This window comes from Tachypleus tridentatus, chromosome 1 (assembly GCF_004210375.1).
Source record: "Tachypleus tridentatus isolate NWPU-2018 chromosome 1, ASM421037v1, whole genome shotgun sequence".
Lineage (NCBI taxonomy): Eukaryota > Metazoa > Arthropoda > Merostomata > Xiphosura > Limulidae > Tachypleus > Tachypleus tridentatus.
This window is the reverse complement of record NC_134825.1, coordinates 153,676,575-153,922,723: the sequence shown is the minus strand read 5'-3', so window position 1 is coordinate 153,922,723 and position 246,149 is coordinate 153,676,575. Positions and strand designations below refer to the sequence as shown.

The following is a 246,149-nucleotide window of genomic DNA, read 5'->3' as shown; positions in this document are numbered from 1 at the left end:
ACTTCGACCAAGGTTCAGTACTAAATGTTTTAAAACTTCAGTTACGTTTAAGAATCGCTTTTATTACTACAACTAAAATCTTTGAAGATCTAGAGATCAATGATTAGTTTAAAATATAGACTACTTTAAAACAATAAATAATCAGAATTTATTAAAATTATGTGAAACGACATTATTAAATAAATGAAAAACATGAGCAGCCTTAAACATTATTTAGAAATCGAGTATTGTTTTGTTTGTTTGTTTTTGAATTTCGCGCAAAGCTACTCCAGGGCTATCTGCGCTAGCCGTCCATAATTTAGCAGTGTAAGACTAGAGGGAAGGCAGTTAGTTATCACCAGCCATCGCCAACTCTTGGGCTACTATTTTACCAACGAATAGTGGGATTGACCATAACATTATAACGCCCTTACGGTTGAAAGGGCGAGCATGTTTGGTGCGACGAGGATTCGAACCCGCGACCATCAGATTACGAGTCGAACGCCTAAACACGCTTGGTCATGCTGGGCCAGAAATCGAGTATCATCACAAATGTGGAAATAAAAATAGCGATTTTACTATAAAATATATATTATATGCAAAAGGTGAGAAGAGATAAAATTAAACAGTTTCTATGAGTAAGGAAGCTCTGAAGACATTATGCAGCATTTTAAACAAAGAACGGAGGGTGTTTTTCAAGCCACGAGACGTAAAACTTAGATCTTCGTGTTTACGGTCTGGTATGTTAACAAGTAAGCCACACCCAGTTTGCTTAAATTAACTTTATTTGTTTTCAAAGAACTACGTCACTGCATATGTTTAGTATAAGTAAAACAATATCCTTAATGTTGACAAAATAGTTCTTAAAGCATGGAAAACAACATTGTTTAAGGACATGTTACACAGATATTGTTTAACCTTTTGATAGTTAACTTTGCAACATGATGTATATCATGGGAATTTGTGATTAGTTCCACGCTGGTACAGCGGTAAGTCTACGGATTTATAAGTCGTAAAGAAGGGGGTTCGATTCTTCGCCATGCATTCAGCAGATAACCCGAAGTGACTTTGCTATAAAAAAAACACGCGCGTGAATGCTTGCGGTTGATGAATAATTTGAACTAGGATTAAAATTTAATGAAGTCATCTACTTTCACACAGGTTAACAAAATACCCACGAAAATGACGTTAATTACAATTTAACATAAATACCCGAGTATTCCTTAACTTCTCTCAGATAACTGAAAAGAGAGTGTGTTTTTCTTATAGCAAAGCCACATCAAGCAATCTGCTGAGTCTGCCGAGGGGAATTTTGTTTTTGGTTTTGAATTTCGCGCAAAGCTACTCGAGGGCTATCTGCGCTAGCCGTCCCTAATTTAGCAGTGTAAGACAAAAGGGAAGACAGCTAGTCATCACCATCCACCGCCAACTCTTGGGCTACTCTTTTACCAACGAATAGTGGGATTGACCGTCACATTATAACGCCCACACGGCTGGGAGGGCGAGCATGTTTGGCGCGACAGGAATACAAACCCGCGACCCTCAGATTACGAGTCGCACGCCTTAACACGCTTGGCCATGCCGGGCCCACTGCCGAGGATAATCGAACCCCTGATTTTATCGTTGTAAATCCGTAGACACACCGCTGTACTAGCGGTGGAATAACTGAAGAGAAACGTCAGAGTCTTAAAATTCTTTTCCAGTTTCTCGAGAAAATCTGAAACTGTTAAGGCTTAGATCTAAATGAATACTTTTTATTTATACAAATCTAAGAATGTGAGTTGAGTGAAATGAAACTGATTGCTTTATTATTACACCAAGACTGTTTAAACATTTATAGTGGTTGTTCACACTTTACCCAGCTTGAGGTATTTTACGTTAAAATACTGATTATTTTTATTTAAATCCGTTGTTTCAAAGTGGCGCTGAGATACTGCAAAACAGTGGTCCTTATACAATCCTAGCTCAGATATGGATTTCACAAAATTTTACTTGTATTTCTTTGATAAAACATCTCTTCATTATATGTTATCAGAATATCTTATCAAATATAAAAAATATATATAAAAACAATTAAGATCAATAGATTATACGAAAATTGTTTGCCCAGCTCTGATTTTGAATTCTGTATTTCACGAGTTATTTCAACATAGCGTTTTCGCAACAACAAACCATTATCTCATGCCTGCAGTATTTGCATAGGTACTACTGTTGTGGTCTTTAATACTGTGATAGACATTTTCTGAGGTGCAGCCCTTAAGAACATTTAATACGAAATACTAGTGAGCATAGAACAAGAACAACAGTAATTAACATTTAATGTACCATTATGACTGAAAACCAACGAAGAGTGTAAAAGCCATGTCCAGTTTAACCCTCAAATTACACACTTTACTTTTACGCTTTTCAACAGCAAGTTAAGATTTACGCTCTATTTATGGTTCATTTTGGCGTAAAAGTACATAATGAGATATATGCGCCCTGTTCATCGCGTAGAATAGAAGTCCGGATTTTAATGTTATAAGTCCTTAAAATACCCGGGTTTACTTATTGCATAATATTGATGAATTTTATGCTTTTGCTTGTTGACAAAATCACATGGAAAAGCTGGCTATGTAAACAGCTGAAATCATTCAGTTTTTTATATGTAAAATAAAGTAGGGAGCTTCAAAAGTAAAATAAGGATTAATTACAATATTAACGATACTCTTGTTTACGTATTTGTTTTGTATCTCCTATGTCATAAGACATCGTGTAATAACAAAGCCATGAACACACAACAAGGTGCATAATACGTTTTAAAAATCAGGAAAAAATATAGGGTAGCTAAATTTTCATTCTACGGTAAGTTTTTAGCATCTTCAACCTAGCGATTTATGAGCTAAACGGACAGGCCAGAGACCCCAAGGCTCGGGCGTAGCTGTCCCTAATTTAAAACTTCTGACTAGAAGGTGACCGACCATTCAACCAACAAAAATGGCGTCTACGCGGATACACTTAACGACATATTGTAACACATCTACAGTTGAACGTGTGGAGTACATCCAGTGGCATATCGTGTGATCAAACATTGGACCCTTTGTTTTTTCAGACAAGCGTGAAATTCACTTGGTTATCCTACCTCATAAACAACAGTATGTAAATATTCTAAAAAAAATACTTTATGAGTTGTAGACTATCGATTAAAGCTAATATTTTAAATAAAGCACCCTCAAAACATCTTTTATGAATTTCGAAGTAAAAATTGATAGCTGTGTTTGTGGATGTACTAATTTCCAGAGTGAAAAACTGCCATCTTTTTATTTTTCCACATACAATGATACTGTAACAGCCTTGGCACAGTTTAAATTACAGTAGCAATTTACACTTGCTAAATAGTCTGATCTTTATTTCAAGGCATTTTGAAACCATTGACAGAAACAAAATGTTTAAACTTATGAACTAAGATAGTAATTAATAAACGGCCCAGCATGGCCAAGCGTGTCAAGGCGTTCGAATCCTGGTCGCGCCAAACATGCTCGCCCTTTAAGCGTGGGGGTTATAATGTAGCGGTTAATCCCACTATTCGTTGGGTGGTGATGACTAGCTGCCTTACCCCTAGTCTTACACTGCTAAATTGGGGACGGGATAGCATTCGAGTAGCTATGCGCGAAATTCAAAAACAAACAAAAACCAAAAGTAATTAATAAAAGAGAGAGCGCTCACAAGTTGTTTGGAGCTAAATATGAGAAGAAGAAAACAAATGTGTCTTCTTTTTCACTACTAGCTAGGTCTTCAAATCAGTTGTTTCGAGTACGCATTGATAGGTTATGTAAATAAATAAATGTAGCAGAGAGAGAAAAATAATGTACCATGTGGTTGGTCTTTGTCAGTTGATCCTCCAAGTTATATTTTAGCATAGCTTTGAATAATGACAGACCGTATATATCAAATTAATGGAAAGAACTTAATACTTCTATTAATTGTAATAGGAACACGCAACAGAGAAAGCCTAGAAGTTGGTTGATCACTCTTTTACTGGGTTGTGTAATGACCCTATTTTTTGTGTTTGTTTGTTTTTGAATTTCGCGCAAAACTACACGAGAGCTATCTGCGCTAACCATCCCTAATTTAGCAGTGTAAGACTAGGGTGAAGGCAGCTAGTCATCATCACCCATCGCCAACTCTTGGGTTACTCTTTTTTACCAACAAATAATGGGATTGATCGTACATTATGATGCTCCCACGGCTGGAAAGACGGGCATGTTTGGTGTGACGGGCATTCAAACCTGCAACCCTCATATTACGAGTCGGGCGCCATAAGCCTGCCCATGCCGAGCCTTGGCACAGTTTAAATTACAGTAGCAATTTACACTTGCTAAATAGTTTGATCTTTATTTCAAGGCATTTTGTGTACTTACAACAACGAATGGAACAGAGTTTCATAATAAATGTTTTTATAAAGGTTATCCTTTGAAATAAAAATCCTAAGTAAATTCATATTTCTATATCAAAACTATATACACACTTTTAAATTACTGGTCAAAAGACAACTTTTCCACGAGCCACCTGCAAAAGAAACTCAGAGTAACAAGTTTCTTGGGCACTGTGCAGAGCGTTGCCCAGTGGTTAACATACTGGATTGTGGAGCTTAGGTTTCCCGATTCGTGTCGCATCACCATAGTTGATGCGTTATATTAGTGACTGTCAAATTCCTGTATGGTGTATGAAAAAAGCAGCTTCAGAGTTGGCGGTAGATGCTATTGACTACTTCATTACCATGTAGTTCATCACTTATAAATTAAGGGCGGCTAACACAGATATGCCATGTGTGGCTTTACGCGACATACAACAAATCAAACAAACAATTCTCGGATTTTATCCTGAAAAATTTATACCCGGTTTTCTATAATGTGCAACTTATTGTAAACTATAACCTAAGTCTTAAAATAAAACTGTTTTTGAGCAGTAAGTAAGTGAAATCTAATCTCTAAAAGCTATTATATATTAAATATCACCGATATATATTATAGTCAGCAATGAATTTAGTAAACAGAAACAAGATTAATTTCGTTGCTGAATGTTAACATCCACATCAAAATATTTTACATACAATAGATAATTTTACAGTACTGATCAAACCAACATTCGCTTGTATATGAAAGCCAGTTTTCGCACTACACATTAAAACCAACTTTAACATTGCATATGAAACCAATTCTTACACTAGGAATTGAAACCATCATCAGCACTGTATGTTCGAGTTAACTTTAGGAATATATATCAGCTTTAAAAATATATATGTAAAAACGGCTCGTTTGGGTTGAGAAAATTTTTTTACGAAGAGGAGGAAACCGCTTTTAACATTATATAATGAAAAGAGATTAAATATACCACATATTAAAATAAAACTTAGCATTATATATATATATATATATATTAACCAGTTTTTACACTAAAGAACGAAAACATCCTTACCATTATACGTATATTACCAATATTTACACCATAGATTGAAAAACTAACTTTATCAGTGTAAATAATTACTTTTCACAACACAGTTTTGACATCTTACATCGAAATCATGCTATAAATTAATACCCATGATGTAAAAGTATGTCCTTAACCCTAAAGATCGAAACTAACATTAACATAATTCCATTATTAAACCGATTCAAATACCACAGATCCTAGAAGTTTAAATATTGCATTAGCTTAGAGACTACAAAAGGTTAAAAGAAGTACATTTTCACTTGTATTCAGTCACAAACTTTAATAAATCCTAAAATATGTAGTTTAGTAAATAATTTACACCAACGTTCGTTAGAACAAATTACCAGATTTGTTAACACCATGTTCTCAAAATTAAAACACGATTTTCAATAATTTAATGATGCGTATTAACTAACCAGCTTCACCAACAGACGAGATTAGGCCTCCATCTTATCGCTGTGACAACTTAACAAACAGGCATGTTTTCCAATACATTTAATAACATAAGAAAGCAATTAAGATATCTCACAGGTTGATTGACAGTAGACATGCTTTTAGTGACTTATCATAATTCCAAGGTGTGTTATTGCTCCTGTATAATGAAAAAAACATGTTACGAACATATGGGAGTGTCAGCCTACCTTGCTAAGCCAAGTAGTTTAATTTCCAGTAGCTTTAGATAAACTTACACAGATACTAGTTTGTAAGTGCTAAAGATATTGATAAATTATTCATACATCTTTCCAGATCGATTAAAAGATAAATATTGTTTGTCTGATATATGTCCATTTTTTTAGTAATTTTACAAAAATGTATATGGCTGGAAAATATACAACAAATGTGAATTACAATGCAAACAAAAAACAGCAAAGCAACCGTGGAAACATGCTGCTAGAATTGACTATGTAAGAAGCCCTATTCATATTAATAAAGCGCCCTCTATTACAACCGCCTATGAAACAATACCAATAACAACAGTATTCATAATGGTTTTAGTATTGGTTTGGTTTGTTTTGAATTTCGCGCAAAGCTAATCGACAGCTATCTGCACTAGATGTCCCTAATTTAGTAGTGTAAGACTAGAGGAAAGGCAACTAGTCATCACCACCCACCGCCAACTCTTGGGCTACTCTTTTACCAACGAATAGTGAGAATGACCGTAACATTATAACGCCCCCACGGATGAAAGGGCGAGCATGTTTGGTGTGACGGGGATTTGAACCCCCGACCCTCGGATTACTAGTCGAGCGCCCTAACCACCTGGCCATGCCGGGCCACTTTTTTGGGTGAGAGGAATACAAAATATGGCACAATTGTACTTTATTGAAAAGAAGAAAACAGGGATACGTTTTAATTTTGTTCAAAAAAACGACGAAAAACTACTAATATGATAATAAAAATTAGAAAATACGAAAACTATTTATATTTATTTTAGTCCATCAACCATGGCACTTGATGTCTTCATTCTGGACCCCACCTTATGCGCTACATAAACTAAACGTTCAAACCATCGACACGAAACTTTTGACATAACCATTTGAAATACGGACTAGAAAGAGGGCCAGTATTCAATAATACTCGCCGCCTACAAGACTATGCGTAACGAAATAGCGAAATTAACTATCTCTTTTATAGTGCGCCCACAGAAGAAAATAGTGTTCATATTTAGTGACTTTTGTTTCGTTTTCAAATTTCCGCAAAGTTACGCGAGGGCTATCTGTGCAAGCCGTCCATAACTTAACAGTGTAAGACTAGTGGGGAAGGCAGCTAGTCATCACCACAATTCAGTACTCTAACCACCAGGCCAAGTAAGCAAAAGGGACCATTGGTCGAAAATACAGAAAATGCCTTCTTTATTAATATTATAATAAAATCAATTGTTTGATGGCTATTATCACTACTTCTGAACTTTAACATAATTCACTCAACAAATAAGACCATAAGGTTTGTTTGGTTGTTTTTTTAAACACAAAGCTACACAATGGCAAATCTGCGCTTTGCTGACTATGTGTATCGAAACCCGGTTTCTCGCGGTGCAAGTCCGCAGATATATATCACTGTGCTACTGGAAGGTACAAATAAGGCTAAAATACATAAAATTCAAGAGTAAAAACAGTTAAATTTCACATGTTGCATTAACCGGATATGCACTATAATGACTCTTTAGGACTGAACATTATTACACCACACGTCTGTTTGTTTGTTTGTTTTTAATTTTCGCACAAGGTTACTCGAGGGCTATCTGTGCTAGCCGTCCCTAATTTAGCAGTGTGAGACTAGAGGGAAGGCAGCTAGTCATCACCACCCACCGCCAACTCTTGGGCTACTCTTTTACCAACGAATAGTGGGATTGACCGTCACATTATAACGCCCCCACGGCTGAAAGGGCGAGCATGTTTGGCGCGACGGGGATGCGAACCCGCGACCCTCAGATTACGAGTCGCACGCCTCAACACGCTTGGCCATGCCGGGCCACATTACACGTCATAACACTGGATGTTTCTCGTATCAGACTCCAACCCATAATGTACACTTTTAAACAGTGATTGATCGAACTCATACGACAACATCAGTTACTTTGCTATGGAACGAGTTCTGTTTAATACTTTATTATAATAATTAAATAGGAAAAATTACCCTAATATATAAATATACACACACACACACAATAATTAAAACAAAAAATATAAACACAATAACTTGTTTTAGTCCTTACTTTGTGAGAATGAGCAGTCTTTAAAGTACATTGTCTTTCAACGCTAACTTCGTGCATAAATATCCTAACATCAATATTAAATTTGGAATTTACTAACAGATATCACCATGGAAATTGTGTTGAGTACTAGAATCAGTATTGTTTGACCACGAATAAAAATGTTATTTTTGTTTACTTTGTCTCTTGACAAGTTCTTTTCAAAAACTGATGAGAAACATCTCTCCACAACGTAATTTCTGGCTACATGAATATGTCAAGTATATAACACCATCCTGTGTTCATATGTACTTGAATTAGCTGTGAATCTTAGAATGAGATTTAAAACTCCTTACAAAATAGAAGCACGGTGCTATTTTACATTCAGTGATAAACACTAAGGAAAAATAATTCAAAAGTACGTTGGAGATGAAAACTAACCAATGAGAAACATTTTACAAGCATATTTACAACGTTAAATGTTCAAGAATGGTATTAGATGTTACCTTAAACTAACTGCTATGTAACATAAAAACTGTGCATTACCATTTAACTGTAATGTTAACAGACATTACGTTTCAAGTTCTCGACGTTTTCGCAACAGCCAAACAAATTAGTACAACGATGTGGTGGAGGAAATGTTATTACAACAATATACTTTTGTTTTGTATTATAAACATAAGTGCTCTTCTTTCCTTAAGCCAGACTATATTTTGCCTGCTTATATAACATATAATTAGGATAAACTATGTAGTAAGATAAAATACTATCTGTGTTTTAGCTGTTTCATAAATACTGGCCATTTAACTGTCCATTTGTTGAATATGAAATACTTGGTCTCTGTAATTACTAATAATGATTGTGAGAATCAACCGACTGTTTTGAAGAAGAATTATTAATGATTACTAACATTACTTTTATTGTACACCACATCATTCTTAGAACAGATTGGTTTGTTTTGAATTTCGCGCAAAGCTACACAAGGACTATCTGTGCTAGCCGTTCCTAATTTTGCAGTGTAAGGCTAGAGGGAAGGCAGCTAGTCATCACCACCCACCGCCAACTCTTAGGCTACTCTTTTACCAACGAATAGTTGGATTGACCGTCACATTATAATGCCTCTACGGCTGAAAGGGCGAACATGTTTGGTGTGACAAGGATTCGAATCCGCGACTCTCAAATTAAAAGTCGAGCGCCTTAACCACCTGGCCATGCCGGGTCTCTTAGAGAAGAAAGCGTTTATTTTCTTCCTATTTGATAATCTATAGTGTATGTTCACCATTCTCTTGATAAGAAGACTGTGATGAGTCAGTTCCTGATTAATGTTTTTTTATTTCTGTGGAATTTTGCAGACTAGAAGTAAAATATTATTAATGCAAATTACTAGAACAACTTTGAAACATTTTCTTAAATTAAAACTCTTCCACATTAGTGAAGAAACTATAATTGTGTTATGAAGTTTATGTATTTTCACATTTAGGACACTGAAGAGATCAGGCTTTCCCTAATCTGTAATTGTGTTATGAAGTTTATATATTTTCACATTTAGGACACTGAAGAGATCAGGCTTTCCCTAATCTGTAATTGTGTTATGAAGTTTATATATTTTCACATTTAGGACACTGAAGAGATCAGGGTTTCCCTAATCTGTAATTGTGTTATGAAGTTTATATATTTTCACATTTAGAACGATGAAGGGATCAGGCTTTCCCTAATCTGTAATTGTGTTATGAAGTTTATATATTTTCACATTTAGGACACTGAAGAGATCAGGCTTTCCCTAATCTGTAATTGTGTTATGAAGTTTATATATTTTCACATTTAGAACGATGAAGGGATCAGGCTTTCCCTAATTAATTTCCTCAGCAACTGGCCAAATCTTGTTATTTATTTTCTGCTGATCAGTAAAGACATTTATATTTTTGTATCCTAAGTCATTTAGACCCAGCATCTACCTCACGTTAATAGTGCCAAGTTTCGCAAGTCCTTTAGACGTGTAAATATTGAACTTTATAAGGTAATGTAGGTTTATAGAGAAGAAACTAAAATAAAATAAAAACAAATCAATGAAACTAGAGATAAGAATCATGTAAGTGCTGTTAAAACAACTACTGTTTCGCAAGGATTTTATACACTGTAAGCAGTATATAAAAATTAATAAGCCACGATTAAAATAAAGATTTTAGAATGTTTCTAATTTGTGTGACAATGAAAAAAGCCAAGATAAAACAACGAAACGAAAAATCCTTCTTACCATTTTTTGCTGGGTATGATGGATATTTCTGAATAATGTTTACGTCATTGGTCAAAATCAAGCATTTATCCCGTAAAACAGGGTGTTATTCTAGAAAGTTATTTTCCATAGAATGCAGAGTTTTTAGTCTTTCAGGAGTAGGATTAAAAAGCCCATCCTTCGACAACGTAGCTTATACTGACCAGAAGAATGTGCATCAGTCGTCTGCTTTAAATTCCAGCATATCCTGCTATGCTTGTAAATTCTTCAGTTCATCTCCTGCTACTATTTGTAAACGCTCATCTTCAAGTTCAATCTCCGTATTGACCTATTGTTCAATATCTCCATATTGTCTTCAAGTTCAATCTCTGTATTGACCTATTGTCCGATATCTCCATAAACACCTGGATATCATATTCTTCATTAATATCACATCAGCACTACACTGAACAAGTACTTATTTCATTCAAACTTATTCATGAATTTCTGTTGACGTGAAATATCTTTCGACTCAATTTTAAAAATGCTCCTGGATACTTTAGTATAAGAAAAAGTTTTAGACGGTTTTAACGTCTGTAAGAGGAAATTTATTATGATATTGACCAAATCCATGAATTTCCAAAATTGTACTTTTGAGACAATCTTGGTTAACTCTAGATGTTATCACATAATGAATTTCTCTTTTCTTTCCCAGTTAGTATGAAAATTCACTTAAGACACTTTCTATCTATTCTACTCACTTTGTTAATACTCTTTTATTTAGCTGCTGGTTCTCTTTTATCAAGGCACCAAGTTTTGTTTGGAGACGAAGTTTTCCTTTCAGAAACCTAAGAACAATTTTATTATTGTTTTAACCTAACCCGTAATCTCAAAATACCAGAGCAATTTGTACGTTTGCAAAGGTTCTATATAATAGTTATGGTTTCATTTTTATCAGTTTTGCTACAGTAAAACATAGATTCGTTAAACTGTTCTGACATTGTCTTATTTGTAATTCTCCTTCTATATCCGCACCTACGATATACTCTTGTTAATTTAACCGAATAAGTTTGTAGAAATATCACAGCCTTCATAATATTTTCAACATATTCTGATATCATGTATCTGATACAACAATTTTTAACCACCCTATGTATCAATTTACTTCCCCATTTATTTCTCCTGCAGACAATTCCCCAAGGTCCTGAACAAAGAAAATCATTATTTCACATGCATTGCATTGTATAAAAAGTATTCTAATTACTAAACACCATCGTCAAGTACTTCAACAAATGAAGCCCATATACAAAAAACCTCATTACATTAACAATACAAAAATTAGTGAAAAATTCTACACACACACACACATTACATACGGTTGCTACAGTTTACAACATTTTATTTGAATATTATACACACACCACTGCAGTGCATTACAACATTTGGTGCGAATATCCTACAAATACCGCTGCAAAGCATTACAATGCGCCCCTAGTGGCACAGTGGTATTTCTGCGGACTTACACTCTAAAAACCGGGTTTCGATACCCGTGGTGGGCAGAGCACAGATAGCCCATTGTGTAGCTTTGTCCTTAATTCTAAACAAACAAACAAAAGCATTACAATGCATGGCGTGATTACTATAAAATATTTTTATTGTCCAATATTACCGCTAACTATAACACACGAATAACTATGTTATAAAACATTTTCATTTCCGCACAAGTTCTCTGCAGATTATAACAAATGAGTGTACATTATTTTAAAACAGTAATCTTTTATAAAACGCCATTGCTGTCCACAGACTACCTGCTACGAAATATTAATAACCATTGCGAGTTTAATACGTTCGAAGGTAGAAGAAATGTTCTAATGACCACGCATTAATATATCATGGGGTGTGAATATATTAAAAAACAATCTGTTGATTGTCGAACTCCATTACAGCGTAACTCAACAAGAGGTGTGAACACACTAAAAATAGTTTAGTGTGTTCTAATCATAAAACACACATCAACATTTATATTTATAAATACCTAACGAAAACTGGCATCTGTTATTACTGTATTTTGTTATTGATTAAAGATGTGACACATAACTTTGGTGAATCAAAAGTGTTGATTTTATGTCTAGAAATTTGGTGCTCAACATGGAGAAACAAATAAACTGCAGATGTATCTTGATTATTGAACTCTTGACGTCATGCTACTGCTCTTGTATCTAATCGTTTCATTAGACACAGCAGAAGACTGAAACAGTTGCCCAAACATTATCTAATCACCTAATCAAATTATATTCTGACTACTGTTTGAGAAACTAACAGTAGATATACTAGACAAAGAGAGACAGAGATAAGACTCGTAGATAACTTGGTTCACTCAGACTTCTTCAGGTGTTTCTTCGGTGTTATACATAACTTCAGTTTGGGGTGAATTCATCAGTTGTGATATACTAAACTAGTAGAGCTAAGATTGAATGCAAGCATACACGCGCGCGCGCGCGTGCACACAGAGACAGAGTTGAGACTCGGAATAATATACTGTAAACGCAGACACAAACTTGTTGAAGCTTAAAATAGTGTTTATTCCGTAAAAATACCCATCAGTAGGTTTAATTTTATTGTAAAAAGGTTTTACTTGGGTCATACACAAAGGGTCGGACTCTGTTTAGAAGAGTTTTGAAGAGAGAGATCTGGAGTCAACTATTTTGAGATAATTTAGAGACTATTAGGAGGCATTCAGTAAAAAAAAAAACAAAATCAAACAGATCAAACCTAGAGCCAACTACTACAGTTTGGAGTTTATTAGGAGGTATCCCATAAATAAAAGCAAAGATCTAGAAACTAGAAGGATATGGTTAAGGGTTAAGAATTTGGATAGATAGAAGCGTACTTTGACATGGTAGTTTTCAGCAGATAATCCATCTTTTTGTTTGAAGGTAATATCTAGATAAGACTAAAATTATTTTAAAAATATACAGGCCCTAAGATATTCTAAAATCAATATACTTTTCAATGATGTATGGATATCCTTCTTGAAAATTAATGTCAACTGAATGAAATGTAAACGTATCACTAGGCTGAAACGGTCGCCAAAGTCATTGAAACGTTAAACTTTATTACACACTGTTTTCTGTTCAAAACAAGTAATTTATAACAGTGGAATACGTTTCCTAATTTAAAAAATAGTAATAATACTAGCAATATCAGGTAATATAATTACATATTTCATCATTTCTTTATAGTACTACAAACATAACTCTAATGTGAAGTGTATACATATAGACACATATATTGGTATTACTTCTCAGCATCCTTTCATCCATCGTATCAAGTTTCTACAAAAAAGGGAAAGTTTGTTTATTTACTGTTCTTAAGCACAAAATGGGCTACCTGTGTCTACCCAGTGTATCGACCCCTAGTTTTTAGCATTACAAGTCTTCAGATTTACTCATGAGCCACTGGTGGGTAGAAAAGAAAAATAAACGCCCCCACGGCTGAAAGGGCGAGCATGTTTGGTGTGGCGGGGAAAAACGAGGATTTTTGGCTACTGGAACTATTAAACTAAATAGGGTTTCATATTTCGAACTAATGACAGGAAAATATTTAAAGAAATAAAATGGGTTATTTGATTTCCAGATAGAAGAAAAATCAAATACAACTTTTTGACAGGATATGACAGCAAATCAGTGCATCTGTGATAATACGAACCTGAAAAATAAAGTATAACAATGGTGATAACAGAAATATGTATCAGCATCCAATATACAGCTCTAGTTCAGATTTATAATAATTAATGTTTGTGTGTGGATTGTACAAATTTCCATGGTATGCGTGTGTGTGTTTTCTTGTAGCAAAGTCACATCGAGCTATCAGCTGAGTCCACCGAGGAGAATCGAGCCCCTGATTTTATCGTTGTCCCATGGTATGCTGCTCGAACTTTATCCTGTGCATTTCAAATCTAGGCCTATTACGTGAGAATACTTTCCTTCTCAAAGACTTGTGCTCTTTCAATACATGACTGTTTCAAAAATTAAATAAGAAATACCGTAGTCACTTACGGATTTTTGATGTGAAATCGCCAACAGTCCTTTGGTGAGATCAAATTGGGATGCAATGGAGTGAAAAGAGGAAGACTGTTATCATTTGATATTATGATGCATCGCTGTAGAAAAATTATGCTAAACTTATTTGCTGCCATTAAATATAACATGGACATTGACCACAGTGTGCAGTAGGCAAAATTCAATGATGCAAAGATAAATGATAAATGTAAAAGCATTCAATACTTTCATTCAGAACATATTTCAATAAATACATATTTTTGACTCGTTGGTCTGCAAGTTTTTGTTTTGAATTTCGCGCAAAGCTACACGAGGACTATCTGTGCTAGCCGTCCCTAATTTAGCAGTGTAAGACTAGAGGAAAGGTAGCTAGTTATCATTGCCCACAGCCAACTCTTGGGCTACTCTTTCACCAACGAACAGTGGGATTTACCGTCACATGATAACGCTCCCACAGCTGAAATGGTGAGCATGTTTGGTATGAAGGAGATTCAAACCCACGACCCTCCGATTATGAGTCTAGTGTCTTAACCACTTCGCTATGCTGGACCTGGTCTGCAAGGACCACACAATGGGTATTTAACCCTTGGAGACTAATAAACTAAAAATAATAATTTTGTAAAAAAAATGTTCAGATGAGATTTACAATAAATTTGATTGTAATTTATTTTTAATTTTAAGACTCTTACATAACTCAAAAGATTCACTATACCGATGCTACTATTATCAAAAAAACAAAAAAAATATAAACAAACCTTTCTAACAAATCAACGTAAATATCGAGCATTCAATATAAACAGTATAGCTGGCCTAAAAATATCAGGTTATAATTTGGTTGCTGCCCGGCTTTTGTACGTTATTAAATATAACCAAAAAAATAATCGTTGAACCGTTCTCGACAGAACGACAAAGGTGAATAAGCCTTTTGTAGTTAGTGGCTATAGAGGTTTTAAACTGTGAACTTGTAAACATGAGTTCGTTCTTTCTTATTATTTTACGTTTTCATACTTTTGGACGCACGTTATTATTACTATTATTCTCCATTTGAACTTTCGCTATAATATTGATAACTAAAAAATAAATGAAATAATTAAACAGTAAATCCTCGACTATATAAATATAACAGTGTGTACATATACGTATATTTGACGGTAAAAACAAGATTCGTCACATTTTGGACTTTTTTTTTGTCGCTGCATTTACACACAGGCTTTTACTGTTTTATTAGACTTTCCCTCTTCCGAAATATTCTACTGTATCTTCGATGCAAGAGTATGTGCGTTTCTTATGGAAAAGCAACATCGGGCTATCTGCTGTATCCACAGAGGAGAATTGAACCCCTGATTTTAGCGTCGTAAATACGAAGCCTTTTTTTTTTACCGCTGTTCCAGTTAGGAACTGATGCAATAAAAAACATAGATAAAAAATCAATCAGTAAAAGAAAGAATAGTAACAGCTTCCAGAACCAAGACTTACAAGTGAATAATAAACCATTAGATATATTTGTAGTTGAACACTGGACCTCTTAACTGATACCACAGTTTAAAAAAAAAATCGAAGACATAGACGAATAGAAACGAACATAATTAACGCTGCTGTTTATACTCGTAATACATATGCCCACCTCTGCAATAAGTTTGTTAAACTGGAAGTTTTGGCATTCTTTATCACTTCAGTTTTGGTACGATAACACTATGTAATAGGTGACCCGCTGAGATCAAAATAGAAATTAATATTTGAGTGCTGTCGGAAGAAAGAACTAAATTTATTTGTTTACAAGCTGAACTTGTGAAACACTAAAATAGAAATCTAATATCTGAAAATTTTCAACAGAATAAATAAATTCTTGAATTAATAAATAGCGATGTCGAGAAAACCCACTTGTAGAGAAAATATATATGTAAAAACGGCTCGTTTGGGTTGAGAAAATATTTCACGTAGAGGAGGGAACAACGTTTCGACCTGACGATGACTGAAGAAGGTCGAAACGTTGTTCGCTCCTCTACGTGAAATATTTTCTCAACCCAAACGAGCCGTTTTTAAAATTATTGAATTGTTTACGAGCTCAGCTTAGCAGAGAAGAAAAGAGAAATATACCAACCGAGTATTTTCAGAAAGAACTAATTCTTTAATTGCTTCCCACAAATGTTGACTTCAAACAATAAAACCGAAAGAGGATAGACACTATTTTAAAATATCGCAAAAAAGGATACGATAAACGAATATTTCAAAGAATAGCTAACGTATTTTTCTTATTTCCTTCACGGCATATTGATGAATAAGTTTTTATGGAAATTTCACGAGATTAATAAGACAATTTATTAGATAATAAATAATACATGGAAATTGTTGTTGTGTTGTACACATTTCGCTCTGAAACGAAAATAAAAGAGCAAATGTTAGGTCTGTGGTTCAATTTACATATGAAATAATCTTAAAAAACAAAATTGAAATTCCACAAGATGTAGTAATATTTTACATCTTATCATAGACGGTAGGTTTTAGGCCTAATTTTGAATTTGTTGTACGTAAAATAAGTAATATATATTAGAAATTTGTACGAGGTGTTTTTTGTTTGTTTTTTTAAATGCCAAACCTGATTTCACTTTCACACGACTGGTTGAGTATGATGTCTCCTTTCTATCAAGTAACAACAGTAAAATATCTCACTTCTGCTTTGTACCGAGGCTTAAAATATTTGACTAAGATCTAAAATTATATTTAATGTAATTATTGGATAGGTTTTGCTAGAATTGTATATTAGATAATATGATAAATTCATAGGAAAAACAAAACTATAATACAGTGTACAATGCAAAAATACGAGTGTTTAATTATTATTACTTTTATTTACAAGTGCACATACACACTGTGTTTACATCGAAAAATAAATCTCGTGCATCAATTACAATACATTCGAATAAATATACCTACAATATGAATAGTTACCGATGAATCTCACACACACGAATATATACAAAGGACACTCAAAGCAAATATGGCAAAGAAAACATTACACTAGTAATACTTGCATAATGTCTTGGTACACAAGTATCTTTGTACGCGAGTTACTACATATACACACGTATATAACCGATTTAAAATAACTTTTATTCTAACACATTAGAACCAGCTAGTTTAGTCTAATTTTGTTCACAATGACAATCTCACTTCAATTCTGTTACCCGCAATGTTCAAGAGTAACTGGTAATGGTATTATGCTACAGGTTATCTAGTTGAAAATTTCCTAGAGCTAACGTAAATAACATAGTAGAACTCCCTTAACAATCTAAGACTCATCCTAAATACTAGAGGAGGGAAAAACCGAGTTAACTATGTACTAAAAGGCACACATTTGAAGTGTTGTCGTAAAATAAAACACGGAACATTTACAGATTTCAGTACCTTGCCTTTACCTTGTATTAATTTTACAAGTCATTATATCCAGAAAATCACAATAAATTAGATGTTTTCCATAATGTTTACAAATTTATTTCAAGCTTTGTACTTCTGCTTTATTTTAAAATGTCTCATTTCTTTATCAACACACTGTTTGCTGCCAAAATACGTTTATAATAGATTTTTCTTGCAACTTTATTTTTATGGTTACATATCACAAATATCTTTCTGTATACGTTTATGATACTAATACTAAAATGAATTTGATTTTTATTCTTGACAAATTATGTTAATACCATGTAACAATTTTTAGCTTCAACTTTAAACAAATGAAAGCAATATTTACCTCACCCCACCCCCAGCAATAGTTAAAATATTTTTCCTTTATACCTTAATAATCTATAAAATATCTTAAAATATTTCTGTTTGACTTCAGTTGTGCTACAGTGCAACTTTGAGCAAACGTTTTCCCTTGGAATACCCGAAATGTTAAAGTTCTTAAAATAGAAAGTGCTTGTATCGACTGTTCCCACAAAGCTATAGTTTAGATAACTGTATATCTATATTTATATTTGCAGTTGTTTCCAATACTCCTGTTATCCTTTGTAACAAAAAATGTTAAATATTTTCTTCTCCACAACTGGAACGTAGGAGATTACTGAACCATGCCTCTATCACATAGAGCTACAATATTTATTTACACCTTTGTTATCAATGCTGAACATTTTTCATTATATTTAATGTCTCATTGTACCCTCAGGAGGTAGAGAAATATAAAAGTAATTAATATCTTCACTAAAAATGAATAAAATACATTAAGAATTAAATAGTTTAATTATAGAACCCAGTATACTAAATACATAAAACAGTTGGAATATCAAAACATTTATTTCACAACATCTTACATACTACTAGTATATATTACTATAACTTCTAGAAGAACTAACACTATATTAAACTACTAAACTACAATAATAACTGACTGTTTCCAATTCATGCTGAATGGACTGGTATTCAACAAAATCCTTTTCTTTTTTTCTTTTTTTTATACTAGCCAACAAATATTAATATCCCAATTATGAAAATGTATTGTTCCACAGTATACATAAAACAAAGCTTTCAGAATACGTTATTAAAAACAGTTAAGTTTAACTATTTCAAAGAAGCCATATTTTTTACTACATTTACAAAGAGAAAGTCCAACATAGCTCTTCTGAAGAGTTATTTATAAAAGTGTAAAAACAAATGCAGATCTACATTACAAAAACAACTTCAACTTGTAGATCAGGTATGTCACAGTTTCTACAAGCAGTAACATTATAAGGTAGTGTGGTTTTTGACAATGTGGTCAATAAAATGTAAACACATGGTTGTGTATAAAATGAGTTTGAACACGATAAAGTATCAAATTTAAACACTCAACAATTAGATACTTTGGTTCATACAATTTTGTAACATTTCGGTAGATAATAAAATTCAAAGCAATTTTCTTATCACTGTGACCCAAAACTGATTCAAATGTACAAGAGCCAATATAAATCAAGAATAAGGTTACACTTCATCAGCTCAGATGACTACTAACTAATAAATATGCATTTTAACTACATTGAAAAGAATCAAGAACATAACATTCCTGCCAAGAAGAAAATTTATAAGTCATCGGAGCACGGGTTAGTCCAGAATCAACTCTGTATGCCTGTGTACATATTTCACAATTCCCAAAATATTAACAGATACATTAAGGTAGTAAAATAATTTTCTCCCTAATGATGTTACCAACTGTCAGAAATATTTATAACAAATTTACAGCTTTCAATAATGTATTGTCAGCATTTTCACAGTTGTCTATGTTTTCAAGAATAAATTAATAGGTTTTGCACTTTAAAAAAAAAAATTACACCAGTTACCTATCACTCATATTCAAGTATTAGCATCCTATCAATTTGTATTATCTATTTTATTAAAGTTACTGAATAATAATAATAATAGATAGGGTGTTCTATAGAACTATATTCTAAAGTTAAAGACGACAACATATACAATATAATTGCTGATAGGGAAACATGTGAATACCATATCAAATGGTTTTTTTTCTGAAAATAACTGGAGTAACCTAGACTTGTTACACCCTTCTAAATACTCAATTTATATTGCACCTCAGAATAATTTCAACTTGGTTTAATTTAGCAGGAACTACTCTTAAACGGGAGTTCTACATTATCTATTAGTGTCATTTTTAATGGAGACTTAGGAATTCCATTTTGTATATCATGCTTATATCGATCTTTCAGCTGACTCAAGTTAGTCATCAGTCGGATGTTGGCTGTATCAAGGGAATGAATCTTTCTTTCTTGTTCTTCAATCACTTTCTCCTTAACAACAATTATTCCCTGCATCTCTTGTTGTTCTCGTCTTAATTCTTCTTCAACTGTAATCAACCTAATATATTCACAGAAACTAATCTATTAAGAAATTTGTAAAAGAAAAAAAGTTTGAATATCTTGTTATCTTTTAAAACATTGACAAGTATTCTAAATAAAAAAAAGCAAAGACTTTAAATTAATGTACTGAGACTAAACGTGAATTTTTTCTAGTTATATAAATCAGACAGAATATCTTGAAATTTCAACAAACAGCAAAGGATATATCTTAAAACAGAAAAACTTACATTATTTATTAAACTTTCAGTATTTGAAACTTATTAATAATCTTTTACTGTTTTTTAACGTTTTAAAACTTACAACATTAAATAGATAATGATTACATTATGTCTTTAAACAAGAAAAACGGGATTAAAGCTAATAAAATTCAAGTAATGAAATAGCTACCCATTTCACAAGCAGTTTTTTTTTTATTGAAATCACTGGAGATTTTTTTCCAAGCTAAGATTCTTTAGAAATATAAAGCGTAAAACAGTCAAGATTCATGCACTGTAGTTGTCTACAAAAAGGTTTAGCATATGAAAAGAGTAAATTAATAGAACTTAAACACTTATATAGAACATACTAAGATTTTACTTATTTGAATAATTTTATATTATTATACTTAAAATATTTTCTTTATAAACAAGTTGAATAATCTTCACATTTACACCAGTGTCATAATTCTTCAAAATATTCATATAGTGTGCAAAAATTATAATTCATGATTTCCCACATACCAACACAACCAACTCTAGAAAGTTCCTCTTTGCTGTGATAATATAACAGTGGATGATACTTCTGAAGTACATAGTACTTCAAGAAATCTCATGCCAACTCCACAATATATGTGTAAAGTGTCCAAAGTCTACCTGTTAAGTTCATTTTGTAAAGAAAATTGTATGTTACATAAAATTGAATGTAAAGAAAACAGATTATTAGCTAAGATGCTTTGTGAATATGGCAGATATAACTGATGATTCCTCATTTAAGCTCTCCAGACAATGCTTTTGAACACTTTAAAATCTTCACATCCATCAATTCAAACAAATAAAAATAACAGCTTCACCAGAATAAAATAATTTGCTTTAGAATTTTTTGTCTAAAAGATACACATAAAGCTATGTATAAAGCCATCCCAAATTTTGAACTGATAGACTATAGAGAGAAGGCAGATAGCCAATAACACCCACTATCTACTCTTGAAGTATTTTTGTCTGAGCAAACAGTAAAAATTTACTACCATTCTCATAGTGCACCCAAGCCCTTAAAGGATGGAACCTCGAACCTTTGGATTTAGTCTGGACATAATAACCATTAGAACAAGCCTACTCAAATAAACATCTGACCTTTGCGACACCAGCCTCAGTAACATTACTGAACAATTTTGTTTTTCATTCATTCATCCTTCTTTTTATCTCTTTGCTTTCTTACTCAGTTTACCATTGCTCAATTACGTTTTCCATTCTCCAGCCATGAAAAGGAAAATTTGCTATTTTAAATTTCTTTCACAATGTTGAAAACTACATTTTATTTCAATATTCTTTATTTTGTACATCTACTTATACGCATTATATTTATACTGAGTAATTTTTATGTACGTTATAATTGTTTACATTTTATTTTACCAGTTTTCAGAGCCTGTAATACACAAGTTATACTTGTCTTCCTATTGTATAGTATTGCTGAGAAACAAGAATGATATTGCTTGATGTAACTTTTGTATTTAGTTGTATCTTGTCAAAACATAGCTACAATTCATTCATTTTAGGATATATTTTTTTGTAATTGAGCAAAAACAACATTCAACATGCCAAGAATCATGTACATAATGCAGTATAATAAACTTGTTCATATTACTCTGGCTTTCAAAATGAAACACGTTAATTCACAAATTACTGTTCAGCACCCAGAGTGAAAAGTCATTTTACTGTTGGGATTGTTTTCCTTGTTATTTTGATTCAATGTATACTTCAGTTTAATTTTAAAATATAAATTAAAAACTATTTATATCCAGGTCTTTCAAGTTCTTTAATGTGTATGAAAAACATTTCAGGATTTCTGTGGGTTTCAAAACCCTTCATGAATTCCATGAATTTAATTAAGGATGAGACAAACTTACAGCAAGCAAGTAAAACTCTGTTTCTCAAAATATTTTACTTCTTATGTTCAACTTTAAATAAAGGCTTTTATCAACAAAAGAAGTTAAATGGATTTATGGTTCACATTTTTCTTTTCCTGCCATGACCCTACAAGTAGGTAATGAAATGCACATAATGATAGAGGTAATAGAAGTGAGATAATTAGAATTTATTTTATCTAATGTATGCTATTTAGAAATACCATCATAATTCAAAAGGAGTTTGTTAAGTTTAACGTTGTTGTTTTGTATCTAAGTATCACACAGTTACACAAGAACACTCTACCTAGTAATAATACTTTTCATTTGTTGATCTTTTTCTTCTTGTTGTTTCTTCAGACGTACCTCACCAGCTTCTAGTTTTGCTTGACATTCAGCCATGAACTGTTCAGCATTGTTCTCCTGCTGCGACAGTTTCTTTTCTGTTTGGTTTAATTTGCTATGTAGTTCTGTCATTAGTCCTTTTAACGTTTCTATCTCCTGCTCATACTGGGAGTTCAAAACATAATATAATTAAAAGATAAAACTTAATATGTAATAATAATATGAAAATAAACACTTGACATGAATGTTTAGTACCCTGAGGTGAAACATAGTTTAACCAGTTGATGCTTTTTTTCTCTCTAAAAAACATACATCTGTTATAGTAAAACTGTGTAATGCACATTTGTGGTTGATAGGTATACCACATTATCACAAGAACTACTGAAATTCAAAGATTTGATACAGTTAAAGTTAATTTAAAAACAATGGACATAAATTAAAAAATAAACTTTGAAGCAAATAATTTAATGCTTGCTACGCCCTTCACATAAAATTAGAAACTGTATCCTATGAACATCCAAATGTTTTCAGATTCAAAAAGTCTTACAAAAATGATAAACGTCTAAACACATGTAATCTGAATAATGCAAATAAATGATAAGGTATATTTACATATCTCTTATCATACATATTTTCTGACATGCACAGGGTGAAAGCTGGTATTTCTTCATTATTTGTTGACTTATTCTATTCATATTTGACATACCTTTATTTTTAAGAAAACTGCTTTTACAGTTTCAAGTATTCTTAATGAAGAATAAAAGGATTATTTTACCATTCACAGACTTATTCTGAATCAAAGACTTAATTTCTCACAGTAAAACTTTCCTGCAGTCATATTTCTATAAATATTCTGGTTAGTTAATTCCACTCATTATAACAATTTAATTTGACCAGGGGTTGGGCACTCTACAGCCCGCCAGGCAAATCACCTGGCCCTCAGTCCCAAAATGAAATGCCACATCCACCCAGCCCACAGTGGTCCTAAACAAGAATTCAAGTTTGTAACTATCTCAGGCCTGATTTGAAGCAACAAACAATATCGAGTCTCACACTAATCACTGTGTCTTTTACAACATGAATGTTACTTAAATTTAAATAAACATTATTCATAGTTCATTGCATTTTATTATTATCCTCATTTATTAGCTATAGAGATGAATGTGGCCATCCATCCACTCACAGACATGTTCTCTGGCCCATGTGCAGGAATTGGATGCCAACCTTTGCACAAGAGACTCAATGATGCTACATTTTGTATCAGGGCTTTCTTTAGTTCCAAAATTATTTTCATGTTTCTTCTTTACCATTTTGTTACCCACTACCTTCCAGCAGGTTTTGACAGGTTTGAGATCTGAGCTGTTGCCTGATCAGCATAATGTTTCAGTCCTCTACCTCTGAAGGTAATCCTTCAACTGAAGCAATGAAATAAAACCTAAACATCTTTTCAACATGCCAAGAGTGAAAGTTTCCTCTTTATTTTATGTCTAATGCATAAAGTACAAGAACATCACCAACTTTCTTAGCCTTGTGGCACAGACAAGGGTCATCCTGGAATATGCACTAGTTTGCTTCACCTAAGTGAGTCCATACTGCTGACTTTAATCAGGACTTGATATCAATGTCAATATCAACAGTGGTTTTCATAAAATGCAGAAATCCCATACCATCTCCATATCATTACTTCACAGTTACATTCAAATGCACCAGATGAAACTCTTCCCCACATCAAGTTTGTACAAATGGCTTCCTGTCAAACATGTATAGGTCAAACTTTGATTCCTCTAAGAAGATTACTTTATTCCACATTGTTTTAGTCCAGTCAACATGCTTTTTGGCCTAGCTGAACCTCATATTTTTCATTTTGTTTGTAAGGATGAGTTTTCTTCCTTCACCTTTTTGTTGGGAGACTTCCTGAAAAAAAGTGAAACTAAATGTTTTTCACAGGCTCATTAGTTTCATAACATTATTGCCAGCCACTGTGGAAGCTTTCTTCTTACCCCTTTCTTTCCACCATTTCACATAACCAGTCTCTCTCTCTCTCTCTCTCTCTCTGAGTTTCTTCACCCAGAGGCTCACAGTAGACTGGTTAAATTTAATTCTTATAGCAATATGCCATGTTGAAAACCCCTCTTTGCTTAACCTTTTCAGTGCTGAATAACGACTTTTAATGTTTGGCATGGTGCTGAATATATATGTTTGATACTTCAACTAATTATGGTATCAGTACTAAAAGCATGATATCTTGGCAATAACTCAACAAAAAGTCCCTGAAATATTCAGTGATTGTACCCAATACTATATATGTTAAATTCAATACATAAAAATAACAGGAATAAAGGAAAGTCACCTGCCGCACTAAGCCTACAAGCCTACCCTATTTTTTGGGTTTCTTTCTCTCATGAAGCTAACTTGCAACCCATTGTCTTGGTAGCATCAGATGCAAATTGTAACAGGTAGGCTTCAAAATTGACTCTCACAGTTAGAGCCTCAATTTATAGCCAAAAAACAGATGACAACCTATAAAGTTGCTGATGGAAAAATTACAGTATTGTATCATCCATAAAACACATCTGCAATCACATGCATTAGGGCCTAAAACAAATGATGATTTCAAAAAAAAAAAAAAAAAAAAAAAAAAAAAGGAAAATTTGGGTATGCAATAAATGTTTCCATTACTGCATATAACTATATCAAACACATTATTTTTAGGTACCATTCATGTGATTGCAACATCAACAGTTGTTCCAAGTATTAAAACAATAAACATTTGAGTACCTCAAAGATGCAATTTCACCAAGTTTAATACCTATAATGAGATACCACATACCTCTTCAACTGTTTTCTTAATTTTACTGTTTCTTCTATGAGGTTGCTTTTCTCCAGAATGCAACTGTTTAATAGACAACACTTGTTGAGGCTCAGAGGGTGGTTCTTGTGAATTCCTCTTGTACAAATTTTTTCTGAACAAAAAACAAATTAATTATTATGTTGTAAATGTACTTAATTAATCTTATATGACTTAACTGGTATAACAACTTAAGACAGAATAAACAAATTAATTATAACAAATAAAAACAAATTTTTTATTGTGTGTGTGTGTGTGTGTGTGTGTGTGTGTGTGTGTGTGTAAAGCTTCATTTATTTGCATATAAAAAATAAATTGATCATGTCATATGCAATACAAGTGGTTGAACTCTATAAAAGCACAGAGGCACTCACATCTGGCTAGAGTGTTGTTAATAAAATCAGCTGATATGCTATTCAAAATTTTCCATTTTTATAGTCTATCAATGGTGACAAATAAAAAGAAATATTATATTTCACTTGGAAAAGGATGACACTGTCAAAAACTGGAGATCAACTGGAAGAATACACAGTTTCACAGGCTTGTAAAGTGGAACAGATGTCATATCACACCCCAAATGACATATCATTCAATACAGGAAGGATACTATTAAATGCATTATATAGTACCCAACAACCAGTAAAAAATCTGCTCATATTAGATTGAAACAGGAAAGCATAGCTATAGTGCAAACTGAATGACTAGAAACGTACAGTTTGATTTGAATAATTGTGTTCCATTCTTTTCAGTACTGGTAATTCAGTAAAAATATGGAGAAAACCATACAGATCACTTTGTCAGCTTGTGTTGTTTTGAGCACTAAACTGCTGGAGAAAGGATAATGGTGTGAACTTTCTGAAGCAGATGTTGAATCAACTGATTACTTAAGACCAACAAAACCCAGACTATACCTGAATTTGTTTGTAAGTATGCAATTCAAATACTGCATCTCACCCTAAGAGACAATACAGGCTCTGCCATGGCAACAATACTACAATCCACCACACTTGTTTTGATTTAATTTGTTTCAGAGTTCATGAAAGTGGATTCAGTCATCTTCCTTTGTCACCATTATCACAAAAACAACTTAATTAAGAATCATTAGAAGATACTCAACCTCCATATTGTATTCACCTCCATAATCCCATCCTAACATCCTTGTATCAATTACAGACAATACTCTGAAGAAGAGACCACTGTTACACAGACAAAATTTTCCAGCATCTTATCTTGTATTTGGCATACCAAGCCAAGGAGATAATTATGAGAAAAGACGATACAACCTGTACAAGATAGGGGTCCTAATAAAACAACCAATCAAAGCAGAATGGACTATATGTATTTACAGAAATAAACTCTGCAAACTTTCAATTAAAAATATAAAATTGTAATTCTAAATGTTTTTATCTTCAACACTATGGGTGAACCAGTGAATGAATCATTCCAATACCTCAAGTATCAATGTACAGGTACAATATTTACTGCTTAATCTACTTGATTCACTGACAAGCAGAAATATGTAACAAGTCTGTAACACATTATACACATTTACTTTAATATATGACATGTGAATAATTAACTGACAGCTAAAAATATCCCTCTAGTGGTTTTTTCAGCCATTTCTAATCTATGAAAGGGCTACCACTTTTTCAAACCAAGATTTCAAGAAGATAGGTTGTGTCTTTAGTCTGCTTTTAAAATCTAAATAAATCTTAGTCACTACGCTTAATAAATTACAGTAGAATTCTACAGTAAAATTACTTATGATTTTTTTTTGGTTATGCAACTGTATATATAAAACCTAAAAAAAAAAATTGTTTGATATCCTCCACATGCAAAAATGTAAAAGGCTTAGCAACCTATGTCCAAAAGCAACTGAATTTAAAGGTCATACCTAGACAAGATAATTGTTTGCTTTACTTTTTTATTTATTGTTCTATATTTTACAAAAAGCAAGTTTCAAAACTTATTTCTAAATAATAAGAATCCATATGCATATATAATTACAATAATTTAAATGTTACTGTATATCACAAAATACTAGTCTACTAAAATACAAGCCAGACTAGATCACTTTGTAAAAACTAAAGGTCAGTTTTATATTATTAAATACTGTAACAGGATTGCACATGCTCCATGTCAAAATAAGTTATGTAGTGTTAGCTTGGCACAACTATAAAGTGAATATAATAAAAACAAATAAATATGTAGCATTACAAGATTTAAGCCACTTAGACTAAACCTTTGTATTTTCCTGTTATAATATACAGTCATTCTAGCATGAAAAAAACCCAACAATTTACGTTTATTTACTATTTATTTTATGATGATTACAAGGTCTGTCAAATTTACAAACTTCACATAATTAGGATAGAGAAAATATAAAGTCTTACTGAAAACAAACGTTTGAAATGTATTTAAGAGGTTACAGAAATTACATAAACAATATTTGAGACTTTTAGGATGAAGAATAGTTTTTTAATAATAACATGAAATCACTGCACACAGACTAGTAACCAAACAGACTTGATATTTTCACAAACAAATCTTTTGTAAAAATATTTAATTAAAAATCTCTGATTTTTTGGTACAATAAACATGTAATCTTTGCATATTATGTCAAAAGTTATGGTATAAATACCTAACATGTGCAATGTGTTTATGAACTTGTGTATATTATACAGAACCAATTGCAAAAGGGTTAACATAAATAAGTTATTTGTTGATAGTATCTATATGACTAAAATACTGTAAACAATAACTAAAACAAAAAGTCTTTACTAAAATGTTTGATATCTCATTAGTTGAGACATAAAACCAACATCCCAGGTAAAATAAATTTTCATTGCATCCTAAATATATAAGTGGAGAGGGAAACTCTGTTGAATTTTGCAGCTCTTTTATACACATCTTGGAACTTATGATACAAAACCACTTGTCATTTTTCCTTCCCTCATCTTTCTACATTAGGAATGGCTAGTGAAGATAGCCTTTGTGCAGTTTTGTGTGAGCTTCAAAACATACCAAAGCCAAACCTGTCTTAAAAATTATTATTCTTTAAATATATTAGTCATAACTCTGTACTTACACATTTCCTTCACTTGTACTGGTGATGTCCACAGAGACCCCATGGGTTAACTTTGCTCTGCGAGATTTAGCCTCTCTTGGACATGTATGACAATGACGTAAAGCTGACCTAGAAAAGTCCACTTGCTGTGAATCAAGGTACTGAGGAATAGTTCTTGGTGAAGTTGATAAAGGGATACTGCAATCTCTTAGAGAACTTGAACCTGGTCAAAAAACAGAAAAAATAAGGTGCAATGGAAGAAAGAGTTCCTACAAACTTTACATCATCACACACACAAAAGAGAGCAGGATATACTTTAAAAAACTGTTTTATTACAAAGTGGAAAAACAACATACATTATTTTCCATTTATTCCAGCTAAATGGTAGTTCATACAATAATGTTACTAAATCTGTTTTGGTTACAACATTTTTGTTTCATTTTCTACAACCACTTTGAAGTTAATAGTACCATTTCATTTCAACATGAAACAGCATCAATATCAAGACAAAATATTATACTGAAACTAGCTTTGTTTTTCACCTTACAATTAGAAACCACAACATAAATTCAATGTAAAAATTAATAGCAAATATTTCTATAGACCACTTTATTAAGTCAATAAAGGTGTTTTATATTACTTCAGACCTTCAGTATCATTGTAGTGAATACAAAGTTTAAATGAATGAGTAAAAAAAATAAGTATATTTATAAATACGTTTGTTATGCTATTACAGTAATAAAACAACCTTACATATCTCTAGTTATGCTTAAAATATTACAAATAAAAGGCAACTTATTATTTCAATATAAAATGACAGTATTATATACATGCACTTGACGGACAAAAATATATCTAAAATAAGAATATGTATTGTATAGTAACAAAGAAACAATAGTTTATTTGAAAATGAATGAACCACAAAATTCTTGACTTATTACAGAGCCACAAAATGCTAAATGTTAAATTAAATAATCAAATTTATTATATCATTATACTCATAATTCTATTTCTACATCACTTAATGTAGAAATAAATGGTTACTGTATCATTATAAACCCATTTTTGTATAAACAATACAAAATTCAATGAGTAGTTAATTCTAATATATGATTATATAAGCCCAACACATATCTAGCAAGACTTTACAATACATCATTACAAACTATATTAGAAACTTGCATACCTGCACAGGGAGAGCCAACAATAAACAGATCTTCATCACTCTGGCTATTACTTAACCGATTACTCACAGAATCCAAAATTTTGATTGGTTGGTTATGCCTAGTAGTCTTATGTGGCAAACCGTCACTTTCTGAGAAGTGATACATGGGATTTTTGAAGGCTAAAGGCAGTGCTACATGTTGGCGGGTAAGATTATCTTGGTGAATTGGATCATTAGATGAACTAGAATGGCTATATGTGATGGACTGGTAACCAGATGAAGTCACTGTAGAAAACTAACAGAAAATTTTATCTAATGACTTCAAGGACAAAGCATATAATTATTAAAATGTAAATGATAAAAGAACAGATACAAGTCAGAGATAACATTATTTTAAAAATTATTTTGATGTATGTACAGTTTTGGTAATGTTGTACAAGTTTCATGAAATCATGGGACAAAACAGATGCCAAAATGCAAGTCCTATCAAATTATGATACATAAACAGCAATGAAATTACACATTCACATTAGTGAAATTAAATGTAAAAAGCAGGCCTAAAGATCAATAAAACACAGAGCAGGCATTACAGTTGTTTTCAGTAGCTATATTCATGTGGTATTCTGTGACTGGTTGTCATACGGCCAATAAGAGCATCATACCAGGTTAGCAAATTAAAGCATTGCCATACACATCACTTCCTTACTTATGTATTTCTTAAAAAAAGGTCTGGTCTCCATGAAAAGAATACTGATGCATACTTAACTTAAACTTCTTTGCTCAAGTTGAACAATAATGTTACCTATGGCACAGTACTTTTTCACTTCCACTGCTGCACATGAGTACGTGTGTTATGATAAAATCATCCTGATTCAAATATTAATACCAAGTTGAATTTTTAGTCTATTTTTGAAGAAATCTTCAGGTTAGCACATAACTTTAAAATACACGTGTGTGTGTGTGTATATATAAACACACACACATTGTGTTTTAATTTTGTTTTGTATGAGTACTGCTGATTAATTTTAAAGATAGTACATACACTTACAATGTGCATAAGGACAGGAAAATAGGTTCTAGTTAATTATGTACTAAAATACAGACAGATGAAATTAAGAACTCTATGTCTACTTAGATAATTCATTTCAAAATCTGCATTAATATCATCATCTTTGCAGGTGATTTTATCTGCTTTCTCTCTCTCTTTCAATAAACAACACTGATGTGTATAATGTATCCCAAGGAATAAATAGTAAATAGCAAATATGTGAAAATTAAAGTTAACAATTTTTAACACTGTGAATGTTTTTCCAATAGGAACTTCCCTCCTCTCATCCATTGCTATCTCAACCTTCATTTGCTCTCTAAGCATTGGTAAACTTTTTAAAAGTGTAACAATCTTTTACCCACTAAAGAAGATAAAACACAGATCAGAAACAAATGGAATACATGGTTAGGGCTAAAGGACTGTATAAGAATAGGTCAAGTGCAAACCTCCAGACAGAAAACATTCATGGGAAGTGTCTTGGGATATGATGTATGATGCCAATTGGAGTCGAAGAACAAAAACAACAGGAAAGCACTTGCATAAGTTTGTAAAATGAACAAGTACAGTCTGCCTTGTAAAAACACCCATGAGAAGTGTCTTGGACTGATATCAAGATAGCCCAGTGAGGTCCATTCAAGCAAAAACGTCTGAGAAAAGTTCCTTAATAGAGTTTCAAAACTTTAGGGAGTTGTCCATATACCAGCTTGAACAATTCCCTCTAAATGACAGTGGAGTCAAGCAGCTAAAGACAAGAGTTAGATGATGAATTAGATGTCAAGAAACAGTATTACAGATGGTGACTGGCAAGACACATTTAACTACTTCAGGTGTAGGAGTTGATTAACCCATACTGTGAGCATAATAGAAGAAGGAAAAAAGAGGAATGAGAACAATGAAAGAAGACAGAGCCAAACATCAGAGCAGGGAATGAATCAGACAAAAGAAATAATCTGGAAATGAATGGGAACACAGGTGGGAAAACAGGCAAAACAAGCTACCTGGGTAACTGAAGTCCAGGAAAAGAATGCCAAATATGGACAACAAAAATCATACAATAAATGGTAAATAATGACATAAAACAACTCAGAATAACAACGACCACATGCCAGAGGAGGGAGGATTGGGATTATGTGAGAAATATCCTACAAGGAACACACTGCAATTGGTTCAAAAGGAGAACAAGATATGATAGGAAGAGCAATATGGAGATCCAAATGCAGCAAAACAAAGGAAACATATCAGACTGACTAGATGAAAGAAAAGGATCAACTTTCTTGAAATGGGAGAAAAGAGAATTAAATAGGGCAGCCCTATAAAGAGCAATAGTTGAAACAGACAAACCATAGATGAACAGGATGGAACACATGAGGAACAGAAGTACAGGTATGGCAGAAGCCCTGAGGAAAAGATCAAAGACTGAAGCAAGACTTATGCCTCTGATACACAGCCAAAAAGGAAGGGAGAAAGATGGAGGCAATGAAAGATATGGAACAAGTCCCCGAGTTGAGAAACAGGACCAAATAAAAGACACACAAAAAAGATACAGTATGGTGACATTGGGATGAAATGTGGTTGATTTTGGTGGACAGAGGAGCAAACAGGATAGCTAAAGAGGCAGAGTCTGTTTCTTCTTAAAGAGGCCAGAGCATAGGGAACTATGTTGGAGCCAGGAAATTTGAAAAACCAATGAAACACAAGAAGTAGAGGTCTAGATAAAGGAAAAGATTCAAAGGAAGATTCTGAATAGAAAGTAGGCATATAATTGCATGCCCCTGAATCAAGGCATGTGACTGGACAAAGGTCACTCTGAAAGGAGGAATGTGGAAACATATGGGTGAAGAAAACATCAGATTTGTGAAAGCAGACAGGACAAAGAAAAATGTGTTTCAAAACAGCTGGTATGGTTATTAATATTTTATTAATAAGGAGAGAACAATGTTTTGACCTTCTTAAGTCATCTTCAGGTTGAGAGAGAGAGAGAGAGAGTTTGAAAGTGACCATGTCTTAGGGACAAGAGTATAAAGGGGTACTGGACTGTAGGAAGTGCTGCAGGTGGATGTTAGGTTATTAATTAATATAGGTATAAAAGTGTTCCTTTATATTGATTTAATTTTGGTTTTAGTTGCTGTATAAGTAGGGCTTCTTTGATTTTTCATTTGTTTATATTTGTTTTTCTGCTTAATATATGGGTGTTTTCTATGGTAATGTTGTGTTTACTTGATTTGAGGTGTTCAAAAATGAGAAGGTGCTTTTTTGTGTTCTTTGAACCTAGTTTCCATTTTTCTGCTTGTTTCTTCAATACAGAAGTTGTGGCAGATGTTGCATTGTATTTTATAAAATATGTTGGTGTTGTGTTTGTCAGTATAGTTTTTACATAGTATGGACTTTAGTTTTGAACCTGGTTTTTGAATAAACTTGGTGTTTACTAGAATGTTGTGTTTTGTTAAGTTTTTTCCAAATGTTGGCTATTTTTTCGTTGATGTCAAGAACATATTGTATGCAGCAGTGTAAGGTTTTGTAGTTTGTTGTATCTAGGGATTTTTGTTGGTTTAGGTGTGTGCATATAATTTTTTTCAGCAATTTTTGAGAAAACTTGTTGATGAAGTGTTGTTTAAATTTATTGATTTTATTGTTAATTTTATCAGGTGAGTACACTGCTGCATACCATATGTTCCTTACATCGGCAAAAATAACCAACATTTGGAAAAAATACTTAACAGAACACAACATTCCATTAAACATCAAATTCATTCAAAAACCAGATACAAAACTAAAGTCCACATTATGTAAAAACAACACTGATAAACACAACACCAACATAATTTATATAATACAATGCAACAACTGCCACGTCTTCTATATTGGAAAAATAAGCAGAAAAATGGAAACCAGATTTAAAGAACATAAAAAAATACCTTCACACATTTTTGAACTCTGCAAATTAAATAAACACAACATAACCATAGAAAACAAATATAAACAAATGACAAATCAAAGAAGCCCTACTTATACAGCAACTAAAACCAAAATTAAACCATTATAAAGGAGCACCTTTATACCTATACTAATTAATAACCTAACATCCACCTACAACACTTCCTACAGTCCAGTACCCATTTATACTCTCCTCCCTAAGAGGTCACTTAGCAATGGTCACTTTCAAACTCTCTCTCTCTTAGCCTGAAGATGACCTAAGAAGGTCAAAACATTGTTCTACCCTTATAAGTAAATACCAATACCAATACTGTTAATACCAATACCAGTTGCTCTGAGGTACATTTTTATTTCAAGTGGGTTTCTCAATATTAGGGAGGGCAAAGAAATGATGTTTTGCTCCATTAAGGGTCAGAGCAGAAGGAACCACATCTAAGTGGCCAATATAATAGAACCAGCAGAGTACAACAAGGTTTGAACTGTATAATGGAAAAAACCCAGAAGATGAGCCAAATTGGAGGGATAGGCAAATAGGTGAAAACCCTTACAATTTTAAATGAAAACGTCCCTCTCCACAGCCGAAAGGTGGGCAACTGAAGAATAAAAGGGCAAATGTGTAGTACACCAGTTAATGAGAAACACATACAAACATGTAGTGTTCCCTGTTGAGAACACACTCACAGAAAAATGTGTGGATAAAGAGACTACTCTATGGAGAATCTGGTGTTGATGCAATGAGATCAGTTCCAAGAATCAGAACTTGAGGAACGTGACCCCTCAGAATAGTCACATTAAAGGTCATTGGCCCAATATGCACTTCCAAGGTACCAGGATGTGGATATGAAGAGCGACCTCCTCAACTGACCACAGATCTGAAAACTCAAGGAAATCAAGGAAAATGGAATGGTCCAAGGGATCATGAAGGAAGTTCCACTGGCCATAAAATATCCAACAAAGGGAATGCATGTATCAATCCAAAGGAATGAGCATTTCCAAGAAAGACCACATTCTAAAAAAAGAGAGCCTCATGAACATAGAGAGAAGAAGAATGGATGTAAACATGATTGTCCTCACAGTATCTTGGAGCCAAAGTGGTGAAGGTTGGGCTCAACCAAAAAAGGGTTGAAGAGAACCCCCAAGTAAATAAGATACTGTAACATACTTTTCCAATCACAAAAGAAACCCAGCTGAGCAACTTCTCAAAGAAGGAAGCCAGTCTAGTGACCAAGTTGCACAAGAACAGGTGAGCAGAAACCACTCATCCATGAATGTAACTCTGAAGACCCAATGAGTGAAAACGACATGAAAAAGCATACTACCCCACAAAATACATGCAGAGCTGAAGAAAAACAGTCACTCTACATCCAGAACAAGAACCAAAGAAACATTAAACTAGTGTATAAAACCTACTAAAGTAAGGGGTTGGGCTCCATAGGGAAGAGACAACTGCAGATAAGTATACAGCCAGAGCAGATTCCCATGTATAGGGAGTAAACTCCTTGTTAGATAGTTCCATTGTGTAGTAGGACACAAACAGACTGAACAAAATGACTGGACAAAGAACAATCCCAAGGAGGAGATCTGGGAAGTGAACAGAGGAGGAGTAAAGTGAATTCAGAAACCCTCACAAACAACCTACAAAAAGGACAGAACTACTGTGAAGTGTGATGTAAAAAAGATACACAAACTAAAGAAATCAAAGAAAGTACACAGTACTAAAGAACTAACAAAACTTTCAGATGTGTAGTTTACAAAACACTCAAAACACACCTGCAAAACTAAGAAAACTGGCCTAAAACATAAAACAATAAGTAATGTCTAGAGTATAGAAAAGTGAAAAAAGGAATGACAAAATAAATGACCCTTAAACATACAACATAACTCATTTTAAGAAACTATAATACAAAATACATGAAAAGAAAACTTACCCAAAAGAACACAAGAATAAAAAGGTACCTAGTTAACAGAAACAAAGGTGGATTCAAAACTTATCCTCAATTAAATGTGGTTAATAGTAGAGACACAAAATGAAAGAACTTAACTAAATAGCATGGAGAGTGAGAAAAACACACTAAGAAACTCACCACAGGTCTTCTGGGAAAAAAATAATAATACCTATTTTGAGAGAAAAATAACCACTAGCCAAATACAAGATGCAAACTCCCTGTGAACAAAAGTCTGCACTTCCATAGCAGACATCATGAAATCTCAGACTGAAGCCTAGCATTATAACTGCTGTTTATTTATGACAGGAAAATAATTAATTACCATGAAAGAACCCAAATTCATGTGAACAAAGCATAATTCAAGTAACAGAAATATCTCAAAAACAAACGAGTAGAAACTGGTACTTGAAACCGATATCCATTGGTGGTAAAGCACAATAAAAAATTGTCCAATCATGTGAAGGACATAAAACACATCTATACATGAGAATGTCAATTGATAAAGTGAAGGAAGCTACCTGCACTAGTATAAAGGGCACAGTGGAATTTGTAGAAGGTGGTCACATGATCAGCACATTACTGCAATGATGCAAGAAAATATATGAATATAAAAGACCAGTGCACTTTTTAACAAGTTTACCAATTCCTAGAGGGCCAATAAAGGTCTATATAGCAATGAGGGAGAGGATGTAATACTGTTTCAGAATACAATGAATATGTATTAGCTAAGCTTAGCCTCTACTCAGAACATATTAAACAATACCTGTAATAAATGATGCATACCAGTTGCTGTAAAGATGCTAATTTTGAAGAGTTTGTGCACACTTCTGAACCTCTTCTATTAGTTGACAAGAATAATTTTAAAACATTTTGAGCTAATCAAACTACAACATTGCTACAAAGTTAATGTTTGCTTAAATAACCACTAATCTGTAACTGTTACACATTTTAGTATTTGAACAATTCTTCAAATGTAATAGCAAAAGTAAAAAACAATTAATATTGAAGAAATTTTGTGTTTAGTAAAGTTCAGTACAAAATACACACACACACACACATTTTTATTAAAAAAACATGACTTAGAGCTAACGCTTATAATACTAGTCTTAAACAACATAAACGACTGATTTGAGCCTCACACTAATGAGTCAAAAATAACACTTCAAACAGAAATATATTCATTACTCTTATCTCTCATACAAAATTAATGTTTAATCCCTTCAAATAACAGATAAGCACTTAACATGAGCTTTAAATAAAAAAAACTTACTGGTGAGGACAGTTTCCTCTAAATGTCCCAACAGTATGCAACCAAATAGTTGTGTGACTACTGTTTTCTTAATTTTGAGCTTGTTAATTTTGTCAAAGCAAGACTAAAATTATTCATCTGAATATTTTTCAGACTTAAAATGTGTCACTTGGTAATCAGATTCTCTAATTTTAGGAGAAGCAAAAATAATATATTTTACCTGGCTTCCTTGAATGTTTTGATTATCCAATTCACTTGAAGCATTAGAAGGGTCATCATCTGGATGCAGCAGTATCATATTATCATGCCTCTTTTCTTTGGCTACTTTTGATCTACCAGTGTCCTTTCTTACATCAAGCATCCATGTAGGATCCTGTTTAATACTAGTACTTTTAACAGACTGAACACCAATAGAGCTCACTTGCATCATTTCAGTTTCTGGTGATTCATTATATACAGACTGTGTGATCATACAAGGAAGAACACTGTTTAATCTGTTGGAATGTATTCCAATATTTCTTGATGCAGTTTTCTCCAACATTGAAGATAACTGGATCTGGCCAGCACTTACTAAATTATGACCATCAGCTGTAAGAATATCCTTTGCTGACTTTGTAATAGTTCCAGTGAGAATGGTATTCCTGAGAACAGTAAAATATAGCAATTAGTAATTATCATTAAGACCTAATTAATTTGTGAACTGAATGTACTAAGCCAAGATGTATATTATTTATATTTTCAACTGTGTAAATCATAAATATATCACAAACTAAATATTTGGAGACATGTTAAAGCAGAAAATACACTGTGGACTGCCAAGCACGCACGCACACACAGTCTTATGCTTAAACAAAAACCTTCAATACAAACAAGGGCTTTGTTATTTATTAATTAAGATAGTTATAAAATAGTAACTATCAGCTTCAGATAAGACATATCTATCTAAATACAATTTCTTTTTGCATAAAACATGCATGAGAAAAAATTTGATTACCAAGCATACATAGTATTCATATAGCATGTACATCATTCACAATCATGTACATCTGCTAATTTGAAAAAATTCAAAAGAATTATTAGTAATACAACAAACAAAACGTGCAAAGTAGTTCTCACTCAAAACTGACTTATGAACAGTAATTAACAAATGGCAGTTACCTGTAGTTAATAGGTCCTGTTAATTGAAAATTATACTAATTTAATCAAACAACATTAACCAAGTTCTTAATGTATTAAACTTGCACTATAGTTGCTTCAGATGATCTTTAATAGAGCATTCATACAGAAATAAACAGAGAAAGAGTTTAGTACACATAGCACAATGTAAGGTATTAAGTAAAACCCAAAAATATACAAGTTCCCAACATGTAGTTTTCATTTTAAGCATTGCAGTTAACTATGTAATATACTCACTGTGTCAAAAATGTATCTGGAGTACTGTAAACTTATGTGGTTGCAATGAGAATATTGAATAATTTGGTTGAGTACATTTTGGTAGGAAAATACAGATTTGTGTGTGTATTCTTTTACCAACAAGCAGTCAGACTGACTGTCACATTATAACACCCCATGGCTGAACGAGCAAGCATGTTTGGTGTGATGGGAATCTGAACCTGCAACCCTCAGATTAAAAAACAAGCACCCTAATCACCTGACCAAGCCAGGTGAATTTGATGAGTAGTAAAACAAGCTAGTGGGAACATTGTAGTAAAGTTTACTTAATTGAGGTTCAGATCTGTTAGAATTACTGGACATAAAAGTCAACAAAACACAGTTTATATCCTGCCAAGTTAGTGCATTCGAAAGGTGACAAAAAACAATCATTGAGGACTCATTATGCATTAGAATACTTCCTACTGAACATTTTGTCAAAATTGTGATGTAAAAACTATAGTTAATCACATGACATATTTCCCACCACAACACTAACGTCTTCACTAAATACTTAATGTACAAGTATCATTGGGTCCATTATACACACAATATGCAGACCACTTAATACCAAACAAACAAGGTCATTCTCATTTTTGACTGACCCTTGATTTTCAGGAATAAAATCATATCTAAACAGTACTATTAAAACAACAAGCTATCCTTACTTCTCTTTAGTTTTTCAAAGTATGTGGTGCATCATTCTAATGTTGTCCTTGTTTTACACTTTACACAAGCATACACAAACACGTATATATAATACCTTACATAATTACAGGAGGCTAAACAAAAATAAACTGTCACACCGAGAAAGTAATTTTTCACCTTGGTAAAGTGGAAGATCTACAAAGAGAATCTGGTGAAGAGGTTTCTCTCTTGCCCAACTGCTGTGATGTTGTTAATACAGTGCCATTTATGTGCCTAGAGAGATCTTCACCATTCTTACTGTTAATTCTGGTGAAGTGTAGGGTTTGGTTGTTGGATTTCTCACCTTCCTGTGAAATGATGTGCACCTGATTTTGGGTGGCATAATTTAATGGTGGAGCACTCATCTGTCGAAAGTAGGATGGCTGGCTAGCAGCAGCAGATATCCCATTCAAAACTTGCTCTAGGGTTTCTACTTGCTCATAGTATAGCTACAGGAAAGATAATTTAAAAACATACAAAAACAAGAGAAAGCAAACGTTCAAAATAAAAGTATCTGCACTTACTAATCAAACATAGATTGGTATGTTTAAGTGGTACAATACATCTTATAACTTGAATAGTATTAAACTCATGAAGTAAATTAGGTGTTAGGTTTTCTTCATCTGAAGCTTTATGTGGTACATCTTCTGTAATGTTGAAACAGCAATACACAGGATTTAATAAGTTTGTGTTTTATTTCATGCAAAGCTAAACAAGGGATATCTGCACTAGTCATCCCTAATTTAACAGTGTAAGACTAGAAGGAAAGCAGCTAGTCAGGACCACCCACTTCCAACTCTTGGGCTACTCTTTTACCAACAAATAGTCAGATTGATTAACACATGACTGAAAAGGCAAGCATGTTTGGTGTGATGGGAATCTGAACCTGCAACCCTCAGATTAAGAATCAGGCACCCTAATTACCTGACCATGCCAGGCCAATTTGATAAGTAGTAAACCAAGCTAGTGGAAACTTTGTAGTAAAGTTTACTTAAGTGAGGTTGAGACCTGTTAGAACTACTGGATACAAAAATTAACAACACAAATGGCTTTCTGCATCACAACAATGATAAAAAACAGTTGCAAGCTTTCTTCAAAGATAAAGCTCTCCCATAATGGTTCTGCATTTTTATTTTGTTAACATTTGTAATTATTTTTTTAAAATTCCATTCCAAATGTGTTGTAACATTAGAATCAGAATGTGGAAAACAATTTATATTTGATTGATAGAAGTAATGGTGAAATCTAGCTGAAAAATGTGATATATCTTAACATAAAAGTATCTAGTAGAATTAATACAGTTCTTCAGCATAAAGGTAAACACATGTTTTTTTCCATTAATACATGAAATCTAAGACTACAGCATCTAAAACAAAACAAAACTGAAAAGCCATGACCTGAACATAATAACTCTCGATACAGATATATTTTTAAATCTAATGACAAAGTTTGTTAATGTAAATGATAGACAGTACATATTTGTACATAGAGAAATACATATTCTTCTGAAAAGCGTGAGCTACGTGACAACTAAAATTATATTACACTGTTTGACACATCTTGTAGCATCCAAACTTTTCTTTTAAAAAACTATTAAGAAATGGGGTAGACCATTTATAGTGTGAGCTCTAGTTTCCTGTAGCATAAGCAATGAGAATGTTTTTAAGTTTCCCTTAGATACTAGTCCATCACAGGTATATACAGAAACCAACTCTGAGAGAAATAGCACTTTAGCAAAGCTAATTCTTTTATTATCTTTTTTTTATCCTTTTACTCACAAATCTATTTTTAGAAAAGTAAAGAAGTATAATTACTGACCTTTCTGTTGATTTTAGAAATACTGTCTTTAAGCAGGGAATGAAGAATAGACAACTCTCTTCCTAAACAAATGTAGCCATCAAACTCTACTGAAGGCTGGCAGTCCTTAGTCAAAGGACTCTAATAATAATAATAAGAAGAAATAAAGAATCACATACTGGACAAAATGTATGCTCACACTAAGATTTTCCTATGTGTATATGATTACATAATCCTCACCTGAGAAATGTTCTTTTTAAATAAAATGAAACGTATACTTTTAAAACAACTCATACAGAATGCCTTTTGAATCATATACCAACACAACTAGCAAACACAATCCAAATAATAAGACTGGTCTCAAAGTTCAGGATACTTAGTGTCACATTTATTACTTAATATTAATATTTGGTAAGTAAATGAATAAGTTTTATGCTGGCCTGTGAAAAGTTACTCTTATGAAAATGTTTAATGGATAAAACAACTGCTCAATTAATTATCTCCAGTTCAGATGGTAATCTATTCTACACTTTGCATTACATCTGAAAATTTGACATTTTGTCACTGATCACCAACAAACATGTCAGTTTATATATAATGAAATTAGAAGAAAATCAATTCAACAGTTTACAGCAAAGCTTGTTATTGACTTATTATAACCAGAAAATAGAACCTAATTCTAACAATTGGATATTTTAATCAAGGAATTTTCCTGTAAAGATATTCATGTTTTAACGAGAGATCATATGACAAATAATTAAACATTAACATAGGGTAAGATGAGATAAGTAATTTGAAATTAAAACTTTTGAAGTAGTAATTAAAGAGTATATAAGCATTCCTAGCTTAACTGTTGAAGATATAGACACATTTGAATAATATACTTATGATAGTGGGGAATAACAGAATACAAAGACGTGTAAAGAGAGATGTATAGTAAAAGGTTTCTTTACAATTTAATTTACAACAGTCACAGATATACATATACATTAAAGATGCTTAATTTTGGAAAAGTAAAAGTGTGGAGTCCTTTGTACAATTAATACAAAGTAAAGTAGTAACTGTAGTTTAATTTTTTCAGGCTATTAATTTGCAATTCTTCTTTATAATCTGTATGCATTTATCTGTGTAAATATACTTACTTACAGCATATATAAATTGAATAGCTTTATTTTATTCAAACTAAAATCACCAAAATTTCATGTCCTACACTGTTTACATCCTAGAACATGCCTTAACAGCTAAAGGCTTAATTAACAAATGTAGATTTAATTGTACATTTTTGTGTGAATTATTAAAACGACAAGTCTGTATTTGGATAACTGTGATATTTTATTAAAGTTTCCTTTATTTAAAATATTAATATGCCTTTTTAAAAACAAAATAAAAATGAGAACAATGTTTAAAATGGTTAATAAAATTTTATTTGGCCAACAGCCACAATTAAAAAGATTACACATTTCAGTAACTTCACTCTATGATCATCATAGGATTTTATTGTGAAGCTTAAATGCTTATCACATTTTTATGTTTAAAATCTATTGCACAAGTTGCCATCATTATATATTTTTTACAACATTTAACATGCTGTGTTTTGATATCATAGAAATGAATGTCAGGATATAAATAAACAGTTTTCTCTAAATATCACAAGTCACAATTATAATGGTAAATTAAGAGGCACAGCCATATCAAATCAAAATACACAAACACCTTTTATTAGTAATAATTAAAAGATAGTCGAGCTTACTGAAATTTGCCAGAGAAAATGTTTCATGGTGCTCCATTCCTTTTCAACAAACTCATTCATAAATTCCATAAAGCTTTCCTTACCACCAAATCTAGAATTAAAAAACAAAATTATTACAAAACACTTGGTAGGCATTTGGTACTTTTCATCTGAATGAAACCTTATACATCACATGGAATAAATATCTATGTCAGAGACATCAAGGTTGAGGTATAAAACTGATGAACAAGGAGAAGGACAACAAGTTTATAGCACCTGTAACATATATGGTTTCTCTTAACCAAACAGTAGGACAGACTATTATAATAATAATAATGATAGTCCCATAGCCAAAAGTTGATAGCATGTTCAGTAAAAAAAGCAGCTTAAACCTCAGACCCTTCAATATTAAGTTTGATAAACCAACCATGTCAAAACCATATTTTAATGAAATAAAAAATAGTAAAAAACACTGGTTTTTCTAAATCAGTCATTATAATTTTAAATCTAGAGTGAAATATATCATTCTTGTCAATGTTCTAGAGGTGAATGTTTATAATTAAAATTATAATTTTGATGTATATATCATACTTATTTAAAATTTTCATTTTAACAACCTTAAACATCTATTTGATGTAAAATACAGGTTCTTTTTTTAAATGTGATATAATTCACACCAGCTGAACTGAATTTTATTTTATTACATCATCATCTTCAACTGCTGTAATTATTTAATTTAGGTCTCAAATAACTTTGATTTTTTATGATTTAATAAATTAGAAAATAACAATTTCATTTTTTTTCACAGTTTCACAGAACAATACACAGCATTTCTTTTAATTGGAGTTCTAATTCCAATATTTACAGTTATCAGTTTCAAAAATAAATTTAACTTACTTAGTAAAGTTTGCTAGTGTTTGAATGGTTTTGGTGATGAGGGTTAAATTTCGGGCTGCCTTGTCCTGTGGGTATTCTGAAAGCCAAAGTCCCATATGGATGATAAGTCATGACTGAGTAAGTAATCACAGAGGGAATTATAATTTTACAAAAAAATGCAGCTATATTTCTGCAATGTTTTTGAGAATATTTTAAAATATATTTACATCAAAAATTCCCTACAAGAAATTTAATCAAGATTATTTAAGAAAATTGAAAAATATCACTTCTCTAAGATTCTTCAGAGATAAATAATTTCCTGTTAGAACTCCAATTCAAGTTTATATTTCTACTTATCCATATGTCTATCAAACAGTCATGCTTTTGACATATTCAACAACTGAGGTTTCTGTTCAAATTTATAAGACCAGAGAGTGCTTTGGATAGTGAAGCCAAAATAACTATATTACTTACTGTTACTGTTTCAAATGTTGCAGCATGTTATACAAAGTATTATTAGCTCCTAAAGCTACTGCAAAATGTTTTATAAAGTAGTTGTTTTTTAACTCCAGTTGTCCTAACAAAAAAAACAAACAACAACATTCTGGAGAAACTTAAAAAAGGTTACACATCTTCATACATGCCATACATTTTAATACAGATATTTTTTTATTTAAAAAGTAATTCATATCCTTATTAACCTTGAGTCAGGCTGAAGAGACTTGGTGAAAGTATTGCTGGACATAGGAACCTCAGGAAGACTGAAGCACTGATCAAATTATCACTGACGTCTTCTTTTCCCACAGCTGCAAGCCTCTCTCGATACACAGAAAAGACCTCTCTGAGATGGCTGTCAAGAACAGGGACCCATGTTGTTGTTTTTTTAACCACATTATGTTAAATCATATAATTAACAATATACAACATAATCATAGATAAACAAGTTTAATCAACATAGAGATGTGAAAATTCATAAATTGTTATACTGGACCCATTATAAACATTACACCTTTCAGTCATGGTTAATCACCAATAACAAACATAATTGGTTTACAAATCTAGGTTTAAAGTTCCAAAGCCATCAACAAAAAAATACAAAAATGCAAGCATAAGCATAGACCTTTTGCAAAATATACTAAGTCAAATTTACTCATCACAAAGACAATCTTAAAATTTTGTTGAATATTAAACAAGAAAAAAAAAATTTTAATTTTAATTCCCTACAATAAAAACATGGTTATAAATTCATACTAACAGAAGCACATTCATTTAACCCATTCTAAATACATTTGAAATGTTTTAAATATGACTATATTTTATTATTTTTCTATACTTTAACAATGTGGGGTCTGTCGTGTGACCAATCTTATAACTATCATATAAAAGTTAGGAAATAAATATAAGTTATGCTTTTTGTCATATTATAATGACTACATGTAACACATAAATACAAATGTTTAGTCTAAGTAGATTAAGTCTCATAATGTTATATATAAACATATATATATTAATTATATTGACCCTCCAGTCATGCTTAACTAACATTACATAGCTTGCATTGATATGGTGCATGTGCACTCAGGTCACATATCCAGTAATATAAAACTGATCTTTATGTCTTCCCTGTCTTGGTTGTGTTTTAGTGGCTAGTATTTTGTAATATACAGTCACATTTTTATTATTATTATTCTTATACATTAAATACCTATATGTATAGATAATTACTATTTAGAAAAAATTACTAAACTTATTTTTCTTAAAATATAGAACAATAAATCAAGACGTAAAGCAAACAATTACCTCTTCTAACTATGACCTTTGTACTCAGTTGTTCCTAGACACAAGTTGCTAAGCCTTTTAAAATTTTGCACGTGGAGGGTATGGAACAAACTTTTTTAAGTTTTATATATATACAGTTCAATAACCAAAAACATCATAAATAACTACACTGCTAACATAGTTACTAAGCTTAATAAATTACAGTGGAATTCTAAGATTTATTTAGATTTTAAAAAATATAAAACTTCGAGCAGTCTAAAGACACAACCAGACTCCTTGAAATCTTGGATCAAAAATATGCAGTAGCTTTTTCAAAGATTAAAATGGCTCAGAAAACAACTCTGCAGACATTACATTCTAAGGTGTTTCTCAGTTATTCACATGTCGTATACTGTAGTGAGAGTATAAAGGACCATTTCAAACAATGGAAAGAGTTGAACTGGGTCACTGTGTTTGATTCAGTACATAAGCCATATCTCAAAAAAAAAAAAGAAGATATGAGGTTCTTATTTTATATTATGTATAGCTTGTCAATATTAGTAATTTGAGTTCCTAAATTGTACGAAATTATAAACTTAGTATTTTGACATCACAAATACCTAATTTTAAACAGCACTGTATTCAACATAACACAACTCACTAAAATCTATATTTAAATGTGTTCTTTTAAAATTAAGAAATTAACTTACATATAATATTGAAGTTTGAATTATAATCTACAATTTGATCACAAACTTTTGGATATAAATTCATAAAATAGTAGTTCACTGAAATTTTGAATGCAAGTCAACACAAAGGCATGGCCTTTGAAGCCATGATCTGTTGTGAAATAGTTAATAAAAATATTCAGGTAAACTAATGGGAAAGAAAGTTTAACATAATGCCATAATACCAAACAATTTAACTCAATCAATGAAAAACTCTTAACAACTGAAAATTTAGAAAATCACAGTTAAGAAAAGCTATGTAATCACATTAAGCTTAGTTGTTATACATAATTACATACAATATACTAAAGACAGAATTTAACCACAACTAGAATTGTTAAATATTACATCAATATCTTTAAGGGCAAGATGCTTATTGCACAAACTAGATGGAATCAAGGTTGGTAACGTATTTTATGAACAGAAGATTGGAAATCCTGGCACAACCTACTATGGCATGTATTGAACAGAGGTAACAATCTTAATCCACACCATTTCCACATATGTTAGGAGATTGGACTGATGTTGCTGGAGAACTGCATTGTTTGAGACTTTACTTGGATCCACCTAGAGTGATAAACAGTTTCATATTTTAGTACAAGCAGGAACTGCACTTACATAAGTATAATTAAACATCCAATTTGGAAGAAGTGAAGACCTAAAAAGGATTAATAAAACTCAATTAATTATAAAGAAATTACAAAAAAAATAGAAGGTAATTAATTAAAAACCAAATATTAAATGCAAAAATCATACAAAAGATGAAGTCATTATTGCACAGTGTGGGAAAAATGCAAGACCCTAAAACAGAAGACAATTCTAAAACAAATTGAATAAGTGAATGGCATATCAAGAAACAGTCAGTTATTTATATGTGATTAAAAAAATTACAAAAATGGGAAACTAATGAGAGCTCTGATGGAGATAAAACTGTAGTCCCCAACAAGAGAAGAAACAATGAAAAAAGAAATATACAAAAAGTTAATCAGAACATCAAAACTAGAAAAAAAGTAAGACATACAAAAGAACAAAAATAAAAGGAAATTTAGGAGAGCATTTACAAAAGTCACTTCAAGTGAAAAATGATTCTAATATTAAATACATAATAAAGGAAAAGATCCATACAGAAGAAATGTGTGTATGTCCAGGATAAATACCAAAAAATTTAAATAATAAAAAACGACAAGTAGCCAGACTATAAAATATCTAAGAATAAATATCTGCATTACCTCACAGTCATCTGAACTTTCTAAAACTATGTGAACAAACTCTTGCAGTGTGTCTTGGAGGTACTGGAATATGAACAGGTAGTTGTTTTTAGGGTAACATCTTTTAATATATCCATCATCTTCACATAATTATTCATTACTCTGGTTTTTGCTTAAAGTTCTTCAAAAGCTTTCAAGACCAGCAAAATTTAATTGATAAAATATTACTTTAATGATAGAGTGAATTCAGTAATGATTTATTAGAAACACAAAACATGAAAAAGTACTGTGGTAAAATTTATAAAATACATGGAATAATATTGCTTCTACTTTAAAACAATATTTATTAGCATGATATTTTGGCTAGGTTGCCTTTATGCAGCTACATAACAGTTATGTTATTGAAGAATAGTAACCTACCCTAAACACATTGCTAATATATCTTGTTTTTATGATTTAATTTGCTTTATTTCAATGTAAGTTTGAAAAAAATAAAGATTCTAATTTGAACAATCATAATATAAAAAAGTAAAGCATTATAATATGCCATTTATTCTCCAATATAAAATAAATTCCCTATTTAATCAATATTCATTCATTTACTTTACTTGATGTTCAGAAGACACTACATTATTATCAGTTGTTATATTATCAACAATTACATTACCAACATTTCATCTGCATTTATATCTTATCTGCTCTTACAAGAATCTTGTTGGGCTTTTATCAGTACAAAATAGTTATGCTGTTTACCTTGTTAACTGTAACAGTTGTACTATGCATGTTACCAGGTGTAACAATTAAATACAGTTTACCCAAATAGTATATAAGAGAATTAATATCCCCACGATGTTTTTCTAAAACATCTGAATCTTACCTTTTCCCCCAAGAGTTTCATGTAGGCTTCTGTAGCCTTTGTAGCAAGAGAATTACCCCGGAAAGTCAAATGCTGGTCATCTAATTAAGTTAAAATAATTTTAGTTTTGTTATATACATTTTTGATAACACATTAAGTTTTTTTTTTAATTCAAAATTATAGAATAAAATTTTAATTTACACCTTTCATATTACATAAAATAATTCACTACAAAACCATATAAATCAAATATTTTTACTATATACCTTTGATAATACATAGAAAATTCTTTACCAAAAACTCTAAATAAAATAAATGTTTACTACTGGAACACAAGTGTTGTATAAATGAACATACAATGTTCATACAACTTATTGTATGCTCAAGTACAATATACACTTATTACAATTAAGTCTAGAAAAAAAATCTAGAAAAAATAAAATTATCATTCGGAAATACGACCATCAACATGAGCAAAAACATCACATTCCTTGGCATCACTTTTGACACAAAACTAACATGAAAAAAACATGTTAACAATATACACTCATCAATTAGAAAACGGATTTCACACCTAATGACTCTAACCAGTAGACAATCGAAATGTTCACCAAACACCATTATTCAAATATACAAGGCTTACATCCATCCACTAATAGAGTATGGATGTCAAGTAGCATACAATATGTCAAATAACACACTCCAGAAAATCCAAGTTCAACAGAACAGAATACTAAGATCTGCATTCAGTCTACCGTCATTCACGCCGGTAAATTATATACATCAAATCAGCAACTTACCAACACTAAGAAATAGACTAACGGAAATATCACACAAATATTATCTAAAAGCAGAAAACAGAAACAAACTAACGGCATCACTATACAAATTAACTAGTGCACCAACAAAATACATTTCACCTTATAACATATTTCAAGAATCACAAATTACACAACAAAGTATCTAAAGAACTAAACTCATGTTAATAATATGTATTCTCTTTTTCAGGTATCGGGCACAGGACAGGCAAAACTTTTGGCGCCTGTCCTGTGAAAGTGGGTTTTCTCGGGGCACTCCCGTTTCCCCCCACAGCAAAAACTCAGGCATTGGATTTTTAGATCCCAGCCCAGGCAACTTTATTGCCAGACCCTGATTTGGGTCGTTTCAGTTCATGTTCATGTTTACTTTGACTTCTGCCTTTCGGGACGGGACCTGGCTATTCTCTCCGGTGCTGAATTTGCCTCGGTCTAGGATAACATTAAGAGTAACCTCCTTCACCCCAAAAAAAAAAAAAAAAAAAAAAAGAGTAAAAAATTATTTAATAAATAAATAAATAAAAAACACAAAAAAAACTAAACCTAATAACCTTTCACAAAAGGGGACGAAGAGGAACCACAACGTTCCTGAACAAATTTCTCTCTCTCTAAACTAAACCCCTGCCACGTTAGTTTGTGTTTGTGTCTTTCGACAAAATTTAAAACATTTAATACAAACTGTAATACACAAATATATTAATGACCAGACATAAACCTGTTAAAAAAAAAGAAATCTAATCTTTTTACATTAATTCAGCCAAAGCACGAGTGAATGAAGAGTTAATGTTATATTGGTCATTACATCACATTATTCCTATCTTACCAAAACAACACATGCATTACTTAAATCACCTATATTAGAACTAATTTTACTTATTTTTATTTAAATATTTCTGCTCGAGACAAATAACATGGTGCATTAACATTTAGGATACTTAACTGATGGAGTAGCACATTCTAAATATACTATATGTAGCTATATATAATGCTGAAACTATATTAAATATGCTCATTACTAGACATATATTTGTAGTTCTTATTTAAGTATGTAGACTATTTTGATTAGAAGCTAATATTAGTATGCAACATACATAAAAATTTATATTAGAAGTATAAATGTAAACTCAGTAAAGGTTTAAATGCTTGAGTGCTAATAAGCAAATAAAAAAAATGAAAACAAAAATTAACAGTGAAACTAGATAATGCATATAAAGACTACTAGTAGCAAAGGTTAAAGCATCTAAGAATTACTAAGTCAGCTTTACTAAATTGTGAACTAAATATTTATTCATAACTTTTGTATTTGTGTGTGATAACATTTATTGTCAGAGATAAACCAAAAACAAGCTATCAGATCTTAAATATACAAATTGTAAATCATGAAAAATTATAAACATTTCTTAATGTTTCCCATGCACCTCGATTATATTTGAAGACTGAGAACTAAATGCTAGTCAAACACAAAAATTATGTATGTTGCATAGGTTGACATTAAGAGCAAGTCAAACATAATATACAGTTGAACAGTGATATGTTGAGTTTGGATATCTCAAATACATAGCTAATATAGAAGCAGAAATACATGTTGTCCCATCTACTTCACTTACCATTTATCTAATACTCTAGTTGTATTATTTATCAAAATTAAAGTGACAATCCCACATCAACTATCTGAAATCTATAATGCCTCAAACATGTTTTCAAACTCTGAAATAATGATATTTAATTTTGTTTGTTAGACTTAAAAAATATTCTTCTAGACTGGTGCAGTATTATAACTTAAGCTAGGTACAATTTAGTTGCACATAATATTATCCCAGTAGACCAATGCTAATTATCTAGCAATATAACTCAGTAGGTTTTTGATACCTAAAATTTTCAATAAAGCAAACTATTCACATAATTCAAACAAAAATGATGTATCTTACAAACAAAATATGACTTGTATCATGCATAAAACATTATAGAATATATTTTTTAACACACACTTTTGAAAACAAAATATTTTTCCTACTCTAACAATCACTGACAGTTAATACAAGTTAACTCAGCAACTAATTCCTATAACAAATCATATTATAATAATCATAAAAATTATAGTTATCATTTGCAAAAACTAATTCCAAAAATACACCAAAGATCTTAGAAATATATAAAAATAATCAGTAATGGTTAATACATTATTCAAAATAATCAGTAATGGTTAATACATTATTCAAAATAATCAGTAATGGTTAATACATTATTCAAAACAATTTTCAATTTAATTAATACCAATTTTTCCAATATCATCCATCACGACATCTGCGAGGAAATTTTTGGCCATATTTTCCTTCTGCATAATATGGACCAGTGTTGTAGCTATCTCTTCCTACAGCAGAAAGACACCAAATTTGTAATGTTCTTATGGTGAATAAAATATTACAAGTGAAAATATTCTATACATTTCACTGTGGTATTTTAATTATGAAAAGAGATAAGTGATATATTTATATTTATTTTTGAAATTTTATTTGTTTAAGCTATAACTATATTTTAATTTAAGAAACTTATTTCTGGCATCCATAATCACACCCACAATGGTCACCTAAATGAGTAACAATTACTTCATGTTTCCCAAAGACTAAAAATTTTTATTTAAAGACACAGATTATAATACTAACAGATACAAAACATATATCCCAGTAAGGGCAACACACTATATTTTGCAAGCCAGATTATGATACAATTAAACATAAAACAACATCCCTGTAAATAAAACACACAGCAGACCAAAAAAAACACATTATACTATACCTACCTTTACACGGACACTAATAGCAGGTTCTAACATTTCACAAATACTCCTGTACTCCTGTTTCAGGTACTAAAAGAAAACAAGACAGTGTTAAACTATTGAAAACACAAAAGGTTTGATGAAAGAAAGAAAGCAACATATGACTACATTGATAATCCTTTATTTATCAAACATGGAATGCATCTTAATATCTGCAAAATGGCTTTGTGTTAATTAATAAAATTTTTATTCATTTATTACCTTTTTAGAAAGATACAGTAGCTCAAAAACCTCTGGTTGAAAATTATGTGATACAAGTACTAAAAATCATTAAATACAATTTTTCATTTTATGACCTCATCTCAAAAAAATAAAAAAGTGAAATATATACCCCTTTTAAGAAGTAGCTTTGCAGATTTGAATGGTATAATACAAATTTAACAAGTAAAACATAAAATACTGCTATCTAAATATATTTAAAATTAACTTGTCTATGTTACATTATCTATACCTTTTTAATTAATTTAAATCAGTTATTGTAAATTATTTTCAATGAAAATATCATTCAAAATACATTGAGTTTTATTTACTGTTCTAATTTACTCATTATAAAATAATAACATAAACAGACTCAAAAGTCTAAACCTTTCTTGATTTAAAAAAAATAAAAGAAGTATCATTGGCTTAGGTGGCATAGGTAACCAATAAGTGTCATATCAATAGCAAATTCTATTTATTTCACAAATCATCATTTACTTAGAGCTTCATGACTGCTGGAGGACCGAATTTTGGAAGATTTTCCAAATAAATTATCTCTGAAATGAATTTAAATGTTTGTTGTCAAAACTTTATTGAACTATTATCATGGGTCAATAATATGGGAGCATAAAACAGATCCTAACTTAATTAATACAAATAACACACACACACCTATATATATTACTGCATATGACAAGATATTTTTCTAATCATGCATTACTAACAAAAGTAATTATTTAATCGAAATTTGGGTGACTTTTGTCAAGGTTGTTTTTATGACACTTGAATTAAAAAGCAATACTTCCAGTGGCTTTTAAAAATATACAAACAATTGCCTTACTTTTAGCAAGCTTTCATAACTCATTTTTATTTAATTATCAATGCTGCCCATTGCAAGGAACATAATATATTTATAACTTATCAAACACTACATTTCTTAAACTGAGACACTTCTGAAGTTTATAAGAACATTAATTGTGATTACTGAGGTTAACAAATTTAACATATTCTAGAAGAGCAGCTCTCAAACTTTAGTATCTCTAAAACCCTCTTAATTTAAAATTCTTTGTGCACCCCCAAACCTATCAATAATTTTTTATTTTGAAAATAAAAGTGTATAAGAAAAAATAGTATTCCAAAATTAAATGTTTTAACTTGTAAAAATTTAATTTTATGAAAAACAAACATTTTATTATACAAATTATATTTTTTTAAATTCTTTTGTGAAATTTTGGAAATGATACATGGGCTCGCTGGAATACCTTCACATATCAAGTTTGAGCTACACTGTTCAAAAGTTCCAAAATGGTTAAAAAAAAAAAAAAAGAGTGGACATTTATCTTCCTACCTGTAAAAACTCTTTATACGCTGATAGTGGTAAAATGTCTATTGTTTGAAATCGAGCCTTAACTCTCACTGAAGGGACATCCTTGTTACCTACATTCTTTTCTGCAATAACATGATACCTAACACAAAAATAAAAACAAGTATTGAAAATTTACTTTCCTAAGCTAATATTTTTAAAATTATTATAATACTGTAATTTCAAAATTAAAAGAACAAATACTTTAAATTACTAAAAAAAAATTATAATATTGACTTGAAATTAACTTCTGATCCACAGAATAAAAGATAAGTGCAAATGTAGAATTAATGGTGTATCTGTAGAAATAGTAATATAGAATTTAAGAGTAACTCAACAGAATATTTATTTATAAAGCACTAATCCAAAACCTGTGTGACCAACACTTTTAAAAATATTAACCAAAGTAATCTGATTGGAACAAAATAAAGATCCTGAATACTTAGAAAGATAAGAAAAATATTCTACACTAATCAGCACTTCCCTACTATTCTAATTTAACTAGTTCTGTAGTTTTCCCTTGCCAACTACTTATTATTATTATTATTATTATTATTATGACTTTTTGTTTTAACCGAGACAAATGTTTCATATTCTTTCAAACAACTCAGGTATAAGAGAAGAAAGGAAATATCACAAAGCTAGTATCATATGATGGCTAGAAGTTTGACAAATCTCATGTTGAGCAGCATGTCAAAATTATTCAGCATTTTATAAGAAAAGGTAGCATGCATTTTTTCATCCAAAATAATAATTGATTCACAATAAACTAAGTACATAAATACCCACCTTGTTCAATTTACCTGTCTAATCTTTCATTCAGATATCTTAGAATTATTTTCCAAATACACACATAGCTTGATATGCATAAATATCAAGGTTGAATTCAAATGGTATAAAACAAACATTTCCTTTGTTTTCTTTCCTCACTATAATGTGTAGGATTATATATTTGTTAACTTTACTCTTAGAAGTTCAAGACAGCTTTGAGATTTTATAGAGTAAATCCAGAAATACTTATCCCATCAATTAATAATCTCACAAGATGTAATAACTATGAATTGTATCAACTTCTACATCTAACACTAATGTGAACTAACATATGCAATAAATATATGTATTGGAAATAGATGACAAAAGTTATTCTAACTTTTCTCTAAACTTCACATTCTGACATTTTAAAAACAATTAAAAATCCAAACAAAAACATTTACTGTGAATATTTATCACCTAGTCTGAATAAACTTTTAGATGTTTTTATTCCAGTTTATGAGCATAAATAAATAAAAGGATTTGCATTTCTAATTGAATACCACTTCATCATTGTGGCCAAATAACCAATACACTTCTGAGAAATAATCTTACCCAGTACAACTAACCAAGGTCTGCAGCTTGGTAACCATTATAAGTTACCATTCCTCACAAAGTTGTTGTTTACTTTATAAGATTTAAACTTACTTATTTGCTTTCAAAGATTTAGTCTGAGCACTTAGTATTAAAACTATAGCAAGGCCAACTGATCAAAATTGAAAGAAATTTTATTTTTGGGGTACAGCTGAAGAAATACATATTAGTTGGTACACATTGCATTTTCTAACACACTATAGTCAAAAGATAAAATTTACTGATGTTACTCAAAACCCATATTTAGCTAATAAAAACAAATATACTTAGAATTAGTATCACTCTTAATAGTAAATTAATATTTATTGATTTTGACTTACCATTTTTCTACCATGTGCTTGCTATTTACACTACTTACAGGAATTTGAATTGTACCTGCCAACAAAACAAAAATACATGAGAAGATTAAATCACATCAAGTCTAGTACTTACATTCCTTAGTTTTTTATATAATCTATAAGATACACATTAATATCTTTATCACACTAAATATAGATTACAACTGCAAAAGAAATCCAATATTTTTAGCTTAGCCTACTCAACTTAGAAACTGTATCTCAAGAACAAATCTGTGAAAAGTAGCATCGTAGATAGTGTTTAAGTACTTCCTAATTTGCTTATTACTGCTGTTCAAAATCTATGTTAATTTTGTTTACTTTGATAAATAAGTAATTTTTCTTTAAATTTCTCTTACAAATTACCAATAGATAATTTTAAAACCAAATTTCAATTATATTTTAAAAGTTTACTCACAATATTAGTGAGTATTAAATAGTTAAATTGAAAATTTAACTCCATTAATGGTTTCATCTAGAGAATATTTTTGACAAAATTAAACTGTATGAATGCTAAAAAATTCCATAAATTACTTTTCATTCAAGAGTATGATATAAATGCAAAAACAAAAGCTACGTGGAATTTAAAACTTACACAAAAGCATAATAAAATGTCAGTTTACAGGAATCAGCTTAAATCTTTTCATAAATTATCTTCCACTGAATCAAGGCACTTTAAAAATAACATAGAAAATAAAACACAGAACTAATCTCAAACTTACATACCAAACAATTACAATAATATAAAATTTTACAACATAGCTTATGCTTGTTGGACTAATTTAATAAAATAATTCCTAATTTTTCAAACTGTAATTTATTATTATACATTTGTATTCAATATTCATGACAAAGCTTCTAAGGATATCTGGTAGTATCTTTAATTTTAAATCACTAAGCATCAAGATGACACCCAGAGTCATCAACACTCTAACACTCAGTACCCATGTTATGGAATTGACTGTCACTCTTATAGCACAACCACAGCTTAAAATGTAAGGAATTATTTTGTGGTATCATACAAATTCCAATGTGGTTTTTGAGCTCCAAGATTCAGAGCTCTCTCACAGGGCTAACCCACACAGCCTTATAATGCAAAAAAATTTATAATTGTGAGGAAAGACTAACCTTAGAAATGAGTGATTATTTTGTTATTTTTTTCAATCTTTGTTTCATTTGCCATACAAACTAGTTCCACCTCAAACTAAACAGCTTGTTTCAACCAAAATTAATTCATTTCATGATAACTAAACATCTCAGTCTTAAAAATATATAAAACTACAGAAAATATACAACAGTAATGAGTATATTACAAGAACAAACTTTGTACAAATGCACATAGTTTCTTGAAATTGTAGACTGACATTTTGTTCCTTCTGAAACTTGTAATATTTACATCATTTCAAATAGACTTACTACTACTACTAACATTACATTAAATATCATTTTCAGAAAAGATAAATATTGGAAAATCTATTTAAGATACATTAAATAATGTTTTTTTTGTTTTGTTTTGGGGGTGACCAACACACAAAGATAATTGTTGTGTAGATCTAAAACTGTATAAAAATGGAATAAAAACATATGCATTAGTTGGAATGCTGATAAAATTATTTTTATAAAATTTACAGGTGAAAAGATATTAAAGATAGGCATAAACTTTTAAAAAGTCTTAAAATTCAAATTTAATTGTTCAAAAGACCATAGTTACATAGCAACATTTCATAAAAGAAAACCACTACCAATGTTTTAATTTGTTACGCTAGTTCACACGTAATTAATCATACCAGAAATGATCCACATAAATTATTAACTGCTAAATGTATTATTAAATTGTGTAACTTTATGATCAACCTGAAATTGTAATGCAGGATCTAATTGTTTTATTACCAAAATGTTATTTTAATTGTTTTGCAATAATCTTCAAATGTTGAAATATTTTACTTTTCAATAAACGTAGAATTGCTAGGTGAACACAAATTACTTTTATTTTATTAAGCACAGTAGCAATTCTTAAATAATCACAATTCAATGTGGATATATATTTATAAATAGGTCCATATTCTATTTCCAGCAACTGATTCAAATTTATTTATTTCTTTAAATCAAAGCTGATAATTGCTATCTGCCACTTCTATAAAATTTAAACTTCTGATCATGGGGAACATAACTACTCTGCAGTATCCACAACTAAATCTTTGCTAACAAACAGTGGGCTTGATTGATCATCAGATTATAATACTCCCAAAGATGAAAGAACGAACATACTCAACACTGAGTTTTGAACCAATGACCCACATGTTGCAAGTTGAGCACCCTAACCACAGGGCCATGCTACATCTCAATTAATCTTATCCAGAAAATATACCAATAGTTAAATCAACAGCAATTTCAAAGGAAAAATGTAATTTCACTAATTAAAACTGAAGTCATAAACTTAATAGATATTGTATAAGTGGAGTAAGAAAACATAATTTGTTCCTATACTATGACCTCTTCTCAAGAAAAGTCATACATTTAAATTTAGAAACAGCCTAGAAAATTATTATACAAATCAAATCAACAGATATTAAATAAAATTCAATTTTGAGACAATATCACAATAATTTTGTTTTTGTAATTGAAAACTTGATTATTCTAAACTTTTAAACATGAGATAGTTTGAACTCCCCAGAAATACACTGTATCAAGAAACAAGAGCTTACAGATTAAAAGTTCTAAACAAAAGGTGTTTCAAATCACATCCATTAACCAGGATCAGTTAGAGTCCTATCAAACAGTCATCAATCTAGAATACGACAAACAGCTCCTATTGTTAAATACATCAATAACCAGTGAAAAACCCACTCCCACCAAACCAGTGAAAAAACATTTTAGATATCATAATTAACAAGCTGTTAAAACCAAATAATTCTGTTACACAGAGCTATACGCTATCCATAAATCATTCAGTTTAATTTTAATTCATAAAATGCTGAAATACACGAGATAAAAATATCTTCACTGGAATCATGAAACAATAATATTGGAATAAAAGATATAAAGTTCTACACTTAATACCAGAATCTATCACCTTACCTAATAACACATTTTTATCTCGTCTTTTCTTCTTGTCAGCCTCCCTGTACAGGTTGACTGTGATGCTGCCTATTTGAGGCAAATTGCTGAAATAAACACACACAAAAAAACTCCAACATAAAAAAGTATTTAAACACTAAACAACATTAAATTAACTCTTCTGATAACACAATACAAGTTCACTTTATATGAAAAAAGAACCACATATTTTTGTTATATGTTATATTGTTATATGAGCTTTTAAAAATGTCCATAATAACAATTTTCATAAAATCATACTCTTATAACATCAAAACAAATAATTTTGATTGAGACGTTATTAAACTAATAGAGAAGAAAATATACAATTAAAATTTTAAGGATAGGTTTTAACAAACTCTAATGGCATACTGTCTACCTTACTTGAATTCAAAATGTTCTCCCCAGAAGCAGATGTCAGCCTTGTGCCTGGAGGTTGTCCTTGCATACAAAGTTTTGTCTAAACATAACTCACAGAAATATCTGTTTGGTAGAAATTTAGAAAAAAAACTACATGTTTATAAAATAAGCATATTAAGTTCATAAACTTTGAACTTTGTTCAATGCCACTATTTATTTCACAGTAGCATTGTTAGACAGCCTAATTGTATTGAATATATATTACACATTAGGCAGTTAGAGTAACAGTGACATACAAAATCAAAGATAGCCTGTAACATTAGTATTCACAAATTATTAATTTCCACAATTGTAAGAAGTCAAAATTATTTTTCTGCTCCAGTAATTCTTTATTGACAAATCTTCAAATAACATTAATATACTGAAATATATAGTATAAATAATGTTACAGATTTATATATGTTAGTTTAAAACCAACAGTTAAATACAAACATATAAACCTTAATGAAGTCTAAGGTACAAAGAGTGGATAATTTTTGTGTTAAAAACATTAAACGTCATTTTTTTCATGAAGGTTAAATAATCTATAACCTGCACTAAATATTATTTTCAGTAGTTTACATATTAAGATACACATATTGTTTGTTGTATGCACTTAGGAATAAATAAAACCCCAATAAAATTAGATTTCCTGAGATAAGTTTTTACTATGAATTTTCCAGGTTAACCCTTCCCCCGCCCATTTTTCAAAATACTTGTTTGAAACAAAGACAGTGAAATAATTACTTCATTTATTATTTTCTTCTCCTAAAAGTTTATTAATTACTCTACCTTTTCTTTGATACCATTCCTTTGGCTTCAAGAATCCAAATCTTTAGAGAGTTTTCTTTTCGCTTAACTGTATCTTGTTGAGGGTGAATAGAATGCCGTAAGCTAATAAAAACAAAATCACAAATAACAGCAGAGTCACTTAAAAAACAACACAATTTTATAAATTTATAAACTACATCAATAGGAATTCTTGTACCCATTTAGGCAGTGTGATCAAAATGTCTCAAAATTTAAATTTATTATCAACTATTATAATACCATTTCCTGATAACTAACATTTTCATAAAACATTGATGTTCATTAGTAGCATTATTATCAGTTCAAAAATATAGTTATAGTATGAGCATGATTACAATATTAAGACTTATATTTTTTAGCACTGCATTTTTGATAATCTCCAAGAGATTAGATACAAAAGTGAAATGTTAAAAATATAAAGAAGCTTAAAACTACGTATCTCAAGACAGCTGGTATGGCTATTAAAACTTTTATTAAAATAAAGAGAACAACGATTCGACCTAAAGATGACCTAAGAAGGTCGAAACATTGTTCTCTACTTTATTTTAATCAGTTTTAATACCCAAACCAGCCGTCTTGAGATACATTTTTACTTCAAGTGGTTTCTCGTCATCACGAAGCTGTAAGTAGATTCATTATAATCGTCTCAGATTGAAAAAGATGTTTAACTGTTGTTGTATCAGATGGCTTTTATTAATAGTATGCCGGCCACTACTGTGTTTGTTTCATTCCAGCAAGGCTGATGATCTCTGGATCGGGCAAAATGCGTCGTCCGCAATACGTATGGCGAGCACAATATGGTTGGAATACTTTTGTCATACGCTCTTCTAATTTTCATAGATCTCTACGGGACCAAATGCTGAATGCAATGGTAAAAACGAGTAGGTTTAATATTAATGTCTAATGGAAAGTAAATCTGAAAATATATTGTTTTAAGTGTTGAAACAGAAAGTTTGTTTAAAAAACAACAACAGATTCACAACCTCTATTTTAAACTACACATTTAATTCAAGAATGCTTTCAGTACGGTCTTTATCACTTACGTATGTCTCATTACCTGTTTACCCACTTATTTCTTTCTTCCGAGGTGCGACATGAGTAATATCTGGCTCGTCCGCTAGAGATCAGTTGAAAACAGTGGTCGTGACCTAAAATACTACCATGTAATGGCATTACCTGAACATCACCACGAGAGAGATTTAATGTTGCCAACACATTTGGACTAGATTGCAACAAAGACTCGTGGGAACGGGACGTTCGAAGCCGTGAAGGGGGTATACTGAAATTATAACAAAATATATGATGTTGTTTGGTTATTATTTTTTCTCTATCTCAAACTTTAAAACGTTTTTCACACAAATATCAACATTTTAATCTGAGAAAAGAGGTACAACTTCCTGTATGACATACCCAGTATGTGGTCCAGAAAGATGTTGACCTGGAAATACCTTTAAAAAACATAATCCCTACATACTCGTCTACTCTCAATACTGAACCAAAATGTAAGACTTTGACGTATGTTAATATGACTTTTGATAAAAATGACATTCAACACATTAATAAATAATTTTTAAAAAATCAGACTGATCAGATTATTTTTGAGATACAGTAGTTTCAGTGACAAAAGAGTTTACAACTTTCTTTTCCTCTGGGATTCTAGAACGTCAAGTTCGAGTTGTAGGAAACATAATAAACACATGTACAAGTCTAGGTTTTTAGTAACGTATCACTAATAGATGCGGCTTTATTTAAAGAATAGCTCATTCCACATAATTTAGATCTACTAGTTTTAATATACATATAAGCAAGAGGCACATAAAGTGCCTCCCATAAAGAATTTAGAAATTAACAGAAGCTTAAAACCAGCGATAAACTAAAAGGTTTCTCATCAGAATATTCCCTAACAAACTATAAAACAGAATTTGTAAAAAAACGACTAAACATTTCAGTTACAGAACTATCTTTCCTCACTATAAACGAATCTTTTCCTTGTGGGCATCAACTGAAAATTAAATGTGAAAACAAAGTTTGTAATAATGTATTCGTGAGCGTTTAGTAAGTTGGAAAAATATTGGCTCATGTTTTAGTATTGGAGACTTCTCTTACGTAATAGCCAACAAACACACATTTTCATACATAATATTAATGACTGTTAAAAGTTAAAAATACAACAACGTTACAACATGGCTAAATTTCAGTTGAAATTGTAAAACCTTAAAATGCAAAAACGTACCTGTCGCCATATATGGTGCACCGCTTTCTTTCCAACTTTGTAACACTTTTAGTTCTTTTCAAAGGGTTGTGTTTGAACGGTTTCTTGGAGAAGAAATTCTGTCAATGATAAATTATACAAAAGGAACTGAACACTTCAGACAAAAGTACTTGCTGGCCAACAAGCTATTAAACGTTGGATTATTTTTCCTTATTTTACACGTAAAGTTAAGCACCTATACAAAGGCCATCTCTGTTATGCCCACCACGGGTATTGAAAGCCTGTTTCTAAAGGTACAAGTCCGTAGACACACCACTGTGCCACTGGGTTGCACATATAAGAAATTACAAATCACATTAAATTGAAGTACCCGTGAATTTATTATTGATATAACACATAGCTACACATTGGGCTATCTGTGTTCCGTTAAGCTCGTGTATCGAAACCCAATGTTTAGTACTGTAAGTATGCAGACATACCGCTGTCCCACAGGGGGACAGCTGACGAGATGAATCACCTGTAATAGAAGCTTTAGAAAGACTATGTATATCCTGTATATCATAGGATGGATAATAATGTTTGTGATGGAAGTAAGCAACATTATCTTTTAATATCTGTTTGTACTGTTTTCTTACTGGGGATTACATCTGGTATAAAATTTTCTATCAGATTGCAAGTTCAAGGTAACATCTAATTTTAGTTACTAAACGTGATAATGAAAATAGAGATTAATTTACAATTATCTGTTTGTTTATATATTCATAGCAATATTATGTTTGTATCTTACGTTTCAATGTAAGTTATATGAACACATTAAATTTCACAAAAGGGAAAACATTTCTAAGCTTTTATGGCTTTTAACGCTGAAAATTACTACATTTAAAATAAAAACAAAATACTGAAAGCATACGGTGTGATAACAAGAACAGGCGCCGTTGTCACTGAAGTAACAAACATGATGAATAAGATCAAATTATTTACTTAAGACGCTGACGTTTGTACTAATGCGTGTTTCTCAGATGAATGGAATATACAAGTTTGTATAAAAGAAGCAAGATCTTAAAAGACTAGAAATTAAACAAAACAGGATATTAAAATGGCTTTGAGGCTGTTCTACTTTTACGTATCCGAAGAAAAAAAAAGTGAAGCTAATAAACCATAAATAATAATTATACGTGTCGAGCTTGATCCTTGGACTTCCTCATTCGACGTAGAGAAGTTACATGTTGTTAAATTCGTTATCGCGCCAACTTTCATTATATTGTCCCAAAATATTATGCGTTCATAGATAAGCATATATGCAAACATACGATAACGTATGCGAATAAACTACGGCTATATCTGTAAAGATGTTTCATACAAAGTTACATATTCCAGTATAGTGAGCTCGAATATTTTCGATTTAATAATGGCCAGTTTACTCATAAGGAACTACGTACATTATAAAAGATTCCCTGATTGTTCTCACATTTCTGTCGCAATGTTCCAAACTTTAATTAATACCCTTATTCCATCCTGATTAATTGATTTAATTTATTGGTTAGAAAGACAAGTTACGTGGTCACAATAACTTGCTCAATATTCACTACTTGGTAGCATTTTTATTAACAACATATTAAATAGCAGCCAAAGAGTGCAAAGAGCATAACTTAGTTCAACAAGAGCAGCAGTTACCCTAAACAAAATTGTGCTTTGCTGAATTAAGTGCTTGTGGAAAATGATAATTACATAATGAAGTATCTGTGCTCTGCCATCATAGCGGGTAACGAAACCCGATTTTTAGTGTTATAGCACTCAGAATTAATACTAAGCCACTGGAGAGGGGGGAAGACACTGAAACTAAGAGGTTCGCTGGGGTGAAAAGTCTCGGAATAGCCCAAACATATCTATCATTTTTAAATTGTAAGGATGAACTTATCTCCTTGGTTTATGGCAGTTTCCAAAAGATAATTTTGTACTTACGTTACATCATGACACCAACGTATTATCAAGAGAAAGAAACAGTGTTCAAGTATGGCTAAGAAGTAAACCACAAAGATGATAAAAATAAATAAAATTACATGTTCTTTTAGGAGACTACATGCAAATACGTTGACTACAATAGTTCAATGAGACTACATGTAAATACGTTGGCTACAATAGTTCAATGTGTTCTACACAAAGAAGTAATATTTTACCTTCATCAATCCCTCACAGGTTTTATCCTATCTGCCTGGAACTAATCTCGTAGCGTTGACAGAAAAATGTCATTACCTAGTCCTTATGATATTTTGATTGTTATAAAATATTTCCTATAAATGGGGAAGGGGGAATAATTACAATGTTTTAGATTTTAGAAACGCAAGATACATTTTCGTCAAGCAAAAATTATCGAACACTAAACAAGCCCAACCCGTCTTAAAATGTCTGTCGTATTTTCACTTACTGACAACACTTTTTACTAAACTGCTGAATTTTCTGTTTGAATCAAGCTGACTAAACACTTAGTGATGATAAAGTCAATGTAATATAAATATAAGCATGAAATTTTTAAGACGAATCAAAACTTTGAAGTTACATACAACAACGGTGCGCAGTGAGGCATAGGAACAAGTTCCTAATCAGGACGGAGGGGAGGCAAAATTGAAGACCTGGTAAGAGTTTTTACAAGTTCTTCACGATACGATTCAAAGGTGGGGTTGCATTTGTGGTGGTAGAATAGGGAGAACTTAACATATCGGAAAGGAGCTTGAGGTTTTATCTACTGAGACGCCAGGAGTCAACGTTCCTAGTGGGAGACAATCCTTCCTTTGGTATATGGTTAGAGTATCATATGGATAAATAAATAAAATTTGACATCCAAATCTTTTTTGTTTTAAATATGTACAAAATATTCCAACAAAACATATTCACAGGCTCTATGATAATAAACAGCGCCCTCAATTATCACTGATTTATATATCCTTTGAGTACACGGGTTATACTAAGCCTTGTACACTTTTCACCAATTAGTTTAGACAAAAATGCAAGATCTGTACATGACTGAAAAAAAATAAATAAATAAAAAGTTGTATGTAAATTGGTCGATGCTCCGTCTTTAACATATCAATTCTCTCACTCTTTCATAAACTGTTATGGGCAAACACATTAATATTCTTGCAACGCCTTATTTAATGTCTTTGAAGAGAGAGGCAATGTTTCACAAGGTTTTAAGTCTGTAAATAATGGTAAAGCTTCTGTTATTATATACAATGTTTCTATATGTTTTTCTTCCAATCATACATTCACGACTACCCTTATTTAGATATTAAGCTGTGAAAAAAATTCACGGCTACCCTTATTTAGATATTAAGCTGTGAAAATGATTCACGGCTACCCTTATTTAGATATTACGCTGTGAAAAAGATTCACGGCTACCCTTATTTAGATATTACGCTGTGAAAAAGATTCACGGCTACCCTTATTTAGATATTACGCTGTGAAAAAGACATACGCTATCAAACTTTAAAACGTTACGCATTTGTCCAGTAAGATAGGTCACATGCAAGTTCTATGGCTATAGTATACTTAAACGTGCTAACTAAATTATAGATTGATCTAACTCGCTGGGGTACCCGTACTCTAAACGGAAGTTATATAAGTTCGTGATTAATTAAAGGTTATCTTAGCACATGAAAAGTCGTTTCCTTTATATATAATTTACAAAAACAAAACAAAATGTCCATAAAAATAAAAACAGTAAAACACAAAATGTGAAACTAAATTTTCATGTATCTCCTCATGGACCCAGCAAATATTCATGCCAGATATGGTGAAGATCCATCAACAGGGGGCGAAGTAGTGGTAAAACAAACCCGCTAAAACACTTATAAAATGCAAAATTGAAAATGTGTGTGTATTTTCCCATGGATCTAATGATCCTCCATACCAATGTTTCCCTTAGAAGTTCTTACTATGTATATATTTTGTAGTTTATCACTCCTTCCTCCTGCTTTAAATAACTATTTTTTTAATCTATCGTGTTCTAAAGATTTTATCAAACAAGGTGAATGAGGCAAACATATGCACTTGATTATGAATGTTGGTTTTCTAGTAATTATTATATTTGGCCGAGTGACACTAACTCGAGGCATGTTACAATCACTTCACAAATTCAAAATAAATAATGCAGTTTTTCTAAGGGTAAGCTTAAAACAACATTTGTTCGAGGTTTCTTTTCCTACAATAGACCCAAACAATAAAAGTTTTCCGTGTATTTTAAGCATTTGCGGAAATATAAAACATTTTCAAAAGATTCTCACACTTTCCGATTTTTAAAGAAAGAATTTGTAAGCAAATGTTTTTAAAGCTTTATTCAACTGACAGGGCCGTGTTTTAACATAATGTTTTCATTTGTGTTACAGCAGTTCCTCATCTAATCCTGATGAAAACAGATTGAAATGTTGTCCCCAAATGACAGAACTAAAACATTTTAAATGATTTTCAATCTTCCACTAAACACTTTATTTAAGTAATACCTAAAGCAGTATTGTAGATTTCATATTATAACAGATCAATCCATTATTTCAGAATCAGCTACAAGCCAACTTACTGAAGTGAAAAATATTGCAAAAGCACATCAACGAAGAGTTACACAGTAGAGTTACAGCACTTCTCCGCAAAAGTTACACTCCAAGATATTTCTATGAAGGTTTACCAAATGCATCCACTACAAATGTCTCGCAGGCAAGCATCGAAGGTTTTATCCATTACGACGATTTTGAGTACAACTAACCCAAACCATTCATCGAACGGAAGTAACCCAATCACTAATCATTTTCTTATACACGTGTAACATAAGTTAATTTTGGAGACTGCCTTGGACAGAAGTAGCTGAGGTAATAAACAACGATTATCATGTATACAATAGTAACCTAAGGTAACTAACTATCAAGTTTATATTGTAGAATAGTTACCTAAATTCTACAACAACCAAAGGTCTATATGGATTTTGTCTTTTATAACAGCAGCCTAAATCATTTGTCAAGAAGTAAAAGTGATTTCTTTAGAATTCTTTTAACGCAGAAGTAACTTGTATACCAATATTCTCTTTAAAAATAATCATCTGATTTTCAGTTTTCCTAATATATGTATCTATATTTTGGGCCGTCCCTAATCTTAAATTATTGATCAGCAAGATGGCAGCAGTAAACAGAATACTAATATCCACCATTCACACGAAAAAATTGACTGCCACTCTTATAACGACCCACAGCTTAAAAGCATACTCCCCTCCGCGAAAAACTACAACCCTTTTGTTTTATGACGCAGTAAACTGAATGATCCTTCGATTTTCAATCACGATATATTAACGCATGGATATAATAATATTCGTCAATTCATATATTCTTTTTTTTTAGCAGGGATACAATTAACCATGGATGACAAGAAAATGACAAAACATAATCTCAGAACACCAGAGATCAATGCAATGGTAAAACCAGTACACGAAACTGACAAATTTTTATTTTCTAAATAGCCGTATCTCTAACGTATATTATGTCACGAGTACTTTTGTTGTTTTACATTTTTGTTACATAGTAGAAAGTTGTATGACTGTAGTTTTAAGAATGAATCTAGTAAACACGTGATATGAGAGCAGTAAAAAACAACCGTCTCTTAAATTTCAGTTCTTCTCAACATACATGAAAGATACGAGTGCACGGTTTTTATTAGATGTTACATTCAGTATGCAATGGTATGATTCAGTTTCAATGACGTCATCCCGTGTAATTCGTATACACCATAATTTTTTTTGTTGTTTTTTTTGTATCTGGTATCTTATTAGACGTGCGTTCTTCTTAATAAATATTTCCAAGATGCTTTACTTACAGTTCTTACTAAAGTAGTCTTGATGTTTGTATTAATGCAATGCCTTCATTGTTAAATTACTTTCCAATTAAAGCCAAGACAAGCTGTAAGTAGACATATGTCTGTACAATAAGTCACAGCTGCAATGCGTTTAATGGACCGCATTTCGGCACTTTAAAAACCATCTATGATACTAAAGATAATATTAAAGACGCCTGTTGACTTGTAATGATCTCGTAAAAGATACTGTACAGATGAATTTTAGTTAATCACTTCGTATAGCATGATAGTAATGTTAAACAAATAGAAAACTGGTTTGCATTTCGCGCAAAGCTACACTAGGGCAATCTGCGTTAGCCGTCCCTAATTTAGCAGAGGAAAGGCAAAAAGTCATCACCATCCGCTGCCAACTGTTGGGCTACTCTTTTAATAAAGAATAGCGGGACTGACCGTCACTTTATAACGGCACCACGCCCTAACCACCTGGCCATGGCAGCCTAATACGAGACTGAAATATTATTGAATATGTCACAAATCTTTTTTTCTTCATTTTTTAAATTTTGATCGATTTTTGCAAGGAACATTTTTTGGTAAAGTAGTGTACCATCTTTTTCACCTTAATTCTTTACCGTACCTTATTTAAAAAGAAAAAATTCTAAATATGCACAGCGCCATACTAATTAATATATTTTAATTGGTGATGTCAGTAATCATAACAATATCGTAATTATCAGAGTCACTAGATGTGACAAAACACTTCCTTAATTAAGTGACGTACATCATTTTCTTTAACTCAATGATCAGAACAACTACGTGACGTAAGTTACCGAATGTACGTCTCTCCCTTCAGTCAGCTTAACGGTAAATTTAAAGAATTAAGACGCTAAAAAACACAGGGTTTGACTCTCTACAATAAACTGAGCGCAGATAGTCCATTGTGTAGCTTTGCGCTGAAACCAATACTGTATCCTAATAATTAGAACAAGTAAGTACGGTAAAATGTTCACTGTTCCTTACTGAACATAAGTAACACAAATGTTCCCTTGTGCCTTATTGTTTATAATAGTTGAATAATATTGATTCATCACTACATCGGACTGCAAATAAAAACTAAGTAGAACAGATATTTCAATGTACGTTATAGCTGAATGACCAGTATAAGAAAATAACCAAATTCTCGTTTTTACCGAGAACCTGGCAAACTTTAAATTGTTCTATAAAATAAAACATGTTTGTTCAGAGCTGCATCGTTCCAAACTTTGCTAGGCCTAATTATTTAAAATAATTATGTAACCATCAAGCCTCCGATGTCTTATATTGTGTGAAACAATTATGAAATCAGTTTCCGATATATTTTATTATACAAAATAATTATGTAATTGTAGTCTCCGCTGTATTATGTTGTACGAAGTACTTACGTAATCATTAAATCTCCCATGTACTTCACTGTTCGAAATAATTATATATTCACCAACCGTCCACCGTATTCTGTCGTATGAAATGCAAGTCTTCGTTGTACTTAACTGTCAGCGTGAATATGTTTCTTTGACCCTATACTGAAACTGAAAACACGTGCAACAAAAACGTGCAATGTAGCCTATTAGTAATGTTATTAAAGAGTTAAGACAAGTATAGGTAGCAGCATACCTTCCAAATGTTTTCCGAATTTTTCAAAAAAAACACACGAATGTATAAAATACATTCATATTTCAACTTGTCCTCATAATCCTGCCAAATTAATGACATTTTTTGTTTGTAAGCTAAATAATGAAAGCTTCAGAACACATTTACTTTAGAGTACATTACTGAAGAAAAAAAAGACGTTTTGGCTTCACGCAGACAATGAAACGTGACAGTTCTATTCATAAAAACAACATACGATATAATAGTCACATAACAGAATGAATTAATAAAAAAATTATCACGAGATAAATCACATGCTGTCAGTGACCGAGATTATATTTAAAGTATACTAACAATTAATTACGCTTGTCATAACGCATTGATATTAAGCTCATTATATTTTTAAATGCTATCATAAATTATTTATCTTGTCCACTAGGAGTTTTCAAGAGTTAGAAGACAGAATAATAATAATAGGCCTAATATTAATTAATGTCTTGTGGCAAATGTAATCAATTATAATCATGCTTCGTCAACTTGTGAAAGGAGTTCCTACCGTAACAAATGGCCTATACAAATAGTCTGCCGAATACTATGTTTATTGTATCCTAGCTAGCCTGAAGTGCTTGGATTGAACGAAACGCATCGTTGGTAATGGATACGGTGAATATAATCTGATTCGAATACTATCATTACACTCTCTTTAATTGTTGAAAACCCCAAAAGGACTATATAAAGAATATAGTGTTAGCAAATATAACAGACCTAATACTAACATTGTATGACAAGTGTAATTCGTTATAACCATGCTTTATCATATTGTAAAAGGCATTCACACCACAACAGTTGTTATACTAACAATAGACAGGGCTAAGAAACATGCTTTGCATGCACAAAAGGGCTTCAAAAAAAAAAAAGACCTACTTACTACTAGTTGATTTATTTTCTTAGGAATGCATACATTTACTAAATCCGAAGACTAAATCCCATTTCTTGAGAACATCGTTTTCTCAAACTTCGATATAACAGGCCTTAAAGAGCGAAAATATACGTTTTAACTAAACATTCATTAGTTAATTTCCTGTGGAACATTAAAAGATTTTGGTGTTTTTTTTTTAGTTGTCACATAACGATGAATGTAGTTTTACGTGAAAGCAGAAACAATTTCCACACAATATTTAATACATCTTACAAAAGTATATATTTATCTGACTGACCCCTGAAGGTTCGAAGTCAGCACATGGGATAACGTTCACTAACAGAAAACGGACCAAGGAGCTACAAACTGTATGTACTGATCTGCTTTTCACACACTAAGAATTACAGGACTTTGCATTCAATTCCAGTCCTTTAAAAATAATACATTACGATAAGCATTTAGTTCCGTTTGCATTCGTGATGGCAAGTTTCATTAAAAAGTAAAAGCAATGTGAACGATAAAAAAAATACTGTACCAAGTTAGTTACACCTTTTGGAATGAAACGTGGAAAGTGGTGGAAATCAATAGTGTCCTACAACTGCATTAAAATTTCTATTCAAACATGCATAAAAAAAACATGTAAACATGCACCCACTGGTCGTATACACATTGATCAATGATACTGAGGGATAATTAGTGTTTTCTGTGTACTAACTATGATAAGGCGAAAATTACTGTTGTTTTATAATGTCAATGGCACTCCTGAATTTATTTTGATGCAAAACTTGTATCACGTGACTGGTCATGTAAGATTAAAGGAAAGGATGGGTGTTCTCCATTAGCAATTTTAACAACAGTAATCTATTTAAATGCATCCCTGCTAATAGTGAAACACCCTAAGATCCCAATTAAAAATATTTGGGCAATTCCACGATGTCAAGAGCATTAATTCGACTCAGACAAGTTAAGCACAACAAGTCATGGAAGGAGGGATACAAGTATCACAAAATTTAGCTAATAGGATGTGAAGTCACATTTAAACCATCAGAGACTTGATAAAGGTTGACCAATTTCAACTGCTCCGTAAGGCGACCTTGGCTCGATGCAATAGGAAGGCCGCAGCTTTTCAACTGATTCAACAACTCAGAAGAGCAACTAGACCATAAGATCAGTATGCTAACAATTTTAAACTGACTTCTTAAGTTTGATCATCACAACATAGATCAATGGTGGGTGATCCTCTAACACAATGACTCTCTACCGGTGGGCCAGGAGACACGCAATTATGGGATATTTGTGGGCCGGGATTGCCTTAAACTACACTGTCATCTACTGCTTTTACTATTCTCCCAAATATCCATGCTTTGATGTGCGAAACGTTACTAAACTTCACTCTAACGCAAAAAAAGAAATCAACGTTCAAAACATATTCTAATCTCTCACCGATCTTCTCAGGGAAATTTAGAAATACTTAAGTCTCTTGTGCAGCCATCCAGTTTAAAATGACAGATACTGGTGACCATATACTTTTCGTGGTGAGAGTGTAAATACCTCAGAGCGTTGGCTATGAATTAAACCGAGAGTGAAACATAATTAACAATTTTAAAGTTCATGAAATGATTTAAATTGATATATTAATTTAAACGTTTCCTGTTACTGAGGAAGGGTACTTATGTTCTTTCTGCTATTTTTACAGTTTGGCGTAATCTTTGCAGAACAAAGTTCACGGGTTATAAATGAAGCTGAGTCGATGGATAACCTTTCACCAAAAATAACTGACGGATAAGAAAGAGGTTAAGGGGTTTAATATAATATAATAAGGATCGATTTACTAGGTTATTATTTGTCAACAAAGGTTATTGATCTTTGTTATAATGGCTTTGGATGTGTGTGTGTGTGTGTGTGTGTGTGTGTTAATATGATCGTATTAATATATCACGTTCATAGTAACTAAACATGTTACAAGCAATTGTAATAGTTTCCGAGAAACCAATAACCTAAAATATTTACGCAAATCTGTTTCATTTAGTGTTGTTTTTTTTAAAGATACATAATGGGCTATCTGTGTTCTGTCCACCATGGGTATCAAGATCCGGTTTTTCACGTTATAAACCATCATATTTACCACTAAGACTCCAGGGGCATTACACAGTAACTGATTTTTTGATTGAAGTATATATTTTTTTTCGCTCATTCTGTGGATGGACAGTAGAAAAGTAATATAACAACACAGGCTTCGGAGCACTCAATGTTGGTGCTAAAGCTGCTAGGCAACATTACTGGGATTTCGATAGGCGGGAGGTGGGACATTTATTAATACTCCCCTACAGTATTAACTAAAACATTATTTTATTAATTGTACTTTATACTCGTTTATCTGTTGAATTAAGCACTTACAAAACAATTTCATTATAACTATTACTGAGACGTAGCCATTACACACTCAAAGTAAAATACACTGTTTCATTATTCTGAGCAACAACAACAACAATTTATATACATATAACGAACAATAACAAGAAGTAAACATGAAAGTGTATGGATTTACTTTTGTTTTCAATCGCAATGTTACACAAAGGGTTATCTGCGCTGTGCCCATCGCGAATATTGGGCTCCGAATTTTAACATTATAAACCCTTAAACTCACTGTTGAGCCACCAGGAGACACGAGTTTGCATAAGATAAGGAAAATGTGATTGGATAACATCGATAGTTTCGTGAAGATCATTTATCATCAAACCAGTTTAAGCTGGTGATAGATAATGTTACTGGCATGGAAACTGCTTTATGCATTTTGTTTTTTTGCATATAGATCGTTATATTATTTAATTTCAAGTGTGTACACTAATAAACAGACAATTGTAGGCAGTAACCTCTGTTTTTGAATTTCGCGCAAAGCTACACGAGGGCTATCTGCGCTAACTGTCCCTAATTTAGCAGTGCAAGACTAGAGAGAAAGCAGCTAGTCACCATCACCCACCGCCAACTCTTGGGCTATTCTTTTACCAACAAATGGTGGAATTGGCCGTAACATTATAGCACCCTATCCACTTGGCCATGCCAGACCCAGTAGCTTCTGTCCCGACCAAGCAGAAATAAATCTATTTACGCGTTTTATCACAATACGATAAATATTCGTTATCAAACTATACATAAGCAATTTACAATTTCATTAATTGTTCACGAAAGTTTCCTTTATTTCTATAAACATCATAAAATAAGAGAACACACACATACATATTATATATATTAAAAAATATATATCATACTTAATGTCTTTTCAATATTAATCTGTTGTTATTTTCACAGGGATGCCAAAATGAAAATACCTGGTATTGTTTTCCCCCCCTTTTAAAGTATGATATTTTACCCATTATACACTTATTAATGTGTTTAAGTAATGGGTTATTATTTGCATTTTTAATAGGAAATTTATGTAAATGTATTTTTAAACGTAATTTTTATGTTCTTCCAACACTTCTTTGCTTGGAATAAATACAAGATAACACACAAATAACATTACGTGAATTAAAATTAAACCTAGAATTGATAAGAATGTATTTTCTCCGCAGTAAAGCCTGCATAGAAATTAGCAGGATATGTTACAGTAAAATAAAAAAAATATATCAAATCTATAACGCACGATTGATAATTCAAGGGAGATAAGACGCCCATGAGAGTCTGTAATCATACAACAATGACTCTTGCTTATATGTATGTTACTGGGAAAAAAGAATTATTACGTGATGTGCAACTTCGCGAAATATTTATCCTGTGTGCATGTAAGTCTGCAATAGGAGGTCATGATTTTTCCCGTTTCGCCTCCATCTTTCATCACGGAAAACTTTATTTTTCTTCATTCGAAAAAATACAGAAAAAATGGACAGTTGAATTTACTGAGCGTATAGTAGATCAAAAATAAAGTGAAGGGATCACACGCAGGTTAGACGTTTACGGAGTTATAAAGCGATGAATAGCGTCAGAAAGAGTTCTGTATTTCAGTTGTTCAAATATCAACTCGTTTTGCGACAGAAAAACTGCCTTTTGCCACATTCCTCACTTTATTTCTTGAGTTTATATTGTATTCATACATTGTCATCCCTACCAACTGTTGGCACCCCAAGTGAGCACTGGCGCCTCGGGTAATCGGCAAGTATATTTAGTGAAAGTAATACAACTTTTCGTACAAACATGATTTGATTTACTCGAAGAAAAAAAAAATAACTTCCTCAAATTTGTTTTCGTTTTATGCATTAAATATATTACAGTGAAACTACAGTAATGAGAACATTAATGTGTCTCTATGACCGAAAATATCATTATAAGCGAGGCTACTCAACTGATGATTCAGGGTATTGCAATCATTGTTTTAGTTCCACTACCATTTCAATATCGGTTTTTGGTTTTGAATTTTGCGCAAAGCTATACGAGAAGTATCTGCGCCAGCCTGTCCCTAATTTAGCAGTGTAAGACTAGAGCAAAGGCAACTAGTCATCAGCCCCCACCTCCAACTCTTGGGCTACTCTTTTATCAACGAATATTGGAATTGACCGTAACATTATAACGCTCCCACGACTGAAAGAGCGAGTATGTTGCTGTGACGGGGATTCGATTCCACGACCCTCAGATTATGAATGGATTTCCTTAACCACCTTCGATATTAAAAACATTTTGTATCACGAAGTTAATGTTCATATTATTTTAGTTGTTCCCCACTTAGTTAGCTTATTTTTTATCAGAAGATCTGAGTAGTGTTTATGATCACATACTTATTTCAGGCCTAATTCACTGAGTTGCAAGTCCTCTTCTAACAGGTCTAAGTGCATGAGGGCGTGAACTGAATCAGGGAGAAGTTCCAAAACACTTATATGTAACTGCAGGTGTTTTGTGATAATTAAGAGAGAAATGTTGTTGTCAAAGAAAAAATATTAACAAGAAAACTGCGAATTATGAAAGTCCATTTGTTACTTGCAAGTGACGTATTAGCGTTGTATATAAATTACACTGTCGTTTTCTATTGAGATAATCTGTCAGTCTCTGGATAGAGCCAAGACTCCCTCGTGTGGAGGTCATTGTTCTTATTGATTGATAGTTTTAACACTATTCCTCTAACTACAGACACTGTGAGAGGTAATGCTCATCCCAAGACTTTTGTCTACGCGAGTTTCTCTTGACTTCTGAAATAGTGTAACATTTCCTTTCTGGCATCTCCCCCTAAAGCAGAACCAAACACGAGCGCCCTACCAATTAAGCTACAAGTTTAAAACATCATTTAGTGAATCATGCTTTCTCTGCGTAACTGTGTGGTACAAGTTTATGTACTGCCTCGGGAGTTTTCATTTCTTTCTTCTATACCAAATAAACAAAGACCCAAGAAGCGATGAGGTGTAACAAAAATACTTACTGACTTCTGTATGTGAGCTGGCATTGAAATATGAAGTAGAACATTATATATATACATAGCCACACTGAATAAACTTGATAGAAAATCAAGTTGAAATGAAAAAGAACCACTTAAAACAATCCTAACAGCAGAGAGTGGGAAACTATCACCCAGTAATACGTTTTTGAGAAGCTTTAAACAATGTATAGATGTCGATATAAACCCACATACCAGAGATTACGCTAATTTAGCAGTAATAAAAATGACTATTAGTACACTGCATGCCGGAAATAGGTTATAAGAGTAATTGAAACTGCTGTGACGTCACACTGTACCTCTTAATTTGCTTGTAAAAAATACAATGATAGAATTACTAGGGAAAATACTGAATTGACGTGCAAAGTGGTCAGTGTAACATTTAAGACGTTCAATTTCAGATTTATGAATGTGTTATTTAATAGTGTATATAAAAAAACAATGTGATATTAACCCGAAGTATGGTATAATAGATATATCAATAACAGCACTGTTGGGGCGTATAGCCAGCGAGTTTTGGAGGCGAGCCAACTTTGAAAACCAATTTTTTGTTTCTACGAACCATTACTGCTCTGAAAATTCGTTATATTTCATTCTTTACAATGACGCAAATACCACACTCATAGCAAGTGATGTTCTAATAACTTTCACTGAGATGGTGCGAGCTATTAATTTCCTGTTGTTTTTTTTTGGGGGGGGCGTACAGTTTAGCTTATTTGATACAACAAAGTAAAATAAAGTAGATTACAATGTTTTTTTGTTCTCACAGTTTTCTGTGCTAAATCCCTCATTTTACTAAGCACCTTTCCCCCATAATGAGACATAGTTAAGACACACTATAACAACAGATCTCTCTTACCGAGTTAAGTCTATTAGGGCAACATAAATGTTTCGAATGGGTGGCTTAACTGATGTACTTCTATACAGTGTAACACACATGAATGGCTAAGTTATTGGGATCCCACAGAACCAAGTCTGTATACTCCATGTAATTTATATAAGGCTCATTGTGTCAAATTATGGTTTAAGCCCTATACATGTGGAGATGTAGCCACATCCCTGATGATTTACAATACATTATAACACATAAGATATTTTCGATTTTCATTAGGACTATCAAAGCGGTCGTTTTAAAAAAAAAAAAATTATTTTACCGGCTGTTAAAATTGGAGCTAGCAATTGAAAGAAACTTACCAGAAATCTGTGGAAACCAAGACAAAACGATTGAATAAACTATAAAAGTAATGCTAACACACCCTCAACACACCATGTGTAGAACTTTACACAAACTTTTATGTGAAAAAAGTACATTGTCTAAAATACACCCAATATCTTGAAGAATAAAACAATGCGATCAAAACTGTTTGTTTTGAATTTCGCGCAAAACTTGCCTACATAATTTAACAGTGTAAGACCAGACAGAAGGTGGCTGGTTATCACCACCCACCGCCTGCTCTTATACTAACGAACAGTGGGATTGACTATCGTTTACTAAGGTCCCCAAAGGTGAAAGGACGAATATGTTTGGTACGACGAGGATTCGAGCCCGCAACCCTCAGATTAAGAGTCAATTGTTCTAGAACCCTGGTCATGCTGGGCCTAATCAAAATTGAAAAGAAATCTAAGTACGCTGCACAGGAGTAAAACGTGCACATAGTAAGAGTGTTGTTAGGAAGAAATACCACCCCATCGATAAAAATTGCATCTGTACATGCATAATAGATGTATACAGTAAAGTACTTCTGAGGTTTCTAAAATAAATGAGACGTAGAGTTAGCACACAGGATCACCTACAAAAGTTGTAATGTTTTACAAATGAGGCTCAAAACTCGAACACTTTCGAATAATTGACTAATGATCTTCTTTATTATCCTGAAGAATAGTAAGCTATTCGAAAGCGCTCGAGTTTTGGGTCTCGTTTGGAAAACATTACAAAATAATTCAAATATATTCTTTTAATATTCATATTAAGTAAGACAAAATAAATTAGATCACTCTACACGTAACCCAGTTTTAATTTTAAGTAAAGCATCTAATCAGATGTTTCTTAATTAATTTTACCTTTTCAGTAATCTTAACAGTAACATGCAAAATCATTTTAAATGTGAATTGCAAACACGGGCTAAGAGACCAGATCAGAGACCGTCAGGGTTCAGGTACAGTTGCCCCCTAACTCTGAACTGACATAACAATAGGTTGCGATTCAAAAGTTCAGCAGAACCTGCCACAACAATAGGCTATGAATCAAAAGCTATTGTTTGTTGCAAGTATACAGCTACAGAATTGGTTAACGTGGATACAGAAACTAGTTTTCAGCGTTACAGGTCTTTGGGCTCACGAGTGAAATTATACCTTCCACTCTGTGTGCGTTTTGATTTGTGTTTGTTTTGGAATTTCGCACAAAGCTACTCGAGGGCTATCTGTGCTATCCGTCCCTAATTTAGCAGTGTAAGACTAGAGGGAGGGCAGCTAGTCATCACCACCCACCGCCAACTCTTGGGCTACTCTTACCAACGAATAGTGGGATTGACCGTCACATTATAACGCCCTCACGGCTGAAAGGGCGAGCATGCTTGGCGCGACCGGGATGCGAACCCGCGACCCTCAGATTACGAGTCGCACGCCTTAACACGCTTGGCCATGCCGGGCCGATGCGTTTTGAATAAATACACATTCTTTATTTAAAATGTTCTTACTTTTACGTATATATTCGTTTAATTCACACAGAAAAATTAAAACTATTAGAAATATTTCAGGTGGCTTTTGTTTTTTTTGTTTGTTTGGGAATTTCGCACAAAGCTACTCGAGGGCTATCTGTGCTAGCCGTCCCTAATTTAGCAGTGTAAGACTAGAGGGAAGGCAGCTAGTCATCACCACCCACCGCCAATTCTTGGGCTACTCTTTTACCAACGAATAGTGGGATTGACCGTAACATTATACACCCCCACGGCTGGGAGGGCGAGCATGTTTAGCACGACGCGGGCGCGAACCCGCGACCCTCGGATTACGAGTCGCACGCCTTACGCGCTAGGCCATGCCGGGCCTTTCAGGTGGCACACTGGCTGTTTTCAAAATGAAAACAGGACCAGTGTTTATTTGTTATAGAATTTCGGGAAATAAAGGAATATCTACATATAGCTGTCCATAATTTTGAACTGATATACTAGAGAAAGACGACTACTTAGCCCTTGGACTATTAATTTATGATCGAATAGCAGGATTTAACCTTAATTACTACAGCTCACCAAAGGACACAAAATACGGAGAGCGTTTTTGCAGAAATGTGCCACGAACCCTTAGCCTTTGGATTCACAATCTGAGATCGCAGACAATTAGGTCATCACAGACAGTCGGAAACCAACTTTTTTTTGTTTGTGTAATTGTGTTAAATTCTGCACAAAGCTACTCGATAAATCATCTTTTTATAATCCGTTCCTTAATTATAAATGACGGACTAGACGCAATCAAAGAGTGGCCCAAGGTCACTGAAAGGGTGAACAAGTTCAAAGATGAGAGTTAAACCCTCAACTCGCATGTCACGAGTATGGTGCTCTAATCGCCAGACCACGCCTGGCCAGTAACAAAACGAGATAAGCTTACAATATCTGCCTCAATTAGTATGGTCATGAGCTCGAATCCGCTGACTCTCAGTTTAAAAACGATTGAGAAATACATATTGTATATTTGATAAGGTAGATAGGTTTCCTGTTAGTATGGATAGGGGTCAAACCCCCTGACTCTAACCTCAACGAAAGAATTAACAAATATTTATAATTTACTTCAGTAAATCATTTATAGAAAGGTGTATGGTTTAAGTTGTATAAACAGATAAAGTCTGAAATCCTAAATATAATTAATCAAAGTATCCACAATAAAAACTTTGAAGGTTATAAATAAACCACGAAAGAAAGAGACCACTTATATGTACGAACGAAACAAGAGATATTTTATGAGAAAATGTAATAATGTTACAAACGGTTTATAAAGACGCACCAGAAAAACAAAACAATTTAATGCGCCATACAACACATTTTAACATTCCGCTACAAGATTAATTATTGAAATATATTTGTCTTACCGCAAAACGGGACTGAGTTGGTGTATCCATGTTACGCGACCCAAGAACAGGAGTAGAGGGGGCGCTGCCTCTACGGTCTGAACAGGCTTTTTCATACGACGATTCTGTAAAGAACAAATGTGATTGGTCAAAAAAAAAAGTTAAATTTTCTTCGACATGACGTAACGATATATCTTCAATCAACTATTAACACAAACTAATAAACTAAACAAGCTACAAAGTCAGATGGAACTTCTTGTCCCTTTTTGCAGTTTCTAGGGGTTCAACAACACAGATTTCAGATCGTTCACAAAACTCTTTACTGTTAATTAATTAGTTTTAAACTCAAAAAGTGGTGCGTCTCATTCTGGTCGATGTTTTATTACACATAATGACTGTACCTTCGTTTTAAATCCACATCGCAATCATCGTAGGTTAACCGTCAGACTTCTCAGTTAAGGTTATTTATATAGGGTAAATATAAAGAAAACTCAACGTCTAAAATTATTATATCTTAAAAAGTAATTGTCCTAAGAATGGTTAATTTTTCTTCCAATGATACACACGCACAAACATAAGTTGAATTCAAGAAAGTTTTAACAAATTTTCAATATACTTTCCGATAATAATTTCCTAACCCTAAATTAACCAACTGAAAGCATCGTCTGTTCATTCACCCTCGTAAATCCTGCACAGTTACACGTGTTTTATTCAAATCACTAGAATCGTGTTACTGGAAAAAAAGAAAAAAAACAGTTTGCGAGAACAACGATATTCAGTATAATATGGTTTTCATACGCCGTGTACAACGTCTAAAATGTTCCGAGTAAAAAAAACCTATTACGATTCTCAACAGAAATTAGTGAAATTTTGTTCATAACCATTTTAAATATGAGCTTCTTCTTTAAAATCACACGGAATATGAACAGATTATTTAAAGAGGTTTGAAATCATTTTGCTAACTATTGTTTGTTTGTTTGTTTTGAATTTTGCTCAAAGCTACACGAGGGCTATCTGCGCTAGCTGTCCCTAATTTAGCAGTGTAAGATTAGTGGGAAGGCACCTAGTCATCACCACCCACCGCAAACTCTTGGGCTACACTTTTACCAACGAATAGTGGGATTGACCGTCACATTATAACGCCCCCACCGCTGAAAGGACGAGCATGTTTGGTGCGACCGGGATTCGAACCTTCGAGTGTGCTAACTAACAAAAATGAACGAAACACAACTATCTAATAAAGCTCCGTTGGAAACTTAAGAGACAAACACGTAAACCTTCTTTACAATGTTTACATCCAGACAAGTCTTACAAACTGTGATAAAAATATCGTTATTTATGCACATTACAGTTTTACCGTGGTGGCAGTGTTTGAAACCGAATCATTCTCGTACTTTGATGCCTTTCATTACACGTTTTCTTGTTTACGACAAGCCTACCTTTTTTTATGTAGTAAAAACAAAAACTACAGGAATCAACCTTATGCCATGTATCATTAAACTGCGTATATGAAAAAGTGCGTTTCTCTGTGGACGAAGCAACGAATGCTCAAACAACGCTGACGTTACAAGCATACCAGGAACACTTCGGTTATAAATAAATACTAAGAAAAAGAAACCATGACGTTACCATGATTCAATTTAAACTGAAAAATCCTTACTTACTAAAAACACTCATCGGAGTCGATTCTTTTTCTTCTAATTCGAACTAAACATTCTGCAGCTTGGGCAAGAATAGATGCAATTAGTGAAGAACTGAGAGTTTTTTTTATTATTATTATTGTCCAGAACTATTTCTTTCGCAAAATCTCGTGTAAACATGTTAAGGTCAAATGGTATGTGTGACAAGTTACAAATACGAAGTAGAACGTATCTATTTACAGAGTGCACAATAAAAAATTAAAAAACCTTCTTAGAAAACAAATATTTACAGGACACATTGTATTCTCAGTGTTTTGTTGTTGTTTTCTTCTTCGGTAATTATTTTTCACTGGCTTGGTAGAATTTGTGACGACCTGATACGTCAATAAACGAATTTTAAAGGCAATTGGAGACACTTGTGAAATTTCTAGCAACATAAAAAGACAAAATATCAACTTAATCGTGACTTCATCACGGATATATTTTATACGAGATAAAAAATTAAGATAAAAAAACATCACTAATACAACAAAACCGTTTTCTATCTACGGGTACTGAAGTCTAAAAACCATTAAAGAAATACTATATTTTCACTGGTACGTATCAAGCCAATCAGTATAAAAGTGTTCAGAAAAAAATGGTGTTGATTTGTTGTTGTTTGTAAGCAAGCACAAAGCTACGCAATGGGCTACCTCTGCTCTGCCCACCACGGGTATCGAAACCCGGTTTCTAGCGTTGTAAGTCTGTAAAGAAACCACAAAGCCACTAGGGGACATTCAGAAAATGAATACTCTGATATATTTCTCTTGAAAGGTGCATTAGCCTTATCAAGAATATAACAAAAATAAACAGAAATATATAAACAGATTTAAGGGTAAAAAAAAAAGACTGACTTCTTTATGTTAGACAATCAGAATATGCAGTATCGACATCAAATATATAATTGTATACTTAATTGTATCCGTGAAAAATGTGGACTTTCTGCTGGTCCTCAGAAAATATAACCTAAAAGGAGAGCGTATAACACAGATTGCTAGTTCATAGTATTAAAGTTGTTTTGTTTTTTTTCACCACCGGGAAGCATCCAGTATTTTCTGTGAATCCACTAAATAACCAATCTCTTATTACTTTACAATATATCTTTTTAAGCATGTACACATAATTCATAAATTAAGATTACCAAGATATAAAAGTCCAAAATGCTGGATTTTAAAATAAAGTACAGACATCTTATATTTGGCAAAACGTGTACATTTTTATGGATTAAATGTGGCTTACAACAATTATTGATTTAAAATAACATTTATTGATTTTTAAGGCGTAAAACGGTTGTCTCATGGGAATTATTTTCGAATCATTTAGCATTAGGCTTGGTGGCATGACGTATTCAGACCGCTAAAACCATAACATTAAAAACAGAGGAGTCTCAAAACAGATGTAGGCATGATACATCATCATACTTAACATCTGTGTTCCATGTGTCTTTACTCAGTACTAACTACATGATGAGCGGAAACTTACAGACATGAAGAGGGTATGAGTTCATATTCAAACAATGTGCAATTACGTTACAATAAGTTAGTTCACTCTCTTTTATGAAATACAGGTTTTATGGCATGTTCACTTTGTTAAACTGCATTCACCAGTGACCAAAATTCAAAGAATAATTACAACACACCCTTAAAAAAAATTGCAACTACCCGGCTTCCAAAGAGAGTTTTTGATGTTATATCAAAATTTATAAACATAAATCAATTTTATGTTGTACAAGAGTGTAAAAATGGAGATAGTGAAACAGACAACCAACTTTGTAATGTACAGTTTGAAAAAAATAAGTACAATTAACAAAACAATAAAAATACAATGACTGATCCAAACTACACAAGTCACCTCAAAATGCACAACAAGTCACCATTTCATGTTCTCCTTCTATCAAACCAAACTGTCACTATAGCTGCAAGGGGTGGTCGTGGCCAACAGGTTATTGCGCCCAAAGTTTGAAACCATCAGCGTGATTTAAAAGTGACTGCAAAATTCTAATATTTGACTACAGAAGAGTAACCCACGAGTTGGCGAGGGGTATGGTTGACTAATGCCTTTCATCTCGTTTATCAATTCAAAATTAGGAACAGTTATGTGCAGACATCCCTCGGGTAAACTTCATACGAGATTCGTAAACAAATATACGACTGAGAGTAATTATATTGCTTGGCCTCATCATTGCTATTTAACCCCCACCTATAACAAAGTCTGTATAGTATTCCTAAACTGCTAGCTGTGAAAGAAACAAGACAGAAATTCTGTTGAAGGCATGGAAATCATGAAATGTGGCTACACGTGTTCTATCGCCACACTAAAGCGATAAGTAAAGTAAAACTTAATGAAAGAGCGTCAGGAAGTTCCACGAAATAAAAGACCAGTCTGAACGGTACTGAAAGTCGATTCCTTACCATGCAATTAATCTTCATTGATGGATCTCCTATATACAAAACTATCATGTGTTAATATCATAGAAGTTTTGGTTCACAGAACCCTGTAAAGCTAGCGGTTGCTTTGACTTGGTTGTTGTCAAGCGCAAAGCTACACAATGGGCTATTTGTGCTATACCCGCTACGTGTATCGTTGAAACCTGTAACTCTAATAATTCCTAAGTCGTACTGGTAAAAAGAGCAAACCCCGAATTCTGCATAATATGATTTACTATGTTGATATACTTAAGTAACAGCCGACATATAGATGAAATTACCGTTAACCAGAGGAAAGTAAATCAGTTTACAATATCCATCATTAACCCTCCTCTGATGAATAGGGTAGGAACTGACTATCATTTCTATACAGCACCCACGGCCTCAAAGTGCGGAGCAAGTTTATTTTTACTTATTTTTGCATTAACTGAATGCGAAACATGAACTCTTAAATTCGCAGACTGGACACATTAACCACTAGTTAGATCCCGGCCCAACAAAATTAATAACGGTTAAAAAACTGAACCATATTACAAAACTACATAGTTCAATATATACAGCTACACTTTCTTTACGTAAAATATTATATGTCTTCTCATCTTCTGTTTCAAATAAGCAAAAGAAAATTTTATCGAAATTCGTATTGAAATAGCTAACGGTCTTTAAATCTGTGAGGTCGGAATTATAAGTACTGTATCTCTAAATACAAAGAAACAAGAAAGATTGGCGAATGGTGTGAACCACACATAATCACGATTATTTTTACGTAATCTAGCTAAGGCTGCTTTAATTTAATAGAAAATAAATGACATTATGAAAGCACGTGACTGCTCTCAAATCCAATGTTTTATTCCTTTGCGGGAGAATTTATAAAAACTCTATAAAGACGTATATAAGGGCCAGAACCAAGACAATATACTAATTAAGCGACGATGTCGATTTCATGCAGTTTCTAGTTCTACATTACTGGCAAAGAAAAGTTAATTATAATACGTAAATAAATTCATACACCGGAACAGAACAAGTAATTATGAAACTGGAGAAAAGTAACCATTACTAACGAAGTAATTCTTTCCTTTTACTTCATGCTCTAATAGCAAACCTTAATTGGCGTTTTATCACCAAAATCTATGTTGGTGAAATCTCAGCGTATACATCCTTCACTAATGTAGCATGAAAGACGGGAAGACTGATTCGGTCTTCAATTCATTATGTAACTTTCTTTTCTTTCACTAATCTAACATTTCGTGTTTCCTTCGTCTCTACAACACTTAATTTGTTGTTTTTACATCAGGTACCCACCAGTGTTCTTTTCTTTCCAGTTTTAGTTACCATTTCATGTCTACTTCCCTTTAACTTCAACCTTGGTTAAAATCCACCGTTTCCATCGTTTCGTGAACCAACTAACAACGTGTTTTGCATTTTTTCTTCTTACTTACACTAACATTTAATACAATTCCATTAAGTCCCTTCCCTCTCAACAAACATTCGTAGTTTTCCACTTTTCTTACTTCCCTCACTTAAGAATAGTTGTATAGAGGCCAGGTGCTGCTGACTAGTTGCTCTCCCTCTGGTCAGCAGTTTTGAATTATGTATGGCTGTGCTTGACCCTCTGAGGTCTTTGGCCTGACGATTTAACCCATGTATCATTTAAAGTATCATTCAATTTCAAAATACGAAATGACAAACCCATGTATCATTTAAAGTATCATTCAATTTCAAAATACGAAATGACAAACCCTTTGTATTCATTTAAAGTATCATTCAATTTCAAAATACGAAATGACAAACCCTTTGTATTCATTTAAAGTATCATTCAATTTCAAAATACGAAATGACAAACCCTTTGTATTCATTTAAAGTATCATTCAATTTCAAAATACGAAATGACAAACCCTTTGTATTCATTTAAAGTATCATTCAATTTCAAAATACGAAATGACAAACCCTTTGTATTCATTTAAAGTATCATTCAATTTCAAAATACGAAATGACAAACCCTTTGTATTCATTTAAAGTATCATTCAATTTCAAAATACGAAATGACAAACCCATGTATCATTTAAAGTATCATTCAATTTCAAAATACGAAATGACAAACCCTTTGTATTCATTTAAAGTATCATTCAATTTCAAAATACAAAATGACAAACCCTTTGTCACAAACATCAATCTTTCTCCTTCTTCCACCTAGTACCAACTTAATATCCAGTATCAAGCGTTCTCGCCCTTTCACACCACATCTAACGTAATTTGTTTTCTTTAACTGTTTACCAAATCTAACACGTTTTAATTTCTTTTATTTCTTCTATTGTTGTTGTTTGGTATTAAGCACAAGGATACACAAAGGGCTATCTGTGCTCTTCTTATCACGGGTATCGAAATCCGGTTTCAAGCTGTACAAGTCCGCAGACATACCGCTGTTCCAATTGCGAGGACATATTTCCTTCCTTTTTAAATAACTACTTACTATCCCACTTACTTTCTTACTTCAGCTAACATTAAACGTTTATTTTTCTTATCTCAACTTAAATCTAACGTTTCCTTCCTTTCTCTATCAACTTAAGTTCAGCACTTCTTTCCTTTTTAACTTTAATAACATACATCGTTTCCAACTTTCCAATTCTCAGTTAAAATAACGGTCTCTTCTTTTCCTACCTGATCATCAGATCCAGGAATCCTTTCATTCACTACCATAGTCAACATGCAGTGTGTCCACTCTCAGCCATCCCTCGTTGTATTACCATGCCAACACTCCTTTTCATGTTTATTTCAGTTAACAATTCTTAACTTTCTTATTCATTCATCTACCATCCTAAATCCTTTTTCATTGCTGCTAATATAGATACATTACTTCCGTTTCTTGCCTCAAATAACATTTTACGTTCCCTAATTTCTTACATGAGTAAACACACCTTTCAGTTTTTTTTTTCAAATAATATTCATGTTTTTTAACCCAAGCTAACGTTCTACTTTAACTACCTTTCTTACCTTACTAAATAGTCCACTGCTCCATTACTTTCGTTCTACCATTATTAAACCTTACTTACTTACCCAAGACTCACTCACTCTCACTTTAAAATCCTTTATCAGCAATGCCTCCTTTTAGAATAAACCCAGCCTTAACATCACCCTGTTTTTTTATTATTATTGTTACAGAAGACACCTATTTTAAGACGACTTTGCGCTACCGGTATATTTCAGAACATAAATGTGCAATTAATGTGAATTATGTGTATTCATTATGAGAAGTTCGCTTACAAGTAAAAATGTGTCATTTGGTATTCATGCGTGAAAGCATTAAACCCAATATTATCTGATATATTACTTAGGCAAAGAATTCATGAGAAATTTAAGTGAATGAACGGACACTGCCTGCTATAGAAACACAAGTGTAGAAGACTATGTTAGGAAAGGCGGAAGAAATTCGAAACGTCGTCCTCTACACTTGTTTCTACAAACAGACAGTTGCCGTCCATTCAGTTAAGTCTCTACAAAACTAAAACCTTTCTAAATACAAGCAAGAAATTATAAAGCTATGGGAGGGGTTGTTGATGATTGTATTCCATATTTTGGGAAAAGTTTTAGATCATTTTGTTATTAGCGGGCTTTATACGAAACTACTTACAATAGAATTGTGTAACATCGCTAAGTTAATATCTCTTAAAACTGTGCAATTTCACATCTTACCGTTTATATACGTATGTATATATGTAATTCAGTTTCTAGATGATAGATTGATGCGAGTAAACAAAAAGTCTGTTATAACATGGAAAACTGTGTGTTTAAGACACGCACTACTTGCAGATTGTTTATAAAAACAAGGAAATAATTACCATTAGTCATGCTAGTATGTGCATGACACACGAAGACTTCGATTGATGCGCATGCGCATCTGCTACAAGAAAAAAAAAAGCATTTTTTAAATCTTTAAATTCAAGGAACAGCTGTAATACGGTGACAACTTATGGTGAATAGAGCATTTATAGGGTCACGCACATTTCTATTTATCTATTCGTATCTCATGTATACAGTACCCCGCTGGTACAACGGTAATGCTCCGAATTTACAACACTAAAATTAGAGGTTCGATTTCCCCATGGAAGATATAGCAGAGAGCCCGATATGGCTTTGCTGTAAGTAAAACACGCAAACCAACTTACGCATAAAAATAGCGGAACTTGAGCAGTTAGGAACGTACTACAAACAAATCGATGAAATACGAGCATAAATAATTCTGTCAGTTGGCCTGGTTTGTGCTACTCTACATTAATTCTCGACCCTATATCATGACCGTTTCGTCATCAATATTTAATTAGGTATTTTAACGTAAACATCACGTCATAATGAATGTTTTTGTACGCAAACAGTTTTACATGGTGCTAGAAATATCTAAAATTACATTAAAATTTTATATCCTTTCTTGCCAAACATGGAGTCAAGAAATTCAACTAATTTACAAGAGACTTAAATGGCTCCATGAACCCAAATCTTTTCTTCTTTGGTATATGAATATTTGTTTTTACATTGACACAATAAACATAAACTGCTTTGTCGTAAGCAGCTGATCATTTTCGTTTCTTTTGGCACAACTATTTAATGTTAACAAAGAACTAACATTTTTTTTAATCTACAGTTTGAATCTTTCTGGTAATTCATCAAATTTCTTGACGTTTCACATAAAATTGTATTACGAAATCGCCTCGTCAGAATATTTTAAAAGGTTCGAAAACATCAGTGAATAACACTAGGAAGTCCCCAGTGGCACAGCGGTATGTCTGTGGACTCACAACGCTAGAAACCGGGTTTCGATACCAATGGTGAGCAGAGCACAGATAACCCATTGTGTAGATTTGTGCTCAACTACAAACAATCAACACTAGGAAACATTTTTTAAAAGTTACAGAATTCGTTGATGGAACAAAATACGGAAACAAATACGTCATTTTCAATGGAGAGAAAGTAGTTCAATGATGGATTGTGAAATCGCATATGATAAACGCAAATGTACAGCCAGAGTGTCTCACGTCTTCGTATTATGTATAATGTACTTTTATTTGTGAATAAACAGCTTGATTTAAGAGACTACCGCGTTACACGCTGTTCTTCCAGCCCCTGAAGTTTTGGCCAGCCTTTTCACTGAACAGCATATCGTTCCGGGAATTTTAGATCATAACAATGCCAAGCGCGCAGAGACGTCTTGGGTTCGGATACAGCCGTCACTAATTTTGAACTACTAACCAGAGAAAAAGAAGGCAGTCAGTCAATAGCACCTTCTGCTGCGAGAATTTTGATGGGATCTTTAAACCGGAAAATGGAATGAACTGTTATTTTAAAAAGTCGTCTACAGTTGAATGTGAGTAGCGTCTTCAGTTTCGTCTCGAATCTTGGACTCTTCGATTAGAATTAATTGATAATATTTAGTGGTGGAAAACATAATTCTCACATAAAAAAAAAAAAAATCTCTCAGTAATAAGAGAAGGTCAAAACGTAAACGAATACAAATCTCTTAGAGATATTGTATGACAGATCATGTTACATTGAGGGGATGTGGGAGGAACAGTAAACCTCAAGACCTGAAGTGACCTAGTTTCATGCTAATAAAACAACTACAAAAATTACCGAATTATAATTTTACTTTACATCAAGTTGAATTACCATTAATGTTTTGTCTCCCCCCTCCCACCCAGTAATCAACTGTCAAAAATCAAAACCCTATTTTAAGTTGTTTGAATTAATACCATTTGCTTAGAAACTGGACATCAAGTTCACACTAGTTTGAAAGTATATAAAACTTTTATGGTTTGTTTGTTGAACTTCACACAAAACTACTCGAGTGTTATCTGTCCTGGCCGTCCCTAATTTAGCAGTTACAGAGTAAACGGAAAGCAATTAATCAACATTACCCATCGCCACCTATTGGATTATTCTTTATCAACGAAAAGTAGCACTAAACGTTATATTATGACGTCCTCACGGCTAGAAATGCGAACACATCCGGTGACGAGATTCAATCCCATAGTTTGTGAGTCGATGGCCCTAACAACTAGGCTCAACTTTTATGGAGAGTAAACCTCAGCTGGCGTATACATTACAGTATACATGTGGACTGTCCTAATATTAGGTTACGCCTTGTCACACTGTCAATGTTTCACATGGTCGCATTACCTCTACGATATGATTTTATAATGGTAAATGACTTGTTTAACGAGTATAAGCTATCAATACAACACTAAACATAACAAAAGAAAGGTAACTATGCTTTATGGTATTTTAACTATAACAAAGTACGACAACCATGTTATAAAAATCCGTCAATCCACTCCTCGGGTTAGTTTAAATCAAATGAGGTATCTTATTATCCGACGGGCCTGACATGGCCTAGCGCGTTAAGGCGTGCGCTTCGTAATCTGAGGGTCGCGGGTGCGCGCCCGAGTCGCGCCAAACATGCTCGCCCTCCCAGCCGTGGGGACGTTATGTGACGGTCAATCCCACTATTCGTTGGTAAAAGAGTAGCCCAAGAGTTGGCGGTGGGTGGTGATGACTAGCTGCCTTCCCTCTAGTCTTACACTGCTAAATTAGGGACGGCTAGCACAGATAGCCCTCGAGTAGCTTTGTGCGAAATTTCAAAACAAACAAACAATTATTATCCGACACGTTATCTGAACTGCAAATGTTTGCTCAGTCAGCCCACACTCGTTTATTAACGATACAGTTGGCTTTACTTGTTCGCTGTTCATGACTTTTTACCTCAATAAGCAGCAGCAAAGTCACTGCGAAGAGTAATAGAAGCCAAGCAGCAATGCTTAGAATCGGACTGTTGATAAAGGTCTAATGTAATCTAAACCATTTCCCTGAAAGAAACATCCCCAGAAAATCTTTAATGTGTAGATTTACTTGACGAGATGCAACGCATTCCACTCATACGAGATATGACTGAAGCCCAGTGAATATAAAAACCAGTTTTAGGTCAGTCTCATTTTCTTTAGTGGATGTGCACCATTTTACAACGGTGCAAACTACAGTTTATTTGTAATAGCATATATCACTACAAAGAATTGTATAATGATGTCCGTGTAATGCGTGACATCATCAGTGACACTGGTAGAATGTATGTCTATACGTTCATAACTATTAATTCCTGCACACATTATATTTTCAGCATGGGTTGATGCACATGCATCTATGAGGATGCGTAACAAGTTTGGTTCCAGATTCTGTCGAAATGAATATAAAATTATGTGGTTGCAAAGTGAGGTGCAACTCATTTGAAAAAAAAAAATCGCATCACATGTCGTAGTGAGTATGTTCTTGGCAACATTGCAGATAAGATTTTTTGTGTCTTACTGCGAGATAAATACACCTTATTGTAGATCTTGCAATAAAAATCGACCTTATGAAAAAAAAACAAAAAAGTGGATAGATCCATTTGAAAACGAAAATCTGAAAACAACGCACAACTTTATTGTCACAAAAAAGTATTATGTCGCCGAACTTATCATAAAAATTAAATGCTAGGTTAATTGCAATTTTTTTTATGTAAATCGTAAACAATTTGAATAAATGTGAAAAGCTAAAAATATAATTTCATCTGGAATCAAAAATAGCACTAGTATGCAGTGTTTCCATTAGCAATTCTAAAATAAAAATCGTGACAGGAATTTAGTTTTTAAAGGAAAAAAAGGTTCCTAAACTGGGTTTGGTTTGTTTTGAATTTCGCACAAAGCTGCTCGAGGGCTATCTGCGCTAGCTATTCCTAATTTAGCACTGCGAGACTAGAGGGTTGGAAGCTAGTCATCACCACTCACCGCCATCTTGGGCTACTCTTTTACCAACGAATTGATTGTCACATTATAACGCCTCCACGGCTGAAAGGGCGACATGTTTGGTGTGACGGGGATTGGAACCCGCGACTCTCGGATTACGAGTCGAGTGCCTTAACTACCTGGCCGTGTCGGGCTCTAAAACTGGGGTGTTCAGGAATATTAGTATCCTCCTTCGCCCGCCCTGTTTCCGATAATTTGTTTGTAACACTCGTGAATTATTTAATTCTGGTGAAAAAAGGTTGATCAATTGTTGTCTTCTGACGAATTTAAAGTCTCGAGATTGCAAAACGGGGAAATCAGCAGAAGAGAAGAACCAAAGCGACAAACATTCAACAAAGCGTATTATAACAAACTTCCCGTGATTTGGTCACTCGGTGGCTGGGATCTAAAGATGCAATGCCATGGCTGGGAGTATTCCGAGAAAACACTAATAATTCTTGTCACGGCGTTGATTCACACTCACTCAACAGTTGGGAAAATCGGAAGTTCTTATGTAGATTAACAAGAGTCAAGAAGCCGATATGTGGGAACTTGTCAACATCTCCCAACCCACCTTCATGAAAAGGGCATCCGAGCTATTATTTGTCAACAGTCTTGAAATTGTTGCTTTATCACCAGCATTTTAGTAACGAGCCAAACGAGTCCAGAAAGAGTTAATGGAGAGCCATATTAGTGCCTCGTGTTTGAAAGTAAACTCTACTGCAGTTATTCATTTCATATGTAAACCAAATTGCTTATAATTGCGTTATAACTACAACTTTCTTCAGCTGAATTCATAGATTTTATCACATTTTCTGCCAAGATAAACACGGAATAGGGGCCCGGCATGGCCAGGTGGGTTAAGGCTTTCGACTCGTAATCTGAGGGTCGCGGATTTGAATCCTGGTCGCACCAAACATGCTCGCCCTTTCAGCCGTGGGGGGCGTTATAATGTGACGGTCAATCCCATCATTCGTTGGTAGCCCAAGAGTTGGCGGCGGATGGTTATCACTAGCTGCCTTCCCTCTAGTCTTACACTGCTAAATTAGGGACGGCCAGCGCAGATAGCTCTCATGTAGCTTTGCGCGAAATTCAAAAACAAAAAACAAATATGGAATATACACTACGAAAGTGGGAAATAATTATTTCATTCTGGATTTTGTATTATTTCTAATTGAAATATATCGTTCTTATCATCAACTATGTTTGAATGAAATAAATACATTACAAATGTAATTTACTCTCATGACTAACAATTATGAGCTCGACAAACCGATGTCCTTCTATTTACAAACTTTTATCTTCTGTGAATCAAACAAATTTCAACAATAAACTGGTAACTTACTGTTGTGGTAAAACTGATTCCCATTTAATAACAAAGCAAAGTATGAATCAATCTTTATTAAATTCTGAAAAACAATCAAAATAATTTGTGTACAGGCAGAAGTACAGCGACTTTAAAATAAAGTTCTCTCTACACTTTCTCATACTCTTATAACAGCTAGTTAACGTTACAGGTCAAACGTCAAAATAATATTACTATTCATTAACATACACACAGAGAGAAGGCATTTAATTACCAAACTGAGAACTTGAGAGGAAGAACTAAATAAGAGACCACTTTTGTCAGTGTTGGTCAATTCTATAAAAACATAAGAGATGCTATATTTTCAAGATATCACCTGATCTACCATTGGAGGGCACTGCTATCGAAAGTTTTACATAGTGCGTAGCATTAAAGCCGAACATTCCAGGAACATTAGTTGTTGTTTTTTTTAATTTCGCGCAAAGCTACTCGAGGGCTATCTGCGCTAGCCGTCCCTAATTTAGCAGTGTAAGACTACAGGGAAGGCAGCTAGTCATCACCACCCACCGTCAACTCTTGGGCTACTCTTTTACCAACGAATAGTGGGATTGACCGTCACATTGTAACGCCCCACGGCTGAAAGGGCGAGCATGTTTGGTGCGACCGGGATTCGAACCGGCAACCCTCATATTACGAGTCGAACGCCTTAACACGCTTGGCCATGTCGGGCCCTTCCAGGAGTGAAACAAATGTTATCTACAGAGTATAACAAAGGAAATAACAGGCAGCTATATGCAAAATCTGAATACAGATAGAATAAATATTATTATATTACCTGAAGGTGCCACAATTATGTGGCACGTTTATGCACTACATTGTTAATAAACTCTTCAACTTCCGTTAACATACAAACTGATGGCCTAATGTAAACAAATATGAACTCCTGCAAGTCATTCAAACGGGTTCGGGTTAACTCTTGACTTGCAGTTTACAAACTAAAATATTACAACCAGTTGGTGAACTGTTACTAAACATTAGCTTTTCGTATCTGTAGCATACTTTTAGCATACTGATGTTAACCATCAACTTATCAAAGTTGTCACAGTCAACTTATATATTAGTAAATTGAGAAACTAATCCGAACATTTGTACGAACATTATAACACTGAAACAAATTTTTACTTCCGTGAACAATGCAAATTGCTATTTTAGCGAAATAAACTCTAATTTCACGACTATAACCTTATTGTCTCATCTTCAGTAATACCATCTAACATCACAATCTTTCAACTTTATAAAGTATTAAAGTACAGTCTGTTGTTAACTTTTATCTACACCCATGAACATGACGCGTAAAATAATATTCACCCAATAAACCGGAGGAGATTTTTATCTGTTATTTATTCGTTACGTTCCATGGTTTCAACCTCGAATACATAAAAAAAAGGGGGGACGAAACAGAAGTTGCCTGAAATCCATACCTACTTCCAAAAACTCCCGTATATCATAATATAAACAGTAAAGAATAAACAACCGTTACAGCTTACCTCTTGACGTAATCAGCACCGGATGCAAGACTTGTTATTCACTGGTAACAAATTTAACTGTAAGAAAGAACCACGACTCTTAAATATTCTACGCCACCCCTAACACCCCAGCTCGTCCCTCACTATTCATCACTGGCATCTGCTGCCTGCGTAGTTTCTTACCTCACCATCTCTTGTTAAGTCGACCAAATGCATGAGAAGTTAACAAGACGAAAAGAAGCACCATCTATCGGACCTTTAAATAAAACAGTGTAACAAATGTACGACTCGCGCGTTTAACGCCATTGTATAATTCATAGCATAAGGAGCTGTTTTTCTTTATTTTTTCTATATAATATGTTTTTATTGACCTTTCATGAGACACACATATACAATTCTGTACGTCTCCATGTCCTGCATACTGGCTATGGACTGAAGAATTCGTCTATTTCATTACTATATAATATTTTTTATTTAAAAAGAGGAATAGGGATATTTAAAAAATACATAAACAATATAAGTACCAAAAAGAGAAAATATTATCGTAGGCCTTATGCTAGTACTAACATTATAAAAATGCGTGTTTGTGAATATTTACCGCTTCCTCCGTCCACTCGATCTCATACAAATACAGGATTTCGTGTAAACACACCACTTATTGACTCGTATTTTATTTTTATACGAATCCAACAAAACTTCAAGCTCCTATGAATGACATTTCCGTTTTACCGCTGGATGATTTATTTCAGACATAAACTTTCTTATCTATCGTGTCATGTTTTAATCGAAACACTTGCGTAACCACACCTGTTCACACTATATAAAACCTGTCCGATTTTTTGCAAGACAACTTTTTAATTTCATTGAGGTGTTAAATAATCAACCAATGGCGTAGTTTCCATATAAAACGCGTTCACAAATGCCCCACCCACATAGCGATTATCATTAAAACATAATACGGAATCACCTTGAAAAGGCATATCTGGCATCAGAGAGAAACACAGGAAGTTTTGTTGGCAATACGCCATATACCTTCCTCATAAAACAACCTAACGTTTTCTACCGTTGTAAACTGACAACATTTTCACGAGTAAACTAAAACAACTGTAGATTACGCAGAAAGATAACAAATGTTGAAACGCAACGATTGTTTTACAAAATGCACCATCAAATTAAATATTTTTAGAATGGTTTGTTTTTGTTTTAGCATAAAGCCACATAGCAGCCTATCTGCGCTCTGTCAACGCGAGGAATTGAACCCCGAACTTGAGTGTCGTTAATGCATAAACTTACCGTTAAGCCACAGGGATAACTTGGAATGAGATAAATGAGAGACCTATCTCAAACACACTCAACTTCATACGGTGGTGTTTTGTTTGTTTGTTTGTTTAGAATTAAGCACAAAGCTACACAATGGGCTGTCTGTGCTCTGCCCACCACAGATATTGAAATCCGGTATTTAGCGATGTGAATCCGCAGACATTCCGTTGTACCACCGGCGGACCTGTGGTGCTTAAAACAGATTAGAACACTTTTCAAGTGGGAATTTAAAATCTAAAAAAAGACAGTTTTGGAATTTTTCATATAAACGGCACCATGTGAGAGGATGCAATATCTGTGGCAATCAATCCCACTGTTTGGTAGCAAATATGGCTAAATGTTTGTCCTTCCTCTCTGAGAATTCTAAATTAGAAATGACTTTTAGGATTTCCAATTTGTGCAATTAGTCCATGTGTTTCATTACGTACTGTTCAGGTTAATATCAAATAAACATAGAATCCAGTGATATGCTCAAGAGGTATAGTCACTAACAGATGTGTCTAATGGGGTCGTAATGGTCTACGTGGAAAGCTTCAATCAAAGAACGTCCTGTATATCACGTGCGAGCGTGGTAAGGCATCTAAACTTCGCAAATTATCACAAAAATTGGGCAAACAAGTACATAAATATGCACTAAGCTTTTTAAGAATTAGGAAAGTTTTTGTGCGAAGACGTAGCCAAGAGTAATTTAATCAAAAGTGTGTAAACAAAACAATGGAACATGGTGGTAGGAGTGCAGTTGTGTTGATGTGTTTTGATTCTTGTTTAAGGAAGGTTGTTTTCTCAAATTGGGCGATATACTGAAACCTCCTGGTTCGTCATGCTATGTTCAATAAAGGCCTCTTAACTCGCCATGACTTTGAAGTTTTAGTTGAATAGTAATGACTCAAAACTTAATGATCTGCTAAATAACGTGTTTGGAGAATTAAAAACAAAAAAACGGGAAGAGCTCGTGAACATATCTGGCACCACCGCAAAAGCACATGTTGCCAATGAAAAGTGAACTAATAACCAACATCTCTGGAACATTGCACAGTGAAAAATGGGACGAAATACCTGTTCGTAATTTCAAAAACCTCATAACATCCGTACCTAGTCGATATAAATATATAGTTTAGACTTAAAACAGGGCCTATTAATTGATAATTTAATTAAACTGTAAACGTCTTTACAGTGGATTCAGTCGAGTTACCAAAAGTTGTAAATTTCTTAAACAGTGTAACATTCGCATGCATGTAGCTACTTTATTCCCCATCGTATGTTTTCCTTATATGTCCTTGTCATATAAATAGTATAAAACACAGTTAACACTTGACTCACTCGCATTCATAAGGAATCTTTGTTGACCTACACTCTCGTTTTTCTCTATATCGTAACCTACGGCCAACTTGTTAGTGACATAAGGTGTAACAGATCCGATGGTTTGGATGCAAGCTATAATTCAACTCACCTCTACAGCTGTGTCTTGACCCGTATCGTCTTCTGTATACCACTCTTCGGTGAGCACGTGCCGATGGTATGTAACGATAATAAAGAGTATGTTCTATAAAAACTGAGCTTTCCATATTAAAAACAAGTGCTATAAACTAGGTCTTAAACTTACAAACCTTCTGCGATGACTGTCGGCAAGACCTTCAAAGTTAGTGTGTTGAAAACTTGTCCCTCAACCCACGATGTAATGTTTTACTTCCCACGCCCAATACGTTAGAACCACACAACACACTATAGACGAAGGATATAAATGATGATTCTGGTGGACGATATAAATGTTTCGTGCCAATCAGTCTTACCTAGTTTACACTAATGGACTTTCTCGTCATGTTAATTAAATATGAAAATATTAATTAAGAGCTGCAAGTTTGTTTTAAAACAAAGTTCGAGAAACAAGTGCTAAACTACAGTGGTTCAAACTATGTTGTTACTTGATTACGACCTTCAAGTGACTTGTTAAAAAGAACATATATTACTGGAAGCTATAATAGCTGTTCCTGTGAAGGAAGCCATGTTCCACATATATGGAATTATATTAAAATATGCTTTTAGATTCGCCAGTCAAAGTTAATGATCATGTAACTCCACCCTTTTCCTAGTTTCAACCTCTAATAGCGCTTTGGAATTAAACTCATTGTAATGAAAAAAAAAACATGAATTAGACGAGACTTTTATCGCAAAAGTCTTGAAACCATATAAACATCTACAGATGATCTGGATGAAACTCAACAAAGCAAGCAGTGAAAATTTATTTTGCCAAACGGTACGTCAGTTACTTTAGTTTTACTTGCATTTTTATTTAAAATACATCCTCATACAAGAATAAATAATATGTACGTTCTATGAACCTTCATCAAAATTTCATAAAAATATTAATATTAAGGGACGAATATGTGAATAGTAAGAACCTCTGAGCAAATCGAATCCTCTTTTGTCACCAGACAAATTCACTGAGTTATGCGTATTATTCTTATATTTTAGTACTGGCGGAGTTGTTCGTTTGTGTAGCGCAACGTAAAGTGTTTTTATTCCGTACACACCTCACTCCCACACAGATAGAAATACGTGAGAACAAACCCTCGAAACTCCCAATTTGGGGAGTAAAAAGTGGGAAGATCAGGAAAAAAAGAGTTTCTACTCAAAAGAAAAGAAAACCAAATGGTAAAAGCTTTCATTCAAAACCAGTATGTGATTTTTATATTAACTTTCCTTCTGTTGCAAATGAGCTATGTCCAACAAAGGACATCAACACGTATTCAGCCCTGAGGTACACATACACATATATACAAAAATTATCTTCAGTGCGGTACGTGGTTTTCCTATTCCCAACAACAGCTGAAGACATCAATAATTACGAAATTATAAACGGTTTTTTAAGGGTTTTTGAGGAAAATTTGTTTTTTAACAATATTTGATCAACTTCAACAAATTCCCTTCAAACATCGTCGAAAAAATTAAACACACACACCTAGACCAACGACATAGTCAACAACAAACAAACAACAATTCAAAAAAATAAACTATAAAACTTTATGCTGTTACATACCATATATTCCCAATATTAGAGACAAAATAACCAACATGTGGGAAAAACTTACAACAAAAATAACATTCCAGTAAACACTAAATCTATTCAAAAAATACGTACAAAACTAAAATTTATACCAAGTAAAAACTACGCCGACAAACATAACACCAACATTATTTATAAAATAGAATGCAATAGCTGTTACGACTTCTATACTGGAGAAACAAGCAGAAAAATAGAAACTAGATTTAAAGAACACAAGAAAACACCTTCACACGTTTTTGAAACTATAAATCAAATAAGCATAACATGACCATAGAAAACACCAAGATACTAAGTAAGGGAACAAATACAAGTAAACGTAAAACCAAAGAAGCCCTACTTATTTCACAACTCAAACCAAAATGTAAACAATATAAAGAATCACCTTTATACCTATATTAAATAATAACCTTATATCTAACAGCCGCACTCCTGCAGCCTGGTACCCGTTAAGCTCTCGTCCCTAAGACGTCCAGCAACGGTCAGTTGCAAAACATCTTTGTTAACCTGAAGATACCTTAAGAAGGTCGAAACGTTGTTCTGTATTTCATTTTAATTAAAGTTTTAATACCCATAACACGTCTTATAAATACATTGTTATTTCAAGTGGTTTTCTTGTCATCACGGACAATAACTTAGTGTTGGTTTAACGTAATGAACACTATGGAAAACAAGGTATTCCACTGACAATCACAGTGTTGTACTGGAAGAGGGACGCCCTGTTTGGTTTAGTATTAAATTACATTTTTTCTTGAAAAACTAATGTGAAAACTTATCTAAACATTTTATTTTACTTATTTCTAGGAAAGCTAAACTGAAGAATAAGATATTTCAGTGTATTTACTTCCAGAAAAGTCAAAATAAAGACTCGAGCATAGATTCCGGTGTATTAAAAGTAAAACGAAACAAAAACTTTATTTTTGGTGCAATGAAAAATAAGGCCTCTATTACTTGCTTCATTCGACTAGTTTTGATAACACAGTTATCATTATAACTTCAAAATCAGCTAGCTGAAAGAATAGAGTATATGTTCTAACAGAACACACCACAAGTTACTTCCAATCTTAAACCTCAACTAAACACTTTCTTATATTTACTGATAAGGAAAGTTAACTTATGGATTTCCCTACAAACATAAATGTTACTGTATTTACTTCATAAGTTAATTTAACCTCAAGATACAACGAAATATACTGTGATACTTACTACACTCATACCCGGTAAAATCTGTAAATGAATATATTTTTCGTTTTAAAACTTCGCACCCAAACCAGAAAGTATACTGGCGTTTTTTTCTTTTATTTCATTTGTTTTTGTTTTACTCCAACTGTTTATTTGTTATTAATGCTTGAATACGTCACTTTGGGTGTGTAACTAAAGCCATCAAAATATTTATTATAAACACATTACTCAAACCAATGATTATATTAATAGCATTAATTTTACTTATAGACAACTTAATTCTTTAAATTCCTCACCAAATCCTCATGCACCAACATTTCACCGTTAAAACAGCTACATTAGCCAGTGAGTGAAGTTACTTTGTTAACTTGTGCCCCAGTAAAAATCATTAATTAATTAACTAGTTCCTGTTTTGTGTTCAACTTAAGGCATGATGACTGTTAAAACAAAACAGAAGGCCTAGCTAAGTAATGAATAAATATTTGATGTAAAATCCGTTTATGAATGCTACAAGTGTTGCTACAAGCTTGGTAACAAATTTTAATTCTTTTAAGTCACATACTGAATCCTTTTTGGCCGCCCCTTTTTTCATACCTAAAGCATTTTTTATTAAATATATATGATTTTGGTCAATACACACTTACAAACCACAGCACGCAAGCAAGAAACACTGGACAATGACTAACGGTATACGGCCAATGTCTAACTGGGCAAAATTCACCCAAATATTTTTCCCATAGTATACGCTACCTTTTTTTTTTTTTTATTTTTACTTGAAAACATCTTAAAAGTTTGTTTATTTGCAATTTTAGGTTGGATTGTTTCAAAGTGAGAATCTAATCAGTTAGGTAGGTAATGTGGTAACTAGAGTTTGTATTTTTCAAGATGCACTTTGTTGTATAAAATTATTGACTCATTACAAAAAAATGGTTCTACTTCAATGAAAAAAGTCGTCAAACATATTTTTCAGTCGAATACGAGAGACTAAAATTTTCAAAAATTATTAGATAATACAAAAGACATACGAAAAAAAAAATTTGTCTGAACATAAAACAAAAAATATGACGATTCAATTCATGTAAACAGAAACTTAAAGCAACTGCCTACAACCGAAACATCATTAAAAAAAACTTCTTGAATATTAATAAATATTAAAGAAATTTTGGTGGTCGACTTTATATGATTACCACAATCAAGTCTTATGGTTCTAACTGTTCACAAATTATGTATCTTATGCTTTACTGAAGTAATGCCAATTTTTTGCAAATCTCTCTATTTATGAAATGGAATGTAACATCAAAAGTTAGTTTGTTTTAAAGCGAGAGTCAGTAATCATGGAGGTGAGACGTTGTCCTGGATCCATGATCAACATTAGCTTTAGGATCAGAACCCTACTTACTAGCCGAAACAGATCTATACTTTGCAGAACCGAATAAACTGTTTACAAAATATGGCAGTATTTTTCTTTTTATTGGCTAAATTTTTGTGCCCTAGTAATAATAAGCGTGGGGCGCCTGTATACATATCCGATTCAATTTTATTACTCATCAGTCTACCCTCATATTGAAATTCATTTGAGTAGGACTAGAGTATTAATCTACGAGACCTTGAGCGTGATCAAATAATCAATCGAAAGGGTCTGACCTTCTAAGTCCAAAACCGTAATTATATCTCAAATCAGTCAAGAGAAGATGGAGTTATGAGCTAAATCCTTGTACTTGAAAGAAAAACAACAAAATTCAGAGCAGTTAGTTCTATGAGCCCCTTGCCGCTCATATCACATACGTTTGTTTGTTTGTTTTGAATTTCGCGCAAAGCTACTCGAGAGCTATCTGTGCTAGCCGTCCCTAATTTGGCAGTGTAAGACTAGAGGGAAGGCAGCTCGTCATCACCACCCACCGCCAACTCTTGAGCTACTCTTTTACCAACGAATAGTGGGATTGACAGTCACATTATAACGCCCCCACGGCTGAAAGGGCATGTTTGTTGCGACCGGGATTCGAACCCGTAACCCTCGGATTACGAGTCGAACGCCTTAACACACTTGTCCATGCCGGGCTAAATCACGTAAAAGTCCAGTAGAGCACATCAATTGAAAATATGTGATGATTTGGATGACAACAGTCCGATATAAATAAGGTGAAAATCGCTAAGCTATCTATCACTCCTGTTAGTAAAACACAATGAGTACTGTACGTTGTTTAAGCAGCAGGACAGACTATCGTACGTCTTGATCAGACATTAACTTTTTATTAAACATCGCGTCAGAAACTTTTTATATATTTAAGTAACACAAGAAAACTTGTTTTTCTTCTTTAAAGTTGAAAACACAAACGCGTTTGAGTAACAGCAGATAAAAACAAACAGTGAATCACACAGTGCAAGTTATTCTTTGCTGAATGTTGCGCAAAGATGCTCGAAAACTGCATGTACTACTGGTGCCTAATTTAGAAGTGACGGCCAAGAGGTAGGTGGTGTTGATTAGGCTCCTTCCTTCTTGGCTGTCGGGATTGATCGTGACATTATAACGTTCCAAGGCTGAAAAGATCATAGTGTTCTATGACAGGATCCGGACCTGCAGTTTGCGAGTCAAGAAACCTTTATCCACCACTCTATGCCAGATCTCAATAAGTTAGATTTCGTGAAATACATTTGTCGAAGTTTCATTAAACAAAGTTACAACATGCGCGTAGTTGTAACACAGTTCAGAAGTTAACTGGGTCGTAAATAATTTCATTTGCTATAGACGTAACGACGCTCAGCTAGATTTATCGGATAGGGGTGGTAGGTAATAATAACCTAGGGCAAGAAAAACCAATGAAAAGTTTATATTAATTTTATTTTCAATAGAATCAACTCTCTCGAGTTCGGTTTACATCTTTTGCCAACACTTACACCGATTCAGACACAGTAAAATAAACAATTTGAACTATGATATAAAACAAGCTTCTACTAAAATCAATAAACTAGACCTCAGAGAAGTATTACATAAAAAAACAGGAAAATTAAGTTTTTTTTAATCCAAATGAAATATTGCGAGAAATTCAACAAAAATATACAAACAGTTTTTGTTAATGTTATGATTCACGAAAATTTACATTTACTCAAATAATAAGTGCAATCCATATATATTATTTATGTTTTCCAAGAAAGAGTTTGTGGTTCTAAACGTTTAATAAGTCGAAACTATAGCTAAAGACTGATGTAAGCAGGACATATAGAAACTTTTAAATACTTTCTACTACCCTCTTCAATTGGCACAGCTTAATGTCTGTGGACGACTTGCAACACTAAAATCCGGGTTTCGATACCCGTGGTGGGTGGGTAATTGTGCAATGTTTAGCACCTTCTTACTAAAATAATGAAGTTTCTTTCTTGATTTACAGATTCTAATCGAAGTGTCTAGTTGTTAGTGGTTGGAGTTTGAATGAAGATGGCGACTATACAGGAGACAACTCAACATGTGCCCTTTACACGCCTAATGATCTAATATCTTGTGTGTAGAACTTTATGTACCGTTGGTCATAGTAGCTGTAGTTCACTTGAAGCACGACAAATTGACTTTTTAAGGCTACGTTTCAAATTTTCCTATTAGCAACGGTTTCTTCAGAAATATATGGACATCCACTTCGAAGCAGGTCAACCACACTTCCTGTGTCCCGTAACTTGTAAAACCACCTCCTAATGCTGGGTTTTCAGAAAGGATCCTTCTCACATTAAGGACAGTAATTCCGCTGAACACTGCCACTCATCTCGACTTTGCAAATCAGATGACACATTGAGCTTTCTCCTATGCAGTAGCCATCTATGCTCAAACTTCAATCATTGGCAACTGGACACTCCGATTACAATCTGTTAATCAAAAAAGAAACTTCATTATTTTAGTAGCAAGGCTTTAAGAACTGCATAATTCTAGCTATTTTAGTTTTGGTGTAATAAACTTTTAAAACCAGAATAAGACTTTGTGGACACCCTGTATATTTGAATCAAACATTAAGAAAATTTACCCAATCACTGAAAAGAAACAATCAGATTTTAAATAATATAATACATAACGCATACAACAAATTTATTTCATTTGTACAATGAATAGAAAAGTTTCCAATCTCCTAGGTCTTCAAAGAATATATTCACAACACACGCGTGGCACATGTTGAAGGAAACATGGAAAAGCAACTGATACCATTATACCTATTTTACAGTTAACGCCTTCATTTTATATACACAAGGCTTAAAGTGAAACAACAGTCAATCACAATAAAACAGTGATCACAGTGCTGATATGAATAATAAAATGATGCTTCAATTACAAAATTAACTCAATCAAGGCTTTGTTAAACTCTGTTATTTATATTTGGATAAAGTTTCATCAGATGAATTTTCAAATTAATTAGGGTCTTGCCCACAAGTCCTTTCATACAAATTACATTATTGTCGAAGTTTTGTATTCAATATCTTCATAAATATCAGCACTGTTTTCTAGCCTTGTAGTTTCACTACCAGTTTTCCGTTTCGCTAGCATTTGCGGTATTTCAACTATACCTGCCCTTCTGTTTCAAATAAGGTTATATTTGAAATATTCCTAGATTACACTTTCTCTGCCTTCCCGTTTCCTTCTTAGTGCTCATTGCATGTAAAGCACCGTAAAGTTAAGCAAAATAACAAACAGTTTCATACCGTAAGTGTCCGTATGAGTGAGCTAAAAGCCGATTAATTATCCATCTCTTTTCAGCAACGCGAAATTCAATACAACTCCCCCCTCTACTTATATATTTAGGATGTAATGAACATTTATTTTAAATGGAATGTCAGTTTTATGCCCCGACAAATGAAATGACAAACACATTTCCATACACGCCTTTTCGTTTTAGTTATTTTACAATATTTTAGCCACGTAGCTACTATTAACGAATATAATTTATTTCAGCTATAGTTACAGCTAACTTAAAAAAAAAAACATTGTTCGAAATACTTAGATTTTCATTGTAACCATTTAACAATTTATCAAAAGTTACAGAACGACTCCTTATTTACGTTGTTAACTTTCACAAATTGCACAAAAAAAGCTAAGCAAATTTTTCGTCAAGACGCACGCAGATAAAAGGGTTAGTACTTCTAACCAGAACTTGACATGATTAAAAATTGTGTATAAATTAGATGGATACGTTTAACACTTGATAAAAGTTAAGAAAAAATTATCTTTACATTTCAGATAAATACAAAACAATATTTTTTATTGGAACTAACATTTAGCCTATAAATGTATAAATTCTTCCATTATGCTCAACATTTACTTTTACTTTATCACTCAACTTTAAACAATAGTTTCACTTAATTGTTTAAACCGAATGTGCCTCTTATTTGAAAGAAAACAGCCAATACTATGCGAATTATACATAGTAAAAAACAAAAACCACATAATTACATTTAAAATTATTTTAGAATTACTGAATTTTAAACAATATTTCAAGTTGGAAATGAGTACAAACTGAATGTAAATTATAGTCGTTTCTGAATAAAGAAATAAAAATGTTAAATAATAGGTTGTTTATTAAACAGGGTAAATTATAAAATAAAAGAAAATAAGAAAACTACAAAGTAGTATAAATACATGTAATAAATCAAAAACCTTTTAAGATCATAATGATAAATTGGCTCGGATTTGAACTTGATGTGAAGTAAAATATAGTAACACACTGGTGTCACGAGTGTCGTGCACCATAGTTCCTTCCGACAGATAATAAAGTCTTAAGAGTAATGTTATCAGATTTTCAAGTGTAAAAGAAAGTGACTATCAATCATTCTGTAGTCAAGCCACTAAAAATCATGTTAACAAAAATCTAGGTTCATAAAGTCAAGTCGTTTGATTGAATGCTTTCGACACTCGACCAGAGCTTGCTTGTTTGTTTTTGGAATTTCAAGAAAAAATACACCACACCTATCTGCGCTATCCATCTCTAATTTACCAGAATAAGACTAGAGGGAAGACACTCGTCACCACCCACCGCCAACTCTTGGGCTACTCTTTACCAACGAATAGTGGGATTGATCGTGACATTATAACGCCCCCACGGCTGAAAGGGTAAGCATGTTTGGTGCGACGGGGATTCGGACCCACAACCCTCGGATTATGAGTCGAGTGCCACCTGGTCATGGCGGGCCTACTCTTCATCATTTCTACAGCCTTTAGAGAGAGTTTATTTCAGCTTGTTAAAATCTTTTTATAAAGTTGTAATTCATAAAAGTTACAATAAAAGCGTATAATAAAAATCTATACAGAAAAAGAACATGAGTGTCAGGCATATCCATATTAAACGTGGGTAGTGTGAGGGAACACAGGCCTGAAATAATGTCTTATTACTGACTTATACGTGTGAAGCAAGTACACAAACATGCCAAGGTCACAATACAAATGTGTAGGATATAAAATTCTGAGCTTTTATATTTAATAAATACTATCCAACCAATCGAGACCAAACATCTTCCCCATAACACATCATGGTTGGTTCCCTTAGAAACTCGAATCTATAATGGTAAATAAAATACATCGCACTGAGGTCCATAAGGGCTAATCTGATTCGACACATCATGGTTGGTTCCCTTAGAAACTCGAATCTATAATGGTAAATAAAATACATCGCACTGAGGTCCATAAGGGCTAATCTGATTCGACACATCATGGTTGGTTCCCTTAGAAACTCGAATCTATAATGGTAAATAAAATACATCGCACTGAGGTCCATAAGGGCTAATCTGATTCGACACATCATGGTTGGTTCCCTTAGAAACTCGAATCTATAATGGTAAATAAAATACATCGCACTGAGGTCCATAAGGTCTAATCTGATTCGACACATCATGGTTGGTTCCCTTAGAAACTCGAATCTATAATGGTAAATAAAATACATCGCACTGAGGTCCATAAGGGCTAATCTGATTCGACACATCATGGTTGGTTCCCTTAGAAACTCGAATCTATAATGGTAAATAAAATACATCGCACTGAGGTCCATAAGGGCTAATCTGATTCGACACATCATGGTTGGTTCCCTTAGAAACTCGAATCTATAATGGTAAATAAAATACATCGCACTGAGGTCCATAAGGTCTAATCTGATTCGACACATCATGGTTGGTACCCTTAGAAACTCGAATCTATAATGGTAAATAAAATACATCGCACTGAGGTCCATAAGGTCTAATCTGATTCGACACATCATGGTTGGTTCCCTTAGAAACTCGAATCTATAATGGTAAATAAAATACATCGCACTGAGGTCCATAAGGGCTAATCTGATTCGACACATCATGGTTGGTTCCCTTAGAAACTCGAATCTATAATGGTAAATAAAATACATCGCACTGAGGTCCATAAGGTCTAATCTGATTCAACCAGCTTAGTCTATGTCTAGGGCTATCCGCCAGAAAGTAATAATTTAAAAATAGTTAACTCAACCTATTTTAACATTTTAAATATAGTTTATTTTCGGACCGGTATTGCAATTAACCTAAAATTCCACCATATTTTCGCATCTCGCAGAGCCTAGTTACGTACAGAGTTTATGAAATGGTTGTATTTCAACTCCAAACTGATGTTAGTGACCCAAAGCAAGGGAGCTGCAGCAGTCACCGACTTTAAATTAAACAAGAAGGCGAAAGTAAAATATTGTAAGGTTATCCCAATGTTATGTTGGTTTGTTTATTTGTATTTTGAATTTCGCGCTACACGTCCCTAATTTAGCAATGTAAGTCTAGAGGGAAAGCAGCTACTCATCACAACCCACCGCGAACTCTTTGGGCTACACCTTTACCAACAAAAACTGAGGTTGACCGTCACCTTATAATGCCCCCACGGTTGAAAGAGCAAGTATATTTGGTGTGACGAAGATTCGAACCCGTGATCCTCAGATTACGAGTCAAGCATTCTAGCCACCTGGCCATGCTAAGCCTTTTCTATCAAAATACAACTAGAGACACAATCATATTTATGGGTCATTAAATCGTAAAATATAACACATTCATGTTTTTACACACACACAAAACATAAATAACAGTACAAATCTTAACTGCAATAAAAAATAACCCTTTTTCACTTGATCTGTCTAGAACTCAAACTTGCACTGACCAATGATTTGCTCAATCAAAAAAATATTACTTGTTAATTCAATATTATATTATTTTTTAAGTAACTATGTTTAATATATCATAATAACAGCATTTCAATTCCCACAGAGAAAACAAGAACGAGAAGCACTGATTTAATCACTGCCTTTTGATAAACAATAGGGCCTCCACATGAGACGAACACTGTTGAAAGTAAACGTTTGACTATACTACAGCCATATAGGAGCCTTCCGTATTTTTTGTAGATTCTTTATACGTTAGTCACTCAAAAGAACCAACACTGAGCATTAAAGAAGTCATTTCAGTGTCTCTATGTGATACAAGTTTTTGAATCGGTTCTTTCGGTACGGAAAAACATGTTTTTTTCATACAATCGATCAAATCCGTCTCAAGTATATCAGATTACAGTCGCAAAGAATCGTAAAAGAAAATAAATGATAATGATCACCACCATTATGTTAAATCATGAAACTCGCCAACTGACAACTGTAACATGTATATTTTGCACTTCTTGGCATTTACCATTAATAATGATAAAAGCTGGAGTATATCGCTGACTACTTTAAACACGTTACAACTTAGTAAAAGAAAGCAATAATACAGCTTATTGCTACAAACATATGACATATGTTAATATGCTAATTTTGAACATTGTTAAAAAAATATACAATACCGTTGAATAAACTCTTATATGACTTCAAGTTAGATTGGTTTTTATATAAGGGAGAAAATTAATTTTCCTGTCTGGATAGGATAGTAAGGGAAATACCGACAATTTAGAAACGGATAGATATTTAGATCTGTGAAAATCAACTAATGTACAATAACCTAGTAGCGTGAAATCCAGGAATAATAGTACTCTAAATGTAGCAAAAAATTAACTGAATAACACAGGCTGAAGAAAATAACAAGTCTTACAAAATAATGTTTAACATAAATCTTTACGTCAGACAAAAGGGGCCTAATGTGATATATCATAATTTATAAATTACCTCCGTCACCAACCATCCAAATAACATAATCAAGGATTAAAAGCCTTAATTCATACCAATTTGTACAAGAACGTACGTCACCTATTTAATGGGCAGACACAGGATCGTACTGGTACAGGCTTCGATGGAATAGCTGTTGTTGTATTAACGTTTATGTAAACAAAAATACTATTAGTGTATGTAAACGACCTTACGGCATCCATTAACATACAGAACATCCATATGAAAAGTCAATAAATTTATTCAAATATGCCTCAAAAAAGATATATACTAGGCCAGCTGTAGAAGGGTAACAGTAACAATTATTTCAACTATGGCAGTAGCTTTACGTGCGAGTTGGTCTAAGCATGAAAAACTAGTCGACAAAATATTTACACCTATTATTTCACATATTTTTTAATATACAGAATGTTATAGATACTTTTAAATGAGCTATCAGATTTAATCAACTCTATAAAAGGACGCTGAATTATTAAATATTGTATACTGAAATTTTTATTTTTGATCAAAATTCATATTATTTTGTGTTTTGTGTGTGTTTTTCTTATAGCAAAGCCACAAAGGGCTATCTGCTCAGCCCACCTAGGGGAATCGAACCCCTGATTTTAGCGTTGTAAATCCGGAGACAAAATTCATATTTACAAACAAATATTTATTAAATAGATAAAGAAAACCATAACGATAAAGTACAAATAAAAGTTCAGCAACGAAAAAGTTGAGATTCTAAGTCCGAATGGATTACACATTAATAACACTTACTCGAACGTATGATTTGGATTTCAGATGAATGTAAAGAGGTGACTGTCCAACTAAAGAAAAAAAATTTTCAAGTCAAGATAAAGATATAAAAGTAATTATAATATCATTTTATACGGAATTCACGTTATTTAGGAAAATAGAAATGCTATATTAAAAATATGGTTTTGTAGAGTCGGACAATATAGGTACAGAACCACCTCTAACTACTTATGTCACAAGAATAGTTTATTCAGTCTACTGCTTGGTAGACTGAACACAGCCACGTCGTTTAGCTATTCGTTATATCAAACTTAAGACTAGAAGGAAGCCGGCAATAACAGTAGCTACTGCCAACTCTTGAGCATACCTAAACAGTGGGCTCTTACCACAATTCGTATACTACATTTACAGCCTCATGGTCCATAGTAAGTTCTTACACAAAGGGAACAAGAACCATAAACCCCCGGATTCATAATATGAACATGTTCATCGTAAAGCAGCAAATGGGTCCATTCTACACAAAAATCTAAGAATGTTCATTCTCTTATGACAGAGTATTAGTAAAACAACAATGAGAAAAGAGGGGCCTTATTTTAGAAATTATATGAAATGTAAAACTTGAAAACACAGGATTATTTAGACCAAAATTCAGATTCTGGATTTGCTTTCATAAAAAGTTTTCTTTTTACCTAATCCAGGTATTTTATGTAACATTCAATGAACCAAAAATAAGTATACAACATTATATATAAATGTAAGTCTATTTGTAAAATTAGAAAAACTATATATATTTACATTAGTTTTAAACATGTTAATTTGCTAAGTGACAGCATAAAAACTGTATTCTCAAAATTAGGAAGCACAAAGGTACTTTGCGTTTCTTACTTCTATATTAGCCGCGACCTGCAAAACATTTGCAGTGGTTTTCATGCAACTCGCTTGAATTTTCCTTATTCTATCATTTTCAAGCACGCCATTTAAGTAACACTTTTTTGTAGACATTACGTATTAAATCGATAAATCTTGGTCCATTTCACAAAATATTTATGTAGTCAGGCAAACAAACTCGCGTAAATGTAATTGTATTTAATAAAATTACATGTATGTAACTTTATTTAATTAAATTTGTATTTAAAGTAAACAATAATGTAATAGTATTCATAACAATGTGCGGGGTATTAAACAATTATCAGTGTTCAGTGTATGACAGTCCTGTGATTTAAAAAAGAAACTCACAAAAACAAAAAACAACGATATCAATGAAAAAATTAGCTGAAAAGGGTTTATAACAGTCTACTAATCAAACCGAAGATCAATTATTGCAAAGAAAAATAACGTTATAATAAAAGTAAATGTAGCTGAATATCCAGTAACGTCCGAATCTGTGTTCACAAACTGATAAGCATATGGTTTAAGACTAATTGCACACGCATATTTTAGACATAAATAGGACAAGAAATTGTAATTAGTGTACTTTTTATTTGATGTTCGGAAATTACACTCGGGTAAGTGTTGTTTATGTGAAATACATACTTTGTAAATTGAAAAAAAAAGTTGAAATCGAAGATAGTCTTCACGTGAAGACAAGGACATTGTGCTATCATGTACTATACTTGTTTAGTTGAAAGGTCTGAGTAAACAAAAACACAGACAAGGTAATTCTGAATTGAAAGTCATTGCGCAATCCGATCTCGTTGGACAAAGGTCTTGGTAATGATATGAGATAAGTAGCGTTTTACAGACAAATTTGCGAGAAAAGTTCCAGACAAACAAATGCAGCCGTACTATTTATACAGACAATAAACACAATTATGTTTTCTGGATGAAAAACATACAGACGATATGTGATTACAAACACTCAAATTATGACAGTTTTAGATTCTAGCTCTGGACCTGGTAAATGAAGATGCATATATATACATATACACACATATATATCCTTCAGCCAAGATTGGGGCGATCCTTGCCAAACAAGTGATGTTAAAGTGTATCAAAATACCAAGTGCTTTATACTCCATTATGCTTATATAGAATTTTGTTTTAATTTGTTTTCTGTGGAGGTATGTACGGTTTCTACACAACACATTATTAAAGAAGGTGATTAATTTCCTTTTGCTCTAACTACCTACTATTCTATGTCGTTTACAGAGAGTAGCACCTTTTGCTTCCTCGTGTTAAAGTCACATGCAGTATGTGAAGTTAAACAGTTATCACTTCCACTGGCAACCATTTTTTTAAAGATATGACCCCCTTACGTTTCATTTCAAATAACCAGTCACAAAAGGGTGAGTTGTCAGTTGTTCTGGGAAAGTCTGACATAAATGAATTAAGTACGTTACAGGTCTGGAATATGATCTCAAATAGTCTAGTACAATCTCATCTGAGTTATTTGTTCTATAACATCATAAACGATCCCAAACCTAACTGATGATGACAGAAAACAAATACTGTCCATTGTGACAAGTAAAATACAACATCACTGTGGTTGCAAATTTGTGTTCAATTCCTCTAAAACGTATTAGATAATATATACTTATTTCAAAGTAAATATCTTGAAAAATCTCCAGTTATTCTTCAGACCCACCTTGTGAATGTCAGTCGAAATCAAAGCTATCTGAAAATATCACAATTGCATCCAACATGTACGAGTTTCAACAAGTCCAAAAATTCAGCGAAAATGCCATTTACCTATATAAAGTTCATGGTACAATTCAACTATTTTGCATTCACTTTCCAATGTGGATGAACTTATAAAAATAGCAAGAGAATGACAAATTCCGTTTTCATTTTGTGTCCATGACAACACTTTTAGGATGCGATACACGTTTTACTGTCTAGCCTGCTGTTGGTTTAAGAACAGCCTCAGAATTTGTGTAAATATTTATGAACATCATAAATGACGTTGCTTTTACTGGCGAAACTATCCGAGTAATAAATAAGTTATTTATTGTACAATTGTCTTTGTTTACCTCAATTCTAACACACAGTGTATTATATGTTTATAACATAGCTGCTTATGTAGACAAACAAACACTGAAAGAACTGCACCAACTGATTGGTAAACAACACAGAAATAACGTAACTGTTAGGCCCGGAAAATATATATTTAGATGGTCAGGTCTATGGTTTACAACAGGAAATGAAAACATAAATACGAAGGATATAATACAACTTTCCATCTCCCTTCTCACTTGTTCAGGCACAAGTACGTCTTTCCTTCGATTGGATGGATGCTGGCCTAGTCACATTAACAGTCGTAATATATGAAATTCTCGTAAGTAGTGAAGCAGAAAACGAGTACAAATAGTTTGATAACATATAAACGTACACTGAGCAGTTTGTAGAAAGTCCATGTCTCGAGCATCCTTACTTTAACAACGTGACATTTAGATGGTCTGGATGAAGTTTTACATTAAAGATTTTCGTTTGTTTTTTATCGCAAGGTTATACGTTATTTGTGCTATGTATATCACAGGGGATCGAACCCCAAATTTGAGCATTATAAATCCTTAAACTTGCCGCTGATCCCCAGAGAGATGAATAAAGATACGAAGAAAAGTACATCAGGGCAAGCGTTTTCGGTATTTTGAAAGTTAAGCTGTTCTGTGAGAACTGAAAGAAGCTTAGCCGATATCTAAGAATGTTAAGATCGAAATATCACGCAATTTACCGACCACAGTCGCTGACACGGCTGTAGCTTGTTTATTTTAGCGCAAACCTACGAAATTAGCAATCTGCGCTCTGTCCACCACAGGGACTCAAACCCCAGATATTAGTGTTGCAAGTCAGTAGTATTATCAATGAACCACTGGGAGATACGTGGGTGTAGTAAAGTGAAAATCCAAATAAAAACTGTTGAGGTCTCTTTCTCCAGAAATATGATTCTACATTGCACTCACTAAAAGCCTGGAAAATCGAACAGTCATTACACTACTGCATTTATTAATATAGAAAGGATTCGTACAGTACGCTGTACGTTTCGGATACCTTAATGTTGTTGCTGTTGTTGTTTTGCTGTATAGGTTGGGCTCATAACTGAGAATTTTTGTTATGGCAGCTAAGTTGGTATGTGTAATGGTTTCGTTGTTCTGGAAGGGTAATCTGATGCAAACCGAGGTGACCGAGGGGCACAAAACGGATAAAGACGAGATTATATATTTTGGGAAAGGCCATTACAGAAAGGTCGCAGATTTATGTTTCTAACAGGGTGATTGGTCTAGATGGCGTTATAAAAATGAATAGAAATATGTAAGTACACAAAAATATTAGAATTTCTTTAGGTTATTCACGTACATATGTAATAGCATAACAATGGTCCTTTTACGTCCGAAATAACGTTTTGAATGTGCCAAACAAAATGTCTACCTAATTTAAAAAATGACGGTTAAGTTTCAAATGTTCGATTTTAGCTGACCAGTGATTTTAATTTCAGAAATCGGACAATCGAATAAAAAACGAGAACCTTGATACTGTAACTGAAAGGGAATGTTCCAACCTTACGGTTTGAGTTGGGTACACATTACTTTAACACAACACACGACGTTCTAAAATGATGTGACATAAACAAAAATGGTTCCTCAGAACCTTTCTCCAAAGCAAAAACAGTTTTCTGAAGAACCGCGCCATGTTGTTTGTGCCATTGTAAGTCTTCTTAACATCAGTCAATTACTCGGATCGAGAAAGAATCACCCTATCGATATATAACGTGTTTCGTATATCTATTTTATTGGTGACAGTACAAAGTTTGGAGCCCGTTACTTCTTGTCCCGAAAAATATATAGTAGGCATTTTATAATACTTGAACTGAAAACGACAAAAAATATGGAAGAATACGATACAACAGATGAAACACTAGAAATAAAGTAAAGAGTAAAGAAGAAAAAGTTCCAATCAAGACAGTCTCTAGCTTTGTGTCAAAATATATAGAGACAAGAAGTTTGTGGTCAGTTTTCAGCTAAAAGCACTTATACTATACTTTTGTTATTAAACATTTTCTTAACGTTCTGCATTTAACATTGTTCCCACACGTTTTAGTTGAGAAAAAAAAAATTATTTTCAATATTTTTAGGGATTTTAATTTTATCAGTTATTAAGTTAAATACTTTATGTCTAACTATCAATTACTCTTTTTCAGTCTATTTCAAAAGTAAGATAAGTATAGCTGAAACTAGAAATATAAGAAAATAAGATGATCATATTTTAACTGGAAACTTAAGAAAAACAGACAGAACTGAAGCTGGAAATGTATGAAAATAAAACTAGTTGCGCGTTATTTAAACTTAAGAACTGATTATACTGGAATTTGAACTTTAAGAAAAACGAGCCTTATAAAATTACACAAGAAGAATTTTACAAAGACCACACTTGTTTCGTTCTTATTTTAAGCAGTGTAGAACACTGCAAAAATAACATTTCCAATATAATGCTTCAGCTCTGCTCGATTTCAGTGCCTTTTGGGACTTTCTTTTAAGAAACTGTACTGTCCAATAAAAGAAGGTAAAAATATTCCAGTGTGCATTCAACCTTTATAAAAAAAAAAAAAACACTTGTATTACTACAACTGATAACGTAACTACAGTAGCAAGTAGAAGGGTGACTTATACAAGCGGTAAGACAGCGGTAAGTCTACGGATTTACAACGCTAAACTCAGGGGATCGATTCCCCTCGGGGATACCGCAGATAGCCCGATGTGGCTTTGCAATAAGAAATACACACACAGTATCTCTCTTCATGGATTTAGTCTTTATCTCAGAACTACCGATTATTCGACAGGTGATGTTTTTGACGGATCCACTCAAGTTAGTAAAAAACATTTACAGGCACGTCACAATAACGTGCACGTTCATGTAATTTTAGTAATCGAGTTTTCACCTTAAAATAAAAAGAAAATCCATCTTGAAACGTTATCAAAACACAATTTTCACATCGGGTTAATTATCGTCTTCTTCAAATCCAAAACATTCTTCTCTAGAAGATAAAAACGTTTCCAAGTGTAATGAATTCTGCCTTCAAAAAAATCACAAAAACACAAACATTTCCAGAAGTTGTTGAATTAAGTTTTGTTACATTCAGTAAGTAGTTCTGGTAGACGACGCTAAACATTGATAGCATTTCTGAAAAGAACTCGAATTAAGAAAATGACAGTATAAAAAAAGAAAATTGTTATAAGATTTGATTAATTCGAAACAATACCACGACAGGATGATGAATTGTCATAAGAACGTCACCCGGCTACAGAGAAGAAAAAAAAAACCGGGTTCACAAGGAAATAAAACTAGATGTACGTAAATAAGAGACAAACACCTTTCTAGACGTCGGACTGATCAATAAGAAAGTCTGTTAAACAGAGCACGTGCCGTCCTTCAAGCTAAACGACACAGCAAATACGAGAACCAAATGTTCAGGAATTTTTGTATTTATTGGTGAAACCAAGATGAAGCAGTGATCAGTTAGACGTGTGTCAAGCCTCAATAACGTTCATAAAACAAAAGGAAACTAGACTGTGGTTGGAAACACACGCCCCCCTCCACTACCCTCTTTAACAGAAGGAACAGGCGAAGCATATTGGCACTGAGGTCTAGCTTCTCTGCATAAAACAAATAACTTTAATGGCATGTTTCGAAAATGATGTCAGATTTATTGTGGTTAACTTACTATAATATATTCTTCTCTGCTTTCACTTATAAGTTCTCAGAATTAATTAACGTCGGTCATAATGAGTTCCAGTAATTATCTTTTGGGCAAAAAAACGAACGTGGAAGAGTAAATATTATTTTTTTGAATAAATCTAAATCAGTAGGGATATTAAAAATATTAGTTTCCTTTAGTTTGCCTAATAATTACATATGCCCTCATAGGTTGAGAGTAAAATCTCCACAGATGAATTTCTCCAAGATAGAATTTCCTTTTTCCATTCTAACGGTTTTGTACCGAGTCACATATGCTCAAAGTGAACAAGACACTACATAGACCTGCGAATGTAAAGTTCATAAAAACTGTTTTGGTTTTAATATGTTTTCCCATAATTCAGCTACGCATGTCTGGCCTGTTGAAATGTTATAAATTGAAATCCAACTATTCGATTATAGCAGCCCATCATAAGTGGGCAGACTTGCCTAACTGCCTGTCTTTTAGTCTATTAGGAACTGTTAGCCCTTGATTAACTTAGCGCGATGTCCAACAAACCAATCACTTTTCAGTTTTACAGCAACAACATATTAAAATAACTTTATGTCGTTTATGGTACTATTTCTGTATTGTTATACCTTTCACTGCTCTTATACCGCAGACAATATAAAAAACTGATGGAAAAATAGCAGTCGAGTACCTTCACAGTTGTACAACAATAATATATTATACATATATACATACAGTTTTACTATTTCTTTCTGCTGAAAGGTGATGGAAAGACACACGCCAAGTACCTTCAAGTTTTACAAAAATAACGTATTATATATATATTTTTATACCGTTTTATTTACTTCCTTATCGACCTTAGTTTGTAATAAAATGTGACGGAAAAGTATACTAGTCAATTAGTTTTTACAGTTTTACAACAATAGTATATTTATTACACGCATCTTAATACAGATTATTGCATCATTTCTCTGTTATCCTTACACCGTACAAAAATGCGATCAGGGTGAGTTCCTTTATTTTAGAGCAACAGTTAACGTGCGTCTTCACCACTATTCTATTTCCCACCAACACTGTTACTTTCAACAACAAAATCTGTTACAGGCGCCTAACGCAATATTCATTGAAAATATTTTTCAGACAAATCACAGATAACTTTTAATACAGTCTATGAACAAATAAACTAAGCCTATACATGCTTGAAGTAAGCTTACGCTGAAAGTTGGTAAACACATAATAGCCAGAGTAATAGTGGAATCATCATTTACAGTAACCAACAAAAAAATGTTCCTGCTACTATTAAAAATACAACAGTTTCTGAGTAATTCCACCAATTCTAAAACTCATGTTGAAAACTTCTGATCAGTTTTCGAGTTATGATATATTTATTCGAAAGATTTTTATATGCCGTCAAAATAACTTCTTTAATAACTTTACTTATTCATTGAAAATTGTATTTAAGAATGTATAATCTGTATGCTTTGAAACGTTTCTTTCATGCTAACAGCATAAGCAATAACAATCGATGGCTTAAGAGTTCCCATTATGCAAAAGTACAGCTTTAGATGAGATGATCACAAATCTCCATAATTGAGGATGATGTTCAGAACTTAATTCTTCCATTAGTGTATTAACATTTATATAGAAACACAAAGTATCTTGCATGCTTTGATAGTGACTTTGGCAAACTGCAACTCTTATTCTTGGAGCTAATAAGTTCCATTGCTCTAAACGAGAGCCAAGAAGTTACCCATGCTGCTTTGATAGAGACAAGTCACGAATCAGATCAGTTAGCTATTCTTGTGTGATCAGATGAGGCATAAACGTAATTCATTGTCATTTTCGTAGTGTAAATCTTCTGTTTTCCAATTTGCTGGTGGATGTAGCACTAGAAAACCACCTCCATGAGGTACTGGGTTTACTGCAGAACCAATACAATATCTATATGTTTAATATATTATTTAGCTTTATCTCAATATCCGAGAGCACTAGTCATGAAAAATAATAATCAATTAAATGATCTTTGGGCTCACGTCTTGTATAGTTCTTCATAGTATATAACAAATGATCCACAAGTTCTTGGAGTTACTTGTTTTAAGTTCGCCCGTTCTGAGAAAAGAGATCCCAGTGCTTAGTATAAAAATTATAAATGTGATATGGTCATATACTGAAAACCGTTTTGGCTGTTGCACAGAATATAATACCAGCTGGGTCAGTGTACAACCTTAGCTAATCCGCGAGTCACACGTGCGGCTTCCACACACCCTTAAGGACCGTGACTAGAGCAGGAAAACAGGAACAGCTGCTCTGGGTGCAGTTGAATAGGGGCGGCAGAAAAAGACTTGTTACAAAATAAATAAATAAATTATTGGTGTAGTATGTACGCCGTCGGTGAACCATTACCCCTTTTAAACTATGCATTAGTGCTCACAGTTTACTCTCACTGCAAGCTGCTGGAATAACGATAAATGAAAGACTCTAAGTGAATACTGCTGTCACTGAGCTAGTAACACCACATATATCAATATTATATATTATAAAGAAAGCTGTGACCGTGTCTTTATGTTTGAATTTCGTGTTTGTGCATTAGTCTAAACACGAAGGAAGTCGTCTATACGAGTAATGTACGCTGGGAAGATTCTTTTGAACAAGTGAAAGGACAAATCGGTAATCTTGTTCTGGGTGCTGGACATAATAAGCCGAATAAATTCGAATAAAAACGAGCTATATATGAAACATATTTTTGGATTTGGGGAAGGGGTAGATGGATTTAAGAGACCAGAGTCGTAGCTGGTGGGGAGGATAGCCCAGATTAAGTTACATAAGTATTTTTAGAACACTAAATCGAATTCACTAGCCCTATGATCATGCTAGCTATATTTTGGTGTCTGTTACTAGTCATGAACAAGTAGAGTGATGGCAATAGTGGAATAAACAGAAAAGGATGGAAAAAACGCAGTGGTTCAGCAAATAAATACATAACAGGAAAAGCGGGGGCAGAATCGTCTGGACAGCTGGAATGTGTAACGTAAACTGAGGTATTACTTTAAAGAGGGAACATTTATCTCCAAAATTAAGTAGAGGGTTTTCAAAGAGAGAGGTTATCCCACTTTGGCCTGAGGGAGTCTGTTCTGGTTCCTACAGTTCTTAAATTCGGTCCTGATGGAGGAGGTACATGGATGTTATCAGTATGGCTTATCACTGATTTAATAAGTACAAATTACTGCAAATATCTGGTGTGACTGTGTCTTCGAAGCTCATGAAAACCATACTATTAAATATGTTCATATTCATATACAAGTTTAAGGTTGCATGTTTTACATTGATAAAAAGTCTAACTGGTATGTGTGTGTGTAACAAATATGAAAACAGTCACACAGTTAACTACTCACGTGACAGGATGTTATCGTAGAAAACTTGTTTTGTACACGCTTCCGCTTTATTGTAAAACATGAAATTTCTACTTAAAAAGTCGTTTCAATTCAGTAACGCATAACCACGTGTTAACCACAAGCAAACTTCAAAACTTAATTATACCAAGTGGATGTGACTCTAGTTTATGAGGAAGTTGCGTTGATGAAAACTTTTAAGAGCACTATTAAACTTAATATTTTACGATGACGTAAACCAGGAATGAAGGAACATGAATAATAATAACTTTGTACCATTTGGTAAAAAAAAAAATAGTACTTGTACAAATCTTTTTTTGTACTTCGTTTAGCTATAGACAATTTCTGTTCCTGGAAAGATCTCGGTACTAGTGTTTTAAGAATACATCCTGCACTCGGTAGATAGTGTCCATAACGCCAAAAAATTAATCCCAAAGTTGTAACACATAATAAACAGGAAGTGCTTATGTTTTGATAAAAATACTGAATGCTGTAATTCTCAGTAGTTGTAGAATAGCACGTGAAAAATGAATATTTAGACACTTGTTTATAGCTAAGCATGAAGCTACACAAAGGGCTATCTCTGTTCTGCCCATCACGGGTATCGAAATCCATTTTCTAGCGTTGTAAGTCCGCAGATATTCCGCTGTGCCAATGGGGGCTATTCGGACGCCAGTCAAAGAATGATTTGTAGAATTGATTAGGTGATTTGTCTTTCATTTTATGTAACTTATATTACACTTATTTTCATAGCTGTTTTCAGAAAGCTTCGGAACTTTAGCGATGTATTCTTTGAGCGTGATAGTATATTGCAATTTACTTCAAACAGAAACGAACATTATCTGTGATCTTCTGGAGATTACCGAAATTTGTAATAACGAAAACATCTTTGAACTACCTTGTTTTAAAATTTATTGTCCCCATATGGGTCAACGATAAGTCAATGAAATAAAAAAGCTAAAATCCAAAGTTCAATTCTTGAGGTAAACAGAGCGCTAATAGCCCATTTAGTAGATTTACGCTAAAAACAACAACAATAAAAATAAAATGTTATTGAATTGGTAACTTCACTGTTAAGAAAATTAAAAATATTTAATATAAAATGACAAACTCTATAAGTTTAATGATATACTTAGTCATGAATTATAAATGTTTACTAAAAAATCCAGCTTTTAGATTTATCATAATCATGTCACGAAGCTGATTGCATCATATTATTTTATTATAATCATGTCACGAAGCTGATCCATCATATTATTTTATCATAATCATGTCACGAAGATGATCCATCATATTATTTTATCATAATCATGTCACGAAGCTGATCCATCATATTATTTTATCATAATCATGTCACGAAGCTGATCCGTCATATTATTTTATTTGGTTGTTCTTGAATTTCGTACAAAGCCACACGTGGCTATCTGCACTAGCTGTCCATAATTCAGCAACGTAAGGCTAGAGGGAAGGCAGATAGTCATCACCACTCACCGCCAGCTCTTGAGCTACTCTTTTACTAACGAATAGTGGGATTGACCGTCACATTATAACGCTCCCACGGCTGAAAGGGCTAAAATGTTTGATGTGATGGGGATTCGAACCCGCGACCATCAGATTACGAGTCGCACGCCTTAACACGCTTGGCCATGCCGGGCCGAACATGTTTGATAAGACGGAGATTCGAACCCGCGACTTTCAGATTGGGAGTCTAGCGCTCTAACCACCTGGCCATGTCGGGTCCATCGTGATAATATTTATTTATTGTTTGTGCTTACGTGATTAGCATATACAACTGTCAGGACATGATTCTTTACTCAAGTTACTGATATCTAGCATAAAGTACAAGCCCAAGTAACCTGAATAATAACTAACAGTAGCAGAAACGAGGAAAAAAAAAACATTAGATCTGCTGGCTTCATTCCAGGGCTAAACATTTGTTGTTACGAGGAAAAAATACAATACAGTCTATATACACAAAATCTATTGTAGGAATTGAAAACGAATTTTACCGTAACGAGGCATAAAGCTTCGCGATGAGCCACGTAAGAAATACATTAAGAAAGACTACTATGAATGTAATACTTACCTGATAATGATTCGTTACTATGGGTCAAAACTTTCTAACGATTATAATCAGAACTTTCCTGCTGATATTATTCTATTTCTAAATTAAACTATTCTTAATTTGACCTGTTAAAACTACTTTAGTCTGACCGAAGAGTTATTCTTATAGTGGACCTGTGAGTCCATGACTAAAAAGTGCAGAACGTGTTTACATAGCAACGACACATGAATGAACCCTGGGATTCACATTCCAATCAACCTGAGCCCAAAGAATTAGTTGGAAATTATCACATTCAAAATTCTTCACAAACTATTAGGTTTTATCTCCACAATTACTTTATCCATAATGCTATGGATAAAGAATTTAATTAGTTTATTCACACCACACACGTCTTGACTAATGTATTTTATGATATTTTAATTTCAAGCATACCACCAATATTTTCTCGCAACCCAAATAAAATGTTCCTTTAAAAAATGTAGTCCAAATATGTGTATATATACACTTTAAAAATTATTTGTAGCAATTGTTAACCTGGAGTGTAAGATTTTTATAAACACTTTACAATGTTGCGTGAAAGCCTACCTACTGTGCAGTACAGTACGCCAAGACTTTATCGTGAAGAGCTAATTGTACTAAGCCCCTCCACTATTTTCCAAAACTCTAAGTATATTGCAAATGTGAAAAGTTTTTATAACTATTCAGTGTAATTTATTTTCTAACTTGCTCTTTCAAGTGTTTTACCAATATTATTTTGTGATTTGTCTTCAGCCACCAAACATTAGGGATAATCTGGTACTTAAATCTCACGTTTTATTACCAAAATCTGCCAGATATCTGCAAGGTAGAAAGTTTTGTTTTTTCTCCCTAATACTTAGCCCCTTATTACCAATAATAAAATGGCATAACTGAAACTGGAAATTTGTAATATACAAAAGTCAATGATGAATAATAGTGTGAGGCCTTTGCAATTAAACACAAGTTTTCACAGTAGACTATCTGTGCTCTGTCCACCACGAGTCCCACACATACTCACAATGTGAGGACAACAAAAAGAAACATTTGACACGTGAATAGCGGTAACAAACATTTAATTGTTGAACGTTTCAAAATATAAAAATTGCACCTTCTGTAAGCTATATAACACAAGATAAAATATTAGATATAAACAATTCTAAATTTATAAAGTACCAATATTTTACGAATTAAAATGCAGAATAAAAGGATGAAATTCACTATTTTTCTTTAAATGAGTAAATTGGATAGTGTAACATCGGTGGCAAAATTACTCTCTTTTTTCGGAATTATACATGTTATTCAAAACAACCAAAATAATTATTTAGAATTGGCAATTTATGTGTAACAGATACTTTCTTTAATTAAAAGTGCAATGTTTGATGATCCAGACGAGATGACTTTGAAATGTTTATCCAAAATGGAAGCAAACAGCTATTCCTTTCTTTTTTCTTTTTCACCCTTTTACTCGGTTTTGATTCCTCTTTATAAAATGTTGGTATTTAAGGAATGTAAAATTTTTGTATATCATATTTTATATAGTGTAATATAGTTGAGCCTCCCCAGTGGCACAGTGTTATGTTTGTAGACTAATACTCCTAAAAACCACGTTTCGATACCTGTGGTGAGCAGAGCACAGATAGCCCTTTGTATAGCTTTGTGCTTAATAACAAAAAAACAACAATATAGTTGGAATATGTATATTTTGACATGATCCACAATTAAATGTTTGTTGCCGTCTTACAATAATTCATGGCCCCTCATGCCCAGGTGGTTAAGGCACTCGACTAGTATTCCGAGGGTCGCGAGTTTGAATCCCTCTCACACCAAACATGCTCGCCCTTTCAGCCTTAGACGTTATAATGTGACGGCCAATCCCACTATTCGTTGGTAAAAGAGTAGCCCAAGAATTGGCGGTGGGTGGTGATGACTAGCTGCCTTCCCTCTAGCCTTACACTGCTAAATTGCTAGGAAGAGATCAGTACACCCACTCTTACATACCATAGTGGTTTAAAAGGTATGTTATTAACACGATGGCATATTTGAGTTTTAAAATACAAGGTAAACTCTTCAAACACCACATTTTAATCGTCACATTTTATAAATGTTTAAAAACAATGAAATATTTAACCCTTCTACACACCGGTAGATGGCGTAAACTGAAGTTGTTAATTTTTGATATTGATTGCTCAATTGAAAAGTAACAATTGTAATAACTTTCTAGAGATATAGAAACTAATTACCTATGATGATATTCCAAAATTTATCGTTATGCGTTGGTGTAGAGCTTAGATATGACACAAGTTAACTTTATTTGCCTTCGAAGAAAATCTAAGTTCGCATACACCTCGGGAACAATATAACATGTACATTCAATAGAAAACAAACCGCTCGTAACGAAGCACTTTACACAAAAAGCTACGTATAACACCAGACTAACATTTCACAGAAACAGCCTTATATACACTGAGTTTATGCTGTATACGTTTTTTTTTCTGTTGCAGAAAATATAACGTTTGCTGTCATGCACAGCTGTAAGCATGCTTCTGCACACCACGGTGTTTATATAACGCTAAGTTTCCCGACATGTTTACTTAGATAAAAATAACTTTCATGTTTGCTCGTTGCTTTTACATAGCAGTCAAACAAATGAAAACAAACGCACTTGTGATCTGTACACACACAAATTCAAAGAGATAGTGAATCAGATAAGACACTGTTATTGTCTCAGACAAAGCTACGATACCGAATAGTAATAAAAAATTAATTTCGAGTTATCTATGAATAAATATAAATCATTTCAATTTTTTTGTACCATGCGTAAAGATATATAAATGCCTGGAGGTAATGTTCATTGAATGGCACAAAAACTAAAAGAAAAAAACAAAACAAAACATTTCTTTGAATTACTATACAACTCCAGAATATTCACGTGATCATTTTCTAGTTTACTTCTGGAGAAGAAAAGTATTCAGTTTATCAGTTTTATTGTGTTGTGATTTATAAACTTTTTTTTTTAAATCACAAATATCATCAGATATTCATTCTACGTTTTACCTATGTGCACAAACATATAACAGGCAATAGATTTTATTATTGTCCAAGCTATAAAGCATGAGAGAGTCTTTTAAATCTAAAATTTATGTTTGTCGAAGCAGGATAGAAAACTAAGTTCTGATAATATTGTGGATTTTTGAACGTTATTTGGTTTTATAGTTTTTATCTTTAGACATTATAGTTGAATAACAACAAAAACGTAACTAGATTTAATAAGACTAGGGACTAAAATAGTTGGCACGATCTTTTATATTTATATTTTAGCAATGTAAGGAATAGTAGAACGTTAGATTAAGCTTATTACGTGTAACAGTTCTTTAGGATTAATTATAATTCAACTTGAAGTGAGATTGTAAGACAAATTAAATACGCTCTCTAAAACTAATCTTAAATGTCAAATTTAGGCTTAACAATGTTAACAACAGACCACTGGTATTTAATCAAAGTTTCAATTGTTTATTTTAATTCTCCAAACAACAAAGTGGGTAAAACTAATTCGGGGGTTAAGCGTTTTCAGATTGTTGGGTGTAATAGATGCAACAAATTGTTTTATTTGGGAACCCTGGACTACTATGCAAATTTAATTAAACGAATATTAAGGATGTTAAATGTATATGTAGAGTCTGCAGGTTGGAGGTTATCCTAACTAAAGTTAAGGAAATAAACGAAGACAAGTATAAACTCTAGAAAATGGCAGTACGACTTTTTTGAAGAATTACATTTACAGAAGATCTTGAAAAGTCTTTTCTTCAGTTTTAATTGTTTAGCTATATTCCTGTAATCTCTCAGTATTGTTAAATTGAGATTAAATATTTATATATCCAAAAATGCTACAAAAATACACAGGCTTTCATAGGGTGTCCTAACTTTTTCACATGACTGTATGTGTTTTCTTACAGCAAAGCCACATCGGGCTATCTGCTGAATCCGCGTAGGGGAATCGAACCCCGATTTTAACGTTCATTAATATGTAAGGATGAGCAAGTTAGTTGGTTCAAGTTATGAGACCAGTTCAATGGGAGGAGGGATTTTTTTTAGAATGGATGGTTTACACTTAAGTAGGAAAGGATCTGGCATGTTTGCAAGGGCTATTAACTGAGATATAAGGGAAGATTTAAACTTGGATTAGATAGCGGTGATGAGAAATTGAACAGAACCGGCAATATTTAATGCCTGTTATTGATACTGTATTGCTATGTGGGAGACATAGTTTAGCTTTGGAGGGAAAATATGATTCTGGTCCAATGTTTGTTGGTGAAACTGATGAGGAGCCCATCAATAACGATGGGAATTTTCGGGCAATTTTGCGCTACAGGGCAAAGAGTGATGTTAAGCTTTCAGCAAGCCTTACGAGTACAAAGAGGAATGCTACGTATCTGAGTCCTCAAATTCAAAATGAAATCATCAATGCCTGTAACTCATGTTCTTGATACTTTGGTCAACAGGGTTAATGCTGCAAAGTGTTTCTCAATATTAGCTAATGAAACAACAGATATTTCAGGCATTGAACAGTTTTCGCTGTGTGTTAGCTATTTGCATGCCAATGACAACTCTGTTGCAATGAGAGATTTTTTGCAATTTATACCTGTTTATGATGTGACAGGCAGAAACTTAGCTGATGTTATCATAACCAATCTGACAAAATATGGTATTAACATGGCTTACCTACGAGGACAAGGGTACGACGGTGCTGCCTCTATGAGTGGGAAATTCAATGGTGTCCAGAGACACATAACTGATAAATTCCTATTTGCACCCTATGTACACTGCAGTGCCCATTCCATAAACTTGGCAATTTCTGATGCTTGTAAAGAAGTTCCTGTGCGAAAATGCATGGGCGTAATTTCTAGCATTGAAACTTTTCTCAATACACCCAAACAAAAGGCTCTTTCGGTGGAGAATAAAGCACCTGAATCGAAAAAAAAAAGTTTGAAAGGTCTCTGCCCCACCCGGTGGGTTGAGAGGCATGACTCAGTCATTGTCTTTCTAGAATTAATGCATGCAGTTGCAGATGCCCTTAAGACCATATCAGGTTGGCAAGACAGAGATTCTGCCACACAAGCCAATCAATTGTTGTGTTCTATAATACAGCCAGAATTCATCATCACTCTACTTACCATTGCTAAATTGTTTTCCTTTAGCTTACCTCTGTGCAACTTACTGCAGCAACAGAACATTGATTTAGGTGCTGCGATGCATCACGCAGAAATAGTGAAAGATTTAATCCGTTCACACAGAAATAATACTGTGAATGAATTTAACAACATTTTCTGCGAGGCTCAAACACTATGTAGTGAGATTCAAATTGACATCATAATGCCAAGGCAGGCTAAAAGACAGATGTACCATGCTAACCACAAACCACTAGCCTTATAAACTTCATGTGTCTACTACCATCAGGATCTACCACAGAACGGTCAGAACTTACAGCACAACAATGTGATCAAACTAAAGAGTTGGTCAATATATACAAAGCTGACATTGACAGCACTTCAATAGCTGCAGTAGGTGAACTTAGGGTTTGGTACAAATCACTTGGGAACAACAGACCAAAAAATGTCATACATGCATATGCAATGTGCAATGCAGAAATGTTCCCAGTCATTTCTAGACTGTTGAAAGTATTTGCCACGCTGCCTGTGTCAACGAGCTCAGTGGAGCGTTTGTTTTCAACTCTCAGAAGACTCAAAACGTATTTGAGAAATACCACCACAGAAGATCGATTGAATGGCCTGGCATCATTATACATTCACCGTGATATTAAAGTTGAACCAAACTGTGTTGTATATGTCCTGGCAAGAACGAACAGGCGTTTAAGCCTTTCATAGATACTCGATTGTATTTCTCTAGTTCTGACAAAACTTGCTGTATTAAAAGTGTTCAATCAGAAATTTGCATTTGACCATTTGTTGTGTGTGAAATTATCTGTCATGCAATCACGAATCTTTATGAAACTTCACAGGTTGCAACTGAACTTGTCTAAAAAGTTTGAATCCATGGGGTGTTTTAAACCCCAACCCCCCTGGTTAGTAATAACCATTATTACAAATTGTATTGCTTAATTTTTTTGTGTACATTAAAATATATTTGTGTTAAAGAAAATTGTGTGTCAATCTGGTTGGTAAATACCATAAATCTCATACATATTAACATTTAATTAACTTTTAAATTCAAACTCAGATTTGCGGTTATTTGAAACAGTAATACGTTAACGTACCTAATATAATAAATCGGAGACTAGTCCGAAATAAGTTATAACACGTAACAATAAGAACAAACTTAATTGTTACTAATATAATGCTAGAAGCATACAAAAATAAAACAGACAACTTTAGTGGACTCGTAGGTTTTGAAATATGCGCGTTGTGCTAAATTTATTTGACAATTCGTTAGTTAATTCGTCGCAACACCTATATTAAACAAACTATATGAGAATTTCTTTGTTTAATAATTTTGCGCAAAGCTACACGAGGACTATCTGTGCTAGCTGTACCTAACTTAGCAATGTAAGGCTAGAGAGAAGGTAGCTAGTCGTCACCACTTACCGCCAACACTTGGGCTACTCTTTTACAAACAAATAATAGGATTGACCTTCACTTTATAACGCTCTCACGGCTGAAAGGGCTAAAATGTTTGATGTGATGGGGATTTGAACCCGCGATCTTGAGATTACAAGTCGAGCGCCCTAATTACCTAGACATGCTGGGTCGCTGGTAGAAATACAAGATTTTAATATTATGGGAATAACTGATAACTGAACTATGATTAAATAGATGACTTTGTCAACTTAAATGTATGTTAAATTAATAATTTAATATAGACAGAGTAGTAAAGAGAATGGGAGGAGTAGCTTTACATATAAAGTGTGAGTTACATTCTTCTGAAGTTGTGAATGCTAAGAATAATAGCAATGGATTGAATCCATTTCGGTTTATGTTAGTGAATACAAAGGGAAAAAGCTCTTACCAACAATTATTTTTACAGACCATCAAATGAAACTGATGAAATTATTGAAAAACTTTACAGTGAGATTAAGATTTCAACTGTTAATGAAATCATAATTATTGGTAATTTTAATATCAGACATATTGATTGGGAAATGCTAGAGTCAAACCATGAGAGAAAAAGGTTTCTAGAAACTTTTCAAGATGAATTTTTCACCAATGAGTCAAGGAACCTACTAGAAATAATAGTATTTATCGTTAACTTCAAATACAGAAATAATCATGAGGGTGGAAATTGGGGAACATCAGAGTGGAAGTAATTATTGCTGTAATTTGGTCAGATGTTTTTCTGCATATAGAAATCAGGAATAATGATACCTTGATTCCAATGTTCAAAAAAGAAAATTTTGAAGGGATGCAACAAGAATTATCTGTTGTGAATTGGGGATCTGATTTATTTAGAGACACAGAGCAAATTGTTTACAGAAAAAATTTCAATATTCAAAACAAATATATTTCTTACAGAGAAAGAATTATAGCTCCAAGTAAACAAAACAAAAATGGATTGGCTCGCAAATAGCGTAAAAGATAAATTTAAAGAAATGCATTACAAATTTAAGAAATTTAAATTGACTGGTTTTATAGAAGATAAAGAAAAGTGGTCAAACAGGAAATTAGAATGTGCAACAGGATGTATAAACAAATTTGGTTGCAAACCTAAAAATTAACAGTAAGGATTTTTTTCAGTATGTTAGGAGTAAACAAAATGTTAGGATGGGGATAAGACTCTTGATGGATGATTAAGAAAGGCTTGTATCTGATGATTATCAAATGGCTAGGTTATTAAGTTCAGTTTTCTCTCTTGAAGATTTAAGCAGTATTCCTCATCTTGAACAATTGATAGATGAAAACAATGTTGAACAAAGCAATTGCAAAATTTCTGAGTTTGTCATGATAAAACTGAAAAGTTTAAAGGATGATAAGGCTCCTGGGCCAAATATTTCCCCAAGAATTTTAAAGAGGGTAAAGAATTAAATATGTGGGCCACTTTCCACAATTATTTATAAGTGCTTAAATAGTGAAAAAGTTCCAATATACTGGATATTAGTTTATGGCACTCCTATCTCCAAGAAAGGTAATAGAAGTTATTCCAGTAATCGTAGGCCTATTAATCTTGCACCAGTTGTGGGAAAAGTTTTGAAGGGTCTAATAGAAGATATTTCGCAAAGTTTAGAATTTTATAATTTGAATTATAAAATAACTTGGATGAGGATAACCTTAATAGTATAATGAAATAAAAGGATCTTGGTGTAATGGTTTATGAATCTCTTAAGCCATCCAACCAATGTGCTGTTGCTAGTGGTATGGCAAATAGGTTGTATTTACAGAAGAACTGAATACGAATCTGAAGAGGTTATAATTTCATTATATAGGTCACTGGTTAAGTCATATTTGGAGTACTGTGTTCAGTCTTGGGCTCTTTACCAAAGGAAATATGCTAAATTATTGGAAAGGGTTACTAAAATGGTACCTAGGGTAGATAAGTTATCATATGATGAGAGATAAAGATCCTTAAAATTGTTTTTTTCTTGAAAGAAAGAGTTAGAGGGATATGATTGAAGTGTTTAAGATTGTAAAAGGAATTGATAATGTTCACAGATCAACATTTTTCATACTTAGCAGCAAGAATTATAAAGTAAGGGAACACAAATACAGATTTAAGCAAGATAGAAGCTGTCTTCAGCTAAGACAATTTTATTTTTTGAATAAGGTGGTTGGCCTATGAAACAGATTGCCTGTGGATGTTGTGGAGGTAGTAAGTTTGATGAGTTTGAAAGAAATATTGATACATATATGAATTATAATGGCTTTTTTTATTTTAACAGTTTTAGTTTGGGTTAGAGGATGGGGCAGCCAAGATGGACCAGCATATCTCTTGTTGTCCCTAAACATTATGTCATGTTCAAGATTTTATGATGGAAGGTATTTATAATTGCTTGTATGAGCATGGAAATTATTCTGAATACAGAAACTCACTGTTAAATCTATATAACTTGATAATGGTACTCAGTTAATTTATATTTTGTATTTTTTTTACAGTTTGTTCTTGAATTTTGTGCACAGCTACATGAGGCCTATCTGAGCTAGCTATCCCTAATTTACCAGTGTAAGAATAATGGAAAAGCAATTAGTCATCACCACCCACCACCAACTCTTAGGCTACTCTTTTACCAATGAATAGTGGGATTGACCATCACATTATAATGTCCCCATGGCTGAAAGGTCGAGCATGTTTGGTGTGATGGAGAATTGAACCCACAACCCTTGGATTAGGAGTCGAGTGCCTTAACCTCCTGGCCATTTCAGACCCTACTTTTTACAGCCCTCCCCTGCTGTTTAACAGTAAGTTTGAGAGCTTGTAACATTAAAATTTCAGGTATGATTCTCACAATGGGGAAAGCATGAATTGCCGTGCATATCTGCAGTTAACAACAAACAATTCCTTTGACCATAAGCAACATAGTTCACAAATTATTGAGTTTCATGCATAAAAAGGGTTTCAAATCACACATAATAAATATGTTTGAAATATGAAACCTTGCACAAACAACAGAAAGGACAAAGTGTAGAGACGTGATTCAACAGTTAAGCTAACATAACATAATAGGGTGGCATTTTATTTTTCAACCCCTTCACAAATATTCACACATATATCTAGAAAAAATAATGTAAGCTTAGATTACATTTTTAATTAAAAAATGAAATGCAAACTTTGAATAAGTAATATCATACACAACACTCTACTATAATACTCTTTATATTTATAACAAATTCAATAAATATTGATTTGAAAACAGAAAATTTACTGTTAACCTTCTACAAAAGTGACTTTATGTCATTCCTCTAGGTAGTTCCAACTTGGCTATTCTCTTCTTTCCACTGATAAATCGAGATTTAATAATCCCAAAGTTGACACAAAAGTCATGTAGAAATGTAGAGTTATCTTATTTGGAGTTGCCTAATTGTGATCGACTAAAATAGCAGAAGTAATGCTGGAAACCCTGAATTCAATTACAAAAACAGATTTCAAAACCAGTAACACAGACTGGCTACTTTGTCCCATACTTTTGAATATTATGCAATGTGAAAACTGTAAAAGGGTTGTTATAAAACTAGCTTGTTGTTTGATTCTTCAATCAATATTCATATACAACAAAATCTTGTAAACCAACACCTAAATCCTTGACCTTTCTACTGTTGTGGGTTTTGGTTTTGATCTACTAGTTTATCATACATATAAGATGAAATGATGCAGTCCAAGTATTTTCATTTCAAACTAGTTGTTTTCATCATATATCATCTTTATACAATTAAATCTTACATAACGTTTGTAGTCTACATATATGAATATTTTTTTGTTTTTAGATGTGTTAAAAGGAAATGTCTTGTTGCAATTAGATTATTTTGTTTGTAGTCTACCACAATTCTACACAATGGACTTTCTCAGCTATAACCAAAATAAGGATTGAATGTTGTAATTAGAATGACAGTTTTACAAAGAAACACATTTAACATGAATTTTGTTCATAATCTCATATTTGCACTGTACTTCCATTATATTATTAGATGTATTTTGTGATTTGAAATAAATATAATGATAATTTATTTAATCTTTTTTTTAAATTTCCAACATAACAAAAACCATAGTAAATTAAACAATGTATTATATATTCAACTGCAACTTAATGGTAATCTCTTTTACTTTTGGATCCCCCCAATAATAATTTATATAAGGGTTTGTACTTCTTTAATGATAACCTATATATACCTGATAACATATCTATAATTATTCATATTGATTTATAATAATCCATATTTCATTCCAGCTACCTGAAAATATGTCTTTATTATCAATTATATCAAAAAAATATTGAATGGTAGTTGAGCAACGATTTCTAAAATCTATAGATTTAATAATCTGTTTACAAGTTTAAAATTCTGTTACATGAAAAATGAAGAGTGCAGATAATGCACTAGGCAATAAATATAATCATTTTATTAATGATAATAGCCACTGCTCTTATGTAAATGTTTCAAAAAATTTTCACTAGGAATTTTATTAAAAATTACCAAACAAATTGAAAAAAAAAAAATGGCCCGACATGGTCAAGCACGTAAGGCGTGCGACTTGTAATCTGAGGGTTGCGGGTTCGCACCCACGTCGTGCCAAACATGCTCGCCTCCCAGCCGTGGGGTTGTTATAATGTGATGATCAATCCCACTATTCGTTGGTAAAAGAGTAGCCCAAGAGTTGGCAGTGGGTGGTGATGACTAGCTGCCTTCCCTCTAGTCTTACACTACTAAATTAGGGACGGCTCGGTGCAGCGGGCTAACAACCTACTCACTTAAATACCTTTTGAAGAATCCGTAAGTGATTGCGGCCCTATGTTCCTTGATGGAATCTAATGATGAATAAATGAATGAATGAAATTGAAAAAGGGATATTGCTTTTAATTTATATAAATGATATTCATTAAACAGTAGTTTGAATTAATTCAGCTGTAAGCAGAGACATGGAAATTAGCCCTGAAATACTCAAGAGATAATTTTGGGTCCCTTTTTATTTTCACTTATTCAAATTACTTCTGTGAAATTAAGTTTAATGAAAAAATAACTAGTTTTTAAAAGTAGTTAGCATTAACTTGCATAACAATACTGGTAAGGAAATTACCACAACAAATGATAAATTATTTATAATATACAAAGAAATGGTATATTAATATTTACTGTGTTAAAATGTTAAGAAAGCAGTTTTTCTGGCATTCTGTACACAAAAAACCAAAACAAATAATCCAATGTATTCCAGTAGATGTAATTTTTAAAAATACAGTTGAAATATTGAAAACATTAAATCAGACTGTCTAAATATTTTAGAATAATAATAAATATTCAATTGGAAAAGCAAATTAAAGTAATGTGAAAAAAACAAAAATTCCACAGAAAGATTTCATGATGTAAAAAGAAAAATCCCATCTCTGAATAAAATGGAAAGTATATATTACACCTGGTTTCATTATTTCCTACAATATGGTATGACCTATTGAGATAGTACTTATTTAACAAACGTAAGTTATCATATTCACAGTATGACAATATACAATTACATTTTGCAAAGTTAAGTATAATAATATAAATTACCGATAATAATAAAAAGGTGCATCTGTGTGAATAAGAGTAACCACTATAACTTCGAGAGAAAAGAACCTAGAAAGCTGAAACTGTACCCCCATACTAAGTGGACCATGAGGGTGTTCGTCTGGGTGTTATTACTTATCCACATGTGTTTGTCTCTGTATCAGAAAGGTCCCGAATTTTTTTTTGCACTCATAGTTTATAAATATCATGCCAATCTGGCTAAACCCTCATTAAAGTACTTCTTTAAGGTTGCAAGACTGTAAGCTTACTGACACAACAAGTTATATGCATAAAGAGCAATGTATGAAACATTCATTGACAGAATAACTATCATAATCATTTAGCTTTGGCACAAGTATCGTCTTACTCTTACGTCCACTCAACGTTAATTTGATAAATTGTTTTCTAACAATGTTAGCAATATTCATGTCTCAAATGATTGCAAAGATTATACAATCAATTAATTATTGTGCACTTGTTTCTTGTTAAGTGCAAAGCTTCACAATAAAACATCTGTACCAGGGACACTGCAAGGATCGAACTCCGAATTTTAGCACTACAAGCCCTAAAACTTCCCTTTGAGCCAGAAAGAGGGTGTAGGTGGCAGAAAAAAAGCAATGCAGACGTTTTCCCACGAAAGTAAAAGTAGTCACATCTCATATACTTTTGTTACTGGCGTACTTTCTTGACGTGTTATACTTTATTTAGGACGAGTTTTCAATTTATTATGTTACGTACGTTACATATTAGCATTTCAAATAACTGATTTTTTATTCTAATTTAACAGTTATTTAAATGTTAGTACGTATTAAATTTATAATATTTGCCGACAAAATTGATACATATAATTTTCTTTTTTGATACAAATATGTTTTAATATACAAATAAACAAGGCCATGCGCTAGTACAGCGTTAAATCTACGGATGAACAATGCTAAAATCAGGGGTTCGATTCCCCTCGGTGGGCTCAGCAAATCTCCCAATGTGGCTTTGCAATTAAAAAACACACACACACAAACAAACAAAAACAATACAATTTATAAAAGTGGTTATTGCTAACAGTTATTACAAATGATGGTTTATATACAAAAGTTTTAGAAGCATTACTCAGTTTTATATCTGGTCTGAAACTGGATCTTTTAAAGGCGTTCACGGAGCGCAAATTAAATTTTGTTGATACACCTGTGCACTTCTTTTGACGACTGTGCACTGATATTTTCCTCCTTCATTCACAGCATAGATGTTGACTCCCTAAAGACACCGATTGTATAATTTACAAAGCATTGTGTATCTACATTCTGCAGTCATCTCATGCTCACCTATCACTAGTTAGTAATTTCTGTTTTACCCTGTAGTTCCGCTTTTTAAAGAAACATCAGATGTTTATAAGAAAGCTAGCTTTAAGGGTTAGTGATAACAATATTTACACTAGAATTATAATTTTTTTAAGTGCAAAATATAGACGAAAGAAAATTTCAATACCCCTACGACAATTGCGGTTCCCTACTTTTTTAGTAATTCTAAAAAAGGATTTTGTTGAAGTCTGGCAAGAGGATAATAATAAATACAGGATTTTGTTGAAGTCTGGCAAGAGGATAATAATAAATACAGGAATTTGTTGAAGTCTGGCAAGAGGATAATAATAATTACAGGATTTTGTTGAAGTCTGGCAAGAGGATAATAATAATTACAGGATTTTGTTGAAGTCTGGCAAGAAAATAATAATAATTACAGGATTTTGTTGAAGTCTGGCAAGAGGATAATAATAATTAGAAACAGGTTTTTTGAGCGGATTTTCTTTTCCTTGTAAGTCTAACATGCGTGTTTTTTTTAGTCTATTTTTATATATGTACAGCTTCAACGGTCAACACTAAATGTTTTAAAGTGTTTTTGGATTGAGATGCTACTTGCCTGAACGTTCCATTTGGGTTTTGTGGGGTTTCTTGTGATCCCTAATATGGACCAGTAATGTGGTTCAGTGATATGCAGGCTTACTTCCTACCTAATAATGAGTTTTGATTTTGACGAGCTTACTATGTAAAACAAAGTAAAGATAATTAACTTCAAGAATTATTGTATTTTAACAGGATGTTTACGTCATAACATGATTCACGTGTATGTCATATTATATTCAGTTCGAAATTTTCCGTTTCAGTATTAAAATTCGTATTTGAAAGAACGACAAGAACATATATATTTTTTATTTCTTAAAGTTATCAACATAAACATCTTTTCCAACTAAAATAATGATACTAGAATAAAGTAACACTAGAAAAAATGCGAAACAATTATTAATGTTTTAGTGTTTGGGAAACACACATTTGAATTGAATTTTAGAGTTTGTTCCTGATTATAAACTTTAACTTGTTTTTCACACAACAGCACATAATGTATCACATTATATGTATATTAGGAACGTTTAGGACTATATCCACCCAACTACATGAAGAATACTCTATATTTATAAAGTCCTTACAATCGTGTAATGTGATTGGCTTCTGTAATATAATTATATATAATGTGGACAGTACATGATAACTGTTGACGACTAACTCCATTGAACTTAGTAACACATAACACTACGTAACACAAATTTTGTTCCTGGATAGTATGTGTTATTTCTTAATTGCTTATGTTGTAAAAGTACAGAAAAATGGCCATTATTCCCTTCAAACTTTGCTCTAGTGACCTGGATAATGAAATTTAGAAATTAACCTATTTTATATGTAAAAATTGGCAAATTTGCGCATTTACATAAAGTCTGAATAAAACAACATATGAATCAAGATTTACATGTAATTATACTAAAGTTATACAAAAATGTTTAGAAGTGAGTAGTTTTTCGAGATTTGCGACAGTAATGTAAATCACTTTCATGTATCAGCCCCTAAATATAGTCTCCCATAATGCTTTCGTTATACGCTCCCAGGTCACACAAGCAAAGTTTGAAGAGAAAAATTAGGTCTTTTCCATTTACTTTAGACATAAGTAATTGATAAATAACACTTTCTGCCCAGGGACAAGAAAAAGTAAAAATGTTGTTACATAGTGTAATTTATACTTACAAAGTTCTTGTAATCGTGTAATGTGATTGGCTACTGTAAACATCCACATAGAAATAAAAATCTTTTGGTAATTAACGATATCAGTTTTATACTGAAATGCCTTGCGATGCGAATAAAACAAAATTCACAAACACAGAACTTACGGTTCTTGAACAAAAAATAGGCACGGATATCGACAAGGCATTTTTAACGTGAAAGAAATGTCTAATTTATACGCTGATATTTGAAGAAAAACAAAATCTAACAATCTCAAACAGAAAAACTGTTGCAATCCAATGTTAACTGCTATAAAAAAAACTGTCTCAGACGCGAAAACCATCGGTCATTGTGCACTGTTACAGCAAAACGGCGTCATACAAAAAAAAAGCTACCGTTCGATTGACCTACAGTAAAAACAACTTCAAACGAAATAACTACTCAGTGTTCATTATCACAACGTCACAGTCACAAATCACAATAGTCAGCGTTTATTACTAAGGGCTATCAAAATCAGATAACGAAAAAAACTACTACTAAATGAAAACGCTTATAACGTCTGGTCTGCTTCATCTGTGTTCTTTCTACAACTTCACCGCTCTTTGTGAGATGTTCAAAGGGAAAATAAAAGTTCCCTAGGAATCTTCTTACTGTTGTTGTTGTTCTGCAACAACTAACTACGTGAGAAAATCATTAGAATGAGATCAAATGTAGCAAGCAAAGTAATAACAGTTCAGATATAAGACATAAGATTGAACTTCTGTGCTCCATGAGAGCAGTACAGACGTAGAAGAAAATTATGTCATTGCTAAACAATATCTATACGTGAATTTGCATCTTCCACAGAGTAACTGATGAAAGACTCTCTTTAGAATTTGAAGATTGGTTATGGTCAAACTCTGCGTAAAATAACTAACTTGTTTTTTTATGTCAGTGAAGAATCTTCTCAGCCAGTAAGAGGTGTTGTACGACGAAACGGTCGTTATGAGAAGCAATGAAACGGTGGCTCTTCAAGAAAACGCCTTTCACGATATGATATTACATAAATATTTTATTCTTAACAAAAGCTTACTTGTTTCGGGTGAGATTTATAAATATTTTTACTATGTACTGTCTCCTTTCCTTGTAGAAACACACATATATCACAGTTCCAGCGGAGAACGAAGGAAATGTACACAAACAACCTTTTTGTTTTCGCAAGTTCTATAACTAATAAATGGTCCAACAAATATTATTATATTAGTTGTATTTAAGTTGCTTGTTTGCAGTTAAGAATAATGGATTATCCGTGCTCTTGCCAGCTATGGGTAGCAACGTCTCTATGCCACTAGGGTAAAGGAGGGGGGGGGGCAGTGAATAGAGAAGTGAACGTGATTCGAAATAATATCAGTGAAAGTTGCAAGAGTCGATCCTATAACAAGGTTAAGATAGTGAAAATGTTTTTTATGACAAAAGGCATAAAGCTGAAATGATAACAAATGGGTTTTCTGTACATAACACAACAGGTAGAAATGGATGAGTAAACAAGCATGACATGTATTACATGTATTGAAATAACCTAAGGAAACTTAAATATGTCGTTCACTATTTAAACAAAAACGAAATATAAAACAACTTATTTTGTAAGATAATCAAATAAACAATTAGTGATCGCAAAATGACTTTAGTTTCGTGTTTGTTTGTTTGTCCATTGGACTAAGAAACAAAGTTTTCGACAACTTGTATGGTAATCAAGTTTCAGAAAAACTATTACTGAATTTTACGAGGGATTCTACTGACAAAGTAAAACATCAAACACCAAACAGTGATTGCAAAGCAACAGTGTAAGAACTATTTTGAAAATACTGAAACATATTAAAAGCAACCGACAAACTTCTTTCAATCAATGAATATTTTTAAGGAAAATAGTACCTTGCCTTATTTCCTCAACACCTACTTTGTTCCAAGAATCTCTCTTGCTTGTCATCTTATTCCTGGCAAAATCACAAAAGTTAAAAAAAAATGAAGGTCAGCTTTAATTATCAAGCAGTAACCACTCCTAACACGCTTTTAAGTGATCTGTTTGCTTTGTTTAAGCCCAAAGCTACGCAAAAGGTTATCTGCGCTATGCCCACCGGATATCGAGCTCCGAATTGTAGAGCTCTAAGCCCACAAACTCACCGATGAGCCACTGGACCCTTTTTAACTTTAAAAAAGGAATTAAGTCTTACACGCAAAAAAGTACCTTTGATTTCAATTCATAAACTGACGTGTTTGTCAACTGTAAACATTCCAAGTACAGATATTCTCGGCAACATAAATACTGTTACACAGAATTCACCATAACTTCAACTTTTGATGTATTCATTTTCGAGTTAATCCCAACGAAACTTTCACGTAATTAAAAACAAATTATTTTAATTTCCCTTCATATTATGGAAGTCGCTCACGAATAAATGGTCGTACTTCTTTACCGTTCTTAAAAGGGAAATGTTAAATATAGAAAATGATAAACTTGTACAATCTCTCCAGACCGCGTTTGCGTTTTAGAGAACTGTCTTGCAGACTGTGTGTCGCGACACTAGTATTTCCCAGCAAACTCCTAGGAACGTCGCGAGTTTCACCAAACGAAGAATAATTAAACAACATGAAAAAATATATACAAATAAAATACTGTCTGCTATAAAATTGGCGTCGCGTGAAACGAGATAAATAGGTGAGGACGTCGTCATTCAAAATAAGTTTGATTTGGTTTGTTTTGAATTTCGCGCAAAGCTACATGAGGACTATCTGCGCAAGTCATCCTCAATTTTGAAGTAATATACTAAAGGGAAGACAACTAATTAACACCACCCACCGCCATCTCTTGGGCTACTATTTTACCAACGAATAGTGGGATTGACCGTAACTTTATAACGTCACTACGGCTGAAGGGGCGAGCATGTTTGGTGTGACGGGAATTCGAACCCGCGACCTTCAGATTACGAGTTGAGTGCCTTAACCATCTAGCCATCCCGGGCCAATAAGTTTGAAAGCCACTGTTTTAAGGGTATATACATGTATTGTCAGACTGCTTACAGCTCTACAAACGGAATTTAAATGTAAGAAAACAGTAATAAATAACCAGATAAATAAAATGAATACAGTACTTGAAATAATACTACAATTATTTACGGTATCAAAAAGTTTCAAGAAAGCCGTACATAACCATAGAAATCAAAATCAGCCACTGCTTCCTGTGATGGATAAAGGGGAGAAATCAACAGACAAAATATAAACTAAAAGTCCTGGAATATGTTTTCTGGTTGAAAATATGAGCATAAAAGTAACTCGGATTTTTAACTTAATCGCCATTTTACACGATACATAAAATAAAAACATTATACAGACTTTAAAAGCTCGGGAATAACTATACCCAAGTTACAACAGCTAATCTAATCAGAATAGGTGGATTGACAGCCAGTATTATGAAGCACACAGCTAGCAGAGTTAAGGATGCTTAACAATATATTGGGTTTCGAATCTTGGATTTCCTGTTCTGCAGATCTTAAAGCTAACCATTATTTCAAGCCTAATACAAATTTAAGGATTTAGAATAGTAACGACAAGAAACAAATTAATATGTTTCGTTGGGTCGAGCAGTTTAATTTCAGTTCAAGACAGGCTTATTTAACACATTTTTTAAAGTTACAGATAAAATTTAGAAAAACAAGTTCCTGTTCTACCAACAAAAAATAAAACGAAACATAGTAAATAACCTACTGTTATTTGCTCTAAAGAATGGTTTAATAAAGAAGTTACCTTAACACATTTTATTCCGTATTGATATCCCTGCATTTTATCTTGGCACTTCTTTGTGACGTTAAAATAATAAATAATGCACAATGTTAAAATGAACAAACAATTAAAAACATATTTAATTAAGGCCAATGCATTACTTTACTGCTTTTCTATTACAAGTGTTCGGAAAGTCATTGTGCACTTATATAATCATTTACAGACATGTTTCAATATAGAATACAGGAGGTAAATATGAATGACAATTATAAACAATGTTGAAAGTGACCCCCATTGGCATCAGTACAGGCGTGGATCCTTCTTATTTTGTTTCTAAACACCGCTATCACTTGATTACAAAACTGCACACCTGTATAAGCCAGTGTTAACCACATCTGTTTAAATTCAGTTTTCACGCTTTATTTCTTCACTTTTTCTGTGATTTGAATATTCTTACTTTTAACTCAGATCTTCCTTTTCGTTATACCTTAACAAAGCTGTATGAGTTACATTTAATTTGAATTAGAAAGAAATCTAAATATAATGTTTCAAATTTCAGTTTGTTTGTTTTGTTTTTGAATTTCGCACAAAGCTACACGAGGGCTATTTGCGCTAGCCATCCCTAATTTTGCAGTGTAAGACTAAAGGGAAAGCGGCTAGTCATCACCACCCACCGCCAACTCTTGGACTACTTTTTTACCAACGAATAGTGAGATTGACCGTCACATTATAGAGCCCCACGGCTGAAAGAGCGAGCATGTTTGGTGCGACGGGGATTTGAACCCGCAACCCTCAAATTACGAGTCGAACGCCTTAACCCACCTGGCCATGCCAGGCCTTAAAAAGGTTGAGAACTACTGGCATAGGTGATATTGATAACCTCACAACTGGCCCCGTACAGTTGCCCCCTACGAACAACTGTCCCTGTAGGAAAACCGCCCTCCACGCAGCCATCCCCTATTATATTAATATAACTGATTAAAATAAGGAAAATATATATATATCTTGTATTTCATAGAAAAATGATTTATCTAAAATTATTTAAACAGGAGAAAATAACACAGGTTTCATGTTAAATTTTGTTTATTTTTATAACACAGCAATGTTGAACTATTGTAAAGTTATATTACCTAAATAATTGTGACACACGCAGTAAAGTATTAAACAATTCGTTCTTCTATAAAATATAAGAAATATGTGTTGTTGTTTTTATTTTAGTCAGTTGTAATAATATAAGATTATAAGAAGATATGGCTGCGAGGGAGGCAGTTGTCCGGGAAGGGGGTGGAGAGAATGTTCCAAAAGGGGCAGTTGTCTTACTACCTTTAAGCTAGAGAAATAACCATGACTTGTACGTTACAGGAATGTCAACTAAATCAATTAGCATGACTAGTAGGCCAGTTCGACTAAACCAATGATCATGATTTGTAGGTCCTAAGAACATGATGACCCCTTCAGTTAGACCAATGAGCATGACAAGTAGGCCACAAGAACGTGGAGACCTATCACAGCTACAGACATTATCATGATGGGTCAGAAGATGCTACATCGATTAGAACAGTGATCATGAATAACACTTGTCAGAAGAATACGATATGACGCTTCAATTAAAACAGTTAGGATAATTAGATCGTAAAAATCAGATACCTCGTTTCAGCTCGGACAGTCATGCGACTGATGGTTCGCGAAAATGCAAACCATTCAGTAAATTTAAACGAGTAGAATGCTAGAGAAATAACCATGACTCGTATGCCACAAGGTCAACTAAATCAATTTGCATGACTGGTCAAATGATGTCACATTTCAGCAAGATTGTTAGATCGCAAAATGCGATATCAGAAGAGGTCTAACCAACACCGCCGAGCTGATCAAAATTAAAATAGTCTTCATCTATTAAACGAGTCGCTCGACCACCGCTTAAAATTTGTAATAGCAATAAATGTACACCTACAAGATGAAGTCACCATTCCGTGATTGAAATGTCCGCAACTTGGTTTCACGGTGTTGCACTGAGAAACGACTACGTGTCGTTTTGCGACAACTAAAAGTGAGAAAGCGCTTCATACTGCCGAGGCCTTTATTGTTATTATTTTACAGTGCGTTTCATACGCTTATTCCACGTTAAAGCACGAGATGAACTATATAACACAATCATTTCGATTGCTCTCATATTTTACCCAAATCCTGAAAAGGAACTTCAAGAGTAAAAACAATGGTGTGATGGTGTAATCTAACATTATAATCAAATATATGTATGATGAACAATCAAGTACACGATAAATGTAAGACATAATGACGTCATGAACATTGCAACATAAGCTTCTAAGCACTACGTATCATCAATCTAAAATGCAATTACGTGTGCAGTTTTGTTTCTGTATCCTTTAAATGCTGATCCCCTATCTAACATCACAACACCTCTAATCGATCACGGAGGATGACAGCAGTTTAATGTACACAAGACATACGCTGGCATTACCCCAAGATACCAATACACAGACAAGCATGTACTGATCAATGCTTTCATTATGTGTGAAATATATTCAGTTCCCCGTGAAATAAAATAATACCACGTGTTGGGACTAAATTATTAGGTGCAATTTTCTACTCAAAACCTGCAGAGATAAGCTTTCACGGTATTAAAAGATACCTGTTGACAAATATTAGTTTAAATTAGCATTATATCACAAACCACCTTGTTCTTCTCCATGGATTTATGATAAAGTTGGCAATATTCTTACGCGAAATTCATCGTAAATCGTCTGTTACTTAATTAAGGGGCAAAAATTCTACCTGAAAACTACCTGTATCTGGATCCAAACTTGATTTAGGATTGCATCTCAGAAGGGCTGGTATGGGTATTAACACTTTCACTGATAACCAGAGAACAACGTTTCGGCCTTCCTGAGACACATTTTTATTTTATTTAAAGTGGGTTTCTCGTCATCAAGAGTTACTGGTTTAAGATTATGGATCACACTGAAGTATTTTCTATAATGGGAAGACAGGGTATTTTCGAGGGTTATGGTTAACAACTCTATAAAGTGTTATCGGATATATGTGCCACATTTCACGGGTGCATTGAGGTTGAGACTCTTCATCGCAAAATATGATCCGGATCGTTAATCATTCTGGATACAAAGAAAATTTTCTGAGGTTTCGAAGGTGAAATTTGATGTTATCCAATATAAACACATTTAACCTCGAAAAGGGTCGGCAGGGCGAGAGTATGCAATCTCTCCGACTGCTCTTGTTTCTATAAATAATTAACACTAATAGCTTTATCCATGGCTACACAAAACAGGGCAAAATTTAATAAAGCTCTTTGTTTACAATGAGAAGAATTTTTATGTCAATAAATAACTATTAAAATATCGAGAAACTAGAAAGTAGGATAAACAAAAACCTGTTGTCTTCTAATTCAGCGTAGCTTATTTTGGTGAGTTTGTTGTACCAGAAATTGGTACGGTATTTTAATGAGAATGGTTATACTGTGATATAAGAGACTTATAACAACTTATTATTTTTTTATTCTTCATACTTTTCGATCAAAGCAATACAAGAGCTATCAGTGCACAGTCGACCCTAATTCTGAACTGTTAGAATGTTGTTTTAATTATCGGTATTTAGGTCATTTGGGTGGATTTGTGAGGGTAAAGTACAATCTTGACATCTTCCTCCTGCATTTATGGGCATTGTTAATAATTTTATGGTCAGGCAACTGTTAAATGTTGAAGGCAACACAAACGAGGGTATTGCTTTCACTGATATGAATTCAAAACCCCTATCAGGGCCATGTCCATTCATATTCTGACGTTCAACATTTACACTCGGTTTGGTTTGAATTTCGCACAAAGCTACACGAGGGCTATCTGCGCTAGACGTCCCTAATTTCGCGGTGTACAACTGAAGGGAAGGCAGTTAGTCATCACCACCCACCGCCAACTCCTGGGCTACTCTTTTACCAACGAATAGTGAGATTGACCGTCACATTATAACACCCCCACGGCTGAAAGGGCGAGTATGTTTGGTGTAACAGGGATTCGAACCCGAGACCCTCAGATTACGAGTCGAGTGCCTTATACGTCGGGCCGTTTTACACTCGAATATACTCGCTATGTACAGTTCATATATTCCCATGTTTTTCGTACTGTTGGTTTATTATAAGTGTATTTACAAAAACACCCTTTTTAATACATTATATAATAAACAATAAAATGATGAGTTATGTAGGTCTAGCACTAAGTTGTATATTTAATGGTAAGAGGTACATAGACTCATTTTCATCATGTATGATATGGTGATGTAATACGCGTAACATTTCATTTTTTACACAAGTCTTTCTCAAAGAGCGTGAGTGATCTGCTTAGAAGTCCGTCGTGGAGTGGTTGTATGTTTGCGTATTTATGTAGGAAGTCTGAGTTTGTTGTGTGGGGAACTTTACATGTACTAGTGAGTATTCCGTTCTTTTGTTTAATTTTCTGAAGTGCGACACTGATTCAGGCTGGACAAACATGTTATATGATTGATCGTATATATTGTGTGTATATTTTTAATATGTTACTTGGTGTTTTTTCCTGTATTATTTCCTGACATACTTCTAATCTGATTTATCCTTTACCAGGTTCTGTTTGAAATTTAATTTATATATGTTCTTACCAGGTTAATTTTATGTCACAGCTGAGACCGAGAAATTTGGCGAGTGCAAAGATATACTTTGGGTTTTAATTTGATTAGTTGTTTTAGTTTTCTCAATATTAAGATTTGTGTGTTTGGTATACTAATTGTTATTCGTTTCTTAGAACAGTATTTAGATACGTTAGTTAATGAATGTTGTAAATTTGTGGCTACTATTGTTGACGTTTCAGAACTCTTCTAGATAACTACATCAGCTGCAAATTGTGAAGTAAAGCAGACATTTTGGTCGTTTTGTTATATATGTAATGATGAGTCGGGGCTAACTACCCCTCCTTGAGGTACACCTACATCAGAAGTAAAACACTGTATATATATTGTTACAATTAATTTGCACAAGAGTGTAGTACCATACATAGCAAAGGGAAAGATATTTGTAGAATGGAACTCCCTTTAATACAGCAACGTTTATGTTTAAATATTTTTGTTTGAATTTTTTTCATTTGTATGTAGACATTTAGAGTGCTGGTATTGTCACAGTATTAAGTTTTAATACTTGTTCCCTAATATGTGTATATCAGTTTCACATTTTTAATATCATCATTCGATGATAAAATTGGTACTACAGCTGTTTGGTAGGTATCATGTGTTGTGAAATAGCTTTAACCTCGCAGTCACGAAGACGCCCCGCATGACCATCAGGTTCGTTCATAACACTATATACCTAACCTCTTACGCGAGTAGTCTAGACAGGTCACTTGATTGTCTTAGTTAACTTAAATACAGAGTACTGTCTATACATTTTACAAACTTTGTGCATTCAAATAAAAAAATGCTACCGCCAAAGACGTGTTTCGTACGTAAACCACAACTTTTTACCCATAGTAATTATAACAGTATGACCCAGAACTGTCTGTGAATCTTTAACTGTATTGCAAGAGTGTAAGTTTCAGGCTTAATGTCATATGACAGAAAACAATGAAATAAATAACAGCGTCACAAGCTACAAGTATTATCACACCTGGAAATAATCTAATTGGTCAAACACAGTTTTTTTAAAGGTTACACGTATGTTTATATCCTTTTCTATAAACTAATGGTTTTATACGTAAAGTATCATGCACTACATATATATATTGCTTCAGTTACCTCCCCTACCTAAGGTGGCAAGAGGTTATGCTATCACCCCCATGTATGTTTGTCAACATGATCTCTCGAAAACTGTTAAATGTATTCTGACGAAAGTTGTAATATACCTAGAGTTTAGTTTTTGGATAATTAAGATTACAAGATTCCAAAAAATCCCTATCTGTTAACATGGGGTCTGATTTTCCACATTATGGTTGCTCTGTAACTCAATGAAAAATGATCGAATTTTGATGAAAACTTGATGGTCACACGTGGAATATAACTCCTCATTATCCTGTCCAAAGTGATCTTTGTCCGTTAATAATGAGGGGCATACTGACACGTCTTCGTATTTTTTGAGACAGCCAAGTATGTTCAATGCAACTGGCAGATGTATGCTCTATGTATGCTCTTTACTGAGTACCCCTCTAGTTAAGGAATTGTTTTTAACCCGATTACGAAAACAATTTGGGAAACATACGGCTCCGTTTTTTTTCTTTTTTGTTTTTTTAAAAGAAGATTTCCTATGCTAGGCAAAAAAACAACAGGTTAAACATAATAGTAATTAAAACTAGGCCTAATGTCCATATAACAAACTAGATAAAGTCAACTTTATGCTTGCCATGATTATGCCATCACCTTAACGAGCGACTTTTGGTCAGTTATGAACTTCACTAAAAGTTTATTTTTCTGCAGTATTTGTTTCTTTTAGCAGATACTTACTGCATATTAACCTTCAAAATAAATAAATGTTATATTTTTTCATTATGAGTCTACAGCGACACCTTGCAAAGTGGTAACATATGATATCTTAAGCAAGACTTGTTTAATACATTTAGGCAATTATCATGTGTATCCTTTTGCGAAACTCAAAACAAACTGAGCTAAGCAGCTGTATATAGCCTAATATTCTTTGCAACTTCATGAGACGTTGTACAAAATCCATTTATGTTATGTACAACATCAAGTAGCACGTAAGTTTCAGCTCGTGTAATATCGATCGCGGTTAATTAAGCTAGCAAGAAAAAGTTGTTGAAATAAGAGAAAAGATTCAAAGTAAACACTCGATTAACTTACATTATGAAATGAGTGCAAACTCGAAGGGGTTTGCTTAATTTTCTTTGTAACAGATCGACTTTTTATACTTTTGTATGTCGTGCATTACTATTTAAGTGTTTTCAAAGTAAGCAAACTTGAGAAACTCACCTCTTTATTCTTGAATGAACATCCAGGACTTAAAACAAATACGACTAGTTTAAACTAGCACGTTAAACCTAACGTTTTGAGAGTTCTTATTACGATAATACATCGGTTTCTAAGTTTCACAATACGATAAAATGCACTTTGAGTTTATAAAGAAATGGGAACACTTTCTCTTCCGTATTCTTATTGTAAGTTATGTAGGAAAAATATTCTCTGTCTCATTGACTCGGGAATTATCTTTAAAGATAAGAAAAAAATTATCTTCATTTAATGTTTGAAGCTCTACAACTCTTCAACAAACATCATTCAGTTTTTTTTTAATGCATTTTCAGTGTGAAACAGGTTGCTACGCGTTTAGGTGCAGATAGCCTAGTTGCTTTGCGCCATAAAACGTCAAACCAACCAAGCTATGCTTCGTGTTAACAAACGATAAGCGAGTAATTCCGAAACAAGCGTCGATATTAATTTCTTGAATTTGATAAAAGCTACTTGGACTGTCTAAGCTAATAACGAAATAAAGGAAGGTGATTACTTAACACAACCCACCCCCAACTTTTCCTGGACAGATTAATGGAATTTAACTTATACTCTTATCATGAATAAACAAATAACACACTATAGTTTTCACTCAAGATAACAATATGCCAAATGTTACAGACTTAAGTACAACAGAGGTGTTTCTCCACAGTTACTTCGGTTTTAACTTGTCTGTTTGTAACTAAGCGCAAAGCTACACAATGGGCTGTCTGTGCTCTGCCTACCACGGGTATCGAAACTCAGTTTCTCGCGTTTTTAAGTCCACAGACAAACCGATGTGCCACTGGTTATAGAAGTCTCGTTTTTAAAACACTTCACAAAAATTCTGTTCGTTTTTAACGATTTGTCCCACAATTCAACGTTATACATTTCACTCACAAAAGAATAATTTCTACTGGCCGGAGTGACAAAGAGTTCATGAAAATAATGTGATAAAGTTAACATCTTAAAATCATTATTATATAAATAGGATACCACAATTACTTCAAAAACCAGAACACTTCTTCAGTTTTGTAAAGAACAGAAATTAATTACAGTTATTTTGTTGTGGTGGTGGTTTTAAATCTCAACCTAGTGGAATGTTTTCACAGAAAACATGATGCTATAACTAATGCAGCAGGGCCCGCCCTGCACGGTCAGGTGGTTTGAGCGTTCGACTCGTAATCTGAGGGTTTAGATTTCGAATCCTCATCCCAATAAATTTTTGTGCCCTTTAGCCGTAGGGAGCGCTATAATGTGATGATCACTTTCACTTTTAATTGGTAAAATAATAGTTCAAGATTTGACGGTGGGTGGTGATGACTAGCTTACCGTCCCTCTGGTGACTAGTCTCTTTCACTGCTTAAATAGGGGCAGCTAGCGCAGATAGCCCTCGTTTAGCTTTACGCGAAATTCAAAACAAACAATAAGTAATTGTTTCACTCGTGCGTCATTTACCAATATAAAGAACTAATCAATATATCCGTAGACAGGTTGTGAGCGAGACACCCAACTCACTCTAAACACCATTCTTTATCTCATCTTCCGTTCCGCGCTTTTCAAATCCTTTGCACAATCAGTAAATAATTGCTGACAACATAAATTAAAATAACAAAAAGATACAAGCAATAAAGAGTTAACATTTAATTACCGATACCTCGACATCTGTATTAACTGACTACAACAAAGTGTACTTATGTTGTGGAGTCAAACACATCCTGTATTAACTGACTACAACAAAGTGTACTTCAAGCTTATGTTGTGGAGTCAAACACATCCTGTATTAACTGACTACAACAAAGTGTACTTCAAGCTTATGTTGTGGAGTCAGACACATCCTGTATTAACTGACTACAACAAAGTGTACTTCAAGCTTATGTTGTGGAGTCAGACACATCCTTATTAACTGACTACAACAAAGTGTACTTCAAGCTTATGTTGTGGAGTCAAACACATCCTGTATTAACTGACTACAACAAAGTGTACTTCAAGCTTATGTTGTGGAGTCAGACACATCCTGTATTAACTGACTACAACAAAGTGTACTTCAAGCTTATGTTGTGGAGTCAGACACATCCTGTATTAACTGACTACAACAAAGTGTACTTCAAGCTTATGTTGTGGAGTCAGACACATCCTGTATTAACTGACTACAACAAAGTGTACTTCAAGCTTATGTTGTGGAGTCAGACACATCCTGTATTAACTGACTACAACAAAGTGTACTTCAAGCTTATGTTGTGGAGTCAGACACATCCTGTATTAACTGACTACAACAAAGTGTACTTCAAGCTTATGTTGTGGAGTCAAACACATCCTGTATTAACTGACTACAACAAAGTGTACTTCAAGCTTATGTTGTGGAGTCAGACACATCCTGTATTAACTGACTACAACAAAGTGTACTTCAAGCTTATGTTGTGGAGTCAGACACATCCTTTATTAACTGACTACAACAAAGTGTACTTCAAGCTTATGTTGTGGAGTCAAACACATCCTGTATTAACTGACTACAACAAAGTGTACTTCAAGCTTATGTTGTGGAGTCAGACACATCCTGTATTAACTGACTACAACAAAGTGTACTTCAAGCTTATGTTGTGGAGTCAGACACATCCTGTATTAACTGACTACAACAAAGTGTACTTCAAGCTTATGTTGTGGAGTCAGACACATCCTGTATTAACTGACTACAACAAAGTGTACTTCAAGCTTATGTTGTGGAGTCAGACACATCCTGTATTAACTGACTACAACAAAGTGTACTTCAAGCTTATGTTGTGGAGTCAGACACATCCTGTATTAACTGACTACAACAAAGTGTACTTCAAGCTTATGTTGTGGAGTCAAACACATCCTGTATTAACTGACTACAACAAAGTGTACTTCAAGCTTATGTTGTGGAGTCAGACACATCCTGAGTACACAATATACACTGGCTGAAATGTCTCCATCAAAATAAAAACATGGTATGTTTTTCTAAATATATCCCAATACACAAAAGGTATGAGGTGTTCTTTCCCCCACAAAAAAAAAGAATTATCTATTAAGTTTGTTTGTTGAATTTCGTCAAAGCTACAAGAAGGCTATATGCGCTAGCCATCTCTAATTTACCAATATAAGACTTAAGGGAAGACAGGTAGTTATCACCACCCACCGCCAACTCTTGGGCTGCTCTTTTACCAACGAATAGTGGGATTGACCGTCACGTTATAACGCTCCCACGGCTGAAAGGACGAGCATGTTTGGCGCGACCGGGATGCGAACCCTCGACCCTCAGATTACGAGTCGCACGCCTTAACACGCTTGGCCATGCCGGGCCAAATCGTAAAGAAACAAAACATATATCAAAAGAGAAAGCCATTGTTATCGGAGGGAAACCTAAACAAAAATTGTCTTAAATTTCCACTGAATATTAGGAAGTTAATTAAACAACTAAATTGTCGTTTATTTCTCGGAATTTTTTATTAGTTCAACATTTACGCTACCGTAAAATATTCAGATTAATCCACTTTCAAATTTCTCAAGTTGACTTTTTTTTGTACCGTTCTGTATCAGTGAAGTGCATATATTGCATTATATTTAATAATTTAACATTCTTACTAGTTAGAAGTTCAATCTACAGAACTGGCCAAAGAATTGAGTGACATCTGAAATCTCTAATTTTCAATGTCAGGTACATAAAAATCTTCGGCAGTAATTCGTAGGATAAACTGCGTAAAACTGTTGCTATTCTGTGTTTACATTTATTTCTTAATAAACACGTTATCAGCAACTCTGTAGCGAACAAAATCAAAAACCACAAGCAACATAATGTACCTAGAGTTTAGAGAATGTTTAAAAATCCGAAAGGAGTCTATATTGTTGGAAACTGTAAGGCAACATAGCAAATTAGATAACAGACGAAAAAATATTCTTAAATGTTATTTATACTGACATGACGTACGAAAAAATAAACAAACAGAAAAGCCAATAGAAAACATAAGTGGTGTACTGTAATACTCACATACAAAAGTTACCTTGTACATAAAATATAATGACATTTTCACACTCAAATACTGGACTTAATCTTTCGCACTCAAACATATATAGATATGTATGAAAACAAGCAAGGACTTTACGGTTATGAGAAAAAAAGTCATGTGACCACCTCTCACCTCTCCACCCAATCGATAGGTTGCAGCCGTCTCGGTTTGATAGGAGTTGTGGAAACGGCTTACCTAAGAATACAACATATATTAAGAAATGTTTAAAGTGAACATGAACTTTCGTTTTAACTATCATTTAAGATAAAGACATATTTGCAAATAAGATTTAAATACTCGTTTTAATAAATATAAAATTGCTTGAGTGAAACTGAGTTTTCTGAGGGATGGAGGAACTATTGAACTGTTATGTCTGAGGTTTGTGGTGGACGTCAAAATGTTGAACGGTTACCTTTGAGGTTTTAGAGGGATGAATTGATAAACGGTTAATTATAGGGTATCTGTGGGATGAATTGATGAGTGGTTAACTATGAGGTTTTTGTTAGATGAACTGTTGAATGGTTAACTATGAGGTTTGTGTTGGATGAAATGTTGAACGGTTAACTCTGAAGTTTCAGCTTTTGTGGCACTAACGAGCGAAAGTTTTAGAAATCAGGTAAAATGGAAACGTACAGAGTTTTTCTCCATTTGTACCAAGTAAGTTCCCCAACTAAACCACTATTCAAGTACTGTTCTGACGAAGTATTGGCCACTAACAAAGGACGTGCTAACTAATACTTCTACTAACCAAGTAATGGGCCACCACCAAGGGACGCTTCATGCACACAAACATAATCAGATCACGAACAGAGTGCTGCCACTTATCAAAATTACGTTTCTAATATTAAGAAAAACAGCATTATGTGCCAAATTCTAGTTACTACACGAAGACACGCTGTATACACTGGTCAGTACCAGAAAATGTAGGAGGTACTTGTCGCTTTTGATACTGTCTCTACTTAAAAGATGAGTTCTCAATTCTTTATTGTTAAGCGTAAGGCCATACGATTGGCTATTTGTCCAAACCCGGTTTTTATCGTTACAAGCTTACCACTGAGCTACACTAGCGGCCAACTGATAAGTTTTACATAAAACAAATATGTGTGTGACACTTCTGCAACACCATTTTTATTGTATATTACACGTTTCTAAGTCATTCGCGAAATATCATTATATTTGGATAACTATGGGCTTACTAGTAAACTGAGAAAAATCATTTTGTATGATAAAGAAAACCTAAACAAACTTTATAGTTAAGAAGTGTGACAAAACGTAGCGAAGAGACTATTTTTTCATATTTTATTACTTAGATCTTTTTTGTTCCTGGAAATTCTTATAGAGCCAGTTCAGAGAAACTGTTTTGGTAAGTACAGTTTAGACAAACCTGAAGATTTACCAAATTCAAGATAAAGTGCATTATGTCTGATAATCATCTTTTATATTTCACCTGATTTGTTTGTGTGTTAAAATATATCTGTTTGTCTGAATTTTTTCCAACTACCCTATTGTGTGTATGTTTGACTAGCTTTGTATTGGATAACAATAGTCATGTGTTTATTAACTCCATATAAAACCCACAACAAATAAATTACATCACAGATCTCGTGGATATCGATGACGCATGAAATAAACTCTGTTTTTAATTGAAACATTTAAAATTCACTACATAAAAGTTGAAATTACTTTACGTTCGGGTTTGTTTTGAATTTCGCGCAAAACCACACGAGGGCTATTTGTGCTAGCAGTCCCTAAAGTTAGCAGTGAAAGACTAGAAGGAAATCAGCTATTCATCACCGCTCATCGCCAACTCTTGGTTTACTTTTTTACAAACAGATAGTGAGATTGACCGTAACTTTATAACGACCACATGGCTGAAAGAGTGAACACGTTTTCCGGGACAGGGATTCCAACCAACGACCTGCAGATTGTGACCCGAGCACCATAACCATCTAGCCAATACTTTATACAAGCCATTAACTTTATGAATCATCTACAAATTGTACATCTCTCTGGTGATGGTCCCCCGTTGGTACAGCGGTAAGTTTATGGAGTTATAACGCTAAAATCAGGGGTTTGATTCCTCTCGGTGGACTCATCAGATAGCCCCATGTGGCTTAGCTATAAGAAAAAAAAACGCACATTCTGATGACGTGACAATAACAATTTCTTGTGTGCCTTTCGAAGGGCCCGCAATGGCCAACTGGTTAGAACGCTTAACTCGTAATTGGAGGATCGCAGGTTCGAATCCCCATCACACCAAACATCCGCGCCCTTTCCGCCGTGGGGACATTATCAAGTCACGATCAATCCTACTATTAGTTGGTAAAATAATAGTCCAAGAGTTGGCGGTGGGTGGTGATACTAGCTGCCTTCTCTCTAGTCTTACACTGCTAAGTCAGGGACGGCTAGAGCAAATAGCCTTCGTTAGCTTTGCCCGAAATTTAAAAAAAGCAACAAAAAACAAAGCCTTTCGAAGTGCTAGAAACAAACTTACGCATATATGACTTAGTTTCGATGTTTAATTACCTGTGTCCTTATTAAACTTTAATTTAATGATGTCAGATATCATTAGTCACTGATATTGAAGTAAATACAATTTACACCACAAATAAAAACCTATTAACTTGGCCGCTATGAATAAATGGCTCGTTTCCGTTTCTAATACCCATATTTTCCAGATTACTGTATTATTAAAAGAGCTAGATAGATTTAAGAAAGTCAAATTCACTAAAATTAAATCTTATATCTTACTACACTTTGTTAAATCACTATTTGGTTATGATTTTATTTTGTTTTTAATTTTGTGTGAAAGCTATTCAAGAGCTATCTGCTCTAGCCGTTCCTAATTTAACAGTGCTAAATGGAGGCGGTTTACTGATAAGTAGGGGTACTAACAGTTACTTTGTAACTCATCCACAGCGGACAGGGCGTGCATATTTGGTGACGTATTCCCGAAACCGCGACTATCAGATTGCGGCTAGTCAAACGTCCTAACTTTGTCAGGCCTTTGAATGTGTTTAAGCATAGAGTGACGTTAAAATAAGCCTGATTATATTAGACATCTACCTAGAAAGACTTTATATAAACATATTTGTAGGAAATAAGGAATTTTACGTAACATCCTTACCCATATAATTCGCACAAGTGTAATAAATTATTCAAGAAGAACTTCACGTAGTTCATCGATATAACATCCAAAGAGCAATCACAGGTCAATCTTCGAGCACATGACGCTGGTTAAATACTTGTTTTTGTTACGCAAATCTTCAAACATACACATGAGTCAAGACTCTAACTGTTGCACAAATATATAAGTCTGGGTGATAATCAAGTACCTGTCTATGGACCAAATCATTAACGGTAGAAGGGATTAAAATCCTTATCTTTTATCAATTAGAAAATACCAGTTTTGGGTACACATTTCACTGTAGTTGTTGTACGTTGACATAAAGTCCGACTTACACTAGTAAACACTTGTGCAAACTGGTATTGTGAAAACATTATTCACCAACAGCTTCCACCTGGCATTACTAGTTGCCATGGTGACAAATCATAACAACCATAGAGTGTAACGTCCCATATAAACCAAGCAAAGAAACAATTGGCACCTTCTTATCTGAGCCACGGGATAAGTTAGATCTGTCTGTTTATAATTTACTGTTAGAGAATGGTGTTAAGTGCTTATATCTACATTAAAGTTTGTTATAGCTAATGGCTACACATTTTAAATGGAATGGACGAAAACGAAGGACAATTTGAAACGTATGATATAACCCTCTATAGCACACACACACACACAGCTACAGCTAAAACACGAATTTCACATCGAATTTTATCAGAAGCATCACACTTTTTATTGCAAATTTGTATTACAAACACTATATATAGAACTTTTGTTATCTTAGGAGCATGTGGTTTTTACGGCCGCACATTTTAAGATGTTGAATGAAGTCTGTCGCGCCATCTGTTGACGACAAGTATACCGATCTCAACGATAAAATAAGTAAAAAACTTGGTTAGTATAATAATTTATTACTGTTTGTTTTATAAATAGCTGTGGCACCCTAAACAAATCAATCAATATTTTTATCAAAATAAGCAAATTAATGATTTTCCGTATGTATGAGTAGGCGTATATGTTAGATAAAAAGAAATGTCAAGTGGTGGTTTAACACTTATAGTTTTTAGTTATATTAAACCACTCTAGCACAGTCTCTTTATGAAAGTCAAAACACATAAATATTCAATATTATCAAAAACCCAGTGCGCAAAATTTACCGTTATTCCAATCAGTCATTGGTTTTAACATTTAGAAATAGAATAAAGCCTTACAGAACTCCAATCTTACAATACAAAAATATTGTTATAAATTATTTTAATACATGTACGTAACTCTTAACCTTTGACTGGTTCTGGCATAGTTGCTGGCAAGTTTTTCATCAGCGTTTGAATTTTGCCTGACGGATGGAATATCCCCAACACTGCAACCACAGGCATTATCCTTCAAGGATTAAATATGACATTACGGAATGATATCGGTGATATGTATTTGAATTTCAGTTGTTTTGTGCTGTTCTTGGTTAATATTAATCATTGCTTTATAATGTTGACGTTAATTGTTCATGAACAATTAACGTATTGCATAGTAGTGTATTTAATTATTCATATATATGGGTGAGACTGGAGGAATGAAGACTATCATATTTATAATTTCCACGCATTTGAAAACACTAATTCGAGATATTCAGTGTACAGTTTATCTGATCTAATAAGGCCACAATCTTTATGTATTATAGGAAACTGAATGTTATCATATTATTAAAATTCCTTTACGTCATATGGTGTGCTTAAAGAAATACTACAATACTCCTTACCTTATCAATGTAGTTGATAAAAACCTGAAAATATATAATTCCAAAAGTGCTGCATGGAGTTTTATATTTCGAGTTGTTTTAGTAATGGAAAAAATTATCAGATTATTCTGCAAACAGTTTAGTTTATTTTAAAGTATAAATAAGCGAGTGACGCTTTTTTATACCGTTATTGATAAAGTATGATAGAAACTGTATTTAAAATCTGAACTTTTTTCTTTTCTTTCAAACTTAGCAACAGAATGAAGAAGTAGCACCCACCAAGCGGTGAAAATCGAAGCAGTATTTCATCACGAAGAGATGTTGTCTCTGAAAGGTCGCTGTCTTCGTCTTCTTCCACCAGAGGTGGGGGATACATATCGTTCCCCCAGAGATGTCGAAAAGCTTGCCGGCCACCGTCCAGCCTGACTCGGGAGTGGTCAACAAACAGACGGTTACCAATCTAAAGAGACAAAAAAAATGTTTTAATCGTTTGTGTGTGTGTGGAATTTGACGTAATTAATTGTTTTCAACAGATTGAAGAATATTTGCTTCTTGGTTTTTCAATTAAGAATTTTCGCGTAAAGCTACATGAAGGGCGATCTACGAATAGCTATCCTTAATTTTGAACTGATATACTACAGGGTAAGTAATTAATTAAAGAAATTCACCGCCAACTCTTGGACTACTCTAGTCCGACTGGACATTGAAATATGACGGTCAATCATACATTACAAACACGCCTGAGGCCTTCTAATGCAAGGAACATTTTTGAAACAATAGATCGCGAACCATGAATCCTCGAACTTTACCACTTTACGACTGTAAATTTATTAAGAAACCAGTAATTAGTGGAAAATTTATTAGTAGTTTTTGCCTATGTACATTTCATTTTCCTTTGGTCTAGGGTCCATCATTAAAGTTTAAAAGTGCGAACATGGGAATTCCAAGGGAGGCAAGGGAGGATTTGCACCCATGAAAAATGAGGCATACCTATATATATATACTTTTGATTTACACTTTGAACCTCCCACTCCCACACCCCGGATCAACGTCTGAACGCTCATGGCTGTTAGCCCTCTTACCATTCTCTTTTGCTTTATATACTCCTGTATTAACATGGCCTGTAGAACGGAAGGATATGAAAAACGATAATTGGTAGGAGAGAACAAGGTTAGTACAATATATATATAAAAATAATATAACTCGGTTGTAGTCCTTTTAGTTTCACATTTACTTTATATAGATTAGTCACAAATCAGTGAAGTTTAACTGTCTAGGACCTTTTGTGTTTATTGTTTACCAAGCCCGTGCAGAGTGACGACTGCTCGAAGTTGGGAGATCTGTTCATAGTTAAAAAATTAAACCTATAAGACACCTCATGGCTTAAATAAGCCAAAGATTATAAGATAAATCAGCTAAATAAGAGACCCAAGGGCTCAACTACAGCCATTCCTACTAATTTTGAACTACTAGCCAGCGCATCGTTTCACAAATTGAGGTACCGATGTTCATAAAAAGAAGTCTCAAAAGTTGTTCCATGTGGGATGTAGGAAGCGCGAAATCATAAGAAAGAAATATTGCGATAACGAATATTTTAGAATATGTACAGTAACTTGCTAGCAGTTTTTGTGTGTAGGGGAAGAGTGGTCACAGCGTAAAATATTTTGAAATGGAAGTCAAGCAAAGAATAAAAAGTTTGAGAATCTTTGAAGTAGGGAAAAAACAAAACAAGTACCTGATTATAACATAAGCTTGCTGAAACGTAGTACATTTATACAAAGTTGCTTTTACTACCTATTAAATCTGTCTCCAAACTTTATTTTCATAAAACTTGGGTTCCTCGTCATCATTGTATTTTGTGTCACAATATTGATGCAATGACGTCATGACATACCAAAACATTACTTTTACGACAGTTCGTTTAATCGGATATCACCAAGTATATTTTAAATAATATAACTACACACACACTAATAAATACATAGTAATATAAAGGGTATCGTCATCTCAAAATTTCAATCGTTGCTCCTTCACGTCACTGATGAGTGCAAGTTTTAAAATACACTCACAAACCAAGCAACCGCCATCTTAACAATGTGGTTAACAACTCCAAAAAACGTATAATAAAAAAAATAATGAACTGAGTTTAAGAAGGGTGCGAATACGGTCTGTGTTCTCGAACAACTCAACATTTCAAAGCATTTTTTTTTATATTTGCAACTTCAATTCACAAAAACACGTGATAAGTTTTTCTAGTAAATTATTATTTTATAGTCAAACAATCCATAAATTTTGATCAGTTTATCTAAAACAAAAGCATTCGTTTTCTGACTATCGATAGGTTATGTGCTTTATTGCTTAAGAAGTTTTTAGACGTTTAACATCAATAATTTGACACATTAAGTTCGATTTCCTCGGACATATTGTAAAATGTGACATTGCTGATGACCGTTTCTCATACCTGATAACCGTATCTCTAACATCACAATGAAAGATAATTTGAAAACATGGGTTTTGTAATCTTTCCTCTTTCTTTTCAAGGATTAACTCGAATCTTATCTTTTCTCCCTCTCTTTACAAAAATTACACTTCACTAATATTACCTTCCCTCTTTCTTTAAGAAGGGTAAGATTAAATGTCTATATTTGCTTAATGTTCTGAGAGAAAGCCAGACTTTCAACAATTTTATAAAAGTACAAATGACGTCAGATTAATTGTTGTCTACTTTAGTGACTCATGTAACCAAGAACAACGTTTTCTTTAACGTTCACTTTCGGGAAACACGAAGAAATACGTACGTATAATAAAAAGTGATTGTGCGTGCGTGCGTGCGTGTGTGTGTGTGTAAAGCTAGTTTTAAGGTTTTCAGTTACTTACGTCTAGGCTACTGTACTTTTTCAATTCGTATACCAGTCTCATACCTAACCAAACTAACTACTTTACCTTAAAGCTTCTGCACAAATTCATCTGCGTACAGGTATTACTTTGGAGTGTCTTACCGGTGTCGATATTCCTGGACACTTCATGCTGATCGATTTTCCATAGAAATAGCATTGGTGCCTAAAGTAACCCTGAAAATCTTCTGGATGTCTATTATACAGATATGCCAAAATGGGGTCTGAAAATTCTCTAGATATCTCAGTAACTAAGTACCTATTATGCAGAATACCCGAAGGTGGCCCTGAAAATTCGGTGTGAATTAAGTTGGTGAGCTATAGTTTTTATTTAAGTCGTTGCATAGAGACCTACGAAATAACTTAGTTACTAACTCATCCAGAAACAGTTGTCGTTCATGCCTCACCAACATAATTCACACCGAAACAGATGTCGTTCATGCAAACAAGGCTTCCTGACTACTACTACACCACTACGTCGTATTGCCAACCGGACTGATGAGCCCTGGTATTAACGAAAAGTCCCACGCTGGTACAGCGGTAAATCTACGGATTTGCAAAGCTACAAAAATCAGGGGTTCGATTCCCCTCAGTGGTCTCAGCAGATAGTCCGATGTGACTTTGCTACAAGAAAACACACACACACATTAGAGGAGAGACCTTGTCGGAGCTCAATATAAGATTTAAAACATATTTGACGTATTATTAAATTCTTTAACTTTCACTCATAAGCTCTTGATATGTTAAGCTAAATGTAGCTTTCAATAACAAGAAAATTTATCATTAAGGTCATTCTACACCTTTATAAAGTTAACCCAATCAAACAAAGTATGGGTGGATGTTCAGGAGACATCGATCTTTCAGCTGTAAACCCTTATATAACGTGAAGCTTAAGAAATACCACTAAATCATTGGCATCTGACATCTCGCGAATATTACCTTTTTGAAACAGAAACAACTGTTAATTCTGTATTAAGCAATAGTGCGTTCAAAATAAGGATTTACACACTTGAGCTTGCAGAAAAATATACTAGTGTATTACAAGAAGTTTGAGTAAAATCTGCTTGCTGATTGTGAATGTCGAAAGTCCTGTAGGATCAGTGGCACCAGAGCGGCCTCTACTGTTTTCCATCCCACCAGTCACCCAACAGAACTAACAGTATTACACTCCCCCATTTGTCAGTGGAAAAGATAGAGCTGGTAAGGAGGGAACAGGTGGCCATCCTCAATGAGTCATAACAAAACAATTTGTTTTCATAAAAACTTACGTGACTGATACCCTTTTAATCTGTTATTCATCGTAAATGAAATTATGTAAAATCTTTTACGCCAACATTCAGTGACTGATACGCTGCTGTGGTGATAACACTTAAGAGGCTATCTTACGGACTTGGAAGTAGAGCCCCTGCGAAGAATCGCAATGTCCTCAAGAGGCCCAACACATGTTGGCCATGTCTTAAAAAATGTGTATTGGTCAATTTGATTTGAGCAAGCAATCATAAAAAGATAAAATTACAGTCAAATTTCTACTAACCCTTCATTCGCTGTAAATTGTCTTCACTTTGAAATCTGTTTCATCACTAAAAGGAACCAGTCACAGAAATGACATAGCAATATCATTACAAATATTATATTACGTGTGTGTGTGTGTGTGTGTGTGTGTATGGTATTTGAAATTAATAGTTCGCCAGCCCTTCTTTACACTGTGGTCTTGACACGGTTTCATCCACCATTTAGCATGAAACAAAAACAAAACACAACTACTATATACCGGTTACTTTCGCATCATATACGAGAAATTCTAGTCAATAATTGCTGTTGTTCTACTATAGTTTCAATGACTGAAATGTATTCGAGATTGTCTTACTGAGTACAGTTCATGCTACTGTCCGTCACACTATCGTGTGATTACCTAATTGCCTTTAATTTATAAAAAATACAGCCTTTCCACATATAAAAAAAATACTTGGTATCGTTTTGTGAAATAATGATTTAACTGGCCACGTATTAGATAGAGATATTTGACCGACGCAGGTTTTAATGACATAAATGGATTGTTCTGTTTCATTTTAATACGAGACTGGTACTATAGACTGTTTCATTTTAATACGAGACTGGTACTATAGACCTGCCAAGCCAACTTGTTTTTCTTTTCTATTTTTTGGGGGGAGGGGAGGAAGAAGTTCAATCAAATCCTTTTCCCGCCTACAACAAATGGGTTAAAATATCTTCAAAAAAGGAGTACTTTTCTCACGTGCATTACTACATTGAGGAAAGTATAATGGAAAGATAAATACAAGTAAGCCTACTATTTTTCTTCAGTATTTATTTTTACCTGTTTTACAGGTTTACTGAAATATCTTAAAATCAGTATTTCGGGGGATACTCAATTTTTAGTTTTATGTAAATACATTAAAATCGAAGTTTTCGATTTTAATACTGTCACAAGTGTACTAATACACCATACATTCTCTGTCCAATAATTTCTGTTACGGAAGTAACAGCAAGCACAATACATGTTTTTTTTTTATGTTAAACTTTGTAAAAGTCGCTAACAATTTATATGAAATTAAAACTAGCTTCCCTGTAATAAACAAACGTGTATGGAAAGTGTTAAATTTCGCGATCAAAGTTACTCGGAAAAGTGGGGGCCTGTAAACTGAATAAACAGTTTCTTTTTATTTTTTATTTACTTTTTCTCGTATAGAAAAAGATTTATCGGTTAATATAATAAATCTAAAACTCGCAATAACCCAATTCTTTAAATAAATTATACTATTACTTCCCACTGACATGTTATAATTTTGCATCAGTTTATAAAATGGGCGACAAGAGCAAAGCCACATTGGGCTATCGGTTGTGTACACCACTGGGAATCGAACCCTGAATTTTACCGCTGTTCCATCAGGAACTCATAAAAATCAACAATAATATTAAACATAAACTGAATGATTTTAAAGGGGTCTGTTTCCATTCGCTTTTGTTCTTGTAAAAACGACTTTAAAAACTAACCGCGACTCGCAAAACATTTGCTATAGTTTTCATGACTTTCATTTGAATTTTCTTTATTATATTATTTTCACACACGCCATTTAGGTTTCGCGTTCTTGTAGACTTAACAAGTCGACAAATTCTGGCCTATTTTTAATAATTTTACGCGGTCATACAAATAAACTCACGTGAATATAACTTTATTTAATAAAAATACAGGCAAATTAAACAATAACGTAATGTAACGGCATTTATAATAGTGTACAGAGTATGAAATAGTTGCAAGCGTTTAGCTTATGACACAATAAAACCCGCAATAAGGAAAAAAAAGTAGCTAACAGGTGTTTATAGTGGTTTATGAAACGAATCGAAGCTAAGTCTTTGCAAAGTGAAATAAATGTAAAATTGCAATGTAGGAAAGCTTGTCTGAATATGCAGAAATGTCTGAATGCATATTCACAAAGTGATAAAGGTATGGTTTAAACGAAATGAGCATGCTTATTTTAGAACTCAGAAAGTCAAGAATTGTTATTTTGTTTTTATTATTAAGCACAAAGCTACATAAAGGGATACCTGTGTTCTGCCCACCACGGGTATCGAAACCCGATTTATAGCGGTACAAGTCCGCGAACATACCGCTGTGCCACTGGGAAACCAATCAGTCAACCATGTTTGTTTGTTTCTTAATTTCGCGTAAAGCTACACGAGAGTTATCTGCGCTAGCCGTCCCTAATTTAGCAGTGTAAGACGAGAGGGAAAGCAAATAGTCTTCATCACCCACCGCCAACTCTTGGGCTATTCTTTTACCGACGAATATTGGAATTGACCGTAACATTATAACGCCCCCACGGCTGAAAGGGCAAGAATGTTTGGTGCGAGGTGGATTCGAACCCGCGACCCTCAGATCACGAGTCGAACGCCTTAACCCACTTGGCCAATAAGTCAAGGAATTCAATATAAATTAAACTTAGTGTAGTATTAATTTTTTAGAAAGTTACACGTAGTTAAAGTGTTGTTTGTATGAACAACTTTGCCAATAAAAAACTAAAGTTCAAATCAAAGCCAGTATGAATGTTTTGCTTGTTTGTGGTTAAGCACAGAGCTGCACAATGGGCTTTGCTATGTCCACTACGGGTATTATCGAAACTTGACTTCTGGTGTTGTACGTCCGCAGAAAGCTACTTAGCTATTCTCAGTGAAAAAGCCAATAAGCAATCCGAATTCCTCGAACAAAGGCCTTTCTATCGACACGAGATATGTAACGTTTGATAAAGAACGATCTGAAAAAAAAGTTCCGAAATGATAAATGCAAGCGTGTTATTGATATAGATAATAGTTATCGGTTCATCCGTTTGTGAAAAAAACTGCTTACCACACTTGTGTCTTACAGTTATCAACAAAATAAAGTCATTTATCTATATAAATGCTTCCCTGACTTGTTAAAGGTGGTATTTACTCTTTTAATCATTTTCAAATAGTTCGTTTCAGTAATACGAATTATACCAGTTAGCCCAACAATACTAAATAAAATTAGGCTTCACCAACGTCTTAACCCTAGAATTATCAATGGAACTCTACCTGTGTTTTGAAAGACATTTTTCAAAACCATTTGCTTGTCAGTTCACGATGTTCTTGTCTATAAGTTCCCTAACATGATATAAGCCATACAAAAGATATAAACAAAAATACCATCACTAGTGCAGTTAAACCCACTAATTACTGCTAGAATTTCCTACGTATTTTATATAATAAGTAAAATAATTCGTGAATTACGAGCAAAGCTTCTTGTCATGCACTGAAAGGACAAGTTTCTATCACTGGTTCCATGGGTCCCCTAGTTTACGAAATCACGATACTAAAATCCCGCTGGTCAAAGCGCAGTTAGCCCATTGTGTATCTTTTCACTAAAATCACACACGTAAATAATAACAGCCCTTAAAGGTGATGCCACACCCGCTCGACTCGTGCATATACTTGGTGTTCCTTATCGTTCAATCTTTTGGTGTCATTTTGGGAGGTACTTTCTCTGGCCTACTTCCTCTGGCTAGGTCGGGCACAGTTGATCACACATCTAGGGAATATTTCAAGCGATCTACTACTCAAGAGACAGAACTGGCCACTCAACTAAACATTTACTGCTGTACACCAATCCCACGTACTTCATTTTTGCAATGAACATCCTTGCAAGAGTGTATATATTGATAAGGAACGTTATTAACGAATTATCAAATGCTCGTCCAAACAATTCAACAGTAATTTTCTTTAAAACAGCGATGAATAAATACAAAATGTACAGTCAACCCAATTACTTGGATCAAAGGATATATTCAATATGATTGCTGAGCGAGCCGTTTGAAAATGTATATTGTCTTTCCGTCTGTAGTTTCAATAACGAAGATTGAACTGCGTTTGTTTTTAAGCAAAAAAAAAGTTGCTCTAATGCTTTGTTGGAAAAATGTTTGGGTTTAGATATAATGATGCATCCAGAATAGGCCAGCATGGCCAAGCGTGTTAAGGCGTGCGACTCGTAATCTGAGGGTCGCGGGTTCGCATCCCTGTCCCGCCAAACATGCTCGCCCTCTCAGCCGTGGGGGCGTTATAATGTGACGGTCAATCCCACTATTCGTTGGTAAAAGAGCAGCCCAAAAGTTGGCGGTGGGTGGTGATGCCAACTGCCTTCCCTCTAGTCTTACACTGCTAAATTAGGGACGGCTAGCACAGATAGCCCTCAAGTAGCTTTGTGCGAAATTCAAAAATTCAAAAACAGCATCCAGAATAAAGCATTCAGACTAATTAAATGGCCGTGGACGATTTTGCAGCTAGATGCCACCGTTCTTTGTCATGTTCCTGAGCGCAAGAAAAGATCGCTACTGAAGAGAGTACTTTTAGACAGCTATCATTTCTATAAGTGTCAAAGCGGAAATATTCAGTACAAACCAATTTATTCGACATGGTACAATAACATTATGCATTTATATAATACCAACATGTATGTGTATGTATGCGTATATATATATATACACACACACACACTGAACAACAACAAAAATATACTCAAATACGTTTCTCTCTTTATGTGTTTTTTTCATGCTCCCATTTCAAGAATATTTCGGAAGAAGTAACTCCCCATCTTTCTTGTAAGCTTTCCTCACAAAATGAAACACTTTTGCCTTTCACTTTTTGTTCTTTTTCTCAAACTGACCGTTCAGCACATACAGAGACTGACGGGTCAGCGTTGATATCGATACGAAATTTTAGAAATTGCAAAGAAAAGAAAGTTCAATTTTTCCTGTAATATATTACTTGAAGGATAAAAATATTTGATAAATAATTCATTTTCAATGATCATACGTTCACGAAACACTGAGCGTGACAAACAAACATACATTTGGCTACTATATATAGATGGTAGTATTATATTATCAAACGCCCAGGTTAAACGAGATCAGTCTTAAATGGATTCTTTGCAGTTTTCAAGTTAATTTATATCGCTAGAGTCAACACAAGTCAATAAGGAAGCACTCTAATTTTCACTTATTCTTTAGCTACAGGTAACGTAATTTGTAAGTGCACTAAAGTGTGCCTACCGTTTACGGCTGCTATGTGTAATAAATATTAATTTCGTTTCTGAAACTTTGAAGCGTAACATATTCGATGGGACTGCTTATGGCCATGAATTCTGGGTTTGTCTGAACACAAAGCTAAATGAACGGGATCGAATCTTGGACTTTAGCATTAGTATGTCGTAAACTGGGTGTTACAGTCACGGAGAAATAAATCACGACAGGCTAATATGCTAAAGATCACTACAAATATAAGAATTGTACCAAACTACCGATACTGAGAAAAAAAAGTAAATTTTTCGAAACCACTTCATTTACCGTACAACATTATGTCACTAACAAACTACTTCAGTCTTCCTTTGTATTTAACTAAAATACTTATGTGTTAGAGACACTTTCCAAGCTTGTAAAGGAAACGATTGGAGTTGAAGATAAAGATAAGATACATCACTGGACTAATCGTTGTTAACGTTCTACCAGTCTCGATCAAAATAGATGAATCACCTTCAAGCTAAAGCAGACACAAAGAAACTAAACTACATGAATTATCTCCAATTTGCCCTCAAGGGTCTTGGGAAAAGAACAACTCAACCATAAAACATGTCACATGTCAGAAGCACACCTTGATGCTTGAAATCTAAACATGAACGTTCAATATATTAACACACAGTTACCTGAGTGAAATCATTAGTTGTAAATAAAACCTTCAAGTTGTCAAACTTCTGAGGCCAGATGGCGTTAAAGCACATATTTTACAAATCTTTGAAATACAAAATAAAAATATGTGTGACACTTTATACGAAAATATGCTTACATTTTAACGAAACATGAGTTTTGATACATACGTAAGCCATTATGTATTTTACATACATATAAATATATATATATATATATACAGCTGGCTTTAAGTTGTTGTTGTTAAATTAGTTTAGAGTGTGGAACAGCTGAGATGGATCAGTCCCATGTTGTTCCAAAACGTTATATTGTGTTATCTTAGTAATTAACTATGATGAAAAGACAAGCAGATAAACAGATAGACAGCGAAACCAGTTAGTATAAAAGGTCCAATTACGTATTAACAGATAGGGGCTGTCTTAGTCATTCTGGAGCCCTGGGCAGAATTCAGTAAATTGAGCCCCATAATGATAAGAAAACTCAATAGTAGATTAAAAGACACGGCGTATGGGGCCCAGGGCAATTACCCACTTTGCCCAACAGGTAAGACCATTTATGCTAACAGAATGAATATACGTTAAAAAACAAACTGATTTCTATGTTACATTTCGACAGATATTATGTAGTTCGTGACAAATTTTAAATGTATAGGTAATTTTAACTTACAATTTTCGAATCTTTAGAGGGCCAACGCAAACGTGCACGTGGGATAGGTGTCATGGCATGTATTTCACTGACAAAGTCCGGAGAAGGTGGTCTACATGTGCAGCACTGGTCACTCAGCATCCGATGACCTTCAAACCAAGGAATAAACAACAGGTCAGAAGCACAAGTACACATGGCAACAAGACCCGAGACAATACAATGTCAGGAATTTAATTATGAGGTTTTGCACCAATGCATAAACTCCTTCTAATCACATCTGTGACATACATTGGATCCCAACCAATCTCCAGAATTTTCTTTTTCTTAGAGAATGGCCTACTTCATAAAAACAGGTTTATAGCAACCAACTTTTGCCATAAGATCAAACGTTGTATGTTATTTGTTGTTGAACTTCAGAATCTCAAACGATTTGACAACTCGCCGACCTTCACTTTTTGATTGTGCTGTTAAAGCCCTGGATACGTTCGGATCGCATGTGCAAACCACCATCATACGTAGCTACTGTAGGAGTCATCGCGATTCTTACCTTTATGTTAAACTCAACTTACACCATATAACGTGATCTGTTTAAAAGAACTGAGATACTAAACACAAACTGGTAACGCTGATTTTTAACAAATCGTCACCTATACCCGATTACGTGCTGAGCTTTTTACTGACACATATACGAGTCGTAGAGCGTTAAACCTGACCCAGAGTCAACAAATGCGTGAGCAATACGATCAGACGACGCATGCACGAACTACTTCAAACTGTGCCGGCTGTGAGTCACTCACTGTTTGGAAAGCTAGGCTATGATTCGTCGAAAGACACCTGATCATAGAAGTACAAGTGGAAACCGACCAAGGTAGCAACTGTTGTAACGGTTTAATCGAAGATATAAACAGCTACTGAACACAAATATTATGAAAACAGTTTGTATGTCAAGTTCTACAGCGGTAGGAAAAATTGTTCTGGACTGCAACATTTGTTTTTCAGAGTGTTTAAAAACCAATCTTTCCGGTGCTGAGTTACATTTGTTTTTCAGAGTGTTTAAAAACCAATCTTTCCCGTGCTGAGTTACATTTGTTTTTCAGTGTTTAAAAACCAATCTTTCCCGTGCTGAGTTACATTTGTTTTTCAGAGTGTTTAAAAACCAATCTTTCCGGTGCTGAGTTACATTTGTTTTTCAGAGTGTTTAAAAACCAATCTTTCCCGTGCTGAGTTACATTTGTTTTTCAGAGTGTTTAAAAACCAATCTTTCCCGTGCTGAGTTTACTTTTACTGACGAAAGTTTCACTTCATTTGGGTCTTTTATTCTATTTTATTTACAAATATATTCTGTATTATTTCGAAGAATTTTGAAACAGAATACCAGAAAAATATGGACTTGAAATAGTTATATGTTACTAATGCTCATAAGGTTATATTTAAAAATTAATATATATTCTTTCATCTGTTTACTCTTAGTTACATGAATGTTTACCCACTTAATTATACAAATTAATATTTTTACACTTACATCTATGTAATCGTTCATCTATCTAGCTGATATATATATATATATATACACACACACGTCCAAGCCTTCTCGCTTATTTACCTATCTATGCCTAAATTTCTATCATTAAATTTCTAGCTATTAAAATATATCTTTATTTTTCCAAATATTTACTTCAAAAAAGGGTTATTTCAAATACTATTCCGTACATTTATGGATTATATGAAAAAACAGTTCGTGCTGAAACTTGATTTTCTGCAATACTACTGACAATGTTATAACTACAATATGATAACTACAGACACAATGAAAAACTCCATACAGTAGAGCTAGCCGTTAGACCAGACCAACAACACGTTATCTAGATATAATAAAAAACTCCATACACAGTAGAGCTAGCCGTTAGACCAGACCAACAACACGTTATCTGGATATAATAAAAAACTCCATATACAGTAGAGCCAGCCGTTAGACCAGACCAACAACACGTTATCTAGATATAATATAAAACTCCATATACAGTAGAGCTAGCCGTTAGACCAGACCAACAACACGTTATCTAGATATAATAAAAAACTCCATATACAGTAGAGCTAGCCGTTAGACCAGACCAACAACACGTTATCTGGATATAATAAAAAACTCCATATACAGTAGAGCCAGCCGTTAGACCAGACCAACAACACGTTATCTAGATATAATATAAAACTCCATATACAGTAGAGCCAGCCGTTAGACCAGACCAACAACACGTTATCTGGATATAATAAAAAACTCCATATACAGTAGAGCCAGCCGTTAGACCAGACCAACAATACATTATCTAGTTATAATATAAAACTCCATATACAGTAGAGCTAGCCGTTAGACCAGACCAACAACACGTTATCTAGTTATAATATAAAACTCCATGTACAGTAGAGCTAGCCGTTAGACCAGACCAACAACACGTTATCTAGTTATAATATAAAACTCCATATACAGTAGAGCTAGCCGTTAGACCAGACCAACAACACGTTATCTAGTTATAATATAAAACTCCATATACAGTAGAGCTAGCCGTTAGACCAGACCAACAACACGTTATCTAGATATAATAAAAAACTCCATATACAGTAGAGCTAGCCGTTAGACCAGACCAACAACACGTTATCTAGATATAATAAAAAACTCCATATACAGTAGAGCTAGCCGTTAGACCAGACCAACAACACGTTATCTAGATATAATATAAAACTCCATATACAGTAGAGCTAGCCGTTAGACCAGACCAACAACACGTTATCTAGTTATAATATAAAACTCCATATACAGTAGAGCTAGCCGTTAGACCAGACCAACAACACGTTATCTAGATATAATAAAAAACTCCATATACAGTAGAGCTAGCCGTTAGACCAGACCAACAACACGTTATCTAATTATAATAAAAAACTCCATATACAGTAGAGCTAGCCGTTAGACCAGACCAACAACACGTTATCTAGATATAATATAAAACTCCATATACAGTAGAGCTAGCCGTTAGACCAGACCAACAACACGTTATCTAGATACAATAAAAAACTCCATATACAGTAGAGCTAGCCGTTAGACCAGACCAACAACACGTTATCTAGATATAATAAAAACTCCATATACAGTAGAGCTAGCCGTTAGACCAGACCAACAACACGTTATCTAGATATAATAAAAAACTCCATATACAGTAGAGCTAGCCGTTAGACCAGACCAACAACACGTTATCTAGATATAATATAAAACTCCATATACAGTAGAGCTAGCCGTTAGACCAGACCAACAACACGTTATCTAGATATAATAAAAAACTCCATATACAGTAGAGCTAGCCGTTAGACCAGACCAACAACACGTTATCTAGATATAATATAAAACTCCATATACAGTAGAGCTAGCCGTTAGACCAGACCAACAACACGTTATCTAGATACAATAAAAAACTCCATATACAGTAGAGCTAGCCGTTAGACCAGACCAACAATACCTTATCTAGATACAATATAAAACTCCATATACAGTAGAGCTAGCCGTTAGACCAGACCAACAATACATTATCTAGTTATAATATAAAACTCCATATACAGTAGAGCTAGCCGTTAGACCAGACCAACAACACGTTATCTAGTTATAATATAAAACTCCATATACAGTACAGCCAGCCGTTAGACCAGACCAACAATACATTATCTAGATATAATAAAAAACTCCATATACAGTAGAGCTAGCCGTTAGACCAGACCAACAATACCTTATCTAGTTATAATATAAAACTCCATGTACAGTAGAGCTAGCCGTTAGACAAGACCAACAATACCTTATCTAGTTATAATATAAAACTCCATATACAGTAGAGCTAGCCGTTAGACAAGACCAACAACACGTTATCTAGATATAATAAAAAACTCCATGTACAGTACAGCCAGCCGTTAGACCAGACCAACAACACGTTATCTAGATATAATAAAAAACTCCATATACAGTAGAGCTAGCCGTTAGACCAGACCAACAATACCTTATCTAGTTATAATATAAAACTCCATATACAGTAGAGCTAGCCGTTAGACCAGACCAACAATACATTATCTAGTTATAATATAAAACTCCATATACAGTAGAGCTAGCCGTTAGACCAGACCAACAACACGTTATCTAGATATAATAAAAAACTCCATATACAGTAGAGCTAGCCGTTAGACCAGACCAACAATACATTATCTAGTTATAATATAAAACTCCATATACAGTAGAGCTAGCCGTTAGACCAGACCAACAACACGTTATCTAGATATAATAAAAACTCCATATACAGTAGAGCTAGCCGTTAGACCAGACCAACAATACCTTATCTAGTTATAATATAAAACTCCATATACAGTAGAGCTAGCCGTTAGACCAGACCAACAACACGTTATCTAGATATAATAAAAACTCCATATACAGTAGAGCTAGCCGTTAGACCAGACCAACAATACCTTATCTAGTTATAATATAAAACTCCATATACAGTAGAGCTAGCCGTTAGACCAGACCAACAATACATTATCTAGTTATAATATAAAACTCCATATACAGTAGAGCTAGCCGTTAGACCAGACCAACAACACGTTATCTAGATATAATAAAAAACTCCATATACAGTAGAGCTAGCCGTTAGACCAGACCAACAATACCTTATCTAGTTATAATATAAAACTCCATATACAGTAGAGCTAGCCGTTAGACCAGACCAACAATACCTTATCTAGTTATAATATAAAACTCCATGTACAGTAGAGCTAGCCGTTAGACCAGACCAACAACACGTTATCTAGATATAATAAAAAACTCCATATACAGTAGAGCTAGCCGTTAGACCAGACCAACAACACGTTATCTAGATATAATAAAAAACTCCATGTACAGTACAGCCAGCCGTTAGACCAGACCAACAACACGTTATCTAGATATAATAAAAAACTCCATATACAGTAGAGCCAGCCGTTAGACCAGACCAACAATACATTATCTGGATATAATAAAAAACTCCATATACAGTAGAGCCAGCCGTTAGACCAGACCAACAATACATTATCTAGTTATAATATAAAACTCCATATACAGTAGAGCTAGCCGTTAGACCAGACCAACAACACGTTATCTAGTTATAATATAAAACTCCATGTACAGTAGAGCTAGCCGTTAGACCAGACCAACAACACGTTATCTGGATATAATAAAAAACTCCATATACAGTAGAGCTAGCCGTTAGACAAGACCAACAATACCTTATCTAGTTATAATATAAAACTCCATATACAGTAGAGCTAGCCGTTAGACCAGACCAACAACACGTTATCTAGTTATAATAAAAAACTCCATGTACAGTAGAGCTAGCCGTTAGACCAGACCAACAACACGTTATCTAGATATAATAAAAAACTCCATATACAGTAGAGCTAGCCGTTAGACAAGACCAACAATACCTTATCTAGTTATAATATAAAACTCCATATACAGTAGAGCTAGCCGTTAGACCAGACCAACAACACGTTATCTAGATATAATAAAAAACTCCATATACAGTAGAGCTAGCCGTTAGACCAGACCAACAATACCTTATCTAGTTATAATATAAAACTCCATATACAGTAGAGCTAGCCGTTAGACCAGACCAACAATACATTATCTAGATATAATAAAAAACTCCATATACAGTAGAGCTAGCCGTTAGACCAGACCAACAATACCTTATCTAGATATAATAAAAAACTCCATATACAGTAGAGCTAGCCGTTAGACCAGACCAACAATACCTTATCTAGTTATAATATAAAACTCCATATACAGTAGAGCTAGCCATTAGACCAGACCAACAACACGTTATCTAGATATAATAAAAAACTCCATATACAGTAGAGCTAGCCGTTAGACAAGACCAACAATACCTTATCTAGTTATAATATAAAACTCCATATACAGTAGAGCTAGCCGTTAGACCAGACCAACAACACGTTATCTAGATATAATAAAAAACTCCATATACAGTAGAGCTAGCCGTTAGACCAGACCAACAATACCTTATCTAGTTATAATATAAAACTCCATATACAGTAGAGCTAGCCGTTAGACCAGACCAACAATACCTTATCTAGTTATAATATAAAACTCCATATACAGTAGAGCTAGCCGTTAGACCAGACCAACAACACGTTATCTAGATATAATAAAAAACTCCATATACAGTAGAGCTAGCCGTTAGACCAGACCAACAATACCTTATCTAGTTATAATATAAAACTCCATATACAGTAGAGCTAGCCGTTAGACCAGACCAACAATACCTTATCTAGTTATAATAAAAAACTCCATGTACAGTAGAGCTAGCCGTTAGACCAGACCAACAACACGTTATCTAGATATAATAAAAAACTCCATATACAGTAGAGCTAGCCGTTAGACAAGACCAACAATACCTTATCTAGTTATAATATAAAACTCCATATACAGTAGAGCTAGCCGTTAGACCAGACCAACAACACGTTATCTAGATATAATAAAAAACTCCATATACAGTAGAGCTAGCCGTTAGACCAGACCAACAATACCTTATCTAGTTATAATATAAAACTCCATATACAGTAGAGCTAGCCGTTAGACCAGACCAACAATACATTATCTAGTTATAATATAAAACTCCATATACAGTAGAACTAGCCGTTAGACCAGACCAACAACACGTTATCTAGATATAATAAAAAACTCCATATACAGTAGAGCTAGCCGTTAGATCAGACCAACAATACCTTATCTAGATATAATAAAAAACTCCATATACAGTAGAGCTAGCCGTTAGACCAGACCAACAATACCTTATCTAGTTATAATATAAAACTCCATATACAGTAGAGCTAGCCATTAGACCAGACCAACAACACGTTATCTAGATATAATAAAAAACTCCATATACAGTAGAGCCAGCCGTTAGACCAGACCAACAACACGTTATCTAATTATAATAAAAAACTCCATATACAGTAGTCCTATTGTTCAGTTAGAATAGCCCAACAGTTGGCGGTGGGTACCGTTGACTACCTACCTTCTCTTTAGCCTAACATTTCAAAAATTGGGAAATTTGCCCACAAATTACGAAAAACAAAAGCCGTGCCCTTTATCCGGTACAAGTTATCTGTATTAATTAACATACATATAAAGATAATATTAATGTTAACAATAAATTATTTTACACTGTTCAGCAAACTTACACTTTCGCATGATCCTCCGAAAGTATTGTGTTTTTCAAGAGTAAGTAAACCAAAGTTAAGAGTAACAATTATCTTTTACTTTTTGCTTTTAGACATCGCATATTGAGCTGTGTTGTAGCCTACAGAGTGCATAATTATTCTCGATTCATGGCATGCGTAAAGTTTACACGCCTCATGACAGTGAAACCTGCAACGTTAAGCGTTCCTCACCGAGGCGTCATTTTGGAATCTGCTGACTGACTGATACTAACTTCCGATCAAAGTATACAGTGGTAAAGTAAATATATATTAATTGCCTATACTGATAGTCACGTTATATAATTTTCTCCCGTATTCTCTTATAGGTATTATAATGCGTGTTTTTTTTATAAAGGAGAATTAGCTGGGAAGTTTGGGTATCAAGGACGAAAGTCTGCTCAGAAGTCCCACAAACATCCTGTGAGATTAAATACACTTTAAAATTACTTTTGCTCTTCAGATAATTTCCTTACGACTTCGTCAGAAGTTAGGCCCGGCATGGCCAAGCGTGTTAAGGCATGCGACTCGTAAGCTGCGGGTCGCGGGTTCGCATCTCCGTCGCGCCAAACATGCTCGCCCTTTCAGCCGTGAGGGCGTTATAATGTGACGGTCAATCCCACTATTCGTTGGTAAAAGAGTAGCCCAAGAGTGGGTGGTAATGACTAGGTGCCTTCCCTCTAGTCCTACACTGCTAAATTAGGGACGACTAGCACAGACAGCTCTCGAGTAGCTTTGTGCGAAATTCAAAAACAAACAAACAAATCGTCAGAAATTTAGAACACAACACTTTGGTTGAATAAGTATTCCAGTTTATCTTATTTTAAGGTTTAATTCTACACCTTGTCCAATTTTTAAATACCTGTATTTTGAGTTTTATCTTTATACTCTTAAACTTTCGTAAATTTCCTAGAAAATATTTATATATCTTCCAATGCGGTAGTCGGAAATAACGTATAACTTAGTAGCATGAAACTAATTGTGGAATAATAAATCATCAATTTCACAAAATCCGTGTTTAAAATGAAAAAAATAATGGCTGAAATGTTCCTCGATGAATAATTTACATCCATTTCTTTGACTTGCACCAAAAAAATGTAAAAAAGATTCAAGTTCGTACATATTTAAACAGCATATTTTAACGCAAAAATACAGTACATACAGAATTTTCAGTTGCGGCACATGAGGTCATGAGATGTCTGTTTTTGGGCCGTCTTCCCCCTCAAATACAAACTTTTAGTTTATATCTCCCTCATCTCTTGACCAATTATTTGACCACGCCAAAGATCTTAGAGTATCATTTACTTTTATTCTGCGTAAGATAATTTCAGTTTGAAAGTGAACAGGAAAAGATCCAGGCATGCACATATATAGCTAATAATAAAAAGAAAGTGTATAATAAATTAGCTTAATCTTGCCTACAAGAATCTAAGTGCTACGGCTATTGAGGAATCTATCTTGTTGCTGTTACAAATGCCTACATAAACAAACTGACAATGCTATTTATTCTGAATTTTGTCCAATATACTGTTATAAGACAGATGGACAGAGAAACAAGTACACACAAACCAAAACAATGTTAGAACTGTTTAAACATTTGGCCTTTAACAATCTAGCACTATCCGTAACGTAACAAGCGTGGCCAATAATAATACCGAGTAATTTTATAGTTTAAAGAAACACCAGCTGTGTTAAGAATAGTCGGTATACTAATGTCTACACTACACTTTTCTGAGCTTTCCTAAGAATGGCCATACAAGTAGATTTAAAGATATTCAAATTTCATGAAAGTGAAGCCAAGTTTTGTATAGTAATTACTCACGAGCAAAATAACAAAACCTAAACTAAAAAGGAAGTGCCCAGCATCGCTTGCTAATCACAACGCGCAGAAATACTTGTGTACATGTATTTACGCTCTCACACACAAATCTGAGGAAACTGAAAATGTTATTGGTGTTTAGCATTATATTTACAGTTTCATGTTTAGTCTAATTTTCTCTCTTTACGTAAATCGAATAATACTTTGAAAATTCTTTCTCCACATAGCTCTGTTATTAGCTTAGGACTTGTATAATATCAGAATTCGGGATTCGATCTCCGCGACAGATACAGTGCAGACAGTTCAATATAGAACTGTGAACCTGACGATGACCGAAGAAGGTCGAAACGTTGTTCGCTCTTCTATGTAAAGTGTTTTCTCAGCCCAAACGAGCCGTTTTTGCATATAAATTTCTCAACAAGTGGGTTTCTCGTCATCACTGAGTTCAATATAGAGATTTACGCCAAAAAGAGAGAGAGAGAGAGAGACAGAAGAAAACACACGATTATTATCTAAAGAGTGCTATACGCATCCAGCAGTGAGCTATATATAGTAAATAATCACAATGTTGATACACCCTCTTTACATACACGCACGTACATACAAATGTGGGTGTTCAAGGGGGTTCGGCCGAACTCCTCATTTTTGTGATACAAGAAATCAAAATCTATGCTCAGATATGGCACAAATGCTTATGGTATTTAATGTTTTCGACATGGTCAACATTTTTCTGATAAAGCATTAGCATTTTTTGACTTGAAATAGTCACATCCCACCTCGACCCTTTTGCACAGTACGTGCTAATAGTTTGATCTCAGAAATCAGATTCTCCCTTCAAACATTCTGCGTATAGGCTTGATAGATGTAAATACATTATATAGACATATATATCAACTGAAGCCCCTCAGACCCCTTAACTGCCTGAAAAATTTAATTACGTTACACAGGAAATACATTATATTCTTTCTGCAATGTTTATAACTAATAGTTTGGTCACATTTCATTTTTCAAGAGGTAAAACTGAACCAAATTTGATCTAAAAACCAATTTTCAATGGCATAATATTACATAATGAGTTATTTATTCGGTTTCATAATTAAATAACGTGATAGGCACAAACCTTATACTGTTAACCACGATATTTTTATTTAGGTTTTACCAGTATCAACAAAATAAGCATTAATCATTGAGCGATATTTTTTTGTATTTTCTACAAAACTACAGAAATTACTGAATAACCTATAAACGAAAGCTTAAAACATGGTCTTAGAGTAACAGCGTCGCACGGTTCAGTGATTAGGGGTACTCGAGTCGTAATCTGAAGGGCGCGGGTTCGAATACCAGTCAGACCAAACATCCTCACCCGTTGGGGTGTTATAATTTTACGGCCAAGCCCACTATGTTTGTTGGTAAAAGAATACCCCCAAAGAGTTCGTGGTGGGTTGTGATGACTAGTTGCTTTCTTCCTAGTCTTAAACTGCTAAATTAGGGGCAACTAGTACAAAAATCCCTCGTGTAGCTTTGTTTAAAATTTAAAAAACAAACAAATCCTTAGAGTTAGACTGCATATTATCTATAACACTATGTAACAAAATTTTTACTTTTTCTTGTTCCTGGGCAGAAAATATTATTTCCCAATTGCTTATGCCTAAAGTAAATGGAAAAGACCTATTTTGCTCTTCAAGCTTTGCTTTTGTGACCTAGAAACGTTATAACGAAAACACGATAGAAGACTATATTTGGGGGCTGAAATGTGAAAGTGATTTATATTACAATCGCAAATCTCGAAAAACTACTCACTTCTAAAGATTTTTGTATAACTTCAATATAAACACATGTAAATCTTGATTCATATATTGTTTTATTCAGACCTTATGTAAATGAAAATGCGCAAATTTGCAGTTTTTACATAGAAAATAGGTTAATTTCTAAATTTAATTATCCATGTCACAAAAGCAAAGTCTAAAGGGAATAATGGCCATTTTATGTATTTTTACAACACAAGCAATTAAAAAATAACACATACTATCTAGGAACAAAACTTGTGTTACATAGTGTAATGTTTCTGTCCTTTTATTACAAATGCTCGGGAATAAGCTCACAAATACCTAGCAAAATAGAGGTTTTAACAATGAAGTTATGGAACGCAGACCCTTGTAGGGCCTGAGTAAATAACTAAATATATATGTATGTATATATTAGCAGTCCGATAACTTGGCCCTCTGAGTTATGGCTTTCACCCATTCAATTAACACAAATAAAACCCGTAGAAAAGCACATGAACAGATGTAAATAGCTAATTTCACTGTTTGTTTTTGAATTTCGCACAAAGCTATACAAGGGCTATCTGCGCTAGCCTTCCCCCATTTAGCAGTGTAAGACTAGAGGAAAGGCAGCTAGTCATCACTATCCACCGCCAACTCTTGGGCTATTCTTCTACCAACGAATAGTGGGATTGACCGTAGGTAATAACGCCCCCGCAGTCGAAAGGACGAGCACGTTTGGCGTGACGGGTTATTTCACTGAAGACTTACAAACCAGACCATTTATAAACTGTTTCCTTATGAAAAACATACTTAGTAATTTACGTCTGGTGGTTAGAAATATGCGACGATGATAGGGCATTGCTGCCGTTAAAAATGGCGTACCTTAAGAAAATTGCATGGTTCTATTGAAAGAGTAGCCTCAGAAAATTCGGCGAATGCCCCCTCCCTAACTTATTAGAACTAGGTCAGAATCAACAACGGTTGAGTTACTGCATGCAGTTTTACCGGACAAATGCCATTTAACCTAGCTCTAAAGAACTTATGCCTAAATATTGTACTGATTTTAGCTTGTTGCTAAAGTGAATAGATAACAATTAAAAATCACTCGAGGGCAAAGTGATTGTTGGCTATTAATTTTTATTTTTTAAATCTATATCTAGGGTAATAACACCCATAATGAATATCGAGAGAATGGTGCTCTTGCAAGTGCACTCGATAGTCGGTTGATAACGTCTTCAATTGAAGACCACGCCTACTGATGTAGTATAAATGAGTAGCTAGACATGAGGGTTGAAAGGAAGACGTACCTCTCAATTATCATAAGGCAGCTGATGATCTTCAGATAATCATTAAATCAACAATACCATAGAAAACACACACTTCTGAACAATAATTCAAAGTTACAGAAAATTTTTAATTTCAAATTAATTATGTTATTAATTATGAAAATGCAAAACATGAAATATGGAAATAAATTCCTAACAAGAAGAAAAGCTGCCGTAGATATGACCCAGATCTAAAACTTCGAAATCACCAATAATCAATAATTCGAAAAATCAATTAATGATCAATACCAATTAGAAAATGGCGTATTCTTATACATTTGTCTATTAGTGTTTTGAAAAGATAATGTAGCAGAAAACTTATAAGATGGAAATGTAACTAAAACTCTACAGATAGTACTCTATCTAAATGCTTTCGGTTTAACCGCTTTTGCATTTCAGATCTCACCAAAAACACTACAAAACTATTATAAAAACAACTTAATCAGAGATTTCGAAATCAAATGTGGTTAAAGAATAGCATTTCTGATCTATCCTTTGACCACCACAAGCCAATACTTAATCATTATTTTTCGTTCAATATCAGAATTCCTCATTTGGACTGAACGATGCGAGGCAAGACGATTCTACAAAAACAGTATATACATAGTGTACATAATGTTAGTTTAAACACTTAAAGAAGACGAAATATTACACAATTATAACTTTAGAAAATTGGTTTTGGTGCTGAATACTTAAAATGTTGAATTAAGAAATGTAGTAAAATAGTAAAATAATGGACCTTTAAATCAGCAAATAATATATACTGAATTTTCAGCTCAATACCAATAAGTACTAACAACCACTTAGAGGTTATTCACTAGAGATATGATAATTTTATTTTACCATAAGCCTAGATGTATTTATAGATAACTGATAAAGGATCCAATAATAGTGGAACACTGCGCATATTCTATGTTCTGTTCTACAGATAGTCAACCAAAATGTAAAATCGCAAAAGAGAAAAGGAAAAGAAAGACAACGAAAAACTGTTTAATATAATGATATAGATAGTGCACTGAGAAAGTTAAACGTTGAGAACAGAAGTGTTTAATCTGGTAGTTATTAGTGTTTATTACCAATTTAAGAAATTCACGTCTATTTCCAACCCATATCTTCAACTCAAGCGAACTTCAGACCTCTCATTCTCCAAACCATGTGTTTAAATTAAATCAAACTCAGAGTTTTGAGTGTCTAGTCGGTATCATTAGATTGTACAAAATATAAAACTTTTTCAGACTTCGGAGGAAAGTATTTCAAGGAATAGATATAAAACAAGAAAATAAAGGCTAATACCGTCTCAAACGAATTTCTATCAGAGACAGTAAATATTAGCCAGCGTATTGGTTCACGAATGTTCACTGGTGAAGACGTTTTTTTTTAAAGTAAGACATCTAATCTGACATCAAAATGTTAATAATTTGGCGCTGTGTGTGTTCCTATTTAGCTGTAGCGATTAAAACAACTTATAAATGTAGATATCTTATTTAAATTACTTTAAAAGAGTAATTTTCTTAAACAACATTAATAAATTGAGAATACTCCAGTTTCCAATTTTCATTTTGTTTGTACAGTCGTAATTCAGCTTTTATCTTAGTTCAGAAACGTCCTAAAAGTCCGTGCTGTATAAGATAAAATTGACTAAAATCACGTGCTAGTTAATATAAAGAAGGAAGGATCAATATCTTTGACCAAAATTTTAATCGTCTTTCAAAAAGTATAAAACGTTCCTAAAAAAATCTGCATTTGGCAAAAAGTGCAAAGTCCTGAATCTATCAAGTATAGCTTTGTATGTACCGTCAAACAAACAAGATGTGAGCTAAATGTAACTGTACCATTAACAGCACAGTAAAAGTAAGTTATATACAAGCACGTCACCATAATTACTGCAGGTTTAATACAATCTAGTCAGTTTTACATACATCATTAAGGCCTTACATGGCCAGGTGGGTTAAGGCGTTCGACTCGTAATCTGAGGGTCACGAGTTCGAATCCCCGTCGCACCAAACATGCTCGCCTTTTCAGCCATAGAGATGTTATAATGTAACGCTCAATCCACTATTCGTTGGTAAAAGAGTAGCCCAAGAGTTGGCGATGGGTGGTGATGACAAGCTGCCTTCCCTTTAGTCTTACACTGCTAAATTAGACACGGCTAGCACAGATAGACCTCCAGTAGCTTTGTGCGAAATTCAAAAAACAAAACGAATTTATGCAGTGGCGGCGCCAGGATATTTTTGTTGGGGTGGGGAACTGAGGTAAACTGTAACAAAGATACTAGGCTATTCTTTTATCAACGAATAGTAGGATTGACCATCACATTATAACGCCTCCACGGCTGAAAGAGCATGTATATTTGGTACGACGAGGATTCGAATCCGTGGCCCTTAGATTACGAGTCGAACGCCTTAACCCACTTGGCCATGCCGGGCCCTGAACTCTGATAAAAAGTAACAATATAATTTATAATGAGGTCAGCAGCAAGAAAAGCTGAGTTAAGAAAAGGAACAAAAATATCGGTAGACATAAGAACTAAGTAATTAAGATTATTGACCGTTTCAGTTGGAGTTTGGACAATTTTGTTTACTTTAGAAAATTGAAAAATTTACAATTTCCCACACATGTTGCAGACCTTAAAAGACTAAAAATACACTCCTTTCAATCATTATATATATTTAATAACACTTTTTGCTGTGTTTAAATAAGCAACTGAAATGAGGGGAACACCATTTATCATCGTTAAAATAAATATAAATTTCATCACCCTTGCAAATACAATTATGCACGTGTCGAGAGAGAGGCTTTATTCAATGACTTTGCGGCAACGAAGGCACGATAGCGTGTGTACAGCTACAGTGCGTCGCTTCCCCCTGTACCGGATATTATCTCTATCAGCCAATGATAAAATTGTTTTTTAGTAGTTTGCTGTTAATGTTTATATTATGCAAAGTCGTTATTAATTCTTTTCTTATAATTAGTTACTGATCAATGACGATTAAAATTCAGTATACTTATTAATTCAAATGTTTAAAAATCAGATGTGATTTGTATTGCGCATTTTAAAAGCGTTATTTAATCTTTTGCCATATTATACGAAAACTAAGAGCATGTTTCTTTTCTTAGTCATAAAATCCCGCATTCAAAGTAATGCCTAAAATAATGTAGTACTCTATTGGCCCGGCATGGCCAGGTGATTAAGGCGTGGGACTCGTAATCTGAGGGTCGCGAGTTCGAATCCCCGTCGCACCAAACATGCTCGCCTTTTCAGCCATAGAGATGTTATAATGCAACGCTCAATCCACTATTCGTTGGTAAAAGAGTAGCCAAAGAGTTGGCGGTGGGTGGTGATGACTAGCTGCCTTCCCTCTAGTCTTACACTGCAAAATTAGGGACAGCTAGCGCAGATAGCCCTCGAGTAGCTTTACGAGAAATTCAAACCAAATTTTCTTGAAATTAAAAAAAAAACGTATGCAATGCCATCTAGTAGCAGACTTTGTTAGCAATACAAAACAGTATCTTTGTTGTTATTTTAATAAAAACAAAAAGCTTTTGATACCTAATTAAACGAACTAACTGACGATTTAAACTTTGCGCTACCCAGGTAACTTTAATTCCCATTTCGATTACTTGAAACAAGTACCATTTAAAATAAATATTTTATAATGACAATAAATGAGAATGTAACATTGGTAAGCAGAATGTAAACAAATCCATACAACATTTCAAACTCTTACTATCAAACGGTTTCAGCAACAAAAACCATATAATAAAGTATTCACACTAAAACGGAGCTGAAATTACTTTTGTAACAAATGAAGAAAGAGGGAAAAAAACACTTCATTCGTTTTCCATCTGTTATAATACATACAATAAACAAGACTTCTCATTTTCTTACTTCAGTGGTAAAATAAATTGGGAGTATAGAACTAGTTTCAATTCATTTCAGACTAAACCTTTTGTCAATACTTCCAGAACACAGCGTGTAATGAACAAACAAGACACATTATTAAAACAATAATTAGGTGAATAAACACCAGAAAAACAAACACTGAAACATGTGTTGATGAAACTAGTCTGATATAAATGAAGTTAATCGATTCATAAGAATTACAAACCAGATTGGATAATCTAGGTTGTAGGGCTCATAAAGTAAACATGCATAACTTTTTTCGGTAACAAATAAAAAAAATTAATTCATAAAATTAATATACACTATATATTACTTGAAGAATTTGTACGTTCGAATATAAAATTTCAATACAATTACAGTACATCTTAAATGTTACTTTGGGAATTTATAATCTTAATCGGAGTATAATATTTCATTTGTAGTTCTTTTCAACCACTAATAATAAAATGAGTCACTAAACGTAAATATGAAGCCCATTAGATCATTCTCTTCACTAATTCTTAATAATTTCGGGAAATTCCTCTCCTCTTCAGATAACTGCCAAAGGTTGGGTTTGTTCTGAATTTCGCGCAGAGCTACAAGAGGGCTCTCTGAGCTAGCCGTACCTAATTTAGCATTATAAGACTAGATGGGGACCCGGCATGGCCAAGCGTATTAAGGCGTTCGACTCGTAATCCGAGGGTCACGAGTTCGAATCCCTGTCGCATCAAACATGCTCGCCATTTCAGCCGTGGTGGCGTTATAATATGATGGTCAATCCCACTATTCGTTGGTAAAAGAGTAGCCCAAAAGTTGACAGTGGGTGGTGATGACTAGCTGCCTTCCCTCTAGTCTTACACTGCTAAATTAGGGACGGCTAGCGCAGAGCCCTCGAGTAGCTTTGCGCGAAATTAAAAACAAACAAGACTAGAGGGAAGGCAGCTAGTCATCACCACCCACCACCAATTCTTGGGATAATCTTTTACCAACGAATTTGATAAAATTATGCTTCAAATTATGCCTATAATAATGACTGTCACTTTATTCTGCTTCCTTACTATTCATTATTTTTGTTGTCGTGGTGAACTGATGTATTTGTTTTCCAATTTCTTTTGGAAACAATATGTTATTTACATAACATTTCGCTTTTAAAATCATCTTTTATGCTTTTTATACATTCCCTATATCAGATTAACAATATTTTGCAATTTTTTTGTATCCATTTATGTCTAAATAGTTATTTGCTTAATCTACTTTTATATACTATATACAGCTAGACCTAGAAAAGAAATGTTGCCCTGATGTTTCACTCTCATCTGTATATATATCCGTTGTGTCCCAGCCAATAAGTGACCCTTTAAAAAGAAAATAGAGCACGACCCAACGGCGAGTCGTGTGGGTATCACTGGAAGATTATCACGACCTACCGGTGGGTCGTGTGGAAGCCACCGTATTAAAACCATTACCATCTATTATGCTCCTTCGAATGCTAAACATATGCAGCCTATCCATTTATCGGGATTCAGGTCTTGATGACCTGGGAGGGTAAGGTTTAAATTGGCCTCTTCTGTTACTGCCTTCCTTTCCAAGGTTATATCCGTTTCAATGTTGTCAGGTTATGTGTTTCTTTATGAAACAATGTTAGCTGTGTAGTTGTGTTTGTGGAAGTATGGGTAATTGTATAAGCTAGATAGTAATAGAGTTACAGTCATGTGAAAAAGTTAGGAACTCTATGAAACCCTGTGTATTTTTGTAACATTTTTGGATATATATATATATATTTAACCTCAATTTTAACAATACTGAGAGATCATAGGAATATAACTAAACAATTAAAACTGAAGAAAATCTAAATGTAATTCTACAAAAATGCATATTCTAACTGAGGAAAAAGTTAGGACACTCTATCCCCTAATAGCTAGTGTTAGCCCCTTTGACTGAAATAACTGCAGTGAGACGCTTCTTGTAGCCATCTACCAGTCTCTGACATCGGTCTGAAGAAAGTTTGCCCCACCCCTCAATGTAGGATTCTTTCAGCTGTGAGATGTTTGAGGGGTTTCTTGCATGTACAGCCTGTTTCAAGTCACCCCACAGCATCTCAATGAGATTAAGATCTGGGCTTTGACTCAGCCATTCCAGGACTCTCCATTTCTTAGTTTTCAGCCAGTCCTTGATGGATTTACTAGTATGTTTTGGGTCATTGTCATGTTGCAGGGTCCAGTTCCGCTTCAGCTTTAATTTTCTTACAGATGAACTTACATGTTCCTCAAGCACCCTCTGATACACAGTAGAATTCATGGTAGATTCTATGATTGTGAGCTGTCCAGGTCCTGCTGCAGCAAAGCAGCCTCAAACCATGACACTTCCACCTCCATGCTTCACAGTTTGTATAAGGTTCTTTTCCTGGAATGCTGTATTTGGTTTATGCCAAACATGTTCTCTGTTCTGGTGTCCAAATAATTCAATTTTGGACTAATCTGTTCTAAGAACATTATTCCAGAAGTCCCGGTCTTTGTCTACATTCTCTCTGGCAAACTTCAGTCTAGCCTTGATGTTTCTCTTAGAGAGCAAATGTTTTCCTTCTTGCACACCTCCCACGCAAGTTAAACTTGTGCAGTCTCTTTCTGATTGCAGAGGCGTGCACTTTCACATCAACAGTAGCCAGAGCCTGCTGTAGGTCCCGTGATGACATGTTAGGGTGTTTGGAGACCTCTTTTAGCATCTTGCGGTCTGCTCTCGGGGTGAACTTGCTTGGACGACCAGACCTGGGAATATTGGCAGTTGTTTTGAAAGCCCTCCACTTGTTGACTATTTTCTGGACAGTGGAATGGCTGATTTCAAAATCTTTTGGGATCTTTTTAAATACCATAACAGACTCATAAGCTGCTACAATTTTCTTTCTGATGGCCGCAGATAGCTCTTTTGCTGTCACCATGGTGCTCACTCTCACTTCAACAGTCAGAAGCACACCAAACTAAATGTCTGAGGTTTAAATATGGCAAGCCCCATTCAAAATGCTGAGTATCGATCTTCTAATCATGTGTTATTTTAAAGAGAAATATATGTAATAACGTTACAATACAAGCTCAGAGTATGTGATGTTACACGTGTTAAGGCACTGATTGTCAGACCAAAATGACAATAAAAGTTGTGCACTTTGAAAACGGAGGAAAACATTGGATTTTTCGCCAAAACGCATGCGTGTCCAATAAATCTGTTTGAGAGATCTGCATGTTGTGCAAGTGCAACATGTGCAAAATCCCTATAAAAGTGACGGGCTCTCGGTTTCCATAGCTCAGTGTTAAGCCGCCGACACGCAATACAGTTACGCCAAGATTGACTGAAGCACAACGCAACAACACCATTGGTCGCTTGGAAGCAGGCGAATCTCGATCAGATGTTGCCAGAGCTGTAAATGTCCACCCAAGCACCATCACAAGGCTATGGAATCGTCACCAACAACATGGATCAACTCGTGACCGGCCACGATCTGGCAGACCTCGTGTGACCACGCCCGCACAAGATCGCAACATCCGGTTACGTCACCTTCGGGATAGGACCACCACTGCGACGTCTATTGCCTCAACCATACCAGGGCTGCGAAAGATTTCCGATCAGACCGTACGCAACCGTCGACGAGATTCTTAGGCCCCATTAGCAACCCATCATGGTGAACGTCAACGACGTTTTTCAACATGACAACGCCCGTCTTCACACAGCCCGACTCACCACTGTCTTCTTGAGACACCACAACATCAACGTTCTTCCCTGGCCCTCCAGATCACCAGATTTAAACCCCATCGAACATCTTTGGGACGAGTTGGACCGACGTCTGCGACGGCGACAACCTCAATCGCAGACTCTATCTCAGCTTGCAGCAGCTTTGCAGGCTGAGTGGACAGCCATTCCACAGGATGTGATTCGTCATCTCATCGATTCCATGGGCAGGAAATCCCAAGCAGTTATTGATGCTCACGGGGGACATACTCGTTATTGACGTTGAGTGACGTTAAACTTCACCTAGTGAGCGTGGACTTCGCCTTTGCAGACTTTGGATGTTCAGCAGTGAATGTGCAAAGTTTCAGACATGTCATACAGAACTACCCGGAATAAACTTGTTAACAATTTGTCTCATATTTTGCCTTTTGCGTTTCTTTTTGTGAAGAGTATATCTATATATCCAAAAATGTTACAAAACTACACAGGATTTCATAGGGTGTTCTAACTTTTTTCACATGACTGTATGTGTTCTATAGCTGTCTTAATGATTAGTTTGATGCTGTCATCACGGTTTTAGGATATGTATTGTGCTAGGAATTCATAAAATATATACGAGGGCTGTTCAAAAAAATACGCGGACTGACGTCATAAAACAAAATGTACTTTATTTAGAAGTTACAGGTCTGGGACCCCTTCAAAGTACTCTCCTCCCCAACGCACACACTTATCCCAACGGTGTTTCCACTTGTTGAAACAGTCCTGGTACGCTTCTTTTGTAATGTCCTCCAGCTCCTTCGTCGCATTTGCCTTAATCTCGGGAATCGTCTCAAATCTTCTTCTTTTCAAGGGTCTTTTGAGCTTGGGGAACAAGAAAAAATCGCAAGGAGCAAGGTCAGGTGAGTAGGAGTGGGGGGGTGGGGAAGAACAGTGATCGAGTGTTTGGCCAAAAACTCACAAATTTCGCAGCAACGAGGTGCGTCTTCAATTTTTCGGTCAAAATCTCGTAACAAGATCCAACTGATATCCCACACTCTTCAGCAAGCTCCCTGACAGTCAGACGTCGATTTGCCCGCACCAGGGTGTTGATTTTGTCGACGTGTGGGTCGTCAATTGACGTGGAAGAACGTCCAGGACGCTCATCATCTTCAATGGACTGTCGACCATCCTTAAAACGTTCATGCCACTTGAAACATGCCGTACGCTTCATAGCAACATCACCGTAAGCCGTGTTAAGCATAGCAAAAGTTTCAGCCGCAGAGTTTCCAAGTTTAACACAAAATTTCACAGTGAGTCGTTGCTCCTTCAGGTCATTCATTCCGAAATCCGCCAAACGAAAAAATCGCACTTCACTTAAAACCGCGTAGCTAATACACAAATGAAGATATCTGCAATCGGAAAATGGCGTCGTAATCAGCTAATCTGTGCGAACCTAGCGACACCAAGCGGATTCCCCTGGAACCAACTGGAGCCGCGCAATTCAAACAGTCCGCGTATTTTTTGAACAGCCCTCGTATATTAGGTTGCTTCTGTAATTTTGCTTATTGTTTCATTATGTTGAGTTTGAACGTTTGTGTGGTCTTCATTGAAAAGTATTCTTGGTTTCGTTCGAATTTCGCACCAAGCTACACGAGAGCTATCTGTGCTAGCCGTCCATAAGTTGACAGCTGGTAAACACTACCCACCGCCAACTCTGTGGCTACTCTTTTAACAGAGCTCTACTGGAGGATCAAACCTTGTCTATTTTATTCAAGTTCTCACAAAGCTATTCAAGAGTTGTCTGCATTAGCCGTCCCTAATTCTAAAGACATATACTGGACAAAGATAGCTAGTCAACAAGAACTACCGCTAAATGTTGTTACTCTTTATCAATGAATAGTGGTACTGACCGTTACATTATCAACGTCCCTACAGCTGTAAAGACGAGCATGTTCGACGTGACTTGGATTTGAGACTGCGACCCTCACACTGCGATTCGAGCTATCTAGCCACCAGCCCATGCCAAGACAGAGAAGCATTTGTATCAGGTGCTGTTCTAGTACCAAGTCATATATGGAATATAAATGTTAAATGAATAAATTAAAATATATACACGATTAGTATTTTTTAAATCATTTAAACTTTTCTGCTGCCAGATGGTTCGTTTTTTTGTTTGTTTTGAATTTCGCGCAAAGCTACACGAAGGCTATCTGCGCTAGCCGTCCCTAACTTAGCAGTTTAAGGCTAGAGGGAAAGTAGCTTGTCATTACCACCCACTGCCAACTCTTGGGCTACTCTTTTACCAACGAATAGTGGGATTGATCGTAACATTATAACGCTCCCACAGCTGAGAGAGCAAACATGTTTAGTGCGACAAGGATTCGAACGCGCGACCTCAGAACACGAGTCGAGTGCTTTAACCACCTGGTCATGCAGGGCCATGGCTGCCAGACGGCACCGCAGTTTTAATAACAAAAAATAAACACCACAACTTCTAAAATGTGTAGCTGTTTGTGGGTACGTTTCAGATGAAATTATCCATTTTTAATATGTAGTTTACATAACACTTAAAGCATTTATCCTTAATATTTCAATACTTGTTTTTTTTCTTGAGTAAACTCAACTCTCTTTCACGTACATCGGCACTACTCACATTGGATATTGCCAATGGGGTAAAGAAGAGTCGGAACTCGTAATTTACTAGATAACCGCTTTAGGAGGGATTCGTTCGAAGTTATGGTGGTATGACGTTCCCGCTAAAAACAACAACAAAAAACCCTGCAGGTATTAAGTTAAGATATAGATGAAGACACTGAGTTATTAGATTACTTTCCTTTAAAGGTAATTACGATACGTATATTTGAGGAAAAGTAACAGTTCTTACAAAAAATGAATTACTGAAGTTACATGGTTAAAGGTAATACCAACACAGTATAAATAACGATATATACAAACAGACACGTACACACACACAAAATCTTACACTCATCTCTTCTGTAGGGTAATGTGTGAAAGTCTGATCCTTTTGAAGTAAAACACAATAAAATGGTTTCCAGTGTGGCTGACGTTTGGAGCTATGGTGGCTGAAGTGCAAACAACTGGTCGCTAAAGGTTCTGGGAAATTTTCCTTGTCTAGAAAGAAAGAAAAATGGCTGTTTACGTTAATCTGATAATGATCTGTAGATGGCCTACATAAATAACGGTAAGTTGTGTTTAAAATCAGTGAATTAAAAGTACCAACACGTCTCTGGCGCATAAAAATATTGATTTATATATCTATCATTATATTGTGACTACTGTAAATGTGAAACTTTGTGAAAATTCTTAATAATGAAAATGAGTGTTTATTTTTTAGTTATTCAACTTAGATCCCTAAAATATACAACTATATACAGCTAACGAAAATAGCATTTTACTAGTAAATAAATAAATACACACACACACACACATGTATATACAACAATTGTTTCTGTATTATTATTTAGTGTTCAATATAGTTGTTATAGGTAAACGTAACTATGAAACAGCTTTTCGTATTAGAGAAATATAACACCAATTACGTGTTTAAACATCCTTTCAACGTGATCTGGTAGTCAGCGTGCCAGAATGTGAACCTTAGGTTCCATGGTTGGTATCCCGTTGCTGCAAAATCGCGCTCCCCACGTTGGGAGCAGAGTTGTTTTATAAGTGACTATTAAATACCACTATTCAATTGAAGTAGTCGAAGTATTGACAAGCTTTCTTCCTCCTAGTCCACCAGTTTTTTGGGTTTTTTAAGTAGAACAGCTTTCACTTTATTGCATTTTTAATTTTAAAACCCATCTAACTAAAAACACAGCAAACAATAGACATCTCCTTCAGTTAAATGTACTTCTTATGGTTGTTTTTTAAAGCCCATATTAATATTTCACAAAACCTTTATAATACAATAAATTTCATTTAATGTGTTTTGTATAATACATTTGAAACACTGGACAAATACACGTGTATTAATAAACAAAAAAATTCAAAAAAAGAACGTTATTGACACACACTGCAACACCTTTTGCTTTCCATAAATCTGCGGTTCTACCACACGTATGCTCGGCATGGTCAGGTGGGTTAAGGAGTTCAGCTCATAATCCGAGGGTCGCGGGTTCGAATCCGAGTCGCACCAAACACGGTCGCCCTTTCAGCCGTGGGAGCGTTATAATATGACGGTCAACCCCACTATTCGTTGGTAAAAAAACAGCCCAGGAGTTGGCGGTGGGTGGTGATGACTAGCTGCCTTCCCTCTAGTCTTACACTGCTAAATTAGGGAAATTCAAAACAAACAAATCTACCACACGTACCTTGCGGACAGGCTTCTCACCAAGCATTTCAAGGGCAAACGTGTTAATTAAATTAATTCGTCTATAAAATAGGGACGTGGAGGATCGAACAAACCTAATATTCTAAAAAGTCTAAAACGACCCTTCGTGTATATTTTTATTTAAATAAATATACTTTACTATCACATAAATGAATTCAATTCTTTATGTAGATAAAATGATATACATTTACTTTTCATCAAAACCCCAAACTGTACAAAATATATAAAATTACCTGAAGAAAGGTTTCAAGTCTTTCACACAAACTCCTAACTTTTCAATAAATAGTGATGTTTACAGCAATACTACGAAAAATATTGTGCTGCCTAATGAGCGCCATTAAGCGCTTTAATCACTTTGGAAAACTTCTATTCCAGCGATAAATGTTTTTAGCCTAAAACGTATATTAGCAATAAAACTAAATGAATTATGCCAGTCTTCGACAAATATCGGGCGCCAGGTCGTCATAGCAACTAAGAAGTTCATTCTGGTGTCTAGTATTTTATCACATTATATTTGTGCATAGGACGGTATTGAATAAAACTCCAGTCTAGAACAATGCTAAGGGATTAAGACACTCAACTCGTACTCGATGGGTCGCGGGTTCGAATCCCCATCCCACTAAACATGCTCGCACTTTCAGTTGTGAAGGCGTTATAATGTAAAGGTCAATCTTACTATTCGTTGGTAAAAGAGCAACTCAAGAGTTGGTGATGTCTACCTGCTTTCCCTTTAGTCTTACACTGCTAAATTAGCTTAGCGCGAAATTCAAAAAAACAAACAAACAATTTTATTTTTCAAGAGTGATGCACTGCGGTTGCACAACACCTAAAGTATTTAGCGTCATTTTGTTTTTCTTCTTTATCAATTCAACCAATCACTGCGCATGTTTATACTCATACGACACCAAATGCAGTTAGTTCAGGCAACACTATCAAGTGGCTGTTGATATCACGTGATCGTTAGCATGCACTCGTTACTGTGAAAGTAAATAAATACACACTGGTGTCTCGATTATCCACGCTCGTCCATGGAAAGTAAAATAATAGAAACAGCGGCTGATAGAGGCGTGTGTTTTTCTAAAAGCAAAGCCACATCGGGCTACTTATTGCTTATAGAGGCAATAGAGTATCTCACATTTAGCTCACTGTCTAATCCAAATGAAAATTTTCAATATATTTAAGTTCCTTGTCTTAAATTATAAACTTTCTCCGAATTTAGTGAGTTACACGAGTCCAGTTACACTGTTTCTCCTATAAATTTTCCTCTTTTAGTTTCAGTTGATTTTAATCGCTAACATTGGTAAATAGCTCCTACATATCGGCACTTTTTCTGCTATAGACACAAAAGTGTATTCGCAGCCTTTGTTAAAACAGACTGAAGATACCGATCACGTGTAGGGAACTGGACAATATGTAACAGGATGACATCCCAAGACAACTGGGGTTAAAGGACGCCCGCTGTTCAATATCGAACGCTAACTGAAGTTAAATGAAACCTTAAAGAAATCTTACTGTGTGTTTTTCTATACTATACGTATAATCACTAATAGAATTAATGTTAACCAAGCTACCAATATTTTGTATTCCTGTATTAACAGCAAAAAGCAGCAAGAGGCAAGGCTACGCTTGAAACGGCCGACTTATGATTTGAACACACACCAGATCCTGCATACGTAAACCTTGGATATCATGCAACACGTGCACTTTTGCAACAAAAAATTAATTTCTGAGTGACAGCTTCTCCAAAACATGTAAATTATTGCCTGTAATTGTAAGGGCACGATTATTTTGAGAAAATCTGGGGGGGGGGGGTTAAAACCGCGAATAATCGATGAGGACCGAGTAGAGTAAACTGAGTTAGTTATGTGGATGTTTTACGAAGGTATGTGGGCCTACCAGCCTTTTTAAAAGAAAAACAATAAACCTGTTTCAGAAATCCTATTAAGCCAAGAATTACCGATGGGTTCAAAATCGACCTATCACCTTTATATAAACAATTTTTTTTCTAAACTGTTTATGCACCATATTTCTCGTGGGCCGATGACTTTGTTAATCATAAAGTTAATAATCATACGTGTGTCATACACAAATAACTTCGCTTCACAGTAGCACAGTTGTATGTTTGCGGACTTTAAACGTTAGAAACCGGGTTTCGATAGCAGTGGTGACCTGAGCATAGATATCCCATTATGCAGCTTTGTGTATGATAATTAGAAACAAACGCAAAGATTTAAACACAAATGCTATAAACGTTGTAGTTTATTCCATTTGCTAGCGCTGGGGTCCTCTATGTATTTTATATTAAAAAAAAAGTTATTTCACCAAATTTCAGGCCACTTTTTGTATAATTGAGTGTTGTAAAAAGCAAAATATTAAGTTTTCCCAAAATGATGCAATATCTGTAACCCACCAGCAAAAAGCAGTATAAAAACAAATCGATAATCTCAGACTTAAATATAAATGTAATAATAACTCATCAGTCTTGTTTATCCACATGTGGCCTGACATGTGGATGTTAAGGCGTGCGACTCGTAATCTGAGGGTCGCGGGTTCATATCCCCGTCGCACCAAACATGTTTGCCCTTTCAGCCGTGGGGGCGTTATAATGTGACGATCAATCCCACTATTCGTTGGTAAAAGAGTAGCCCAAGAGTTGGCGGTGGGTGATGATGACTAGCTGCCTTCCCTCTAGTCTTACACTACTAAATTAGGGACTGCTAGCACAGATAGCCCTCGAGTAGCTTTGTGCGAAATTCAAAAAACAAAACAAACTTATCCACATGTTTGTGGCTTTCCATCAAGGGATACTCAACTTCAAATTAATCATAACAATAGGCAGCAATAAGAGTGGGGCTTGCTTGGGGGCTAAAGCCACGCCAAAATGTCCTTTAACCTCTCCTGATGCTCCCTCAACCAACGAACAGTGCCTATTATTAAAGTGATATGTTTCCTAAACCCTGCAATACGTGTGACAACAAGAGGTAAAGTGCAGCCTTCACAAGATATGTCTTGTCCACCTCACTGGAACTAGGTCGGTACAGTCCATGATCACAACTTCGGACTACGGCTTCTAAATTAATACAAGTTCATAAAGAGATAGGCTACTTTTAACACCAACTTACTAATTTTAATTATTATGCTACCTCTTCATAATTGTGAAGAATTTTTTTGGTTACTTATAAGTTCAAACTTACATTTCAAAAAATTGACGTTTTATACAAATAGTAACGCCATAAAAATAATTAAAGATATTTTATAATTTAGGAAGCACGAAGGTGTCTATAAAACATGCATTAAACTTGCACATAGATATTAACATAAATTATACAGGCTGCCAGAAGAATACGCATCAAAAATGTTTTGATGTACAAAATTGCAATAATACTGTGCTGCGACCTACCGAGTAAACGAAGAACCCAACAAATCGAGAATATAGTTTTGTAAACAAAGTTTATATATCTTTACGTGCCCTGTACACATTTCAAGATATCTCACTTTAATAATTGTCCCATACGTTCATTACTCTAGCAATCATATGCAATCGCGTGCATTTGGTTTGTTTCGAATACGCGCAGAGATAAACAAAGGGCTTCTGCGCTAGTCGTCCCTAATTTTGAACAAGTGGAAAAGAGAGTATGCTGCTTGACAATTAGATTACTCTAATCAAATAATAGGATCCAACTGTCACTTTTATAATGCACCCAGGGCCCTATGTGTGGCAATTTTGCGACAATGTGATACAAACCATTAAGCTGTGTCTGACCCAAACTGGGCAAATGTTTGGCAAATGAGCTTTAGTTACAGTAAGTGCAAGGTAATGTATGTGGACTATCATGACGTAAATCACACATTTAGTATGAACAGTAACCAAATCAGAAGTTTGACTGAAAAAGGTCTTGGCATATTAAAAAATAAGTGATATAAGAAGTCGACGCGTATGTGTAGACATATTGATTAATAAATACTGGGCAATCATTTCTCTATCTATTGTGTACAGCTTTGGTCTCCTTATCAGACAAATATTTTATTTTAATTCTTAGGTTAATTCTGCAGAAGAAATGAATATCCGTATTATAGAAAAAGTGTAATATCTTTTAACTTGTTCTTCTCTCAGAAAAGAAGGGTAACAGGTGGTCTTATTGAAATACACAATATAATCAGGAGGAACTGATAGGATGATAACATGAGAGGACACAAATTTAAAATTTGGAAAAGGCACACCAGACTCCAGTTAATACAGTTAATTTTTGTAATACGGTGATTCACTCTCAGAATTATCTAATGTCAGCCGTAGTTAAAGAAGGATGTGCATTATTTCCTGAAAATAAAGAGCAGGTTTAAATATTTTATTTTGGATCAAAGGTGGGCGTAAAAAAACAAGCTCTTAAAATCAAATTGTCACGTGAAGTCCGAATATTAAGAGCTGTTGACTGAATGGAATATGTTGAAATTAAACACATCGTGGTATGATGGACATTTAAGTCAAGAAACAGTGAATGAGCTATCGGAAAATTAAGATTTTGTACATATCCTTGCAATCCCTATTATGAACCACTATTATATTTCACGAAATCATGTGAATTCATCGTTATGTAGTTGCGAAGTTAAGAAGGGAGGGTTTAAAGTATAATAGATTTCCAGTTTTCCCATGGTTCATAGGGATAAGAAAAATCCAATGGTTCGCAGGCCCCAAATATTTGAGAACCGCTGTTCTGGAATATATCACGGTATCAATTGTTACGGTGCACAGAAAGTGGAAATTTGTGACGGTTTCTAACAAAGAAAAAAAAAGTCAGGCAAGCCAAAGATCTTATCCAGTAGTACAAATAATAATAATGAAAATCAATCACTGTAATTATTAATCACGAACATTGATTACCGCTCACGAGCATCTTTTGTCCGCACATCGCTGGCTCTAGACCCCAAAGGAATTCAAATAGACTCATGCTGTGCAGCTGGTTTGGCATGAAACAAACATGCAAATTAACTTCCGGCGCAAAGAATATACAGTAAACGGCAGGCTTCTCAAATATTCCTCCTCAAATTGAAAGAATCTCTTAAAATTTTGTCAGAGTAATATTGACGTCTTTTCAAGGATGTTTTACTATGACGGCAAAAATGAGAAGAATGATCCAATATGTGTTTCAGTGGACTCCTTTGAGCTTTAAAACATGAAATCTCTAAATCAAATTAGAAAACTCGTGTAAAACATAAAATAAAAATATTGAAGTTAGAGTTATTCAGCAACTTGCACTATGCATCTACGCAGTTAATCGATTTATTTATTTTTTACTTTTATTCCTTCCTATTTCATTCGCAGTAACATTTTTAAATATTTCGAATTTTCTATATAATTCTGTATCCATTAAAACATGTATAATTGCTTTAAACTCGACAACAGAAATAGTTATAATAGTGATCATGTGGCAAGATTAATGTAAAAGCTTTTCACTCTAAGATGAATCCTAAGTAAAATATCAGCCACTCCAAAACGAATCTTTGGCTAAATATCACCCACATATTTCACACGTTTTCTCTCTTTTCTTATGAGTTTAAAGTTTATGGTTTTTGTTTAAAATTAAGCACAAAGCTACACAATGGGCTATTTGTGCTCTGCCAACCACAGATATCGAAACCCAATTTCTAGCGTTGTAAGTCCACAGCTATACCACTGTGCCACTGAGGGACTTAAAGCTTATAAAACCACCACTTAACTAACAATATTCTCTCCATATGAACCACTTGCTGATATTTACTATTTATTTCACGATATAAATCCTTTATATAGAAAAAATAATTCACAAACCACGGTCATACAGCAGAAATTAAAGGCAATACTGTTAACGTTGTGAACAATTAGCTGCTCCAGACAAGCATGTGACTGAACACTAACTGTAAGATAACCTTCCCTTCTCCAAGAAGGTCGAAGATGACGATTAAAACTTTATCTTCTGTGAATGATGAGTGAGAAATTAATCAGTAGTAAAACACTGAACATTCATCACCAAATCAGTCATTAGTCACGGACCTACAGTACAATCCCATGTCACTAATTTTCGCCATTCTAAATTTCTCATTAGAGGACTCCTTCTTCGCTATCACGCACGGTATGTCTCATTTCACGATTTATGATCCGTAACAAGAAAAATTAAATTATAGCCACAGGGGCTCGTAAGATTTCCAAAACATTTATACTTGTTGATAGAATATGTAATATTCAAACGTTTCCCTGATTAAACAGGAAAATGTTAAATATCAACTAAACTTGATTATAACCTTCTGGCCATCTACCGTACAAAAGAGGGGAAGAGGGAAGGTACGTAAAGTTTCATCAAAATCTCGTAAATTTATAATTTAAATTTCTGAAATGTAACTGCTTCATAACGTCTCGTTCGCTATAACATTCTAGTAATTTCAATTAGATTTAATCAGTAAACTACAGTCTTGTCCTTAAAAGCATTCCCTCGTGCAGCCTATTACGTTTATAAATGTTATCTTCTTTTTAAATTGCACGTCCAATGCTAATTATATTAAGCTAGTGACATCTGTTGCGCAATAGATCAACTAAGTACAATAACAAAACAGTCAAAACTCTGTAACTGTTATTTGATTTTGACTGTTAACTCAAATTTATCTCTCCTCTGGTAAAGCAGCCTTCCTGACCTTTATCTTTTTAAGTCTAAAGTGTCACTGTTTAATATTTTGAATACATAAACTGCATTGTGACATAACAGAATTGCTACTATCACTGTATTCAAAAAAAATTTACAATGAAAAGTAAGCAAACACTATGTTTGTAGATGAACACAATGCATAAAAAAATCACTTTTTTAGGCCTACGACAAGTTAGTAAGTATCTACTTAATCTGATCAGCATATTATATGTGCACGTGCGAGATCTACAAAGTATAACTCCTGCAACGTGGCTCACTAAAAAGCAAATATTTCTTGTAATCGGCAATCAGTTTTCTGGAAATAACACTTTTGAGTTTCCAAAACTAACAAAGCGAAAGAAACCTTGATTATAAAACATTTTGTAATGTATAGTTTATGTAGAATTTGCGTGCCATTTGGAAGAGTTGTTTGTTTTTTCCCAGCTGAATAAAGAATTTCAATTTTTCCCATTCAGAAACTTTGATTTTAAATTGCGTAGAAGAAGAAACGAAATTATTTTTAATGCTTCACTTTTCTATTGCTCATGTTTTAGTTTTTTCTCTTTAACTCCAAGTCGGAAAAAAAGTTCCACAGAAACTGATAAAACACTTTATAATTTTTAAACACAAGAACTTTTGATTGTTTTAAAGTTAATTCGAAAAGTTTCATTTTTCTCATAAATACACTGAAGTAATGAACAGGGGCAGATCTTACACGCATACTTTAACAAAACTGAAATGAAACATCCAGATATACATAAAGTCTTCGATTACACTCATTAAAGACTCATTTAAAATTTCCAAAATATAAAATTTTTAATCGTTTCAAACTCGTTTTACATTACATATCATCATTTGGGCACTTCAAACGAAAATTCTTAAGAATATTATCAAAAATTTCAGAAGTATCCTTCTTCCCTCAAACACTCTCTCAGAAACCTATGCTATATTATTGTATATTAGATAAAAGTGTTGAATAAAAAAATTAACTTCCCATAAACACGAATAAAAATGTGATATGCAGTAGCCTCACCATACAATATTCATCATCAAATACGACGATTTTTCAATTCCAATGTTTTGACTTTCAAAGACATGATTTTGTTAGAACACGAACTTACAAATTACTGACAAACATATATATACAATGATTTAATAATATCTCTCGGAAATTGTACAATAATATAATAATATCTCTCGGAAATTGTACAATAATATAATAATCTCCATACATAAATGTTCATGTGGTTGATTTAATATACATATGAAAACAAAACAAAAAGCAATACCACTAATAAAACAAGGCAATTGGACAGGACAATGTTGTCGAATTCCGGTAATCTGTTGTCAGAACCATGTGTGTTTTTCTTATAGCAAAGCCACAAAGGGCTATCTGCTCAGCCCACCGAGGGGAATCGAACCCCTGATTTTAGCGTTGTAAATCCGGAGACATACCGCTGTACTAGCTGGGTGGGGCCAAAACCAACTTAGCTGACAAATAAAGATAAAACCTGTCAAACAGTCATTGTCTGTTATCAATACCTGAAAAATAGTCGTACTGAATCCTTTTGTATGTTATCACACCAGATAATTTTGTTCAGTCTTACTATGTTTGAGCATAATATTACATTGTTTATCATACATTCTTTTCTCAGATACTGTCTTACAGGGGAACAAGAAGTAATACTGGGTACACCCATTACTGAGCTTAAGGTGTGTTCGAATTCCCACATTTTTCCATCATTCTTCCTTGTTGAAGAAAAGCACCTGATTTTCGATAGAAAAGAAAACACCTTGCTTCTCACTCTCTATAGTTACCTCAGTTTGTCCTACATTATGATGCTCGTGTAGTTGTTTGTTGTCGATGTTTTCAAAAACTCTCTCCAACATCAAACTTATTTAAATTTTTGCTGTCATAAACTATCCCGTGGCAAATATCAATTACTGCGAACACGCAATGTCACTTTGCAACTAATAGTTACTGGGTGTTTTCTACAAAAAGAAACCAAAACTCTTGAGTTTCTTACATATCCAACTCACCTACACTGTTTCTGATTCACTTCTTCAGAAGTTAAAAAAAAAAGTGAAATTATTACCGTATACACGAGTTACAAATATCTGAAGAAACGTGAGGTATAATTCCCCATTATTGTAAGACCGATCAAAATCAATCACTCAAATACGAATGATTAAAAATGAATGAAACCCGTTTTAACTTGTAATTATCCAAAAAAGAATAGTAGAATAATTTATTACTTTTTTCACTGTCATGTCTACTTAAATAAAGTTAATAAAACTCGGTTATTTATTGAACATACAGAATTAGACATTGGTATTTCTATCCAGGTTGTTCCAAGTCTGGAACTACTTCAGTTTTAAGAGCAACTGTTAAGTGTTGTAACTAAAAAACACCTAATTGTTTTTAATAATAACTACAAAAAAAACAAGCGAGTTTTACATATTAAAAACGATTCTTTTACAAAATGCGATCAAACTGATAACAGGAGATTTTATAGTATTTCCTCAAGTTATTCGTTTGTAATGACATCCATGAACAAGTTCATTTCAGGCAATTTACCAGTAAAAATATATACATATATTAATGTAAGTGCGAAATCCATTTAGACACTCGATCAAACCAAACTAAAACGTGCATACTTGAATGTTTTACTGACCCATGTCAACTTGTAAGACCATACAATTATCTCTACAGGATGTTAATCCATTTAACCTAAATGCGCATGATCGCGCACATTTCAACGGATGTAAACAAAAAGCGGATGCAAATATACTTTAATAGACATTTTGTGCAACAGCATATTAAAGGCTTATCAAAGTTTTTGAAAAGCGTTAACGTTAGGACGCAGCACAACATTAAAAGTTTATTTATTGACAGTTTTAACTACAGTAAATTTTACTCATAACTAAACTAAAGCAAAAACGTACTTAAATTACAGATAACTCAAGTTATCTCTTTATCGAATATAGGTCGTACTTAATAAGCCTAGTGTCAGGCCTAGGCAAATGAACGTTTTATATTTCGCTTTCTGTGTTTAAAATTCTTCTGCATTATTCTAGAAAACGTGTATTTAAAGTAACGAAAGTTGTAATGAGGATACTAATTTGATCACAAATGTTTCGTGGGTCTCTGCTGCTTCATATACAATGTATGTCCCTCATTTTATCAAGAAAGTAAACATTAGTTATATTTCTTGGCGGACTAGCTTCATGTGAAAGTATAACATAGCACAACTACTTTGATCCACGCAATCAATAATATAAAAAAACCCGTTGATTAATGTAGTTAAATTAAACAGTCAAGACCATTTAAGCACACGATACCATTGATTCTCCGCTCATAATTTACATGAATACACGCTGAAGGCGATTCACATCATAGTACGAAAAGTTTAGTAAAAATGTTAGTGTATTCCAAATAAATTATCCTTTTGAACAAAAGAATATATTAGTGCCTTTAAACGTTATAAACTTCCAGTTGTATTTTTACCTACAGACCAATAGTATTAAACGAACAACTACAAGAATTACGGTATTCCAACTTCACACCAATAGGGCTAAAGGTATAGCTTGAAGTTATAATTGAGTGTTAGTTGACAACACTCCTCGAGGGCTATCTGCGCTAGCCGTCCCTAATTTTGCAGTGTAAGACTAGAGGGAAAGCAACTAGTCATCACCACCCACCGCCAACTGTTGGGCTACTCTTGTACCAACAAATAGTGGGACTGACCGTCACATTATAACGCCCCCACGGCTGAAAAGGCGAGCATGTTTGGTACGACGGGGATGCGAACCCGCAACCCTCAGATTACGAGTCGCACGCCTTAACCCACCAGGCCATGCTGGGCCCATGAGGTTAAAAAAGAAACAGAGAACCGAGATATATCAAAAACACAAAACAGCCTTTCGAATCATTATTGAAAACCAATATTATATTCAAACAATTTTCTCCAAAACGAATACAGAGCGAATACTTTGAGTATCCAAGTAATTTGATTTAAGTGTTGGATGTTAAAATGTATTACAATTTACCAGACAATATAATATAGACATGCCACATAGTGCTAAAAGCAACCGCTTTAGTTAGTTTTAAACTAATCTACATCGAAACTAATTACATTAAGTGCGTTCGTTGTGTTGAACGTTCAACACTTCGATTCCATATTTTTTTTGGATTTTCGCTCTAAAAACATACACGTGTTGATACGTCCACGAGTTGATCATAAATTGTGCATATGTAAAAATATTTATGCAGTTGAAAATTCACTTATTTTAGTTCTAGTGAATAATTTATTTTTTTAATGTTTAAGATTATAAAATTAAATTACAGACTTGATAAACAAGTGTATTAACTAGAATATTATCCATTTTTTAGATCGTTTGTTACTAGGCCTGTATATATGAGGTGTAATAAAGCTTCATGTATTAAAGAAATGATGAAATATAATTGGGTAGTTAAAAAAAATCCCCAGGAAAAGGTGTGGATCTTTTAACGCTGTAATTCTGTATTTTCTATTTTTCGCATTGATAAAAGCATACCTATAAAGTATTGTTAATTTGCTGACATTTCAACATTTTATCTGTATTTTTAGTTGTTATTGTTTCCGCCCTGAAAAACATACTTCTTAGACAGACTTATCGTAATCCAATAGAAATATAGTGGTAAAATACTCGAGGTTAAACAAAAGTAACACTAAAATCACAGTTTCGTAATTTTAATAAAGAAAATGTACAAACGTTATGCTTGAATTTGTTTTTACATATGGTGTTTAGACACTATTTATTCTAAGTGATATCGTACGTTTCTACTTTTTAAGAGGCTCATGTATTCCAAGAATGTCATAACCACTTGAGAAAACAAATACATTCAGACAAGGAACAAGATTCGTTTTATAAATGGAAGAAAAGCAATGAGATAAGTAGACATCTACAAAATACTGAATGGCTGTTTGGTTTCTGTTATGGTGCCTGAAAACTGCCAGATTATACTTAGAAATATTCCGCATTTTGTTGAAATCCATGTCAGCAGGAAATAGATAGTCAAGAGTTTCTTTTAAACCTCAGCTCAGACTAAACCCACATATCACACAGTGGTTATTCAAACGAGTTAGTACCAATTCAACCAAATATTTGGTGTTTTCATTTTATTTGGGTTGACTCATCCCAAACTAAAGGGATCAAAGATATTTGTTTGTTTGTTTTTTGTTGTTGTTGTAACGCAAATCTGTAGAATAGGCTATTTGTGCTCTGTCCACCAAAAGACAAACCCCAGATTTTAACAGTTTAAATCTATGAATATATACTAATGGCCTACGAGGACGCAGAGATTTGTAAAAGTTAGTTATAAACTTGAAATGAAACTCCACTTTAAAATACGAAAAGAGAATTATCATTGATGTAGGTAATCTAGGATGGTAAAATGCCTCATCAGAACATTAGCATGGCTTAAAAATGTAGTACAGACAAAACTTTGTCGTCATTAAGTGAAGAAGTTGTCATTCTTTCTCTTAAAACCAGAATTACAATGTCGGCTGGCCACTGTAGTACAACACGCTTTATGTATCAAGTTTTTTAACTTGTTTATTTTACACCGGTATTCGAGTCATTACTTTTCTATCCTTATTCGTTTTACTGTTATACAAGCAAAATATTTAAACCTCCCATATTGCAGTGGTATTGCACATCTATTGCCCAGTGTTCAAACATTTACAAAATATCCACAAATTATTTGATTATCATCATATGAATATACCAAGAACAGAATTTAAACAAATAGCAAAACAAATATAAGTTGTTTGATTGCTGCGTGAAAACCCAAATTACTAGTGCAAACATCTACGAAACATTCAGTTAAGGCTATTTGGTTTAATATTTTTATAACATAATAAAACGCAGCAAACATACGCAAAAGACGCAATGGTTGTTTAATTATTGCCCACGAATACTCAAGTACATTCAACCATCTGCAAAACATTTAGAGACTGTAAGAGATGTTGCATTAGTGCTATTGCAATGTGATGTTCTGAGTACAACGTGCAAACATACGTAAAACACCAAAAGGCTGTTATCATGTGAATACCCTAAGGTGCCAGAACATTGTCCAGAATTCTCTATAAAGCACTCAAGGGCTGCTTTCTTTCATTCAAGTAAACTTTATATATATCACGTTCGCTGACATTTGCCGAGTTAAGTTCATATATCTCACGTTATTGTGTACTTACACGTGAGATTAACTCTTCTTCTTCTAAATGAGTCATAAAAGTCGCATATTTTATTCTAGTCGTGTACATATTTATAGGTTAATACACAAAAATATATTTTAATAGAAATGCAAACAAGCACTATGAACGGAAGGTGTTTGAAAAGTACGTCTTTTACTTATAATCAAAATTTAAGGAAAAAAACCTTCCAATTTCTTAAATAAACTCGTAATAATTATGATGTATGTGAGTAATAGAATAGGGTAGTTTTTGAAAAACATTTTATTGAATACATTATTTCTATCTATGATACAAGCATGTCCTTACTGAATGAGACTGAAGTATCTCTTACCATACAACTTGCTTTAATTATGAATCATGGATTCCTCTGGGTAAAATAAAAATTGGTTCTATCTCAATCCCTTCGGTGTCAATGTCGGGGTTTGAACGTAAGGCGTAGCTCTGGCAGCCCATTATGGAGCTCTGCACTTAATAATAAGCAATATTCCGTTTACAGAAGGATCAGATTATTATTATGTATTTATCTTCTTTATCACGTTTGTTCCTGTTTATCTAACTTTATAAAGTGTTAATTTTCTTTCTTCGTCTAACATAAGCAAGTTGCGCTTGTGATTCTGTAACAACCAACCACAACGAATAGAGGGAAACTTAACAGAAATTCGACTTCAATCAAAAAGAAGCGAGTCACAGAAAACTTGATAATAAACTCAATAGGCGTGTGAGAGAATGTTAACCGAAAGCGTCATGTCATCGATAATAGCGTGCGTTGCTTGCATAGATACGAGTAACAAAAGGAATATACTAACGGTTTTGAACAACAAATGGCAACATCCGACATGAATCACTGCAGAGTTCTCACTAACTGAGACGTCAACCAGAGACGAGGCAGTTATCACTAATTTCCAAGGTGCGTACGAGCGTTCAGCTTAGATATGTATAGAAATTATTAAAATATAAAAAAAACAACTTTAAAAGCAGCAAGTTTGAATGAAAACTTAAACGCTGTAAGCTAGTGGAAGCATTGGCCTAAAATCTGTGATAAAATTCACTGCTATTTTCACAAAGCTCTGATATTAAATATTAAATGGTACAAATTATGAAAAATGTGGGAAAACATTTCTAATTCACTTGATTTTTTTCCAGAGCATCAACAATCCTAATTATAAAACACTAAATGATAGCTAAACTAAAACACACGACATTTTTTAAAGATAATCTGATACAAGAAAACATTAACTTTTTCAGAGATAACCAGATTAGGTTTTTTTTCTAAATTATTTAAGTTTATACAGTTAAGTATGTTACATTTGTTAAAAACTCAAAACAAATGTATTCTTCATTTAACGTTATAGTACTAGTGTTACCCTAACAAAACATTCGGAAACTAAATTTCAGTAATTTTAATACGGTACAGAAAACGGTTAGATTTTAGTTAAAGATACTGTAGTGAAAGCAGCGTCATATCTAGAACATATCCTTATCATTTTCAGACGTTAGTTTGAGCTACTGCAGTGAAAACTGCTACCAGAATGTAGCATTTTTTGTAGTTGTTCGGGCTATTGTAGAAAATAACAGCCAAAATAATAGTTTTAACATATTTACGAGTTGGTTCTATGTTATATTCACTAATGCTTTAAAGCATGTTTAAACTAGTCTTGTTGCTTTTTATTTACATATCTCTTCACAGACATGCCATGGTTTACACTTAAACTTCAATAAACAGTAATAAAATACTAAGTTTAACTACACGATGTAGAGTAGATTATTCAGTAGCACTAGGACAGTATAAACAGATTATCACCCCACTGGCCCAGGTATCATCGGCAAACCAGGATCTTGCCCGGTGGCGAATTGCACAATAATTTGTTTGTTTGTTTTGGAATTTCGCACAAAGCTACTCGAGGGCTATCTGTGTTAGTCGTCCCTAATTTAGCAGTTTAAGACTAGAGGGAAGGCAGCTAGTCATCACCACCCGCCGCCGACTCTTGGGCTACTCTTTTACCAACGAATAGTGGGATTGACCGTCACATTATACGCCCCCACGGCTGGGAGGGCGAGCATGTTTGGCGCGACGCGGGCGCGAACCCGCGACCCTCGGATTACGAGTCGCACGCCTTACGAGCTTGGCCATGCCAGGCCTGCACAATAATCAAATATGATGTAAACCTTCAATAAATCATTTAATTTTTTTTCTCATTTCGTCAGGACAGTCACATAAAGCTATTATATTTAAATTTCATTACCTACCCCATGCCCTTACCATATATACGACTTTTTTAAATAATATTTTTATCATAGAGACAACAAATTTGAAAAGTTGTTTTTTTAAATAAAACCTAACTATTTTATACCTTCCAAATTACGAGTCGTTTCAATGAACACAAATACGCAAGGACTTCGTTTAATTACTGGAAATGAATACAGAGCTTTAATAATTAATTTATCACCCTATCTGTACAAAATATTGTTTCAACGTACCAGAAATATTAAAATTTGCGCAGTATGTATGTTACTGTAAAACGTTTGAACGATTAATATCTAAACCAGTTCACATATAGTTCGAGCGGCTGACGTCATTCCTGTAATAAAATAATCGAAGGCAGAATACTTACAGCACAATCTTTTAGTTCGGAGTTGAAACTAGCTTCCTATAATGAGATCGCTTAGGCTTTTCGTTTGCCCCGCAGTTTAGTGTTTTACTTACGCAGATACAATACCTTAAAAGAAGAAGTTACCAAAGCATACTGGCTTTACTTAAACCGGATGCCATTCTGACATAAATGATTGACAACACACACAAGGAAGCACATTATTGTTCTTTCTCAATCGTTCATTTTCTATGCATTCTGTCTCGTTTTTTTTTACTTTTTTATTTAGACATAAAGTACTTATATTTACATAGGAAACAGTGTCTGTGGTAAGAAAACACAGCTTGGAAGAACGAAAAACAATAAACAACCTATATTTAACTGAGATAATCTAGACACTTACAACAGCTACTTAAAGACTTGTAAAAACTGTTACTAGAAAAGAAAGATGTCTGGCACCAGTTTCTAGCATGAGTATGAAATAAAGTGTTACCGAATGCAATAGGATGTTACGAAATATTTATAATTGTATTAAAACATCAGTATTAGGCCTAATATACTTAAAAAAACAACACCTTCTTTATTTAGTACCTTGGGATTTTCAAGAACTAGAAAAATGTATACTAATATATTGCATTCCACCCGCAATATATTCGTCATTTCCATATTTGTTGAATCCTAAGTATACGGAAAGGTATATCATAAATCTCAAGACCATATAGACAAAGAAACGAGGAGACTCCATAAAATCTCGAAACTAGAAAAACAAAATCTATGTTAGCACACACCATCAATCTGAAAACCATATAGATAATGACACGAAGAGACACACAAGATATTCAGACTAGAACGCAGTCTGTGTTGGCACACACCATAAATCTGAAGACCACATGGACACCCATATTGAAATACGCTGTAAACCTAGACAACCATGTTGACATGTACCATAAATCTAAGAAACAAATCGACAAACACAATAACGTCCACCATAAACCTAGTGACCACAAGGGGGGGGGGGGGGGAACAAGGTGGCGTACATCATTCTAATCATCACGTCTAGAACTACACTAGTATTTCTTCTCCGTTTCCAGCTTGTTTCATAAAGTTACTCATTTTACATATACAGTTAACGAAAAATATTACTGATGAATATATATTATTAATAGGTGAATAAATTATCAATATAATATGGTTCTTATGCTAATTTTTACCACAACAGCAAACAAACGTATACCAACAAAATTTCCCTAACGCGCAATGTTAAATTTGGTTTGGTTTGTTTTGAATTTCGCGCAAAGCTACACGAGGACTATCTGCGCTAGCCGTCTCTAATTTAGCAGTGTAAGACTAGAGGGAAGGCAGTCAGTCATCACCACCCACCGCCAACTTTTACTAGCGAATAATGGGATTGACTGTAACATTATAACGCCCCCACGACTCAAAGGGCGATCATGTTTGGTGCGACGGGGATTCGAATCTCCGACCTTCGGATTACGAGTCGGGTGCCTTAACCACCTGACCATGCCGGGCCACGTTCAATTTGATATTGAATTATACAATCGAACAATCCTAAAAGTTCAGCATTTACTCATGCTAGCGCCTTGTAATAAAAATGTGCTAAAAGTAGAACGAATGTTTTATTTTCCTAAGAAATGTAATTTTCAAGTTTTTTTGTTAACCTGAAGATGACGTAAGAAGATCAAAACATTGTTCTGTACTTTATTTCAATTAAAGTTTTAATATCCATATCAGCCGTCTTTAAAAACTTAATTTTCAACCTTATGCATCGCGAGTTAAATGACCACTTCAGGGACCCCTGGGGTTCAGATATAGTCATTCCTAGTTTCGAACTATTAAACATAAAGACGGAAGACAGCCACCAGCATCCGCCGTCACAAAGTCTTTGTCTGGCTTTTTGTATTGAATAACGAAATTAACTGCCTCTTTTATAACACGCTCATAGCTAAAAGCATAAAACTTTAGTACCTTGACGTCATGAAATGCTAACCAAGAGTTGGCCTGACCCCGTGTTTCTATGAGAAATATAAGCTGACATAAGTAGAAATGTTTATTCATCAAAAAAATACCAATAGAATGATACATCTGGTTAGAATACAAATAAATTCCACGTATCATGGATAACAACAACTAGGTCAAAATTCTGAAGTTTAAGGCGATTATAAAATGACCTTTTTTTATTTTTATCTTGGTTCTTTCTCCAAGACTGCGGTTTTCTCTGCACTTACGTCAGAGTGACGTCATATAAACGGCATTGCATCAACAATCCATATATCCTGAAAGGAAAAGTGCTATATCCTTCAAGTATTTTTTATTTTTTAATTCCTTCATAAAGTGACACGTCTGTCGATAAACCAACTTCCTCATAAATAACTATACAGAAATTTAGTTCATTATAATGCGTACGCCTGTTTTGAAAGAAGAGCTTCCAAATTGTTCCTTATAGGCACGATATGGCCAGGTGGTTAAGGTACTCGACTCGCAATCCGAGGATCGCAAGTTCGAATCCCTCGTCACACCAAACATTCTCGCCATTTCAGCCCTGGTGGCGGTATAATCTGACGATCAATCCCATTATTAATTGATAAAGAGTAGCCCAAGAGTTGGTGGTGGGTGGTGACGACTAGCTGCCTTACCTTTAATCTTACACTGCTAAATTAGGAACGGCTAGCAAAGATAGCCCTCGTATAGCTTTGCGCGAAATTCAAAACAAACAACTGTTCCATATTCATAACAAAAAACATGATTTTAATGAAGAAAAAAGTTTCGTAGACAATGAATAACAGGAAAGTGAGTAAATTAATTATTAAATCGAGAGTAAGTACACAAGAAAAACTTTAAAGATAGTAAATAATTATTCATAAAACATCATATTCTGTTAACAGCTGACTCGACGTACTTATCTGCAGGGGCCTGGCATGGCCAAGCGTATTAAGGCGTACGACTCGTAATCTGAGGGTCGTGGGTTCGCATCCCCGTCGCACCAAACATGCTCGCTCTTTCAGCCGTGAGGGCGTTATAATGTGACGGTCAATCCCACTATTCGTTGGTAAAAGAGTAGCCCAACAGTTGGCAGTAGGTGGTGATGACTACTAGCTGCCTTCCCTCTAGTCTTACACTGCTAAATTAGGGACGGCTAGCGCAGATAGCCCCCGAGTAGCTTTGCGCGAAATTCAAACAAACAAACCAACAATTATCAAATCGAGCTTATTTCCAAACAAGTTTCTCGATAGAAGTACCCGTGAATAACTGCAAGTTCGACTTCGTGAACTTCACCAGTACGAATATCTGAGTGAGTTTTCGATACGAGTGAGAATCTTTGAAATAAAAGTCTGTACACTTTATGTAAGAGGATCAAAACCTTTATTTACCATGGAACAAAAACACTGAAAACTAAGCACACCCACATGCGACTACACACAGTCTTAAAAGTCTTTCCTTCTTACAAGTTGTATTACCTCAATACTAAACGCTGAACGGACTCTACAAAAACAATATTCCAAAGAGAAGAAAAGCTTGTCAGTTATATCGGTATCACGTCTTAAGCGGTAAACCTCAAAGGACTAGCGGAAGCGCTCAGAAACAACAGCTTTTATTCGCCCCACTAGTAACTGAGATGAGGGGCTATACTTTTAAGTTTATGATGCTCCTCCCGAAGAATTTGGTGGTATCACTGTTTCTTTTCTCAACTACCCAACTGCCATTGCCGGACTAACGGACTATAGAATACGGCTGAGGTCTAAAAATCCAATACCCATACTTTGTTGTCAGCATAAACGTGAACACCCATTCACTAGTCAGGCACCAAATAATCTACTGATCAAGGCTGACATCCCAAACTTTTATAACTATCGAAAAACACAGACGGCCCATAATAAGGGCCAAAGGTTGATAGTTTTACATAAATCCAATACCTTGACTGGAATCAACAATTGCAAAGCCGTGTAATTTGTTGTGGAGGGTACGGAAATACCCCTAGAAAATCCACAGTCACAGGACAGGCGCCGAACAGTATTCCAAATATTGACTTGCTTTTTTTCTTTTACAGGGCAACATCACCTCCTTACCTCTGTTCCCTGACCACTGGTGAACTATAAGATTCAACTGAAGTCATACCTTCGATCAGCAGAGAATATTACAGTTCTAACTAGTTTTAACATAGGTTTTCGCAGGCAAGAAAGCATCGTCTAAAAAACGAACAAAGGACTGAGGTAGCTAGAACAAAATAATATTTGACATCCCGGAACAACTGCTGCCTTTATGACAGTGCGGAATCTAAATAATCAATACCTTAGAAAAATATATCAATGTAGATTTTTTTTCAAAATTAAGCACAAAGTTACACATGGGTTTATCTGTGCTCTTCCAACCAAGGGTATCGAAACCCTGTTCCTAGCGTTTTAAGTCTGCAAACATGCCGCTGTGCCACTAAAAGCGGGGGGGGGGATCACTACAGATGGTAAGAGAATATGGCATGCCTACATACTCCACACTTAAAAAGAAAATGCTAATCAGGATAGTAATAGTGCATAATTGCTGTGTAGAACTATAACATTGAATGAGCGTTTAGCACGTTAAACAAGTGCTAAAAATGATCCAGTTTATAATTATAGTTTATGTGTTTAGCAATAAAAGAAGAAAAAAAAAGACGTTTCCAGATTTTTATTCTACTTCTGCTTTAAGACTAGCGCAGTTACTAGATCATAATATTATTATAATATTATAAACCTAAATTCAATGCTACTTTCTTTATACCACATAAACGAAGCTCTGGGCTGCGATACGCAAAATACAGGGTGTTCGAAAAGTCACTGTGCACTTATATAGTTATTAACAGGCATGTTTCAATATAAAATACAGGAGATAAATATGAATGACAATTATAAATAATGTTGAAAGTGACCCCCGTTGGCATCAATACAGGCTTGGATCCTTCTTATTTTGTTTCTAAACACCGCTATCAGTTGCTGGCTTGAAATAGACTGAATGAATGCTGTTATCGCTGCTTTCAAAACTGCACAGTGACTTTCCGAACACCCTGTATTTAAGTACTTCATGCTTAGGAAGTGGATTTATAAATATCATCAAAAATTCTAATGTATAATCTTTTACAGCATACTTGCGGATACACTACTTTAATAATGAATTTAAAGTTACTTAGCAAGATTAATCCTTTGTTGTTATTGTCGTTGATGTATATATTACTACCCTAATATACATTAATAATATACATATATTATAATTACATGTAAATAAATAGCTCTGAAGTTTCCAAATCGTAAGCCACAGCAACTTGCTTAGCATGGTTCGCAGAACAACAGTTTAAGCAAGCAGTCAGTAACAATTTATTTTCAACGTGAACAATGCCTTATATAGCTCCACATAAACTAAATGGGCGAGTCAAAGACCACAAGCATCAACCAAAGATATCCTTAATTTACAGATGCTTACCAGAGGACTGAATCAGTCAACAGTACTCACCTATAATCTAAACTGAATAGTACGATTGATTTCTTGGCTATAACACACGGCTAGCTGTAATTACACTGTGTAACAAACTTTTTACTTTTTCTTGTTTCTGAGCAGAAAGTGTTATTTCCCAATTGCTTATGCCCAAAGTAAATGTAAAAGATCTATTTTTCTCTTCGATCTTTGCTTTTGTGACCTGGGAGTGTATAACAGAAGCATTATGGGAGACTATATTTGGTGGCTGATACGTGAACGTGATTTACATTACAGTCGCAAATCTCGGAAAACTACTCGCTTCTAAACAGTTTTGTATAACTTTAGTATAATTACATGTAAATCTTGATTCATATGTTGTTTTATTCAGACCTTATGTAAATGAAAATGTGCAAATTTGCCCATTTTTACATAGAAAATAGGTTAATTTCTAAATTTCATTATCCAGGTCACTTGAGCAAAGTTTGAAGGGAATAATGGCCATTTTCTGTACTTTTACAATATAAGCAATTAACAAATAACACATACTATCCAGGAACATAATTTGTGTTAGATATTGTTATCAATCCGGCACATTAACCATCACACAACATCTGGGTCCCATTCCTGTTTAAAATGTTTCAACAAATTTGTTTTCTCTCTCTCTCTCTTTTCAAGTTCTTACAGCTTGCTTGTACCAGCTTTTAAATATTTAACAACTAATTTAGTTAATTACGGAATAAATAATAGTTGTACAAAGCATCCTGATAAATAAATGTACTACTTATGAAACGCTATAGTATTTTTTTAAAATTGCGCTTAAAGTATGCCTAAAATACCCATTTTACATTTATTAAACATTATAAAAGCGTATAATATTAAGCATGGACCGTTATGCCTACTGAATTTCAAAACGTTGGCCTCAGTAAAAAGCAAAAAAATAAGGAACCTCTGCATTAAGCCATACTGGAGCAAACAGGAAACACTGTCCACTTATAATTATAATACAAATACTGCAATATGTATGCTAGAGAAATCTCCCTATCTAACTTCATAGTATCATACGTACGTATTATCTATACCTAATCATGAAATTTGAGTTATACTATTGTATTTATGCATATATTTCTTTCGCCTGTCCATTTGAATACACGCACATGCATACTTTAACAATCCACTTTAGCTAATTCAGATTTTAACAGATATAAACTGTGTCATTTCATATGTACATTTTGCAATTTGACATATTATTCTCTATTATCATATTATCTTACAACCTCGTATTTAGCCATCATCTACCTGGCGTGTTAACACTACTGAAGCAATATCGAAATCTGAAAATATAAAATACAAGCTTGAAAAGCAATAAAAGAGAAAGAATCTAGTTCTGGTTGATTTCTGACAGCTGTGAGCCGCCTAGTTTGATAGCATGACCTAAATAAATACTAAGAATGTTATACAACATGTTATTCACATCACAGGACATGGCTCATTGTCAACTCTTGCAACTTGTCTACCTGTGGTTTCCACCCCAGTTTTTGGTTGGCTTGTTTTGTCTGAACAGAAATAGTTAACACTTAAATGCTTTCTTCTAGTTCTGTTTTTTTTACAGTAAGGTCATGTATACATCGATTTACAGTTGTGAAAGTTAATATTTAATCTGGATGTCTTTAAATGTTTCTTAAAAGGTATTATAATCTAGTTATATGTATTTATTCCTACTATTACGCCACATATAATGCTTACATAGTGCCCCAATACTTAATTCTGTCAGATGGCAGTTCTTCATCTAGCCAAGTTCTATATTAAATCTCGTCGAACTCTATACACGTCTAATTCTTTTCTAATGCTTTTTCACTTAACCATGCCGCAGAAAACCTCTTGTTAAATCGTCTTATAAATTTATTAGTTATTTTAAAGCAACATTACCACATTTTGCATGAACTAGAATTATTCTTGCTCTAATACGTGTCTAAATAACGCCAGGATTAATCCTGCTGCAAGCATCTAATGTAGCTATAAATAAAACCATACTGGTTATGATGTCTAATCCTCCTGAAGTGTACCACCAGGATTAACTTTTTTCTAAACCTCTAATGTAGCTATATATATTGTCAGGTCATTATATGGACGAGATTATTAAGCAATAGTTGCCTCTGACTTGATGGTATTAAACTTCAACAATAAACGAACAGCACAATCCATTTGTTTTAAAATATTTATTAAAAAAAATTCAAACGTATATTTACAAATGTTCACTATACAGTTAATCATTACAGTTGCATCCAGAGCTTTAAATAATTCTCTTTTACGTCAAAAGTCTCCACAGTCTAAGTCAGTTACTTTAGAACCCAGTTTACAGGCTGAATTATTCTTCTATACGATTTTATTTCAATATAACCGACGATTATCACACTTTAAAATACGCCACCATACAGTCTTTATGGTTAAACTTACAAACACAGTCTAGATCTATTTGACTGTATATCTCACTAACTTTGTCTTACATTCATTAACTTGGGCGCTTATGTATTGCCCTACTGAAGCCAAGAACTTTGTACACACTACTAGATATATGACACAATAATACTTATTTTAAGGAAAAAGGAAAATTCAGAAGGTTAGATTAAATGACGTCAATTCACAACAACAGAACTACATAACAAATGATTCGCAGTTACTGTATTCTGGAAGATGTCACATGACTTGCAGAATCTGGACACACCTCCGATGACTCCCGGCCAACGGAAGTAGCTGATGATTCTGTCTGCTATCTCCTTTTGCCATCTCCCACAATCAACTCACAAGACAACTCCATCATTTGAGTCTGGTATTCTGTTAGTCTTATGGTCTGTTTAACTTCCCCGACAGAACTACCTTCATAGGTCTGGTATAGTAGTCCCTTTCACTCCTCTGATCTTTAAGTCCTCTTCACTTTGATCTTGTGCTCAACTTTCTCCCTAGTACTGTCTCAAAACTTCTGCAATGAAATGATTCTCTTCTGTGCTCCTTTCAGTTCCTGTAGACCTACATTCGAGATGTAACTTTAAGGGGTTTGATATTTTGCTTGCTTTTCTTTTCTTGAGCTCTTGCGCTGATTCCATATGCCTTATTAGTCTCCTTTCTGTCTGGTTCCTCCACTCTTCCACTGCCTAGTATGTTTCCAATCATCATGTCGTAGATGGGTATCCTCTTACACATGGCTTCAAAGTCTCCTACATAATCGAATGTCCACCTTTATTCTTGTTATGGGAAACTTTCTCGCTGTCATCCGTTCATCAGATACTAGACTGGTTCTCCCTCCTGTACTACTGCGCTCGTAGGACTTTCACTTTATGGTCCCTGACACAGCCTTCACCCACTGACATACTGGAATTTGTTGGCATCTGTTAATGTTTGTCACGTGCTCTAATCGCTACTGGTATCACTTATTCGTTTGCTAACTTGATAACTCATCAAAACTCCCCAAAGGCTGGTTCACTTACTTTATAACTCAATTAACAAGAATTATTTTCTATATCCTGTTATTACATTATAATCTACCATTATTACACCTTAAAAGTCACTTCTATACATTCTTTATAACTAAATTTAGAAACAGTCTGGATCTTTATGACTATCTCTCTCACTACTTTGTTTTACTTTCACTAAATTAATTACTTGCACTAACTGGGTCGCCTGTATATATATTACCCGACCAAAGCCTAGAACTTTTATACACAGTACTAGATATATGATGTTACAATACTTACTTAAAGCAGCGAAAAAATATCAAAAGGTTCGGGTAACACGATGTAAATTAACAAAAATTTAACTAGACAACAAATGATTTGTAAACAGTTACGTAACTAGACGTGTCATAACTATAGTTTCTAAAACTAATTTACTTTAACATTTACATCATATAAACTAAATAATACTCTCGTAAACAGTGGTGTACATCTAACAATATAAACACACTGGAACAATATCATGTCTATTCATCCTGTAGTACACAACACCAGGATGAATTTTGCTCTAAGCCTCTAATGTAGCTCTACATACAGTAACACTGTTATAGCACCAGATCCAATCCAGAGGTTTGTTTGTTTTTGAATTTCGCGCAAAGCTACATGAGGACTATCTGTGCTAGCCGTCCCTAATTTTGCAAACAATAGAGGGAAGACAGCTAGTCATCATCAACCACCGCCAACTCTTGGGCTACTCTTTTACCATCGAATATAAGGATTGATCGTCACATCATAACGCCCCAGCGGCTGAAAGGGCTAGCATGTTTGGTGCGACAGGGATTACGATTCGAACGCCTTAACCCACCTGGCCATGCCGGGCCTGATCTAATCCAACAATAGTATATTAATAAAATTAATTACGCTATAACGTCAGTGGCGTAGCCAGGTTTTCCACTCAGGGGTAGAGACAATTTTAAGGGGGAGGGCAATAAAATAAAAACCTGAAATAAATTAAATCTTTTAATAAAATGACCATCAAAACAAATCAAATGCAAGTGTTTATAGAAGTTTTATTTTTTATTAAATAATTGTTTGTTTTTTGGAATTTCGCGCAAAGCTACACGAACGCTATCTGTGCTAGCCGTTCCTAATTTAGCAGTGTAAGACTAAAAGGAATGCAGCTAGTCATCCCCACCCACCGTCAACTCTTGGGTTACTCTTTTACCAAAGAATAGTGGGATTGATCGTCACATTATAACGCCCCCACGGCTGAAAGGGCGAGCATGTTTGGTGCGACGGGGATTAGAACCCGCGACCCTCGAATTATGAGTCAAACGACTTAACCCACCTGGACATGTCGGACCTATTAACTGATACAAAGCAGATTTATTATATATAAAAGCCGAAAAATAATACCTTTTTTAGGGGAGACTGAGCACATTTGCTCCCTTCCTGGCTATGCTCTTTATAATGTAGTTTTACTAGTAATCCTACTGTAATAGAGAGAGAGGGTGAGGGGCATTAGTCATATCACTTGACGCTAGGGTTAACAAGTTTCAACGATATACTTTATACGCTGAACAAATATTTTTCACGTCGGTATCTTTTACTAAAGTAAAAAAAACAAAAAACTCCTGGTATATTTCTATGGAGCCATAAAAGTTCCTGAAAATTCTCAAACTATGGGGGAGTAGCACATACATTATCATTTAAAAATTTCTAAACGTCAAATCAAAACTACATATACAAGTATATAGATCCCATTAGTTTCCATACCCTCAGCCACAAACACAGTAACAAATACATTGCAAGAACATTATTCAGTAGGTATTGTCTACTGACAATAAAGTTTGACCGATATTATAAATATGTAAATACCATTTAGTTTCTAACAGGCTTTAATGTAAACCGTGATTTGTTTTCCAGTTCGTGCATGGTATATTCTACACGAATTGCTGTAATATCTTATTGATTACATGTCAAAACTCTTAAAATAAATGAATACACAAGATGCAAAGCGTGGTAGATACTATTCCATTCAAATCTGATTTGCCAATAGCATTGTATTGACAGGCATGCATCAATTTATCAAAATGGTACTATAATATGCTTTGTGGAATTTGATTTCTGAGATATCTAATATAATGTTTTTTTAAATTGGCAAAACTGGATATAGAAAAGTTTGCATCTTTAGACACGTATATATTTATAATTCAGTTGTGGTTACTATTACTCACATACATCTGGTTTATCTATTTCAAACATAAAAATACAGCAAAAAATAACCCATATTTCAGAGTTTAACACTTTATAAATCGGTCACTTCTTGAAAACATATATCTATACTGTCATTTTAGTAAATTTTTAAAAAATGAATCTGTGTACAGAACATTTCCCCCATGCCTACAAAATAACTCACTTCTTGTAAACGTTACGACAAATAAAACATTATTGACTGAAATGTATTTTAAAAAATTGTGCAAACTGAGTAATCGGCGTGTTTTTACGTCGTTTTCTTAATGTGTGAATCAAACTGAATCTGAGTTTTAGTTTATTTTTTCACTTTTAAGTGTGAACTAAACAAAAAATCCTCAAAGTACCACTACTTTTTGTGCGAGAGGACAGTATGACAAGAAGATTTAAAGAGAAACAGCAGAACGTTATACCATATTATACTCAGGAAAATCAGCTTTTACAAAAATCCAAAACCGCTACAACAATATCGTACCTGCTACATTATACAAGTAACAACACTGACTGCTCTAATTCGGCACGACATATAATCACCTACGATGGCATCATGTCCAATACTGATATAGCATAACACTAGGATTGGCTCTTATTAAACAGAATACTGCATAAAGCCACACGCTTTTATAGAATTATGTATAATCTGTTAGTAATACACCAGCTGCCTTCCCTCTAGTCTTACACTGCTAAATTAGGGACGGCTAGCGCAGATAGCCCTTGAGTAGCTTTACGCGAAATTAAAGAAAAAACAAACAGTAAAGCACCACTAGGATTAATCCCATTTAATTAATACAGCTCTACATACAATCACCAGTTCTAATATTAAATCTAATCCTACTCTAATGTACCAACAACAGTAAATCTGCCTTAAATCTGTTTGTGTTGCCACGCTTAAATCCTGTTATATAAACCACACTTAACATTCCCCAACAGAGATCCCATGATTAGATTAGCTGCACTGTAGTTTCAAGATAGAAGTGCTGGAGAATACTTCTGTATTTTGTTCCTATTACAAAGTTTGTTCCGTGTTTAATGTTGCTACGATACATGTCCATGGTTAATTTTAGCATAATTTAAGCTCGCGAAAAATCCTGTTGTAATCTATTTTTCCATCCAACTCTCATTAAAACATCGCCAACAATCGGTTCTGTTCTTCTCCTGTCAACAGTTAGAGTGTTTGAATGTTGTATTGAAAGAAGAAGCCTGCTTTGATCAATCGTAAAGATGTTGCGTTACACCAGGATAATGCATAGCCCCATACAGCAAAGATTGAAGAGCTAGACTAAGAAAAGCTTCCACATCCTCCTTTTTCTCCAGACCTTGCCCCATCTGATTATCATCAATTCCAAAGTTTGCAGAGCTGTCTTGGTGAAAAAAAAGCTTGGAACACATGAAGATGTCAAAACTACCCTCTACATTCTTTGTCTCCAAACCACAAGAATATTATAGAAGTAACATTCAGAAGCTTGTTAATCATTGGCAGAAAGTAATTAATAATAATGGAACACACATTATTGACTTAGCTGACTTAGCTTTGTTGTGGTTATATTACAAAATAAATGTACTTTACTCTCCGATGGAAAATACAAAAGTTACCCGCTTCACGGATATTCACGCTTTCTTGAAAAAAACAACAACCTTAAGTTAGATAAAACTCTCAAATAGACTAAATTTTTACGTCAGATTACACTATCAATTAGATTATTAGATAATCCACTTAATAAAACTATTAGTTCAATTGTGGTTTCTTTCGAATATCTTGGAAAGCTATACAATGGCTGTTTTAGCATTGAAATTCTACAAGGAAGGTAGCTACTCATTGTCCCCCACCGCCAGCTTGTGGACTACTCTTTGACAAACGAACAGTAGAATTGCTTGTTACATTATAACGCCCACACGATTGAAAATGCGAGCTCGGGAATTCGAATCCACGACTCGCATTATAATCACCTATCAGTTAATATTGTTATAAAGGATTATGTTAACAAACACACAGTACGTTAGATAATACTGTCAGTTGAACAATAATAACTAAGTAATAGATTTTGTTAATAAGCTTTCACAAGCTTACTTCTTGTTTAGGAATAGGACACTTTACAGATAATACGGTAATCGTAAACAATCTGTCTTCAGTTATCTTTACAGACTGAACAGCCTTAAATATGACCAGGTGGTTAAGGCACTTGACTCGTAATCCGAGAGTCGCTGATTCGAATCCCCGTGACACCAAACAAGCTCGCCCTTTCAGCCGTGGGGGCGTTATAAAGTGATAGTCAATCCCACTATTCGTTGATAAAAAAGTAGCCCAATAGTTGACGGTGGATAGTGACGAGTAGCTGCCTTCCCTCTAATCTTATACTGCTAAATTAGGGACGGTTAGCGCAAATGGCCCTTGTATGGCTTTGCGCGAAAATTCAAAAAACAAACAAACAACACATAGCCTTAAACAGCTGAAATGAATTACCTCAAACTTATCTATTATGATCAATTATGCTCATCGTCAAGTGACAAAGGTGAAGAATTAATAATGTGACCTGATTCATATAGATTATTATAATATTCAGATGAAGGCTGTAAACATTCATTGTCTAAAAACAGGATATGATCGGTGAAAATGATGGTCCGTTTATCAATTTGCATGTTCTTGACGTTTATAAAATGGCTATAAATTGCACGAGAACGAACACTTTAACAAAAGCAGAAACTTAATTCAGGATATTCGAACATAAAACTTCATGTGAGCGAGACGTAGTTGGCCATTAAAACTATATTACTACCCAGTAACGAAACCGTGTTTTTACGCATCTTTAATCGACTTATAGACTGAGTCTTTAACCTGTAGTGGGCTTAACTGTTGTTATGTATTATAATTTATCCCGGACGAGTCTCCGTTACGTATCACGATTTCAAATAACCAGAAATTTGAATTTGAATTTAAACAAGTTAATTAAATGTTGATATGTATTAAAATTATGATATTTGTCAACAAGATTGATACACATAATTTCCTTTCTCAACACAAATATATTTTAATATACAAAAAACGATACAATTTATAATAACGGTTATTACAAATAATGATTTATATGCAAATATTTTACTAACTCACAAACAGTATTCAGTTTTCTATCTAATCTGGAACTGAATATTTTATCGACGGTCTAGGTACATGACGAATGAATTAACTTTATGTTGATACACCCATTCGCTCCCCACTCGGTCCCCCACTGGTACTGCGGTAAGTCTGTGGATTTACAACGCTATAATCAGGGGTTCGATTCCTTCGGTGGACTCAGCAGATAGCCCGATGCTATAAGAAAACACACGCATCACTTGACGGGAATGCTAGTTAGCGATATTCTTCTTTGGCGTAATGTCGTTTACAAACTAACTTTTCACAGAGAAAGATAAATATCTAATGTTTTCGTAAAATACTAAAGTCCGAAGTTAATTCTCTCAACTTGAGCGGTACATAATGTTCGAAATCTATTAGCGTTCCTAATTAAATATCTGTAGTTTTCCGAGTAATAAGCGTTTATCACAATTATAGTTTCCGAACTTTTAACTGTCTCTCGGCGTGTCGATTTACAAACTTTAAGGCAACATTCTCGAAAGTTCACTTGGCCACAATTTTCGAAGACACACTCGTGTTTTCGTAAAACATATATTGTTGGTTCTTACACTCAAGAATATTCTGCATTACACATTTAACAATATAAGAAACACATTTCTAAATATACATTAAACTGAAACAAACTCATATAATTAAAATGTTATTAAATCTCTTAGACTGTTAATTTATCGATAAGTCTAACTGTACTATAAATAAAATTTAGATATGAAATGCTTTTAATAATACTTCTCCATTCATAGCATTTTCAGTTAAGCAACATTTATCTTTATTGTGTTCACACCATAACAACTGTTGTTTTAATAAGCGGTTTATATAAAGTACACCGACCATTATTGTTTGTGTTCCAACCGGCATGATGACTCTGGATCACGCGTTTTTAGTGATGGTTATGGCGATAATATTGTGGATGAAGTATTATTATTATATTAACACTTTTAATTCTTCAAAATCCCTGAGAGACTAGATAAAGAAAATGGTGTTAAAAATACATGCTAATATTCAAATGAAAAGTATAATTAATAATTGTTGTTGCTTTAGTACAAAGCTACACAATGGGCTATCTGCGATCTGTCTAGCGCGGAGAATCGAACACTTCACATTAGCGTGTTAAATTCGTAAAGTTACCAATGGCACACAGGGGGACTTCACAGATAGTCTCTGTACTATATTACTCGTGATTAAACAACAGTAAATAGCTGACTTTCATTGTATTCTTCTGAGATAGGAATATAAATCACAAACTTTTTGAATAAACTTGATGGCCTCTTTCAAAAATGCTGTACATCTACATCAGTAATTCCCAACCAGGGGTGCGAGATAACATTATAAAAATTTGTTTTGGCCACCTTCAACTTTATTCTTAAATAAATAATTACTTGAAGGGTGCGAGAACATATTAAATTTTTTTAGGGGTGCAGGGCATAAAAAAGGTTGGGAACCACTGATCTACATGAATAAAATATTCCTAATCCAAAAGTAGCATAAAGTGTACTCTTTTTGAACATCAAAATATGCGATACCAAATAAAAGTTCTGATTATTTTCTAGGCTTAATTTACTTACTAAAACATTGAAAATTAAACCCGTATTTCTGATTAATTGTAAACAGTTACACATACCAATAAACCTGCGTCTCAAAAAACGTTTTTTTAAAGACGTACATTATCTCAAATTACGACAAAAACAAAATTCGAAAATAAACATTTCTCTTTTTCAAAAATATAACAACTTAAAAGCGTGTTTTTTCACATACACCAATAAAAGTACATTTAAAAGCATTCTTACTTCTAAGAACTAAATTCTATATTAAACTATATCATGGCTGTCTTATGCAGTGGTGAATAACTTGTTAATAGAAAATATTGTTACACAACACAACACTAGGATATGATTTAACTTGTGCTAAAATTTAAAAGAGCGTGTTTGAATTTTTTTTAATGAAACCAATTGAAATTTATATTTCAAGTGCAAGTAATTGCACTTGCACACTCACACACTTACCATGCCAAATTAACGAGTTTTCAAGTTCTTTTTTAGGTCTATAGGTTAATATAGGTTGAACAGTGCGTGTGTTTTTTTCCTTAAAGCAAAACCATTTTGACTATCTGCTATGTATATTGAGAGGAAACGTACCCCTGATTTTAGCATTGAAATCCACAGACTTACCGCTGTCCTAGCAGGAAACAAGTAGAACAGTAACGTTATCGTAACTTTGGGACTTTATCACGTAAAGTTACTTCATTTTAGTTGTTCAACACAGAGAATTTCGTAGACAATAAACTTCCTGTTTCGAGCCCTTGACAATAACATAAAATACTGTTTTGGGTCAACACTGGTCCACGTTTGTTTTTTTTAACTTAGCGCAAAGTTCCACGAGGGTTATCTGCGCTAGCCGTCCCTTATTTAGCAATGAAAGACTAGAGGGAAGTCTTTACCCACCGTCAACTCTTGGGCTATTCTTTTACCAATGAATACTAAAATTGGCCTCACATTATTACGTTGAAAGGGCGAGCATGTTTAGAAGGCCGGGGGATTTAAGCCCGAGACCCTCAAATTATGAGTCTAGCTTCATAACCACCATTGAATATCTAATAAAATTCTAAATTTGTTAAATTACTTTGTAAAATATCTTTTACCAAACTTTCCAAAACTAGTCCCACAACTGATGTAAGACGGCCTATAATTACTAGGACAATATCGATCGCCTCCCTTGAAAAGAGTTGTACTATTTCACTTCAAATCCATTATTCAAGTACTGATAAAAGTAATAGTAGTAAGTTTGTTTGTTTTTTGAATTTCGCGTAAAGCTACTTGAGGGCTATCTGCGCTAGCTGTCCCTAATTTAGCAGTGTAAGACTAGAGGGAAGGCAGCTAGTCATCACCACCTACCGCCAACTCTTTTACCAACGAATAGTGGGATTCACTGTAACATTACAACGCCCCACGGGTGAAAGGGCGAGCATGTTTGGTGTGACGGGGGTTCGAACCTGCAACCCTCGGATAATGAATCGAGTCCCTTAACCACCTGGCCATGTCGGGCCTAGTAGTAAGTGACTCCCGTATACAATCCTTAATCTTGTTTAGAGTTAAGCACAGAGCTACATAATGGGCTATCTATGCTCTGCCCAGCACGGTTATTGAAACCAGGTGTCAATCCGAAGACATACTGCTTAATCCTTGGAGAAATACTGCCTGGCCCAGTAGAAGAGCCTTATTGTTCATTATACTTCCGTTTCATTTCGTAACCAGCTCAGAATCAATGCAGTAATATTGTTCGATCTTGTTTCCATCTATCACCTGTTCACGATCTAGAATACTGTTTAAATATTCTTCAGTAAAGACTGAAGAAAAAGCAAAATTTAATAACCCAACCATCTTATAATTATCAGATACTATCCTTCTTTTATCACCCTTCAAGGGTGCTACATCCATCCTGACCTTTTCTTTATCCTTAATGTATTTAAAAAAGGGTTGGCAGTGACGAGTCCTATTCATACATCCGTTCGATGTCGTAATTTCCTCTGTAAACTTTCTTAACTTTCTATAATCTTCTAAATATCCAATAATTCCAGTCAATTTAAATTTCTTAAATGTGTGATGCTTTTAATTTTATCTCTTATATCATTCGTAAGCCAACCTGGTTTTTACTTACAGCCACCATTTTCTTTCTATGAGGAATATGTTTACCTTAAATATTTTAAAACTTATCCTTAAAAAATTTCTGAACTTATCAGTATCTCCAAATAACTTAGTTGCCCAATACACAGCATCCCTTCATTATTATTATTTTTTTGGCATTTGTAACCAAAATATAATTATACTTCGTCTCCATATGCAGCAAAACATTGAACGTAATAATGATTGCTTTCACCCAGATGTTCCCCAATTTCCACCTTCTCGATTATTTATATATTTGAAGTTAATAATAAATCTAAAACAGTACTTTCTCTAACAAGTTCCTTGGCTAATTTGTGAAGGAAGTCATCTTGAAGAGTTTCCAAAAATATTTTTCCCTCACGGTTTTATTCTATCATTTCCTAATCCATATGACTGTAATTAAAATCACCTATAAGTTTGTTTTTTTTATTTCCTTTATACCTACTATTAAAAACAGAAATGTATTCAGTCTATTTGCTATTACCTTTGATATCCTCAACGTCAACAAGACATAACTCACATTTTATATAGAAAGCCACTCCTCTTTAATACTATATCCCCATTAAACAGCCTGTAACCATGTATTTCAGAGAAATTTCTGTGATAAAAATCATCTATGTTTAACCATGTTTCAGTTGCTTCCATTATAACAGCTTCCATTCCTACCAATACTATAAGTTCATCTGTTTTGTTTCTTCTACTTTTAGCATTAGAATAGTAACAATTACGTCTACCCTTATAACTACTTCTATGCTCATTTCTTATGCCAATGTTTTCTCTGCCTCTTATTCTTTTTGCATTGCTTTATCCTGGCCCTCAATACTGTCTAATCCTGGTATTAAATTTATCTTACAATTGAGTCAATAGCTATAACAAACAAGTCAGTCCCTATCTTAAACTTTGATAACTGGGCGCAAGTATGTGACTTGGAGCCAACGTTTTGAGTTGTTTTCAGCTCATGGTGACATTTGTAAACGATATAAGACTATCAAACGGATCACGAATGTTACTGTGCGCAGCTCCAAGCAACGCGTTATCATTCACATGTCTTGGCTAATACCAACTGAAAACAATACCTGTTAATAAAGTCTTACATAAAAGTTCATGTGAAGCGTGTTTTCTTAACTACAGCCAAGTTTTTGACAACAAAACAAAGCGATATAACGAGAGCACACGATTAGCGTTTTTTATAACTTTTTTTCCTTACAAAACCTCTAGTATAAAATACAAAAGGTTTGGAATTATCTTTCATCGTTAAGACATCGCTAAAAATCATAAAGTACTCGATAAATGACGGGTAATAAATTCTAGGTTCCAAAAACCTTTTGATGTAGATAAATATTCCTCCTATTTTCCGTCAAAATGAAGACCAGCATCCTGAGCTGGTGAGTTCATAATTGATTATAACACACACACACACCACAAGGAAAAAGATGGATCGGTTCTCAGTTTCAGTTCAAGTGCAAAATTACACTGAATGATCGGCTACTCTTAACATTTCCGTTTCGGTTTGTTTGTTTGTTTGTTCATACAAGACAACCATAAGGGTCATCTGTACACAGTCGTTCCTAATTTTCTAATGATATACTACAGAGAGAACGCAGCTGGACAATAGCAACCATCGCCAACCCTTGATCTAATAGTGGGACTTAAAGTCATTCTTATAAACCACCCACAGCTTCAAACCGCAGAGCGTGTTTTTACAGCCCAGGCAGGCTAATGGTTGGACCAAGTCCAGCCCTGAACTTCAATTCAGAATACAGTTATTTTGTAATGTTCTTACTCTTCTCACTATTTTGTTTAAGAATTAAGAAAATAATCATGTAAGCGATTTAAAGCATAGTCTATTCCACATGTTAGTAATGAAAAGATTGAATACTAAATAATTATTTTTATAAATATACGAATTTGATAAACACCTTTAATACAGCGTTTACTTGTTTGTAGTTAAGCACACAGCTACACGATGGGTTATGTTTAGTTTGCCCACCACGGGTATTGAAACTCGGTTTGTAGCATACAAGTCCACAGACTTACTCCTAACCCACTAGTGAGTTTTTATGCACTAATTCAAAAACGTACATCACATTATAGAGTTTGTATTTATTTCTTTTACACTTTTTTTTTAAAGTTCCTTAAATATCACGTACCTGCGAAAAGTTGGAAAAACATTACGGATTTTCCAAAAAAGCCATAACCTCCAATTACGGTTTGACTTTGGCTTCAAACGACATAACAGTTTTGGCTGAAATGTTTAATAGTTGGCACAGTGAAAAAAATATGAAAAATTAACAAACAAATCCAGGATAAAACGGATTTACCGTTATACGTTTATTTTAATACCTAAGCTTGTTTTAGTATAGTTTTCATTTTTAAATGTAACTTATAAACTTGATTCTTACGTTTGCAAAATTTGTAGATTCTTGAGAGTAAGAACCAACAATATTTGTTTTACCAAAACGCGCTAGAACATTATTGCAACTTCTACAAACTCGCGAGATTCGTATAATAAGCAGCTTGTCGAGAGACAGAGGATTATTATTATCAGTAAGTGTGTTATAGACCTCGGAAACTAAAATTGTGATTAAGGCCTATTAACCGGAAGACTACAGAAGACCAGGAACATTTACAGATTTCGAACATTACAAACCGTTCAACTTTAGTGAATTATCTCGGACGATATTATTTCTACAAGGGCATTAAATATCTTCTTCGGTAAGAAATGAGCTTGTAAGCGTGTGAGGCTAGCCAAGAAAAAACTCAGAATTAATTTGCTCGTCGTGGACCTGGGCATTGATAAAACATTCAGTTCTAGATCGCATACAAGAACCATTATTGATTGGTATGTAACTTTGTAAAACTCTTGTGTGTAAACCATCATTTGTAATAACTATTAGTAATAACCGTAATTATAGATTGTATTATTATTATGTTTATATATTAAAATATGTTTATGTTAAACAAAAGTGTGTATCGATCTTGTTGGCATATGTCATAAATTTGATACCTATTAATATTTAAATAAACTTCTACACTGAAATTAAAATTTCTAGCTATCTGAAATCGTATTACGTAACACAATAAATCGGGGACTCATCCGAGATAAATTATGATATGTAACAATAAAAAAATGGGGGCTCGTGTCTTATATCTGATTCAGAGACAAAATTCGTTACAGATTAAAATGTATATTTACCAGTGTCAACAAAATCTGATAATGTCTGATTATCAAGGTTTTCTTGAATCACCCTCCCTCGAACAACTAGGGCCCAACATAGCCAGGTGGTTAGGATACTCGTCTCACAATCTGAGATTCGCGAGTTCGAATTCCCATCACACCAAACATGCTCGCCTTTGGGGTCAGTATAATATGGCTGTCAATGGGTTATCATGGGATATCTGCGCTAGCCTTTGTTAGTATTGAAGTAACAGACTACAAGAAAGACAGCCAACACCACCCACCCACCACTCTGTGCCAACGAAGAGTGGGAGTCAACGAACAACGCCAATAATGTTTAAGCTATCAAGACACTATTAATTACAACAATCAGCAACAAAACTTATACTTACAAAGAAATTTGTATAATGCATACATATATACTGTTTCACACACTAATTTTGTTTCTAATCACCCAGCCTAGCAGAAGTGTTCTAGTATTAAACGAAAGGCCTCTTTAGCATTGACTTGTGAGACAAAAAATAGGTCTAACTATAATGACAATATAATTCACAATCGTTTTGCATTCGAAATAAAATATTTCAACGCAAAAACAAAATCAACTGGAAAATAATTTAATATTTACTTGAAGAACCCTTACGAAAAAAAAAAACAACAAGCAATGAACTGAAACCAGAGGTTCATTTTACTTTAGACCAGCACAGGAATAGACAAAATGATTACGTGTTCTCCAAACAAGAAGCTGTTACTTACTCTGAACAGCATCCCCCCGTTACAGGTAGAAAGCGATGAATGTGAATCAATATAAAGGTAAAAATCAGGAGTCGAAATTCGTGGTGGTTATAGCGCAAATAGCTCAGTGTGCAGCTTTCCGCTAAAACTTTACTGTGAGAAAAAAGCGAATTTTATGTTCAAGTGCTCCGAAGGCGAACCATTTCTCCCACGCGCTAAATAACTGAATAATTTTTCTTATTGTATTAACAATTTAGTGTTCCCATTAGTTTTATATACAAAGCTGCGTGTCTCACCAAGAGGTTTATTATTCTCACATGCAAAATGAACTACACTTTGTTTTTTTTATCTTCGGTTCAACTGGAAAATTAGTTTGGCAATCCAAACTAAACTCTAAAATTACTGAAGCACTTAATTAAGAGGAAAGAAGAAATAAATTTAACCTACACTCTCCCAATAAACAATAAAAATATTACGTTACTGCCTTTTGTATTGCTTTATCTTATTGAACAAAACCTTTAAACTTAACATCTGTACTTGTTCACCTCGAGCACAAGGTTAACATAAGTCTACAAGTTTCCCACGAAATCTTAGTTTAAGCATCATAAAAACATTACAAGTCATGTGCTTTGAAAATAAATCTTCTCGTTGGTTACGTAGAAATCCCTTTTCTGTTTTTAGTAATTATTTTCGAAGTAATTTAAACACATTTTTCGTAACAACGTGAGCATATATTATCACGCAAGACACGAACGAGAGAAACTCTTATCAAATATTTGATGAATTTATCACAAATTAATATCTAATTTTGCCTCGGGCAGATTTAACACGTTCCCAAGAGATAAAACCAACATATTAGACGACCGGCCTTGTGTCCGCATGTCTTGTAGGCCTTGAAATAATATTTTATTCGGCCTCCTTATTAAGTACAACCTTCTGAAGGAAAAATGCTACTAATATTATCCGGCTAGCGCATGACTTATGTCATGACATGCAGAGTTTCTCAAATTAAAGCAGATAGATCATTCTTATCTTCACGATATGTTTTCTTTCATTTATAATCAATGGTTGATTCATTGCAGTCTCAGATGTCATGTCTATGTTTTACACACTTAAAACGGTTTCCTTTCCTGATAAAATTTTGGAGGATTTTTTTGTTTTCCAAAGAATTTTCCGTTCCTGGCAAAATGAAATGTTAACTTGCATCAAAACACCTCATATCTTGTGGTTTACTTTTTCCCTTCTGAATAAATAACTGTCAAATTGATCGTTTGGGTTATTCTAGACCTCCACCAGAGGGACTTGACGTTTCTACACAACTTTAGTTCATTCATCACTAACTTAATATTTTCCGTTTTACACTTTTTACTTTACTTTTGTGTAGCTTGCACATCTCCATTCACTGTAGCATCTGTAAATCGTTCGCGTGCCCACGAATCCATCGTTTCAGTGGATCATCAAGATTAGATAACTGGAAACGTCTTTCAACATCTTCCACAATATGTTGGTTACTGCAATGAATCAACCATTGATTATAAATGAAAGAAAACATATCGTGAAGATAAGAATGATCTATGTGGTTTACTTCTTCCCTTCTGAATAAATAACTGTCAAATTGATCGTTTGGGTTATTCTAGACCTCCACCAGAGGGACTTGACGTTTATACACAACTTTAGTTCATTCATCACTAACTTAATATTTTCCGTTTTACACTTTTTAATTTACTTTTGTGTAGCTTGCACATCTCCATTCATTGTAGCATCTGTAAATCGTTCGCGTGCCCAAGAATCCATCGTTTCAGTGGATCATCAAGATTAGATAACTGGAAATGTCTTTCAACGTCTTCCACAAGTTTAGATAAAGCTTCATATTCTCACTTCACTCTGATCCTTCATCATTAAAACATGTTGTCTGTTGGATTTCGTGCAAAGCTACTCGGGGGTTATATGCACTAACTGTCCCTAGTTTCTAACTGATAGACTAGAGAGAAGGTGGCTACTTAACACTGCCCACCACGAACCCTTGGACTACTCTTTATCAATGAATAGATGGATTGGCCGTAACATAAAACAAACATACAACTGAAAAGGTGACCATTCTCAGTGAAGATTTTCAATCCTACAACCAAAAGATTGCTTTCCAAGTACACTAACCACCATATCGTGTAAACCTGCCTCACAGTTAAAACAGCTACCAGTTGGGTGTTTGCTTAAATATAGTTAAGGCCGGTCTTTTTTTAATTTAGTAAGCTTGTTGTTTACTAGTCCATCTGTTTGCATAGCAACTCATTCTGCGTCGCATAGAACTCTATGTTCTATTATTATTATTATTATTATTCTACAAAATTCCATAACTTGAAGAGCGAATAGTGAGTGTACCTTGAGTAGTACTGGAAGGCCCATCACACCAAACATGCTCGCCCTTTTAGCCGTAGGGGCGTTACGATGTACGGTCAATCCAACTATTCGTTAATAAAAGAGTAACCAAAGAGTTGGCGGTAGGTAGTGATGACTAGATGCCTTTCCTCTAGTATTACACTGCTAAATTAGGGACGGCTAATGCAGATAGCCCTCGTGTAGCTTTGAACGAATTTAAAAACAAAACAAAACAAGAAGGGCCTTCAGTAATAGGTGACAACTGCCATAGTAACTGCGGTATCATTAGTCATCCAGAACACATACTAAGTGTTTCAAACTTAAATAATCAACTGACAAACAAAAATCATATACCATCGCACTACTTCAGCCTTAGTGTAACCTACTAAGAGACTCAGAACCTAGCTCAAGTTTTACACTAATCAAGTGTCTAAAACTATATAATTTATTGAAATTATGCTTGGCCAACAAATGACGCTCATACCACATTTCTTCTAGTTCTAGAAAGGTCCATATATTAGGTCACGCACTCATCAAGTAACGTTAAGCTTCCTTTCGGTCGAACAGCTTCACAAATTTCTAGAAATGTCTATATCAATAGTTCTCAAACTTTAGTAACCCAAGGACCCCTTTTAATTTAAAATGTTCTCATGGATCTCCAAATCTATCGATATTTTTGTTCTGACAAAAAAATAAGATTCTACGTACAAGAAAAGCTGTACTCCAAACTCAAATATTTTAATCAATATGAGTTTAAAATTAGGAAAAATATTATTCTATAAATCACTTTTTTAAATAAAATTCCAGATATGATTCGTGAGCCCCCACGGATTTCGAGAACTCAACTTCGAGAAACGTTGGTTTATATTAAAAACATAAATACTATTATTCATTTCTTCAACAGACCTAGTTACAGTAGGACTAAGAAAACTTATCAACATATCTATGTAACGGTAACAACTTTCTCATCAGCGATCAAATTCAAATTTAGCACGTTTCATCATTCCTAATAGTTTCGACAGCTTTGTTAATGTTATGATTGTATATCAGACATTGTATTACTACAACAAATTGTTCGACTTTTAAGCCTTGACCAAGCAGAAAACAACCATTAATACTAAACACCTAACTCTTTATTATCACATTTACTGAAACGAAGTAAAAAGCAATAATAATAATAGTACATAAAATTAAAAATGAGAAAATTACCCTTTGCTTCATTTTAAAATTAAATGTTAAAATAAAGATTTAGGTATTTAGTATTAATTGTTTTCATGCCTGGAACTTCAGAAACGAAGAATTTTATCATAATAGTATATCAAAATAAGCAGATGATAATATTTTCTTGTTTGAATATTCAGAACACAAAAAAGTCATTCTGTAAAATGTTTAGTGAAAAATAAAACGTTTCTGAATGATCAAAAAAATTCCAGTTTCACTACAATTTGGCCTAATGAACAATGACGGCAGGCTCTAAATTGGCAAAAGGGCGGAAATTAGGCTAACAAATTTGAATTTTCAAATCGAAAATGCAGAAGTACAATACTCACCGCAAACATTCATCCAGCCCTCGATTCGACAGGGATACTCATATCTTCCAGATTTCGACATGATTAAACGGTCCATTTCCTATAGGTTTTCTAAAACAACTTAATGATGGTGAGATGTAAGAGCATTTTAGGCAACAGTAACGGTAAACAGGCTAGCAGTTTCACATCATGCTCAAGCATACTACTACTAGCCCTTTTACTGTATTCATCACCTGACTTACATCACTCTACGAGTTTTGACGTCTTACTTGTTTTCATTGCTAGAGGGCAACACTAACTAGAGAACTCGCAATACTGATTCTTTTTTTTTCTTCTCTTTAACCATTCAATAAAAACATCATATCTGTTGGAAATGTCCTCAAATTTAACGTACGTTTTTTGTTTGTTTATTTTTCATCCAATTAAAGCGGCTTTTAAACAACATTAAACAATCTATAATGTTAATTTTTTTTCTAAAATGTATTTCTTTATGGACTAAACCGAGGGTTTAATTTTGATAGAATTCTTCAATAAATATTCAAAGTGTAATTATAGCATTCTAAATTATATAGACAGAAGCAAATTAAAGATTAAAAATGATTCGATACGGACCATCCAATCAAGCAGATGAAGAGGGATTCCTGAAAAAAATAAGCTTCCTCCTTAGTAGCACAGCGAAGTGTCTATGGACTCACAAAGCTAGAAACTGGGTTTCGATACGCGTAGTAGTCGCGGGTTCGTATCCCCGTCGCGCCAAACATGCTCGCAATTTCAGCTGTGGGCGCGTTATAGTGTGACGGTCAATCCCACTATTCGTTGGTAAAAGAGTAGTCTAAGAGTTGGCGGTAGGTGGTGATGACTAGCTGCTTTCCCTCTAATCTTGCACTGCTAAATTAGGGACGGCTAGCACAGATAGCCCTCGAGTAGCTTTGTGCGAAATTAAAAAAAAAAAAACGATACGCGTAGAGGTCAGAGTACAAATAGCTCATTGTGCAGCTTTGTAGGTAATTCCAAAAATATAAAGTAAAACTAAACTAAACGGGGTGCTGTGATTAATGATGCATAGGCTATAATTCTAATACAATTAAAAATTTCATAAATTAAGCAAAAAATATCGAGGCATTTGGTTTCAGTAATCATATTGAGATGTGAAAATCATTACTCCTGTGTAACAAATTTATTGTCATGTAATTATTTTAATATCGGTATTTGTTTTAGTTAAAAATATATTTAGAAATGCATGTAACTCATATTGTTAAGCCTGTATTGCGAAATTTCCGCCTATTCTATAACTTTCTGTAAGATTCTCGACTTTAGGAATCAACAGTATGTGTTTACGAAAGCATTAGCATATTTTTGGGCCAATTGAAATCTCTAGAATCTCACCTTAATGTTTACAAATTGACGCGTCGACAGTATTACATTGTTGGTTTGCCATAGCTAATATACTATAAATCTCGAAAGCTTTAACTGTGATAAACGCTTATCAAGCGGAAAACTATAGGTAATTAATCAAGAACGTGTATAGATTTCAAATATTATAAAGCGTTTAACTTCAGTGATTTAACTTCGAATGTTAATATTTCTGCGAGGACACTAAGTATCTTTGTGGGAGATATAATAATTATTTGTAATACTCTTTATTATAAATTGTATTTTTGTTTGTATATGCGTGTTTTTTCTTATACCAAAGATACATCGGGTTATCTGCTGAGTCCACCGTTTTTGTATATTAAAATATATTCGTGTTTAGAAAGAAAATTATGTACATTAGTCTTGTTGGCGCATATCATAAATTTAATGCATATCGACATTCAATTAACTTCTAAATTAAAATTAAAAATTCAGGCTATTTCAAATCGCGATACGTATCATAATAAACTGGAGACCCGTCAGAGATAAATTATAATATGTAACATCACCAAAAAAAAATATATTGCTGGCAAAAACGTTTTATCTACGCCGTCGGCTAGCTTTGATGAAATTCACATAAACTACAGTTCTTTGACAATTTTTAAACCTAACGTCGTTAAAAATTCTATTTTATTTGTATAATTTGTATATTTGTTGTATTTAAGATATTATATGTATTACTTAGGATCTTGAATTATACGACAAATAACTGAACTTGTACTTTGTGTGAACACTGCAATACTTCTTAAAAGCCCCTCACTGGTACAGTAGTAAGTCAATGGATTTATAACGCTACAATCAAGGTATCGTTTCCTTGTGGTGCACTCAGCAGATAGTCCAATGGGGCTTTGCTATAAGAAAATACACACACCTGTCAAAAGTATAAAACTCGGGATTTTTTTTTAATCATAGTAGTACAATGTATCTGAAAAGAAATTTCAATACAGTGATTGTCATTGTATAAAATTGTCGAATAATATTTCAAAGCGCTTTAATTGATTGCCAAACCATTTTTATTAACTTACGCCCCCCCCCCTTCAGTAGCACAGCGGCAGATCTGAAGACTTACAACTTACAATGCTAGAATCCGGATTTCAATACCCGTGGTAGACAGAGTACAAATAGCCGTTTTGCCACTTTGGGCTTGTGAAAGTGTATATATATATATATATACAGTAGAATAACATCTGTTTTGATTCATATCTTACAAATATAAAATCTTTAGTTCCAAAAGTAAAAAGTAGTTAAAGTAAGACCACAGTATTGCTTGTATAAATATTACCAGAATATTAATCAAAATACGTTTAAACACAAAACAAATATTAATATAAAGTACTTTTAAATCATCTAAGGATGTTAATGCTGTGCTTTGAGAATAAGTTATGTTATAGGAAAGCTGTAATGTGGCTGAACATTCTCTTAAACATTTCCCAACCAGTGATAGTGATTCCTACGAATTCGATTCGACACCCCTCATTACACAGTTAAATTAATTTTCAACAGTAAACTTATACTTTTATCCACTAGATGGCAAAACATCTGCAAAGCTGAAGTTTGTTTGTTTGTTTGGGAATTTCGCACAAAGCTACTCGAGGGCTATCTGTGCTAGCCGTCCCTAATTTAGCAGTGTAAGACTAGAGGGAAGGCAGCTAGTCATCACCACCCACCGCCAACTCTTGGGCTACTCTTTACCAACGAATAGTGGGATAATGAAAAGATTAAGTTGTCATATATCACCTTGTTTAGTCTTAATATATATCAGGTTATCCCATAAGTAATGTCCGAAAATTGAATACAGAAAGTGCATTATCATTTCTGTCTTTGTAGAAGGCTTTAATGACTAAAATATGTACTAGGACGTATATAAAAATGTTCAGACGAATAAAAGAAACTAACCCAAGTCCACTTTTTCAGAACATTAATCAAACAAACCCTTATGGAGATTAATGTGTCTGAGGAGCACATTAGGCATATAATGCTTTATGAGTTTAAAAAAGGCAATAGTGCAGCAGAAACTGCACGAAACATTCAAAGTGTTTATGATGCAAAGTCTCTCAATGAAAGAAAATGTCGAAGGTTGTTTCAGAAGTTCAGATCAGGTGACTACAGCTTAAGTGATGCGCCACACTTAGGTCATCCTGTTGAGTTTAATGATGACTTGCTGCTGGCTGCACGTGATGAAGACTGTGCTGTAACAGTTGAAGAACTAGCAAAGAAGTTTAATTAAGCCCATTCAACCGTCATCTGCAACAGCTTGGAAAAGTGTCAAAACTTGGAAAATGTGTCCACCATGACTTGACAGAAGCTAACCTTAAAGCAAGAATGGACATTTGCACTTCTCTACACTCTTATAAACGTAACTCACCTTTTTTGGACAGGTTAGTCACTGGAGATGAAAAATGGAAAACCCACTTGTAGAGAAAAATATACATGTAAAAACGGCTGGTATGAGTAGAGAAAGCACTATATACAGGAGCGAACAACGTTTCGACCTTCTTCTGTCATCGTCAGGTTCACAAAGAAAGAAAGAGGTAACTGACCGATAGCTGACCACATGTTTGAAGGCAGTTGTGTAATTGAGTGTAGGAATGTATAGGGCGTGCTTAGATGTTGGATTATATTTACTAATATAGGTATAAAGGTGCTCCTTTGTATTGGTTTATTTTGGGCTTGAGTTGTTGTATAAGTAAGGCTTCTTTACTTTTACGTTTGTTTGTGTTTATTTCTTTATTTAATATTTGGTTTTCTTCTTTGGTTATGTTGTATTTATTTCATTTGCAGTGTTCAAAAACGTGTGAAGGTGACTTTTGTGTTCATTTAATTTGGTTTCCATTTTTCTACTTTTTTCTCCAAGGTAGAAGTTGTGGCAGTTATCACATTGTGTTTTATAGTTTTATAAATAATGTTGGTGTTTTGTTTGTCAGTATACTTTTTACATAGCTTTGTGCCTGGTTTTTAGTAAATTTGGTATTAACTGGAATGCCATATTTTGTTACTAGTTTTTGCCAAATGTTGGTTATTTTTCTGCTGATGTCGGGAATATATGGTATGCAGCAGTATATGGTTTCATTATTTTTTTGATTCGTGAGATATATTTACTTTTGTTGGTTGATTTTGCTTTCTGTCTAGGTGTGTGCGTATAATGTTTTCTACGGTTTTTGGAGGAACACTTTTATATCTATATTAGTAAATATAATCCAACATCTAAGCACGCCCTATACATTCCTACACTCAATTACACAACTGCCTTCAAACATGTGGTCAGCTATCGGTCAGTGACCTTTTTCTTTCTTTGTGAACCTGACGATGACCGAAAAAGGTCGAAACGTTGTTCGCTCCTCTACATAATGCTTTCTCTATACATACCAACCGTTTTTACGTATATAAAAATGGATATATTATAAAAATTTTAAGCTCAGTGCAGGTAGACTGGCTAAAGCACAGCCCAAAATGGACTTCAACCCTAGGAAAGTCTTGTTAAGCATTTGGTGGGATATTGTTAGTGTGATTCATTTTGAGTTGCTGCCACTCAATTTAACGATTACATCAGACTTCTATTGTCAACACTTAGGACGCTTTGAAATCCTTTCTCTTTTTCTGAACCTAAAATCGGGCATTATTTAAAAAATGACCTGATATATTGTCATCAATGGTCCTGCTTGTCTAGATAAGACAAACCGGCCAATAATACTGATTTTCAAAACTCTATCAGTTCCGAGTAATTTATATATTACTTTTGCAACAGCCTATTTTAATGAATTTCCTTCAGTTGCATAACGATATGTCTGCAAACTCACACAGCTAAAAACCGGGTTTCGATACTCGTTGTGGGCAGAGCGCAGATATGCCATTGTGTAGCTTTGTGTTCAATTCCAAATAAACAGTTTTAATGAAGGTATTAACAAACCCTAAAAAGTAAATAATTACATTTTTTTCAATTAAATAGATTAATCTTTGAATACTTAGCCTATTACAACAATACAATGTTCATTATCACAATAGAATAAGTCTGAGAAAACATAATGTTTTAAAATATTTCTCAAAGCATAATTTATGTGTTATATATTATAATTTAATATATATTTAATATAATTATAATATTATAATTTATGTCGGACGGGTCTCCGATTTATTATGATACGTTCGTTATGTTCGTTTCTTTTTGAATTTCGCGCAAAGCTACCTGCGCTAGCTGTCCCTAATTTAGCAGTGTAAGGCTAGAGGGAAGACAGCTAGTCATCACCACCCACAGCCAACTCTTGGGCTACTCTTTTACCAACGAATAGTGGGATTGACCGTCACATTATAACGGCCCCACGGCTGAAAAGGAGAACATGTTTGATGCGATGGTGATTCAAACCTGCGACCCTCAAATTACGAGTTGAACGCCTTAGCCCACCTGGTCATGCCAGACCTCGTTCGTTATGTATTACGATTTCAAATACACGGCATCACCGGTATAGCGGTAAGTCTACTGATTTACAACGCTAAAACCTGGGGTCCGACTCCCCTCTCTTGACTCAGCAGATAGCTTGATGTGGCTTTGCTATAAAGAACACACATTCAAATATTCAAAAATTTTAATTTACAAGTTATTTAAATGTTAGTATGTATCAAATTTATAATATTTGCCAAGAGGACTGATACACACACATCTTCCATCTGCTGTGGATCTTAATATTTTTTCGACAGTCTACGAAATGTATATTACTTTCATGCTCACACACAGATATACCTCACTTGACGAAAATGCTAAGTAGATCTATTCTTGTTTGGCCTAACGCAGTTTACAAACATACTTTTCACAGAGAAAAATTAATATCTAATGTCCGCGTAGAAATACTAACGTCCGAAGTTAATTCTCCGAAGTTGAAAGGTTTGTAATGTTTGAAACCTGTAAACGTTCCTGATCAAATATCTGTAGTTTTACTATTAGTAAGCGTTAATCACAATTATAGATTCTGAGGCTTATAATATACTGATTGTAGCTTACTTATGATATTCTGTTATGTTTCTTGGCGCGTCGGTTTATATACTTTAAGGAGAAATTCTAGAATGTTAAACGATGTTCGAAAACACACTAGTGTTTTCGTAAACCACATATTTTTTTATTCTTACTCACCAGAATATTCTACAAATTTAGAAAACAGGCGGGACTAGCGCAACACACATCCAACACATGCATCAAACGTAAACAAACCCAGATATTAAAATGAATCCGTTACACTTAAGAGAAATTTTTATCTGTACTTAAACTTCATTTGTATGAAAAAGAATGTATCTTGAGTACTACAGTATTTTCTGCTAAGGAATCACTTTTTATTAAATTATTCTCTTTAATCTTTGAAATATTTCATAAAATATCATTATAGTATAGTATAGTTTAATCACTGATGTCGAGAAAACCCCACTTGTAGAGAAATATATATGCAAAAACGGCTCGTTTGGGTTGAGAAAATATTTTACATAGAAGCACGAACAACGTTTCGACCTTCTTCGGTCATCGTCAGGTTCACAAAGAAAGAGGTAACTGACCGGAAGCTGACCACATGTTTGGAAGGGATTGTGTAACTGAGTGTCGGAATTTAGAAGGCAGTGTTAGATGTTTGAATATATAATTTTTATATTTATTTTATTATTTTTAATATACGTTTAAAGGTGTTCCTTTGTATTGGTTTATTTTGGGTTTAAGTTGTTGTTATAAGTAAGGATTTAATTTTGTATTTGTTTATGTTTGTTTCTTTATTTAGTATTTGAGTGTTTTCTATGGTTATGTTGTATTTATTTGACTTGCAGTGTTCAAAAACGTGTAAAGGTGACTTTTATGTTCTTTGAATCTGGTTTCCATTTTTCTACTTGTTTCTCCAATATAGAAGTAGTGGCAGTTATCACATTGTATTTTATAAATAATGTTGGTGTGGTGTTTGTCAGTGTAGTTTTTACATAGTATAGACCTCAGTGTTGTGCCTGGTTTTTGACTAAATTTGGTATTAACTGAAATGTCATATTTTGTTACTAATTTTTGACAAATGTTGGTTATTTGTCTGCTGATGTCAGGAATATATGGTATACAGCAGTATATGGTTTCGTGATTTTTTGATTCGTGAGATATATTTACTTTAGTTGGTTGATTTTGCTTTCTGTCTAGGTGTGTGCGTATAATGTTTTCTACGGTTTGTGGAGGAAACTTATTGATGTTGATGAAGTATTGTTTTATTTTGTCTAATTCATCGTTAATTTTATCTGGTGAGCATAATTTTATGGCTGTGTTTATTTGGTTTCTTAATATGTTGAGTTTTTTGTTTTGTTTCATGTGCTGAGTCCCAAGGAATGTATAGTCCAGTATGAGTGATTTTTCGGTGGATTTCTGTTTTGAATTGTGTGTCGGTTCTTGTAATTTTGAGGTTAAGAAATGATATTTGATTGCTTTCTTCCTGTTCACATGTGAAGTTAATGTTGGGATGTATAGAGTTAATGTGATTGAAAAATTAAGTATGTGTTCTGTAGATTTGAATCCCGCAACCGTGTCATCTACATATCTGTACCAGTATAGCGGTGGATGTAATGCTGTGTTAATTGCTTGTGTTTCAACTTGTGTCACAAAAATATTGGCTAGAACTGGTGATACTGGGTTGCCCATGCTTAGGCCATTTGTTTGTATATAGTTGTGGTTGTTGAACATGAAGTTTGTCTTTATCGTGGTGAATTCTATGAGGGTTGCTAATTGGTGCTGGGAATGTTTATAGTTGGGTTAGGGTCTCGAATATAGAGTTCTAAGGCTATCTTGCAGGCTTCAGTGGTTGGAACTTCTGTAAAGAGGGATATAACATCGAAACTGGCCATTAAGGCTTTATGATTAAGTTGATTTAGATTAGACTTGAAATTAAAAGAGTCTTTGATGAATGAGCTGGCTGCTGTTACATATTTGGAGAATGCCCATGCTATGTATTTACCAAGATTGTAATTAAACGATTCATATGTGGACATTATTGGTCGTAATGGACAATCTGGTTTATGAGGTTTGGGGATGCCGTATATTTGTGGTGTGCGTGAGTCGGTTTTACGTAGGTAGGAATAAAGTGTTTATGAAATTGTGTTGGTTTTTTTTTCATTTTTAGTAGTAATTTGTTCAGTTGCGTCTCGTGTGTCTCTGTTGGATATGTGTGTATTGGTTTAAATTTGTTCGTGTCTGATAGGATGTTCTTCATTTTTTGAATGTATTCATTCGTCTCATTATTTTTCTGTAAAATTTGGATAATGTTTGTGTATTTATTAAAATTTTTTGAAAGTTTTACCTTTACTAAATTAGGGGTTAGTTGTTCCTTTTTACATTGTTGAATTAAGTAGATGTCATTTCTTCTATTGATAATTCGTTGGTTTAAATTTCTTAGTTTCTTAACGATCGTGTGAGCGTGTACTGTTAATAGAAAAAAACTACTTAAAGCCATGTTGAACATAAAATACAAAGAACTACATGACTTACAAAAACAAAAAATGAACCTGGACCATCAACTGGCATGCTGGATTAAACCAGAGATTTACGGACTTATACAACGAAACATAAACCAAATCAATACTAAGAACGACAGAGACAAAAAGATCTGCCACAACAAAAAACTAGAAAAACTAAGATGCAAACAACAGAAAAGACACCAAAACGACAAACCGTTGACTAATCTCATAATTAACAGATCCAACCGACAATTAAACACAGACGAGATATATCTACTTAACAAAGGACTCAACTTCACAGTAGCACCTAGGTACATTCCAACCATAGAAATCAAAACATGTTTAGAAGATCTAGCCAAGAGACTTGTGATACTTTCTACAGAAAACAAAAAACAAAGAAACAACCAAAAACAACCAACAGAAAGAAGACAACTTAGATAATTTTATTGACATCCAACAGCCAAACTTCCCAGGTAAAATTAAAAATTTATATTTTCCAGAAACACAAACATAATCAAACGCAAAATTAAAGAAGCCTTACTTATACAACAACTTAAACCCAAAATAAACTAATATAAAGGAACACCTTTATACCTATATTAATAAAATAAATAAAATTATATATTCAAACATCTAACACCGCCCTCTACATTCCGACACTCAGTTACACAACCCCTTCCAAACATGTGGTCAGCTTTGTGGAAAGAGGTCCGGTCAGTTACCTCTTTCTTTGTGAACCTGACGATGACCGAAGAAGGTCGAAACGTTGTTCGTTCTTCTATGTAAAATATTTTCTCAACCCAAACGAGCCGTTTTTACATATATAGTATAGTATAGTAACGTACAGATGGCAAAAGGAGATAAATAGCAAGTCAATACGTAGTGCTCGAAATTAGAATTTTTCTACAAAATATGCCACTGAACATATAATTTTCTCTTAAGTTTAATTGTTTTCTAGTTTAATACAAAGGGCTATCTGTGCTCTCTCACTACGGGTATCGCAATCCGGTTTCTAGTGATGTAAGTCCACAAGCATACCGCTGTGCCACTAGAGGTTTTCCTTTGAGCACTAAATACAAGTTTTACATGTTTTGCCCAGAAAGTAAAATATAAAAACCTAGTGCTGAAATTATTAATAAAAATATAAAATATCCTTCGCACAGTCTTATTATTACGATAATTTTTTTCTTCGTGAACTGTCCACTTACATATAGCCTCAGTCTGTATACTAATGTCCAATCGTATGTATCTATGGTCAGTTGAACTCCTCCCATAACTCTATACAAAATGGCTGAAGTTTTGTTTCTAGGCGGTAGCGGATTTAAGGTTATGTGGGTCCAAATGTTAATAATTTTGTAGGCCCTACATTCCATGTAATTTTACATAGAATAAAATTATCAATGGGCCCCTATTAAGACCATGGCCCCTGGGGCTGGGTCCCTCTAACCCCTACCTAAATATGCTATTGTTTCTAGGCTTTTGAATCTTACAGAACACAAACCATTGTTGTTGTTGTTGTTGTTGTTGTTTTAATTGCGAATAGGGGACGGCTCTAAAAACAGGGAGATCAAGAAATTGAGGATTATGGGAATTATGAAATTTGTCAGGACTAATTAATTGAATATTTATATTAAAGTGTAAGGAGTTATTTAAAAACTAATGTGAATTCATATTTTTAATATATTTTCTTGAAGTTAAGTTACTGTATAGGAGTAAAAGTGTTTTAGGAGTCTCTTTAAACTAGCTTAACTGATTTGCATGAAAAATGTTATGGGCATAACTTTCAAACTCCTTTACAAAGGATGAAAGGAGTCTTAAGTTATCTACACAGTTTTGCTTGAAAAGTTGGCAAGCTCCTCTGAATGTTCAACGTAGAGTGTGCTTTATTTTCTACGTGACTGATGTTACCTATGGTATAAGAACGCAGTCTTACTGATAAGCCATCTGGGGTTAAGAAATTACAGAAGGAGAAAAACTTTGTGAAACTTTAATTAAAGAACAAATTAAATGTGTTATCCTTTTTTCTTTTCTTTACTTATTTTCCTTAGCCTTACAAAACTTTGTTTATAAAAATATCTTCACAACACAGATAATCTATGATGTGGCTTTACACTAAACTATAAACTAAAATCCCTAAATAAACTAATTCACCCCAGCGGCTCACCATTATTGTTTTTGAATTTTGCGCAAAGCTGTTTGTTTTGTTTGTTTCTTTTTTTTAATTTCGCACAAAGCTACTCGAGAGCTATCTGTACTAGCCGTCTCTTATTTAAAAGTGTAAGACTAGAGGGAAGGCAGCTAGTCATCACCACCCACTCTTGGGCTACTCTTTTACCAACGAATAGTGGGATTGACCATCACATTATAACGCCCCCACGGCTGGAAGGGTGAGCATGTTTGGCGGGACAGGGATGCGAACCCGCGACTCTCAGATTACGAGTCGCACGCCTTAACACGCTTGGCCATGCCGGGCCCGCGCAAAGCTACTCGAGGGCTATTTGCGCTAGCCATCCTTAATTTAGCAGCGTAAGACTAAAGGAAAGGCAGCTTATCATCACCACTCACCGCCAACTGTTGGGCTATTATTTTACCAACGAATAGTGGGATTGGCCGTCACATTATAACGTCCCCACGGCTGAAAGGGCGAGCGTGTTTGGTGTGACAGGGATTCGAAGCAGCGACCCTCGGATTGCGAGTCAAGTGCCTTAACCACCTGACCATACTGGGCTGACTCAGCATTAAATCAGAAGTCTTACAACGCTAGAAACTGGGTTTAGATACCAGTAGTGAGTACAACACAGATAGCCCATTGAGTAGCTTTGTGTTTGATAATAAACAATCAAAAATTTAATATATATAACTCTCACCACTCTCTTTACCCAGACATTTTTATATAAGCTATGTGCTTTATTTTTAGTTTGTTTTAACAGTTTTAAAAATTTCTGATATACACATTAACGTCAAAACATGGTGAGTGATCCACATACGACACATACCTGGTATACCTAACCTTGTCGTCAACGTTATGTTAATACAGGCCTGCGAATTTAATTTTCGTAAAAATTGTTATGATTTTTAATAATTCAGCTGCGCAGGTTTCGATTTATTTATTTATTTATTTTTTACAAATCGGGAAGAAAGAAGTAAAATCTCTTACTTGGGTCAAATTATTATTTCCTTTACCATAATAAACATTTTTTATTATCATGTTTGTTTTGTTTGATTTATAAAATGATCGATAAGACACTCACGTCGCGATTGGTCATATGTTTTAAACATAACATAACATAACGTGGCCTATGTTCAATGAAAATGATTCACTTAATTGAAAGTACATATCACGTTTTGTAAAAAATCTGTACGTGTTGGAGCAAAAATGAATATCATTTCGTATTCAGCGTACAGGAATTACGGTAGGACATGTAAACCTTTTCAAAACAATAAAACTATCGCAGGACAATGTAATTAACAAAGCTCTCTGAAGAAGTGCATTAAGTTTCACGTGGCTGTCATATCACCTGATATGCTGCGAGATATCAGGTACAGTTATTTAATTCGTATAAAGTAGAAGGTGCCCTACTAAACTATAAGCGATTAAGTGTTATAATCATTGGAAACCTAGCGTGGCCACATTAAATACTTTGAAAATTAAGTACATTGTTTCAGACAGTCGTTTTGTGATAACCAATTTTAAGTCTATTTATGATTAGTTAAGTGGCGTCATCTATTGAAATCTGTTATTCCTAATAGAAAGTAAAGTTTATTAGTATTTTATGTTGGCAGAAAGTTTGGAAGAGCAATCAATAATTAAATTTCCAAATAAAACCTTGGATATTTAAAGTGAATAAAATAAGAAATACGTAAGTGAGTGTTTTGTGATAAATATAAGTTTTATAAAAAAATAAGAAAGCAACATTATTGAGGTTTATATAAGGATTCGAACCACTTGTTGGTTATAAAATCAGATTTTTCAGTAGTGAATCAGGAATTTATAATGTTGATTCAAAAACATTTTCTCGGGAATGTTGAGTATTGTTTGTTATAATATTTAAAATGGAAGTGTGTGTAACATGTGAATAGTATTGATATTCAAATATAACCGTTATGATTTGTATTTCTGAACGTGAGAAGCTAGGCTACCTATTAATTAACATATTATATTCAGTAAGCTTCATTTTATATTAAAGAGTGTTATTTATTTGTCGCTATACGTGTATGTACGTGCCTAATTTCACATGTTGTGTTACTGATGTATGAGTTAACCATTCTCACTTTACTGGTGGTTCAGGTGAATTGCATATTATTGCAGTAATTATAATTATTCAATTGAAAGTTAAAGGTATCGTGCACTGAGGTAAAAGAGAGATAGCAGAGTTTCAGTTCTAGCAATTTTTTGTGATAGCCAAAGCATTCGTTTTAATGGTTGAAATAAGAATTTGAGATAAACAAACATTAATAGATTTTTATTTGTTTATGGAATTTTTAGCAAAGCTGTTTTTATATATTTATTTTTGAATTTCGCGCAAAGCTACACGAGGGCTATTTGCGCTAGCCGTCCCTAATTTTGCAGTGTAAGACGAAAGGAAAGGCAGCTAGTCATCATCACCTACCGCCAACTCTTGGGCTATTCTTTTATCAACGAATAGTAAGACTGACCGTCACATTATAACGCCCCCACGTCTGAAAGTGGGAGCAT

At 33.9% G+C, this 246,149-nt stretch overlaps 1 protein-coding gene across 15 annotated transcripts; it reads right to left on the bottom strand.

Moving 5' to 3' along the window:
* Positions 1-17,224: 17,224 nt before the first annotated feature.
* Positions 17,225-232,831, bottom strand: LOC143227828 (ras GTPase-activating protein nGAP-like). Of its 15 annotated transcripts, none has more exons than XM_076459129.1 (29): positions 206,850-207,006; positions 189,960-190,126; positions 167,249-167,376; positions 156,739-156,919; positions 151,739-151,801; positions 79,363-79,466; positions 61,516-61,613; positions 60,340-60,561; positions 59,265-59,366; positions 58,458-58,556; positions 58,056-58,141; positions 54,963-55,017; positions 53,224-53,341; positions 51,642-51,707; positions 51,116-51,212; positions 48,048-48,127; positions 47,192-47,254; positions 46,414-46,529; positions 44,178-44,326; positions 43,498-43,573; positions 42,622-42,712; positions 40,893-41,012; positions 39,213-39,523; positions 37,177-37,597; positions 29,801-30,074; positions 28,636-28,837; positions 25,530-25,662; positions 22,662-22,864; positions 17,225-20,254 (listed from the first exon to the last, which is right to left on the bottom strand). In XM_076459129.1, the coding sequence occupies exons 3-29, from the start codon at positions 167,366-167,368 to the stop codon at positions 19,999-20,001; spliced, it is 3,906 nt and encodes a 1,301-aa protein (XP_076315244.1). In that variant the 5' UTR covers positions 167,369-167,376; positions 189,960-190,126; positions 206,850-207,006; the 3' UTR covers positions 17,225-19,998. The 15 variants fall into 15 exon arrangements, with proteins under 15 accessions (XP_076315244.1, XP_076315254.1, XP_076315284.1 ...); XM_076459139.1 differs by lacking the exon at positions 206,850-207,006 and adding an exon at positions 204,569-205,023; XM_076459169.1 differs by lacking the exons at positions 167,249-167,376; positions 206,850-207,006 and adding an exon at positions 232,610-232,830 and having other exon boundaries at positions 22,675-22,864.
* Positions 232,832-246,149: the final 13,318 nt, after the last annotated feature.

Bases quoted from the DNA above. Each gene is read 5' to 3' on its own strand.
- LOC143227828 (XM_076459102.1), bottom strand. From the start codon at position 232,685: ATGGACCGTTTAATCATGTCGAAATCTGGAAGATATGAGTATCCCTGT. The intron at 61,614-79,362 runs GTAAGACAAATA...TATCATTGACAG, and splicing joins CAACTCAGTCCCGTTTTGCG to AATTTCTTCTCCAAGAAACC. The intron at 20,255-22,661 runs GTAGAGTGTTCT...TGAATATATTAG, and splicing joins ATGAAAAGTATTATTACTAG to GTTGATTACAGTTGAAGAAG.